The sequence below is a fragment of the Balaenoptera acutorostrata genome, chromosome 17 (genome assembly GCF_949987535.1).
Source record: "Balaenoptera acutorostrata chromosome 17, mBalAcu1.1, whole genome shotgun sequence".
Lineage (NCBI taxonomy): Eukaryota > Metazoa > Chordata > Mammalia > Artiodactyla > Balaenopteridae > Balaenoptera > Balaenoptera acutorostrata.
This window is the reverse complement of record NC_080080.1, coordinates 15,661,939-15,921,369: the sequence shown is the minus strand read 5'-3', so window position 1 is coordinate 15,921,369 and position 259,431 is coordinate 15,661,939. Positions and strand designations below refer to the sequence as shown.

The window sequence follows — 259,431 nt, the reverse complement described above, 5'->3', positions numbered from 1 at the left end:
TCTGCCCAGTTACTGAACACCGGAAATTCATCAAGAAGAGATATGGTTTATGGCTCCAGGGAGGTGAAAGATAGAAAGCTTAGAGGCCAAGGAAGAAGCTGACACACCTTCTTATTTTTCTAGGTCACCACCACTACAGCCACCTCTTGATGATTTAAATGTACCCACAGTCAAGTTTGGATTTGACTGAAACAGAACTATTTCTGGTATCATCTCATCCTTTTCTCCTTCCCCATGGGGGTGTGAGGAGGTGGCTGGGATAATTCCAAGCAACAGCAGCAAGGGGGAATTCCTATGACCCCAGGCCATTACTGGAAGGATGTCATAGCTGGAGGTCCCGAGGGCAGAAAAAGAACTGCCTAGGAAAGAAGAGTGAGCAGACTTGATGGGGGAAAAGAGGGCACAAGAGGGGTGATGGGAGGGGTTTGGGGATTTTATTTTTTTGGTATTTTTATAAATATTTAGTGATTCTAAATTATTACAGGTGCCGCATCTTTCTTTATTAGACTGGGCCTGTTTATTTACGTCTCTTGGATTTTGGTGGTTCTCAAAGTGGCGATGCCAGCCGGTTCTAATCTCCTAACTTTATGTGTCTCAATAGCAAGTCAGAAATCAATCTTGCCAGAGAGTCTTTCCTTCTTAGCCCACCAAGGTTAAGTTTCTAACACTTATTTAAAATGTTACTTATATATCTGTTACGGGTTAAATTGTATCTCACCCCCCCCCCCAAAAAAAGACACACTGAGGTCCTAACCCTCAGTACCTCTGAATGTGACTTTATTTGGAAATAGGGTCTTTGCAGATGTAACCAAGCTAAGAGGAGGTACTTAGGATGGGCCAGAACCCACTATAACTGGTGTTTTTATAAGAAGAGGAAAATGCCATATGAAGACTCCATCACACAGGGGAAGGCCTTGCAATGACAGAGACAGAAATTGGAGTGATTTAGCTGCAAGCCAAGGAACACCAGGGACTGATAGCCACCATCGGATGCCAGGAAGAGGCAGGGCAGGATTCTCCCCTACAGATTTCAGAAGGAGAACAGCCCTGCCAACATGTTGATTTTGAACTTCTAGCCTCCAGAACCATGAAAGAATAAATTTCTGTTGTTTCAAGCTGCTCAGTTTGTGGCACTTTGTCATGGCAGCCCTAGGAAACTAATGCAACATCTCAAAAAACAAACAAGAGAATCTCATCAGTTGCTATGATTCTCAGAGCAAATACATTACGCTGGATAATTTGTATTTAATAAAACGTCCATTTAGAAATACCCTGGTGAAAGCTCATATGATAATAATACAAACAAGTATTTCAGATTATATTGTAGCCATACAGTATTAAAAATAACAAAAATACACAGATGCTGATTTTCTAAATATAACCATCAAGTTGAACACTTGCCTAATATCTATTTCTGCAGGGAGAATTAATAGTATTTTCTTTATTTAGTGTAATTTAATTAGAACCCAAAAATTATAGTTGATTTTTGGACTGATTTTTTTTTTTTTTTTTTGGCTGCGTTGGGTCTTTGCTGCTGCGTGAGGGCTTTCTCTAGTTGTGGTAAGTGGGGGCTTCTGTTTGTTGCGGTGTACGGGCTTCTCATTGTGGTGGCTTCTCTTGTTGTGGAGCACAGGCTCTAGGCATGCGGGCTTCAGTAGTTGTGGCTCGCGGGCTCTAGAGTGCAGGCTCAGTAGTTGTGGCGCACGGGCTTAGTTGCTCCGCGGCATGTGGGATCTTCCCAGACCAGGATTGAACCCGTGTCCCCTGCATTGGCAGGAGGATTCTCAACCACTGCGCCACCAGGGAAGTCCCTGGACTGCTATTTTCTTCCACATAAACAAAAGCAAAAAAGTTAATATTTTGTCATGTTTGTTTATACTTTTTTTCTGTACATTAAATAATAAATGTAGATGCTAATAAATCTTGCTTGATTAAGACAAAAAGACTAAAATCTGCAGGAAATGATTATAGTTGCTGAAAACAACTGTATTTTCATACTCCAAATTTTTTTCAGTAGTAAAAACCCTGAAAGTAACACATTTCATCTTGTAAGCATAAAAGCAAAGCTCTCACAGATCAAAATACCTTCTTAACTCACTGATTGGTTAACAAGGACTTATTGCATATTTGCCACATGTAAGACATCATGCTAAGCTGCAGGGCGTGTGAAAAATTTAGGACACAGCTCCCTCAGCCAGATGCTTATGTTCTGGTTGGAGAAATAAAGCATCTACATAAGAGAAAACACCTTGATTTAATGTAGCATTTTGTGGCAAAAAAAACCCCCCAAAACCAAAAAATAAACCGTAGCTCTGGGAGAGCAAAGACCTGAATTTTAGGCTGGTCTCTGGTACAACTATCAGAGTCACAGTCTCCAGTTCTTGGGTTTCAACTAAGTAAATGTAAGAGTTGGACTTCCTCTCTACATTTACTTCCAGACCTAAAATACTACAAACAGTTGGATTTAGGAAGGTATGTTGGGACTCTTTTGGTTGCAAGTGACTAAAACTCTGATTCACAAAAGCTTAAACAAACAAGGAATTTAATGGCTTGTATAACTGGAAAAAGTAGTTAGCTTCAGGCATAGCTGGATCCAGCTACTCAAACTATATCCCCAGGATCCACTGGCTCTCTCCATTTCTCAGTTCTGCTTTCTCCCTGTTTAAAGGGATCCCCCCCTCTCACAGGCAAAATGGCTGCCAGCGGATTCATATTTTCATCCTCACAATTCCAAAGCTATAGAAAAGAACATGAGAGCTTTTCCTTTCCTGTAAGTTTCGCTGTATGTCCTGGTCCGATTCTCTGGCCCAAATTGGGACTCAACACACATCTGTGAACTGACCACCATAGCTGGAGGGAGGTTGTGAGGAGTGGGTTTCACGTCACCTCTGGAGCTGAGAGAGGAGCCAACCCCACCCAAACCACGAGGTCTGAGAGTGGGGGAGGGCTGGTCACCTAGAGAAAATTGGGGTGCTCTTAATAAAAAGAGGGTGAATGGATGGTAGGCTGGCCAAAGCAAGAGATGTCCACTGCAGAAAGGCAAAAGGGAAGGCATAATGGGAGTAAGAGAAGAGAAAGAAAAGGGAAAAAGGAGAAATTGTGAGAATGGGAGGAGGAGGTGGAAATAGTAGCCCAGAATGTTTTGAACCCTCTCGGAGGCTGAGAATTGACTGGAGCCCCCAAAAGGGGAGCAGAGTGCCCTTCCCTTGGAAGCTTCTCTTCCGGTACAGCTTTCTGTGCATCCCCTTGGGTTGATCTGCCTGTGGTTGGCCACTGCCACCGGCACCTTCCACAGCTGCCCAGGTACCCGCGCAGCATGCCTCTTCTGACGGCTCCATCCTGTGGCCTCTGCCCCTGTGAGCTCTGCCTCACTGCTGACTGGTTGACAGGGCTCCGCTGTCAGTGCTCCTCTGAAGATGAAACACCTTCGGTCTACACTGCAGGACTTCAGAAGCCAGCACTCACTCATCAACACATATGTATCAGTCGCTACGTGAGGAGTGTAATAGTGCTGTGCTGGGCACCACGGGGCAGAAGAAAGGAAGGTAAAAAACAGAGCGGTTGCCCTCCTGGAACTGAAAATTTATCTGCAGAGGATAGATATTAAAAAGTACAGTTGGAAGCCAGGATATACTTGAGGTAGTAAATGACTATCCCAAAGGGATGAGGAAGACTCCCTGGGGGCATGAGCTTTACCCTGGGGGTTGTGACGTGGCAAGGGTTTGAAAGGGGTGGGGGAAGGGCACGGGGGACAGCACTGGAGGTGGTGAATGCTGGTTGGGGAATGATCAGGAGGTGACCGGGAGTGTGATATGTGGAGGGGACAGGCGGAGAGTTGAGGCGACCTTGGAAAGCCGATGTGGATGAGAATGGCTGCGCTCGAATAGTAGCAAACTGAAAACTTGAAACCAAGGTTTCAAACGGGAGTGACTGGGACTTGGTGGCGACCTTTAGCAATAGGGCAACCGAGGAAGGAGCTACTGTAGCAGGGAAACGTGGAAGCCAAGGCTCCAGAAGACCCCCAAAGAGAGGAGTTCAGAGGGCAGGTGGAGGCAGAAGAGCTGGGCTTGGCTGAGAAGACAGGGATAGAGTCAGGTCAGGGAGCCATCCACCCAGGGGGTGTTAGCGTCTGGAGATGTGCAGAGGCCGAGCACAGAGAAAGGGAATAGAAGGCTGAAGACGGGGCTCAGAAAGCATATTTGGTGGGTGGTAAAAAGAAAGAACCCATCAGAGAAGTCAGACGGTTCATCAGAGAAAGTGATAAAAAAGAAACGAGGGCTTCCCTGGTGGCGCAGTGGTTGAGAGTCTGCCTGCCAATGCAGGGGACACGGGTTCGAGCCCTGGTCTGGGAGGATCCCACATGCCGCGGAGCAACTGGGCCCGTGAGCCACAACTACTGAGCCTGCGCGTCTGGAGCCTGTGCTCCGCAACAAGAGAGGCCGCGATAGTGAGAGGCCCGCGCACCGCGATGAAGAGTGGCCCCCGCTCGCCGCAACTGGAGAAAGCCCTCGCACAGAAACGAAGACCCAACACAGCCATAAACAAAAAAACAAACAAATAAATAAATAAATAAAGGAGTGCCTTTAAAAAAAAAAAAAAAAAAAAAGAAACGAGATAAAACAAATGCATGCGTGGCATCGTGGGATGCAGGCTGTCTCCTCCAGGTCAGCCCTCACCCCGCTGGACTGTGTTTGTTTGTTTCTCTGGTTGCATGTTCTCGCCCTGGAATAGGGCAGCGAATGTCTCCTCTTCAGCCTTCGTATCCGGAGCTTGTATGGCACCTGCCATGTGGAAATAACGGCAGCTGACTTACAACGTGTATTTGGTGAGTCAGTGAGTGAGAGGAAGGAATTCCTTAGAGAGCTGTCTGTCACAGGCCAGATTTTGTTATGACAAACCCCAAGGGATGGAAAAATTTCTTGAGCAGGAATTTAATTCGTGCAAATATTCCTTTAATAAATGGATGATTTGGCTGGAAATACGTGTGTGTGTGTGTGTATGTGTGCGTGTGCATGTTTTTCTCACTTTCAACCAGTGCAGGTTAGAAAGGCTGGGATTCTCACCTACATACCCACAGATGAAGTATGTGCGTGTGAGTGATTCTGTAATTCTTAAATTGCTTCCCATGACCGTTCTTGTAAGTGTGGTGAATTAGCGCATACTAATCCACTACTTAGTTCATGAGTGAAATAGATAATCTATTGAGTATCTACTACATGCCAGTGGCTCTGCCTCACACTGGGGGTTGGTGGTGACGAGACCAAGTCCCGGCCCTGGTGGAATTCACATTCTATTGGGGAAAACATAAAGACTAGACAGTGACACAAACAACATAGTTACAGACTGTGGAAAGTGTGAGGCTGTGAGGAAAGAAACAGGGTGATATGAGGGTGAGCAGTTGGGGAGGCCACCTGTCAGGGGGCAGGAAGGAGAGGCAAGTAGGAGGAGGGGGCTGGGGGGTGAGCCCTGAAGAACAGACACAGAGTTTGAAGGACAAAGGGAGGCGATTTCAGGCCAAAAGAGGTCTTGAGGTCAAAAGGCTTTGGTGCCTTTGAATAACAGAGGAAAGATGTCCTGTGGCAGCTGGAGGGGAGGGTGAGGAGAGTGGGCTGAGCGGAGAGAAGGGAGAAGCAGATCAGATGGAGCAGGGCCTCGAGGGCTGTGGTGAGGGATTTGGAATTTACTCGTAGAGAATTGCAAAATCACTAAAGAATTTTAGACAAGAGAGCAGCACGATCCGATTCAGCGTTTAAAAGATAGCCCTTGCTGTGTGTATGTGATGGATCCAGGGAGGCAGAGCAGAAGAGATAGGTGAAGAGGCTTTTGCAGCTGAGCAGGTGAGCGATGGAGCTGGCCTGGATGCAAAGGCGGAGTTTAGAGGTGGGCTCGGGTTTGGAGGTGGAGCCAAGAGGATTTGCTGATGGATTGGATGTGGGGACAGAGGGCAAAGGAAAATCAAGGATGTCTCTCCCAGATGTGAGGTGAGGAAGGCTAGGGTGGATTGAAAAGATCTCCCAGCAGGGCATCAAGATTTTTGGCTTTGGTCATGTTGAGTTGGAGATGCTTATTAGACACCCAGGTGACGATGGCAGACTGGCAATTGGGCATGAATGATGCCTGGGTTAGAGAAAACTTTGGGAATCGTTGGCATATGTGAAGTCATAAGCTGGAGGGAGATTATTATTTTTTTAGATTGATTAATTCAATTTTATTTTATTTTATTTATTTTTGGCTGTGTTGGGTCTTCGTTGCTGCGTATGGGCTTTCTCTAGTTGTGGTGAACCGGGGCTACTCTTCGTTGCGGTGCGCGGGCTTCTCATTGCAATGGCTTCTCTTGTTGCGGAGCACGGGCTCTAGGCGCGTGAGCTTCAGTAGTTGGGCTCAGTAGTTGTGGCGCATGGGCTTAGTTGCTCCGCGGCATGTGGGATCTTCCCGGACCAGGGCTCAAACCCGTGTCCCCTGCATTGGCAGGCGGATTCTTAACCACTGCACCACCAGGGAAGACCCAGAGGGAGATTATTGATAGTGAGTGTGAGGAGAGAGAAAAGGAGAGAGAAGGAAAGAGAAATGAGGCCCAAGACTGAGCCTTACCTGTGCCAATGCTCACCTGCTGGACAGGGGAAGAGTGGGTGGCAGAGAAGGAGCCTCCATGACTGTGAGCAGAGGAGAACTGGAGGAATGTGGTGGCTGGAAAGGCAAGATAAGAGAGGGTTTCAAGAAAGAAAGCAGTTAACTATGCTGAGTACCCCTGGGAGTCATATGAAGCGAGCACAAGTATCTAGACTGTATTTGATTGTAAACATTAACCTTGCAGGTTTTCAGGAATATACATATCACATGAACAGAAGCAATCTTTTCTCAGATGGTTTTATTTTTTCATTACAAATTAATAATAAACTTTAACTAATTTAATGTTTTTAATTAGTAAATATAATTTCATTTGTGTAAAGAGGTCTGATTAGAATCAGAGTTGGCCTGATTGCAGTGAGTTAGAGCAGGTGGCAGTGTACAAGGTCACGCAGGACATGTGGGTCTCCTTGGTCACCTCGGCCACAAGATGCTCCACACCATCCCGTGTCTCTGTAATTATCTGATGACCATACCCAAGTTCCTTACTCTTTATGTGCTTCCATTTTTATAATTCTAAAGCCAAGGGGGTTAGGCCAAGTACCTTGTAAAGTTCCTTCTGTTTTAAGACGACTTTGATTCTGTGATTCTACCTAGGTCCATTTATGGAGACCTTTCTTATTAAAACGTATTAACACCAATGAAAGACTTTTTTCGTCGTTGTTCCAAAAATTTGCCCAAGGCTAACATTGCCTGTGTCGATGTGCAAAAGAATATTTTTATTTCTGACTTTTCATTTCATGATTCTGGGCAAAGCAGTGTCAGTAGCAAGATGCAAAATCCCCACTTTCAAACTCCTGTTACTTTTATGGCATCTTAAAGCCTGACTCACGTTATAAATTAAATTTTACTTTTTAAGGGTACACTATGACTATGATGCCTGAGATAAGAGTTCCAAGCCTTTTGAACTCCCCCATATTTTGGCTCTATATTACTGGCTGACTTCAAGGCCTGAACTTTCTATAAAGAAGGTACATGTTGAAAGTTATTTGTTCTGAGGCCCTTTGCTTTCCCAAGGACCACAACCTGTGTGGGCTCCTCTTAGCAGTCTGATTAAGCTTTATTTGATGAACTACACATGGCAAAAGGTAGACTAAGTCATGCAGTTCCATAAAAATCTTTCTTTTCAGCCTGCATTTCAGATCTCATGAATATTCCCAAACTATCTTTAAAGAAAGGCTGTAGCAAATTGTAACATGTCATGCATAGTGATAACAGATAAGTAATTAATACAACAGAAAGTTAATAAATCACCTGCTGCCCAATATGCCATTCAAAATGTAGTTGCCAAAAGGGTGAAGTGGTGAACTTTGTGCGTCACTTTTTAACAGATAACTAGGTTTCTTTATCTTTCCTGATAGTCAAGACTACTTTTAGAGATAGGACTCTTAAAGTAATAAGTGGAATCAAGCATTACTAAGAGTTTAATTCATAATTTAGATACAGTGACTTATTTTATTTTCCATAATTTATGTTTTAAAATCCACCTTTTAATCCCACTCGTATATTGATTAGCCCCTGGAGAAGAGAAAATTGAAAATTTTGCAGTTTACTTTTGGGGTACATGTTAAATGGCTAGAAAACATGAAGCCTTTTAAAGTATCAGTGAGTGAAGAGATCTAGCCAGGTGCTGTGTAGCCAGATGTCTAGTAAATAGCTGAGAAAACAAACAAACACACAAAGAATAATTATGTGCTAAGTGGATGCACAAAATGAAATGTGAAAAGAATTGCAAAAGGCACTTTTTACCCCCTAATAAATACAAAAATTCCATATGGGTGGAGACTCCTTTTCTATGTAAAAATGCTCATTTGTTGTTGGTTCTGTGTCATCAGGGGAATTCTGGGGGTGGAGAGAAACTCTACTGAGGGCAAGTGTTTAAAACTAATTAGTACAATAGAGACCATTAAAAGGAACATTTTTATTTGGTTGAAAAAATACACAAAAACTTTCTTGTAGAAAAGTCAACTGCATTGTATAGGCGTGTGAACATCACTCAACATCAACAAGAGTAAAACCCCAGGCGCCTAATGGTAGGTATTATATACACTGCAGATTTTTTAAATTTGGTGGCATTTTATACAGAGCCACCACCCAAGGTAAGATTGTCCTGTGGTACCTGAAGAGAGTCTAGATGCCTGAGTGGCCAGAGTGGGTGGGAGAGGCAGGGGGGGGGAGGTGTAGGAACGGAGAGCAAGGCCAGAAGCCCATGCACCTTGGATTGCTAGGTGTGCTGGTTAATTCTGTGTCAACTTGACTGGGGAAAGGGATGCCCAGATAGCTGGTAAAACATTATTTCTGGGTGTGTCTGTGAGGGTGTTTTAGGAAGAGATCAGTATTTGGTTCAGTAGACTGAGTAGAGAAGATCCAATCTCACCAATGTGGGCAGGCATCATCCAATCCTCCGGAGGCCCTAATAGAACAAAAAAGGTGAAGGAAGAACCAATTTCTGCTCTCCTTCATCTCCTCCGGCACTGGGATTTCGGAGCTCCTGGTTCTCAGGCCTTTGGTCTCAGACTGAATTATACCACGGGCTTTCCCGCTTCTCCTACTTGCAGATGGCAGATTGTGGGACATCTTGGCCTCCGTAACCGTGTGAACCAATTCCTATAATAAATCTCCTCGTATATATAGTGATCCAATTTTTATAATAAATCTCCTCTCATATATAACTATCTATATATCCTATTGGTTCTGTTTCTCTGGAGAACCCTGACTAATACAAGGCCCGTTAAAGCTGCGGTATTGGGAATTCCCTGGCAGCCGGCCGGTTAGGACTCCGAGCTTTCACTGCTGAGGGCCCGGGTTTGATCCCTGGTCAGGGCACCAGGATCCCATAAGCCACACAGCCAAAAAAATGGATTTTTGTATTTCAACATGGTTATCACCCACCTCTGGGTTTCATTCCACTTGACAACCTCTAGATGTTCTACAGATATCTGCCGACCTAAACCAAACTTACCTCCCTCCCTCCTGTGTGCTGGGCAATATGTAAATGCTAAAGACGTAAGTGATAAGGATGCTATTGGTGTCATTTGGTCATGTAATTGTTGAAAAAAGCACATACACATCATTTCATATGATGGGGAAGTGCCACGGGCGAGGCAGGACCACTGTTAGATCTGTGTGCACGTGGCCACTCATTCTGGTGTGGGGACGTCACCAGCCCACGGCTCACATTTTGGCCAATGGGAAGCTGAAGACAGGAAGGAGCTAAAATATGGATTCCTCACCCCTCCTATCACCCAAATAACTGCTTTGAGGTACAGCAGTTTCATACTGCATCTGAGAGGTACCACACAGGACTTAGCAACCAACTGTGTTTTCTTGAGAAGTGGTGGCCTGCTTAGGAACATAGTGTCTTATATTTGTTTTTTGTCCTTTCCCAACTCCGATTATTTCCCCCTTACTCTTGCTGCCCTGGGATTATACCCTCTGATAAACTGTTAGGGGGTAAGCTTTGTCTAGCTGTTTTCTAGAGAACTGGTATAAAGACATTGTTTTTTTAAAATGTTTGGAACATTATCCTTGTTCCTATTATGGGTTACCTAACTTAAGGTGGATGAGTGGGGGAGGAAGAAGTGGGAGAGGAAACCAGGGGAGGCTTCCAGGAGGAGGTGAGCCTTGAGTAGGGTCTAGAAGGAAAAGGAGTCAGGCAAAGTGGGGCTGATAAAGGAAGATGAAACCACATGAACAAAATACAGACATGGAACTGTGTTGTATTCAGGGAATAAGGCTTCTGCGTGGAAGGCTAGTAGAAAATATGGAAGTCTTGAAGTCTTATTAGTATTACAGTTATTATTACTGCTTAATAATATTAATAAGTAATAAGTGATACTACTACTTATTAGTATTATTACTAATGTTTTTACTTAATATTATCAGCTACTTGAAGTCTTACAAATATTACAGGGGTATAGAGAGGCTGCTTTAACTCCTCTCTTCATTAACCCTTCCACTGAAGGCGAGATAAGAAGTGAGAGGATTTAGGAATACCCCGGCTGGCTCACAGGCACGTGCCCATCAGTGATGCCCTACATGGTGAGTGTTTATTTGTGTGTTTGAATTGGTTGCCCATCAAGTCCACATAAAATTCAGAGCTCCTGTTTCTCTCAAAAAATCAGACCTGATTTTTTAGTAGTACCGGGCTTCTATCTCCACTTGTAAACCAATGGCTGGAACCGAGCAGTACATGCCCATGTTAGAAGAGGATACGAGACCTCAAGATTGCGCCGTCCCCCCTACCCCCTGACCTGGCTTGTGTTGCTCATTTACTTGCCTTGGTCCCTCTAGCATTTGAGTTTGCAGTTCTGGGAATTCACTCAATACTGGGTAATCTTGGGTCAGCGAGAGAATCTCTGCCACCTCAGCCTCCCAGGGCTGCATGCCACTATAACCACTGAAGCTCATCTTGCTGAGACTGAGAAGATTGACACATGCCTGCTTCTTTTGGTCAGCACCTCCTGATTCACACTCCGGCCCGAGCACGTCTGATTGGTGAGGCTGAGGTCACGTGCTCATGCCTCGGCTGCAAAGGCAGCTGGGAAAGGGAATATTGGCACTTATAACTTCTTTGATGGGAGGTGGACTCTGCCTCCAGCAAGATTAATAAAATGTTTTGCTGTTGAGCAGCCAAATGAATGACAGAAGTCCATTAGAAAGGGGTTGGCTGTCTAACTGTGGCATGTTTACCAGTGGGGCACAGGACACATGAGACGATTTTATGTCAAACACAAAATCTTTGCTTTGATAGCATGGCATTATTTTATGTGCATTAGGAAGATACAGTTAAGATATCAAACCTGCGAAGGACAGGAAAAGTTTATGAAGAGTGTGAAGTGTGACAATTTAAAGAAAAATCTTAAGTAAATAGTAGTTTAGATGATATTGGAAATAATAAAATTATTATTCAAATGACTGAATTTTTGGAAATTAGTCTAGGTAAATGAAAATCTTTACATTTCTCTTTATGCCAAGTGATGATGATGATGATAATGATGATAAAATTAACACTAATAATACAAAATTTTACATTTATTTAGTGTTATGGGCAAGACCGTGTTCTAAGAATTTTACATTTGTTTATTTACTTAAACATCACATCAACTTTATGAGATAGTTACTATTATTTCCCGCATTTTACAGATAGGGACCTAAGGCCCAAAGGGGTTAAACAAGAGTTCACTCAATAAATAGTCAAGTGAGGATTTGAATTCATGCCACTACGCTCTACCTGACAACTGCATATATTAGGGTGGATATGGATTCCTGTACAATGATTGCACCAAAAATCTGCAGAACTGATTTAGGATTTGGTGTCAGAAATTTGGGGGTGAATGCTTTTCGAGTACTCATTTTCGTGCCAAGGAGAGTTCTCAACTTCGGCACTATTGATATTTTGAGCAGGTGATTCTTTTTTGTGTGTATGTGTGGGACTATCCTATGCATTTTAGGGCAGCCTTTCTGGCTTCTACCCACTGGATGCCAGTATATCTTCTCCAGTTGTGACAACCAAACATGTCTCCAGACATTGTCAGATGTCCCCTGGAGACAACATTGCCCCCAGTTGAGAACTCCTGGCCTAGAGAATTCTGAAGTCTCTCAGTGAGAAGCCCAGCAAGAGTAAATGATATGACTAAGCTGCTCTGGTATGCTTTCCTAGGTAGTCTTCCACAGTATCATGTTATTATTCGTTAATAGCAGGTGTGTCTCGTTTCTCATATCACAAATAAATACACAGTACCAGCTTGTACCAGCTATTGGTTTTTAATGCAGTATGTGGTGAATCTTTAACTTTGTGGCTTACTTATAAAATGAACAACCAGTGTCTCATTTTTCTAGAATCCAGTGGCTGTACACTTGGCAAGAAATGACAGGTGACCTCAGTCTCTTTAGATTTTTAAGCCAGTACATGTTTCTTTCCCTGACTTGGTGTTTGATCACATCAAGAATTTTTTTTTCTTTTCTTTTTTTTTTTTTTTTTTTTTTGCGGGCGGTGTTCTATGTAAAAATAGGACAGATTATAAATTATGTCCATTCTCTGTATTTGAATATGGTTGTTAGGATTTTCAATACAGTGATCAATATTATGTTCATGATGTATTAATACATCATAAAACATTGAAGAGCTATGAAAGGACAAATCCTCTCTCAGGTAGGGCTTTCTGGTCATTAAATCATTAAATTTTACTAGACACCAGAGTCTAGCAAGAGCATCACCTAATCCTTTTTATTTTAGTGTGCCCTGGCCTTCATGGCATCTCCCATACCATTCTTTGCCAGCCAAAACCTTCCCTCCAATCCCTTCAGATCTATCTGAGCATTAAAGCCCAACAAAAAAGTCACCTCCTTCACGATTGCTTCCAGAAGTCATAATCAGAAGAACCACTTCTTTCCACTGGCCCCACTTATCATCTTGTACCCATCCTTGTATTCCTCTTTGTATTGCATCGAATTAAGTGAGGGACTAGCCCTCCAGTTCAGTCTTGCTCCTTATCTTTTCTGTGCAGAAAAGAAGTCTTAGCTCCGATTAAAGCTGGCAGTTGTTTTGGGGTTGAGAATGTTCATACACGACCATTCACATTGACAAATAATATTATAGCTGCTTTATTTTTGAAGGTGGATCAGTTTGTCCTCACACTCTCACCCCACAGGGTAGTGTGTGTGCAGGGGGTGGGGCCTTAAATCTACCAGTTAAGACACTCTTCTTTAAAAAAATTAGAGTTTGTTTATAATAGTGTTAATTTCAGGTATACATTACTCTTAATTTGGTCTCTTCCTGTTTAAATACAGCCATCTCATTGGGGCAATGGTTTCTACTCAGCTATGCTCCACCTTCAAGATTTCATCTTTCTCCCCTGTTTCTCCTCAAGATATGCCAGTGGGAACTAAAATAAACTAATTCAGAAAACTGTTTCTCAACAAAGCCTGGCTTTCAAGACTACTGTCTTAGACTCAAAAATCCTATTTTTTTATTTCAAAAGATGAACCTTGACTTTGTCTTTCTCTGTAATAATCCTTATCTGCTCAAAGGCAAGTGGATGATACTGGCTTTTTAATTAATTTTTCCTGACTTTTGCTTTCCTGGGCTTACCTTTTACCAGGTACATGATTCAGTTGGCTTTTAATATCCTTTAAAAGAGAAAGAAAGGAAAGAAAGAAAGAAAGAGAGAGAGAGAGAGAGAAAGAAAGAAAGGAAGGAAGGAAGGAAGGAAGGAAGGAAGAAGGAGAAAAGAAGGAAGGAAGAAAGAGAAAGGAAGCAAGGAAGAAAGAAAGAAAGAAAATACTGTGCATTGAGGCTATACAAATTCTAAAAAGATATAGTCAGTAATGACATTGAATTCAATCTTTGCAAATTCTAAAAGAAAGAGAATTTACTTCTGTAAAGTGAGAGAACAAATGCTTACATAGACCTGGGCCAAGAAAGAGCCAATTTCCATTTTCCTGGAATCAGTTGTAATGGGAGCCAAGAAAATATCCTGTCTCTCACTGAGATCTCATTTACAGAGGTCATGAAACAGTCCTATTATACTTCATTTAATCCTCGATCACAGATTATACTAGTAGACAAACTCGTATTTCTTGTTGGACAGTTAGATTACCTGTTGCTAAAGGTGTAAAGTTTGAGTGACACAATGTAGAAGGAAACAAAAAATATTTCATTTCAGCCAAGTTCTAAGCCACTGTGACAATATACGCAAATGAGCTAAAAAGATCTGAGATGGACCCATACCATATGTGTAACACAAACTCAGATAATTTGCATATTAGTCCAATAGCATGTAATTCTTCATTTATCTCATGGCTCTCCCAACGGTTACCAAGGGGTAGAGAAATTACTTCCTCGGTCTACACCAGTGTTGAATAGATGCCTGCTTATTTCTCATACAGAAAAGTCTAGATTGGGGGGATTATTTTGAATATGAAAAAAATTATATTATAGTTGGCCATGGAATTATTGAGCTGTAGAGTTAGAATGGACAGTAGCAGTCATCTTTGCTAACCTCCTCATTTTATAAATTCATTTCAACAAGTGCTCATTGAGTACCTGAGGCCCAAAGAGGCCTGAGAAGTGGTTGGCAGCGCTGTGCTTTGAGTCACCTGGGAATATTTTAAAAACATGCATTACCTGGGCTCCAACTGAAGAATTCTGATATAATTGCTCTGGTGTGAGGTTTGGATGTTGGTAAGTTTAAAAAACTTCTCAGGTGATTCTCATGCTCCTAGAACTACCCTCTCCCCCCAGTAAAAAAAAATGGCATTAAAATTTTTATTCTGTATCTTATCCACTTACTTAAATTAACTGATTTGATGAGGTAAAGGGGGAGAAATGAGAGAAACTCTCCAGATACCTCCTCACTTCTCTGGGCTTTCATAACCTTGTCCCTTTTACCTCTATAGTTATTTTTCCAGCTACTCCAACCTCTTTTTAAAAAATTAAGTTGCATACCTACTGTAGAATTCACAAATCCTATTCACTCAAAATGTGATTTTACTCCCCATGATGGATATTGTGAAAATATGTTCAGTTAAGGATAAACCATGCCTTGTAGCTGACTGACTTATCCTGTCTACCAGAGCTACCAAGGAGCACAAAACTCGAGGCTTAATGGTGACCTTGAGATTGTACAAACCTCAGTTGGACCACTGCTCAGCAGTCCTAACTCCATCAGTTTCCAAGGAAGTATTTGGTGCTATCAGATACTGGAGACAAATTAGAGAAAGAATTTCAAGGACTTTGAGGCTTCAGAGAATGGTTTGGATAAAAGTCAATAAATGAGGAAGTGTAGAACTTAGGTTGTAGGTATAGAAATGTTGTGTGAGATCAGCCCCTAGTGGACACTGTAACGATTACAATTGTTCAGCCTTTGTGTTGAGGTGACGTGGCTTGCTATTGGAACAGTATTCATTGCCACGTCAGACCACAAATGTTCTAAACACAGACTGACTTCAGATGGCAGAAACATAACATTCTCTTTATTATATAAATATATAATATTCATATTTCCCAGGCTACGTGGCAAAGGATCTCTCAGCTTCTCTCTAAAACAGACAGCTCTTACATTGTTTTCTATCACTTGTAGAAGAAAATCCTAGAAACTCCCTAATGTAGAGGACAATGGTCCCATATGTTCGTGCTTCTTCCCACCTCTCCATTGTCACCTCCTGATTCTTCAGTGTTCCATTCACAGTGTCAGGATGAGAAGGTTTTCAGGTGGAGAAGGAGGAAAAGCATTCCAGACCAGGGGTATTCTGCATGCAAAGACCCAAAGGGATTAAGGAGTGTGGCACGTTTAGGGAATTCTAAATGTCTTGGTATTTCTGAAGTCTATAATGTGAGTGAGAATAGACGGCTGGGCCTTCCAGTCTAGCGTTCGTTTCCTTCAGTTTCGACAGAGACGAGGTTAGAGAAATATTTCTCTACCCTGAGATAAACAAAGTACAAGTGAGATGGGTTTTGCAACTGACAGCTTCTTAACAGAGGTAGGGGTGGTGGAGAACGTGGCCCTGAGAAAGCCCACGTTCTGTCTAAGCTGGGTAGCCTGTTCTCAGCTCCACTGACTGGTGTGGGGAAGGGGGTCCAATGCTGTGGGATTTCCCACATTTTCAAGAAGATCCCCAAATCTGGATTTTTAGGAGAATTCTGCTCCCTATGCAACATCTATTCATTCATTCAATACTATGTGTTGTTCTAAGCCTGAGGGCAAGGCTGAGAACAAAGCAGACAGAAGGTCCTACATTTGGGGAGCTTCACGTCTGATGGGGAGACAATTTTAAAACTAAGTAAATTATTAAATATATTAGATGCTAATAAGTGTTATAAAGAAAAGTAATGTAGGGGAGGTGGCTGAGAAGGACTGGAGATGTGTTACAATGTTAAATAACGTGGTTGGGGAAGACTTAACCAAGAAGGTGACATGGAAGAGCTCAGGTGTCACATAACTGATTCACTCATTCAATACATTCAATGGCATTTATTGAGCACTTACTATGTGTGAGGCATGATTCTAGGTACTGGGGATAGAGTGATGATGAGACAAAGTTCTTTCTTCCATGGAGATTGTATTTTTGCTGGGGAGACAGATAATAAACAAGAAATCAAGCAGGATAATGTCCATTAGTGATTCTTTGCAACAAAGGAAATAAACCAAGATAATGTGTTGCAGAGAGGTGGGGGAGAAGTGGCTAGGTCGGACAGAGAATTTGGCGAAGGCCGCTCTAAGTGACAGTGGGTGGAATGAAGGGAGCCTGCTTTGCAAAGGTCTGGGGAAAGGCATTCAAAGCCAAGGGAACAGCAAGGGCAAAAGGCATGAGGTGATAACAAGCTAGGTCATGGTGCTGAGCATCAGGGGTGATGCCTTGGTTCATGGAACAGAACAAAGCACATTCAGGAGGGAAAACCATGGCCAAGGTCAGGCCCAGGCAAAACTGTGAAACAGAAAATGTTCACAGTGACTTCCTCTTTCTTCTCTCTAGACACCCCTTCCTCCTCTACAGATCCTTCCTTGGCCTCATTTAATCCCCAAGCTCTTTCTCTTTCAAACTTCCTCTCAGAAAAAGATGTGACAGCTTGTACATACTAAAAAATGATAAGGCTAAAAAGCTATTATTCCTCCTAAGGGTATTTATACTTCAACTATAATGGTTTAATTATGAAATTTGATTTAATTATGAAATTATGAATTTGATCAGCTGTTTGGGTGTTGGAGTATTTGATTGTTGTGGGAGTATATTAATTTCCTATGGATGCGGTAACAGATTACTGCAAATTTAGTGGCCTAAAACACACAAATTTATTATCTTAGAGTTCTGGAGATCAGAAGTCCAAAATGAATTGGCAGGGCTATGATCTTTTTGGAAGCTTTGGGGGAGAATCTGTTTTCCTTTTCCAGATCCAAGAAGCTGCCCATGTTCTTTACCCTGGGGCCCTGTGTCACTTCAACCTCTGCTTCAATTGTCCCATCTCCGTCTCTGACTGACTTTCCTGCCTCCCTCTCCTAAGAACCCTGTGATGACATTGAGCCCACTCGGATAATCCAGGCTATACCCCCATCTCAAGATCCTTCACTTACTCACACCAGCAAAGCCCCTTCTGCCATATCAGGCAACATATTCTCAGATTCCAGGGAATGAGATGGGGACATCTTTGGGGGCCATTATTCTATCTCCCACAGGGAGTGATATTCTGGAGTCTGTGAAATTAGTCCACCAGATAGCGCCCTACTTCCGGGTTGTTTCTGCTCCTTATTTTTGTGGGAACTGTGGGAATGAAATGGTTCTGTAGTCTTTCTGAAGGGCAGCTGCTCAAGACAACTGAGTAATTTTCCTTAGTCCAAGTTGGTAAAGCCAGATAAGATGGAATCTCATTGCACTTGTATTTCTGAACACATTGTTTACCCATAAGGTTAATTTGAATGGTAGCTTCTGGAATGGGGTTTCTAACACTCTGCAGTTTCTGACCTCTCTGAAATTTGAATAGCAAAGGTCTACTGAAGCAGAAATAGTAGGGGGTCTGAGTCAAGGACCTAAAAGAATGGACATTACCGTTTACCAGAAAGGCTCCATGATGTAATGCGTGCTACATGTGGGGCCCAATGAGTTGTTTTTGCTTCCTGCCGTTTGAGGGAGCAGTCCTGTTCCTGAACTTCCCAGCAGAGGGAGCCCTATGGATTAACCTATGGTCTCTCTGAACTGCTTTGTTTCCCGTCTCTCAAAGACTGGCACCTTGGGGGAAATGAGGCAGCTCAGTATTTTAATTAGCACCTGTGTCTCATAAGCCAAACTCTGTCATCAGTTCCTACTTAGAAGGGCTTGCTGTTTGGATTTTTCCCATACGTAGCTTTGACCCATTACCATTTCCTCCTTCAAATTTCTTTCTCAGCTACTTGCTGCATTAGGATCTTTTCTATACTAATCTTTCCTATTCTACTTACTGAGTTAGAGTCTTTTCTTTTGATGGTCAAAGGTTCGTGTCTTATTGATTTAGCAGGTGTAAGTTCACTTCCACCATCCCCTGTCTACTTCTGTAGTTCCTGATGTGTCTACACCATAGTCAATATTTGTTGATAAAAAAGATGAATTTAGCAGGTGCTCATGTTTGCTATAATTCCCTAAACAATGGTTTACAAAGATTTAAAAATTATATTGACTTTAATTTTCATTGTTACATTGCATTAAATCAAAGTTAGACTTTGGAAGAATATGAGTTCTTCTACACTTAATTATTCAAAAAATATTTTTGAGGGGGATTTATGTTGTTGACTTTAAATGAACATTATCTGAATTGGAACAGCAGGCAGAACAGTTCAGCGAGAGCCTGAATCAAGGAACTGAAAGGATGGCTCTGGCAGGAGAGAGTCTTAGGCTCCAGTTTGGCGCTGTCTCTACCACCTGTGTGATCTTATGAGTAAGTCAGGCAGCCCTGCCAAGCCTCGGTTTCCTCCTCTGTTAAATTGGGATTTTAAGAGTGGGATTCTTTCATAAGGTTGTGAGAAATAACCTGTTGTAAGTCAAGGGCTTAATACATGGCAGGCAGGCAATCAATACTTGTTGAATAAACATCTCATGGTCAGAGTTCTTTTAATTTTAGCTATGATGTCGAGGGTCTATAGACATAGGATTCAAAGTACTTAGTTATGGGCTCTTATAGTTGGATAACACGAGACCACTATATCTATGCCAGGGCAGCGTGGGTCCTATTTGTTTCAACTCAGCAGAGATAAAAAGGTCTCTGCCATGCGTCAGGCTGCTGCTGAGCTGTGCCCTAGGTGTCATAAAAAGTTCTAAGTATACATCTGTCAGGTGTGGAATAAAATATTTAAAACCGTTGTTTTCTTTTTTAAAATTTATTTATTTTCCTTGTTTTCTTGGCTGCGTCGGGTCTTATTTGCGGTACACGGGATCTTCGTTGAGGTGTGCGGGATCTTTTGTCGCGGCGCTCGGGCTTTTCTCTAGTTGTGGAGGGCGGATTTATCTTTCTGCTTGTGGCGCGAGGGCTCCAGGGCGCATGGGCTCTTTCGCTGAGGAGTGCGAGCTCAGCAGTTGTGGTGCTGGGGCTTCGTTGCCCCGCGTTATGCGGGATCTTAGTTCCCCTCTTAGTTCCCCGGGACCAGGGATCGTCCCCTGCATTGGAAGGCGGATTCTTTAACGCTGGACCACCAGGGAAGGCCCCTAAAACCATGGTTTAAAACTGAAACAAATACTATGGTTGCTTGCCAGTAACAAGGATCATGGGTTTGCTAAGCCAGTGTAACAAATTCTGGAAGAAAGTGTCCCCAAAGACCTTCTCACTAGAACTGAAATTAAGAGCGTCTGAATTTCTGCCTTTAACAAGCGACTCTGGAGCCATCTGTAAGGAGCAGAGCGGCAACAGGCTGCACGCAAGAATCGTATCTCCTAGATTCCTTCTGGACCTCCCCGACGTCAGCACCGGCTGTTTACCATTTCACCTCCCTGAATCCCTACATTTTAAGAACTTGGACCTTTGTGGGAATTCCCTGGCCGTCCAATGGTTAGGACTCTGCGCTGGCACTGCGGAGGGCCGGGGGGGGGTTCAATCCCTGGTGGGGGAACTAAGATCCCGCCAGCCGGGTCGCAACAAAACAAGAATTTGGAGCTCTGAAGGAGAGCCCAACTGTTTCTCTTCCACAAGATGTAGCAACTACCAGGAGGGGATGAAGGATCACTAGACCTTTGTTCTACCACTCCACTGGGGGGAAAGCTCTGACTTACACATTTCCTTCATCAGCCTGGACCCCTTCCACCTGGCCTCGGTTCGGGGTTGGCTCTTAAGAGACCCCGGGACCTCACCGTTCTTGCCCTTTTTAAAGTCAACTATGGCCCCCTTCCCAAGTCGCTGCTTCTTGGCCGGCCCCACCCCAGTGCCTGTAACCGCCTGCTCCAGGGCCACCCGGGCTCTCATTTGGGGGAAAGTGGTCATCCAGCAATGGCAATACAAACCCAATTAATTCATCCAGAGACTGACAGAAGGACACGGAGCGCGCGAGCAAGACGCCACTACCCAGGTCCCTCCCGGCTCTACCTCGCTGCCCCGCCCCACAGCTTGCAGGGGGCGGGCAGGAAGGCCGGTCCCGGGCTCCGCCCCCCGGCCTCGCGCCGGCGAGCGGAAGTGACGCACGCCCGAAGCCGTTTCCGGCGGGCCGAAACTAGGAAGAAACTTGGAGCCGCCGAGGCGTCCGGCCCCCTGTCTCCGGTGCTGCCGTGCCCCGTGGCCCGGGCCGCACCGAGCTGTCGGGAGCCCAGGCCATGGGGCAGCCCGGGCCGTCCGCAGTGTGAGGCGTGGGGCCTCCTGCGGGCTCCTCGGACGGGCCAAGGGCGGGCAGGCGGGAGGCGTCGTTCCAGCTGCGGTCCCGGCCGCCGCCGCCCTCCCGGGCTCCCGGCATCATGAACATAGACGTGGAGTTCCACATCCGGCACAACTACCCCTGGAGCAAGCTGCCGGCCAACGTGAGGCAGGTATGGAACCTGGGGCCGGGGTCCCGCCCCGCCGTCACCTGCTCGCCGAGCCCGCGGGGCAGGGGCTGGCGCCTCTGGGCTGACTCCCGGCCTTCCCCCGCCCAGGGTCTTGAGATAACCTACCCGCAGCCCGCGGGTGAGGAGGGGACGGTCCTGGGGCCACAGGGGCAGGACGGGGCCGTTTCGAAATGGGATGGAATGGTGTCCAGTGGACTCGCTTGGCGCCTTCGCACGCAGACTCCCTTCAGCCGGGCACTGGGCTAGGCACCTTCGAAACAAATTTAAAACACGGTTCTTGACCTCCAGAACTGCGGGATGGTGGGAAAGGGACGGGAAACAAATGAATCGGCTACAGGCTGATAGCAGCTCACACGAACCTGCATGATAGTATATGCGAGCGCGCAGAGGAGGGCGTCAGAAACCGTCCAGGGAGTGTCAGGACATTGTGTAGGGGAGGCATTTAAATTGGGCCTTAAAGGACGAATAAGAGATAGATAGTTAAGAGGGATTCAAGATTTTCTAGCGAGAGGGAAAGTCATTTTAAGAAGCTTGGACGAGTGAAAGCGTGCTTTGAGAGTAGTGAGGGACCTCCTCCATCACCGGAATCCGGAGGTGTAAATGTATTGGTGTGTTTGGCTGTGCGGCTTGGTGAGTGCGTGGGGAGTGGTAGCGGTCAGGGCCGGATTTTGAAGGGCTTTCGGACTTTGTTTTGTTGGACTTCAGTCTGTCAACAAGATGGGTTTATTAGAGATGTTGCAACAGGAGAGCGAGGTTTTTGTCCGAGAGGTAGTTCTCAAATGCTTGAGTGTTATTTTTACTCAGTTGTTTTACAGATATTTATTGAACACCTACTATGTGCTATGCCTTGTTTTAGGTGCGGGTCATTTGCAACAGTCAACACGGGAAAGCCCTGTCTTCATGGAGCTTACGTTTTAGTAAAGAAAGACAGTTAACAAATGAATAAATACATAATATGGCGGGCGGTGGTAAAGATTATGAAGGAGTGATATGTGCTGTATAGAAGGCACTGTTTCTCTCTGGTCATAGGTTAACCTTCAAGTTCCTGCCATGTTGCTTGGTTGAGAGTGAAATTCTGTTTTCCGTTGGTGCTGGACACTGGCATATTTGGAAAGTTTGGGTTGGTGGTGGTGATGGTATAAGGATTATTACTTTGCCTCCTCTCCCAGCTTGGGGTCTTAGTTCCAGGAAATGAATAATTGAAGGTTCTGGCGGTGCGTCGTGTGGCAGAGAAAACACTTTCCCTTCAAGATACCAAAAACACAAGGAAGTGGAAAGGTAAATTTAAGGAACTCAGAATTCTTGGGTGCCAGTGGCTGCCCATGTGACGTTAATCTTGAATGGGAAGAAGAAAGCTCTAAACCTGAAAGACTAAGTTTCTCTTGTTAAGCTGGAATGGGGGCTTTGATGGACACTTTTTGTTTTTAGGGTTTTGTGGCATATGGCAAGACAGCTGGAAGAACCAACAATTCTTTGTTGCCATGTTTTCTCTACTCTTCCTTTCACAAAAATAAATGTAACATAATAGAAGAAAGATGGATGATTCAGTTATGTCCAACAGAAATAATTGATCTTAATTAGTATTGGGAAAAGCCCTTTTTTTTGAATTTTTGAATTTTATTTTATTTATTTTTTTATACAGCAGGTTCTTATTAGTTATCTATTTTGTACATATGGCAAAAGCCTTTCCAAACCTTAGTCGTGACTATTAAAAGTAATCTCAGAACAGTGTTATACTTAAGTACAAGCATGACATTAAATTAAAACTTTTTTTGGTGAGATCACTTTCAAGAATTGGTGTTTTAGCTTAGGATAAGCTTCCGCTTGTAGAAGGTGTTGCAAAACCCATCTGTACAAGTTACTTCATGGATTTTCTCTAGCCTTGCTCTTTTTCCCTAGGTCTACCTTGGATTAGTACATCAGCTTTCTGTCTGGTGTCTAGCACTCAGAAAAGTACCCTCCTATCCATTCTTCATACTGTACTGTGGTGAGGTTTCTAAATTGCAAACCCAGTCCTGTTTCTATTTGTCTCCATAGAGTACATGTTTCTTCTTTTTGAATCGAGGTGTTAACTCCTCTAGAAAGGTCTTCCTGACCTATCTCTGGAGTAGTTGACCCTCAGGTGTGCTGTCCCCGCACTGTATTTCTCACCCATAGCACTTACCCCACTATGGTATATTTTCTGGTTACATTACTTGTTTTTGCTTTTGTATTTTGAGCACCTATCTCGTAGTTGGCTTTTAGTAAATACTTTTGCAGTGAATGAGTGATAGTATCAGTCTGAGATTTTTTTCCAGGAGCTAAAGCTTAGTCAGTTTAAAAGTGGGGAGTAGCCCTTGTGTGGAAAGAATTTGGTTTTTGGTGTTACAGATACTAAGTACTTTGATAAGAGTTCCTGGTGAGTTTTGATGAGTTTAATTTGAAAGTGACTCATATTTCCCAGTTTTGAAAGCTGGTGGAAGGTGATTCAGATTTTTTTTTAAAATGTGTTTGAAAAAATAGTTTTTATATAAATGAGATGAAAATTTTTTACATGGTGTGAGCTATACTAGACTTTCAGAAATACATTAAGAAGTTATGGATCGGGCCATTATTTCAGGATCTTTCTATAGTTTACCAGTATTCATTGTTCAAAACAATTCATAGTTGTTTTATTTGAAGGGAAATTTTATGATGAGGTTCCAAGGAGGGTCAATTAAAAACAACTATTGTGTATTTTGGGGGAGGTGGTGCACATTGGGGTTTGTAGGAGCAAAAGCTTTAGAAAGAATTCTTTATGCTTTTAGCATCATCTGATGCACAGTGGGTGTTTTACAGGCAGTTTCTATGTCACTCCGTCTGTTTTAGTTCCTTTTATCTGCAGCCCAGCTTCATTTGTCAGACCTGGTGGGAATTTCTGCAGGGTCTGCACTGTCTCCCAGTAAAATGACCTTTCTTTCGTTGCCTCCTGTAGTGGCAGCAGTGTTTTAAAATGTGGATGGTGGGAAATTGGGGTGGGCGTGGAAGAGAAGCCAAAGAATCTTTGTGAACAAAGCAATTATATTTTATGTACGAGGGTAGTGAAGAATAAAATCAGCTGTTAATGCAGTTTTTAGTTATTTGTGTGTATGCACATGTATTGATCAGGACCAGTCATTACTTAATGACTAGCGCAAAGACTTAGATGTTTAGTAGATACTGTATTCTCTAATTAGCTTATAAACAACAGGGACCTTATGTTTTGTGTAAGTGGCTTGATTTACACTTTTTATCCTGGAGTTACCGGGAAGAGTTGTAAAGGGAGAGAACGGTTGTAAGTTAGAATAAATTAAGGGACTTATTTTGAAACAGAAGAGTAAATCCTCAAGTTTGGAAGTTGCTAAGATTTTAGCAAATTGTCTGCTGTGTGAGTGAGTGTTTGTGTTCTCTGTTCCTTGAGAAAGAGACTTTTATTTGGCAGTAGAGCTAGAGGAAATCCTTTAAAGGTTTTACAGAAAGCCTAATATTTTGAATCCCCTAAATATCTTCAATACTGGCCCTGGTTTTGGTGCTACATAAAAGATAGGAGAGCAGTCTCTCTACAATGAACTTTACTCCTAACTTCTTGTAATGTTAAAATGGATGAAAATAATGTCAGCACATAACATTTCAGCAGTAGTGTGGGTTATGGTTCAACCTGTGATAAATCAATTAATCTAGAGGCAGGAAGAAAGATTTTGTTTTCTCACGTTATGTCCCTTTTTTCTTAAAATGCTACCCACCAATAGTTCCAGTTGTGTGCCAGTTTATTTAGATGTGAGTTTCATCTGTTTTGTGAAGATGGCCTTAAGTGAAAGTATGTGCATGGACATTTACCTTGGCTTTCAGAAACCTATGAGTGAGAAGTGTAATAACTGAGTCCTCTGTTCCTTCTGTCATTAATCTCTTAAGATGTCTTATTTTATAGTGTGTTGGAAAGATCATAGCTAGTAATTAGAAGGGGGATAGCAGTCACATATTAAATTAAGTTTATGGTCTCACATTGAATATCATGTTAACTATAATCGGACAAACTTATTCTTTACTTTCACGAGAACCCAATTTTGAACTTAAAACACTAAATTCACAGCTAGAAAGCATTTTGCTCACTAAAAAATATATCGGAAATTCTAAAATTGTCTAAGTGTTTTCTAATGAGGCCATAAGATGACTTTTTAAAGAAATAATCGTATTTAGAGGGACATTTTAAGTGTACATTCTCCAGGAATCTTAATTTTTAATAATCATAGCCCTCAACTGTAAGTAGTCATCAGACGGGGATCTGTCCTTAGTGGCCATTCTTAAATTTAAATAAATGTAGGTTCAAGAATCCATCCATCCACACAAATTGGGGATGGTCAAGAAGGAAATCTTTTTTTTTTTTTAGAAGGAAATCTTTTGATGATGGCCATTCTGACCGGTGTGAGATGATATCTCATTGTAGTTTTGATTTGCATTTCTCTAATGATTAATGATGTTGAGCATTCTTTCATGTGTTTGTTGGCAATCTGTATATCTTCTTTGGAGAAATGTCTACTTAGGTCTTCTGCCCATTTTTAGATTGGGTTGTTTGTTTTTTTGATATTGAGCTGCATGAGCTGCTTGTAAATTTTAGAGGTTAATCCTTTGTCAGTTGCTTCATTTGCAAATATTTTCTCCCATTCTGAGAGTTGTCTTTTGGTCTTGTTTATGGTTTCCTTTGCTGTGCAAAAGCTTTTAAGTTTCATTAGGTCCCATTTGTTTATTTTTGTTTTTATTTCCATTTCTCTAGGAGGTGGGTCAAAAAGGATCTTGCTGTGATTTATGTCATAGAGTGTTCTGCCTATGTTTTCCTCTAAGAGTCTGATAGTGTCTGGCCTTACATTTAGGTCTTTAATCCATTTTGAGTTTATTTTTGTGTATGGTGTCAGGGAGTGTTCTAATTTCATTCTTTTACATGTAGCTGTCCAGTTTTCCCAGCAACACTAATTGAAGAGGCTGTCTTTTCTCCACTGTATATTCTTGCCTCCTTTATCAAAGATAAGGTGACCATATGTGCGTGGGTTTATCTCTGGGCATTCTATCCTGTTCCATTGATCTATATTTCTGTTTTTGTGGCAGTACCATACTGTCTTGATTACTGTAGCTTTGTAGTATAGTCTGAAGTCAGGGAGCCTGATTCTTCCAGCTCCGTTTTTCTTTCTCAAGATCGCTTTGGCTATTCGGGGTCTTTTGTGTTTCCATACAAATTGTGAAATTTTTTGTTCTAGTTCTGTGAAAAATTCCAGTGGTAGTTTGATAGGGATAGCATCAAAAAATCTACAAACAATAAATGCTGGAGAGGATGTGGAGAAAAGGGAACCCTCTTGCACTGTTGGTGGGAATGTAAATTGATACAGCCACTATGGAGAACAGTATGGAGGTTCCTTAAAAAACTAAAAATAGAACTACCATATGACCCAGCAATCCCACTACTGGGCATATACCCTGAGAAAACCATAATTAAAAAAGAGTCATGTACCACAATGTTCATTGCAGCTCTATTTACAATAACCAGGACATGGAAGCAACCTAAGCGTCCATCAACAGATGAATGGATAAAGAAGATGTGGCACATATATACAATGGAATATTACTCAGCCATAAAAAGAAACGAAATTGAGTTATTTGTAGTGAGGTGGATGGACCTAGAGTCTGTCATACAGAGTGAAGTAAGTCAGAAAGAGAAAAACAAATACTCTATGCTAACACATATATATGGAATCTGAAAAAAAAAATGGTCATGAAGAACGTAGGGGCAAGACGGGAATAAAGACACAGACCTACTAGAGAATGGACTTGAGGATACAGAGAGGGGGAAGGGTAAGCTGGGACAAAGTGAGAGAGTGGCATGGGCATATATACACTACCAAATGTAAAATAGATAGCTAGTGGGAAGCAACCGCATAGCACAGGGAGATCAGCTCGGTGCTTTGTGACCACCTAGAGGGGTGGGATGGGGAGGGAGACGCAAGAGGGAAGAGATATGGGGACATATGTATATGTATAACTGATTCACTTTGTTACAAAGCAGAAACTAACACACCATTGTAAAGCAATTATACTCCAATAAAGATGTTTAAAAAAAAAAAAGAAGGAAATCTTTATTAGTAGAACTTAGTTTTTTGTTAACTTAAGTGAAGTTATGCTCTCAGACTGCTCTTTTATTTGATATTAAATACTTTAGATAATTTCAGTAAGTCCTTTTAGAAAGGGAGACTGAAGATAAACACATTGAATTTTTGCTCTAATACCATAGCAGGAAAGTTTGTATGATAAAATTTAAGAAAATCTTTACTCAGTTCTGGAAATTAGAGATTCCAGGATAAAATTAGGGGGCATGGTATTGAAATTTTATGGGGAAAAGTACTGTTGTTTAGTTTAGAAACTATTTTAAATCTATTTGAAACTCTTTTTAGAGTCTTGGAAATTCACAGAGAGAATATGAGAAGCAGGTTGTCCTGTACAGTATCCGCAATCAGTTACGATACAGAAATAACTTAGGTAAGTAGAGACATTTTTACATTGAGGTAGAAATGACTATTGCTGAATTACATTTTCATAAATCTCTCCTATCTTTTCATTATATATTTCATGGTACTGAAATTTTTCCATGTACAGCCTTTAATAATTCTGTAATGACCCTTCACACCTAACAATAATTTGCATTAGCAAGTAGATTTTTCTTTCTAATTCCAATGAAAATTATTTTTTAGAGTACTGTTTATAGATTCATTTTACCTATAGAATATTAATTTTGATTCAGTTGTCCTCTTTTTAGTTTACTGAGAAAATATGCCAGAAAAGAAGTACATTCCTTCTTAATGATTTTTGACTTTAAGTTTTGTTTTGGTCTCTATAAATTTTCCAAATAATATAACTTTAATGAAGACTCTTTCTATAATAATTGGAACAAATTTTAAATACAACTGGCTCCATTTTTTTAAAAAAGCTTTTTTTTAAATGTTTGCTTTTTATTTGTCAGATTACTTTGATTATTCTGTTGCCCTGCTAGTCTTCCCTCTCATTTGTTACTCTTATTTTAAGCATAGTATTTCAGAGGTAGGTTTTCTATGAAAACATATTCCATGGAAGTCAGAGGTTTTTTTACATTTAAAACACAGAAAACAGCAAATAATTTTTAAAAATAGACTTGATTTCATAGAAAACTGCCATTCAGATTGGCTGTCTTGTAAAGTATCAAAGGGATTGGATGGATTATAGCTTATGGTTTTTGGGGGAGACATTCCATGCTCAGTTTCTTTGCTTTTTGATTTGTTAAGAATTATTTCTCTACTTTTCTGTCCCATTATACATTTTACTTATGTACTTTGAAGTCTGTTTCTTGTGGTGTAATTGTTTCTTTGTTCCAACTTAGATTGTTTTATTTGTTCTCTTCCAATTTACATACTTTTTAATTAATATTAGTTTGTAAAGTGTTTCTCCTTGCATTTATAATTATATGTAAGTGTAAGATCTGAAAAACAACTGGAGAATTTCCCTTTCTTTCCCAGTTAAACATGTCAAGAAAGATGAACGCAAGTACTATGAGGAACTGTTAAAGTACAGTCGAGATCATCTCATTCTGTACCCTTACCACTTATCAGATATCATGGTAAAGGGCCTGAGGATAACACCATTTTTATATTATACTGGGATTATGGAGGTGAGTTTACAGTGTACGTGAATCTTCAGGGATGGGATGGGACTTCATGTCGGGGACGCTTTGTGAATGATGACCAGCACTCAGCCACAGTGTACATTGTTTCTGAGTTTATAGTGTAAAAAAGACGGTTGCTTACAAGTTAACTGTTGTAGCCACACTTGTGCAAGTAGTTGTCCTTATCAGTGTTTTCTCAGTGGGAAAGTGTCTGTCTTTATTCTGTGTTCTTGAAGATGTTGTTGACCCTTTGTACTGTTGTAGCATTAATCAGTCATTTATGTTAGCACAGTTTGTATAAAATTTATTGCTTTTAATACAAGGTTAAGGTTGAAAATGTGGCTGACAGAATTGAACATTAAGCTCAGAGAAGCTTAATATATTTGGCTGTTTTCTAACTGTAGAAAGAATAAATGATGATATAGACCCAACATTATATAATGCATGTTTCAGAAGAATAGAATTGTATTAGTAGTCCTGGTTGCGGATCTTTCTGTGATTACTAACTTTTAGATGTTAGCCTTTTTCCAAAGGCAGTTTCTAGGCCTGTGTTGAATAGCTTTAAATAGTAGTTATATACTGTTTTTAAGAGAGCTTTATGTAAAGATTGGCAGTATTTATCTAGTATTCATTTGCTGTTAATTCTGTTTGAGTGCTGCTGGTCTGGGCTCACCAGCCACTTGAAGAGCAGAGGGCAGCCTAGGACTGAAGGAGCTGGGCGCCTGCAGTAGCAGTGAGGTTAGCTCCCTTTAGGATGTGGCTGCCTTCACAGGAGCTCCCTTTGCCTGCCTCCTTAAGCCCTTTCTTCACAGGTGCTTCTGTAGTCCCATGTCTCCTGTGTCCCTGTTTTGGAGGAAATACAAAGTAAAGCTTGAGGCGTGGCCGCCCAGGTTTCTGTCAGTCCCTTTCCCTAGAACCAGGGTAGCATAATGAAGGTGGCAGCTAAGCAGTGCATAGAATAGTTTTGTTGCTGTGTCTCTGATTATTTTTCTGGTGTTGTCCACAGGTTTGGGGGAGATAATAGAGTGAGGTTTTGTCCCATTTACCAGCTTTCAGTTGCATCCATGTGCTTGCTGTTCTCTGGTTTCTGTTTTTATACCATTGGGTATAACTCCTGGGTTAAAAATGGGTCTTATCCCCACAGTAAACAGCTGGTTTATTACTGGAGAAACAGATGAGGGTTGCAAGAAGCTGCATACTGAGTTTGACTCTGTTGCTGGTTGGGATTTGGAGGAGCAAAGGCTGCTGAGTGGTTAAGGTCTTTGTCGGCAGTGCTCGTCTTGGATGCTTGTTGATGGAGCTATGACACGCTGTTGGGCCTTCTCTCGGGATTCTCTCTAATCCTAGGGTAGGAGTCTAGGATCAGGTATGAAGTGTGGAGAGCCTGGAACCCTGAACTCTGAGAGGGTATTCCTTGCATAGCTTCCACAGGGCAGAGGTTACTGGGCAACTGTCTGGGCTTCATAGAGCGCTCTGAGGAACCCAGACCTGAAAGCCTGACCTTCAGTTGCTAGGTTGGGACCTCGTGGTACATGCCACACTGTGACATGCATGCTCTAGGTTGCCAGGCTCTGATCTCAGTGCTTCCTGTGACAAGGACATTTTGCGTTTAACATTTACGTTTTTTTCTTTTTAAAAGGACATTATGAACAGTGAGAAAAGTTATGATTCATTGCCCAATTTCACTGCTGCTGACTGTAAGTATTTAATTATGCTGAACGAGGCAGTGTTTAGAGTGTCTTTGTGCATGCGTGCTCTTGTCTTTCAGTATTGTGCTTTTAACCTGAAAGACTTGAAAGATGAGAACAGCAAGCAACATTATTGATAGGAATTTTATCAGGTGATACAAGTCAAGTATAAGATTTAGTCTAAATGTCTAAGAGGAATATTTTGGAGTGGTAGAATCAGAAAAATGGGACTAGTCTCTGTATTTCTAGAGAATGAAGTTCTTCCTGATACTTGGGCTGTGGTGTATACCAAATGAGGAAAGAAAATTTGTGCACAGTATTTTTGCAGCATGATATATGGTTGTTACTAACATAATTTGCTGGTGTTTTATTATGCTTATTTTAATGAAGTGTATATTTGAAATGTGACATAGTTCTGCTGTGTTAAGAAGAAACTTTCGCTGAGAAGTACATTTTGACTTCCTGGAATTGGGAGGACTTCTGCTTTTTAAAAATTTTCTCAGTTAGCATTGTCAAAAGTGTCAGCTTGAATTCACCTCTCCCAGTTGCTTGTCTTTTATATTTTGTTTGAAGAATTCTTTTTAATTTGATATTGATCATCTGTCAGTAATCAAAAGAGGAATGAAAGTCAAAGGTTTTTTCCTAGTAGGCTTGTGAGTGTACTGACATTTCAAGATGTATTAAATGTTTTTAAAGGAAAGGCTCTTTCTTTTAGGTCTAAGGCTTCTTGGCATAGGAAGGAACCAGTACATTGATCTGATGAATCAGTGTAGGTCATCAAAAGTAAGTTAGTTGTTTCCCTTCCCTTCTAATTTCTTGTCCTCCTTATCACGCAATCTGATTAAATTTTTAAGTAGTAGGAATAATGAATTATGATTTCTTTGATTAAATAAAATAAGCTTCATACAGAAACAACTCATCAGTATCTCTAGGTTATAGCTTAAGTGATTATTGGATTAAAAATATCTAAGGCGTAAGACATTTCATTTATTTTTAAAAATTAACTTTGCTCTGCTCATTCCACTCCCAGGGTTCACTTCATGGGTGAAATCAGTACACATTTTCCAAATGCATTTTCACCTGGGTTTCCTTTGAATTTCTGGATTTAGATCCAGATTTAATGATAGTGTTTTGAAGTAATTTACTTTGAAATAATTTAAGAATGACTTTCTCCATTCAGTGTATCTAGAATACTTCAGATTTTAAAACATGAGAATTTTAAAAGATATTTGTTTAGTCCGTTGGAAACTGTCTTGTTATACTATTATCAATAAAAAAAGAAAGTAGTAATTTTAGATTGATTGCAAATTCTCAGATGTTTGTACCATTGCAGAAATTTTTCAGACGGAAAACGGCCCGTGATCTTCTACCAGTAAAGCCGGTGGAAATTGCCATAGAGGCATGGTGGGTGGTACAGGCTGCATATATCACAGAAGATGACATAAAGGTAGATAACTTTAAAAGTTAAACATAGGATTTTTATTTTAAAAATGATTTTATAATTTTTAACTATAGTTACATAACTTTTTTTAAAAAAAGTAACACTAGTTGGTTTTCCTGAAGGAAATTATACTTAAATTCAAAATTGTAAATGATCTTAGTAGGCTAGAATATTGGTAGTTTTCGAAAATACTCTTTAATAATCAGGGAGACTTGACTTGGTTCATGTACAGTCATCTGGGGATTTTACTTACATGTTTCATGTAAAGTGACGTGATGCCACAGCTACCAGCAATAGTATTGCCAACGGTTTTTGAGCACTTGCTGTGTGCTCAGTGTGCCAGGCACTGTTCCAGCTGCTTTTTATATTGTCTCATTTGAGTCTCATCACAACCCCAGAGCTGTGTATTATTTGTAGCCTCTTTCACATGTGAGGAAAGTGAGTGCAGAGAAATGAAGTAATGGCTCCAGTTACAGTTCTAGTAAAGGTCTGGGATTTTAACCCAGGCAGTTTGCTGTGCTCTTAATCACTGTGCTGAACTGCTGTACTGAAGTGGTAAGTGCTTGATAGGGAATAATGTCAAGATCAAGGGAAATACTATTCCCAGTGGTCAGACCACATTTGCTATAAGCTTTATACATTTTAGAAGGGATGTTGATTTAGGGGAAAGAGGTGGAATAGCAGACCAGGTGCCTAGAGACCAGTCATATCCCTGTGGCTGAAGGAATTAAGTGAGCGTGTGGATTTTTTTTTAGTTGGCATTTTGTTTTACTTCCGAGGACAGAGTAAATCCAGTGAGTGCAAGGCTTAGAAATTCTGCTTCAGTGCATTTACTTCCGAGCAGAGATGTCAGACTGCGTCATAAGATAGTGATCTTCTTGTCAGTGATAATAATCCTGTGGCATGTGAATAAACTTCTGATTTGAGAGATCCAGAATCAGCAAATGGATCAGATTCCAATGCAAAGAAGATGAGTAAATATTAGTATTTATTAGTGAGCACATTACTTGCCAGCAAGTATTGGCACTTAAAATTGCTTTGTTGTATGAGTTCTGTTGGTAGCATATTTTGGCACCTTAATTGATGGTTGTGTGTGGCTTTTTTTGTTTGAGTTCTAGAGTAAAAAATGAAAAAAATATGTAGTTCATTCAACTAATGACATATAATCATTGGTTTAAACATGAATAGATTTCAGGAAACTTATCAGTTAGTTAATTTGGACAGAACCTAATTGAAAATATTTTGCTTTTCCTAGATATGCACTTTGCCCGAGAAATGCGCTATTGATAAGATCATTGATGCAGGCCCTCAACTCTCTGGATCACTAGATTACAATGTAGTACATAGTAAGTGGTTAGTAGAAATGGTCTTTTGTCAACATAAAAAATTATTTTAAGCCATCAACAGTTTATAGCAATTATTTATCAATTAGGTAAGAACAGTAATATTTCCTAAGGCATGTTATTGTTTGAAATGTGACCTTAGTCCATTGTTTTCCAGTGTGGCTATAATTAGTCACATAGATTAGAAATTAATACAGATGAATCATAAGAAAAATTCTGCAGTTCTGAGCATTTGAGGGAAACCAAGATTTGAAAGCTTTGATATAATGTTTTTTTCTTCTGTCTTACTTTTTTCCTTTTCATATACCATTAAGTTGTAAGAATCTTTACAGAAAATCAGGAATAAAGTTTTAATTTAATTTTATTTTTTTAAATTACAGTGTTTACTGGTTCATCTAAAATAAGATACTTTTGCTTCTGTAGGTTTATATAACAAAGGATTTATTTATCTGGATGTACCAATATCTGATGACAGTTGTATAGCAGGTAAATATGTGCTAATATTTCTCAATGTTTTTTGAATGGCTGCTAGGTGCTGGGCACTGTGTGTCACCCTATTAAGTTAGACACATATCATTCTGGGATCTTTGATGTTAGAATTTTTCAAAGTAAAACATTTCCTCATTACGTTGCAACTCATTGAGGTGGTTTTAGTTAAATTCCTTTCATTTTTATCTTTTGTTAGTGTAAGCACTGTATTAAAATAGTAGAAATCTGAGATAAATTTCTCACAATCCTAAATCAAACCAGTGTTTTTATAAATTTATGTCACCTTTTAAACCTTGTTCAGTGCGTAAGTTTCTACATATATTCAGTAATATCATAGAATTTTATGTTCTTCATTTTACGTTATTTATTTATTTATTTGTTTATTTATTTATGGCTGCGTTGGGTCTTCGTTGCTGCGCGTGGGCTTTCTCTAGTTGCGGCGAGCAGGGGCTACTCTTTGTTGCGGTGCGTGGGCTTCTCATTGTGGTGGCTTCTCTTTGTTGTGGAGCACGGGCTCTAGGCGCGCGGGCTTCAGTAGTTGTAGCACACGGGCTCAGTAGTTGTGGCTCGTGGGCTCTAGAGCACAGGCTCAGTAGTTGTGGCGCATGGGCTTAGTTGCTCTGCAGCATGTGGGATCTTCCCAGACCAGGGCTTGAACCCGTGTCCCCTGCATTGGCAGGTGGATTCTTAACCACTGAACCACCAGGGAAGTCCTTGTTCTTCATTTTTACCTGACATATCTGTGTCTTATATTTTCATGTCACTACCATCTTTTTTATCTTTATCTCTTCCTCCCTTCCTCTTCACCCACCTCTCCAAGTTAAATCAATATTAAGACCCTTGTATATTTCAATTTAGTAAACCATTCCCCTATTGCTGGTTGTTTAGATCATTTCCTTTTTTAAATATTTTATTCTTTTTTATTTTATTTATTTATTTATTTGCCTCAGTGGTGATGTGGCTAACATTCTTGGACACATCCTTGGCTTTTTTTCCCCTCTAGATTAGATTTCTTACCAATTTGTAGAAACACTTGTTATATTAAGGTTATGTATTATAAGTGTGTTTTCCATCATATCTTTTGGGTATTATTCTTGTTTGTGATATCTTTTACCACTCTAAAATATTGTGTAATCAAATATGAAGTGTCAAAAAATTCCAGGGACCTTACTGTTAACAAATGAGTGTTAGGGCTTTTTACAAAAATACTCCGTCATATCAGGTTATCATAGTCTAGTGTGTCCTGACCTTTATTTTTTATTTGTGTTACCATGTGTTTATGGCCAGGCCTTCCTTGTCTTTTTTTTTTTTCTATAACTTTGCTATTTCCAGGTATTTTTCTTTATTTTTATTTTTGTTAATGTATTTTTTGAGTAGGCTGTAATTATGATTATAAAATATTAAATCTACAGAAGAGTATAAAAAGTCTGCTTCCCATGCCTGCCCCTAACCACTCAGTTCCTCTCTCAGCCGCCACTAAGTTTCCTGTATATTCTTCCAAAAACATACTATGCACATAGGCTTATATGTATATATCCTTTTTTGTGTGGTTTTATTCTTACGCAGATGGTGTATCCAGCTCGTACTTTGGTTTTCTAACTTAATATATTATACGTTGAGACTATTCCATATCTCTTTATGTAGAGTTGCCTCATTCTTTTTGCCTAGATGTAAATTGTGTATTTCTAACCTTTTAGTGCCTTGGTTTCTTCACCTCTAAGATAGGGTATAGTTTTGAACAACTCTTAACATTAAGAGGATTAAGTGAAATTGTATATATAAAGTAGCTAGTAGTATAGTCTGGCACTTAGTAAGCGTTCAGTAAACATTTACACTTCTTATTCACACAGCTGATAGTGTAGGAAAAGAATTATATTAAAAAAATGGGATTACTAAAGTATTTCTAAAAAGAAACCTTTGATTCTTAACAGTCCTTGGATGATTGGAAATATGGGTAGCACTAGATCAGAAAATGACATGAGCCAGAGCTGTAAAGTAGATAGCCTATCCTGATGTATACATTGTGGTTCTTCACAGTGCCTTCATTTTGACCACTTGAGTTTTGTCTTACAACTCTCTGTTGGGAATAATTTAGGTTTTGGGTGCAATTAGGTGGTGTTAGGGTTAGAGGACACAGGGACACCCAAATCCTGCTATGGCCTAGGCACACGCCTCTTCCCATGATGTTTTCAAGGGAAGTGTGCCCACAGGGGAGAATGGCAGAGGAAAACATAGTGCCTCTTTATTGTTGGTCAGGCAGAGCACTCTAGTAAAGTGGGTTAGAGCATCTGGACCAAAGGGATGGAGAGAAGTGAGTATGAATAAACAAGTGGGGAGCATCGATCGGGCAGCCTCTTGTGCGGAAGGTCTTGACCCTCTTCCCATCGAGGAGGTTACAGAATAGAAAGCCCCAAAGAGCAAATTATACCAGTGATAAACGTGGCAGTCACGCAGATGAATTTCCCCTTTTCTCAGGATGGAGCAGGGATGATGGGAGAAGGCAGAGAGTCAATACCTTCTGTCCACCTGGTTTTGGATAGCATGGTAACTTGCAGTTCTTGCCTCTCTGCTTTAGACCAGCTACCTGCTGCCTAAGATGCATCAGAAACACACCCTTGGCAGGCTTCCCCATTCTGAAGCAGCGCCGGCCCCCCTGCCTTTCTACCAAGTCCATGACTCTAGCACTTCTCTGCCTCAGTAATGCTGAGAGGTCCATGGGGATGAAATTACTCTTTGTAGGATTTATGATCTGCCATAAGAGTCCACTCTGTGCAGACAGCATTGCATATGACCTTACTTTGGGAGTTTTAGGAAAACTTGCTATGGAGTTGGTAAAATGAATCAAAAGCTGAATTCAGTCCCTAAGTTGGAGGTCTCTTTTCAGTTAGATATTTGCATTAAACTTTCTTGTTTTGTAAAATTATGTCACTGAGAAAAGTCTGTTTTGTTTATTTTAGTTCCTCCTCTTGAAGGTTTTGTAATGAATCGAGTGCAAGGTGATTATTTTGAAACTCTCCTCTATAAGATATTTGTTTCAATAGATGAGCACACTAATGTTGCAGAGGTAAGTATGACAGCATCTTGTGAAAGAACTTAACCTCAAGATTATAAAATAAGTTTGTGTGCAGTAGATAAAATTATTTAATGATAAAATATTTTCAAAATCCGCCCATGGTTAGATCTTGGACCATTAATATACTTAAGTTCACTATTCTTAAGTTACTTCCCACATATGTATATTAAAATTTTTTTAGTTAATAGCTTATGAATGGGTTAAATAACTTTATATGACTTTATAATAAAAGCATTGTAGACAATTGACTGATCTAGAAATTTTTTTATTTTGAATGAGACGAAATTAAAGGCTAAGTAATTCAGTTGTTGTGGTCACTGCCTGGATTTGTACTCCTCTAAGTGTCTTAGAGATATGGAAAGAAAAAAATTCTGATTACAAAATTTATTCAGACTCAGTTATTAATAATTTAAATTTTTCTGATTATGGTTAAATTGTCTATTACAAGTGTGTAATATGCTTATGATTCTTAGAATGTAAAATATTTTTAAAATTTTATTTTCCAGCTTGCAAATGTTCTTGAGATAGACCTATCCCTGGTTAAGGTATGTAATTTTTATACTCTTTTCACTTGTGATAGGAACACTGAATGGATTATAGATTTTTGTCTTGATGCTGAGAAACGGAAGCAGTGAGATTCCTATTAGCTGTCAGAGGAAGTGTGCACAGTCGGGGTGCTTACAGAGATAGAGAAGAGCAAAGTAAGAACCCTGAACCAGTATTCCATCCCAGGGAGTGAAAGCTGTACTCACACATCTGTGCCCAGCAGGAAGCAGCCTGACCGGTGTCTTGTAGTGAAGTCACAGTATCTTGTAATGAAGTCAGATAAAGCAACAACTTCCGCTTCTTTGGGGGTGGATCTAGGGAGGCCCTGGCCAGACAGTTGGGAGCATTCCCTCTCCTACATATGTGAAGACCTTAGGGGAAGACCAGGCCTACTGAAAATTTTTTCTTCTAGTTATGGGATGAAAATGTTTGAGACTCACTGTAAGCATAGTCCATAACAATTTTTTCTCTACAAACATTCTGAAGTCTAGTTTATTTCAAATGTTCATTTCCTTTATGTTCCTTTCAGAATGCTGTGTCCATGTACTGCCGATTGGGGTTTGCCCATAAGAAGGGACAAGTAATAAATTTGGATCAACTTCATTCATCGTGGAAGAATGTTCCATCCGTAAACAAATTAAAGTAACTCATTTATTTAGTAGGAGAGTTTCTTTTTGAAAAAAACATGGTTTTACATACAAAAATTTTACTTATTCAACCTGTCAACTGAGGTGAACCATATTAGTGGTTGTTAATCTTGTGTGTGTGGTAATCTTTTTTAGAATCTGATGAAAACTAAAATGCTTTCCCCAGAGAAAGGCTCATACAATATTTTACATATAATTTTTAAATGTTCTCAAATTTCCTGAAGCCTATCCATGGGTTTAGTTAAGAACCTTTTCTGTGTGTGCAGAGTATTTTGGGACTGTGTCTCAATTTTGGGCTTGAATGTAAGAGTGGATTTAGGTGGATGTTCATAATTTAAGTACTGACTTCAGTAGCTGTTTTTGTATATGATCATTTATATGATTTTTAAAAAGTGAATGTATTCTTCATTAATAGGAGTACTTTAGATCCGCAAAAGATGCTCCTATCATGGGATGGCGGGGAAAGTAGGAGTCCTGTACAAGAAGCTTCATCGGCTACTGACACTGATACAAATAGTCAAGAAGATCCAGGTTAGCAGTAACTCAGTTTGAGTCTGTCTGTAGATAAGCCATGTGTCTGCACATACACTCATAAAGCAAACTCTCCGGGCTTACAGTTATTTTGTAGTTTGTTCTGGATTTCAGTCATTCAAAAGTAGTCTTTGAGTACTTACCCATATGTTGGGCCTTGTGGTAGATCTTAGGGGTATAAAACTGACAAGAATATGGTAGTTTCCTTCTAAAAACTAAGTCTGGAGAGTATAACCATAAAAACCACAGTGTGAGAAGCATTATGGTGCTTGTGGAGAGCAAAGAGAAAGAGCCCTCTTTCTGCCTAGAGAGGTTTAGGAGCCTTCATGGAGAAGATGATTTTTGGGCTGAGAATGAATAAGAGCATGCCAGCTGGCGAGTGCAGGAAGGCCAGTGCTTGGGCTAAGCACAGAGGGAGGCAAAGCATAGTGGATGAGGGGGCTGCACATGGTTTTGTGTTGGGAGGGGAGAGGGGCACACAACATGGGCTTCTACTCCTACCCTAAGTAGCTCTGTTACCTGAGCCACGTGACTTGTCTGTAGAGGTTAGGCTAGGTAGTCTTATTGATCTGACAGTGATCAAGTCTTGGTTTATTATTGGTTTTCAAAAAATTTACTACAAAAGTGAGTGCCTTTAAAAAAAAAATTTTTTTTTTGACTTTAACTTTTTTTATCTCTATGTTGGAGATAGGTAGGATTGGGACCTCTTATGACTACAGTGTTGCCTATATTATGTACTTTCTGATTATTAAATAAAGCTGAAATGAAATACTTTCTCATTCCAAATGATAAGCAAAGAACAGTTTTCATTTACTTGATTTTTAAACTATGATTTTTTTTTTCCCCCAACAGACACAGCCAGTATAAGCAGTTTGAGTTTGTCTACAGGATATACAAAGCGTATTGCATTCCTGTTTGACTCAACTCTTACTGCCTTTTTAATGATGGGAAACCTTTCACCAGTAAGTCAGATTCTTGTTTAAATATGAAAATGTTTAAAATAAAGATTAGATATAAAATAATTCAGTGCTTTTATACTTTTTTTAAGTAGTAGATTTTTTCCGGAAAATGCAACTGCCTTTGTTTTATATTCCTTAGAGGAGTGTCGGAACTTTTTAGTGAGGGCTACTTTTGTAATTAGAAAAATCAGCTCCTCACCCACCCTTAAGTTTAAATGTATTGGAAAGCATAATATAAATCTAAGATGCTTAGCATTCAAAGGGAAAACTACAACTTATTAATAATAGGCTCAAATAAGGTACATTTAGTTTTGTTTTTGTTTCTTTAATGCAGAACTTGAAAAGCCATGCAGTCACAATGTTCGAAGTTGGCAAACTCTCAGATGAGTCTCTGGACAGCTTTCTTATAGAACTAGAAAAGGTAAATCTAGATAGCTTATTATGGGATGTCAAGGCATTTGGAATCTTTTCTTGCTTGATAAAACATCAGTTATTGATTATGTAGATTTTTCGTATATCCTTGTTCACTCCTACCTCATTCGTGCTTTAATACCGTGGCAGTCATTTAGGCTTAAACATATTGAGCGGATGAATGAATTTTGTGATTTAAAAACAGTGATTTGTCTACCTCATCTAAGCTGTTAGCATAATTTGATATAATGAAGAAATGGGGTACAGAAATCTTAAGTCTATGTGTAATTTTTTAAATTGCACTTTTCTAAAATAGCCTTTAACTTTTTTTTTCAATATGACTCTAAGATATATTCTTAAGCAATTTTATTTGAAGTTTTTGTTCCACTTATCTTAAATCTGGAACAGTGTCCCTGGGTATCATATTTATGTCCACTCTCACTACCCCTTTTAGCATCTTGAAGACTTCAGCCATAATTGTTCTTAACCATCTTTTTCCTCATGAGTACAGCCTAGTTTTCCTTAGCTCTAAATCTTGATTGCCCTTTTGGTGTTTTTCATTCCCTGGATATTTTATTCTGTCCTCTGCACTTCGTTATGCAAACAGTTTGTGTGCCTGATCTATTCTTTGACTAATAATTTTGGTAACTTTTGTGCTTTAGTGATGAACTCATGTATGTTTAGAGAATTTTTTATGATTTTGTACTTCCTTTACATCTCAGAAAAAAAAAAGACTTACCATAACATTTTTTTCCACTCCTCCTTCTCCACAGGATTTTTACTTTTTTAGTGCCTGAGATAATCCTTGTTATTAATTTGTCTCTTTAACTTTTATCTTTATATTTTTATTATTTCCTCAATACTTTTAGTATCTTGTTTAACCCTATTTCTTATTGTGTATCATCTTTTGCCAGTAAATTTTTTATATTTAGCACATTTTAACATGTTTTCCTGATTTTTATTTTTCTCACCTCAACTAGTGTTTTATCATGTATAGCAAATTGGAAGATCCCTTTTACACTTTATATATCTGTATTCTTTTTTACCACGTAGTCATTCTTGGGAAAGCCCTTTAGTCTGAAGTTTAGTTTTTAAAAATAGTTTCTTAGCTATTTTTTAAGCTTCATCTTGATTAAACTTAATCAGTTGATCTTACTAATTTCATGCAAATCTAATTTAGTTATTTCCCCCTGTAGACCTTTCCTTCTGTTTTCTGTGTTGTTTCTGGAATGTGTATGTTTTTACATATTAAACAGGTGACTGACTCAGTGTCAGAAGAGCATATATGTAAACCCAGTGAAGGCAGGAGTTTTGTCCACCACTCTCTCCTTACATCCTAGAGAGGTCATAGCACATAATAGGGACTCAGTGAATCCTTGTTGAGTGATTTTAAGCTGTATGTTCAGCAACGTTGAACAGCTATGTTGAATCACGTACTCCATTGTTCCTTGCAAAAGTGTGAACAGGGTGATAAGATAGTGGCATAATTGGTGACCATGGATTGGAGTACTTTTCTGGATAAAACAGAATATATAGATCGTAGAGTTTTTAAAGCACCTTATTTGAATCATATATGGAACATACAACGTATAATGGTACAATTTAGCATTATTTGGTTGCTGAAGTTGTTGGTTTTAGTTGCTGGGGTAATTTCTGTCATCTTCAAAGGTATAGTCACATGGAAGCCCAACCATGATTGGGGTTAATATTTGTTTCAAAATCGTCTGGGCAAGTTTTTGATTTACTGATTTTAAATATCTTAATATCTCTACTGTATGGTTATATACTAGAATGAATGGCATGAGAGTGGTTTTTGTTGCAAAATTTGTTTTCTCTTGGTTTAGGTTCAGAGCACTGGTGAAGGAGAAGCACAGAGATACTTTGATCATGCACTCACTCTGAGAAACACAATATTGTTTCTGCGTCATAATAAAGATCTAGTTGCGCAAACTGCACAGCCAGACCAACCGAATTATGGTATGATAAAAATACTTGATTTTGAAGACATGATCCTGTGGAACTTCTTTCTAAGAAATTAAACAGGTCATGCTCACTTATTTAATCATCACTTATTTAGAACATTTTGTGTAGATAGCATATTGAATTTATAACTGTTGGCTTGTTCTGTGAATTTCTTTACTTGTCAGCTGTTCCTTATCTTACTTTACTGTTCCTCCTCTTTTATGTGCCACTGACTTTTGTAGTATCTAAATTTGTTTAGTTACCTACAAAAAGAGTTGGAGTGTTAATTTGTTTAAGTAGCTGGATGGGACATAGAATAGGCATCTGTTTTGAGAGATGGACAAATTCCAAAATTTATTTAGGAAGCATGAAATATCAAGAATGAAAGATTCGTTATATAAAGATAATAAACAGGGTCTTCCTATTCAAATGCTGCTATAATATTTACTAAAGTATTTTACTTTAAAGAATAAAAAAGGGAACAGATAACCTCATTTCAAAGAGTTAAGGAAAGAAATGGAAGCGGTTTTAATCTATTGATGAACTCTAATGTGGCTCTTGCCCTAGTGTGCTCTGTCAGTTTTGTGATAGAAAGGGGTTCCTGAACTTTAGTTGAACTGATGGTATTAGCTTCTAAATTGTGGAATGACACGCAGGAATGTGTGTTTTTAAAAAGATGCAACAGCTTGGGCACCAGTGTAAGAGCATTACACTGTGAATGTAATTACATTGTGAAGTCTTTGGACATTTCACAGGAGTTGCATTTTGGGACACTGTGAATTCTTAGCACCAGTATCACATTTAATTTCACTCATTCTTTCATTTACCTAAAAGTTCTATTTTCTGGCCAAGAACCATCATTTTCTTAGTCATATCCATTTTCGTTCTACTGCTTTCATCAGCATCTGGCTTTCTTTTCGGCTCAATTAAAAAAAATTTAGGGCAGAATCACTTGTCACTTCACAAGAGTTGTTGCAGAGGAGAGGACAAAGATGCTGGGTAGTTTAGCTGAGTGAGGCTAGACACACTTAGTACCTAGTGACTCACTTCTTCAGCTTTGGGGTGTCTGGTTCAGAGTTGTGCTTTAGCAGTATTACAGATGCTTCCATGCTGGAGCTCTTTCTGAGGTTATTCATAAACATTTGAAACTGAGAATATCAGATCACCAGACACCAAGAGTCTAAAGCACTTATTGATAAGCATTTGTTGATAGTAACCATTTTTTGGTTACCAAATATTAGATCATGTGACCTAACAGTGAGTGGCACAGTCTTAAATATGTCTCTGGATATACAAATCCTGGAATTTCTGGGACTTTTTAGTGACTTATAGAGATAATGGGTTAGAATATTTGAACTATTCTGTTATAGCCATCTTTTACTGCCCATCATAGAATCCAAGAATGTTAGTGCTAGTGACCAGCCAGGGGTAACTCAATTTATAGGTAAAGAAATTGAAGCTTATCTTGGTTAAATCTCCTGCCCATTTAGTCATTAAAGCCCATGTAATTAGTAAATGGAAAAGCTGGGGCTTGAATCCATGTCTCTTGAATTTTTTTCCTTTGCTCTGTTCCTTACATCATCTTCTCTTGAACACTAAGGTTTTTATTGATTTATTCATCAACAATTCGTTGTTTAATAGGTTGGGCTAAACTTTGTTTTTCACGATGAGTAGTCTGTGTATCATCCACTAAGTTAGATGGTAGACCTAAACCTCTTCTGTGTGAAAGTGAAGTATAATTCTAACCTTCAAGGTATAGTTAATAGTTGACTGTTTCTGGAGCTCAGAGTAATTGACGTGGCCCCAAAGCTGACACGTGATGAACTCCCCCCCCTCCGCCCCCCAACGAGGCCAGATGGGCAGTGGCTGGTGAAGCTTCGTTCTTTTAACCGGACTCTCTTAACTGGGGCCCCTCATTAGAACCACAGAGCACACAAGATGATTTAAGTGACTGTTTCTCAGTTTTTCTTATAATGGTGTATAACTAGTACCATTCTAGATTCATAGAAAAGAGAGTCATTATTCCAGATAAAGAATAACTTTTTAGGGCCTTAGGGCTTAATACTCTCCATGTTGAGAAAGGTAACTTTCTGTAGGTGCCAGGAGTGATAACTTAATCTTACTCCTTTTTAAACAAGAAATTCTATAGTATTGGTGTCCAAGCATCTTTTTTTTTTTTTTTTTTTAATTTCACTTATTTACTTATGGCTGTGTTGGGTCTTCGTTTCTGTGCGAGGGCTTTCTCTAGTTGCGGCGAGCGGGGGCCACTCTTCATCGCGGCGCGCGGGCCTCTCACTATCGCGGCCTCTCCCGTTGCAGAGCACAGGCTCCAGACGCGCAGGCTCAGCAATTGTGGCTCACGGGCCCAGTTGCTCCGTGGCATGTGGGATCTTCCCAGACCAGGGCTCGAACCCGTGTCCCCTGCATTGGCAGGCAGACTCTCAACCACTGCGCCACCAGGGAAGCCCGCATCTTTTTTTGAGTAGCAAGAATTTTTTTTTTTATGTCACTAGTAATTTGTAGTTTGAGTGTATCATGTAGTACTTGGTACTCACTGTAAAGCAAAAAGCCTTCTGATACTGTCATAGAAGCAAACCTCTGATATGTGTGAAAAAGACTAGTTTCGTAGTAATCTTTTGGTTTTAGACAGCATGAGGCACTGCTTAAAAAACAGAAACAATGTGTGGTCTAACTTGTTTTCATTTTATAAGCATAATTTTTTTTTTTCCAGGTATCTTTGTCTTTAAAAAGATATCTTTTCCCTAGGATCAGTACAAGTGAGACCTTAAAGCCACTGCTTGTAATTTGGCAGTCTAGTACTATGAAATGTTTAGAAATTAAACCTCATTTATAGAAAAGCTATCACAGTTGTAAAAACTTTGTTCTAACTACCATCAACTCTTTAGACTTCCTTCCATATCCTAGTATTCATTAAATATTTTCTATACTTGGCATTGACAATGTCAAATTTTACCTAAAGCTTCTCACCCTTTTTGTGTTTCAGAAAAGGGCTTACTGCAAGGACCCACCCTTTCTCATACAACTTAGCTAAGATCACAGGCACTCCCCTTATCTGTGAGAGGCCAGACACAGACAGACCCTCCAAATTCCCTTTATCTTTTTAGAGAGCAGTAGGACTGGTATTTTCCAGAAGGATTAAGAATGGGAACAGTTAAAATCAGTTGCATGCTAAGTGAGTTCATGCTTTATGGACTAGTTTAGGCGCATGTTTCTAAATGAGGAATTCTTGCCCCTCTGGTCAATTCAGAACTTGGCTGCAAAGTTTTTATGGAGATTGAAAATTGGGGGAGGAAAGGATACAGCTTTCCCATGGCACTTAGGCTTTCATAAGATGCCACTGCCATGATGGAGAGGAAGTAAGATAAAGCAAACATATTTTTAAAGTATAAGGTTAGCCTGAAGAAACACCAGTAGACAGTTATCTTTCTGGACCAGAGAATAAAGACTTATAGCTTTAAGTCTTAGAGAGTCTTATTGGTCTCCTAGGAAATAAAGTGCTTTTTAATAGAGATATTCTACCTTATTAAAAAAATTTAAATCTCAAGGCAGTTATCAGTGTTTCATCTTAGACTTTTTTTTCACATTGTCAGTCTTTCATTCTATGTATGTGGTTGATCATAATTCAGGTTTTCCTCTGGATCTGTTGCGCTGTGAAAGCCTTCTTGGGTTGGACCCTGCAACTTGCAGCAGAGTTCTAAACAAAAATTACACACTGCTTGTTTCCATGGCTCCTCTCACCAACGAAATCCGGCCTGTCAGCAGCTGCACACCTCAGGTAAAGACTCACTGGGAAGCTCGCTCTGCCGCCATTTCATCCTTCCTCATGGCGACTTGAAGGAGAGGTTTATCAGTCTTACTGTATTAATTCTCAATTTGTAGATAACCAGATATTAAAATCATCAACTCAGAAAGCAGTTTTGTATTTTTTGCTGTTGTAAGATGCTATGTTCAGTTTGTGAGGTATAATTGGTACATTTTATATATGTATTATCTAGTGACTAGTGACACATTCAATTAAAATTTTCTTCCTGAATGCAGGATTTTAAAGAAAATGTTTTTGGCTGGTCTGAGAAGGAAACCTGGATTACCTTGAGGGATAAGAAATTTAATTAGGAAAAGTGAAATATTTTGGAAGTGGGGCTGTGATGCTAAATAAGCTGAAAAGAAAAGATTACACTTGAAAGCGAGAACTCTAGTTATCTTTAAAATCGTGAACATGACTTCTGGTCTTTCAGTTTTTAAAAATAGATCAGTTGCGTTTGTATACTTAGCAAGGCCATTGTGACATGTACCGTTTTCAAAGAGCGAGGTTTGTGCTCTATTCTTCAGTGCTGCATCCTTCCTGGTTCCCTAGATGTGCTAGGTTTAATGGTGTAGAAGAAAGGAAGGGATTCTTGTACCAGGATGATTTTGTTGCCTGTGCTGATCTAGCTGCCTCAGTGCGCCCACTCCCCCCTCACCCCAGTTTTGTCCTCTGTTCAGCAGGAATGATTGTAGATCTGCAGCCCCCCCCAACACACACACACGCGCTCACACACTCACACACACACGTGCACACACACACGCACACACACTTCTGTTCTTTAACACAGCCTCTGGTCATAGCAGGAATCCATGAACTGAATGAATGGATGAATGGTAAGATGGATGGAAGGATAGATAGTCCCTTTTGAGAAAAATTATTAATGATTGTAATAACTAACACTTTGATATAGAGCTTGTTATGTGCTGCCAGGTACTATTTTAAACCTTTAACAATGTCCTTAAGAGATAAGTATTTTGTTGCCATGTTACAGATGAGCAAAATGAGGCACAAGAGCGCTTCAGTAACCTTAGGTGATAGGGCTGAGGGAGTGAAGCCAAGATTCAGACTTAGGCCATCTACTCCAGAGTCCATTCTCTTAATTACAGTGATAAGACCTGCTTTCTCAATTCCAGTGTAAGTTTGAAACTGTTTGAATGGATCCTTTAAAATTTATCTTCATAAGGATAATAGCAGTTAACACTTACATGAGGCATTAGCTTTAAGAATATACTTGGTCATTTGTGAAATTTGGCTTCAGATAAGTATTTACAACTTTATCTTACCTGTTTTATGATTTTAGCATATTGGACCAGCTATCCCAGAAGTCAGTTCTGTCTGGTTTAAACTGTACATTTACCATATCACCAGGCAAGGACCACCATCTCTTTTGCTGTCCAAAGGTACAAGACTTCGAAAACTGCCAGATATATTCCAGGTATGTTGATTGAGGTTTTTTTAAAAATCATTTTTAAGGAGGATAGAAACTGGTAAGCAGTATTATAGATAACTTTCTTAAATTTTTTTTTTGTTTGTTTCTAAATGCCATGCTGTGTTTTATTCATTTCTTTCCCATAGGGTTATGATCGATTACTAATAACTTCTTGGGGTCATGATCCTGGGGTTGTTCCTACATCAAATGTGCTCACGATGTTGAACGATGCCCTAACACATTCGGCGGTTTTGATTCAGGTACAGTTACCTTATTTGAAACAGTCAGTTTTGGATTTTTATTTTAAAGATCATAATTTGTCTAGCTTTCTGCTGAGTCGCAATCAGACATCAGTAATTTGACATTTGTAAAACGGAAATGTAAGGAAACAGAGATCTGCGTTTTAGCCCTGGCCTTTGTCTAGCAGCTTGGAAGTGGTGGAAACAGCATAGGCTTTGAAGTTAGACCGAACTTTGAGTTTCAGCCTCATCTTTTGCTACCTGTGTGGCCCTATTTTTTTTTTAATAGTAGCCTTGAAATAGAGATGCAGTTCACATACCTTATTCCCCAATTGAATTCTGTGATTCAGTGGTTTTAGTGTATTCACAGATGTCTACAGTCAGCACCACACTCAATTTTACAACATTTTCCTGGACCTTTAGTTCTCACTCCCCTATTCCACTTTCACCCCCCCGCCCCCCCCCCCCCAATCTCTAACAACACTAATGTACTTGCTGCCTCCCTAGAATGCCTATTTGGGGCATTTCAGATACATGGAATCATATAATATGTAGTCTTTTGTGACTGGCTTCTTTCCTGTTGTCAAGGTTCATCATGTAGCATGAGTACTGCATTCCTTTTTATGGCCAAATAATATCCCCTTGTATGATGAAACGCATTTTGTTTATCCGTTCATCAGTTGATGGACATTTGGATTGCTTCTACCTTTTGGCTATTATGAATAGTAATACTCACTGTTATAAACATTTATGTACAGGTTTTTGTGTGGACATGTTGTCATTTCTTTTGAGTATATCCCTAGGAGTGGAAATGCTGAGTCATATGGTAACTCTGTTTAACTATTTAAGGAACTGCACCATTTTACAGTCCCTCCAGCACTTGGTATTATCTGATTTTTTTTATTATAGCCACCCCAGCAGGTGTGAAGTGGTGTGTAACATTTTAGAGATACTCCTCTTATACTTAGTTTCCCATCTGCAAAATGGAGATGGTAATATCTACTGTGTAATAACAAAAAATAATAGTGACAGCTAATGCCAAGGTAAGCATTTTTAGCCTTAGGATTGTTGAGAGAATGAAATGAGAAGGTGTGTATGAAGTCTGTAGCACACTTTCTGGTATGTAATAGGTTCTTTGTAAAGATTTCATTAATTCATTGAACTAACAATTGTACTTGCCATATTCTGTACTAATTAATGTGCATATACAAATAAGATGTGGTCCCTGTCTTCAAGAAACTTAAAGTCTGGTGGGCAAAGTTGCATAAGCAGTCACTTCCATTTTTTTGCTGAGTGCTGAAGAGAGTTATACATATACAGTGCAAGCATTAAAGAGAAGTAGTATCCTTCTAGCCTTGGGGCAAGGACAAAGGCTTAGGGAAAGCTCCTTAGAGAAAATGAGACCCAGGCTAAATAGAAAAGGCTGATTTAGAGGAGAGCGAGGCCAGGCAGAGTGGTCAGCATGAATAAATCTCTGGGTAGAGATTTTTTTTCTTTTTCTTCATAACTATTTCCCTGGTGCCCAAAAGTAGTGCCTGACTCGTAGAAGTTGCTCAGTGAGTGTTTGTTGAATAAATAGGAATACGAAGTGGGAGCATGTGCTAGGGCCTGTAAGCTGTTATGTAATTTTGAGGGGTGAGCTGAAGTATGATGGGATGGTGGTCAGAGATGAGTCTGGAGAAGTAGGCAGGCCCAGAGGGCAGTGGACCTTAACTGTCCCACTGTAGTGCTTAGACTTTCCCCTTTAGATTGATGGCAGCCAGTAAAGGGTGCTGAGCAGGAGATTAACATGGTCAGTTTTGATTTGGAAGATCAGCCTGAAGACTGTTGAGAATGGCTGGGTGGGAGAAGACAGGATTAAGATTCAGTGTTGGAGACCAGATAAGAGATGAGGACAGCGTAGGTCACGAAAGTGGTAATAAGAATGAAAAGGAAGAATTATTACAAATATAAAATAAATAGAATTGATCAGATGTCTGAGATGGATGTGGGAAGAGGAAGAATGATTCCTGAGGTACTTGGCTTTTGAAAGTGGAAGAGTGATGATATCACACAGAGCCGGTTTATGGGGGCAGATGAGGTGGTGTGTTTTGGGCCTGTGGGACGTTTGGGTGGTGGAGATATTTAGGAGGTAATTGAAAATATTCTGAAATTTGAATGAGAGGTTGAACAGGAGAGATTGACTTGAGTGTCAGCGTCAGCACCTGGATGGTAGTAGAAACCGTGAGATGATGCATTAGCCAGCCAGGGCAGACATGAAGTGTAGGGGTTGGGGGGAGATACACAGTAGAATGGGTTAGACATGGACTGAAGGGTCAGTCTGCGTGAATTCACATCTTGATTCCACTACTTATTGGCAACGTTGGGCAAGTTAAAATAACCTCCTTGAACTTCAGTGACTTCACCTGCAAATTGGAGATAATAAAAGTTCTTATCTTTATACGGTTGTTGAAAAGAATGACTGAAATGGATGATCTACGTAAAAATGCTTTAGACCTTTGTTTAGCGCATCGGAAGATCTCAAAAAATGTTTGCTGTGGTGGCAGTGGTGGTGGGAGTAGAGTGATATGAGTTTTAAAGTGTTGTTAAGGAGTTCTGCCTTTGCTAAAAAAGAATGCCTCTTTTATTACATTTTATGGAAAAATTCACCTTGCTGGAACTTAAAACACAACAAAATTAAGATTTTGATTAAAACCATGCTTTTATAATAGCCATCTTGTTTAGGGTTGAAATCATAAATGTATCAATGGAATAGAAGCAAGATGTCAGAAATATACTCAAGTTGTTATATGAACCAAATAAATGTGATTTTTTTCCCTGAAATTATTTTTTTTCTTTTATGTCACGGTATCTTGAATTTGAATAATGTATGGGTCTCTTTTAAAGGGAAAAAAATGTATAGATCCCCAGTGTTATATTTTCTATTATAACGATTCGAAATACATATAAACATAAAATTAAATTCCTCATGCTTATCATTCTTACACAACGGTAAAACTAAAATGAATTTAGGAATTAAATACAAAAGACTAACAAAATTTAAATGAACAACATTAATTGAGTGTGATGGATGAAAGTAAATTATTATTTGTAATGTGGGACTGGCGTGGTTAGACTCATAGATTTTTTTCAATTTAACTTTTGATAGTAAATTCACATGATTCAAAAATAAAACACTATTAAAAGATGCACAGAGAAAAGTATCACTGCCCTTCTAACACTCTACCCAGTGCCCACTCCCTAACTCTCCTCCAAATCAGACAACCACATTAGTTTTTGCTGTACCCTTCTAGAATTTCTTTATGCATATGCAAGCGGTTACACACTGAGATGCCCCATGCTTTTTCCACTTAGCAGTTGGAACTTTTCCATTTCACTTTATAGAGAGCTTGCTCTTTTTTGCAGCTGCATTGAAAATACATACATTAATTTATTTAATCAGTCCCCTACTGACAGGCATTTTGGTTGTTTCCAATCGTATATAATTACGATGTTGCAGCAAGTAATTTTCAATATGTGTCATTCAGTGCAGGTTTTTGAGATTACATTCCTAGTCCATGGCATGCCAGGTGATCATGGGGATCCTCCACCACTTTTCTCTCTCAGCACTACAGCTAACCCTTGTGTGAGTGCACTTGATCTCATTCAGGCTTCACTTGGCTGACACCAGATTTACCTGTTTTTTCATTAGCCCATACACTCAGTTTGAGACACATTGCCTTAATAGGTTAATATAGACTTAAGATTGTCTTTACTTGCTGGAGAAAAATAGAAAATTGTTGAGAGCATTTTGATGGAGTATTAATGTGGAATACACCATCACGAGGCACAGTCTTGTTTATCGTTTGAGTATCTACTATTGGAAATACAGGTTTCGCGTATACCTTTCAACTTGTGTTTTTTCGTGTTTAGGGACATGGTTTGCATGGGATAGGAGAAACTGTCCACATACCTTTCCCATTTGATGAGACAGAACTACGAGGAGGTACCTTAATTTTGAGTTGTATCCATTTGACTTCTTTATGATTAATCTTGTCCACAATTTGGTGGAGACATAGCAGGAAGTAAATTCTTAAAATTTTTAAGTTCTAGGGTCTTAAAACTATTCTGCTTTTAAAGAGTATTGGCAAAAGGTAGTTTTCTGTCATGTGCCTGTTCCTACAAAGAACTAATAGAATAAGACTCATTTAGAACCCAGGCCTGGAAGGAATACTAGTCTGTCTTGGAGATGAAGAGACTAAGTAGGTAGCTACGTAGATGGAAGACTAGGTTTTCTGTATGTTTGGCCTTTTAGTTTCCTTTTATTGTTTATTTATTTGGAGGTTGGGGGAGAAGACAAGTCATAGGGAAGATTTTCTGCTTAGAAAGTTGATGTTTTTTCCCCCAAGTGTTAACATACTGGTTTTTTTCAGGGGCTTTTATGGACACTAATGAACATTTGTATACTAACTTACAGTTTACAGAGAACTTGCATGTATTTCCTGTTTCAGCATTTTTTTTTTTACAGAAGCAAATTTTTTAAAGAAAACTTTTATTAATGGTCACTGTGTTTTGATTTAAGTTTGTGGTATAGTATTAGAAGTCCCGAATATAGAGTCATTGTGTAGAGAAAATGAGAAAGCACTCATTTGCTTTTTAATTAATTAATTAAAAATTTTTTTACATTTTATTTTTCCTATTAGAGAGGACTTGAGTGAATAGCAAAGTTTGAGCTAAATTTAGCGGGTTTGAATCAAGGGTGAAAAGCCTGTTTAATGTTATCTCTTTTTAGAATTGTGAGCTACAATACATTTGATGAAAGATGCTCGGAGAATTTCTATAAACGCAAATTCATTCTTCCTTTTGTTTAATATAAAAATACCTTTCCTCTGTTGAATATTAAGAAAGTATGTATATTCAAAAGAAAAATACTCTCTGATTAAAACTTACGTGTATTTATATAGCACTTGTGTTTCCTGCTCCATGCAGAACTTTCATTCTCTAATCTATTTTTCTTGTTCTTAGAATATTGCTTGGAATTTTAGAGAGCAGTGAATCGTTCAAGTAATTTAGCTTAATTCATATAAGAACTTTTCTTCTAAAATGTTAGTCACCGTTGCACCTCCTTGCCCAAAGCAGGGAAAAGGAAGAAGATTTTTATAAGTATATTTTCCTTTCCACATGTCTAGGCTACAAAAGCCTTACATTTGAAATTGTGCTCTCTTTTGGCTGTTGTGAATAAATGTGTACAAAATTTGGAGAAGAGAGTTTTCTCTTCCAAAAAATAGCCCCTATTCAGAAATAAGTATTTCTCTGCAACTAAACTTTGCTAGTTAATTCTCTGATACTTTATAAATTCTATGGAAAAATTTATTGTTCACCAGAAGATACAGGATAGTGACAAATCTATCTAAATCTAGTAAATCTAGTAAAAATCTAGTAAAAATCACAAAATCTCAAGAACTGATTAAGAAATCTCTTGCCTTTGGAGATTACTGTGAATATTCTAAAAAAGGAATATTCATATTTGGTTATAGAGCATCTTTCTCTTTTGTAAGTTCACATATTTGTGAGAATGAGCTGATATTTAAATAATTTATTAGGGATGTAATTTCAAGTACTTTGTTAGCTTTAGTTTCAATAAGAATACTTTTTACTTTTCTTAAATTAAAAAAAATATATGATGTGTATTTAATGCATTTCCTGGTAGAAACCCACTAAGTAAGTATTTGAGGCAGAATAGAACTACAAAGAGAAGCCTAGAGAATTTGCCACTGACTGACCCTATTTGATTACTTAGCAGGTCAGTTGTTTTGCTACATCAGTTGCCTTCTGAAGTCTGTAAATATGTTGTATGTGTACAGCATCCTTTTTCATCCACAGATATTTCTTCATTGGAATCAATCTTGATAAAATATAAAAGTAGTTCTAAGAATTGTTTAGTAAAAGGAAAGTATATTTAAGTTTTTGGTGTTTTGTTGTAAAGCTATTTACTTATAATGTGATGTCTACTCTTTGTTCTTAGAGTTTACACGTGTCAATATGGGTGTTCATAGAGCATTGCAGATGTTGAGGAACAAAGTGGACTTGCAGCATTTTTGTGGATATGTCACCATGTTGAATGCTTCTAGCCAACTTGCAAACAGAAAACTCAGTGATGCTTCTGATGAGAGAGGTTAGCCAATAGCTGGGTTCTTTGAATTAGGATAATTGGTACTGAGTTTATCACAAGCTTAATATTTAAAAAGCATGGGTACCTTTGTGGGGATGTTGACTTACTTAATACTTAATGTTATTCCACTGAAAGATGAGAAAATATTCTGTGATATCATTGGGACAAATATCAATTGTTCAAATGGAGAAAATACTAAGAGCATAAGTAAAGAAGTGATGACCTGGGGTTGGAATACAGAATGGTTATTGGGTTTTAGCCCTTTACTGTCGTATTTATGTTTATAGGCTTTAAATTAAGTTCCTTTATGGGGTGATGGTTTCAAAACTTTAGTCTCTTTGTAAAATTGTTTTCAAACTAGAATGAGTAGCTTTTCCCTTTCAGCTTTCCTCTTTCTATCAAGGCACCATTGTCTCGTTATGCAGATCTTAAAAATCATATCTTTATCTCATCCTTCTCCTTTCCCACTCAACCCAGTTAGTTTCCAAGATCTGTGAGTTATTCTTTAGAAATGTCTCTTATATCCGTTTCTTTCCCTCTCTCTTTAATTCTCTGTAACTGCCATTCTAGTCTGAGTTTTGATACTTTATACATGTTTTATTGCGACCATTTCCTGCTTAGCCTTCCTGGCCTCATTCTCTTCTTTCTGTCTCCAGCCTGTCCTGCATATTGACAACAGCTAATTTTCCTTAGATACCTTTTTCTTTCTAATTTAAAAATTCATTTTCAAATCACCTTCTCATAATTACTAATTGTTTCTGTTCTGGCATAATTTTGGCTTGTATGTGGCTTTGATTGCCATGATGTCACCTCTGGTCCACGACTCTAGGGAACCTTTTAATTCAAGTCTCTATCATTGATTGACTATATTCGCTGAACCTCTTAGTTTGAAATCCTGAGAAAATATGATTGGTTGCTAGCCATCCCGTGGATTGAATTAGTCTCCACTCCTGGTCCATTTACCTTTGGCCAGAGGAGTTGGGTAACTTTCAACAGTTGACTGCCAGGTATCACAGGAGCATTTTTAGAGAAGAGGGCTGTCATTTCAATGAATGTCTGCTGTAGCTGTCATGTTTTATTCCATTCATTCTATAAACATTTACAAAATACCTCCTTAGGTGTTGGAGATATTTCTGTTACTAAGTCCTAGGGAATAAAACCCTGGAAGGAGAGACAAGCAAGTGAATCAGCCTACTGTGTAGTGTTAAAAGACTGAGATATAGGGGTCTGCTTCTTGAAGTGCTAAAGTAGGACAGAGAAGGCATATCCCAGCCCAATTGAGCTATCAGAGAGGCCTCTTAGAGAAGGTAAAGTTTGAACTAAATTTTGAAAAGCGAGGAGTTCACTACACACAGATAGTTGTTTATTTGGAGGGTAGCAGCCTTTAGGGAATCGGGCAATAGAGTAGCTCATCTTGGCTGAAAGAAGAGTTTGTGGGGCAGTAGTAGATGAGAGTAGAGAAGTAGTAGGTGAGATCTAGAAGATCTTGGAGGATCTTTCATGCTGAAAGATACAGGGAGTCAAAAAAAATATTTTGAGAAGGAATGACGTTAATCAGACTGCATGTTTCCATGGGGATAGAAATGACTTTAGTAATTCTCTAAAAGGTCTAAACTTGTGTTCTGCCTTTTTAATCCTTGTTTTTTTAGGTCAGGGCTTTACAAGCTCAGTACTGTTTATGTTTGGAGCTGGATAATTCCTTGTTGCGGGGGGCTGTCCTGTGCACTGTTGGATGTTTAGGATCTCTAGACATCAGCAGCATCCCTGTCCCCGTTCATGGCAACCAAAGCATGTCTTCAAACGTTGCCAAATGTTTCTTGGGGGACAAAATTGTCCCCCTTTTAAGAACTACTGCTTTAGGCTAAAGACTGTTCATTGTTTTCCATTGTCATTTCTGTTGCCTGAAGTCTTCTTTTATGTTAGGACTGACTTATTGACAACCTGTGCCAACTACTAGAATCCTAATATTGTGTATGCCCTTTAATTATAAGGAGAACCTGATTTGGCTTCTGGCTCAGATGTAAATGGGAGTACAGAGTCATTTGAAATGGTCATTGAGGAAGCAACTATAGATTCAGCCACAAAGCAAAACTCTGGTAAGGCTTTAAAAATTATTTGCAATCTTGGACTAATTTCTGAGGTTTGACTCTTTTGTTAAATCATTTGGATATCGTTTTTCTGCTCTTATTATAATGGACTTTTTCATAAGTATTTTCTAGGAAAGAATTTTATATGTTTAGAATAATAATTAAAGTTAGTTAAAATATTATAAAACTATGACCTGAGAATAAAAATGTTTTATTTTTCCTATGTTGATTCTCTCATCTTGTAGGTGTCCTGCACTACTTTTTTTTTTTTGGTAAAAGACCACTTTGAGCATCTGTTGAAAGCTGTGTGCCTTCTTCCCAGAAGCATGTACATACTCAAAAAACATTCTTCCCTGTTTCAGAGATTCACTGATCCCCTCTCTGAGTCTTCTCCCCTGCTAAGCCCTTTGGTGGATGTCAGTGGGGGGTGGGAGGAATCTATGAAAATCTCTGGAGCTCAGTTAAGAAACCCTGGTCGGTCATAATATATATAAATATATATATGATTGATAACTTTATATATCCTTTTGTAGTTGCCACAACAGAAGCAGATTGGGTTCCTCTCGAGCTGTGCTTTGGAATTCCACTGTTTAGTTCTGAATTAAACCAGAAAGTTTGCAGAAAAATTGCTACACATGGCCTTTGCAGAAAAGAGAGGTGAGGGTTTATGTTTGTTGTCATCTTTTCATCTATGAGACTTCTTAAGCTCTCAGTATTAGTTGCTATATCCTACTTTGTCTTATTTCACACATGATCATAGTACTTGCCTTGTGTTTATTTGTTGATTGAATAAAAATGGCTAGTTTAAGGGTTTGCTATGTATTTTAAAATTAAAGTTCAGTACCTCAGAAATTAGGCACATGCAAGTCTTTTGGACACATGTTTTGGTTAATTATATTTACTTAGTTACCCAGATTTGGCGAGAGTACAGTTAAAATGGGCGTGCTTATATGACGGTATGAACCTAGTTTTTTTAATATGTAAATATCTATAGAAATTCTCTCTTTCTTAACATACAGACACTCAAGTTATGTTAATAGTGATTATCTCCTATAGTGGAATTATGGCTGACTTTCTAAATTTTCTTCAGTTTCCACATTTTCTAAAATGAGCACATATTACTTGTCAGAAATGACATGTAGGTTTTATCTCATATGCCAGCTCTGATCCATTGGGAACGGCTGCTGAGAGTCAGCGTTGTGAAAGTTCTGAGACTGTCTGGTTTAGCTGAAAAGAATATCTTTGAATCTGATTGTCATGGTGGGTGGCTTGGAGAGATGATATCCACAGATCTTGACATCTTTACTTAGGAAAACAAAGTTGGATAATAAATAATTAATTTAATTGGCTCAATGTAGCTTATATCAGAAAATTAAAAGTACTTAACTGACAAATAATTTTAATAGCTATCCTGAAAATAAAATTACATGAATTAAAAAAAAGAAATACTATATAGTTTTAATGATTGCGACTATAATTGTTACCAATTTACATATTTGAAAAATATGTGCCTAAATTTTTATTTTAGAAGTTTTCTTGTATTTAACATTTATATTTGGTAGTAGTTTAAACTTTTAACAATAATTTTCCAATTTTGGTTATACATGATGTTTTATTTCAAAATGGTCTTTTTATGTACTGTTACTCTGTATTATTAAAACAAGCAGAAATTTCATTGATGAGAACCATTGAAATTGTTTTTTTTTAATTTTTATGTAATTAACCAAGATGTATATACATACATAAATGCGTTTAAATTGTTAAAATTAAACTCTTGTGCGATATTAGTTCTTGTCATATTTGTTTTAAACTTTTCCCCTTTTTTTCAGCCTTCAAAACCTCTTACATTCCAGTAGAAAACTGTCTCTACAAGTCCTTAACTTTGTTCACTCATTCCAGGTAACAAAAACCAAAAAAATCCAAATGGTATTTGCATAGAGCTTTTATAGTATGCAAAACACTTCCATGTTTGTTCTGAGTCTCCACAGCAGTAAGACATGAAATAAGCATTATTTCATGCTTATTTATGCATTTTAACTTATAAATGAAGATGCTGCAATTCAGGAAGTTAACTGACATACATGATTTCACTGGCCAGGTGTTTAGGAAGCTTGGACTGTTTGTTCTGTGCTGGTGCTTCATTAAACGGAAATGTGTTAAGCATCTGCCATGGGCCATGCACCATGCTAGGTGCTGGTTCTTGGGTCAGTACACTTCCATTAATAACTGCAATGATTCTCCATTACTGAGAGGGGGTTGTCTGTTATGGTAGTGAATGCCAGTGCTCTAGACCTTTTATCTTCCCCCCCAAGGAAAGAAAGGATGCTCTAGACTTGATTTGTAGATAAACTTTTAGAATGGAATATTTTTGTTCGGTATATCTGTTCTAATATTATGAAATCAGTATTTTGGAGTTTGGTTTCATTCATTCTTTCAATAAATGCTTGAGTTGACTCTATGCCAGACCCTTTACCAGGTGCTGGGGAAACAATGGTATCTAAGACACTAATGGAGCTTAAGTGTTGTATGAGACCATAGTTGAGTAAACATCGAAATATGTGAAGTAATTACAGATTTCAGTAAGTGCTTTGAAGGAGCCAGGCTCCTTCAAATCTGATGGAATCCAAAGGTAGACCTAATTTAAATAGGTAGAAATGACGCATAAGCTGAAACCTAAAGGATGGGAAAGAGTATTCCAGGCTGAGGTTAGTAGGTGCAAAAGTCCTGTGTCAGGAAGGCATTCGGCCTGCAAGGAAACGAGAAGGCCCAGTGTGGCAGAAGCCTCTTGAAAGAGGGATGGTGGGAAGAGGTGAGGTTGAGGAAGAACGGAGAGCCTTCTGGAGTATGTTAAAGAATATGTATTTTATGCTGAGTGCAAAGAGAAACTATTAAAGACTTTTAACAGAGAATGACATTATTTTTAATTGACTCTTTTAAAAGATTAGTTACTGTTTAGAGAATAGATTAAAAACAGACAAGCACAGAAACAAGATAAGTTCGGAGACTGCTCTAATAGCCCAAGTAAGAGATGTTGTGGCCGAACACCCTTTTTCGTTTAAAAAAAATTTGCATGTATCCATAAGAAAGGTTTGTTTATTACATGTATATACTGTTAAACATGTAGTAATATAATAAATTATGTATATTATAAAAGATACACAAAACCAGGAATTTTATCGGATACAATAAGTAGATACAGGATTTTAAAAATTTTCACGGTACTGCACCCGACTTTGGAGTGAGTACCCCACTTTGGAGACCACTGGCCTAGACTACGGTGGTGGCTATGGTGAGTGAGTCAAGTAAACTCATTTGGGATACATGTTGGAGGGAGACTGATGGAACTTGGTGATTAAATGTGAGGAAAGATTGAGGCTGTGGTGAGGAAGGGAAGGATAAAGAATGATTTTCATATTTCTTGACTAGCTTGAGCAGGGAAGGCTGGGGAGGAACCAGTGGGGGAAAATTTGAGAGTTTGCTTATGGACATGCTAAGTGTGGAATTTATGGTGAAACATCCAAGAACAGATGTTGCGTAGGTGGAGGTTTGAGCCTGGAGTTCTGGGGAGAAGTCTGCTGAATGTGTGAATCTGAGAGCCCTGGGAGTGGATGGATTGTTCTAGTGCTTAATGTTGTGTGAGGGTTTTTGTCTAAGAATTAACTTTTTCTCATCCCATATTCTCATAGCGTGTTATTTCTGTTTATTTCAAAGCACTTGTCATCATCTGAGTGTATTAGTCATTTCTGCACGTTAATACCTATCATTGATTATTTTGGGTTTGTGAGGTACAACTTTGCATCTCCTATAGTGCTTTGCCATTCCATAAACATTTCTTAGGTAATCAAGGTCTCTATTTCTCATTAGCTACATTAAGTGGTTTGGTAAAGTGTTGAATAGAATTTTTTTTCTCTTGTTTCTTGATCTTTTAGGAAGGTGCTTCAACACTGGATATTCACAATGAGGCCAGTTTTCCGAGTTTGCTTTCACAGTCATCCTGTGCTGACATGGGAGTTCCACTTCCTGCAAAGAACTTAATATTTAAAGATGGCATCTTAACAGAGTGGAGTGGACGTTCACCTTCCTCACTTCTTATTGCTAATCTCCATTTGCAGTAATTTGGTTACATCATTTGTTGCTCACACTTTCTACCATTTTTCTTTCTTAACATTAGCTTTATATTGCCAGCCACTAAAAAGCATCCAGCTGCTGCAGTGCAATTCATGCTTAATGATGTTAAAGTTAAAGTTTGGGGAACATGTTCATGTTTTCTGAAGTTTTCCTCATTATTGCACCTCCTGATGCAACGAAGAGCTTTTTAGCAGCCTGCACTGTATTTTTTACCTTGAGACAATCTGCGTTTCTTTTATAAAACTGAGGATGTACTTTATAGGCTTTATGATGACTGTTACGTTTATAAGCAGTCACTATGAATATTGCAGTGGTAATTTTATATGTTAGTTTATCAAACATAAATCTTGTTTAATTTTATATTTTGTTACCTACTCTTTAGGGGATCGTGGGAAGAGGTAGAACTCTTCCTCTGAAAAGGCTTCTTGGTATTTAAAGTAGCAAAACTATAAAACGATAAACATCCATTATTGAGAGATGATCTGATGGGGCATTAAGAATTGCTGTGGATGTTTGTAAATTGTGTATATCGGTTGAACATTGTTGAAGGTATGTACATCAGCATAGTTATGTATGGCTTAACCTTGATTCAGAAGGTCTTAACTCACACTATGACTATACATTGACATCTCATAAGAAGCTTTGGAAAACATTCTATTTTTAAACAACATTTATATGTGGACTTCAGTTGTCGCTCATTTTGGGCTTTATATTTTCATAGAGTCTTTATGGAAAAATAGAATTTATTTTCCACTCTTGTAGCTGTGGCTGCTGCACGTTTTCTCCCTGATGTATTTTTGTTCAGTCGCTCTGCCCATGAACGCTATGGAATTGGATTTGATGTTTCCAAACCAAGGATTTTGAGTTCAGCTTAGAATCGCATATTAGAGGCATTAAGGCTATGTCTTCTGGTCAGAACACTTTAGTGATAAACCTACTGTGAGGACATAAGCAATCCGGATCTTAAATTTATGTGACTAGTTTTAGAGGAAATGATAAAGAAAAATTGAGTAATTTCAAAATGTTTCTTGAGTCATTGATTCTTTTAGTATCTCAAATGTTAATTAGAATAATTGGAATCACTTTTTAGATTTTTCAAGTTACCTTCCTCGGGAAGTTTGTGCAGTGTTATATAGTTTAGTTTAGCTTTTCTCATAGGATAATGGTTTGCTAGTTTAAAACTGTAACCAAACTAACTGGTCAAACAACATATATCTAAAATATTTAAAGCATTAGAAAATTTGGGAAGGTTAAACCTAAACATTTTTGCTGATAATTTTTGTTATTTATAGAACTGACATTTGTGTATTTAACATACTTCTGGAAGTATGTGTCTTTCTTCAAACTGTTAACCATGCATTCAGTACTGTCACCTACCTGTTGAATATTTTGGAGCAGGTTACCTGTGGCACAGTCAGTGCTGTGTTTTGGGTAAATGCAGTAATGTTTAGTATTCTACTTTGTCTTAATATGAGGTAGAAACCAAGTGTATGTTATAAATGTTTGTGTATAAAAGGAAAAATACTAATATTAAAATAATTTCTTATAACTGTGAATCACTCATTTATTTTTCCAATAATTGATATTGTACATTCCTAGTGCTATTAGGTATGTATGTAACTTCTACAGTTTTTCAACTGAAAGTTGTAAGTATTTCATTTGATCAGGGCTCTTTAATCTCATTTTCATTTGCTTTGTTCAGATTAACTGTAGTTACTTTATTTATTTCTGTTATTAACAAGCTTAACCTACGGTAATGACATGTACACTAATAAAGCATTGAATGTTTGTAGTTGTTGGTAGTGAACCCAGTTGTTGGTGAATTTAAAACTTAAAATATGGGAGTGATTTGCTGCTATATTTCCTTTGAGAGCTAACAGAGGAGGAAATAGAGCTTAATAAATGATTATGAATTTTAGGGAAAGTACTGAAAAAACATGTAGTCAACTCCGGTTTCTCATGTGAATGAGGAAAGATTCTGATTCCCAGCTGAAGACCTCTCATACTTTTAAGGATGGAGAATCTGCACTTTTAAAGCTGTTATTAGCAAAATGTGAAAGCCTCTTTTATGCTTTACTTTGTGAATTTGGCTTTGTTTCATTCATACATTAACTCATGTAAAGATGCATCTCTTAAATCTTATCTGTTGATCCTATTCAACAAAAAGGTAATAAATACAGAATTTATTATTTGCCAAAGAAAATTTGTGAAAGAATTTTTATCCAGTTTTTCTGCAAATGTTTAAAGTAATTTCATTTGGCTTTGTGCTGCCTCCCCTCTTTTCTGCCCTTAAAGTAGCTTAAACCATTGATTGGCAAACTTCAGAAACCAAGAGAAAAAAAGAAATATAAAAAAGGACATAGAGTTTAGTATGGTACAATTTCACCTCTCACATAGGTCTAAAGAAATGTAACTTTATGTTGTTAAAAAAATATATGATTGTCTGATTTTCTTGATTCCTTATTTTCTTTTAAAGTGTGTAATCAGATATTTTATTTGTTTTTTGGGGGGAATATTGGTTTCTTTTAGTTGTTTCCAGTTTTCTTTGCCATTTGTGTTTCTCTTTTATGTTCAGTGTTTCAAATACGGTTTGTATTTAAAGATTTTAAAATACCAAAACTGTAACTGAGCACAGTGGATTTTTTTCTGGTATGCTGTTAATATGATACAGTGAAATGTATAAAGTGTTGTCAATTTGATTATTGACACATATAATATGTTTACAAATAAACTGTGGTGTTGGTCAAGTTGCTGTGAAAATGTGTAATCTTCTGTAAGCCCCTCCCTTAATTTTAAATACAGGCATGCTTTCAGTGCTGACGTTTTCCTATACTTTTTTAAAAAAAAATAACCTTTTTATTTTATAATAATTTCAGATTAGCAGAAAAATTGCAAAGGTGGTCCGGAGATATTCCCTATGTCCTTCCACGAGCTTCCACTGACGTTTACAACTTACGTAAACTACGGCACATCTGTCAAAACTCAGAAATTAACATTGGTACAATAGTATTTACTAAACTACAGGCTTTATTTCGTTTTCACCCATTTTCCTCTCATGTTCTCCTGTTCCAGGACCCCCTCCAGGATACCTCGTTCTGTTTATTTAGTCATCACTGCCTCCTTGGTCATCACCGATCTGTGACAGTTTCTCAGTCTTTCATGACCATGACACTGTGAAGAGCACTAGTTGGTGATTTGGTAGGATGTCCCTCAATGTGGGTTTGTCTGGTGTTTTATCATGATTAAACTTGAGGTTGTGCTTTATCAGGAAGGATATAGCACAGCGGTTGTGTGCCCTTCCACGCTGTATTATATCATGGGGTGCATAATGTAAATAGGCATTATTGGTGATGTTCCTTCATTGGTTAAGGTGGTGTCTGCTAGGTTTTTCCACTGTAGAGTACCATTTTTCCACTTTCCATACTTTGTTTTTTTTTTTTTTTGAAGTGAATTACTAAGTCTAGTCTACACTCAAAGGGAAGGAGAATATCTATATATATTCTTTACAAATTTTCTTAAAGCTTTGTTCCTTTCCCCTATTTATTTGATCATTTATTTATATTAGTATGCAATCATGGCTATTTATTTTATACTTTGGGTTAAAATCCAGTACAGTTGTTATTTATTTTGTTGTGCAAATTGTTTTAGCTTTGCCTATTGGGAACTCTTTGAAGTTGGCTCCTAAATCCTTTTGGTGTACCCTCATCTTTTTTTTTTTTTTTTTTTTTGACCATAGTTTTACTTTCTAGCACTGCAGGTATTATCTGGATGCCAGCCCTAGAATTAGCCTATTTCTCCAAGGAGCCCTGGTTCCTTTCATTGCAGAATGGTACTTGGAAACCAAGATTGTGGTTTAGGTGTGCTTGCTGCTACTGCATCTACACCTTTCCAGTGAAATGACCTGAGAGATATAAATATGTATACTAACAAATAATATAGGCGCACATCTCTATAATTATTTTTAGATCCATCTATCTGTATGTACATTAAACTGATTCTCATCTGGCACCACAAGGTTCATTCTAGTTATGCCTCTTTGCTTGTTCATAACTTCTTTCTCTGAGGGTGAGAAACCTGGCTTTTTTTATCTACAATTTATTTGCTTATTTGTTCAACCCTAGAATACTTATAAAGTGGTTTCAGAATAGTTAACATTGTACCCCTGTGAGAAACAAATTGACCAACTAGGGTATAGTGTTTAAGTACTTTTTTTTGTCTCTAGCCTTATAGTATTCACTCATTTTCCAAAGTAATTTAGTTCAGCTCATTTTATTCCCCACTCCCTTCATTGAGGTTATGTCATACATTTGTAAAACAGATTTATTTGTCACATTCTAAATTCCATCTGGGATCTCTTGACATCCCAGCTGATGTTTCACTGGGAAAATTTACTCTGCGTCGTCTTGGACAAACGCAGTCATGTGTCCACTGTCTCAGTACTACACAGAACGGTTCGATCACCCTAAAAATTCCCCTTTGTACTCAACCCCTCACCCCACCCCTCACAACCACTTATCTGTTCCATTCCTATAGTTTTGCTTTTCCCAGAATGTCATACACATGGTGGAATTGTACAGTTTGTAGCCTTTGAGTCTAGCCTCTTTTGCATAGCAAAATGCATTTTAAATTGATACATGTTGTGTGAATCAATAGCTCTGTTTCTTTCTATTGCTGAGTATTTCATTGTATGGATGTATCAAGGTTTGTTTATCATTTAACATTCATGTTCAGGTTTTAATACAAACAATTCATTTTGCTTGGGTAAATAGTGACGAGTGGGATTGCTGAGTCATTGGTAAGTGTGTATTTAACTTTATAAAAACTGCCAAACTGTCTTTCAAAGTGAGTGACTGCCATTTTGCATTCCCACTAGCAATGAATGAGGGTTCCCACTGCAATGGTATCTCACTGTAGTTGAAATAACTAATTTTCCCAGTGAAAAATTATGTTGGGCATCTTTTCATGCGCTTATTTGCCATTCATATATCTTCTTTGGTGAAGTATCTGTTTGGATTTGTTGCTCATATTTTAAAAACTAGGTGTAACTGAGTTTTAAGAGTTCAGTAAGTATTTGAGTACAAGTCTTTTATCAGATATGTGTTTTGCAGATATTTTTTCCCAGTCTAGCTTGTCTTTTCATTCTCTTAATAGTGTCTTTTAAAGTAAAGAGGAAAAGTTTTTAATTTTGACAATGTCTGGTTTCTTGGTTTGGGGTTTTTTTTTTAACGGATTGTGCTTTTGATGCTGTTACCAAAAAACTCATCACCAAACCCAAGGTGCAGAGTTTTCATTTTCTTCTGAAAGTTTTATAGTTTTATGTTTAGGTCTTTGACCCATTTGAGCTAATTTTAATATGCGGTATGAGATACATGTTTATATTTTCTTCACTGAATTGCCATTACACCTTTGTCAAAAATCAGTTGATGGTCCTATAGAGACAAAGTAGATCAGTAGTTGCCTGGGGTGGAAATGGGGGGGTGACTGCAAATGGGTATAAAGCATCTTCTTGGAGTGCTGGAAATGTAAAATTGGATTGCGGTGATTGATGTTGTGCAAATCTAAGTTTACCAAAATAATTGCATTGTACACTTGAGTAAATTTTATCATATGTAAATTATACTTCAATAAAGTGGTTTGAAAAAATCAATTGGCATTTTTTTGTGTGGGTCTATTTCTGGGCTCTCAGTTCTGTTTCGTTGATCAATGTGTCTGTCCTTTTAATACCATGCTGAAATTGGATACTGTTAGTCATCCAACTTTGTTGTTTTTAGAATTGATTTTGGCTCTTTTAGTTCCTTTGCCTTTCCATATAAATTTTAGAATCAGCTTTTCAACATCTACACACAAGCCTGCAAAGATTTTAATCAAAATTATATTGAATCTATAGATCAAATGGAGGAGAATTGATATTCTAACAAATATCTCTCCATTTATTTATAACTTCTTTGGTTTTTGTTGGTCACTGTTTTGCAAGTTTCTTTTTTTTTTCTTTTTTGAAAGGTTTTGAACTACAAATTAAATTTCTTTAATAGCTCTATTCCTATTAGCTATTTCTTCTTGAGTGAGTTTTGGTAGTTTGTATCTTTCAAGGAATTGGTCTGTTTCCTCTAGATTACTGAGTTTATGGGCATTTATTTTTCATAGTGTACTCTTACTGTCCTTTTATTTAGTTGGATTAGAATAGGAAGATAAAAAGATGAAGTGAGATAAATCCCAAGGAGAAAGTGGCTAAGAATGATCCAGAACAGATGAAAGATGGGAATCCAGAGATACAGGAATCCAGTGCACAGTATGTATCAATAATGTTCAACAGTAATGAACTCAGAAGACAATTCAATTACATCATCAAAGTACTTGGAGAAAATGACTGTTGACCTAACAATTGTGAATCTGGCAAAACTATCTTTCAGGAACAAATGTGAAAAAGACATTTTCAAATATAAAAAACCGAGTTTATCATTAGACTGACCTCAAAAGAAAATTTCAAAGAAGTTTTTCCACAAGGGATGTCTGTTATACGAGAAGGAATGCTGAGCAAAGATGTTGATTAATCTTAAACTTCTTTTCTGAATGAAAATAATATGATATTTAATTTGGGAAAGTAAAGAAATAGGGCTAAAATCCTAAAATATAAAGTCATGTGAGTCAGGAGAAGATTACATAGAGTTAAAGCACTCTAAGCTCCTGTTGTTCAGAGGGTGAATAGTATTCTTTCATCTGTACATTCAGTACTAATTGTACATTTACTGCATGGTAGACATGATACTATTTTAGTAAAGGGGCAGATCAGTGAATAAGACAAATTCTGGTCTTCGTGGAGTTCACATTCTAGTTAGTGGAGACAGTAAGCAAAATAAGGAAATTGTATAGCAGGTTAGAAGGTGATAATTGCTACGGGAAAAAAAATGGTGAGAAGGATGGGAACACTAGGAATTGGAATTACACTTTATCAGTAGCTGGCCAGAGAAGACCTCAATGAGACAGTGACATGTAAGCAAAGACTTAAAGAGAATGTGGGCCATGTAGACATCTGGGGAAGAGTGTTCCAGGGAGAGGAAACAGTATGCAAAGGCTCACAGGTAGAAGCATGCCTGGCATGTCCAAGGAACTTCAAGATTTGATGAGACGGGGGTAAAGGGAGCTAGGGTAAATTGTGTTGGATAGATAATGGTGGCAGTCTGCTTTGAAATGGTTTGTTGATTTTGTATGTTTTGCTCATGAGAAAAAAGTATGAATGGCTTTCACTTTCCAAGCAGGCATCTGCTGAATCCCAGGCAGGACAGTCAAGTCAAAGCCTACCTTTAGGCCTTTCCTGCTCTCTGTCTTTTGAACACCATTGAAAATCCAGAATGCCAAAAGGGCACAGCTGCCGGATTAAATTTTTAACTTCATCTCTTAGTGTTTTTATTGCTGATGTTTCAAAAATCACCGTCCAGGTCCCTGGAATGTTGGCATTAGGACTCAGGCAAAGCGCAGAAGTTGTGTTGAAAGCTGAGTCCAGACGGCTGAGGACCTGAGTTGTTTCAGTAGCTTCTATTAATATTTGTTTGCAGGCTTTTCTCTTCCAGTGGGTGGCAGTATTTCACTTTTTAATCCTCCTTTCTCTGAGGGAATTAACTTGCATGAGGACAGCACAGAGTAAACACCTCTTCACCCATCACCCCCAGTCCTGTTAACTGTGGGTTGAGTTTGTTTGGAAAACTACTCTGAGAACTGGAGGACTTACTCCTCCAGGTTGATTATGAATAAATTTCCAGGGGAAAGTGTCTCGCTGCAGGAGCGTCTGACTCAGCCCGGGCATTACAGAGTGAGAACAGAAGGGTGGATTTGGGGCTTAGAGACAACAGTCTCTAACAGTCAGCATGGTGGTGGCAGGGGTGTTACTGAGCCTCAAAGATGAACACGTATTCCATCATTTTTAAAATTCATTTAATAAAATGTTTCAGATGTATTCGATTTCTATTGCTAAGTATTAATTACCACAAATGTAGTGGCTTAAAACAACATCCATTTATTTATTCCCCCTTCTGGGGGTCTGCAGTCCTAGCATGGCGTGGCTGGGTTCTCTGCTCAAGAGTCCCAGGTGCAGAGTCAGGGTGGCAGGAATCCCCTGGGGCTCCGGGCCTCCGTAAGCTCACACAGTTATGGCAGGATTCAGATCCTTGCCCTCCCTGTTTCCTTGACCATCTGCTTGCCATCTGGAGCTACTTTCAGCTCCTAAAGGCTGTCTGCTTTCCCAGACACAGTCCCCTTCTAGCTCTAAAGCCCTGGGGAATCTTCCCTGTGTTGAATCCTTCTCACCCTGTGACTCTCTGACTTCCCTGTCTGACCTCCAGACCGGATTGAAAGGTTCCTGTGCTCAGGTCAGGCCCCAAATCTCCTTATTTTACCTTAACTGCATCTGCAAAAATGTAAGCAGATACGGTAGGGGGTCCCCAGAGAAGGAGAAACAGGCATGGCTTTCTTGACATAAGAGAAGCCATTTTTGGCCTAAACCATTTTGTGATCTAAGCCTGGCCACAATGCTTATCCTTGAACAGGTGTCAGTAATAATGATCTTAAGAGAACAAAAGGGCAAACTTACCAGGCAAGAGAAGTAACAATAGCAAAGATAATATAACAGTGGTGAGGACTCTCAGTTCTGTTTCAATAGTAAAGATTAGCCTGAAGCCTCAACCACCAGAACTGGAACCTAAGGGATGATGTTGACCTTTTCTAACCCTCCTGACTTCAATCAACTACAGCTTGGACTCTGTCCATCGCCCAAGCCCATTCATGAATATGCTCGTACCTTTAGCTTAAAACGTTCCCAATTTTGCTACTCTAGGAGACACTGCTTTAAGAAAGATTCTCGGTGTTTTCCTTACTTGCTGCAAATGATAAATCCTTTCTTCTGCTGCTCTTTGGCTTGGTTGTGTCCTTTGGCTTGACACCCACCAAGAGGCGAACCCAGTTTTCAGGTAACATTTTGACCTGCCCTGACAGTGGGCTGAGCATACTTCTGGGGCTGAGGATACATTTAGGGAGAGAGACATCGGTACTTGGGGTGGGAAGGCAGCAGAGTTCACAGGAGCCGAGGCTGCAGGTGGCCTTAGGGTCGGCCAAGGGAATATCACCGGCTCTTGTGACACCGGGTTTGTCTGGGGAAAAGTGTGCTGTGATTTTCACTTGGCCCTTGCACAGGGCCCCCTGGTTGGGAGCTTCATGAGGGAGTGTCCTGGGCTAGGTCTACAAGTTGGCTGTCTTCTTGGTCTGCCCTGGATTAAACCAAGTCATGCCTGGAGCAGCAGACCCTGTCCACAACCCATGGTCTACCCTTCTGGTGGTCCCCCTTCTTTGCCAATGTGTTCATGGAGGCACTTGGGGAAGGGATCTCAGCATGAGTTAGCCCCTACTTCAACCCAAGGGAGTCGATCATGACTGATCTAAATTGGTTTGATCATGTCATCTCTGTCCTTTAATTGGTCTAAGAGTGGCCATGTGATCCAATTCTGGCTGATGAAACATTAGGGAAGGTCTGCTGGGGAGGGCACCCCTCCCAAAGGACAAACAAAGCCTTGTGAGTGAGAAGATTTTTGTCCCTCCCCTTCTTCCTACCTGGAACTTGGATGTAATGTCTGGAGGTGCAGCAGCCTTCTTATGACCGTGAGTGTCAAGCATACAACAAAAACCAACAAGTAAGGATGGTAGTGCAGAAAATAGAGCCAGGATCACTGGTATTATCCTTAAGCAGCTGAACCAATGTCAGCAACTTCTGGATTCTGTGTTATGTGACAAAAATTACCCCCATTTAAGTCATTCTGAATTAGATTGTTATTTGCTGTGAAAGTATTTTTTTAAAGTACAGATTAGGAAATAAAGAATTATAGCACATAAGCTCTTAAATTAAAAAAATTAAAACTTATTTTAACTTAGGTCCATCATTATTTAATTACTATAATTTTAAATATACATATATAATTTAAAATTATACTTGTAATTATGTTAATATAATTTAATATAAATTAAACTTATTATTCATTATTCAAGGAAATAGTCCAACCCATTACATATTTCATACCTAGACATCAGCCTCTGGTAGAGCATTTCCAGCTCTTGGACATGGCTCTGGCTAAGTTACATTTCGAAAATCTGACAGCAGAAGTGCTATGTGGTGGGCACCGAACAATGAGTAGAAAACATGAGCTGAGCACTTACTATGTATAAGACATGTGCCGGCGGCTCTGCAGGCATTATCTCATTTCATCCTCATGATGATCATACAGAATCAACAGTACCATGATTATCTCTATTTTGCAGGAGGCACACCTAAGTTCAGGAGTGCTACATACAGAAAGTAAGAGGTGAAGCTGGGCAACATGATATCTGTGCTCCAGGAAGAGGCCAGACCGTCTCAGGGTCCATTCTGTGGCTGAAGGTCTTGTAGGAGTTTGAATAGAGAGGAGTGGTGAGAAGTGAGTCATCTTATGCAAAACTCAAAGACTGGGCCAGAGCAGGCAGGGCCATAGTCACAGGGTGAACATGGTCAGTTTGCTACACAACAGCATCATTTGTCATGCTGTTGATTTGAATTTTATAGATTTGTTGTATTTAATTTGTATACATGTTGGCTATAAAACTCTGAGATTTAGAGGCATAAGAATTCGCTGCCCACATATTTAAGTAACATTATACTAAAAAATCATTTTCATGAACAATAAGAGTCTGAAAGACGTTTTCCTTTTGAAAGGGAATGTGGACGTTAATTACTCAAGTGTGAGAAATGAGCTAGCGGAGAGAGAGAGAGGCGGGGCGGGGGTGGGAGGAACGTGTTAGGGAAAGGAAGAGCCAGTGAAAAGCTTCAAAATAAGGGGGAACATACATTGTTCAGAGGTCAGCCAGCGACTCGGGCAGCATTCATGCACAGATTTTAGAGCATTCCCTCTCTGGTTCTCTTCTTTTGAGGAATTCTTCCCTCCCTTTCCAGCAGCTGTTGTTGTTCTGAATCCTATCCTCTGATTCTCCAGTAAATATGTGGGTTTTTAAAATGGTAGCTGTGCTTTGTAGAACTTAATTGGGGCATGTCTTCAATTAAAAAGCCATGAAAATTCATCCAGTGCTTTCCCTTCTCCTGAATTTCAACCTCTCCACCTTCGGCCAGTTTTGGGTCACTTAGCAGTGCTCCATGGCAGTTTCTTTCTTTTTTTAAAAAAAATTTTATTTGTTACCTTGTTACCAAATGCCCGGTTTCATTGTTTAGATACAACTGAAGTGATTGACAATTGGTAGAGTATAGTCACGATTGTTCTCTTACACTAGCCTTGTTTTACGATTTTTAATATGTGAATTATTCTCCACAGACCTAGATTATCCATCAAGCATTGATTTACAGTGTTGTGTTAGTTTCTGCTGTACAGCAAAGTGAATCAGCAAAGTGAATACATGTATCAACTCTTTTTTTAGAGTCTTTCCCCATATGGGTCATTACAGAGTATGGAGTAAAGTTCCTGTGCTATACAGTAGGTCCTTATTAGTGATCTATTCTATGTAGAGTGTGAGCAGGTTGTTCTTTGAGCTCTTGGAAGGGAAGCGTGATCTTACTCATTCTAACATTGTGTAGTCTCACTGAGGGTCTCACTCATGATTGGTGGTCAAAATATATGTGTTGAGTTGATTTGAACACCATAGAGAGTTGTGAAAGCAAAAAAGATGGTAAGCCCTGTCTCTGAAAAGGGAATATATGAAATCAGAAGTATGAGTCTCTTGGAGAAGGGAATCACACATTTAATTACAGGGAAAACGAAGTAAATCACTTGGATCTATAAGTATTTTGTTTCCTGAGGTTCTATGTTTTATATTCTTTCTCTGGACTTTCGAGATCACTGAAGGGACCCAGGGGGGCTGCACAAAGAACCTACCTTATAAATTAATCAGCTTGAGACAAAGTTCTTGTAATTAAACTCAACCATGGCCTTTTTTTTTTTTAAATCATTTTCTCCTTTATGTTTCCTGACATTTTCTATAAAGAGATGAAGATTCTCATGTCAAATTGTTTTTTTTTTTTTCAGAGTCCATCTCTTATCCCTCTGAAATGTAAACTTCTATGCTTAATGGATAATCTAGGTCTGTGGAGAATAATTCAGATATTAAAACTCGTAAAACAAGGCTAGTGTAAGAGAGAACAATCGTGACTATATTCTATCCATTGTCAATCACTTCAGTTGTATCTAAACAATGAAACCGGGCATTTGGTAACAAGGTGACAATAATGAACTAATTTTCTTTTTTTACATTTTTTTTTCTGTTTAGAGTTAAGTCATTTGTTTTTTTGTGCTTAATAAAACCTCTGGTCTTCAAGAGAGTTATTTATAATTGCTGCCTCATCCTACAGAAGTTTTCAACAAATTTAAATTATATGAAAGTGTTTGGGACAGTTTCTAAGTTTAAACATATTGCCAGTTGTCATTCATCTACAGTACTCAAAACATGCTGATTTTGTATTTGTCTGGATTCTGTCATAGGAGCTACAAGAAAGAAAATTAAAAAATCTGATGCTTGTGGTTCAACCATAGAAGGGGCTGACAGGACAAATATAAAACAGCCAGTGAAAAAGAAAGTTAGGCATTTAGTGTTTTTCTAAGACTCATAAAGAAAACAAAGCAGCAATACCAATACAGACTCTGGTTGTCATGGTGATGATTTTGACAATTTTTTCAAATCTAAAACATATAGAAGCCTAAGGACTGCTTCACAAGACACATGATCCAAGGACTCCAGGCTCTCTGAGGCAGTAAAATTTATGTTTAGGAATTTTGGTTCAGGTGAGACAAGTCTTGTTTCTGTTTGCACCACTGTCCCTGAATCTCCATGTGTTCACCCACTGGAAACGTGTCCTTTTGGTTTTTTTTTTTTAATGGCGTTTTCATTACACAAGCATGATTGATTAAATCCTTGGTCATTGGTGGTTAAATGCAATCTCCAGCCCCTCTTCCCTCCCAGGAGGTGGGGGGCGGGCAGTGTGAGGAGACTGAAAGTTCTCTAATCATGTGAATGCTTCCCCTGGCCACCAGCCCCCATCCTTAGGTGACCTAGAGGCTTTCCAAAAATTACCTCATTAACATAACAAAAGACACCTTTATCACTCTCATCACTTAGAAAATTCCAAGGATTTTAGGAGCTCTGTGCCAGAAAACGACTTGATCAGAATGAAGAAAGAACAGAGATAAGAATCTATAAAAGACACCAGTTGTGCCTTAGTCCTGCTTTCACATTTTTGTTTGTATTTTTATAAAAGCCCTGTTATTCTTTTCACCAAATTTAAACCAGGACCCAGGGCCATTTCTACCAGAAGATGAAATTTTACTCCCCACACATTTCTCTCCTCTTAGTCTTCTTGGTAAATTCTAGAAGTAGGTTTGCCAGATTGAGCAAATAAAAATACAAGGTGTCCAGTTAGGTTTGATTTTAAATAGATAACAAATAATTTTTTTGTAAAAGTATACGTTCCATTTATCTGAAACTCAGACATCATGTTATCCTATCCAATAAACTTTTTCTTTGCTGGCAGTGAATGACCTGATATTGTTTGGGAATCTACCCTTTCTTAGGTGGATTTACTTCAGAAGTCAATCCTGATTGGTCTAAGTGAACCATAGTAGTTCCATTCTCCACAGAGACTGGTTTAAACATGGTATATGGTTCAATTTTTGACAATGTGATTTGAGAACAAATCTACTGGCGTAGAGATTCTGGGAAAGGCTTCTTTGCTAGTTGAATAAAACACATAAGAAGAGCTGGCCTCTCTCATTCCTCTGGATTTTGTACTGTCTAAACGTGACACCTGCAACCATGGCAGCCATCTTGAGACCATGAGGGCAGCTAGACTGTGGGACAAAGCTAACTTTTTGAAGACGGCAGAGCAGAGAATTGCGAAGAACCTGGATCTCTAATGATGTCACTGATCCACTGAATTAGTTAAGCCTGAAGATACCTGACCTTGGAACTTCTTACTTGATGAGATAATAAAATTTCCTTATTGGGAGTTCCCCAGTGATCTAGTGGTTAGGATTCGGCACTTTCACTGCCGTGGCCCGGGTTCAATCCCTGGTGGTTGGGGAGCTGAGATCCTGCAAGCTGCATGGTGCAACCAACAACAACAACAACAAAAATTCCTTATTGTTTAAGGCATTTTGATTTGAGTTTTCTATTACATGTAACCCAAAGCACCCTAAATGATAAATTATTTATTAGACCAGAAAACTGAAGCTCAAATAGGTGAGATAAGTTATCCAATGTCTCCAAACAAGGAATTACTGGGGTTAAATTTGCCCACAGGGCTGTCTGACTTCTCTCTGTTATACCAATTCAACCATTTCCTTATAGTTTGACTTTGGACAAATTCTACCACTTCTCTGAACTTTGACTTCCTTACCTGTAAAGTAGGGATGTACCTCTTCCCTCACCGTGATGCATTAAAGATTTAAAGAAATAGTGTAAACAGAAAGGTCTGCATGAAGATGCCTAGTAAATGTCCTCCTTTCTTGCCCAGTTTGTGCTTTTATTCTTAGGAATATTCCTTTACTCCTTACTGTGAGAGGAGATGAATAGTCTTCTCATTTTAAAAAGGGCTGGCATAATTTAAGGACTTATAAAAAGTAAGTAAAATTTCCCATTCCATGGAATTACTTAGACCCTTGAGTGTCTCACTGTTCATTGGACTTAATGAAGCTCATCAACTCAGTGAGTTCTTCAGACTATGGGGATCATTCACAAATATGTCTACATGCTGAGTGTTTCCTTCCATCTTGTTACAGTTTTTCAGTCCAGCCATCACTCATCTCTAGTCTTCACACTGTAGATGACAGTCACAGTGGGGAACAGCACCCACCAGCAGCCTAGATGTAATGGTCCTGAGAACCATATATATACATTTTTTTTAAACAACAAAAATGTATTCTCTTATCGTCCTGGAGGCCAGAAGTTGTAAATCAAGGTATCGGCAGGGCCATGCTCCCTCCAGAGGTTCTAGGGGAGAATCCTTCCTTGCCTTTTATACTGTTTCGGGTGCCTCCAAGCAATTCCTTGGCTCGTAGCTGCCTCACTCCAATCTGTGCCTCCATCTTCACGTGGCCTTCACCTCTGTGTGTCTCTCCCCTGTGTGTCTCTTGTAAGGACACTTGTCAGAACCGTACTTTCCAAAAACAGAGGCTGGGACATCAGTTTTGAGGATACTGGCTAAGTGACCTTGGACAGGTTGCTTAATCATTCTGAGCTTCACTTTCCTTATCAAGAAAATGGAAATAATAAGACTTAACCTCACAGATTGACACGAGGATTACACAACGTAAAGTGAGAGCTTCTGATGCCTAGAAAGTGAACAGAACATCGTCACTTTCAGTAAGTCCTACACAGCTCAACATTCTGTTAATATCACCTCTGCAGCAGCAGCGTCAACTGCCAAACTATTCCTTTATACAAAAAAAAAAAAATTCATCAGGAAGGGTTTTAGCTTTTCAGTCACACATCATTTCTCTTTAGAGATTGAGCAGTAATCAGATTTCCAGACCTCGTGTGTCCTGCGGGGGCACAAATCGGTCACAACTCAGATCCTCCAGCAGCTTGCTGGCCCCTCACCAGCACCTCCAGTTTGATAAGAACAGGAAAACCTCTGGGACTCTCCAAAAGCCCATGTTTGGCGTTTGAGTTAACTCAAAACCTGGGCACGTGATTATATTCCCTCCGACGTAGCCCTCTAAATTAACTTACCCCAGTTGAGATCACTCAATCCATTTCAAAGGTTAAGAAAAATGACAAAATAAATTGTTTTCCTAGAATCGATGTAAAATGTGCTTCTAATGAGATGTTACAGAAGATAGACTAAAAGAGTCCTGGCTAGTCACAGTCTAGATTCTCTTACCCCTAAATCATTGCTCCAGCTGGGCTATATTTATGGAATAGCCCCTCAACCCTTCCCTCTTTCTGCCCTCTTTATGAAATCAGAAGACTCAAATACAGTGTGTGTGTGTGTGTGTGTGTGTGTGTTTGTGTGTGATCTAAAAGAAACATTCGCCAAACCCCAGGAAACTCTCTTGCACTCTTTCTGAACTACTGCCGCCCTCTAGAGGTAACTAGTATTCTGACCTCTATTACTTTACCTTTGTGTATCTTTGAACTTCACATACATGGGATCGTGCAGTTTGTACTCTTTTGTATTTGGCTTCTTTTGCTCATCAATATGTTTGTTAGAAATGATCCACATTTTTGCTTGTAGTCATAGTTTTGGTTTTTGTTTTGTTTTTTAAATAGAATTGATTAGTGGTTTTAAGCTCACAGCAAAATTGAGTAGCTGGTATAGAGGAGCCCCATATAGCCCCTGCCTCCCTCCCACCCCACGCATAGCTTCCCCCATTATCCACATCCCCCCCCAGACCGGTATTTTGTTACAATTGTCATTCATGTAGCACAATGGTTTGCAATCAGGGCAGTACTGTTCTCTTAGGGACCACACAGATGGAAAAGTGTGGTGCTGTCTTAATCGTGACAATCACCGGCTCACTACTGGGCAGGCAGTGGGCAAGGGCCAGGAATGGTAAAGGTCCTGGATTGTGCAGTGCGGTCCCACGAGAGAACAACTAGCTCAAACTGTTCATTTTACAGGGGAGTTAAAGCCCAGGCGGAGAGATGCTTGTCTGAGGTCACACAGGATGACCTGGGACAGGACACTGGCCCCAGGGTCCTCACTTCTCCAACACAAGATGCAGCAGTTAAGAGCGCGGGCTCTGGAGTCAGATAACCTGGGTCCAAATCCAGAGTCCAGTGTGTCCTGTTTGCGTGACACTGCGCTAATTACTCATCTAAGCTTCTGTTTCTTCATCTGTAAAATGGGAATAAGCTTAGTGTTTGCCTTGTAGAGCAGTTTTTTGAGGATACAAATGAATTAATTTACCAGCAGAGTGCTCAGAACAGCACTGGTACAAAGGGAATGCTCCTTAAGTGTTGGGTGTTACTATTTCTCACAATATTTGCGTGTCGTTGCTTTTGTGAAGATGGCTAGTATTAAAACTATAAAAAATAGTTTTAATGCAGTATAATGTATTTATTAAAAAGCTCGGGCTTCCCTGGTGGCGCAGTGGTTGAGAATCTGCCTGCCAATGCAGGGGACACGGGTTCGAGCCCTGGTCTGGGAAGATCCCACATGCCGTGGAGCAACTAGGCCCGTGAGCCACAATTACTGAGCCTGTGCGTCTGGAGCCTGTGCTCCACAACAAGAGAGGCCGTGATAATAAGAGGCCCGCGCACCGCGATGAAGAGTGGCCCCCACTTGCCGCAACTAGAGAAAGCCCTCGCACAGAAACAAAGACCCAACACAGCCATAAATAAATAAATTAAAAAAAAAAAAAAAAAGCTCACATATCATAAGTGTGCAGATTAATGAACTTCTGCCAACTGGACCGATCTCATAACCAGCATCCTGATTAATATACGGGACATCGCCAGTACCCACGCAGCCCTTTCTGCTCCCTGCTTGTCACTACTCCCCACAAAGAGTAAACCATGATTCTAACAGCATAGGTTCTTTTACGCCCATTTCATACTTTATATAACAGAATCTTATAACGTGTACTTTTTATGTGTGTCTGGCTTCATTCACTCCACGTTATATGTGTGAGTTCCGCCCCTCCCTCTTCCCCCTCCCCCGTCCCTCTCTCTTTGTTTATTGGAAAGGGATAAAGTGCCAGCCCAGGGGGAAAATATATGGGTGGGTGACTTAATAGGAATTTTTAAAAAGGAAAATATGCTACTTAAGATTAATTAATGGAATTTGGTGAACTTTGCTGCCTTATTAAAATCCTGACACGGAAGAATCCCAAGTGTGGTAAGAAGAGCCAATTAGTGATTTGGGCTTTGAGGAAGGGATAAAAGAAAGAGAGTAATGATAAATAAAAAAGAACTTAGCATCTATTCTGGGGCAAAGACTCAAAGCAGGCCAGTTGCTAGCTGAGATATCTGTTCAGCAGAGCCCTTTCTAGAATTTGTCTCCCAGTGATTTTATTTATCATAACTGATATTCATTTCTTTATATAATGAAAACACATTCTGAGTACAAGATGTTTTCCATGCCCAGAAAAATGATCTCTGTTGCCTGCAAACATTTTGTGAGGTGGCCCCAAGTCAGCCCACTACTTCTTTCCCCAAGCACACCGCCCTGCAGACTTGTTGGCATGTTTGTGCAATAAATAAGTAAAAGTCTGTTGACTTGATGTTCATCTTTATTTTTATACTCCCGTAGGAGTCATTGTCTGCTTAATTGCAGGATATAGAGGTAATCATTTTTCTCTATCTTTCACCAGAGTTGCAAAACAAATTCTGAGCTAATGGTTCCACGAGGCAGGAAGTCACCAAAGAGTTGCCAGGCATTTCAAGAGAGGTATAATAGGAAGAAATAAAGAGCATAGCCCTACAGAGAGATTCATAAGTGATTTAATCAACACTTCATACAGGGAGGGAGAGTTGCCAGCTGTAACCTGCCAGGTGAGCCTGAGTGATGCAGTTACAATTAGATCCAATTTATGGCAGAGTTGGGGATTGCTTCTAGGTGGGATTGAATGGAGTTCAATGTGACTAAGATAGAGTAATAGGGGGGAATATTTTTCCTAAAGAAACAATGAAGGAAGTTGCTGTTGGATAAGGTCTGAAAGTAGGAAAAGCAAAGGTTTGGACAAGTTTCTTCTTCACTTTTACGAGACTGAATTTATTTTACTGTCTGTAGAGTTAGACATTTTTAGAATTCTTAATAATTGCCTATATAGGATCTCCCTTGTTTCCTGTACACACCCATGGCTTTAACCATCACCTTGTGTAGGTGACTCCCAAATCTGTATCTTGACCACATCCCATCCCCTGGGAATCTTCAATTAATCCCATACTCCTAATTTATCCCTCCCCCCCTTCCCCTTTGGTAACCATAAGTTTGTTTTCTGTGTCTGTGTGTCTGTTCTGTTTTGTATATAGATTTATTTGTATTATTTTTTAGACTCCACATATAAGTGATATCACATAATATTTGTCTTTCTCTGTCTGACTTACTTCACTAAGTGTGATATTCTCTAGATCTATCCATGTTGCTGCAAATGGCAGTATTTAATTCTTTTTTATGCCTGAGTTATATTCCATATTTTATATATATATATATATATATTCCATATACGTATATATTCCATATATATATATAACCACATCTTCTTAAGCCAGTTGCTGCTGATGGGCACTTGGGTTGTTTCCATTTCTTGGCTATTGTAAATAGTGCTGTTATGAACATCGAGGCACTTATATCTTTTTGAATTAGAGTTTTTGTCTTTTTCGGATATATACCCAGGAGTTGTATATACCCAGGATCATATGGTAGCTCTATTTTTAGTTCTTTAAGGAACCTCCATACTGTTTGCAATAGTGGCTTAAGTATGTGTTTTTGATATTTCTTCCCCAACCAGAATATAAGCTGCATGAGGGCAGGGACTTTGTCTTTTTGTTCACTGATTTAGCCTTAGAATCTAGAAGAGTCCTTGCTAATGTTTGTATGGACAAAAGTTCTGTGTATCCTTTAGGACTCAGATTACATGTCACTTTCTAGGGAATATTTAACCAACCCTATGTCCCCTAGGACCTTAGGATGGGTTGGCCATTCCTTCCTCTCTGCTCCCAAGTGCCCTACACTCAGGGCTTTGTAACAGCATATTTGTCTTTCTGTCCCAGCCCCTCCCAAACCCCACCCGAATACTGATTTGTAAGACTTTCTTAAGTACGGACCAATTCTTCCTTCTCCTCCTCATAGCCCTGGTACCTACCACCACACTTGGCACATAGAAATGCTTACTGAGGGACAAAATGCTGTAATTTATGTGAAAACACTTGGCGTACACTCACCCAAGAGTCATGCTTTCACATAATTTTTAATTATAGTTGATTTATTGGACTTGTCTGGCATTGCTAACCTTCTTTTTGTTCACTGCCATGAGTTTATCCAACCTCTGTCTATTTAGCATATTTTTCCATATCTCAGTTCCTCTGTGCTCCCAAAATAGCAGTATAATTTTCTCTGATGCTGTTTCTCCGTATAAAATGGTGAAGGTCCTGGGTTCACACACCTCAGTTCTCTGGCTCAGGTGGGCTTCAGAAGGACTCTTGGGAGTTCAGTTCAGCTGGACGTGCTTGGTATCAAATGAGACGAAGAGAGGAGAAACAGCAAGGCACTTTGGAATGGCAGGCATGATAAGGGCCATTGTCATGCCGCTGCTGTGACAGGCAGTTTCTAGACCTGTTCTGTGAGTGTGCTCACCGGTAGCCTCATCTTGTTGAGCCTAAATTGCTCAGGATTTGAATTAGCATTTTCATAAGATTGTTCCAGTGACAGAAAACTCCATCACATATTATGCAAAAAATCCTCTAGCATATGCATGTGAAAAAATCCTCCTATGACTTTGTTTTCTTTACCTGTCCCTGCAAAGAAAATGAAATTATTATCTGTAGTAAGATTGATTCTTTCCTAAAAAAGTTGTTACCATTATGAAAAAGAATTACCAGACATAATAGAGGCTGACAAACTATTATTATTATTATTATTGTTTTGCTTAAGCACATTTATCATTATAAGTATAAGAAAGAGAAAGAGAGCGAGCTCTGCATAAATCTTTTTGGTATTGTAAAGAATCTAATGCTCTAATTGTTTTAACCTATTTTATTATTATTTTTTAAAATAAAGTGGAGGGTGTCCTTAAAGAAATCAGGTTTAAGATTGTTGAGCCGTCTTGTGTCAGTTTCCCAGAGAGAGCGCAAGTCTTAGAATTAAAAACAGCTGGGAGAATGGGGGGCTGGGGATACGGTAACATTATATGTTCCAGATGGGGAAAGATGAAAGACAGGAAGAAGCTGGCTGTGCTGAGGACTGCTGAGAATTAGAGCAGGGGAACTTAGGGGACCTGAGTGCTTTTTAATGTGCTTTTGCTTTTGCTCCCAAATGTGCTTTTTAACTCTTTAATGGCCAAGGATAGCTGGAGTTCCTAGAGTCAAAGTCATAAGGAGAAGCTGGAGCAGTCTTTGGATGGGAATAAGTTAAATACAGGACAATTGAGCAAGACCTGGATTTCATCATTATGGCCCAAGCTTCTACCCACCACCTCCCAGAGAGACACCATCCTCCCCTGCAATGTTTCCTGACTTCTTTTATGTATTTATTTATTTGGTTGCGCCAGGTCTTAGTTGCGGCAGGCAGGCTCCTTAATTGTGGCACATGGGCTCCTTAGTTGTGGCATGCATGTGGGATCTAGCTCCCCAATCGAACCCAAGCCCCTTGCACTGGGAGTGCGGACTCTTATCCACTGCACCACCAGGGAAGTCCCAATGTTTCCTGACTTCTGTCCTTGGGACAGAGATCCTGGGAGAGGCCGGGGGTAGGAGCCACGTCTCAGGACCCCACCCTGAGTGCTTAATTCCAGGCCCTGCCCGCACTAGCTATGTGACTGTAAGTTTCTTCATCCATCAGGCTTATTCTGGGGATAAACTAGTTAATATTTGTGAAACATTTAGAATAGTGCTTGGCGCATAGCAAGAACTATGTGTATGTTAAATTACTTTTTTTTTTTTTTTTGCTTTGTCCAAATGCTTTTTTCCTATTTCTTTCCTATAAACTTTTACGTGTAGCTGTATCTGTTTTAAAAGGAAACTTTATGTTACTAATGAAAATGGATAATGTGTTTTTAAAGAGAAGGTAACTAAAAATAAAAATGAGGAAAACCAAACAATGTTGTTAAATTCTAGCTATATTCTGTGCCCTGTGTCAGGCTCTGAGCTTGAGGCCTCCTTCTCTCTGTTAAAAAGTGAGATTTGTCAAGGCTTGGTCATTGAAGATACAGTAGCACTAAAATGAGACTTTCCCTTTGTTGTAATCACAAGGATCAAGGAAGAAAGAGAGTTATAATAATTTTATTATAAGTTTCAATAATATATAATCTCACCTAAAATAATCTCAGGACCACCAGGGAAACACACACACACACACACACACTGTCTCTCTCAAATATGTATTTGGAAAAATGGAGGTTTAACCTCATTTCTCTCCTGCCTTGGCCACTTGTAAATTGCTTCATGATTCCCAGCTCTGCGGGAAGCACATATTGTTGGTCGTCACTTGGGTTTCCCGGATGCTCTCCCTCATTGGATGCTGCTTCTCCTCCGTGGGTGCCAGTGGAAGTTAAAGGCTACTGTGGGGCAGGCTGTGCTTCTCTTTATTATGCTGTCATTCTACCCATCACTATGTTGCCACCGAGACCAGGGGTATATCAGACTCTGCTGAAGCATATGTGACTCTGACCTGGGTCCTTTGGCTGTCAAGGACAGCCCTGACACACCTGGTGGAAGTTCAATATGGCCTAAGGATTAGGTCATGGTAATTCCCTTTCTATCTGTCTTTTCTGTATGTCTTACACATATTAACTCATTTTCTTTTTACAACAACCCCATGAGTTAATAAATATTAATTTACAGATAAGGCGGCTGAGCCTCAGAGAGGCTAAGTAACTTGCCCAAGATCACACAGCTAGTAGGTAGCAGAGCTGGGATTGTCCAGATTCTAGACTCTGGGATTTTGCCACTGCACTGTACTGCCTCTCAATAAACAAACAAACAATAAACAAACAAATAAGATAAGTACATCGTGGATCAGAGAGTGACCTATGCTAACGAAGAAGACCAAAGCTGGGCATGCAGGGGGCTGGCTTTTGATTGAATTGAGGTGGTCAGGGACAATCTCACTGAGCAAGTGAGGATTTGAACAGAGGCCTGATGGGGCTGAGGGAGGAGCCTTGAAAAATCATTCATTTCACTCCTGAAATCAATCTTAGAAAAATTACAGGATGTATTAGCTCTGGTCTTGCCCATTGCTCAGCTCAATGTAATAAGATATGCAGAATCAAATTTACAAAGAACGTTATTGATGTTTGGTGCTGGGAAATAGACATGAGAAGATCAGAACAAACAGGATGAGAATAAGGATGGATTCTTAGTCTTCTCGATGCCTGGTTCAAAGTGAGGGCAGGATTACACCACACACAGTGCAGGCTCCTGGGGGTGCAGTTCACAGAGTACGGGTTCCAGGGCCAAATAAAAAGCTGGGACGAAGTGAGAGAGTGGCATGGACATATATACTCTACCAGATGTAAAATAGAAAGCTAGTGGGAAGCAGCCGCATAGCACAGGGAGATCAGCTCGGTGCTTTGTGACCACTTAGAGGGGTGGGATAGGGAGTGTGGGAGGGAGACGCAAGAGGGAGGGGATATGGGGATATATGTATATGTATAGCTGATTCACTTTGTTATACAGCAGAAACTAACACACCATTGTAAAGCAATTATACTCCAATAAAGATGGTAAAAAAAAAAACAAAAAACAAAAAGAGGGCTTGTTCTGGAGGCAGCAGCTCTAGAAAGAGCTAGTGCTGTCCTGGGAGGGGGAGGCAAGGGGTGTGGGCACAGAGCATTGTCCTGGGTGGTGGCAGATGAGTGAAGCCAGCCAGGGGTACCACAGAGAGCTGGGGGGCTGTGGGTAAAAAAGGGGAGCACACTCAGCTCAAAGGCCTCCAGATTCCAGTTCTAACAACATTCTCTCACCTTTGTGTGTTATTCCTTCCAAGTAGGATTTTAAGTCCTTTTTGAAGCAAAGGTACCTAGGTGTTGTATATGCTGCTAATTTGAACATCTGAGAAAGTCTGGCTTCTTTCTTACTTCTGCTCTGCAGAAAGGTAAAATCAGGCCGAACACATGGAATTTTTTTTCATTATTGTGGTTACATATTGTGTTATTCACGAGAACTCTGAAACTGTGCTGATTTGACTCTTCTGCAAGGAATCTGCCTTTCTACTTTGAACCTGGAAAGATTTTTGGAAGGATGTGTCCTGGCAGTGGTTTGTAACTTTTCTTTTTTGCCTGAACAGTCATGAGTCTCTCATTTTAAAATTTCTATTTTTTTTCTTTTATCTTGATGTCTTTCCCCCCTTCCCCATTTTGCTTTTGAATATTGCTCTGATTTGTTTTTCCTTTTTAAAGACATAAATTATATTCATGGTTCTCACTGTGTAACATAGTATCTGTATTAGGTAGAAAATAATGGCTTTAAACACCATCTATCTGCTGATGACTTTCAAGTTTATGTCTCCAATCCCAGCCATTCCCTGAGCTCTGGGGTCAAGAGAAGTTGGAAATCTTAAATGTGGTCAATGAATTAGATAAAATAACCACGGTAACATCATGTGTTCCAAACCTATCGAAATCTAGTCTGCAGAGGATGATTTATGTAAAGATGTAGAGGGAGAAAGATGCAAGCCATGTTTGGGGAAAAAGCACTGCTGGAAAGTATGTGGATGTGAGTGGTTGCAGGTTGGGGGCAATAAGAAAAAGAGCTGGGTAGAGCTGTATCTCCCCAGATCTGAATATACTTGTAGGAGTTCAGATCTTATTCTGGGCTGTGGGGAGCCTGTGATTATGGAGATGGTGTGTTGAAAACTCTGTTTTTATAAAGACTTATTTGGTTGCTTATGGAGGAAGGAATGGAAAAGGTTGTTGAGTTGAGGACAGGGAATGAGTTAGGAGGTTGCTGCAGAGATCCAGGCTGAGAACTGATGAGGGTTTGAACCTAGACTAAAGGGGACTAGTGAGATATATGAACGGTCAAAAAAATATTCATGATTGGCTAAAAATAAAGGTTGCTTTCTATTTCTTCAGAGGTTGATTTAGGAAACTGAGGTCTAAGTCACAGACAGACCACTAACTAGTTTTGTGGCCCAAGGCCAATCATTCCTCTTAAACTTTAGCTTTCCTTCTGTCAAGTGGTGACAACGATAACTGTTCTGTCAACTTGGGACGCTGCAGCAATCGAGAGAAGCAGAGAGCATGAAAGAGCAGCCACCACTAGGAAGGACTGTATCCATGGAAGTGATTTTTTTTTGGGGGGTGTGGTAGTTAGCATGCTAATTTTATTTGAAACGAGGACAGCAAGTATGGGCTGTGTTGGAAAGGACAAGTTTTCCATAGAAGCGATTTTTATTGGTGTTATTGTAGCCAGCTCTGGGATTCTGCATCAGTTAGGACTTTAAAAACATAAGGAGACATGAAAAATTATTATTTAAAAAATGACAACTTTTTTTTTTTTTTTTAGATTTATGTGAAACAATAGCTGCATCTGGAGAGGAAAAATTTACTCTGTTGCTATGAGCAGTGACAATCATGGAACACAGTGTGGTTTACAGCCACTTCTAAGTAAAATGGACCCACCCACTACCCTAGCTGAGGGCTCAATCCAAGGCAGACACATCTGACACCTCAAGCCACGTCTGACTCAGCAGCAGCAGATGCTGATCAGTGGTCTAAGATGTGTCCTCATGTCAAAAAGACTCTTGCAAATGGGAATAATGGTAATTAGTTGAGCCAGGGATGTAATTTCTGTAGGGAATTTGCGGAAGTAAAGAGTAAAGCATCCGGTCTATGGCATGAGGACAATGGGATAGATGAGTAACATGGCAGACCACTAGGGAGAAGACGGTATGGTGGTAGAAGGAAAATGGTAAGATGGTAGGATGGTAGAACACTAGGGAGAAGATCCAGGATCTTTGGCATCCAGCATTGCTGGAGTGGCTTTAGGTCAAAAACCACTCTTCAGTTGCATCCTCCACAAGGCCACGGCAGCTTTCGTTACCTTGTTCAATATAATTTCATTCAGTGGGAATCCTTAAAATAATCTTCACCCTTCACTTGAGTTAGCCAAGTCTCTTGAAACCAAAAAGCTATATAAAAACACTACCCCTATTCACCTGAACTGAGAATAATCTTTTTTGAGGTGCTTGAATTTAAAACAGAGGTCATCTAAAATTTGCTTAAATGGTTAAGTGAGATGGCATATGACTGGATAGACTCAGGAGTTCAGGTTGAACATTAGAAAAATACTACATTTTAAATTCCTCATTTATAGAAGGACCATCGCTTTAAAAAAAGGAAGATATCTTAAGACTAGTCAAGTCAATGACGGTGAGGACAAAGTTGAATTAATTCATGAAGTTGACGGTGGAGTGGAATAATCCTGGGCTTCAGAGTCAGAAGCCTTAATTCAAAGTCCAGGCCCTGTGACTTCCTGGTTGGGTGGGCATTGAGGTAAGTCGCTCAGCCATGCAGGACCCTAGGTGTTGAAAAATGGAGGTGTGATGGTGATGGTGATGGTGACAACGATGATGATGATGGTGGTGGTGGCCCAGGAGTCCATGGGATAATGCATGTGAAATACCTCATAAACAAAACTAATCTATATTGTTGCTATTATTAAGAAATTAAAGGGACTTCCCTGGTGGTCTAGTGGTAAAGAATCTGCCTTACAATGCAGGGGACACGGGCTCAATCCCTGGTCATGGAACTAAAATCCCATATGCCGCAGGGCAACTAAGCCCGTGTACCACAACAACTAAGCTCATGTGTCTCAACTAGAGAGCCTGTGTGCCGCAAACTACAGAGGCCACATGCTCTGGAACCCGCGTGCCACAGCTACAGAGCCCACGTGCCCTGGAGCCTGCGTACCACAACTATAGAGAGAAAACCCTCACGCCACAACTAGAGAGAAGCCCGTGCACCGCAACGAAGAGCCTGCACACTGCAGCGAAAGATCCCGCAAGCCTCAACGAAGATCCTGCATGCCGCAACTAAGACCTGACGCAGCCAAAGATAAATTAAAAAAAAAAAAGAAATTAAAGTGTCAAAAATGAAAATGTTTAAGGTGAAAAATTTAAAAAGCAATAGCAATTATACACAGGAGAAGGGAATTGACTAGTTTCAGACCAATCACTAGTGAAGAGTTAATATTCCTATTCGACGCCCCATGACAGTGGAATGTTTTGGGGACTTGACTTTTTTAAAGGAAGGTGATGCTATTAATAACGATGACGATGACGATCAGAATGTTGCTAATAATCGTCACAGCCGCCGCCACTCACCGAACATCTCCAGTGACCCAGGCACAATGTAGTACTTGATATTCACTCCTGAATCCTCCGATAGCCATGTTTATTCTCCCTACTTTACCCATGAGAAAACCAAGGCCCAGGAAGATTAAGAAGCTTGATCAAAGTAGAACAGCTTGGGATTCAAACCCAGGTCTTTTTGGCTCTTCATTCTGTGCCCATTTCCTGTTGACCTGATTAGCTCTTCCTAGGATGCTGAAACAGAGGGGCTGCAATGATCCTTGCAGGTTGGCCACTCTAGGCCCTTCTTTTGAGAGAAAAGGAATCTGAGGTCCAGAGCCGTGAAGTGGCCTGCCCAAGGGCACACAGCTAGTTACTGTTGAGATCAAATTCTCAAACTCAGGGCTCTGACTCTCAAAGCAGTAGCCTGTCTTCTATATTAGGCTGCATCTCTGGTGTGCAGCTATTTTGAATTTCCATGCAGTCCTGCAAATAGGCTGTTGGTTTCATTCCAGAAAATTACAGGGCAAATTTAGCCTTCCCGAGGGGACAGCTGGCATGTGTGCTGTGCTGTGATGTCTGGAATTGCCCCACACCCTGCGTTTATGGTGGTTTGCCTCTGGCTTCTCTTGGAAGCAGAAAGCTGTGGCATAGAGTAAACAAATAAGGGAGTTCACTGAAAATCAACCCCTTGATTCTTGTGTATTAGCCACTTCCGGCATGAATGTCACATGGTACCACACCTGGATGGGAGCAAAGATAACACATCAATATGCTCACAACAGTCAGCTTTTATGGAGTTCTCATCACATACCAAGGTCTTTTAATTCTCACAATTAAGCTACAAGTTAGTGGATTAAACCGATTTAACAGATGAGGAAATTGAGACCCAGGGACGTTAAGAAACTTGTCAGTGTTAAAAAAAAAAAAAAAAGAAGCTTAATGAGTACTGGAGTCAGGCTGTAGCCTTCATGCCAAAGCTGACATTTGTAACCATCACACGTACCTGCGCTGTACTTAGAGCGCTCTGCACCCATGGGGATGCTGGGTGGTTAGGAAACAAAGACAAAGTTTTGCTTTCATGAAATTGATAGTTTCACATGGGACACACATGTGTACAAGCATAATTAATTTGAACATTTGTTATCTTAGAGAGAGCTTTGACTTTTTCTGCTGGGCACTCTTTGAAGAGATTTCTGGGAATCATCTTTAATTTTTTTAACGTGGCTATACAGTGAATTTTTATCCCCATTTTACAGATGAGAAAACAGACTGAGAGAGGTGAAGCAAATTACCAAACTTTCTGTAGTTAATAAGTATTAGGGTCTTGATTCAGTCCAGGCTTGTAGTTACTATGGTCAAGTTTTAAAAAAACATTCAAATGCTATGGAAATCCAAAAGGAGAAGCCTATGAAGTTGAAAGCCTATTACACTAAACACTTAGAACTGACTTTGATGAATTTCCCTGCCAACCTCAGTGATCTGGAAGAGCAGTGCAGTGCATGGTTTTGGAGGCAGTGTGTTGTAATCAAAATAGGAAGAGAATGGGCATCAGAGCTCCGGGTCTGAGACGACTCTCTTCCTCCAAGTTCAACAGCCATGAACTTGGCGGCCATTGTAACTTGGCTGTTGTTAAGCCAAGAACACCTTGGCTCTTTCTTCTGTGTCTTGCTTGCTGTCACGGAAAGGAGCTCATAAACCTGGTTTATCTTATTTTATTTTATTTATTTTTAAAAATTTATTTATTTATTTGTTTTTTGGCTGTGTTGGGTCTTCGTTGCTGCACGTGGGCTTTCTCTAGAGCAGGGGCTACTCTTCCTTGTGGTGCGCAGGCTTCTCATTGCTGTGGCTTCTCTTGTCACGGAGCACAGGCTCTAGGCTCGCAGGCTTCAGTAGTTGTGGCACGTGGGCTCAGTAGTTGTGGTTCACGGGCTCTAGAGTGCAGGCTCAGTAGTTGTGGCGCACGGACTTAGTTGCTCCGCACATGTGGGATCTTCCTGGACCAGGGCTCCAACCCGTGTCCCCTGAATTGGCAGGTGGATTCTTAACCACTGCACCACCAGGGAAGTCCCTAAATTAATTTTTAAAAATGTATTCAGTTGCACTAGCCACACTTCAAATGCTCAATAGTCACATGGGTTAGTGGCTACCATATTGGTCAGTGTTGATAATAAAATATTTCATCATTGAAGAAATAGCCCTTTTCTAGGAGAACTGGGTGATTTTTTTTTCTTTTTTTGGTCTCGCTGCACAGCTTATGGGATTTTAGTTCCCTGACCAGGGATCAAACCCAGGCCCTCAGCAGTGAGAGCACAGAGTCCTAACTGCTGGACCTCCGGAGAATTCCCTGAGTGAGCTTTAAAAAAAAAAAAAAAAAAAATATATATATATATATATATATATATTCATTTATTTGGTTGCACCAGGTCTTAGTTTCAGCAGGCAGGCTCCTGAGTTGCGACATGTGAACTCTTAGTTGTGGCATGCATGTGGGATCTAGTTCCCCGACCAGGGATCGAACCTGGGCCTCCTGCATTGGGAGTGTGGAGTCTTATCCACTGTGTCACCAGGGAAGTCCCCCTGAGTGATCTTAAGAGCGTGTTTTCATTGAGATGAGGTGGTCTTATCACATAATTCTTAGAAGAATATGAGTTTGAGGCTTGAAGGCATTTAGCTTTTGATTCTGTCGTTGAAGGGAATTAAGACACATGCCACTGGGTGGGAGTGGTTAAGAAGCCTGACAGATGGGGCAGTTGCCTTTTGCACCTTTGATTACACTGGGTAACAGGATGCTCGGGAACGGCCATGCGCATCAATGAGTACTGTTTCAGCCACGCCCCCAATAGTCTCACCGGCCAGATGACTCTGAAACTCAGAAACCTGTGCCCAGGAGCTGGATAAAGCCAGACACCAGGACTTTGCCAATTCCTAGCCCAGAGGAGCCACCAAGAAGAGGAAGAATGGAGAAGCCATCCAAAGCCAAGTAACATATTTCCTTCTCCTATAGTGAAGACTTCTGGGTGTGGCCAGAGCCAAAGGGCTGGGAGCTGGGGGTGAGGGTTTCTCTTCAAAAAACCCTTAAAGGTTAACTAAGACTTAAGGCTTAGGAGGCAAAGGTCATGGGCCAGGTGGGACATTTGGTCCTGATCATGAACTTAAAAGACACATTTTTCCCTATCTGATGAGAAAACATACAATTTTCATTGTAGAAAATCTGGAAAATATAGAAGCCATGAGGATTTTAAAAATCACTCGCAATATCACTGGAGATAGCCATTGTTAACATTTTGAACATTAAAAAATTTCCTTTAATTCTTTCAACTGGACTACAAAGGGTTAATATTAAATGCTGTTATTTTCAGAAAGCAGGACCTTTCCTTATGTAATTTCACTATCCTGTAAAGCCAGCTTAAGCCTGTGGTTTCTTTTCTCACTCTGGCCTTCTTCTCCTGCCTCAAAATCTCTTCTCTCAGTTCGTGAATAAGAGGTGGTGTCTTTTTAGTCCTATGATCTCATTTTTGGACTTGCCAGGGGAGTTTTGCTGGGGCTCAATCTGCACCCCTGTGGCCAGAAGGGCCTTGGGGGAGATAGTCGTGTGTTCAGAACAAGCCTTGGATCTTCATTTTGCTTGGGGCTGGTTAAAAGGGATCTAAGGACATTTGTATCTTTTCATCTACAAAGCAACTTGGTAGAATTACACCGGCAGCCCTCAGCTCTGCTTGGGGATGGGATTGGGGTAACAGTACATGATTGGGCTGCTGAATCATTTTTGGAAACTCAATCATTTATTAAATATATCTGTTATGAGTACAGCACCTTACCAGGCACTGGGTCCACAAAAATGGATCACCCAGATTCTTCTCTCAGAGCACTTACAGATAAGTGATATTGATGAATAACAAAATAGAGGACTATGATTTTGGTGTTGTGAGATTATGATAGGGGTAGACGCCCGGGTGGGAAGAGAAATTTCATCCATTTTGAAGGATCAAGGAAGGCTTCTTGGAAAAAAGGGCATCTAAGCTGAGAAGTGGAGGGTGAATGGTAAACAACATTCTTGAATATGGAAGTGGAGGGAAGGTGAGAGTGAATGTTCCAGGTAGAAGGCACAGCACAAGTAAAGGCTGGGAGGTAAGAAAGCATGATGTCTTTGGGAATGACAAGCTCAGTTAAGTATATACGATGTCCATTCTGTGTATTTTGCTGGTAAATGCTTGGACAATGATGTTTGCTTCCAGACTGGCTTGTGTTAATCTCTGATGGCACATTTTCCTTCCTCCCCAAGTGTAGCTGCCACTGTTTCTAAAGAAGACTTGGGTTAAGGCCACCTTCCTCAGGCAGCCTTCCTAGATTTCCTCTGGTGGAAGGAAACTCTCTCGTCTGAAATCCCACAGTGCTCTTCTCCTCTCTAAACTTTCCATTTATACAACAGCTACTTCCAATGTCTCTCTTGCTGCCTTCCAGGACTCTGAACAGATGGAGGTCAGGGACAGTCCGTCTTCCAGAATCTTACCTGGTACCTAGAACAAAGCTGCACTTACACAGCATGTGTGTGTCCAGGGAGTACTGGGTTCATGGTGAGGACTGGTCTTCTGTGCTGCCGTCTTGTATTTTTTGAGATTTTAGCTCATCCTCTCCCACATTGTAATCATTCTTTCCCTCCCAGTGCCTGCCCTTATCCCCTGTCATGGTCAGGCTCAGGATAATTTTCAGAAGAGGATAATGGCATCTGATTTCATTTATGCATGCAGATTGGATGTGTCAGGTTGAAGGTTTTAAGTGGCATTATAAATAGTGCCTGGGGTAAGGTCTGTGCTGTGAGTGGAGAGAGAGCAGAACTTCTCAGGTGGGGACCAACACTTTAGTGTGGCGGAGGGTTTGGGGCAGGGCTTATATCCAAGCGTTATGCACTTGTATGGCTGCATTCATTGGTAAAATAATGAAATTGTTCCATACCAGTGGCTGAATGGGCTCCTGTCTTGAGCCCACTGAACGTCCTTCTGACACCCAGGACCACCTATATCCAGCAATTAATGGGTTAGTGCCTGGCATGGCAGGAGGTCTCCAGGAACCAGTGCCATTTTGACAGGTCAATACCCATGCCACCGATATTTTGACTATCACCCCTGATTATCAAGTATATGTCTGTCAGTGATAGTGAAGTTTCCTCCCAAAGAAAACAGATTTTGTGGGTGCATTTTGATAAAAGAGGGCTGATTAAGAAACCATATACAAGAATGATTCCAACCCTTGAGTTAATCATTTACTAGCTGTATCACCCTAGGCGTGTTGCTTCACCTCTGCTTCTCTGTTTTCTTGTCTGTGAAAGAGGGGAAAGAATTTACTCCTTTAGTATCCATCCATCCATCCATCCATCCATCCACCCATTTGTCCAACCAACAAGCAACTGTGCCATCGCCAGCCTGGAAATGTTGCCTAACAGTGGCTGGACAGACATTTAGGGAATTTACTTTGGGGAATAGTCACAAATCTAGTTTTGAAGGTCAAATGAGACATTGAAAGCAAAAGCCTTTCAAAACTGTGAAGGATTTCACTGATGTTGGGGTGCTCGCCACACCAATAGCAACATTACTACCGTGGTGTTTACTCAGGGAAGAGACTAGGGCATTTTGGTGCAATATAACATCAGGAAGGCCCTTCAGCTCTTTATTTATTCATGCCGTTTGTATAATCCTGCTGGTGCCCAAAGGACTGAGTCACTTTCCATTTAACTAGTATTTGGTAAGAGCCTCCTTGTTCCAGATACTATTTTTTTTTTTCCAAAACGAAAAGAGCTTTACAAGTTTTGCTGATTGTAAACATAATACACAGCCTTTATTAAAATGTAAAACAACAGAGAAAAATGTATAAAGATGAAAGTAAAATTAACCCAAATCCTACTCCCGGAGATGAATACTCATCTTTTTTTGATGAAAATTTCTTTAGGCATCTTTCTATGGTTATATGCATTTTTAAAAACATAGACTACACTGTATTACACATGCTGTTCTGTAACCTACTTTTCCTCTGAATATTATCAACATACACTGAAAATTCTATTATCTGGTGGGTGATTGAAAAGAAGTGTTTAATATTAAAAAGCACTGAGATTTTTATGGTTTCTTTCATCACATCATGCCAGGATTCTGTGAGAGTTGAATTCCTTTCTTGCATTTTCTCCTTGAGCTAATCAAGTATGTGCTTAGGTCTTGTATGGTGGTGCTTTTTCAATTCAATAAATACATATTGCACTGCCATTGTTAACGACTACATGGTATTCCACAGTATATACAAAATACATTTATTTAATTAGTCCCTAGCTGAGTTATTTGAGTTATTTCCCATTTTTGGCTAATGTAATCATTCCGTAATAAACATCCTTGGGTATTCAACTTTGCCCATTTGTAAAGTTGTACGATCACATCATCAGGATAAACTTCTAGAAGTGAGAATCTGGCTGAAGTCAAAGGTTTTTAAAATTTAATTCGTATTTGTATCAGTGGCTATTATGGGACAAGAGAAGTTGTGGAAGCTTGAGGCTTAGCTGGGGTGATGGGACTTAAAACTCATGGCACAATCATAGAACAGTGCAGAAAGTGTTTAGTAGGTAGCCGAAGAGTGAATGCTTTTAAGTGAAATGGTCACTGAGTGTTGGAAGCAGTTTCAGAGAAAGTGCGTGAAGTGACCTCGCTTCAGAGTCTTTAAAAATAGCTGGACCTTCATCTCTGAGGCTACCTCTTAGAGAGCCCTGCTTAAAGGCAGAGAGAGGAATAGATTCTTTTCAGTTCAACAGATACTTCGTGAGTGCCCCTTCAGTGCCAGGCATGGGACAAGGCCAGGGCATCAAGGGGCTGTCAGTCCGTGGAGGACGCATGGTGGCCAACAAGAGCTGCAACTCAGAGTGGATGTGCTCTGGCCAGTCCTTGCACCCTTCTGTGACTCTGCTGCTTCCTGTAAATTGGTGGCCACGCTGTCTAGCCCCTGGGGGTGGTAGTCCTCAACAGAACTGGGGATTCTGAGAGTAATGCTGTGCTGTCATGAAGAACGAAGACTAGACTGATTCCCAGAGTTGGGAGGAGAGATGGTGGCAAAGCGGCTCATTCATAGCGCGTCTGGGCCATCACGTAGCAGGGCTGCTGTTGGGTAGAGGATATTCAAGCTTTGTACAGGAAGATACACTGATTGACCTTTGGGGTTTCTTCATACTCTGGGACTTCGTGATTTCATAGTAAAGTTTTAGGCAAGGTAATATTCATTCATTTACTCATTCAACAAACTCAAATGCCAGGTACTCTTCTAGGTATTGGAGACAAAAGATCAGGCTAGGTGTCTGCCACTAAGGGACTGTACTCTTAAAAATTAAAAAAATTTAAAAATTGTGATAGAAAAAGCATAGTATAAGATTTACCATCGTAACCGTTTTTAAGAGTATTCAGTGGTGTTAAGTATATGCACATTGTTGTGCAACAAATCTCCAGAACTCTTTCATTTTTTGAAACAAACTCTGTACCATTAAAACACCAGCTCCCCACTTCCCCCTCCCCCTGCCATGATAACCACCATTCTGAGTTTGACTACTTTTGATATTTCATAGGAGTGGAATCACATAGGATTTGTCTTTTTGTGACTGATTTATTTCACTCAGGATAATGTCCTCAAGGTTCATTCATTCTTTTATAAAGCTGAATGATAGTCCATTTTGGGGGTGTATATAGCACATTTTGTAAATCCATTCATTCATCCATTGATGGACATTTGGGTTGCTTCCACCTCTTGGCTATTGTGACTAGTACTGCTATGAACATGGATGTGCAAATATCTCTTTGAGACCCTGCTTTCAAGTCTTTTAGATAAATACCCAGAAGCAGATTTTCTGGATCATATGCTAATTCTATTTTTAATTTTTTGAGGAAGCTCTGTACCGTTTCCTTGTAGCAGTTGCACCATTTTACAATCCCACCAATGGCGCACGAGTTTTCCAATTTCTTTATATCCTCACCAACACTTGTTATTTTCTGGTTTTTGGTTTCGTTTTCGTTTTTGACAGTAGCCCTTCTAACAGGTGTGAGGATTATACTCTCACAGTGGGCCAGGCATGTCAACAAATGAAGCAGTAGATCAGAAGCTGGGAGGGGGCCAGAGAAGGCACCGTGGGGTAAACAGAGGCAGGGGTCAGAGCTAACTATCGATGACGCTATCAGGAAAGCCTTCAGTGAGGAGGTGACCCTTGGGCTGAGACCTGAAACATGAGTGCAGGTCACGCCCCTTGTTGCACGCCACTGATTTGCTGCGAGACCTTGGCCAAGTCAAGTCATCTGTTTGAGGCTCTGTTTCCCCACTGGGGACACTCCCTGCTGGGCCGGGCAGCAGAATGAGGGAGGCATAGAATGTGCTGCAACCTGGTCAGTTTATTTACCTACTTGTGACTCAGGTACTTTGACAGCTGAGTAAGGAAGGTCAAGGGCGTTTCCAGCCTAGATCCCTCGGAACTGCTGCCTTCAGGCCCCTTGCATGGAGGATTTTTCGCGCTGGCCAGTTGCTTCCTACTTCCTCATGTGCCCTGTGCACTCGCCACCTCGGCAGCCTTTGCTGCCAGTGGTTGCCGCCTGTGTACAGTGGCTGGTGGCTCCCGTCACCTCACCTGCAGGTGTGGGAAGCTGTGGGATCTTGGCTCTCAGGGCTGGCTGCCAGTTGCGGGTAGGGGTCATTTGTCCTCCATGACAGAGAGAAACATCTGTGGCTGGAGAGAGAAGCGGGGTTTCTGTCTGAGTCACTGGGGCGCAGGTGAGCTTGAAGGAAACGGGGAAAAAAGGGAAAGCTGCTGACTGAGGAGACAATTTTCAGGTCAGAAACACGCTTAGGCTCTCTGAATAGTGACAGGACCCGGCCTTTGTGCAGGGGCCTAGCCGCCCATGGGACCCAGAGGAGACAACTAGTATGGGGAAGGTGGCGCCCTCTACTGGCACTGGATGAACTGCAACAGAGTCAAGGGCACACAGCGCCACCAGCCTGTAATCCTTCCTACGCCCTTCCCCCACCTCCCGCTCCCCGTTGCCAAGAGAAATGGCCACGCTTCTAGATTGCAAGGGTCACCTTTGGATCTACATGTTGAACTTGCGTTGTGTCTTATAATTGATGTGTCTGATTTCTGTGCTAGTGTCCCCCTACAATTCCCCCGCCCCCCGAAAAACTATTTGTAAATTGGTGATTACCTTACTATCTTCTACTTGATCCCATTGACTCTCACAGCAGCCCAGGGAGAAAGATATTAAGGGATGTTGGTGAAGATTCTGTAGCTAAGAAGTGATGAAGCCAGGATTTGAGCCCAGACTGACTCATCCAAATCTCCTCCTTTCCTCTGAATCATATTTCCTGGTTCTGGTTTCCAAAAACACAACAGCTGAGATCTCTTGCCCCCTCTCTCTGTCTCACCCTCTCTGTTTGCAGTCTGGCCACATCTTTTCCTGTCCTGTGGAGGGGTGCTGCTTAGTGTGTTTCTGCCCTAAGAGCCGATGTGCAGAATGGTGAGGGAGGAAAAGTTATCCGAGCTAGAGGTCTGAGCAGGTGTCTTTTGCCCTTGAGGTTTGTTCCAAAGCTGGAGAGAAAATGTCTGGTAAGAAAGCAGAAGCCCAGAGAAGTTTTGCAATTGGCCTAGGGTCATAGACAATCAGTAAATGGCAAGAAGTGAAAAAGGCAGGCGTCTTGGGAGCCTAGTTTTGTATCACGGAAGCGAGTCAGACATCAATAACGAGACATCAACAACCAATCTCATTTTGGGGGAAAAAAAAGATTCAAACTCATGGCTTGGCTGAAATAAATGAGCAAGTCAGTCAAGATAGTGAATCTAGTTGTTGGGTGAGGTAAGAGGATGATGAAAAAAGTTTTCTAGGTCTCTAATGGAACTGTTTAGCAGCAGTGGAATCTGTACTAATCCACTGTATGTGGATTACTAATCCTTTGGGGAAACCAAGTGAACTTTGAGTGGTAAGGATCCAATGGTAGAAGTCACACTTCTTTATTCAAATATCCAAAGGGCAACCCAGTTTTTATTTGTTAAATTGAATTTTTGGCTTTGATTGTAATAAACATATTATATTTTGAAAATCTTCACATTGGCTTTTGTGGAAGTACCATTCATTTTAGTAGTGATCTTATTTATTTATTTTTTAAAGGGAACTTTATTTTTACTTATTTATTTATGTATTTATTTTTGGCTGCTTTGGGTCTTCCTTGCTGCGCGGGCTTTCTCTAGCTGCAGCGAGCGGGAGCCACCCCTCGCTGCGGTGTGCAGGCTTCTCATTGCGGTGGCCTCTCTTGTTGTGGAGCACAGGCTCCAAGCACGCAGGCTCAGTAGTTGTGGTGCACGGGCTTAGTTGCTTCGCGGCATGTGGGATCTTCCTGGACCAGGGCTCAAACCTGTGTCCCCGTATTGGCAGGCGGATTCCCAACCACTGTGCCACCAGGGAAGCCCGTGATCTTATTTTAATGCTTTTTCAAAAGTTGTACTTCTGGTTGGTGGCTGGGTAGGCTGGCTGATATTATCTTACTTTATTGATGCCTGCATTATTCAAGGCAGAATCCCAAACCCTGGCAAAATAAAAGTAGATCACATTTATTGTTTCTTCTCCATGTTCTACACTTGCCTTGGTTAGAGAGCTGAATTAGGTTAATTTGACAGGATTTGTTCTTTATGAAGCTTTACTGACTGCTGTCTTACACTTTTATATACCACTGTTTCTAAAGTTGTTGTCTGATGATTTCTTTTCACTGTTTTTTTTTTTTCTTTCTGGAAATGTATGCAATGTGCATATTATGAATAATGAAGGGCTTTATTTATGTACTTATTACAAATGATGATAAGGGTTAGAGAGGAATATTAATTTCTCTATTAGTACTTGAATATGAATCGAGGGTTCATTGATTTGTAAATTACCTTTTAATGGAATTTGGAAAAAAGTGTTCTCATCATATTTTCTCTATAAATTCTTATTAAATGCTTAACTTTGCATACAAAGGATACAATGGTATCACAGATGAATATTCCAACATGTTCAATTTTTTAGAGCAAGAATGATATTTGGATTAACTAATATCACAGCAGTCTGGTAGAGATTTATTGAAGTTGTTTATTGTTGGTGGAATGAAATCTTTTCTTTTTGACTTCTCTACCCTTTAAGCTTCTTTTCCCATTTGTAAATTCTTCCCAACGTAAAAGTCATAAACTTGCTTCCCTTGCAGCTAGGACGCGGGCACTTGACTCGGGCTGCACCAATCAGATGCTTGCGTTTGAGATTTTTTTAATTGAAAGCTAGTGACACAAATAAACAGGTGCAGCATAGAACCATTCTGGTGAGGGGAAGGGCAAATCGCCTATTTTGGGGACTTCCCTGGCAGTCCAGTGGTTAAGACTGCGCTTCCACTGCAAGGGGCATGGGTTCGATCCCTGGTCAGGGAACTAAGATCCCCCATGCCGTGCGGGGCGGCCAGAGCAAAAACAAAAACAAAAAAACCCACATAAGCAAACAGCCTATTTTCTCAGAGAGAGCAGTACCAGAGGTTCTGGCAGTACCCTCTGGTTTCCAATGTGGTAGATAAGCTAAAGTATCTGTACCCAGAAGTGGAGTCTACCCAGGGGATATCTGTGGTGTGAGATGGGCATTGCTCCTGGCTTTGTAGTCTTCAAGCTTGGTTTTCCCGGTCTCCTTGAAAATCTGAAATTGTCTCATATCCTTTAACACATTCCTTTTCTATTTAATCTAGCCAGGGATTTTCTGTAGTTTACAACTAAGAAATCTAATTGATACAACTGGAATATGAGGATAATGACAAGGAAATAGGATTCTTTCATATGTATCTCATTTTAGCTGCTGAAAGATATCAGTAGAAAAAGACTCTTTGCCAAGTTTTTCTTACAGCAGCCATCATTTACTTAAACTGATTCATGTTTTAAAACAGCAATCTAGAGAGTGATGCACGCCCAGACAGAGTGTTTCTAAGGGAAATGGAAGGTGTTTTAATACCGGTGCAATAAATGGCTATGAGTTTGGGATTCACCAGTGACCTTAGGAAAGGGCTTTAAAAGATGAGCTAAGAAGAGGTCCAGGATAGAGCTCTTCTGGAAAGGTTCCAGGTTCTTAGCTTGTGAGGTATTAGGAGCAGGTTGGAATAAAGAGCACAGTTTCACTAAAGGCCCACGATTTAATTCTTCCAACTATTCATACAACCATATTTATGAAGTGCCCATTCTGTACCGTGCACATGCAAAATATGAAGGAGACGGTGGTGAACTAGGCAGAGCTACACAGACCTTTATTTGGTGCTCTGGGGTTTCAAAGTGTTTCCATATACACATGAGGGAAGGATGATGGGTTTTAGTGTAACTGAAGATGCTGAACACTGGAGAGGTTATGTGATTTACCCACAAACACATAGCCAGTAAGTAGTAGAACTGAGAATCAAATTCAAGTCTTCTAGTTCCAGAATCTTATACTCTTTCCAGGATGCTGTCGGAGCTCATATCAACAGTGAGAGATAGGCTTGAAAATATTACTTTTTCTTCCCTTTTCTTGGAAGGGAGCCCGAGTCTAGGAAGGGTTAAATTGGTAAATATAGAGGCAGGGCTTCACTTTCTAGGGCTTGTGGTGTTAGTACCACTCTGCAATTTTGCTACCCGAGGCTGCCCCTGTCATTTATATCTTGATTATAAACATGATATTGAGAGTTGCCCTTGATGGATGATATTCAGGGAAGGGAAAATATCAGACATCTTTGGGATGAGGGTTAGGTACCATTGAATATAGTCAAGTGTGAGAACTAGAGAGAGAGGGTGTACAAGAAAGGGAACTCTACCTACTTAGCCATTTCCTCCTAGGGCCGTGGTTTTATAAAAGACGTGGTCCCCACCCTTACTGATACCACAATCTAGTGGGCAAGATAAGCATGTACTGTACCACAATGTTCATTGCAGCACTATTTACAATAGCCGGGACATGGAAGCAACCTAAATGTCCATCGACAGAGGAATGGATAAAGAAGATGTAGCACATATATACAATAGACTATTACTCAGCCATAAAAAGAAACGAAATTGAGTTATTTGTAATGAGGTGGATGGACCTAGAGTCTGTCATACAGAGTGAAGTAAGTCAGAAAGAGAAAAACAAATACCATATGCTAACACATATATATGGAATAAAAAAAAAAAAAAAGAAAAAATGGTCCTAATGAACCTAGGGGCAGGACAGGAATAAAGATGCAGACGTAGAGAACGGACTTGAGGACATGGGGGAGAAGGGGAAGCTGGGACGAAGTGAGAGAGTAGCATTGACATATATACACTACCAAACATAAAACAATGGCTAGTGGGAAGCTGCTGCATAGCACAGGGAGATCAGCTCGGTGCTTTGTGATGACCTAGAGGGATGGGATAGGGAGGGTGGGAGGGAGGCTCAAGAGGGAGGGGATATGGGGATATATGTATACATATAGCTAATTCACTTTGTCATACAGCAGAAACTAACACAACATTGGAAAGCAATTATACTCCAATAAAGACATTTAAAAAAAAAAAGATAAGCATGTACAAAACTGAGTCATGTGCATTATATTTATCCTTCTAGATGGCATTAATTTCTTTCTTTTTTTAATTGAAATTTTTATTGAGTCAACTGTAGATTGTTGAGAAGTGAAGATAACATGCAATTATAAGAAATAGTACAGAGAGGTCTTGTGTACCCTTTACCCAGTTTCCCCCAATGGTAACATCTTGCAAAACTATGGTACAATATCACAGCCAGTATATTGACATTGAAACAATCCACTGATCTTACTCAGATTTCCCACGTTTTACCTGTACTCATTTGTGTGTGTGTGTAGATGTGTGTGTTTGGTTCTATACAGTTGTATTACCTGTGTTAGTTTGTGATCCGACACCACAGTTAAGATACAGAACTATTCCATCACTGCGAGGATCCCATGTGCTCACCTTTTATATTTTTATAACCATATTTCCGCCCCCCCCCCCCCCGGTTTTATCTCTTGTGTCTCATGTATCCTTGCTATCTATAAAGAATAAATGAACTAACAGTGCCATAAGAGATTATATTATTTTTATATTTGTATTTATATGAATATATTTCCTCTGGAGGCAGAGGACGAAGCCATTCATTATAGCTGGGCCTTAGAGAAGGAGGAGAAGCAGAGCTTAACAGTGAGTGTTATGGGACACCCATGACTTGGGCTGGAGGGCACAGTGACTAATCTCACGGACTCCAAGGACTGGCTGCCTCAGTGTGAATTCCCTTTCCACCACTTACTGCGTGAGTGGTCTTACCTAGGCACCTCTCTAGGTCCCCTCAGTTTTCTCATCTTTAAAATAGGAAGGACATTGTACCCACTTCAGGGGTCACCTTGGGACAAACTACGATGGGGCATGTCTAACACTCAGCAGAGTGCCAGGCACATGGTAAGGCTCACCTCAACGAACAGGTGCCGTTCTTATTAGTCTTGGTTTTAGCAATTTGAGAGGGGCCTCCAAAGACCGAGACGGGAGGTCCTGTCTCAATCTGCCTTTGTGAGGAGGCGTGGATTGGGCTTCCTCCCGGAGGCTGGTGTGGGAAACGGTTCTCAGCTGGTGGCTGAGCAAGGCCAACACCTGGCCCACAGCCCACTGTGGTTCTGCTGTTCTCGCCCTGCTGGTCGCTCCCACTGAGGCTCCGGAGACCTCGCTGGCATTTTTTACATCTTTTCTTAAATCCTATGAGGAAAATGATTTGTTAATGGGCATTTCCGAATCTGAGGGTTCATGAACCTCCTGGCAGGCTGTTCTCCTGAATAACCAGTCTTGCGTACCAAAAGCCTCACCAAAACTTTGCAGAGTCGGTGGGTGAGTTTTATCCCAGCCTGGCCTCCTTCCTAAGAAAGAGGTTTGTAGGAAATCATTCCCAAGAATCAGCTCCCTTTTCATCCACTTCCTCTTTATGTGGTCGAGGAGGGGTGTTTACTGCAGGTCTGACTTGCAGTTAGTGTGTCTGGACCTCTCTTGGTTCCATTGGAATTCCCTTGCTGTGTACACACCTGTATGAGAAAGTAAATCTTCTTGGGTTACAAAGACAAAAGGCAGTTAGTAGAGCAGGATTTCAGTTAAGAACCCCTTACAAATCCTTTTGCCAACTGTCAAACCCACTGTGAGACGCCACCATAGAAAAGGCCTGTCTGGGGAGCTGCAGAGACTTCTTTTTTTTTTTTCAAGGATGAAATTGAACAGAACCTGGGAAGGTTCTTTCCATCCACAGATTTCAAATGGCATCCTCAACAATTCATTGTGCGCTATCAAATATTACTGTCTCTGTCTCCCCTTGGAGATTCTTATAATCCCAGCAGACCAGGGACTTAACACACTAAGTATGGGCAGTTGTGAAGAGGAGGGTAGTGAACTGTTTCCCAGTTACAGACACAAGGTGCATACGGCTGGGGAATAAGCAATGATTTTAGGGGATACAGGGACAGGTTTTAGCCTCCACTGATGATTCTTAGTGGTAATTAGTGATCACTCTAGGAATGGTAAAATGGTGGTCTAAAATCTTATTTTCCTTTATTACCTCTGAGTATAAAAAGAGGTTTCCCCTCTCTCTTCCTCTCCCAACACTTCCCCCTTTTCAGTATCAATATGGGTTTTTGGATTATTATTTAATGTGTTATGATTCCTTCCTTTTGTTATTGATTTTGATGCTCAAATTGTTTCATAGTTTGCCGGAGGGAGCCCCTTCAGGTTGGCTCCTGTGTCCTTTCGACGTGTCCTCACAGGTTTTTGAGCATTTCCTTACTCTCTGGAATAAGACTTTCCAGGTTACATCTAACCTCTTATGATTAAAGTGTTAGAAAAAGCAGGAAGGTGAAAATCTTTTCCCAACTTCAGCACTGGCAAACACATCCCAGAACTTTGGCAAAAAAACAGCACGTTCTGGACTGGACTTATTGATCACTGAAGCTCCAGAAACGGGTCATGGGAAAGTCACTGTTGTCTGGGAGAGGCTGTGGGTGCAGACCCTGCTGGCGATGAGCATATGTGTGGGCTCAGGCAAGTGCAGGCTCGTGAACACCTGGTCAACCTGACTCCTGGCACGTATCCATGGTGATGGAAGATGGGAAGCATATGGTAAGTAAAACCACAAGTAAAATGATTTCAACCAGTGATTTTAACTCGTTTCCTGAATGACATGATGAGAACAATTGATAAAATTATCCATTTGCTTTGCACCAATGTAAATGTCTTCTGCTCTCACATCTGTAGCGGTGAGGATGCTCAGGAAAGGGGGCCAGTAAAAGGAAAATAGAGATGATGAGGTGAAAAATCCCCCAAACTGGCTGATGCAAAAAAAAAAAAAGTCAAATGTCAAAAAATTTCACCAAGGCAGAGACATTTGGGGTCAGAGACTTCTAGATAGTTTGCGTGTCACTTGGTAAGTGACCCTTAAACACAACTGTGCGATGCCAGCTGAGTGTGTGGAAAGAAAGAAATAGACCTGTGTATTAGGATGGGAAGAAGAATAGCCTCTTGGTTGGAGGTGGCCATTGGCTGTGTCACCAGGGACCTGATATTATTGATACACCAGGATGCATGCCAATAGGGATGTCCCACGTGAACTGCCCACATGATTTAAAATTGCTCTGAATCCTCCCAGTTGTTTCAAGCACAGAACCCCAGAAGACAGCCCACTCTCCTCAGGAGGCAAGTTCAATGATAAGGCCAGGTCCTGGGGAAGAGATGAAGACCAGCTTGTTCCTAGCCCACGGTGTGGTGTCCTACTTTTTCACCATAGATGTTCAAGGCCCTTTAGTATTATCTACTGAGTTAATTACAATGTTGCTCTTTGAGTTTGGAAATTGCATTGATATTTTTAGATAAAAGATGATTTCAGCCTGATATTTTCAATAAACAGTGGTAAATTTTCTTTTTAAATTTATTTATTTATTTATGGCTGTGTTGGGTCTTCGTTTCTGTGCGAGGGCTTTCTCTAGTTGTGGCAAGCGGGGGCCACTCTTCATCGCGGTGCACGGGCCTCTCACTGTCGTGGCCTCTCTTGTTGCGGAGCACAGGCTCCAGACGCGCAGGCTCAGTAGTTGTGGCTCACGGGCCTAGTTGCTCCGCGGCATGTGGGATCTTCCCAGACCAGGTCTTGAACCCGTGTCCCCTGCATTAGCAGGCGGATTCTTAACCACTGTGCCACCAGGGAAACCTGACAGTGGTAGATTTTTCTAAGGCCAAATAAGGGTACAGTGACATCTCATCCACTTGGACCCAACCACCTAACATTTTCTGGTTTTCCAGTTGTTAAGAGAAGAGGGTGACTATTAATACAACAGATATGTAGTATTCAAGCTTTAAAAGGTCAGCTTCCCGGGGGTATTCATGAGTTGAGTCAGCTAATACACACACTACTGTTCTCTTTTGGCATGCCTATTGCAGGCATAGATCATCTAGCAGAGCTTCAAAACCTTCCGTATAACATTAATTGGATGCCTACACTGGATGGGATGCTGAGGGCAAGAAAAGTGGAATATATCTTGTCTCTGTCCTTTAAGAGCTTTCAGTACTCTTGGGAAGAAATCAAGGGTGACAGTAACCATTCTCAAATGCACTTTCCATCTATCAGAATTTTACAGTTACATGGAATCAAAGTCATCCCCTTTTCATTGTACAACGATAGTAGAACGAGGATGGCCTGTTTCTCCTGGATCTTTTACAACATGATAGTACTTTCCAGAAAGAGACTTGCCCTGTAGACGGTTTTGGTGATGATTCCCCTGTGCTGTGCGGTATAAGTGTGATTTGGGGTTATTTTTTGTTGTTGTTGTTGCACAGAACAAAATAACATGTAGGTTACCTCCAATAATGGAACTTGTTCTATGGATACGTTGAATATGGGATAGTGAAGCAGTGAAGTGTGGAAGTTAAGAGCAAAGGTGTCAGAGACAAGAATTGGCTCTGCTAACCTGCAGGATGGTTGATCCTGGGCGAATCAACTTAAGCTCTCTGGGTATCTGTTTCCTTATCTGTAAAATAGGGAACAATAGTAGATACTTTACAGAGTCGTTTTGAGGATGAAATGAGATAAGAATATAAAAGTGTTTGCCACAGTTCCTGGCATATCATTAATGCTCACATTAATAATTGCCATTATTATTATTATTACCATTATCATTATTATTACATGTGGAATTGATTCCAGCAGGCAGCCTTGAGGACCAGCAGAAACCTAGGCAGAGCCCCACTCTTAGGGACGGAAGCATTGCTCAGGAGCTGGTATGCTGTTCAGGTTCGCATCAGCCCCTAGACATCAGGTTTCCTTTGGCTACTTATTGCTCCATCATTACGTAGACTCAGCTACTCGGTCTCTGCTTTGACTGATTGCTGCTACCATGAACTACTTTCTCTCTGCTCCTTCTCCACCTGGCGACTTCTGCTGACTCGTAGCTTTTGAAATCCTCTTCCTATTTCTCATTTCCATGGTGGGTGATCAAAGGCAATCAGCTGGTTTCCCCTTTCCTTCTTGCCAAGAACATCTTCTTTCCATTACTGTATATCTCAGGGAGGGATAAGAAGGAACACCAGTGGAATTCAAGAAAACTGAATCCCATGTAGATTCATTTTAGGTCTCTTGTCCCTTAAGTGACCCTAGTTTGCCCTTTCAGATGACTCTCACCTAACTGTTTACAGGGGGAACACCTCCTTGGTACATAGAAATGCCTTTTCCCACTAAGCTTCAAATGTGCTTAGCTTCTGCATCTCCGGGAAGTTTACAGAAAAGCTGTAGCACAATTTGTATCAGTGGATTTATTCCCTTTTCATTCAATTGTTGAGTCATGAAGGAGAGTTGAGGTACAACCGCTGACTTTCAACATTGAGTAGAAACATTTTAATATCAATTAAAACAACAGAGTAATGCCCGTAATAATAGGTCCAGTATTAAGACCTATAGACGATTTAGAATCCACTGTTTACGTTTCATATCTTATTCAGTTCACCTGTCTCTTAAAGATGACACCTATTTTAAATAATCAAAATCAAACCATTTGCTAAAAATAGGAGTAAAGCTTTAATGTAAAGGATAATTAATTTCCTATCCTTCCAGGGAAGATGACATTGGGGGTTGCCTGGGTCCCTTGCTTTTTCAGTCTGCTTTTGGCAGTATTATTGCACATCCATTTGGGCATAGCAAGAGAAGGGAATATCAAACCATCCTTTTGAGGCTTTTTAGCAAGGCTGAGGAAAGGATAGGTGTCCACTTGTTGGAGGGTGTCTACTTGTTAGCAGGATTTCTCAGATTGTGATCTGCATTCCAGTCTGCCTGTCTCCAATTCAGGGAAACTGAATTAAAAAGTTTTGCTGTCAAATCAGGTTGGGATCCACTCGATTCTGTGGTACTTTCATGCTTTTGAGGAGTCTTATTTCATGTAAGCGTACTGTTGAATCTAAGAAGCCTTGTAAAACTGGGGTAACTCCAGCATTTTCCAAATATGTTTCAAAATGGGATCTCTTTATTTGTGGAAGGTCCATTTGTGAATGATGAAGTCTGGATTTAGAGTTCTGTTGGGGTGGTACCTCCAAAGAGCAGATTCCAAGATGGGGTTGACGTGCTCAAGATTTATTTGGGGGAAACACGTGGGAAGGACAAAGATGGAAGGAGTAGGAGAAAGCAGAGAGTCTTCAGACCACGATGCAAATTTGACCCCTGTGATGGAGAGCTGGAAGGAAGGGAAACTGGGTAGGAAGATTCTTCTAAAACAGTTTTCTCCAGGTCAAGAGAGAGCCTTGTGGCCTAAGTTATCCATTAGAGGCGTCCCATGTCTTGCAGGATTAGTTCACTTGCTGTGGTTAGTCATTTGCTGGGAGCAGCCCATGGGCAGCATGACCTCGTGTGACACAGTAGTGAATCGAGAGTTATAGGAGCTGGGGCCGTCAGTCAGCTATGCTTCGTGCAGCCAGAGATCTGAGTGGCACTTTTTCATGACTGCCTCAATTTCCAGCTTTGGCCCTTTTTTAGCCATGCAGACTTGAGTAAGTCATTCCAGGTTCTGGAACCTAAATGGTTAATCTACCAAGTAGCAGGGAAACCTTTCTATGTCACATAGCTGCCGTGACACATAGCAGTACATGAAAGTTCTTTGTAATCTACGAAGCATTCTAGAAATAGGAAAGAATATTATGATGGAGTGACTGAAGCCTTTTCAAGTGTATTAGCTGCTAGAAAGCCATTGTGCTCCTTGACCACATCACACTGTCTTTTCCCTCATTGCTCTGAATTTCCCACAGGCCCACTGCAGTGCTGGGCATCTAATAGGTAATGAGTAAGTGTTTGTTGAATCATGATAACAACTGTTATGAGTTCTCCAAAGAAACACTCCATGACTAAGATGGTATGTGGGATAAAGATTGTAGACACTGAAATTTATTCCCTCTGGCAGAGGCCACATGGCAGGAGGCGAAGCATGGGGGAGGGTGAAGGATGATTTCTGCTGATCTGATCTGCGCTTGTATCTGGAATGGACATAGCAGCTTCATGCAAAGGGTTATTACTCTTCCCAGAGCGTGGAAGTTTGGAGGAGAGTTTCATAACCTTCTTGCTTTGCAATATAGTCTCTCTTTTGAGAATTTCTAAAATAATTCTGAAGCTAACTGAATTGTTAAGACAATTCCCAATCTGCATTCTAGATAATTGTACAGCAACACTCCTCTGAAGTTCATTTTCCAGGGCTGTATATCAGTTACCTTATTGGCCCCTTTGAGTTTTACCAACTCATCCTTTCCCCCTTTTGGAGAAGTATCAGTTGGGGCCAAAATGGTTAAGGGGCAAGCACAGGAAAGAGGGTAAGTGGAGTAGCAGGGATGATGTGTGACTGGGTAATTTCTTAAAGAGTTGACTGTCGCTCATCTATTTGGTTCTACTTTCCTGAGAGGTGGCAGTTTTGTCTATTCCTTCTTTGTACCTTTCTTTGCACCAGCTCAGCATTTTGTTCAATTAATGTTTGTGCAGGGTGCACAATTAATGCTGGGTGCAGGGAAGACAGTGGTGAATCAACTAGAGGGAGTTCCTACCCTAATGGAACTTTTGGTCTAATGGACACTCGTGAAAAAAATCATGCAAAAATAAAATAACAAACTATGATAAGTGATGAAAAGAAAAAGCACAGGGCATGTGAGGACCTGCTGAGCCTGTGGGAGGGGGCAGGGGAGGGGGAGCTTCAGGGAAGCCCTTATGATGTTTTTTATTTTATTTATTTTATTTTATTTATTTTTTTATACAGCAGGTTCTTATTAGTCATCAATTTTATACACATCAGTGTCCTTGTGATGTTAAGTGACATCTTTCTAAGGGATGGGATGGAGTTAATGGGGCAAAGAGGTGTGGGAAGGCATATGGATTCTAGGCACAGAGAAGAGCATGTGCAAAGGCCCTGAGGGAAGGGCATGTTTCAGTCAAGTTGCTGAAGGAAGGTGGTGTGGTCGGAGCAGAGAGAGCAAGCAGCACGAGATGAAGCAGAGAAATAAGGCTGCGGGGTTGTCCATTTGGTTTTTCCCTCTGATGAGCAATCAGCAAACATTTATGATTGAATGTGTACTGTGCAGCCAGATGACTTCTGTTGTTACGATGGGTACTTGTATCTGAGCCAGACATAGCAGCCACATGGTAAGGCTGTCATTCTGCAAACAAGGAGAAATAAACTTAAATCCTAGGAAGAGGGATTTGAGCTTTAGCTAGAGAACACTTGGGGCCCCCTGGGGCTGTTGAGCTCAGAAAAGAGTTGCCACAGGATCTTCTTTTGTGAAGAACAGATCAGACAAGGGGAGGAGGTTTGGTTCCCTTGAACGGCTCAGGAATCAGGAGACGAGGTTCCAGCTCTGACGGCTCCATGATTGGCTATGTGACCTCAGACCACGTCACCTTTTCAGTCATCATTTTCCCCTTTTGTAACGTGTAAGGTTGGGGCTCAGTAATCTCTGACGTCTTTACTTCTGATTGAGGTCAAATCTACGATGACCAAAAACGGGAGGTGGGATGCTTCAGGAAGCCTGTGCCCCGTCTGTGAGCCCCTGAGCCAAGGCCCATTTCCCTGGAGACAATGAGGACTCAGTTGCGGATGTTGAACGAGGCTGCCTGTGAGCTACTCTGTAACCTGCTCAGTCCTCACTTGCAAAACCTTCTCCCCACCCCCCTGCCTTCCTGCCTTGCTGTCCTGCCCCTTGGAGGCTCTTACACCACTGCCTGGCCCACAGGCATCAACTTCCCATTCTTCCCCATGAGGGGCTCAGTGGAGTGAACCCACTTTCTTTCCTTTCTTGTGGTGCCATTAAGAAGTGCAAGAGGGGGGCTTCCCTGGTGGCGCAGCGGTTAAGAATCCACCTGCCAATGCAGGGGACACGGGTTCGATCCCTGGTCCGGGAAGATCCCACATGCCGCGGAGCAACTAAGCCTGCAAGTCACAATTACTGAGCCCGCGTGCCACAACTACTGAAGCCCACGCACCTAGAGCCTGTGCTCAGCAGCAAGAGAAGCCACCGCAATGAGAAGCCCGCGCACCTCAACGAAGAGTAGCCCCTACTCGCCGCAACTGGAGAAAGCCAGCGAGCAGCAACGAGGACCCAACACAACCAAAATTAATTAATTAATTAATTTTAAAAAAAAAAGCACAAGAGGAAGTAACAAAGGGCAGTGGATCAGTTCCTTGGTGCTGCCATACAAATGACCACAAACTGGGAGGCTTAGAACAACAGAAATGTATCCTCTCCCAGCTCTGGAGGCCAGAAGTCTGAAACCAAGGTGCTGAGAGGACTCTGCTCCCTCTGAAGGCTCTGGGAGAGAATCCTTCCTGGCCTCTTTCAGCTTCTGGTGGCTCCAGGCATTTCTTGGCTTGTGGTCACATCATTCCGATCTCCGCCTCTGTCTTCACGTGGCCTTCTCCGTGTGTCTTCTTTTCTGTTTCTTGTAAGAACACTTGTCTTTGGGTTTAACACCCACTCATGTAACCCAGAATGTTCTCATCTTGAGATCTTTAACTTGATTACATTTGCAAAGACTCTTTTTTGCAAATAAGGGCACATTCCCAGTTTCCAAAATGTGAATATATATTTTGGGCAGCCACCATTCAACCCACTCCAGGCAATGACTTCTGAAGCATCTGATCCACCAAAATGCCTTCTTCTTATTTGTCTCCTTTCTAAACTTGACATCTTTGAAATAACCTCAGACTACAAGTCGCAATGAAATGCCACAGAGAGCAGGCTGGAGGGCCTGTGAGCACAGGCTCTGAGGGCAGGTGGCCTTGGTTCAAATCCCAGCACTTACCAGCCCCTCTGTGGCTCAGTTTCACCATCTGTACATTGGGCACAATGATAGTACCTACCTCTGAGGGCTGTTGTGGGACTTAAATAGGATAATACTTGCAAAAGTATCTAGAACTGGCCCCAAGTAATGTGAAAACATATTCAATATTGCAAATGAGTAGGGGATGGTGAAAATAATTAAAAATCCAACTTTGATGGCTGGTTGGTGGCTAGAAAGTATCCAGGGCTTTGGCATTGTCTGGAGCTGGGGTTTCTTTGAGCCTTGACCTACCTGTGGCTGCCTGACTTGGAATAAAACACCCTGGAGGCCCCTCCTCTCACGATCTGCTCTGAGCTGCTGTGTTTGCAGATCAGAGTCTTGGGCTCTGGATTTCAAACAGAGATAGGGAGCTGCCGGGCAGACACAGCAGAAAGGGCATTTCCTGGGAGACGCCTGCCCATCTGGAGGAGACAGCCTTGTGCCCGAGACCGTCTCCATTCTAGAGGGGAGACTTTCTCCTCCCAAGACCAGTGCTGGACGCTGCACCTCCTACCCTGCTGACCTGCCTTGAGGCCAAGAAGTTAGTTATCGTGAGTATTTCTGGACAAGGTCAGGAGCCTTCACTGGTCAAGGTGAGACTGGTTGCTCTTTTTCTTATTACTGAGCTGGACTCTGTTGCTGTCTAGGCTGCTGGGAGCCCTTGGGGATGTTGCTCTTCTGTTTGTTCTTAGAGACCTGGGCCATGATGAGTGAGGTCGCAGAGTGCAAAGAGGCTGGGCTTCAGCAACGGATGCTGTGTGGCTGTAGTCAAGTTTCCAAACCTCTCTGAGCTGTGGTGTTTACCATCTGGGAAGTGAGGATTGCCCAGTACCTGACTTTGGTTCGGTGCTTGAAAAATTGTGGCTCTGATTGGTATTTGGGAGGTGGTATGGAGTGGAGGTTGGATAGAGTTTTGTTGCAGCTTAGAGCTGTGGGATCTTAGGCAGGTTACTTAACCTCCTAGGCTTTAATTTTCGCATTTGTAAAACAGATTGAACCTTTCCATCAGATGGTTATTGGGATGATTAGATGAAAAAAATGTATGCAGGACCTTAAGCCAATTCCTGGCTTATCCTACATGCTTAATGAACAGCAGCTATTGATTGCCCCAGAGCACTTTGAATAATGATACTAAATAATAAAATGGATGACTATATAGAATAAATTATCCATCCCAGCAAGGTCTAGAAGGAAAAGCATTCAGCTGGCTGTGAGGAGACCGGGCTCTGTTCCAAGCTTGGCCAATTTGTAGCTGGGTGACTTTGAGCAAGTTGCTTTTGCTTTTAACAGTTGTGAAATTTCTTTCATTTGGCTTTTTTAACTATCCAGAGGAAAGTGACTAGATTATCATATTTAACCCCTTGGAGAATTTTCTGTAATGCACAGGGGCTCTGAAGTAGAGCTCTATGGAAGGAAAAAGTCCATTTTTGAATGAACGGGATTTGAGGTGTGTCTGTTATCAGAGTTCCCCTGGCCTGGGTTTGGAGAAGGAGGGCTGTGGAGGTCCATGCTTGCTGAGGTCTTAGCATTTCTGGGGGATGAACACAGGATAAATGGGCACCCAGAAGTCCCAGCAGTTTCAATAAACAGGTATATGATCTTGATTTGGTTCCTAGTTTCTTTCTGGGTCTCAGTTTCCCTACTGGCCAAACGAGTAGGTTAATCTTGATGAGTGGTTTCCAAACTTTACAACTTAATATATAAAACAGATAAAAAGGGAGCCCCTCAGATTGAAGGGATGGGGGAGTGTTCCCGGTGAATTTGAGGTCCTTGATGTCTCGTCTCAGAAAGAATTTAGTGAGAGACAAAGTGATAGGTAAGAAGTGGACTTATTTAGAGAGAAAGACACTCCACAGACAGAGTGCGGGCCATCTCAGAAGGCGAGAGGCGAGATAGGGAGCTCCTCATCACTCGAGGCTATGAGGCAAGGGCTGGCTTGACAGCTGAGAGTTTTATTTATTTTATCAAACAAATACCTCTTGTGTACCTGCTACATGCATAGCACTCACGTGCACCCCACACATTGCCTAATGAGGTAGAAAGACATACACACAAGTGATTCGGGAGGGGATGGCCTGCTTTACCAGCTTAGGTTACAAATAAGTCACATTGTCTTTTATCATTCAAAGTCATTGCTTAAGCAAGTTAGAAGAGTGGTCAGCTTTGCCTTCCTACTCTTAAGTTTCCCTGGAAGGATAAAGTGCAGTTTTGCTTTTAAATATTAAACAAAGAGGTAAGATCAGTCTACTCACAGTCACAGATTTTACTCCCATCACTCCGAATTGTATCCCTATTGAAAAGGAGTCCTTCTTTGGTAAAGGACGTCCCAAGGCTTCCTGAGGCTGTAACACCCTGGTTTTTACTTGGACGCTTGCTCATTTGAGACCAAGGCCATTGAGTTGGGAGGGGCTTCCAGCCTCAGCCATGTCCTGGACCAGCACCGGCCTTCCCCATGACTCTCTAGTCTTGGTATCAGGCACTGGTCAACAATCTAGATTCATTTACCCTCAGGATGAACACCCCTCTCTCACAATCCCCACCACCCTGGGGTTCTTTGTTTTCTTTCCAGCCAGTGAACCTCAGTCAGAGACAACCATAACCCCTCAGAATATTTCTAATAACATTGGACCTCAAAAGGGTCTCCCTCCCTTTTCTCCAGGTAACTCCCCAGGCCCCATGCAGATTTGCCTGTTCCTCCCAAGCAGCCTCTGAAATCTAAGTACACAAGAGCATGTGGAGGCAGAGTGTTGGTCAAGACACAAAAAAGAGGGACTTCCCTGGAGGTCCGGTGGTTAGGACTCCACGCTTCCACCATAGCGGGCATGGGTTCGATCCCTGGTTGGGGAACTAAGATTTCGCATGCCACATGGCATGACCAAAATTAAAACCCCCAAAAACAAGACACAGAAAAGAGCCTCGTCCCCTGAGACCTCTGACCTTATAGCTACAGAACTAAGAGGCACTGGTCAAGCCATGCATCCTTAAAGGGGATCTACTGGGGGGGCCTTGCTGAGCCCATCTACTCAGAGAAGCAACTGGCAAAATATAACTGGCAGTTTAGTAATGATTCACCTGGCTGAGTACCCAGTCACGACTACAAGGGAGTGGTCCAAGGTGTGAATATTGGGTGGGAGTGGTAGGATTGTCCAGAGGAGAAGATCAAGTGGCCTTCCTATTGCTCTCAGGACAAAATCGAACTCCCTTCCCCATGGCTTGAGTTCCTGCGTGATCTGCTTCCCGCCCACCTCTCTGGCCCCCTCGCTCTCCTCTCCTTTCCTTCACTCTGCTCCAGGCTTGCAGGGAGGGGCACTTTTTAACACTGCATCCACATTTGCCTCCAGGCCTTCAGATTTGCTGCTCCCTCTTCCCTCCTTGAACTCCAACAGTGTGGAAAGAGATGCTTTAAATGTGGACAGGAGAGCAGAATTGCTGAAGGCTCACGTGGACCTCCTGCCTGAGCGTAGGGCTACATGGCTGAGACCTTCTCGAACAGAGCTGAGTGCATTTGGAACACTGCCAACGCCAAGGCTCACAAAGCCCCTTTCAAGCCTGTCACTCACTGCTGCTCCAAGGCTTGCTGTCCCTCTCCATCCTACTGTCAGCCTTTTGCTGAAGAAACTTCCTCTAGTTTATCCTCCTACAACTTCATGTGGAATGCTGAAACATTAGAGCTTCCTGTTGGTTGAGTGTCAAACATCCAACCAAAGTTAACCCTGAACCTCTAGATACTTTGAAAAGTACTGTGACTGAAATAGCTGGGTGGTTTGGAAGGTGGTGAATTCCTCATCCTCAGAGATACTCAAGGAATGTAGTAGGTTGAAGTTAATGGGGTTGGGTGTAAAGGAATTTAAACATCAGATCAAGAGATGGATGACTTTTAAGAGCCCTTCTATCTCTGAGTTGCTGTGAATTTCCAGAAGATTAGGCAGAGTGCATGGATTTTTATGGTGTGGTGTATCTTGTCCTGTTTTAGACTCTCAGAGAAACCGGAAAGATATAGAAGAAACCACCCACTAGATAAGGGCATTTACTGCAGCCAGAGGGGTTATTTTCTGAAATCTGACTTTGTATCTCTTGATTGGAGGCTTGTTGGGATATGTTAGTTCCAGGAAAGACCCTTAAGGAAGGTCTTAAATTATGAAAGTAGAGAGAAGGGCTTGGAGTGCTGGTTTGCAAATGGTAAATAAAAGAGAACGCTTTTGTATGGTTTACAGAAAGGATATTATTGAATGCAGGCATAGATGCTACTCTGAGGGATACAGAGCTGAGAACCAGTCAAAGGGACTGAAACAGAGATTGACCATGAGCCAGCTAAAGAGAGGGGACCTCCCTGACCCTCCTCCTCCTCCTTCTCCAGTTGCTCAGTGCAGATTCCTTGAGGCATCTCTGTATGTATTGTTCTCCTTGCCTGGCTTGCCCAGTCTGAACTCTGCTTGTATTCACTGTTTACCACAACCTTGGGCAAGTGGCCTGTCTCAGTCAGTTCAGGCTGCTAGAACAATAATACCATAGACTGGATGTTTTAAACAATAAACATTTATTTCTCACAGTTTCGAAAGCTGGAAAGTCCAAGAACAAGGCACTGGAAGACCTGTTGTCCATGAGGGCTTGCTTTTTGACTTGTAGACAGCTGCCTTCTCACTGGGTCCTCATGTGGCCAAGAGGGAGAGAGAAAGAGAGAGAACTCCGGTCCCTTCATCCTCATATAAGGGCAAAAATCCCATCACTTGGGCTCCATATTCATGACCTTGTCCAAACCTGATTACCTCCCAAAGACACCACTTCCAAATACTATCACATTGGGGCAAGAGCTTCAACATAGGGATTTGGACATTCAATCCATAGCATGGCCTAACCACTCCCGGTCAGTTTCTCCTCTTGAAACTGAGACTAATCTCCTCTAAAGGTTGTTGTAGTCATTCAGTGAATTATCACATGTGAAGGAATCTGACACCTAGTAGGTGTTCAATACACATTCATCTTCTTATTCATCTCTTCTCTACTTCCTGGATCTTAGTCCTGTTTTTAAGGCCAAACTAGAGTGTCACCTCTTCCGGAGGCCTTCCTTGACTCTTCTTGGCCCATTTAAGTCATTCTTCCCTGCATTCTCCAAAAGCACTTGGTACGTACCCATGATAGCACTGCTTGTACTGTACTTACAACAATGCAGGCATCTGCACTTCCAACCATACTATGAGTGCCTCTAAGGCTAAGGACCCTGTTGGATTTATCTTTGTACACCAGGGCCTAGCACAGTGCTTGGGCCACAGACAGGCTTCATATCATTTTGTTGACTCATCCCCTAAGGGACTGGTAGAGAAAGAACCAACCAATAAAAGATGTTCAGACATGATAAAGAGAAAGAAAAACAAGGATGCATTCAAAAAGGGAGTGATTTTCAGAAATGGATGGAGACCAAGACTGGGTGACAAAAGTGATACATCATTTCACAGAGTACAAATGGTTTATCAGGTACTAGCATGAATAATTTCTTCTTTCTCCCCAGCTCCAAGGTGAGTATTAGGATAAGGCTTAGCAACTGACATATGAGATTGTTCTCTTCTCTGATTATGCTCTGCTCTGATGATGGCCTTAACTCTTCTCTGTCTGATACGATACATTTTTGAATAGAGGCAGAGAACTTCCAGTGAATTCATGGGGACCTTTCTCTGTGTATGTTCTATCTGTCCATGTGTTCAACAGTCATTGAGTTCTGCTATGTGCCAGGCACCGTGCTAGATACTGAAGGTACAGACATAAACTAGGCATGGTTACTGCCTTCAAAAGCTCAGCATCTAACAAAGGAGAATGATAGTTTTCAAGTAACTGTTATGTTCCATGTAATAAATGGTATAATAGAAATAAAGACAAAGGGCCAGTGGAATCCAAAGGAATGAGTGATTTGTTTCCTCCTTATAAAACTGGAGAACCCATCACATAAAAGGAGATAGTTGAACTTGCCTAGAAGAAAGGTGTGGGTGTTGACAAGTAGAGATGGGAGAAGTCACCTTCAGTGGAGGGCCTGGAGTGAGGTAAGATTCATGGACAAAAGTGTGATGAATTTGGGAGGAGCTGTCCCCTGGGCTGGAGTACAGAGTTTGGGAGGTCAAGTGCTAGATTGGTGGGCTGAGCCTATAGTGTGGAGAGCACAAAGGGACATTCATAGAATGTCAATCCTATTTTTTCATTTAATTAACATGTGAAGGATACAGCACTTTAATGTTTACAAACAGAATGTTGTATCTTTTATCTCATTTGGTCTTCATGACAGCCCTCTAAGAGAGGCACAACTTATCCTCCATTTTACAAATGAACAAACTGAGGTGCAGAAAGGTTAAGGATTTGCTCAAGATTACATAATTAGCAGGTGGCTGAGCTGATACTCAAATCCAGGACTTTGGATCCAAAAATCTACGCTTTTAAAAAGTGAAGCGTAGTGGGAAGCAGCCACATAACACAAGGAGATCAGCTCGGTGATTTGTGACCACCTAGAGAAGTGGGATAGGGAGGGTGGGAGGAGGATGCAAGAAGGAGGAGATATGGGGATATATGTATATGTATAGCTGATTCACTTTGTTATAAAGCAGAAACTAACACACCATTGTAAAGCAGTTATACTCCAATAAAAAAAATACAAAATAAAAAAATAAAATGGCATAGAACAAGTCAGGAAGAGAGGTCTCACCAGAAATCAACCCTGATATCACCTTGATCTTGGACTTCAAGTCTCCAGAAGCATAAGAAAATAAATTTCTGTTATATTAAAAAAAAAAAAGTGAAGTGTTTTGTTGAAGCATGACATATACACATAAAATACACACACAAATTATGAATACATGACTGAAAAATTTTCACAGGTGGGCAGAGTAAATAATAATCTCTATTACGTTGGAAAGGTTTTATATCTTTCCAATATTGCATTTTCCCATCCATGAGCATGGAATATCCCTTCACTAATCTTATTTTGTAATTTCTAGTGTAGAGGTCTTGCTCATATTTCTTAGATGTATTCCTAGGTTTTAAAATTTTTTGATACTATTATGATATCTTTTATTTACAATTTTAGTTAATACTTTGTTTTTGGTATAGAAAGGTACAATTGATTTTTTTAAAACATCTTTATTGAAGTATAATTGCTTTACAATGGTGTGTTAGTTCCTGCTTTATAACAAAGTGAATCAGTTATACATATACATATGTTCCCATATCTCTTCCCTCTTGTATCTCCCTCCCTCCCACCCTCCCTATCCCACCCCTCTAGGTGGTTACAAAGCACCGAGCTGATCTCCCTGTGCTATGCGGCTGCTTCCCACTAGCTATCTATTTTACATTTGGTAGTGTATATATGTCCATGACACTCTCTCACCCTGTCACATCTCACCCCTCCCCCTCCCCATATCCTCAAGTCCATTCTTTAGTAGGTCTGTGTCTTTATTCCCATCTTGCCACTAGGTTCTTCATGACCTTTTTTTTTTTTCCCTTAGATTCCATATATATGTGTTAGCATACTGTATTTGTTTTTCTCTTTCTGACTTACTTCACTCTGTATGACAGACTCTAACTCCATCCACCTCATTACAAATACCTCCATTTCATTTCTTTTTATGGCTGAGTAATATTCCATTGTATATATGTGCCACATCTTCTTTATCCATTCATCTGTCGATGGACATTTAGGTTGCTTCCATGTCCTGGCTATTGTAAATAGAGCTGCAATGAACATTTTGGTACATGACTCTTTTTGACCTATGGTTTTCTCAGGGTATATGCCCAGTAGTGGGATTGCTGGGTCGTATGGTAGTTCTATTTGTAGTTTTTTAAGGAACCTCCATAGTGGCTGTATCAATTTACATTCCCACCAACAGTGCAAGAGTGTTCCCTTTCCTCCACACCCTCTCCAGCATTTATTGTTTCTAGATTTTTTGATGATGGCCATTCTGACCAGTGTGAGATGATACCTCATTGTAGTTTTGCTTTGCATTTCTCTAATGATTAAGGATGTTGAGCATTCTTTCATGTGTCTGTTGGCCATCTGTATATCTTCTTTGGAGAAATGTCTATTTAGGTCTTCTGCCCATTTTTGGATTGGGTTGTTTGTTTTTTTTGTTATTGAGCTGCATGAGCTGCTTGTAAATCTTGGAGATTAATCCTTTGTCAGTTGCTTCATTTGCAAATATTTTCTCCCATTCTGAGGGTTGTCTTTTGGTCTTGTTTATGGTTTCCTTTGCTGTGCAAAAGCTTTTAAGTTTCATTAGGTCCCATTTGTTTATTTGTGTTTTTATTTCCATTTCTCTAGGAGCTGGTTCAAAAAGGATCTTGCTGTGATTTATGTCATAGAGTGTTCTGCCTATGTTTTCCTCTAAGAGTTTGATAGTGTCTGGCTTTACACTTAGGTCTTTAATCCATTTTGAGTTTATTTTTGTGTATGGTGTCAGGGAGTGTTCTAATTTCATACTTTTACATGTACCTGTCCAATTTTCCCAGCACCACTTATTGAAGAGGCTGTCTTTTCTCCACTGTATATGCTTGCCTCCTTTATCAAAGATAAGGTGACCATATGTGCGTGGGTTTATCTCTGGGCTTTCTATCCTGTTCCGTTGATCTATATTTCTGTTTTTGTGCCAGTACCAAACTGTCTTGATTACTGTAGCTTTGTAATGTAGTCTGAAGTCAGGGAGCCTGATTCCTCCAGCTCCATTTTTCATTCTCAAAATTGCTTTGGCTATTCGGGATCTTTTGTGTCTCCATACAAATTGTGAAATTTTTTGTTCTAGTTCTGTGAAAAATGCCAGTGGTAGTTTGATAGGGATTGCATTGAATCTGTAGATTGCTTTGGGTAGTAGAGTCATTTTCACAATGTTGATTCTTCCAATCCAAGAACATGGTATATCTCTCCATCTATTTGTATCATCTTTAATTTCTTTCATCAGTGTCCTATAATTTTCTGCATACAGGTCTTTTGTCTCCTTAGGTAGGTTTATTCCTAGATGTTTTATTCTTTTTGTTGCAATGGTAAACGGGAGTGTTTCCTTAATTTCACTTTCAGATTTTTCATCATGAGTATATAGGAATGCAAGAGATTTCTGTGCATTAATTTTGTATCCTGCTACTTTACCAAATTCATTGATTAGCTCTAGTAGTTTTCTGGTAGCATCTTTAGGATTCTCTATGTATAGTATCATGTCATCTGCAAACAGTGACAGCTTTACTTCTTCTTTTCCGATTTGGATTCCTTTTATTTCTTTTTCTTCTCTGATTGCTGTGGCTAACACTTCCAAAACTATGTTGAATGATAGTGGTGAGAGTGGCAACCTTGTCTTGTTCCTGATCTTAGTGGAAATGGTTTCAGTTTTTCACCATTGAGGACAATGTTGGCTGTGGGTTTGTCATATATGGCCTTTATTATGTTGAGGAAAGTTCCCTCCATGCCTACTTTCTGCAGGGCTTTTATCATAAATGGGTGTTGAATTTTGTCGAAAGCTTTCTCTGCATCTATTGAGATGATCATATGGTTTTTCTCCTTCAATTTGTTAATATGATGTATCACGTTGATTGATTTGCGTATATTGAAGAATCCTTGCATTCCTGGAATAAACCCCACTTGATCATGGTGTATAATCCTTTTAATGTGCTGTTGGATTCTGTTTGCCAGTATTTTGTTGAGGATTTTTGCATCTATGTTCATCAGTGATATTGGCCTGTAGTTTTCTTTCTTTGTGACATTTTCTTTCTTTGTGACATTTTCTTTCTTTGTGACATTTGTCTGGTTTTGGTATCAGGGTGATGGTGGCCTTGTAGAATGAGTTGGGGAGTGTTCCTCCCTCTGCAATATTTTGGAAGAGTTTGAGAAGGATAGGTGTTAGCTCTTCTCTAAATGTTTGATAGAATTCGCCTGTGAAGCCATCTGGTCCTGGGTTTTTGTTTGTTGGAAGAGTTTTAATCACAGTTTCAATTTCAGTGCTTGTGATTGGTCTGTTCATATTTTCTATTTCTTCCTGGTTCAGTCTCAGTAGGTTGTGCATTTCTAAGAATCTGTCCATTTCTTCCAGGTTGTCCATTTTATTGGCATAGAGTTGCTTGTAGTAATCTCTCATGATCGTTTGTGTTTCTGCAGTGTCAGTGGTTACTTCTCCTTTTTCATTTCTAATCCTATTGATTTGAGTCTTCTCCCTTTTTCTCTTGATGAGTTTGGCTAATGGTTTATCAATTTTGTTTATCTTCTCAAAGAACCAGCTTTTAGTTTCATTGATTTTTGCTATTGTTTCCTTCATTTCTTTTTCATTTATTTCTGATCTGATCTTTATGATTTCTTTCCTTCTGCTAGCTCTGGGGTTTTTTTGCTCTTCTTTCTCTAATTGCTTTAGGTGCAAGGTTAGGTTGTTTATTCGAGATGTTTCCTGTTTCTTGAGGTAGGCTTGTATTGCTATAAACTTCCCTCTTAGAACTGCTTTTGCTGCATCCCATAGGTTTTGGGTCGTCCTGTCCCCATTGTCATTTGTTTCTAGGTATTTTTTGATTTCCCCTTTGATTTCTTCAGTGATCACTTCGTTATTAAGTAGTGTATTGTGTAGCCTCCATGTGTTTGTATTTTTTACAGATCTTTTCCTGTAATTGATATCTAGTCTCATAGCGTTGTGGTCGGAAAAGATACTTGATACGATTTCAATTTTCTTAAATTTACCAAGGCTTGATTTGTGACCCAAGATATGATCTATCCTGGAGAATGTTCCATGAGCACTTGAGAAAAATGTGTATTCTGTTGTTTTGGGGTGGAATGTCCTATAAATATCAATTAAGTCCATCTTGTTTAATGTATCATTTAAAGCTTGTGTTTCCTTATTTATTTTCATTTTGGATGATCTGTCCATTGGTGAAAGTGGGGTGTTAAAGTCCCCTACTATGATTGTGTTGCTGTCGATTTCCCCTTTTATGGCTGTTAGTATTTGCCTTATGTATTGAGGTGCTCCTATGTTGGGTGCATAAATATTTACAATTGTTATACCTTCCTCTTGGATCAATCCCTTGATCATTATATAGTGTCCTTCTTTGTCTCTTGTAATAGTCTTTATTTTAAAGTCTATTTTGTCTGATACGAGAATTGCTACTCCAGCTTTCTTTTGATTTCCATTTGCATGGAATATCTTTTTCCATCCCCTCACTTTCAGTCTGTATGTGTCTCTAGGTCTGAAGTGAGTCTCTTGTAGACAGCATATATATGGGTCTTGTTTTTGTATCCATTCATCCAGTCTGTGTCTTTTGGTGGGAGCATTTAATCCATTTACATTTAAGGTAATTATCGATATGTATGTTCCTATTCCCATTTTCTTAAATATTTTGTGTTTGTTATTGTAGGTGTTTTCCTTGTCTTGTGTTTCTTGCCTAGAGAAGTTCCTTTAGCATTTGTTGTAAAGCTGGTTTGGTGGTGCTGAACTCTCTCGGCTTTTGCTTGTCTATAAAGGTTTTAATTTCTCCATCAAATCTGAATGAGATCCTTGCTGGGTAGAGTAACCTTGGTTGTAGGTTTTTCTCCTTTATGACTTTAAGTATATCCTGCCACTCCCTTCTGGCTTGCAGAGTTTCTGCTGAAAGATCAGCTGTTAACCTTATGGGGATTCCCTTGTGTGTTATTTGTTGTTTTTCCCTTGCTGCTTTTAATATGTTTTCTTTATATTTAATTTTTGACAGTTTGATTAATATGTGTCTTGGCATGTTTCTCCTTGGCTTTATCCTGTATGGGACTCTCTGTGCTTCCAGGACTTGATTAACTATTTCCTTTCCCATATTAGGGAAGTTTTCAACTATAATCTCTTCAAATATTTTCTCAGTCCCTTTCTTTTTCTCTTCTTCTTCTGGGACCCCTATAATTCGAATGTTGGTGCATTTAATGTTGTCCCAGAGGTCTCTGAGACTGTCCTCAGTTCTTTTCATTCTTTTTTCTTTATTCTGCTCTGCAGTAGTTATTTCCACTATTTTATCTTCCAGGTCACTTATCCGTTCTTCTGCCTCAGTTATTCTGCTATTGATCCCGTCTAGAGTATTTTCAATTTCATTTATTGTGTTTTCCATCGTTGCTTGGTTCCTCTTTAGTTCTTCTACATCCTTGTTAAATGTTTCTTGCATTTTGTCTATTCTATTTCCAAGATTTTGGATCATCTTTACTATCATTATTCTGAATTCTTTTTCAGGTAGACTGCCTATTTCCTCTTCATTTGTTAGGTCTGGTGTGTTTTGACCCTGCTCCTTCACCTGCTGTGTGTTTTTTTGTCTTCTCATTTTGCTTATCTTACTGTGTTTGGGGTCTCCTTTTCACAGGCTGCAGGTTCGTAGTTCCCGTTGTTTTTGGTATCTGTCCCCAGTGGCTAAGGTTGATTCAGTGGGTTGTGTAGGCTTCCTGGTGGAGGGGACTAGTGCCTGTGTTCTGGTGGATGAGGTTGGATCTTGTCTTTCTGGTGGGTACGTCCACGTCTGGTGGTGTGTTTTGGGGTGTCTGTGGCCTTATTATGATTTTAGGCAGCCTCTCTGATAATGGATCGGGCTGTGTTCCTGTCTTGCTAGTTGTTTGGCATAGGGTGTCCAGCACTGTAGCTTGCTGGTCGTTGAGTGAAGCTGGGTCTTGGTGTTGAGATGAAGATCTCTGAGAGATTTTCGCCATTTGGTATTACGTGGAGCTGGGAGGTCTCTTGTGGACCAGTGTCCTGAAGTTGGCTCTCCCACCTCAGAGGCACAGCCCTGATGCCTGGCTGGAGCACCAAGAGCCTTTCATCCACACGGCTCTGAATAAAAGGGAGAAAAAAATAGAAAGAAAGAAAGAAAGAGGGTAAAATAAAATAAAATAAAGCTATTATAATAAAAAATAAGAAAAAAAATTATTAAGAATAAATGTATTCAGAAAATTTTTTTTAACTTTTAAAAATAGATTTATAAATTTTTTTATAATAAAAAATAAGAAAAAAATTAAGAAAAAAATTTATTAAGAAGAAATTTTTTTTTAATTTTTTAAAATAAAAAATATGAAAAAACTTATTAAAAATTTTTTTTAATTTCTAAAAATAGAAAATAAGGAAAAAATTATTAAGAAAACATTTATTAGGAAAAAAAAATTTTTTAAGTAAAAAAAAAAAAACGGGTCCATTTCTCCAAGGACGTCGTTGTTGAGCTGTCAAGGAGAAAAACTACCATGGCTTCCAGTTCTTTGACAAAACCTCAGATGCGTGGCCTTCTGGCCAAGCGTCTGCGATTTCATATTGTTGGAGCATTCGTTGTCTCCTTGGGAGTTGCAGCTTTCTATAAGTTTGCTGTGGCTGAACCAAGAAAGAAGGCATATGCAGATTTCTACAGAAATTATGATTCCATAAAAGATTTTGAGGAGATGAGGAAGGCTGGTATCTTTCAGAGTGCAAAGTGATTTTGGAATATAAAGAATTTCTTTGGGTTGAGTTCCATGGAAGTTTGTCACTTACCTGTGTTCCTGAACTATGAACTACTAATATCTGGGCTAAGGAATAGTTTCTCATGATAAATAAACGATTAACAAATACTGTGGACACTAAAAAAAAAAAAAAAAAAAAAAAAAAAACGGACAGACCTAACCCTAGGACTAATGGTGAAAGCAAAGCTATACAGACAAAATCTCACCCAGAAGCATACACATATGCACTCACAAAAAAAGGAAAAGGGGAAAAATTAATATCTCCTGCTCCCAGAGTCCACCTCCTGGATTTGGGATGATTCGTTGTCTATTCAGGTATTCCACAGATGCAGGCACATCAAGTTGTTTGTGGAGCTTTAATCCGCTGCTTCTGAGGCTGCTGGGAGAGATTTCCTTTTCTCTTCTTTGTTCGCACAGCTCCCGGGGTTCAGCTTTGGATTTGGACCCGCCTCTGCGTGTAGGTCGCCTGAGGGCGTCCGTTCCCCGCCCAGACAGGACGGGGTTAAAGGAGCAGCTGCTTCGGGGGCTCTGGCTCACTCAGGCCGCGGGGAGGGAGGGGTACGGAGGAGGCGGGGCGAGCCTGCAGCGTCAGAGGCCGGCGTGACGTTGCAGCAGCCTGAGGCGCGCCGTGCGTTCTCCCGGGGAAGTTGTCCCCAGTCACGGGACCCTGGCAGTGGCGGGCTGCACAGGCTCCCGGGAGGGGTGGTGTGGAGAGTGACCTGTGCTCGCACACAGGCTTCTTGGTGGCGGCAGCAGCAGCCTTAGCATCTCCTGCCCGTCTCTGGGGTCCGCGCTGATAACCGCGGCTCGCGGCTGTCTCTGGGGTCCGCGCTGATAACTGCGGCTCGTGCCCGCCTCTGGGGTCCGCGGCTCGCGCCCGCCTCTGGAGTTCATCTAGGCGGCGCTCTGAATTCCCTTTCCTTGCGCGCCGCGAAACAAAGAGGTAAGAAAAAGTCTCCTGCCTCTTCGGCAGCTGCAGACTTTTTCCTGGACTCCCTCCTGGCTAGCACCGAAGCCCAAGCCTCAGCTCCCAGCCCCGCCCGCCCCAGCAGGGGAGCAGACAGGCCTCTCGGGCTGGTGAGTGCTGCTCGGCAATGAGCCTCTGTGCGGGAATCTCTCCGCTTTGCCCTCCGCACCCCTGTGGCTGCGCTCTCCTCCGCGGCTCCGAAGCTTCCCCCCTCCGCCACCCGCAGTCTCTGCCCACGAAGGGGCTCCTAGTGTGTGGAAACCTTTCCTCCTTCACAGCTCCCTCCCACTGGTGCAGGTCCCATCCCTATTCTTTTGTCTCTGTTATTTCTTTTTTCTTTTGCCCTACCCAAGTACGTGGGGAGTTTCTTGCCTTTTGGGAGGTCTGACGTCTTCTGCCAGCGTTCAGTGGGTGTTCTGTAGGAGCAGTTCCACGTGTAGATGTATTTCTACTGTATCTGTGGGAAGGAAGGTGATCTCCACGTCTTACTCTTCCGCTACCTTGCCCCCCAACGCGGTACAATTGATTTTTGTATACTGACCTTGTTTCTAGATGATCTACTAAATTCACTTATTAATTCAACTAATCAAACTTTATTGAACTGTTAAGGGAGGGCCCCAAGTACAGTGTTGAATAGAAGGGCTGATAGCAAACATCTTTGTATCATTTTTTTTTTAATCCTAGGGGCAGTCTTTTAATATTTACCATAGATAAGATATTAACTCTAGGGTTTAGGTAGATATTCTTTATCATATTAAGGAAGTTCGCTGCTCTTCTAGTGTGTAAAGATGGCTTCAGAGTGGAGACTAGTTTGCAGGAAGGGAAAGAATGGAAGCAGAAAGACCAGTTAGAGTAGAGTAGGAGCAGTGTGGATGCAAGGAGGGAATGCAGGGGAGAGATGTCCCGGGTTCTCTACTGCCTCAATGGCTCTTACTTGGAAACTGCTCATCTCATAAAAGTTTCAAAAGAGGAAAGAACACTAAAAGGTGCCAGGGTTCTCTTTCTCTGGGTATCCCAAATGGTGCTGTTTATTATTAGATGTTTTGTAATAAGGATGTGGTCAAATTCATTTAGAAAAATCTGAGTACTGCACCTCCCTCTTGGAGAGTCATAATGAATGTCAGCATATTAAAGGTTCTAAGAATCCTACAGCAAATTCTTTAATTTAATAATTAAAATTATTAACAACACCAAAAAATGAGGTTCAGAAGGAATTGTATAGATCCTCTCTACCCATTATGGAGTTGAATGATTCTCACTTATAACAAAATTTTATATGTCAGTATATTGGTGTTCCTGAGGTTATAACTATATCCTTCTCTTTCCCCGTTATGTTCAAAACCCATGGAGAAACAGACTTATGCATCAAATTGGGACCAACATATCACCTTTATTGCTGGCAAAGGTAGATTGGAGGAAGCTGTATGGATCGGAGTCCGGATTGGTTTTCATATACTTCACTGTAAATCAGATGGGCTTGCTCACACAGCTGCAGGGAGAAGAAACCCTGCCTCAGTGATTTACTTCCACTTGGCAGTTGGAGCAGAAAGTAGAATACAAATGTTCTGTGGCAAGGTGGACCCAAAGAAGGGAAGACCACATGGGAATAGGAGTCTTGGACCTTAACCCTATCCGAGAGTCATGTTAACCAATGGATGCCATATCCATTGGATGTCTTTTCATTCTGCCAAAAGATAATCAGGGAATACATGGGGAAAGGAGGTTTTGGAGAGTAAACAAAAACAGAAAGCCTATAAAGAGTGGAAGTTTGAAGACCCATTTATGCTGGGACATAGGGAGAGAGCGCTGCTTGTTCCAAATAAGTCTATTTTTGGCTTAGAGGTTGATCCTTTTATCTTTAGGAGAACAGAGACCAGGGCTCTGATTAGCCTGGATATAAAGAGGATGAAATAAGAAAAATGAACGTTTTCTTAGGGACCCAGGAAAGAGAAAGTTTGGGGCTGGGGGATCCAGCAGCCCTAACTCTCTTGAGTCAATGACATGACCTGCCGATATTTGTTTCTCTATTTTCCTTGCTCTCCAGCCAACCTGGTCATGTGCTGATCTTAGCTCTAGAGGAGGAGAAGCAGGAGAGGATGGAGGCCAGGGGCCACAGGTTGAAGAGTCTCCTCCAACCCTTGGAAGATGGCATCAGTAGTGGGCACTGTTGGTGTGCTGCAGGATGGGTGAGATGCATGTGAGGCAAAAGTCTCCATTTTCCTGGAACAGTCCTACAGCAGCACCCTCCTACCACGTTGCCCTTGAATTTTTGGATGGATCTCTGAATGGCTGTCAGAGGCTGGCTTCACCTGGGCTGGCTCTACACGATGTGACTCCACCCTTGTTTCAGAAAAACCACAGGAAGTGGGATTCATTAGCATCCTTGGAGGTGCATTTCCTAGACTCTTGCAGGTGAAATATCAAGGTTTTCAGTGATAGTCTTTGAGTTGGTGATATCTGAATCTCATTATCATGACTGACGGGGCTGGAATGTACAAAAGAGGACCTACCAGAGAAACATCCATTTACCTCAATGAGGTGGGAGAGTCCATATTACAGTAGGCAAGAATGAAGTGGTTCCCACAAGACTGGGGGTCAGTACTCCATCTCCTCAGGTCATTGCCTGGGATGCTTTGGACCCAATAGAGGACTGATCCTTCTCTCTTAGACTGAAGGACTCAGTTCCATCAAGACTGAGCTGATCCCATGCAGAATTAGAGAAGGCAGGCCAATTCTGTGGGCTAATTGCTGGGATGAGGGTTGAGTGGAAGAGGAGTTGAAGTTGGACAATAAAATTCATCCAGCCTACCCAAATATATTCACCAATAACTCTGAATTTCCTAAATTTTATTGTTCCTCTGGTTACAAAATTATCTTTGAACTTCCTTTAAAAACTATGAACCTTGTCTTTGAGAACACAGCTCATTGGCACTGATTACTTAGCCACAGGGGTTTGCAACCTTGCTGCACTTTAGAATCACCTGGGGAACTTAAAAAACGACTGCAGCGTGGCCCCAGTGCTGACCAATGAAATCAGACTCTCTGGGATGGGATCTGGCCATAGTGTGGGAGATAGTTTTAGAATGCTCCTTCACATGCATCTGATGTACAGCCAAAGTTGACCATCATTGCCCTAAATAAATAGGATATGATCAGGAGAGCAGTAATGGGAAGATCACGGGGAGAGAGGAAAAAAGTTTCAGAGTCTTGACAAGGCAAGATGTCACATAGATTTATATTTTAACAATCTTCTGTCAAAGCCCACATTATGGCTGTTTCTATGTTTGCTGGTTTGCCTTTAATAAATACATGCCAGTCCTAGAAGTAAGATGAGTACACAGATAGCATATACCCAAGAAGGTATTTCCTAGCAGGCAATGGGAAATTTACCCAAGGCTCTCTGGATAACCTCAAAATGGTGATAAAGCTTGATTTTGTTTTGTTTTTTAAGATAGACTTGATTACCTGCAAATCCATTCTTCTGATAAAGGAATTTTTATTAAATATAATATAGTTTTTAAAGTTTTAAAGAGTTCCCGTATAAAGAAATTCACAAATCAAAGTGGTTGTTTTTTTTTAATATAAATTTATTTTATTTATCTATCTATCTATTTTGGCTGTGTTGGGTCTTTGTTGCTGTGCGCTGGCTTTCTCTAGTTGTGGTGAGCAGGGGCTACTCTTTTTTTTTTTTTTTAATTCGCTATTTATTTATTTATTTATGGCTGTGTTGGGTCTTCATTTCTGTGCGAGGGCTTTCTCTAGTTGCAGCAAGTGGGGGCCACTCTTCATCGCGGTGCGCGGGCCTCTCACTATCGCGGCCTCTCTTGTTGCGGAGCACAGGCTCCAGACACGCAGGCTCAGCAATTGTGGCTCACGGGCCTAGTCGCTCCGCAGCATGTGGGATCTTCCCAGACCAGGGCTCGAAACCATGTCCCCTGCATTGGCAGGCAGATTCTCAACCACTGCGCCACCAGGGAAGCCCAGGGGTTACTCTTTGTTGCACTGCGCAGGCTTCTCATTGCGGTGGGTTCTCTTGTTGCAGAGCATGGGCTCTAGGTGCGCAGGCTTCAGTAGTTGTGGCATGGGTTCTAGAGCGCAGGCTCAGTAGTTGTGGCGCACAGGCTTTGCTGCTCCGCGGCATGTGGGATCTTCCCGGACCAGGGCTCGAACCTGTGTCCCCTTCATTGGCAGGCGGACTCTTAACCACTGTGCCACCAGGGAAGCCCCAAAGTGTTTTCTTTTTCCACACTGGATGTTATGAGTGGATCTGGAGGGTGAGGTGCAGAGGTGACCTGAGTCTTCTTATCTGGGAAGGAGAGCAGCAGGGGCCGGTACTGGTCACACCCATTGATGCAATTAACTTAGTGTTTGGCCTCTTGGCCTGAGCTGCTTCTCTTCTGCAATGAAGGTAGAAAAGGTGATTCCAGAAGGAGAATCTGGTGACACAAGTGGAAAACCACAAGGAGACCGTGGTTGTGAGCGATTTCCTGATCTCGGCTCCCCTGAGCTGTGGACATGACAGTAAAGTTGCTATTTGTAGAGCTTAGAGCAGTTCAGCATGAGGGTTCAATGAGGTGACATACACAATATCCCAGTGGGAAAAGCAGTGTTAACTTTACCACCACTTCCTGCGGAAGAGGAGCCTGGAGCTCCGAGAAGTCCTGTGGCCAGCGGCAGTGACATAGTTAGAAAGTGTCATAGATGAGACCCAAACTCCAGTTGCCGGGCTCCTCTTTCTGTGTGCCAGGCTGGCCGCCTCCCTGGCAATGCGAGCCCGGGGCTCAACGTGGAGCAACGCCGCCTTGAACAGATGTGCAGAAGCAAGTTAAACACGCGCACTGTTTAATGCTCTCGCTGTTTGGATGCAGATATCGGAGTCATGGTAGCTTTCACCCTGAGGAGACCAAGGTAGTATGGGGGTTGCTGTGTGTCTCTTGACTTATCTTGGGGTGGCCCTGGGGGGAGATTCAGTAGACCCTAAACTGGAGAATTCCATCCTTTTTTTGAAGTGGGGCAGGAGGTTCCCATGCTGGAATCCTCGGCAAACTGGAGAGGGGGGCCGGTATGATAGCAACTGCCTTGAAGACTTACCAGGTAAGTCTTCCTGCTTTACTGGTTGATCCCAAAATATTGGCTGGAAACCCCGACAAACTCTTGTTTGTAAAAGTGGATAATAATGGCATCCGCCTCGTGGTACGTGGTGGGGATCCTAGGAGCTTATGTATGTAACATGGTATTCCTGGTACCTGGTGAGTGTCAAAGCATGTTTAAAAAATTCAAAACTCACTCAGGGGAATATTGTAACATGTTTTCTTGTCATCAACATTGTAATAATTTATAGCATGTTTTACATTGTATAAGCATTGTTTCCTTTTTTAACATCACCCTGTGGATTTTTTTTTTTTTTTTTTTTTTTTTTTTTTTTTTTTTGGATACTGGCCCTAGATAGCTAAGGTGTATATCAAAGGAATTGAAACCGAAAGGTGTGGTTTTTTTGGGGGGCTCCGAGGAGCCCGGTTCTTTATGTCTCAGCGCAGAGAGAATTCAGTGAGACGCAAAGTGATAGACAAGAAGTGAGTTATTAGAACAGGATGCTTGTGAAGCTTCCAAGCAGGCGGGCGAGAGGGGGCCATGCCCCGAGGACTTAGTGGGCTACAGTTTTATAATCAAAGGAGAAGTGGGGAGGGGGGAAAGACCACTTTCTTCCTCATTTTTTTTTTTTTTAATTAATTAATTAATTTATTTTTGTCTGTATTGGGTCTTCAGTTCGTGCGAGGGCTTTCTCCAGTTGCGGCAAGCGGGGGCCACTCTTCATCGCGGTGCGGGGACCGCTCTTCATCGCGGTGCGCGGGCCTTTCTCCATCGCGGCCCCTCCCGCCGCGGGGCACAGGCTCCAGACGCGCAGGCTCAGCAATTGTGGCTCACGGGCCCAGCCGCTCCGCGGCATGTGGGATCCTCCCAGACCAGGGCTCGAACCCGTGTCCCCTGCATTAGCAGGCAGATTCTCAACCACTGCGCCACCAGGGAAGCCCCACCCTGTGGATTTGATAAGAAATATTGTGTCATGTGAGAATGAAACATGTTCATCTGATTTAAGCATCCAGCCCCAAATTCTGGAGCTAACAGGTGGATTCAAGCAGGGCCCTGAGCCGAGTCTTGTGTCTCCAATTTACCCTGGGCTGTGCAATCTGCCAGTGGCAAGGTCTTTCAGGGCTGGCGAGCTGTGCCCTCTCTCTACTGTGGATGTCACGGGGCTGAGGAGAAGAAATCAATTTTCATCAAGAAACCTTTTCACGCTGGGAGTCATGCTGGGAGTGCCCTTGATCACTGACTCAGGGTTTCAGGCAAACAACCTTGTGTGTTTGTGAAACAAACATCAATCCACCCCAGAGAGCAGAGCTGGTTGTAAATTCTTTGGGCATTACTGGAAGGTTTCTGGCTTCCTCTGTAGGGGGTCTGAGCTGTGTCTAGAGCAGACCTCCTGAGAACTGGTTCTTCTCCCAAATCAATTAAACATCTCTGAAGGTGATTCCGGACATTGGTATATTTTAAACTCCTTAGGTGGGTCTAATGGACAGCAGGGTTAGGAGCTCTTGGTGTTGGAGGGGCAGGGGTGCCTGACTCTGAGAGGCGGCACACCTCTCCCTCCTCCCGTGCCCACAACAGTAGCCTGTGGCATGCCCCGATGCCTCAGTCACTGCCCTGTGGGAGGGCTCAGAATGCTGAGGCCATCCGCGATGAACTGTCAGCTTCCGAAAGGAGTGTTAAGTCTCCCTCTGGTAGCTACCGTCATTTATTGGTAGCAACCTCCTGTTTCCAGATGGAAGTTACTCAGTCTTCTCAGGTACTCTGTCGAGCCTGCTTGCCAATTTCCCAAGAACATCAGATTCTGCCTCTGTGAAATGATCACGGCAGGGAGCCCTTGGGGACCACAGTGGCAATTCAGGGTCTGGACGGGACTGGCCTTGGACTCTCCGCATGGTAACGCTCCTTTGAAAACAGGAAAGCAAAAACTATTATTGGAAATTTCCTTTAAGAAATTTCAGAAAAAAAGGGAATTTCCCTTGTGTATTTGAGATTCCTGGGTGACTTAGAAGGATGTTCTTATCACAGCTTTGCTTTGTCCTAGGTGCTTTGCTTACTTACCTCATTATATTCTTACAACAATCCTGTAAAGTAGGTACCGTGTCATTTACCTCCATTGTACTCAGGGGGAAACTGGCTCAGAGAAGTGCTGTGACTTACCCAATCCAACCATGTCTGGGTGGTTCCAGAACCCATTCTTTCCATCATTCTACTGTATTTCAGGATCTCAAAGGACCCCCGGAGTCCCCTAGGCCAGTGCCCCCTGCTTTTGATGTTTGTCCTCTCTACAACATCTTTTACCAGTGGTCCTTAGGTCTCTGCTTGCACACCTCCAGGAACAGGGAACTCACTTCCACCCAGTGCAGTCCATTCCACTGTTCAGGCAGCACCAATGAGGAGGGCTCCTTAATTCCTCATCTGGATCAAGGCAGGACATGAAAAGAATAAGTAAACAAATAAGGACATAAATAAATAAGTGAATGGAGGGGACATATGTCTCCTAGTAGCTTCCTCTCATTAGTTCTAACCTTATCCCTTCAAATAATAACAAGAATAGCTAACATTTATTGAGCAACTAGTATGTTCCAGGTACTGGGCTAAATGTGTTACATTTGTTATCTCATTTACACATGAGGACCCTGGAGTTTTGAGAGGTTAAGTGACCTGTTCAAGGTCGCAGAGATGGTGCTGGGATTAGCTCCCAGGCAGTCTGGCTGTGGAGGCCCTGATCTTGGCCACTGCAGTTCACCCACTCTTGAGTCTTAAATATGTAAGCAAAATGGAAAACTTCAGTGGTTCTGCCACTGTCCTCACATGGCTCAGGACTGCAGGATGCTCCCTGAGAGGGTCCGAGCCTTTGCTGCTCTCACCTCCCTTCTCCTCCATTCCGCCCCTGTTCCTCTTCTTCCCTTCTCCAAAGGCCACCCCATCAGCCTGCCCGACTCAAAGCCAGGACTTTTTCTGACCTTCCATCCTTCCGCACAGCTCCAGAAAGGGATTCTCTCAGCAGGCTGGTAGAGGGTCGGGAAGCTCCTGGTGTCAGTTAGAAACGACAGACTGGGCCCCTTTCCAGGGTTGAGAGGGAGGCCCCCAAACGGCTTCCTGCTCATGGCTAATAATAACAATAATAATAATAGCTGACATTCTGGGCATATACTACATGTCAGCTGAACTGTGCACTTGTGGAGTGACCTTCGTAAATCCCAGAGCCTCTTGACCTTAGAAATGGTCTGGAGCTCAGTTGTGGAGAGGGCGTTCATTCTGCTCAGGTGACCCAGTGGTTAGAGCCTGGGCTCTAAAATCAGACAGGCCTGGTTCCAGGGGTAGCTCTGACACTTAAGAGCTGTGTGACCTTGGAAACTTTACTTACCCTCTCTGGGCCTTGGCCCCTCATCTGTAAGATGGGTAGGAGAGGGTTTCTGTGATGATTAAATGATATCATTTGTTTTGAGTGCCTGGCACAGCTGAGTAAAGAGAAATGGAGAAAAAAACAGCTAGTGTTATTAGTATTTGTATTATGCCTAATTTAAGTGCGGTTCTAGGTGGACCTCATGATTTCTGTTCAGGAGGAGTTTTTGTGGTTTCTGTAAGAGTCTGGAGAGCATGTTGGGTCATCCTGACACTTGTCTTTTGATGCCCATCCTGGGTGGTTGAGGAGGATGGTCAGCTTCCAGAAGAACTCGTGTGTGTGTGTGTGTTTTCTCTTAACATGTCTGAATGAGTCAAAGTTATTATCACTGTATTTTTTAGTTTTTCTTTTTTTTCAGAAAGGAGATGTTTGGGCTGAAGCTGAAGAAGAGGAAGAAGAAAGCAGAGAAGGGGTTAATCCTAGCCAACAAGGGTGCCCAAGGTGAGTCTTCTGAGGGCTTGGGAGGGACCACCACCCTGGGGCCTGCAGGTCTCCAGGGCTGACCCCTCCTTGGCTGAGAATGGGATTCATTCTCCGAGGAGTGAGGTGGGAACTGTGCTGCCTTCTGGGTCTTCAGACCCTGCCAACCCCAAGTGCGGGCCCAAAGTGATCCCCCCCCCCCCCCGCGCCACTGGTCATCTGGTCCCTTGGCCAAACAAGGGTGGGTGGACACCTGCTGGACCCCAGAAGGATTCCCCCCAAGGAGGCAGTGACAGGGTTCAAGCTCCCATTTCTGTTCTGATTTGCTCTGTGGCCCAGGATAAGTCACTCAGCAGCTCCAAGTCCCAGCTTCTCCCTTTGTTAAGTGGGCATGACGTGGGCTACTGAGCTGACCGCGCGGTCATGGGGAGAAGCAAGTGAGATTTTGAAAATCAGAGGGAGGGTAGCAGCTGCTCTGGGGGAGGCTTTACATATACTGTCTCATTTAACCCCTCCGTCATCCTACCAGAAGGTGTGGTTATCCCAGTTTCACAAATGAGGTTACAGAGATGCAGAGAGAGTAAGTAAAGTGTGGAAAAGACCAGCTGCAGAATTGCAGGGCTCAGTGAAAAACGAAAATGCAAAGCCATTGTTAAGAACTTATTAAGAATATCTGGATGGTGACTGCAGAGCATTAGGCCAAGGGCAATGAGTTCCTTCTGATCACAGGACCCTACAGGGCTGCACGGACCCGTGAAGCCAGCCTTGAGGATGGGAGGTGCAGAGCCAGGAAGCAATGGCATTGGGATATATTGATAAATCCAGGCTCTCAGACTTTCTGCGCTTAGAATGGGCGATTCCTTCTCCAGAAGAGCAAAGCTCCAAGTTACAGTGTGACCTGTGCCAGTGGAGGCCAGGCCCCATATCAGGGAGACACTCATGTGTATTGAATCAAATATGATCAACTGATTCCAACGCACAGGTCTGGGGTGGTGTCTGGAAACTTATGTTGGGTGGTCCTGACAGCAACTGGTTCAAGGCTAGCTTTCTGGACCATTTCTAAACCAAAATGGTGCAGTGAGTCTGCTTTATTTTCACCCCTCTCGTCTCCTTGGAGGGGGGCGTCCTTCACCCTTCACTGCCGTACCCTGCGGGTGCCCTGTAGCCTAACCTCCTCCACCCAACTCCACTCCTCACCCTCAGGTAAAACCTAATCTTACAATGGGAAAATACAGAGACTCATTCATATTAAAGTGTTGATAGTAATGATTAAGTCATTTTTGGATGGGACAGGAGAGGCATTACATTTTAGGTGGAGACAAGGCTTAAAGCTTAATAGAAGTACTTGTCTCTTCACTCAAGTTGAAGGTATCAGGGATTGGGTAGAAAAGACTCTGGGGTCTTTCCTGGTGTCCTTGAAATTATGACCCTGCAGTAGGTCCTGGAGATACAAGGTTGAATAAGACACAGTTCCTTCCTTCAAGGACCTTATGAAAAATAATATCTATAACACATTGACTAAGCCCCTGCTGTTTTTTACTTTACATACATCATTCATGACTCTGAAATATAGGTCCCTTTGCTCCTGTTTTATAAGAGGTTCAGAGAGGATAAGTGTTTGCTGAAAGTCACACAACCAATAGGTGCAGAAGCTGGCTCCTAAGGCTAGGTCAGTCTTACACCCGAGCCCGGGCTTTCCTACCCTATGGGTCAGCCTCCAGTTAGGGGCCCTTACTGACTGCGCAGCGGGGAAAGAACAAGCTGGTGGAGATTTAGGGCAGCCGACCGTAGGCGTTTCAGAGGAGCTGGCTCCCCAGGGCTCATTTTAATTAGAGTCTTCAGCCCACAGAGCAAACAGCGGAGAAGGGTCAGGCGCCTCCTAAAAGTAAATAGCACCCATCCTGCTGGCCAGGGGCTGACCCTGTGGGAGGCGGCGAAAACAAAGTCTACAGAACTTAGTGCAAATTGGTCTTTCCTTCTTGGCCTGACTGGGGAAGTTAGGACTTTTCTGGGTGAAATGTTTAGAGATTCTCAAAGTCTGTGGCTCTTACATCTGTGTATTTTGAGACATAATGGCTATGCCTTAATTTCATAAAATTCCAATGACCCTGACCCATCCATTAATTAGCTACCCAACGAGTAGTTGTTGGGTACCTCCCATGATCATCATTCATTCATTTATTTAACAAACATTAATAGAATGTCTGCTGAGCGTAGGGTCCTGTGCTCGGTTCTGGGTATGTAGTGGTGACACTGGATAGTTTAGAGGGAAGACAGCCCTGTGGAGGATTCTTCCGTTTGTCCCTCCAGATCTATCTTCCACCCTTGTTCACCTCTCCTCTGTCCCAGGAGGCTGACCTCTGTGGATGCACAACCCAGGTCCCTTCTCCAAGGGGGTGCCCCAGCAGGAGGCCTGGGGGAGGGAGGAGTGTGAGGTCGGGACCCAGTGGTTGGATGTGTCCCTCAGCTGGAGGATGGGTGTCCCTCCTCCTAGGAAAGCTGACTAGACCCGACTTCCTCTCCTTGCACGTTCTGGTAACTGTTCTCTCTCCTCATTTTGGGGGCCTCCAAGTGGTATCAGCTTGGCTGCCATAGCCAAAGATAGCTGTACGACCCTTTGTGGTTTTCCTACACCCACGCCTTTGTAAAAAGTCCTCAAGTCATCCTGCTCTGGACGGGCCATCTGTTATCCATGGGGACCCTGATGCGGTAACTGCATTACAAGTGGAGAAAAGTGCTGTAAAGAAAATAGACAGTGTGCTTACATGAAGACTATTGGGGGATCTCTTTTAGTGTGGTCTGAGAGGGGCTCCCTGAGTGGGGGGGTAATATTTAAGTTACAGCATTGAGGGTGAGCCCCCCAGGGGTGGGCAGGGAGAGCAGCTCAGGCGGAGGGCTGCCTGTGAAGAAAGACTCCAAGCAGGAGAGAGCTTGTTAGAAGGGATGGAAGTCAGCCTGTGTGACTAGAAAGCACTGAGGGTAGGGCCGGGGGGCAGGTAGGCCAGGAGGAGGAGATGGCAGTCAGGTAGGACAGGGAATTAGAGTTGCATGTGGACTTCGGATTTATTCTAAGTGCAGTGGAAAGCCATGGAGGGGTTTTCAAAAGAGAAACATGATTTTTTTTTTTTTTTTTTAAGAAGGTTGCAGTGGAGCTCCTTGGTGAGTAGATTGGAGAGAACATAGTGTCTCAATGAATGAATGAATCAGTCAATGAATGAGTGAATGTTAGCTATGGATGACGCTTTAGCTGACTGCCTTCCTGCCTCCAGGCCTGTCTCACCCTCCAGCATGTAAACCCCTAGAGGGAGGGGTCCAAGTTTTGTTAATTCCTCCATCCTGAACATCTAACCTGGCCCAGTTTCTGGCATGTATAAGGTACCTAAGAATGTTCACTGTAAACCTGATTCTCTGACAGTTGCTCCTCATTCTTGAGGCCCTTGTGGTCAAGGCTGGGAGCAAGGCTTCAGTTCATCTTCACGCTTCAAGGCGGCGCAGTCAGGCACTGGCATTCCTTCTGGGCTCTTTGCAAGCTGGCCTTTTCTTTTGTTTCCCGAGTGAGAGAAGAGTCAGAGCAGGCTGCACGCATTCAGTCATCCTTTCTGTGACTACTGAACACCTCTGAGCCCCACGTCCACGAGCTCCTGTGGCATCATGGGCTGCGTTATTCCGCCTGTGTTCTGACTCGGTTCTGTTTAGCTTGGTTCACTGATTAATATCAGAGAACCAAAATATATCAAAGCTGGAAGGGGCTTAGAGCTTATTAAATTGACAAGTTTACCAGTTGAGTCCCATGGATCCCAGGGTTCTAAGAAATGGCTTTAGGGGTGCCCGAAGAGGGTGGTGGTGAGTTTGGCAGGAGGTCCCCAGCCCTGCATTCCACACACTTGTGTCAACACACTTGTGTTGTATATTGAAGTTCAGTATAAAATTAGATTTATGAAAAGGGATTAGGATCTGATCTCTTTGGGGAACATTATTCAACCTATGACACCTTGCTACTCAAAACTAGCCCTCAGACAGCCAAAATGGCCTCACCTGGGACCTTGCTTTTAGAAATGCAGGATCTTGGGCCCCACCCCAGACCTACTGAATCATAATCTGCATTTTAACAGCTTCCCAGGTGATTCACATGACATTTTGCTAATGAAGTTCAGAGGGAATAAATCAGTTGTCTAAAGTCAATGTGACAAGGTCATGACTTGAAAACATATCTTTAAATTCATAATCCATAATTCCACAATACCAGGTATACAAATCTACTCTCTCTTTTTTTTGGAAACAGAAGATACATAGTATGTGTCTGGCTTTTCTGCCAATAAGATGTTAAGGTCCATGAGGTCAAGGACTGTCTTAGACCAGTCCTTGTACGCCTTACGGTGACTGGCATAGCCTGGACACAGAGTTGAGGCTCAGATTGCCACGGTGTGTCATATTTAATAGATCTGTCCCTTGTGTTTGCTTTTCTAGATGGCCAAGGTGAAGCAGAAGCACCACAGGAGGGGCTTTCTCACCAGGAAGGCATGGGAGAAGATTTGATATCTGACAATGCTTCCATCACTCCTGTCCCCTCAGCTCCTCCAAAGAGAAGGTACAGTATTGATACAAGCCATCAGCACACATTTGCTGAGCGCCTCCCCTCTGCCAGGTACTCCTGCAGGCTCTGGGGGATCAGAGAATAACACCTAGTCACTGTCTACAGGAGTGAAGGTCTGAGGCAGGAAGACTGAGTGTTTTGTCTCCTCTACTTTCTCTATGGCAGTGCTGGCCAGGGTCCTGGCTCTACCAACGTCTAGTCTTAAATTTCCTGAGTTAAGGTACTCATGTCCCTCATTGTTCAGGAATGACAGCAGCAACAGGAGACAGAATCAGGTGCTGTCCCTCACCTGCTCTTTAATTCATCAAGATGCTAGATGTCTTGGATTTGTGTTTGTCCCAAATGAGAAAGTGGTTCTTATACTACCCAACAAAAAGTCAGAACAAACTGGCCTTCTGCATGTAATTTGTTGTATCAGTTAGCTATATGTGTGTAACAAATAACCCCTAAGCTCAGTGGCTTAATATAAGCACTTATCATTGTTCATGAGTCTGTGGGTTAGTTTGGATAGTATTACTGGTTCCAGATAGTCACAGGTATGTGACTAATGTGTCTGTTGTCATTTGGCAGTTCTGCTAATTTTAGTTTGAGTGTTGGTTGGTGGTGGGCTGGTCCAGTATTGCTTTACCTGGGACCACTGGCCTCTCCTCCATATGGTATTAGATCCTCCAGCAGGCTATTCCAAGCTTATTCCAATGGTGGTGATGGCAGGGTTCCAGGAGAGAAAGTGGAAGTACACAAGGTCTCTTGAGCCCAGGCTTGGAATTGGCAAAAGTCATTTCTGCTGCATTCTGTTGGCCAATGCACATCACAAGTCTAGCCCATGTCACAGCAAGAGGAGACTACAAGTTACGGGGTAAAAATCCTGGATACAAGGAAGCCAATAATTGGGGCTATCGATGCTTTCAGTCTACCATATTTGTTTATGTCAATTTCTTACTAATGATAATTCCTCATGCCATCCCTTCCTTTTCCATTCAGGTTGTTATTATCAGTAGAGCAAATTAGTGCTTCCTTGTGTGGCAGATCCTGAGTTGGTATTACTGGGCTGTGACAGGATGGTACACAGTGTATGTGTGTGAGGGGAGGGGGGCAGGGGGCGGGAGACAGATGGGAATCAGAAAAGGTGATAGGTCAGAGGTTGACCCTTAAAAGAAGATGTGAAGTTTGTACGCTCATACTCACTGCAGTGTCTCCTTCCCCCTACACGGCACCATGACAACTACCACCCCCCAAACCCCAGAATCAGGACTTCAGTTATTTTTTAATATCCTTTAGCGGATCCTTTGCCATTTATTTCACTAAGATAATAGCATAGAATTAGTGGAGGAAGGCAGGAGAAAGAGAAGGAAGGAGTACTAGCCTTTTTCTTTCTCCTGGCCAGTGCATACTCCATCAATTAAAATTCTACCTACCTACCAATGTTCAATTCAAATCTGACCTCTGTAGTGATGTCTTTCATGCTTACTTCGGCTCTCACAAATTTCTCTCTTCTCTGAAGTTCTATCACATTTTTTTCTGTGACATGTTTTACACTTAATAGTTCTCCCTTTATCTGCTTTGGTCCTCTCTCCCTTGGATAGCTTGCTAGCTCTGCAAAGACCAAGATGATGGCTTGTTCATGTTTGTTTTTCCTCTGAGACTAGCACAGAGCTTTCACATGGTAAATGGTCAGTACAGATTTGCCATTTTATTAATGAACAGATACCCTTTGATATCTACCCTTTCCTACATGCAATATTTCTTTTAATCCTCAGAACAACCCTATGCGGTAGAAATTATTATTTCTATTTTTAGATGAAGAAATTAAGGCTAATATCACAAAATTGGGGAAAACAAATATTCTAATTCAAATCGGCCTGACTCCAAAGCCTTGAGACTTTTACTAGTTTACTCTCTTCTCTACTGGACTCAATTATAATCAGCAGAAATGGAATGAAGTCAAATGCAGCAGTGTTGCTAGAAGGCAAGAGAATAGAATTCAATAGGAACTTGAGCTCAGTTTATATCCCACCCATTGCTGCTTCTGTGGCAACAGGGATTCTTCACCTCTTTGTTATTATCCAATCTCTAGATGCCCAGGTGTTGCACATCTGTTTTCAATTACTCATGACAGTCCAGATAAATGAAATCCCCTGGAATGTGAAAAATTGCTGAGATGACATCTTGGTCATTCTTCACAATTTCCTTTTTTACCAATTTTTTTTTTTCAAAAGCAATCACAAAACTCAGAATTGCTATATTTACCAGAAATGGCAAATTGGTCCTCTGGATAGGATCAGACAGCAGATTAGGGAGATCCTTATTTAGATCCAGCTCTGCCACTGATTTGCTGAGGCATCTCAGTTTCTCATTCGGTAAAATAAAAAATAAATGATACTGATAATCATACTCACAATAAGAATTGACATTTAGTCTTGCCAGGAACTGGGTTAAACCTTTATATGCCTTACATCTTTTAATTGTAGCAATCATTCCTTGTGGTAAGGTCTATTATTAGTGCCATTTTTTAGGATGGGAGAACTGAGTCATAGAGAGGTTAAGTCATGTGTCCATCTATACTTATCTCCTCCAGAGATGGAGAGAGAATATGTGATATAAATAAAAGCATGTGGAAATACCTGGGAAAATATTATCATGGCTTATGGATCTAAGGTAGGTTCTTACTTAATGAAACAAATATGTTAAACTTTCTTTCAATAGATCAAAACTGTTGACTAAGATCCACGATGGGGAGGTCAGATCCCAAAATTACCAAGTAAGTAGTGAGCTCTTCCTTCCAAGCCTCCCCCAGCTCTTCTTGTGTGAATGAACAGCCAGACCCAGAGTGTGTACGCGCTGCTTTGTGTTGTAGATTGCCATAAACATCACTGAGGCCCGCCAGCTGGTGGGTGAGAACATCGACCCAGTTGTGATCATTGAAATCGGGGATGAGAAGAAGCAAAGCACAGTGAAGGAAGGAACCAACAGCCCATTTTACAATGAAGTAAGTCACGGAGGTCACCAACTTCCTCTCCACCAGCACACTCTTCACCACCACTCTCCTGCATTCTTCAGTCAAATAGAAAAGCCGTGCTCCTCGTGACTGCTACTCACTGAGCCTCCTTACAAAATTTAACAAAGGAAAGGAGAGACAAGGAATTCCTCCTGATTTTAAATTCATTGCTGTGTTTTCAATAGACCCATTTTCTTATTTCTTTTTTAAAAAAATATTTACTGGAGTGTAACTGACTTACAATATCATATTAGTTTTAGGTGTACAACGTAGTAATGCAATTTTTTAATACATTATGAAATGATCAGCGCAGTAAATCTGATTACCATCTGTCACCATACAAAGTTATTACAATATTATTGACTATATTTTCTGTGCTGTACTTTGCATCCCTGTGACTTATTTACTTTATAACTGGTAGTTTATACCTCTTAGTCCCCTTCACCTATTTCATACATCCCCCCAACACCCCTCCCCTCTGGCAAACACCAATTTGTTCTTTGTATCTGTGAGTCTGTTTCTGTTTTGTAAGTTGTTCCTTTGTTTTGTTTTTTAGATTCCACATATAAGTGAAATCATATGGTATTTCTCTTTCTCTGTCTGACTTATTTCACTTAGCATACTACCCTCCAGGTCCGCCCATGCTGTCACAAATGGCAAGATTTCATTATTTTCTATGATTGAGAAATATTCTATTGTGTGTATATACCCCATCTTCTTTATCCATTCATCTGCTGATGGACACTTAGGTTGCTTCCATATCTTGGCTTTTGTAAATAATGCTGCAATGAACATAGGGATGCATATACCTTTTCAAATTAGTGTATTTGTTTTATTCAGATAAATACTCAGAAGTAGAATTGCTGGATCCTATGGTAGTTCTGTTTTTAATCTTTTAAGGAACCTCCATGCTGTTTTCCGTAGTGCTTGTACCAATTTCTTATAAACTCATCTTCATCTGTCATAAGCTCTGAGTTTATATTCAATAAGTGTGCTGGTTAGTGAGAAGATATACATTCTTTTGCATAGCAGAAATATTTAAAATTTAATTATTAATTTTGAAATAGGCATGCTGTGTTGGAAAGTACAACAGTGGCATTTTTCTAAGCAGCGCAAAAATTGTAAAGGAAAGCATCAAAGAGAGACACAAAGCTTCTAAATTTATACACACTAAATTCTTGTTTTTAAATAAAAAGATTAAACAGTTTTTACAAATGGTCAGAGGTACAGAGTTTTAAATGATATATGTGAAAATGTATACGATATATGTGTTTCCCCCTGATCTTTGATCTCTGTCTAATCCCTTAGTGCCCCTCCCTGGAGACAGTCATTCTCCCCAGGCATTTGTGTATCCTTTGCAGAGATATTCCAAGCCTGCATAAGAATACAGATACTGTAGCCAAATAGTAGCATTCTATACACACTGTCCTGGACCTCGGTCTTTTCACAAAACAATGTATCTTGGAGATTAGTCTGTATTGAGACATATAGTTCAGGGCTTCCCTGGTGGCACGGTGGTTGAGACTCCTCCTGCCAATGCAGGGGACACGGGTTCGAGCCCTGGTCCGGGAAAATCCCACATGCCACAGAGCAACTAAGCCCATGTGCCACAACTACTGAGCCTGAGCTCTAGAGCCCACGAGCCACAACTACTGAAGCCCGCATGCCTAGAGCCTGTGCTCCACAACTAGAGAAGCCCATGCACTGCAATGAAGAGTAGACCTCACTCACTGCAACTAAAGAAAGCCCACGCGCAGCAACAAAGACCCAACACAGCCAAAAAAAAAAAAGTAAATAAATAAATTTATATATATATAAAAAAAAAGACATATAGTTCAATCTCATTTTCTCTTCTTTGCTGTAGAGTTTTCCATTGCATTGATATATTATAATTTACTAAACCAATCTCTCATTGATGGATATTAAAATTTTTTTCAGCCTTTGGATACTACTTATAATGATATTTAAGTGGCATAACTAGGGTGAAGAGTATATGCATTTAAAATTTGATATGACCACATTGCCCTCCAAAAAGGTAACAATTTGTACTCCAACTAACAGTGTGCAAGAGTACTTGTTTCCCCCAGGCACTTCAACACCATGAATTGTCAAAAAATGCAGTAAACTCTTAATTAATTTTTTAATGAGAGTGGTAATTGAAAAGGCAGGCAGAAAGAGTATGCATAATAAAATATATAGAAAATCCCCAAATCACATTTGAGCTGTTAACTCCTTTCCTCTTTATCATTCTTGCCTCTGAGACTTTTACCATGTGTTTAAGTGACAGTTTTCTCCCTTCTGTTCTACGCCTCACCTCCATCACATCTTTCGGCCTGAATGTGATATGAAATAACGTGCATGAAAATGCTTTAAAACTGCAAAGCTCTACAGATTTGTTGACGATTATGTTAATGTTTGCTTTGTGCATACAAGTCCTGGATCTAAATGACATTCAACTAGGCTAAGTGTAATCATTGGGAAATGAAGTAAAAAACAAAGAAGTGGAATTAAAAATCTTTGTTACAGATTTGGACTCTAATTTTTCAAGCCCAAAGGTCATCAGATGTTGAAGGAACCAGTTAGTAGAGGCCGGGGAATATTTCCTAGCTAGAAAAATGTGTATGGGTTCAGAGGTCCAGGGAACATATGTGAGGCAGCTAAATCTGAAATACTGTATGTGAAACTCAATGGAAGGCAATAAACATTAGAACTAATTTATTGGTCCAAAGGAACCCCCAGCATCTCATACACCAGAGAATGGAGAACTTCATGCAAGTGTTTTGGACATAAAAGAAATTCTGCACACCGAAGCTCTTAAAAAGTTTGAACATATATATGAAAAACTTCCTGAAATGTTATACATAGTTTCCTGTTCTCTTAGACAGGAGACACTGAACATAACGTAACTTTTCATTGATATTGAAGGATGGCCATTTTGAAGGTCTCTTATTATGGTATATGATGACATCTTTCAGCTTTCACGTTTTGGTTTTTCTGTGTTGCCTTTAACAGCAGGCTGTTAGTGGTCACTTCTCCCTTTCCTACTGCTGTCATTTTCGTCTCTAATGTCCTTGTGTCATTTCTCCATCCTGCAGCTCAAACACAAAACAATCCATGAAACAACTTCCTACCGGCCTCCCCCAACCCCATCAGTCCTCAAAACACACAACCCACAGCAAAGCACTACACCAGTTTTCTACATGAGGCGCCTCATACCTGACATTTGGGAGACACTCAATAAAGTTCCAATGGTGAAACATCTAGCACTTGAATTCCTTTTATGATAACTTCAGGAGAACTCAGCTTTGGTCCCCAGCCCAGTGATAGCTAGCGATATGACTCCAGGCATATCTTTTAAATTCTTTCATCTTCAGTCTTTTTAACTGTAGAATATGGAGACCAGTCTATATATTTTCTTCAACTCTAGAATTCAATTGCTTTCCTCAAATTAGAAATCTCCCTTACCCATAATTTCTTTTCATTCCTTCCCTGGTCAATCTTGGGAATTTCACAGGGATGTTTGAAGCTGAAAATTCCTGAGAAAATCAAATTTTAATCAAGTTCACTCCAAATTAAAACCACACTGTGATATACTTTCACTCATCATTATATATAGGCAACAAATAAATAGATAGGTAGATAGATAGATAGATAAATGTAAAAGAATTGAAAATTCAATGCTTGGCAAGGGAATGACTATTTTCATATGCTGCCAGTGGGAATGTAAAATGGCTTAGCTCCTTTGGGAAAAAAATTTATGCTAGCTACTAAAAATTTACAGGCACACAAGCCATGACCCAACAATTCTAATTCTCATGTCCATTTTAGAGGAAAACTTACAAATATGTTGTGTAAAGATGTAATTGGTGATAGTCTTTCTTTTTCTATTTGAAAAAAATTGAAAACAAATTAAATGACTTTCAGTAGGGGAGGGCCAATCAATTGATGATACAGTTATGTCATTGAGAACCTTGCAGCAATTTGTTAGACAAATGCAGATCTAAATTTATTCCAAGAACAGAGTTCTTACATGCAAGCCAGGAATTTATGGTCAGAATGAACTTTATGTTTTCCAGTACTTTGTCTTCGACTTCATTGGGCCCCAATTGCATCTTTTTGACAAGATCATCAAAATCTCAGTAAGTATATCATTGCTGGTGGGGGTGAGGGGAGGTGGAAGAGATTCTAGGCTTTGGGAACTCTCTAGGGCAGCTCAGTCTGTTTAGGGATGAATAGATTCAGGAGTGTGAGTGTGGATTGTTGAGTTTGAAACCAACAGGATAGAACTTGAAATAATCAGTGCAGAGGCATCTGGGAAGGAAAACAGACTCAAGAAAGGTTCTATACTTGCTGGAAGCAAGTTGTAAGCTACCATCAAGCCATTGTGTAGCTTACTAATGTGGGAATGTGAAATATATATGTGAAGTATAAATGACATCTTAATAGATTGCCATTTTGAGTTGATTTCTTTCTTTTTATCAAGCAAATGTTAGTATTTCTCTCTTGGGGTGATAGCCACACTAACAATAATTAGTCACACCCTCCCATTCCCCTCCTATTTGGTAATAAATAGAGAAATAGGAACAAGAAGCAGGAAGCAAGCAATATATCAATAATGCTGAGTCAGAAAATGTGATTTGGAGCAAGTGGTTGCCATTTGGAGTCTTAATAGTTGCCTCTGAGTGTAAACATCAGGACCTGCCCACGAGGAGTTGGGTCTGCTACGAAGAGCCTTCCTCAGCCCTGCCGGGTGATTTCCTGTCTCCACAGATCAAGTCTGAGGAGTAGAGATGGAGAGAGCTTCCTGGTCCACACAGGTGCCTTACTAGGTTGGCCCACCATGTAGAGGGCAGGAATGAGAAGGAAAGTGCCCGTGTTGAAGCCGTATTAGTCCAAATGAGGGTAGGGCAGGCCAACTGGGATCACTGCCAACTTCTCACCACTCAGTAAAGGAACAGAGAGCTGCGGCTGGCTCACTGCATCTGTCTCACCAGTCTGAGAAATCTCTGCTTCTCCCATGAAGAGGGCAGTGGGGGTGTGTATGCCTTGAAGTGGTGGGGATGGGCAGGGGGGTTGAAGGGTAGGTGCTCTCTTCCCAATAAATTCTGAAAGAACAGAATTCCTACTTTATGTGACAACATAAGACGTGTGGAGAATGAGGAAATGTTTTGAACAGTGACACCAACCCTGATCAGAGTTACGAAGATGGCAAAACTTGTCTTGACGACTTCTTGCCTGTCATTATCACCCACTCAATCTCTATTATATAAATTATATTATATTATATTACATTACATTATATGTATGCATATTATATATAAGTCGTACATTAAGGCTTAGGTAATAGTGGAATCATGATATTCTCTTTCCCGGGGGTACTTGAAGAATGTGACTCTTGAGGAATGAAAAGTCACTAGGAGCCAAACATTCTTCACACGTGAATTTCAGGCGTGATGACAGGTGGTGAGAAGATATTTCAGGACCTGGGACATTGCCCAGGGTGTCTTATTACATCACTCAGGCAACCACCTGTTTGTGGGATCGGCTTTATAACAGGCTCCTAGCGGACTGTCTAGAGTGCAGATGAATAGTTAATAGCTAGGGTTTTTAAAAAATTAATTAATTTATTTATTTTTGGCTGTGTTGGGTCTTTGTTACTGCATGTGGGTTTTCTCTAGTTGCAGCAAGCGGGGGCTACTCTTCGTTGAGGTGCGCGGGCTTCTCATTGCCGTGGGTTCTCTTGCTGCAGAGCACAGGCTCTAGGTGTGTGTGCTTCAATAGTTGTGGCACATGGGCTCAGTAGTTGTGGCTCGCAGGCTCTGGAGCACAGGCTCAGTAGCTGTGGAGTATGGGATTAGTTGCTCCGTGGCATGTGGGATCTTCCTGGACCAGGGATGGAACCCACGTCCCCTGCATTGGCAGGAGGATTCTTAACCACTGCGCCACCAGGGAAGTCCAATAGCTAGGTTTTATATGGCATCATAGACAAGGGTCATGACTCTCTGCGGGGCAAGTGGATTTTTAGCAGAGGATCAAATCTGGTATTGCCTATCTCTGTTCTTCTCACTTGGAAGAAAAGAATACTTTGGTCTCCCTAAAAGACACTTGGGGATAGAGACTGAAGATTTTAAAGGGAAAACTACCCTTGAAAAGGGAGTGTTTAATATAAGTTTTCTGTTAGTCCATGAACCAAAAGTTAGCATGTCCAGAAAAAATTCCATGTGGGAGAAGGGGGCCAGTGCTGTAAGCAAAGGCTGCTGGGACAGCCAGGCTGTAGCAGACCCTGGTGGTGCCAGAGACCCTCTTCCCTTGACAGCGGCCCCAGGCACGCAGGGCCCCCTTCTGTCTGTGTGTGAGAGGCCCTTGTTCTTGTAAGCTGATGCCTGACCACACCAGCGCTGCCGGGTGCTCACACTGGGTGGGTGATTTGAGGAGGCCTCCTGTTATTTCAAGATCCGTCTGGGGCTCTGGCTCATTATGCCCATAGGGACCGAGATGCCTTTGATCTGAGGAGAGAGCTTGAGTTCGGCTCGTGTTCTTGCTCAGGGCTTTGGGAAGCTGCAGTAGCAACTCTAAGCGTGAGGGGTTTGAGGTGAGTTTTGTGCCTGTGGACTTAAATAGCTCCTCAACTGAAGCCAAACTGTCCTTACTTCCCCTTTGTTCTCTAACACCCTCGCAGACTTTGGACAAGGGAGGAAGAGTGGGAAGGGAGCTGGGAAGGGCTCTCATTTTCTTCCTTTTTTGAAATCAATTGAATTTATTGTTTCTTACTGCCTCTTTCAAAAGGATCTGTTCAGAAGCTACAAAAGTCTCTCACTCATCCATCATTCAATTAGCCAATCACTCATTAACTCACTGAATGTTTACTGAGTGTTTATTATGAACAAGGCCATGTGGTGGGTAGAAGAAGGTAGGAAACTGTACTTGAATCAAGGAACTCATAGAATTTTACAGTTAGAAGGAAGCCTCAGAGACCATCTAGTGCAACTTCCAGCTGGCGTAGGAATCCCTCTCCACCACCTCCAGGACACATGACATGGGGTTCTTGGGCACTACTTGATTATATCCAGAGATGGGGAGGTCACTACTTCTAGAGTAGCCCATTCCATTGCCGGGAAGTTCTGTTATAAAAATTGCCCTTATAGTGAGCTGAAATCTCTCTTCCTGTAGCTTGGGAACCACACAGGGATCCTACTCCCTCTTCTAGATGGCAGTATTTTCAAGTTGAAGACACTTGAGTTACCATTGCTCTTCTTCCACACTCTCAGTTTTCTCTTTTCTGGGTTAAAAGTTAAACTACTCCTGATTCTTCAGCAATTTTTCATGCAATGTGACTTCTGGACCCAGGCCCAGCTCTCCCAGCTTCCTTTAGAACTTCCTAATCTTAATAGCATTAACATAAAAATGTGCTGCTGTAACCAGCCAGGCACTCTACTGACTTCTAATCAGACAAAATATTGAGGATGACAGCCTCCTTTGTTCTGACTATTGTACACGTCCAAAACTTCTCAAGGCAATAAGGATGAGTTCTCTGAGAAAGTTGTGAGCAAAGTGTTGTGGGATTTTAGGAGAGAAAGGGGATACTTTCATTTGTGGAGGATCAGGGAGGGCTGCTTGGAGGAGGCAGCATTTGCTCTAGGCATTTAAAGATGGATAGCATTTCAAAAGGCAGAGATGGGTTTGAAGAGTGGGCTGCCCTAGAGTTCATTTTGGCTACAAACAAACAAACAAACAGACAAACAAGCAAAAAACACGTTTTAGGCAGTGAGATTTGATAGGCATCCTTCAATAGAAAATTAGCTGAAATCCTGCTAGGAGATGAGGTACAGCTGCAATACTTTGGACGCCCTGTACAGCCAGCGCTGAGGTTTGATAACCAAATGTCACTGTGCTCCAGATAAGTGTGAAGGCCAGACAAGGTTCAAGGCCTAGAATCCTCTTTGAATGGGTTTGTCATGAACCCATTTCACAGATTTATCCTCAAAGAGAAATCTAGTGTTGCCGGACTCACCGCTCCATCTCTCCCCAGGTCTTTCACCACAAGCTGATAGGAGGTGTACTGATCGGCTCCTTCAAAGTGGACCTGGGGACCGTGTACAACCAACCTGGTGAGAAAGTATTGCCTCCCAATCTCTCTCTGTTACTCTTCTCTTACTGTGACACCTGAAGGTCAGTTAGTTTATGCGTTCTTCCATGTATCCATTTATTCAATAACACTGAGAACCAGTTTTAAAAAGTGGAGCAAGACATGGCTCTTTTACTCAAAGTTCACAATCTAATGATAAAAATATCTTATATGTTCATACGTCTGAGCAGTTTAAAACTTTTTTTCACAAATTCTGTCCAATTTACTGCTGCGAGACACAAGAAGGAAAGTTGGAAGGGTGTAGAAGTTAAGAATATGGACTCTGGGGCCAGATTGTCTGGCTTCAAATTCCACTCTGCTCTTTCCTAGCTGTGCAACCTTGGGTTAATAACTTGACTTCTCTGTGCTGCAGTTTCCTCTTCTGTAAAAATGGGGATAAAATAGCACCTCCTTATAGGGTTGTTGGAGGATTAAGTGAATATATACGTAAGTGAATATATGCATAAGAATATATACATAAGCACTTTATAGGATCTAGCACAGAATAATGACTGTGACATGCCATACGTGGGTTTGCTGTAATTATTATTATTATCCCTGATTTGCCAGAGGAGCTAGGTAGTTTGTCCAAGGTCAAGAGCTAATGAGTAACAGAACCAACAACACACATAGATCTTCTCATGAAAGGCCCCTTCTCTTCAACAGTGATTCCAACTCACATGACCCCAAGGGGGCCCGGCAGTGAGCATTGCTGAGTGCAGTGGGCTGGGTTTAATGCAGTCAGGGGTGACGGAGGCTATGGGAAATGGGGGGCGGGGCTCACAACCCCTGTGGAAGGAGTAGCATCTACTCAGCTCCTTACCACCTACAGTCGTGTGGAAATGTGGGCTCCGTGTGGCCAGATCTAACAGTTTTTAAAAAGATAAGCCTGGAGTCTAGATTTTGTAAGAGTTTTGAAGTTTGGGCTCACCATGTAGGTCAAACAAAAAGATCCATGAGCAGCGTTTATGGCCTGTGAAATCATGTGTGGCTTCTATACTGCATTAATGTCCTCCTCTCCGGTCAAAGCTAGACTCCCGTCCAGGCAATTTCCACTACGTTGAAGGCTTCCCAAATCCCTGTGGCAGTTTGGAGAAAAAGACGGAGAAGTGGATAGGAAGAGAGGAGAGGAGGGAAAGGAGGAGAGAGAGGCAGCACGAGACTTGGAAAGAACTGTGATGAGCTGGTCCCTCCTGGGGAGTAGAGGGTGGGGAGGCTTTGGGTTGGAAGAGAAATGGGTGGAGCGTCGGGGTGCATCAGTGCCGGATATCTGAGCTGTCAGGACGTTTTGCAGGTCATCAGTTCTCTGACAAGTGGGCCCTGCTCATGGACCCTGGCAACATCAGGACTGGCACGAAGGGGTACCTGAAGTGTGACATCAGCGTGACTGGGAAAGGAGATGTCTTAAAGCGCAATCCCAAAACCTCTGATGCCAAGGAGCAAATAGAAAAGTGAGACAGGTCCATCGAGGACCATGCAAGAGAAATGACATGTCCCGATTTCCGTGTCTCTTTCTTCTCCCTTTCCTTACGGGTTCACGAGAACTTCCAAGTTCAAGGCCTGTCCACTGGGGATTCTGCTCTATCAGAGGCACCACGATGTGTCTTATCAAAGACGTCACTATCCTTTGGGAGGTCAGCTTCTAGGACAAGAACAGCCTGTCTTCCTATAATAACCCATAATAGATAAGCTATTCCTGAGCCTATCCTATTAATCTGAATTTAGTTGATTTTTCTTTGAAGGAAGAATAATTTCAGCCACTAGCTTGTAAAATGGGAAGACTTTATGCGCCTCTTTTAAGTGTTTATTCTTTAATTCCAGGACCTGAACGAGTTTGCATTCACTTTATTTTTTTAAAATTAATTTTTATTGGAGTACTGCATTCACTCTATTCATACCCTGTGCTGTCATTTACACTAGAAAGGAAACTCATTTCAGCGATGAATCCTATCTTTTCAGATTTTTCTCCTGTATCAGAATTCTTCTTTCTGCCTCCAAATTGCCTCTACCTTTTCTCTCTACTCTTTCAAGTGAGAAAGCATTTTTATGTCTTATTTTTGTCCCCCCCAAGGAACCTTTTGATCCCACAAGGGTTTCCATCAGAGAGACCCTGGGCCAGATTCTACGTGAGACTCTACAAAGCCGAAGGGCTGCCCAAAATGAACTCCAGCATCATGGCGAACATCACCAAAGCATTTGTGGGTGACAGTAAGGACCTCGTGGATCCCTTTGTGGAGGTCTCCTTTGCTGGGCAGACGGTGAGGAAGGGTCATCACCAATCCTGGCAGACCTGGATTGGAATCCTGTTCTTTACCCAGGACACTGCTGGTCAAATGACATTAAGTTAAAGTCAAAATGAGGAAGTGCCCAGAGAGAGGAAGGTTGTCACAAAAAGGCTTTACATCACATGGCAGGAAAGTAGTGGAGGGTCACCCACTCCCTCAGCGTTGGAGCTCGTGGAGAGAAGTGAGGAGGGGATCACGGTTCAGCACCCAGGCAGGCAGCCCTCCTTCCTCACCTCTGGCTGCTTCTCTGAGCTGTTGCCCAGTCCCCAGTCCCCAGAGGATTCCCACCGCCCTTTCAATCTGCTCTACAATCTACCCAGCTAGCCCTTGTCCTGCGTAAGCCTGGACATCCCTGTTCCCAGCTGTTCCCTGCTCAAGAGCCATTGGAAGTGCTAGGGCCTGGGCACATGGTCAGAGCTTAATCCTGGTTGGCTGGACTTGGAAGCTTCAGCTGACACACATGTTGTCTCCACCCGGCCCCTCCCCTTGGCAGGGTGAACCTTGGACTATTTCTAGCTTGGACCCCATTGGCATATATAGGACATATATAACCCCCATATAGGACACCACCTCCATTGTATGACGAGGAAACTGAGGTCCAGACTAGGGAAGGGGTTTGCACCAGGTCCAACTTTTATAAAACATGAAGTCAGGCTCTAACTATATCTGCTGCATTCCTGGAGATGCATGGAACTCCTTCATAACACAGGTGTCAATTTCACCCCAACCCAGTGGATGATGAGAACTTCCTGAGGGCAGGACCTGTGACAACTCACCTTTGTCCCAGATGCCCAGCACAGTGTCTGGCACAGAATAGGACATCAATAATGTTCATGGGGTGTAACTGATTTTCATGGGTGTCGGTGGAAGCAGGTTCATTATTTTTGGCAACTCACTTTATATTTCCAGCTGGTGTGAAGATTTTTCTTTAGTCGGTCAAGGGCCTCTTCCATTTCCTTCCATGGCACACATTTTCCTGGCTTTTTTTTAGGGGCGAACCACGGTGCAGAAGAACTGTGCCGATCCTGTGTGGCACGAACAGGTGGTCTTCAAGGAAATGTTCCCTCCCTTGTGTCGGAGGGTGAAAATCCAGGTATGGGATGAAGGCAGCATGAATGATATAGTGCTGGCAACCCATTTCATCGACTTGAAGAAAATCTCCAATGAACAGGATGGAGATAAAGGTAAGGCCTCACATGTCTGACTTGGAGATAGGGTCTCCAAATGATTGATTTAGAGCCTTCATCTTCAAAAAGAGAGGGTTGGAGCAGGCAATGTCTTAGGCACCTTCCATCCTCTGTGTGGTCTGTGGCTTGGGTTGGTTCAGGGTGGTGAACAGAGCCAGACTCTGGGAACCACGAGGCTTGTTCCCTGTCCCATGTCTTCCAGGAACATTGCTGTGTGTCCTTGAGGAAGTCACTCCCTCTCTCTGGGCCTCAGGTTTCTTAATTGAAAAATGAAGAGTTTAGATTAGATAAGAGGTTGGCAAACTGTGATCCATGGACCACATCTGGACGACCACGTATTTTTGTATGGCTCACAAGCTAAGAAAGGTTTTTACGTGTTTATTTATTTTTTTAAAATATTTATTTATTTATTTATTTTTACTTTTGGCTGCGTTGGGTCTTCGTTGCTGCGCGCAGTCTTTCTCTAGTTGTGGCGAGCAGAGGCTACTCTGTTGCGGTGCACGGGCTTCTCATTGAGGTAGCTTCTCTTGTTACGGAGCACGGGCTCTAGGCGTGCGGGCTTCAGTAGTTGTGACACGTGGGCTAAGTAGTTGTGGCTTGCGGGCTCTAGAGCGCAAGCTCTGTAGTTGTGGGTGCACAGGTTTACTTGCTCCATGGAGTGTGGGACGTTCCCAGACCAGGGCTTGAACCCGTGTCTCCTGCATTGGCAGGCAGATTCTTAACCCTGCGCCACCACGGAAGTCCCGGTTTTTACTTGTTTAAATGGTCCAAAAAACATGGTGCCCTCAACTCACAATGGGAACTCAAGAGCATGAGTATTTCAGGGAGGTCCTGCTGACTGCGCTCAGAGAACCAGGGCCAGAATGGAGAGTCCGAGCTAATCCACTGAGTCAGGCAAAGGAGTTTTCACCCAAGATAAAGCTCTTTATTTATAAAACCTAAATTCATATCTGATAATTCTCTAAATACCTCAATCTACCTTCCCTTTTTTAAATCCCAATGCAGGCTTCCTCTGCACTACAAATTTGCATTGATCAATGTATATATTTGTGTATATGTGTGTATGTTTTTGTGTATGTATATATATGTATATATATATATACACACATACACATTATACTGAAGGCTTGGCTTAAGCAGAGAACGAGATTTACACATTTTTGTGCCCTGCACAGAGTGACACCATAGTAAGGCCTTAATAAATATCTACTGTTTAAATATTCATGATGTGGGAGGATTTGCCACAGGATTTCTTTATGCAGAAAGCACACTCTGTTCACCTACAGGATTTCTCAACCAGACATAAACATGTTACCCACAGACTTCCCTGGTGGCACAGTGGTTAAGTATCCACCTGCCAATGCAGGGGACACAGGTTCGTGCCCTGTTCCGGGTAGATTCACATGTTGTGGAGCAACTAAGCCTGCGAGCCACAACTACTGAGCCTGCGTGCTGCAACAACTGAAGCCCATGCACCTAGAGCCCGTGCTCCGCAACAAGAGAAGCCACCGCAATGAGAAGCCCGCGCACTGCAACTAGAGAAAGCCCACACACAGCAACGAAGACCCAACGCAGCCAAAAATAAATAAATTAAAAAAAAACCAAAACACATTACCCACAACTTTTCAGAAACATCTTGATGGGCTCAGGGAGATGTATAACAATGGTTTAAAAAGTAGACATCGGGGGCCATGGGAGGGGGACGGGGGGGGAATGGAAGTTTTCAGGCATAAAACTATTGATAACAATAATGCATATGGAAACTTTTCCTCGTCAAAAAGCAGGGGGATTGTTAAGCAAATTATGATATATATACTTATTAAGAGTAATGGCTAATATTCTAGACATCTCTTAAAGACTTGTGTGAAGCACTTAATATTATCTCTTTTAATCCTGATGGGTGAGATAGGTACTATTATCACCCCCATTTTACAGTTGAGGAAACCGTGGCATTGGGAAGTTAAAAAACTTCCACAGCTTGAAAATAGCAGACCTGAGAGTTGAGATTTGAACCCAGGCAGTCAAGCTCAGGACCACCATGCTATATACTGCCTGTCAAAATGGAATATTCTGTTGTCAAAGAGATGTTTGCATAGACACTGTATATTTTCCCAGATGCTCTGTATTAAGAAGGGAAACTACTTATGCTAAGAGTAAGTTAAGATCACCAGGTCTTTTCAGTTCTACATTTAGAACATATCTCAGAATATTTACTTCTCTCAATCTCCACTATCATCACCCTGGTCCAAGCCACCCCTGTCTTCAGTTTTTTTTTAAATATAAATTTTAAAAAATTTATTTATTTTATTTATTTATGACTGTGTTGGGTCTTTGTTGCTGTGCGTGAGGTTTGTTTGGTTGCAGCGAGCAGGGGCTACTCTTCATTGCGGTGCATGGGCTTCTCGTTGCGGTGGCTTCTCTTGTTGCCGAGCACGGGCTCTAGGCGCAGGGGCTTCAGTAGTTGTGGCTTGCAGGCTCTAGAGCGCAGGCTCAGTAGTTGTGGTGCACGGGCTTAGTTGCTCCACAGCATGTGGGATCTTCCCGAACCAGGGCTCGAACCCGTGTCCCCTGCCTTGGCAGGCAGATTCTTTACCACTGCGCCACCAGGGAAGCCCATGTCTTGAGTTTTGATGAAGAACTGGTGCCTGAACCAGTGTGCCCACATCCATTCTTTTTTTTTTTTAATTTTTATTTATTTATTCATTTATTTATTTACTTATTTATTTCTATTTTAGGGGAAAAGCTAAGGTCTTGACAGAAACATGGTACTAAAACAGGAAACTATACAAATGCAAAACAAAACACAAAGCAAAACGAAATCAAACCAGCATGGACTTCTGTTTCCACCTATGAAGATAACTGATTTGGGACTTGCCCTAGCACTTTATTTAGCTGTTTTTTTTTTTTTTTTTAGCTGTTTTTTAACTTTTTATTTTATATCGGAGTGTAGTTAATTAACAATGTTGGGTTAGTTTCAGGTGTACTACAAAGTGATTCAGTTATACATACACATGTACCTATTCTTTTTCAGATTCTTTTCCCATTTAGGTTGTTACATAATATTGAGCAGCGCTCCCTGTGCGATACAGTAGGTCCTTGTTGGTTACCCATTTTATATACAGCAGCCCACATCCATTCTTAGAACCCGTCACATAGCAAACAGGGTGATCTTAAAAACACACAACCAGTTAGGTCTCATCTTCGCTTAAACCCTTCTAAAATATTCCCATAATTTCTAGGATAAAGTCCAAAATCCTTATCAAGCCTCCTGAGACCCACTCACCTCTCCAAACTCTTCTCACCCGCTCACTCTCTGGACTCCAGCCACATTGGCTTTCTCTTCCAGTTCCTTCTATCTCCAAGCCCCTTTCTAACTGCCATGTGCTCCTCCCTCTGCCCAGAATTCTCTCTCCTCTCTCTCTGCCTAACTCCTCTCTCCACGTCACACCAGCCTGTTTTTTGTCCTTGCTGCCCAAGATATATCTCCTTCATAGCATTTGTAATGTGATGTGAATATTTATTTGTTTAATGTTTGTATCTGCTTTATTCTCTACTGGGCTCTGTGTTTTGTATCTAGCATGATGCCTGGCACATGTTAGGAGTCAATAAACGTTTGATCAATGAGTGAACAGATGAGGATGCAAGTTGGCATTCATAGTCTTACTACGATTGTAGACAAGCGTAGACATGCATGGAAGAAAGACTAGAAAGGATTATAGCAAAATGGTGGTTGTGGCTTTTGGTGATGGGATATTCTTTTTTTTTTTTTAATTAATTAATTATTTTGGGCTGCGTTGGGTCTTCGTTGCTGCGCACGGGCTTTCTCTAGTTGCGGCGAGCGAGGGCTACTCTTTGTTGTGGTGCGCAGGCTTCTCATTGCGGTGGCTTCTCTTGTTGTGGAGCACTGGTTCTAGGTGCACGGGCTTCAGTAGTTGAGGCACGTGGGCTTCAGTAGTTGTGGCACGTGGGCTCAGTAGTTGTGACTCATGGGCTCTAGATCACAGGCTCAGTAGTTGTGGCACACAGGCTTAGTTGCTCCGCGGCATGTGGGACCTTCCCAGACCAGGGATCGAACCACTGTGCCACCAGGGAAGTCCGGGATATTCTTTTTGGTTTTGTTTTGTTTTGTTTTTTGGCCACGCCAAAAACTTGCAGGATCTCAGTTTCCCAACCAGGGATTGAACCTGGGCCATGGCAGTGAAAGCCCAGAATCCTAACCACTAGGCCACCAGGGAACTCCCCGTGACGGAATATTCTGTAAATATTTTCTCTTGTCTTTTCTTTATATTTTACATTTCTAAATGAATGTGCCCAATTTTCATAAAGGAAAAAATAGCCAGCTTGAAAGCATAACTAGGCAACTAAAGCTTGGTATCTTTCACAGGCTTTCTACCCACATTCGGACCTGCCTGGATTAACCTGTATGGCTCACCCAGGAACCATAGTCTGATGGATGACTACCAGGAATTGAATGAAGGTTTCGGAGAAGGTGTGTCATTCAGGGGCAGAATTTTGGTGGAGATTGCTGTGGAGATCCTCTTGGGAGGGGCACAGGAGTTTAAATTCTCCAAGGCACGCAAGGAGCTCAAGCTGTCTTCAAAGGACAAAGACTCCAAATCTTCCAAAGGCTCAAGTAAAGACAAGGGTGACAAAACTGATGATGGAAAAGCCCAGCAGGCTTCAGACAAAACCAACTCAACAGAGGTCGAGGTGGAGCCTTTCGATGTGCCCCTGGAGGTAGGTCTGAGCACTGCTCCACCGTGTCTGTGATTTGAGCCCAGAGCAGGGACAGCACCTGCCACAGGCTTCCAAAGACCCGCAGAGGTGACACTGCCCCTGCAAAACACGTGTTGGCTCAGCCCTGTATTCCGGGGCTGGTCCTCTGCCTCTTCCTGCTCACATCACAGCCATCTGCTCACGATACATTCCATCCGCGTCCCCCCCAGATACGGATCCCCATGGCAACCAAAGTAAAAGAGAAATAAAAGTGCTCTGGGGGAGCTGGTGGGAGTGGGTGGTGGGGTGATGGACTGCAGTCTATCCGTGGCCTAATTTTGTTTAGTTTTGTGAGCTTAGCATACGCTCTGGATGTGAGATAATGTGGGATGAGGGAGGAAGAGGAGGAAGAGTGGGTGACAAGCTGTGGGTTGAAAGAAATTGAGAAACCTATTCTCCTGCCCCGACGGCTGTGGGGAAATCACAACTGGACGGAATGGTTATCTTTGCTTGTGATTCAATATAATGCACAGCAGAATCTTTTAGCCCAGTTCTGTGTTATGATAGAGAGATCTGGGGCTCCAAGAGGAATACAGACCATGAATATCCTCTCAATTGTTTAGTTCAGCAATAGTACTTTGTAGTTGCAAACGAAGGAATTTTATGTTTTGGTGGGTAGTTTATAGCTTGGATGATTCTGCCTCTGGGAGTGTGTTTCTCAGGTCATCCAGGCAATAATTGCAGATGGGGAAGGGAGGTAATGGCCAGTCTCCCAGAGCTGTCCATTCCTAGTAGAGACTAGACAGATGGAAGGATTTTTAGTATGTAGGTCACCTTAGCTTTGGAAGAGCCACTTAATTTTACTGCTGGGAGCTAATAAATCTTAAGAAACAGTGTGGGGGAGAGGTTGTAGCTCAGGGTTGGAAATCTTGGGGATTGGTCCTATTCATGGCTTTGATACTAACACCTCTCCGTGTTTCAGTTTACTCATCAACAAAATGGGGTGGTAATGGTCCCTCTGTCGTAGGCACCTCCTGGAGTGAATGAGGGAATAGTTGTAAAATGGTCTGCAGAGTTCTTAGCACATCCATGGTGAGCAGGCAATACCTTGGCTGTTGCTGTAGTTACCAGTGTGTTTCTATGGTTTACTCCCACCAGCAGGGGAAGGTTATTCAGAGCTCTCCACCCTGCTTGACTTTTTTTGGACTTTGCCAAAAATTGTGGGTAGCTTAGTGGCCACCTAAACTGATATACCCTGTATCTGTCCCTGTTGAGACCAACCACTCTTTTCTAAACAGAGATTGCAAAGTGGAAAGGGGCTAGTTGAAGATTTCTTTAACCTGTCAATATCTTCAAGATATTTTGCTGAGGCCATCTGAAAAAGTAAAGTCTAGCAGAAAGCCAGGGTGACTGGGAACTTATGTGGGGTAGAGCGTCCATTTTTCTACAAGGCCAGGGGGCCATCTTGGCTATTGCGTGGTACGAGAGGGCAAAATTCAGACCCTTATTTCATTCAAACCTTTATTTCTCCTCCCTCCTCTCTTAATCTTGGCTTCTGGTTTGTGGTCAGTTCCTTGCTGTGTTTATTAGTTATCTATTGCTGTATAACAAATTACCCCCAACTTTAGCAGCACAAAATAAACAAATGTTTATTTCCTCTGTGGGTGAGGAACTTGGGAATACCTTAGCTTGGTGGGTCTGGCTCAGAATCTCTCATGAGGTTCCCATTTAGATGTTGGTAGGGGCAGCAGTTATCTGAAGGCTTGATTCAAGCTGTAGGATCTAATTCCAACGTGGCGCACTCACATGGCTGTGGGCAGGAGGCCTCAGTTCCTCATTACACGGACCCTTCCATAGGCTGCTTGAGTGTCGTCATGGAAGATGACTTCCCCCAGAGTGGGTGATCCAAGAGAGAGCAAGGCAGAAACTGCTGTCTTTTATGACCAAATCCATGGAAGTCACACCCTGACATTTAGGCCACATTCTAATTGTTAGAAATGAGCAGCAAGTCCAAGCCATGCTGAAAGGGGTGGGGTGGGGAATTAGCCTTCACCTTTTAAGGGGAAGATTTTCCAAGAATTTGTGGACATATTTTAAAACCACCACACTGGGCTTCTACCTTTCTCAGAGCCTCAACAGCTCAGAGTTCGCCCTTACCAACATGGTAACATCCTTTTTTTGCAGCATCTTCTTCTTTTTAAGCTCTCTAGGGTCCTCCAGCTCTAATCTCCTTTGCTGCAGCCTTACTCTCATTGCATATCTGGACAAATGAAATCCCATGTTGCTGGCTTTCAAAACTCACCCTCATCACCACCATCAAAGCTTTTCTCCCTTAGGTCAAATTTTGTATTCATTTTTAAATCCTCAACATTGGAAGGAATAAAAATACAGTCTGACTCCATGAAATTTATGGTTATAGAAAGGGAGATAAGACATACAAAATAAATATACAGGAAGTGGAAAGTGATAAGTGCGATAAGTAGGGACAGAGTAAGTGCTATTATTTCCTGGAGTGAGTGCAGTATAATGATTAAAATGTTGGGCTCCCAAGTAAGACAGCTGGGTTTAAGATGTGGCAGTATGGTGCAGTGGTTACTGCCCCAGCCTCTGGAAAAACATTCCCTCTGTTTGAATCTTTGAGCAAGTGACATAAGCTCCTTAGGTTTATTTCCAATAGTAACCTCTACTTCATCGGCTCACAGTGAGGATTTAATGAATTAATACAACAAAGTGCTTATTAGAACAGAGCCTGGCACATAGTAAGTGCTCAATAAATATTAGTCATGTTTAGTAACTTTGGACAGATATCTTAATCTTTCATGGAATCGCAGTGTCTTCATCTTTAAATGGGTATAATAGAAAGATCCCCCTCCTAGGATAGTTATGAGAATTACATGAGGTAATGTAGGTAAAATTCTTAATACCACATCTGACACATAGTAAGAGTTCTGTAAACATTACCATCATCATTTTTCTAACTCAGGGAGTCAAGGGATGCTTCCAGAAGAAGAGGCATTTGGGTTGGACCTTGAAGGGTGGATGGGATTAAGACATGAATTATACTTGAAATACTTATGGTGACTGCCACTTGCAGCATTGATATGAGTAGGCTTTATAATAGGTATTGCACATGGATGATCTCATTTCTTCCCCGTGTAGGTCCTACTATGATGTTTATTTCACAGACAAGGAAAATGACACCCGGACAATGGACACGGCTTGCCCAAAGTCAACAGCTAGGAAGTAGCAGAGTTGGGATTTGAAGAGGGCATTGCCTGGCCTTGGAACCTGCTGTCCCTCTTCCAGGTTCTATGGCCTCCATTCCCTTCAGGTCTCTGAGTGGTTTTTAACCTCCTCCCAGATAGTAAACTTGGCCCCAGGAAGGCGCGATAAGGGGCTGACTTACAGCCAAGGGACACAGTGGTGGCAGGTGGGAGTGGTGCGTGCTCTGTGACTAAGAGCCAGCACTGGGTCCCCACCCTGTCCCACATTTTCTGGTCAATAGAAACATTTCCTGCTGATGCCAACAGCACAGGAGGCTCGTGTGTGAAGGAACGGTCTTGAAAAAGAGAGAGGAACAGAGGTCAGGGCTCTTGATTGAAGGGAGCTCTTAATCTATGAAGCCACGACTGCTTTATTTCCTTAAATGAACTGTATTGCCTTTTCTGTTGAGTTTAATAAGTCCAAGGGTAAAACCAGAAAGCACAGACTATAAATCCAGCTCATTCAGCCTCTTCACTCAGAAATGTGATGCTGTGTCATGTGGTGTCCCAGCTACACATGCTCCTTGAACAATCAGCCTCCTAGAAAGATACGTATACCAAGCTTACCTTTAAAATAAAAGGAAATTTGATTGTCAGGTTGAAGCTCAGAAGGTGGCGACTACATCATTCCAGATAAATGGCTGAATTTGGATTTGCAATTTGTAGGTCCTGGTTTCTGCCAGTCTGATTAGAGGGGAAATTATGTGCCATTCTAGGCTGACACCAAGACTCAAGTTTCTATAAATTACCTTGGACCGGGTTGGCATCACTAATTCAGCTTCCTCCTGCTAAAAAAAGAGCCAGCCCTGTCTAATGTATTTTTTTCTTTCTATAGATTGTACCCGAAAAACAAGAGGAATTTTTACTCTTTGGAGCATTTTTTGAAGCTACCATGATTGACCGGAGGATTGGAGATAAACCCATTAGCTTTGAAGTTTCTATTGGTAAGTGCAGACAAGCACGGTGCCTGGCACATGGCATGAACTTTATACCTACCTCTTAAATAAATGAATTAGTGTGTTACGTGAAGATGGTAGCACTCTGCTGGAGGGTTGCACCTCAGGAAGAAATGAATAAATCCTTGTCCACTCTGGTGTCAATATGTAAGGGATAGATTTATTTTCATACTTAAAAAAAAGGATTAAGAGTATAATTTGCATTCAGACAGACTTGGGCTACTAATTCTGGTTCCCTTACCCTAGGCTCACTTAATTTCTCTGGGTCTCAGTTTCTTCATCTATAAAATGGGGATAATGATAATTCCTCATGGAGCTGTTGCAAGGGTTTAATGAGTTAATGCATGCAACATGCCACACATATAATAGGTGCTGTTATTATAACTCCCAGCAGTCTTCCTGGACTGATGTACATCTGGGAAAACCACTCCAAGAAAGACCATTCTGTCAGAGAAGGTCTTGATTTATATTTGGGAAGTTCTCCATCAGTGGAGCAAAAGGAAATGGAGATGGAATGCAGTTAATTTGTAACTTAAGTAATTTTTACAAAAAAGAACCTAAGATGTATGTTGATGATGGCTTAGTATCATTGTTAATCTTATTTCTTTGGTCTGACCATCACTCTACCTTCATACTGAGAGCTTATTTCCCTGCCCTGGGAAGACATAAACTTGGATCCCTTCTGCCAAGCAGCCTGATTCTGCTTATTGACACCTGGCCCTTCTCCCCTTGCTACTGGCTCTTCAGGTAACTTTGGGAATTTGATTGATGGGGGATCGCATCATGGGAATAGGAGGAAGTCAGTTGACCAAGCTGAAGAAGATGCCCTTCCACTGCTGCGTGAAGGAGAAGGGGACGCAGCCATGCCCATGGTCTCCACCACTCACCCCGAGAAGCCACTCGTGACAGAAGGGAACAGGTAGGAGACACAGCAGGTGAGAGTAGCCGGGGTTTCTGACCAATTTCTGGGACTGTTTGATTCAGTTCTTCCCTAAAACTGGAAACATTCTTTATCTTATTTATAAGAACAAGGTGCAAACAAGGGCAACATGGTAAGTGCCACTCTCCTGAATTCTTAGTAACATGTTGACAACTCTCCAAACGACACATCCAGGGAATTCATTTAAGGGCAGAGCAATGATGATGGTTATTATTATCATATCTGAAGCTCCATTCATTCTATAACGTTGAAGCATAACAAGGTAGGAAGGTCAGATGTTAAAATTTCAATCCAAAATCCTATTAACAGTTGTTATAGTCATCTGAATATAATGTAAACTCAAGTTGGTGGAATTATTAGATACACGATTTATTATCTTATTTTTGCCCACAATCAAACTGAAGAACTCAAAAATGAGTGTCAGCCACCAGAAAAGACCGTTTCAGAAACCTGCTGGGGCACCTACATGTACCCTCATCGATCTTTAATCCAAGTAACATTTCAACATGCAAAGAGAAGTGAAATTATAGAACTGTCTTAAGAAAGTGATGTCAACCAAATGGTTTATGAGAAGGGAAAGCCACAAGTAGAGAGATTCTTCTGTGTTCTGAGCTTTATGCTATGAGTAAAAAAATATGATCTCACTGGATTGTCATAAGAGAGCACTGCTCTCCCCGTTCACATGTGAGGGGATTGGAACCACATGGCTAGTTCTCTTCAATCTTTGCTCTTCTCTCTCTGGGCACGAACCCATGGCTTACTGACCACCGTTAGAATAATGGCTCTCACATCTATTTCCCCAGACGGGCTTCTTTCCGGAGCAGCAGGTCCAAACACCTCCATTTGGGTGTCCCCGGATTATTCACCAGACTCATTGTCTTCACAGACAACTTTGCCCCTTTTCCTATCTTCCCCATCTCAGAGACTGGTCATACCATTGTCTGCATCCTTCAAGCCACAGATCAGAAAGTTGGCAATTGTTCTCTTTTCCCTTCCTACCCGTATCCAATTAGTGATGAAGTCTGGTCATTTCGAGTTCTCAAGTGTGTTCTCTATTGCCATTTCTTTAATCTGGCCTGCCAGCATCTTTGGCCTAAATTATTTTAAACACCTCTTACCTGGCTTGGATCTGATTCAAGAAATTCACCAAACTATCTATCTGAACTCCCCAGTCCCCTGATTGACATCATACAATGACATTGCCATTGACATCTGTCTGTGGCTTTCAGAATTAGTTTCAGAGGACATATTTTGTTGACTTGGTTCCTACCCACTTCTCTACGGTAATCTCTGGGTATTCCCCAAACTCCACCATGCCTGCAGCGCCATCCCCCAAGTGGAGCCCGTTGTTTGCTGCGTCTGGGCCTGTGAACACCTCTTCCGTCTGCCAGGCAACCAGCGCCCTCCTCAGAACTGCTAGCTTCCATTACCTTTCGAGACTAAGTTCAAGCTCCCTTCCCTGAACCCCAAGTCTTATTTGGACTTCTCTACTCCCCTCCATCAAACACTAATCGCACTGCATTAAGACGTTTTTACTAGTCTGTCTCCCTGTCAGACTGTGAGCACCCTGAGGGCAAAGGACTGTGTCTTGTTCACCTTTGGATCTGCTCATCTCCACGCCAGGCACGTAGCAGACGCTCATAACTGTTTCTGAATGAGTTAAGGACACGCTGTAACTGGGCTGGGCACAGGGTACTATCTGTGGGGTCTTTTTTATGGGTCCCTGGCAACCATACTTGGCCACCCTCCTTTACACGCACCAAAAGGGACCCTGTACTTCCCAGTCCTTTAATGGCTTCTCTGTCCATTCTCGAAACTGAGGACCTCAATGAACAGGATCTGCAGCTCTGGGAGGCTTTTATGAGACTCAGTGGTACCCTGCATCCTTTCACCGGGATTCTTTTCGCAGTGAAAACATCCCCACCCTGTTAGACTAGCCCGTTGTTGACTGTTGGCGGGGATGTCAGAGGATGTAGTGTGGGAAGGGTTTGAGAGGAAATGAGAGCTCTAAGGAACCCTCAGATGGACCTTGCATTAGTACTGACAGGCTGGCTCGAAGAGACTAAAATGTCATGCTGGTGTTTTGGGGCTTTATATTCCTGTTACTATATCGAGGCTCTGTCCACATAGTGGCAAGCCAGGGTGGCAGCAGCCGAATTGGAAGATTCTCTAATAGACCACCACACACACATGCATGCATGTGCACACACAGCATCTACATACATGCACATATACACACAATTTGTCTGTTGCCTCCATTGAAATACCACCGTATAAGGGGTGGTTTAGGACACTTAAAACATCACCCTGCATTTGTTCTGGGCTTTCCAGTTTTACAAAGCACGTGCATTCACATGCAACTCAGATACGGGGCCGGAGCTCAAGAATGAGATTGGAGCACAAGACATCCAGAGTCGGGTCATCATTTGCTTCTTAGGGTTCCAGGCCCACGCTTGCCCAAAGTCACACGGCTGGTCGTACGTCAGGGCAGCCATTCAAACTGGCAGGCTTCTCTTCCCACTGGCAACATGGTGCCCTCCCATCTGCTGTCCTCCATCTGCACTGTCATTTGCCTGAAAGACCACCACATCCCGGACCACGCAGACCCAGTAAGACCCGGAGGACCCTGGGCACCAAAGACAGAGGCTCTGAACATCATTAGCACAAAATCATCCAAACCAAAGAAACCTTGGAACAAAGTGCAACAATGAGTGGGAATTTATTTAGGTGCAGGATTCTCAGTGCCATAATTTTTCACAAGATAAAGGAAAGAGCAGTTTCTGAACTTCTTTATTTTTAATTTTTATTTTGTTCTCCTGCTGTAATAATAACCTCAGTTTCTGCCAAGAATTTATTTGGCTTCTCTTCTGAATGGATGCCTGCTGGTTTATTTTCTGCAGAACAGACCATGGGGCACCTTTGCTAACTTTATGGCCTCTAGAAGAAATCTGGAGGTTGGAGAGCTAAAAAGAACAACATGCATTCTTTCAGGCTGAAGTTCTCGGTAGCTTTTTGGAATGGAAACAAAGCTCTCTCTTTCACCTCACCACCCCAGCCCAGCCTCTATAAGCGTGTGTGACTCCAAACACTGTTCACATATATTAGGGCCACCTGTCCAGCCACGCCCATGACAAGAAATGTGCTCTGGCCTGCCTTCCACGTTTCTCTTCACACAGACCCAGGTGTTTGTGGGACAGTTACAGGCGGCTGGGGGCAAACCTAGTTAAGAATATAGCTGTCTTTAGGCAGGGAACTTCAGCTTTTTGCTACACCTCTCCCATCTTCCCTGCTTTCACATCCATCCCTTTCCTCCTTGGGAACTGAATTCTACCAGTTAGTTCCTTCTTTTCTGTCTTCAGTCTTATCCTCTTAACTTTTTTCTTATCATCATTTAAGCATATCCAACCATCACCATCAGCCATTCTCTTTGGCTCCACAGCTCCCCTTCCAGCTACTTTGCCATCCCTCTCGTCCCTTCTCAGTCAAGCAGGTCATCTGCATTACTGGCACCAATGCCCAGCAACAATAAATTTTGTATGGATGGATGAATGGACGGCAAGCCATGGAATGCTGAAGTTTAGTTTGGAGCACATGACTTCATCTTCATTAATATTATTACCCTCTTAGATTTCTCTAGCGATTTCAGTTTATAAAATACATTCACATCTGTTATCTCAATTGATCGTTACACAGTCAGGGCCTAGCATATAAACGTTAAAAGGAAAAATATGTTAGTTTTTCTCCTTTCTCTCTTCTCTCAATTGGAAAGAGAATTTCTCCTTGAAGAGGGCTTGCCTTCCCTCTGGTGATCATTTCTAAACTTTGCCCTGGGTCAGAGGGTGGTAGCTGTTATTACCTCACCATTGTAGCCATATAACCGTTCATCGCTTATTGTCCGTGGATCCCCAAGTAAAGGCTAAGGATGGAATTAATAGTTTGACTATTTTGTCATCACCCTTCCCCCAACCCACCCAGAACATACAAACATGAACAGGTTACTGGGATTGTCTGAAAAACACTGATCACCAACTAACTTCCAGACCTAATGTGTTTTCCCAGGAATTACAACTATTTGCCATTCGAGGCCAAGAAGCCCTGTGTCTATTTCACCAGTTCTTGGGGAGACCAGACGTTTAGGCTGCATTGGTCCAACATGCTGGAGAAAATGGCAGACCTCCTGGTAGGTGACTCTGACAGGTGATGGATTTGAATATTGGGAAGCTGGAGGCAAAGGGGATTTTTTTCCACCCAGTAGAGGGTCTTGACCTCAGTTTAAATACACGTTAATTGAGGCTGCTGCATTTGGAGGACACCTGGCTCCTACCACATGGACCCAGGGGAATGAGAATACATTTTGCAAAATCCCTTGACTTTAAATCAAATTATCCAAATTCAAATCCCTGCTCTGCTTCTAACTGTTATAGGACCTAGGGATAGGCCACTTTCCCAATCTCCAAAGGCAAGGGATGGACAGCTTTCTCACAAAATTGATAGATCTTAGCTTCAACTAATATAAAATCCTAAATCCTTAACAAGGTGGACAATTTCCTCCAAGTTCAAGCCCTGACACCTCTCCAGTCCTATATCTCATGTGCTCTTCCTCCTTACTGTATTCCAAGCATGCTGGTCTCCTTTCAAGTGTCTCAAAGAAACCAAGCTCCTTTGTGCCTCCTAGCCACCTCCATGCTGTTCCCTCTGCCAGGGCTGCTTTTCCCCTTCATGTTTCTCCTGTGAAGCCCAGTTAACCTTTAGGGCTCATATTTAAGCCCTTCCTCAGAGAAACCTTACTCGCTCCCTCTTACCCTCTTCCATCATATCCTGTTCTTTTCCTTCAGAATTATTTGAGGAATTGAATGTGTGAAAGTATTTAAAACAGCACCTATATGCAAAATATGCTAGGCTGTCCCACCCAACCCCTGGGGGGTGGAGGGGTGAAGAAAACCTGGGAACACTGCTTCTTTGGTATCTCCTTCCCTTTGTGATTCCTTTTCATTTACTCTCACATTTCTCTTTCCAGCCCACACATCTCATGGCCAGTGTCCTCTCCTCTCTGTCCCACTCTGCCTCACAAGGGGACCCTGGTCTGATCCCTCTCATTCCATGAAAACCCACACTAAGGAAAGCACCCATTTCTCTCTCCCGTTTGCTTTATAATTCTGTCTCCAATTGTGTAAAACACGGTATTGGGGGCTTCCCTGGTGGCGCAGTGGTTGAGAATCCACCTGCCAATGCAGGGGGCACAGGTTTGAACCCTGGTCTGGGAAGATCCCACATGCCGCAGAGCAACTAAGCCCGTGAGCCACAATTACTGAAGCCCACGCTCCTAGAGCCCATGCTATGCAAACAAGAGAAGCCACTGCAATGAAAAGGCCGCGCACCACAATGAAGAGTAACCCCCGCTCGCCGCAACTAGAGAAAGCCTGCATGCAGCAACAAAGACCCAATGCAGCCAAAAATATAATTAATTAATTAATTAATTAAAAGAAAACAAAACATAAAAAAACACAGTATTGCCTCTGGCCATGGGGATTCCAGGCATCATGGAGACGGAGTCTGAAAGTGGTCATGGAGGCCGGGTTTGGAGTCATGCCATGGGGAGGCCATGGACTCGCTTTTAACGGCTGGTCTTGCTTCTCCTTCAGACAAAATAGTTTATTTCTAAAAGGCTTGACCAAACAAATCAGAATTTTTTTATCCCTAGAGGCCATAGTAGCCTTGAGCACTTGTTTCTAATTCTTTCTCAGAGCCAGGATCCCTGCCGTGCGCGGCATATCATGGCTAACCTGACTGAATGTTTACTAAGCACCAAGCATGGTGTGAAGAAGTTCACATCTCCCTATGGGGCTATAGGTGGGTACCATTATTACCAGATTTTACAGATGAGGAAACTGGGCAGAAGTGGGTGAGGTCACCTGACAAAGCCTGGATTTGGATATCGTAGGTAGTCTGACTCCCAAGCTTAAACCTTTAACCGCTCCACAATGTTGCCTGTACTTATAGTGAAGGGGGAAAGAGGGAAATATATGCCCCTAGGCATGTGATGGAGGATGTCATTTTTGTAGATTCTAGCAAAGCAGTGGTGACATGTACATTGCCCCTTGGGTACCATTTTCCTCCAAGCCATGAAATGGAACCCTAGAATTTAGGACCCAAAGGAAAAAGTACAATGATTAAGTACACAAGCATATAGCCATTGTCATATACAACCTGTCTTCTTTTCCCTCAACACCCCACCCCTGACAAAACCCCCCATAATCAGAAGAATTGATAGCCTGTTAGTTTCAGGGATTGTTCAGCGTGGTTTTACTCCTATATAACAAACTGGCATGAACATTGTTTTTGAAGTTTTTGATAATTCTATCTAATTTACTCTACTTTGTTAGGTATTTCCCATGACATTAGGTTTCCCTCACAAGGTAGATTCTAAATAAATGGGACACAGTTCAGGAATAAATCTGGGACAGAAACAATGAGTTTGAGCAACACAGGAGAAGACTTGAATCTGGACCAATTCCAGTTAAGAAAGGAAGGTTCGAAGTTAGAATGCAGTAGCATTTCCCGGTTCAGACATACAGGAAAAAACAAGAGATATGTTCCTTCATTTTCAAAACAAAATATTAGCTTGGTATTATTTCTATGGGTGTTAGAATCAGTATCTCCACTATGGTGTCTCATTCCCACCTCTCATCCCCCCATCTCTGTGGTTTGTTTTCAGGAAGAAGGTATAGAGGAAGTGAAAGAACTGATTAAGATTTCAGAGGAAGCCCCGGAAGAGAAAATGAAGATGGTGCTCAGCGACTTCATCAGTCAAAGCAGGTACTGCAGAGACAGCTGTCATCTGGGCAGCTCAGCTGATATGGAATCAGCTTTTAATTACCTTAGAAGGTGGTCGATTTCACATGCATTCATATGGGCATTGAATAGTGTTATATCCATCTTAATTTTGTTCAGTAATTTAGCTGCAACTGTGGGCTCACTACTGCTTCCTGACACTTAACTAAAACATAAAGCAAAGGGGGGAAAAAAAAGGAAAAGAGAAGAAAAGAAAGACTGCAGAGACATTTTATGAAACAAGAAAAATGCTGGTAGTGTTAGTGTCCAGCATGGCTCTTTGCATCTGGTAGGTACTCAACAACTATTTGGCAATTAGATGGATAAGTTATATCAAATGCTATTTAATAGAATTTTTTATACACCACATTAATAAGCACCAATTAATGACTCTTATTCCAGGAGGTAGACAATATAATAAAAGATGAAAAAATAGGGTGTATTAGTTATCTATTACAGAGTAACAATAACCCTCAAATTTAGTGGCTTACACATATTTATTATTTCACAGTTTCTTGGGTCATGAATGCAGGTGTGGCTTAGCTGGGTCCTTTGCTCAGGACCTCTCCCAGGCTGCAATCAAGGCATTGACTAAGCCTACAGTTACCTCAGGGCTCAACTGGGAAGGACTCACTTCCAAGATCACTCATACGGACATTTGCAGAATTCAGTTCTTCATGAACTGTTGGATTGAGGATGATTGAGGGCTTCAGTTCCCGGCTAGCTGTTATTTGGAGGTCATTCTCAATTCCTTGCCACGTGAGCCTCTCCAAGCTACCTCTCACAACATGGCAGCTGACTGCATCAGAGTGAGCAAGAAAGAAGAGTCAGAGAGAACATGCCAATAAGATGGACGTCACGGTCTTTTATAACCTAATCTTGGACGTGACATCCCATCAGTCTTGATGTCTTCTGTTAGAAGCAAGTCACTAGGACCAGTGCACATTTTCAAAGGGGATGAATTGCACAATGGCAAGAAGAACAGGAGGTGGGGATCATTGGGGCCATCTTAGAGGCTGCCTTCCCCATAAGGAAACAACCTGATGAATTAGGTCAAGACTTGACCAACAATGAGAATTTGTTATAATAGAATCAGTGGAAAAGGAGTGGCTATTCATGTGATGGAAAGAAAAAAATTAATAGATTCTTGTGTTCAGCTTTGTAAGTTTTGTCTTTCCTAATCTCTCAACTACCCAAGCCTTTTTTACTTAAAAAAAAGAAAGCAAAGAAATAAATATGTAGCTTTTTCTCTCTTTATTTCTTTTCTGTTTTTCATATAGAAGCAATATATATCAGTGCTACTCCTGCTGTGAACTAAGTGTCACCTGCAAGTCCCTTGAAGCATCTTTAAAAGCTTCACGGTCATATTTTTAGAAATTGTGGGCAAATTAATAACCCAATAACTTTTCTCTACTAAGGGGTTACTTGGAGGTGATAATTATCCCCCTTTCTCTTCAAGTTTAAAGCCAACTGGAAAAAATATTCAGTAGCGTCAGACAGAGATCAAACGTTCATTTTATATTTGGTAAACCTGGATTTGAGAAAAAAGTTTGTACCTGAGGTCAAGGAGACTTTGTGGTCCCCCCACCTGTTTGAGGTTGAGCAGCTGGACTTTGGGGCTTCCCCCCAGAAGGGACGGACCACCTGCTGCGTATAGGTGAGGAGGCTGCCCACAGGTGGCAGTGGGCTGGGGCTGAAAGAGGAGGAATGAACAGAATCATGTGCCAAAGTCATCTACCCCCATTCTGGTGGGGAAATAAGTTATTTCTTCCCCTGTGAGGAAGGGAGAGAGATTAGAAGCAGCCATAATGTTTCCTAGAGCTGATCCATCCTGGGAGTGGAATGGATTCCTTCTACCTCTAGGAAAGAAAGACAGGTGGCACCAAGATTCCCTCCTCAAAATAGACTCCTTTTTATTCTTTTTAAAAATGAAGAGAAAACACAATGACGAGTATGTCCAAAGAGAATTTCTGATTGAAGTTTCCAATTACCAGCAGGCAGAGCTCTGGTGTGGGACCCCTCCCTGGGAGGTATGGCATCTTAGATCCCCCTTTTGTTCTTTTGTAATTGATTCTTTTCGTCACAGAAATACTAGATGCTCATCTTCAACAACAACAAAATGCAGGATGTATAAAGGAAAAGTGTTCTCAACTCTCTCCAATCCCACTCAGAGAGAAGAGTTTGATTTGTCTTCCTTTTTTTCTGTGCATTTGCAAACATACACATTCATAAAAATACTCTATTTCTTCATAAGTATCACACACTTTGTTCAGCAGATTGCTTTTTCACTCAGCAATGTATCACTGGTATCTTTCTACAGTAGTATCTAATAGTCATCCCCAGTGTTCAATCACGTGATATGTATCATGTAGTATTTAACTAGTCCCTTACATTTAAGCTATTCTGATTTATTTTGCTACTATAAACAATGCTACAATAAACATTACTAAGTAAACACATTTTTGCAAGAATTTTCAGTTATTTTTGAAGGATAGAATACTAGTATAATTTTTGGATCAAATTATACGGACATTTAAATTTTGATAGATGCTGTCAAATAACCTCTTAGACATTATAATAATTAACACTCTCCTACCATAATAGAGGAGAGTGACTATTTCCCTTTGAATATTATCAACCTTGAATATTACCTGGTTTTTAGTAAGTGAAAAGGGTATCGATTTTAATTTAAGTTATTGCTGATGAGGGAATATCTTATTTCCCCAAATTTAAAGTCATTTCTGTTTCTTCTTCAATTGCATTCATAACCATTACCATTTTCCTGTTGAACACATTTTTAACTTCATCCCTCAAAACGTTACTATTCAGTCCTTTGTATGGTTTTAAAAATGTGAAGACGTAGCCCAGTTTTGAGTCTAAAATATTTGCTCTACATACAATTTTCAGGAACATTTTGGTGTGTGTTAAATTTGTAAGATAAAGGAAAACTGCATTATTTTGTGTTTTGTGTTTGCATTATTTTGTGTTTGTGTTATGAACTTGGATAGGAATCACAACAGGTATATACTGAAAGAAAGTAGAAAAACAAACATCCCCGAAACTAATGTGAGGTCTGGCACTATTTCCCATTCTCATTTTGTCTCATAGAAAAGTTAGTGCCTTATTGCTTAATCCAAAATGAAAAATCTTGGTTCTGTGGCTTCATCAACTTTCCCATTGTATTGCAGAAAGTATACTTGCAAATCTCTGGAATTATATAAATGAATTTTCACTAAGTAGGTTTCAAAATTGTTATTCTCTTATAGTGCCTTTGTCTCTGAAGTGGAGAAGAAACCCAAGAGGTTGAACCAAACCAATTTAGATAAGAAACGACTTACGCTCTGTTGGCAGGAGCTGGTATGTGAAAATCTATTTATACTTGCAAAGAACTAAAACGTGTGCTTTAAAAATAAACCTCATGGATGAAGCATAGGTCATAGACCACATGAGGATAAAGTTCTAAAAGTTATACAGCTGTGTGATATAGAAGAATGAGAAGGGAATAAATAGATGAGTGAGTTGGAGAGGAACTAGCATTTATTGAATGTTTACAAGAATGAACTAGAAGCCCACCAGCCCTATATTCTATTCTGATGTAGGACTTGTTCATTTTCTTGACGTTTGTATTTTGTCAAAGGCTGTGGACTCTTTCACTTAACCTTCTGCCTCCTAAGCTGAGAGACAAAAAGAAATAACTAAACTACCTCTCCTTGGTGTCCTCCCATTATGAATTGTGTGAGAAGTTATGAGCATACCTGAGGGCAGGGCAGTGGCTGGTACCTCTCTGTGCCCTGGAGACCCTGCACAGTGCTGAGTGCCTTAGAGATGTTCGGTCCCTATTGAATGAGGGACGACTGAGAAACGCCAGACCAAGTCAGACCCTGATTATCTCTCCTTGAAACTTCAGTTCCAGCAACGGCACCAAGGGACGTCTTGTATGAGGCCATGATAATTCTGCAAAATAAAATTACTCAGTGTTTGGCCAGGGACATTTTAAAGATGTGAGTGAGGCCCACAGAGATTAAATGATTTTATTTAAGGGTCACAGCTAGTTAATCACACTGCAGAGACTAAAGCCTGAGTCTCTGAACGCTTGACTCATCCTTCTTTCCAGAAAATAAATGAAGTTTTGTGTCCTCCTCTACTCCAAGGAGGCCAGACTCCCACCATATGTAAGATCGGCTTCCTACTCCATGTCTTTCTCAGCACCTCTGACTGTCTCTGCAATACCCATGCTCTACAGATAGCCCACAGAGCGCTCTCGTTTCCTGTGTCTGACAGTCTTTGTCCTGAACAAGCCCAAGATTTCAGTACTTTGCATGGCCCAGCTCTCTCTCCACATTTCCAGCCTCTGGGTGGACACGTCCACTTCTTGCCTTATAGCACCTCTGACTCAGTGTATCCTACTCAGCCCATCATCTTCCCACCGAAGCTTGTTCCCTGTCCTGTATCGGTACCACCAGCCTCACCTGTTGCTCCAATCAGAAGCTTAAGAATCAACTTTGAATCCTGTACCTCAGCGGTCCCCAACCTTTTTGGCACCAGGGATCAGTTTCTTGGAGAGGATTTTTCCACGGACTGGGGCGGGAGGGGGGGCAGTGGGAATGGTTCAGGCAGTAATGTGAGTGATGGGGAGTGATGGGGAGAAGCAGAGGGAGCTGCACTCGTTCACCTGCTGCTCACCTCCTGCTGTGCGGCCCGGTTCCTAACAGGCCGCGGACCGGTACCGGTCCACAGCCCGGGGGTTGGGGACCCCTGCTATACCTCACAATGAACGGTCTTTTTTTTTTTTTTAATTTATTTATTATTTAGTTATTATTTATTTTTGGCTGTGTTGGGTCTTTGTTTCTGTGCGAAGGCTTTCTCTAGTTGTGGCAAGCGGGGGCCACTCTTCATCGCGATGTGCGGGCCTCTCACTGTCGCGGCCTCTCTTGTTGCAGAGCACAGGCTCCAGACGCGCAGGCTCAGTAGTTGTGGCTCACGGGCCTAGTTGCTCTGTGGCATGTGGGATCTTCCCAGACCAAGGCTCGAACCCGTGTCCCCTGCATTGGCAGGCAGATTCTCAACCACTGTGCCACCAGGGAAGCCCTAAACGGTCATTTTGACCCCAGGCCATGTTGAGACCCCGGCCCTTAGAGACTCTGGCACTCACTCCATTCTTCACCCCCAGGGCCACTGCCTAACCCGAGTGCTGTAGCGTCTCTGGCCTGGGCTCTCACAGTCATTTCCTACAGTTCGCCTTCCATACCACAGCCGGAATGGTCTCCAAAACACAAATCTGCTGAGATCGCTCTTGATTAAAAAAATCACTGGAGGGACTTCCCTGGTGGTGCAGTGGTGAAGAATCCGCCTGCCAATGCAGGGGACACGGGTTCGAGCCCTGGTCTGGGAAGATCCCACATGCCGAGGAGCAGCTAAGCCCGTGCGCCACAACTACTGAGCCTGCGCTCTAGAGCCCGTGCTCTGCAGTAAGAAGCCCACGGACCGCAACAAAGAGTAGCCCCTGCTCGCCGCAACCAGAGAAAGCCCGCGCGCAGCAACAAAGACCCAACGCAGCCACAAATATATAAATTTATAACAAAAAAAAAAAATCACTGGAGTCTCCCAATTGTTCATAAGATAAAGGCCAAATTCCTTTGTGCGTGATATACAGGGCTGTTCACCGTCTTGTCCCAGCCTAGTCTCCCAGCCTTGTCTCTCGATGCTCCCTTCCCATGTGTCTATGTGCCAACGATTCTGAACCCTCACTGATTATGTGCCTTCATATGTAATTGTTCCTTCCAACTGGACTGTACTTTTTCTTCTTATCATCTGATGAATTCAGTGCATTTTTTACTCAGCACAAATATCATATTATCCATAAAACCTGGCTTTGGCCCCTCTGGTCCCATGACGCTTTACACATTTTAGTTATTTGCATATATTGCTTTCACCTCACCAACTGTCAAAGTCTCAAGGAAAGGAAGCTTGAGTCCTCCTCTTGTCCTAGGCCCTGGCTCCTAGGACAGTGATTGGGAAAATGTGGGAGAATGTATGTTTTGTACAAAATAAAACTCTTGTTTTGTTTTAGGAGGCCATAGCCAAGGAGGCCAAGGGGCTCACTCAGCAGCAGAAGAAAAAGTTATCTCTTGATGAAATGATCCAGGCAGCCCAAAACTTTGTGGAAAAAATCCGCTTCCTTGTGGATGAGGTAATCAACTATAAAGGCAAGGCTCATTTGGAAGATTAGACCAAATATCTTCCCAGTGGGGTTTGAATGTTTGATAAGAATGAAAGATGAGCAGTGTTTTCTCTCAAGCCCTGCTGAGCTGAGCCGGCACTATTCGTTTGAAGGGTGAAGGAGGGTGTTTTTTAATTAAGCCAAACATGTACAGCTTTATCGATTTTTTCACGAAGCCTGAGTATTCAGCCGAAATAAAAAGCATGTTCCTAGGGCTTCCCTGGTGGCGCAGTGGTTGAGAATCTGCCTGCTAATGCAGGGGACATGGGTTTGAGCCCTGGTCTGGGAAGATCCCACATGCCATGGAGCAACTAGGCCCGTGAGCCACAACTACTGAGCCTGCGCGTCTGGAGCCTGTGCTCCGCAACAAGAGAGGCCGCGATAGTGAGAGGCCCGCGCACCGTGATGAAGAGTGGTCCCCGCTTGCCACAACTGGAGAGAGCCCTCGCACAGAAACGAAGACCCAACACAGCCAAAAATAAATAAATAAATAAATAAATAAATAAATAAAATTAAAAAAAAAAAAAGAAGCATGTTCCTAAATAATAATAATAATAATAATAATAATAATAAAGCACACTCCTTAATAGGCTCAAGAAAAGTCAAAATAAACATGGGATCTTTGATAGGTTTTTAACTGTAAGGAAATTGAAACTCATGTCCAGTAAAAGTTAAAACAGCTTCTCATTTTAAAGTTAATTGTAAGCAATATCTTCTGGTGACTACTAGAATGATCTAAAAAAAGTCCTCGTATTTGCTTCTGTTAAATACTAGGTTTTCTGGCGGAAGTTTTCAGGGAGAGGTACAGATTTACTGCTTCTGTTGTTCTTGAAAGGTTTTTTTCTTGTTGCAAATTTATCATTCCCTGGAGGCATAACAAGGGTGAGATAGTCACTTTGGAATGCAGGAATTTTAATGAGCACCCAGAAGGTTCAAACCTGGTCTGTGACTGACTGACCCTGTGGCCAGAAAACCTCCACAAGGATGTCTCTGTTTCCATGTCAAGAGAGAGGGGATGCCTTCTTAGGGTACCAATTACACTAGAGGATTACGGGGTTAGAAAAAGTATCTGCTTCCAGTCCGAAAATGTCAAAGCCTAGTTTATGACAATATGCCTCCCTTTTGTTTTGGAAGCTATATTGGCTCAGCAATGTGCATTTCAAACACTTACAACATAATGGGCCTCTTGGCAGGGAATTCTGCAATTCTTATCTTGATTAGCTCAACTTTAAAATCTAATTTTCTGTGCAATTTAGTGCAGTTTCTCCTGAATAAACTCCTAAAATGGAGCGAAAATACTTAGCAATGTATTTTAGGTATAAAATCCCTTGTAAAATTGTTTTTCCTTCCTTAAGAGCAGATGGAAAGACATCCAAAGACATTCACGGATTTTTGTTTTCGGTGTTTCATTTGAATGTTCTGGAAATGTTACCTGGCTCTTAGGAGGTCCAATGCTGGAAGCTAAATCATGATTACAAGATTGCAAAGAAAAAATCCATGGGAAGGTGGAGCAAATGTTTGTTCTGCAGATGGAGAAAAATAGGCCACCAAAGATGCCAAGTCACGGGTCTGACTTGCATATTGTCAAAGCATGATAAGCAGTTTGGCGTATGGGGCTTCCGTGACCTAAGACTTTCTCAAAGAAGCCACGCTTAACTTGCTTGGTTGCATAGGTGTTTCAGTACCAGTTTAAGTCACAGAACTTGTTGTGCAGAAGGGGTGCTGTTGCAGGATAGGAGAACCCTGGAGGTGCCGTGTAAACACCCACCTGTCAAATCCGTCCCCTCTGCCTCCACAGCCACAGCACACCATCCCTGACGTCTTCATCTGGATGCTGAGCAACAACAAGAGGGTGGCATATGCCCGCATCGCCGCCAAGGACCTGCTCTATTCCCCCATCAGGAAGCAGATGGGTCAACACTGCGGGAAGATCAAAACTCATTTCCTCAAAGTAAGTCCATACTATTTTTGACTCAAAGATGGGAATCTCTGTTTTTCCTGGGTTGCACGGCATTCCTAGTGTGTGTCCAGATCTCTGAGTTGACCCTAAGACTTTCAAAAGTCTGAGGACAACTAGAACATCTTGCCCCCTCTTGATTCAAGTTGTGTTTTAGGAGACCATCCTGGGGCGGAATATTTTCCAGTTTTCCAATAACTATGTCACCAGACACATATAAGGTGTTTTTTTTAAAATCTAGTGGAGGTACCTTAAGGTTATTTTAATTTTTACTTCTTTGATTACTAAGAAGAATGAACATTTTTCTATTAGTTTCCTCTCTACTTTTCTCTTGAGTAATTTATCTATGGCATCATTTTACACGAGCTCATCTATATTTTAAAAATAGACTTCAAAAAAAATTACAAGAGGAGAGGTTGCTATTCCACAGAACTGCTAGTTTAGGATTCCTGGTGGCTTTACACTGTAAAAATATGATAGTCTTTTCATCTTGGGTCCCTGCACCATTCATGAACACAGGGTCATAGGCACAATCTCTGGATAGATCCTACTGTCTTTAAATCAAGATTTGAGCCTTTCCTGGAGACCCTGGGTATTTTACCTCTACTACGAAGACACTCCTATCCCAGGAGTGAACTTGAGCAAACATGGAGAAAGACTGGTCCGAAAGCTTAACACTCACCAATGGCTGGCAACAAGAGGGTGTGATGTGACTGATTAACTTTCCCAACTCACAGTGGGCTGTCCTGCCAATCTGCATTCTGATTATCTGCTATAACATAATTATTCTTCCACTGCCTTAGAAGGGGGATGAGAAGGCTCAAAACCATGCCATGTGAAGAATAGGTGAGGATATGACAATGTTTAACTGAGAAGAGAGATTTGGCGGCATGATAGAGGTTTTGTGTTCATAGGGCTTCCACATGGATGGTGGGGTGATTGTGTGTGTGTGTGCACGCACACGTGTATGTTTCCAGAGGCTAGAGCTGGGCCCCACGAGAGCCATTACAGGAAAATAGTTCCCTAAATGGAGGTCTACAATGTGTCCTTTGTCCGCTTGATATGAATATGGCAGTGGGCAGCTAGATTAGACAGACTCAAAGCGCATCCAATGGCTAGATTCTACTGTTGATGTGATTGTTATGGGGAGCAGACAGAAGAGGCATTACAGGGTACTGGTTTAATACTTAAGCTTTGAAATAAGGTGAATCTGGGTTGGAATTTGTATTAGTTTACTAGGGTTGTTGTAACAAAGTGCTACTGTGTGGCTTAAACCACAGAAGTTTATTATCTCCCAGTTATGAAGGCTGGAAAGCTGACACGAAGGGATTGGCAGGGCCGTGGTCCCTCTGAAGGTGCTAGAGAAGCATCTCTTCTAGCTTCTGGTAGCTCCTTGGCTTGTGGGAGCATAACTCCAATCTTTATATCATGTTCTCCCTGTGTGCATGTCTCTTTTCCTATGATGTCCTTTTTATAAGAATCCTACTCCAGATTGACCTCATGTTAACTCTGTCTGTAATGACCCTATTTCCAAATAAGGTCATATTCTAAGGTACTAGAGGTTGGGACTTCAACACATGCATTCGAGGGGAATACAATTTTACCTCTTAGTGAATTCCAGGGCTAATATTTAGGAGCTGTATGATTTGGGGAATGTTACTTAACATCTCTGTGTCTCCTGTTCTTCATCCTTCAAATGGGGATGATGTTGAGGACTAAGTGGATAACTGCACGTAAAAGAACACAGAGTGTACGTCCCCCAGGGTCATCACGCAATAAATGTTGGCATTCAAACAAATGGGAATCCAACATCTAGGGGACATTTCTGGAATTGTGTGCCCCCTTCACATCCAGGGAAGTGTTTGTGGTTCTGTATGTTAGATGTTATGGAAAAACCCGAATGAACTTTTTGGCCAACCCCATATTTTCTGTCATGTGTACAAAAGGATTTTTAAAGCCACCTCTGTAAAACTGTAACTGAAAAAGAAAAATTCACCCTAGTTATTCAACACAAATATTTCTTCAGCTTTCTCATTCCAAGGAATTCTGGGGTCGAAAGAAACACCTGTCTTAAAGATAGCAAATCATTTCAGAAAACCCTGTGCTAAAAATAAGAGAAAACCAGCGTAAAGTTATTCCTTCCTAAATATTTTGATGTATCCCAGAATTATTTAAAATTAGAACAGAGAACAACTGTCAACTAAAGCCAAAGAACAGACCTAACTGGGAATTCAGGACCTTTGCCCTGTGGCCTTGGCTTACTCCTTTACCTGGATTTTCCTTTTGTCATTGGGATTGCTTTGGGTGACAGCTTTGTAAATGTTGAACATGTTGTTCGATTGTCCTGACATGATGAAACATCTTGATAAGATGAAAACTATTTTCATTCCTGTTTTAATTGTTACCCTTGCTTTTAACTCCCTCCCGCCACCTCCCTTTAGCCTCTGTTTCTCTTCACTGAGTTGGTAAATCTGAAAAAAGCAAGAGATGTTCTAGGGAGACAAAGGATTCACCCACCTGCTGCTCACTCCGGTTTCTTAACTGGGAATTAGAAAGCGCAGTGAGACAAAGCATAGACTGTAAATCTCTCAGCTCTCTAGATTTTTTCCAGAGTCGCCTCAAAGTTTGTTCCACGGAACAGCTGTCCTTTGAGTGGTACCATAAACATCCCGTGTCCAAACACATTTAGAGGTTGTTGTGTCCCCCTCTTGGAGTTTCACAGTGCCCGTCAACCAGTAGAAAAGTCAAAGTCCTGCAGTCAGGAATCATCTTTTACAACCCATGCTTGTCAACCTTATTCATCTAGAATAGCTATTTACAAATTTTAGAAAACTGCTATGCCTAGGGGGCCCAGGTTGAGGGAATATTAATCTAAAGGAAACAAAACTGCCTCACCTGAAGTCACATGGCTAGGTAATCTGGAACGGCAATCAGGTTTTCATGGTCCCTGTTCCATGATCTTTCTTTCTCTCTAATGCCTTCTCTACGAGTTCAACTCCAAAGTACTTATTAAAGCCTACTGGAATATGTGAGTACTAAAGAAAGGATGGATATACCTGCTTCTTCTCCTCTGGTCCTATGGCATCTTCTCTCTTACACTTGACTTTGCATTTGAGTAAGTGAATGCAAGTCGGCCTCCCTGTCTAGATGTGCGCTCTTGGAGGGGAAGCCCAGGACTGTGTCGCAGTCATTGTGATGCCCTTCTGGCCCCACTCCCTCAGCAAGGTCTGGTGGCACTTGGTAGTAGTTGCTGAACTGAGTTGCTCACAGTCCTCTTGGGGAACTCACAGAGCAAGACAGGAACGCAGGCAAACAACCAGGCACAATTTGGGGTTCTGGGGCTTTCCACGGGTGCCTGGGAAATTGTCAGAGCAAGTGGTAGCCTCTCCTAGTGGGATTTTGTGATTCTCCATGGAAAAGAAGTGGTGCAGAAGAAAGGGGAATTGTGCGTTGACGGGAAATCCTAAGAAACACTAAGAAGAGGCACTTAGAAGAGTCAACAAAATCTGGAGTGGTGGCCACTTTCAGAGCCAAAGCCTTGCCAGAAATCCTTCACCCAGCCAAGTCTGGGGCCTGAGGTTCCTTAGATGGGGGTGAGGAGTGCCCTAATCCTGGTGACGGAGAAATAAAGGAGCCGCTCTGCATTGAGTTGTGTCCTTCACATGTTGAGAACGCACGCACCCACACACCACACACACACTACTACACACATAAACACAAACTCAAACAAACATAAATATAAATACAAATCCGAGTACATTCAAAGGAGGGAAAGCAGGGTAGTAAGGGAATTTGAAACCACATTGCGTGAGGAAGGGGTGAAGGGATGAGAGGTGTCTAGCAGGAAGAAAAAACGTGGTAGGGCAGGTAGATGCCTTCAAGCCCATGAGGGCCTGACCTGTGGAAGAAGAATTCGAGTTCTTCTGAACAAAGCAAAGAGGCAGAGGCTGTGGTTGGAACTCAAGGCAATTGGAAGTTCTGGGAAGGGGGATTTCAACTCAGTGTGGGGAGAAGCAGGATGTGGGCGTTCAGAGTCCAGAGCCCAGATCTGGTATCATCTCCCCTGGTTCGAGTCCTGGCTCTGTCACTTAAAAGCTGAGTGGTCTTAGGAACTTATTTAGCCTCTCTGAGCCTGAGTTTTCTCATCTATAAAACAGGGGTAATAACCATACCTACCTGTTAGGTTTAAATGATCGCACAGGGCCTGTTGAAGCTTCAGGCCCCATTAAACCTGGATCCTCCTCTAAAACTGTGCATCGTGGCAATTGGGGTCATTGGTCTCATTTTAATATGAGCCCCAGGGAAGGACCTCTTTTCTCAAAGAGTGAGGCCCACAATGGCTCCTACTAATGAGGTGGTCTTCCTTGTAACCTTTCCCCAGCTTCCTGGAAAACATCCGGCTGGTTGGTCGGTGCAAGCGAAAATTGACCTGTACATGTGGCTGGGCTCCACCAGACACTCTAGTGCCATTTTGAACAACTTACCAGCAGGCTATGAAGCAGAAATGTCCTCCAAAGGGCCTGGCACCAGTAAACCCCCAGCTAACCTGCTCTACCAAGGTATGATGCCCACTGGGCAAAGAGGGTCATAAGATGTCTCTGGTGGGCTTCTGAGGGGTGACATTCATGAGCTGTTTGCATATGATTTTAGGATCAACTTATTTGCCTCTTTTAATACAGTTTCTAAATTTTCTTTCTGACCTTCCAATGTCCCATCTAAAGAATAAAGTGAAGTTATTAAACATATCTGGAATAAATATTTATATTTTTCTGTTAATGGAGAGAATGCAATATGAGTTTCTTTGTTGGCAGACTATATAGACTGAGTTTGCATTTAAAGCAAAAGATGTCTTTTTTGGGCCTTCCCCGGTGGTGCAGTGGTTAAGAATCCGCCTGCCAATGCAGGGGACACGGGTTTGATCCTTGCTCCGGGAAGATCCCACATGCCGCAGAGCAACTAAGCCTGTGCGCCACAACTACTGAGCCTGCGCTCTAGAGCCCACGAACCACAACTACTGAGCCCACGTGCCACAATTACTGAAGCCCGTGTGCCTAGAGCCTGTGCTCTGCAACAAGAGAAGCCACCATGATAAGAAGCCCGCGCACTGCAATAAAGAGTAGCCCCTGCTCGCCACAACTAGAGGAAGCCTGCGCACAGCAACGAAGACCCAATGCAGCCAAAAATAAATAAAATTTAAAGAATAATAAAGCAAAAGATGTCTTTTAAAGAGACATCAGTAAGTTCTTGTGCTCGTAGGACCTGTGGAATTAAAGCAGATTTCCTTTTACATGGCACTGGGGTTTTGACCCATAAACAGCAGCCATTTACATTTCCCAGTAATGACCCGATAGAAACTGGTATCATTGGGGTCACTCATGTTTCTCTAGCTTGGTTCTTGAGTTGGCTGCTTTTAGCAATTCAGCATGGTTTACGTAATCCTCTCTTCTATGTGGGTATTTTCTATGAGTGCCATCATTTTTACATTTCCATATAATTTTGAACTTTATTCTAAGCATTAATGCCTTACAGTTGCATTTTGCTTTCTGTTTCCAAATTGCTTCAATTTGCAGGATCCTTGCTGCTGAATTCAGATAGAGTAGAACACAGTTTTACCTTCACTTCAAATGAAGTTGAGTTTGTTTGTTTTTTTTTAACATCTTTATTGGAGTATAATTGCTTTACAATGGTGTGTTAGTTTCTGCTTTATAACAAAGTGAATCAGTTATACATATACATATGTTCCCATATCTCTTCCCTCTTGCGTCTCCCTCCCTATCCCACCCCTCTAGGTGGTCACAAAGCACCGAGCTGATCTCCCTGTGCTATGTGGCTGCTTCCCACTAGCTAGCTATTTTACGTTTGGTAGTGTATATATGTCCATGCCACTCTCTCACTGAGTTTTGAATTGAGCCAGTGTCTGAAACACTGGAGGACTGTCTACAAATCCAGGTTTCCCGTGTTGCACAAGGCTCCTCTGATGCTGACTGAACTTGACTGCCAGTGGAACCTAATTGGCTCAATAGTTAGAGAAGACAGAGTTCTAGAGATATTTATCCAATGGTTCAGCTCGTGGCTTCCATGCCCAATATCAATGCGTAAGAGCAAGGAAAGCTCAGCTCTGTCTTTTTGAAAAATGCACAACCCCTACCATATGCCAAGCATTGTGCCCTACACTTTACACATAGGATTTGATTTATTTCTCACACCAACCTTGGGTGGTTTCTTCATTCTATAGGTGGAGAAAGGATGTATTGGAAATGTTTAGAAATTGCCCAAGATCACACAGCTAGTAAATGATGGAACAAACTGTCTCCAAACTCTTCTTTATTTCCACTGCTTTCCATCTTGTCTTAAGAGTTTTCATCTTTGGGTGAAAACACCCACATCAAGTTACCTTTTTATTTCTATAGACACTATCTCTAGAGACCCAAGGTACCTGGACATATCTGCTGTCCCAGCTACTAACGATTCAGAGGAGAGGAAAGGCTTTTTCCAAAGCTTTCTGATCCTCTGCAGCATGTTCTTTTCAAGGAATGACCTAATAAACTTTCTCGGCTGTGCCCTGACATTAATGGCTTTGGCTGCCTTCCACACCTCCTGGAGAATTTCCTTTCTTCGTGCATTTTATGCTTCAGAACATATCCATTCAATTAGTTTGCACCTGCATATGGAAGGTACAGTGGGAAAACTAGTGGGGAATGAGGAGCCGAGGGAGAGGTGATCTTGGCCCTCCAATGGGGGCAATCAGATGTGTCTCTAATAACCACACGTGGAAAGTGAGCCGGAGCACAGAGATGGGCCAAAGTATGAGAGCAAAGAGGAAGCTGACTTTACTGGTCTAAGGAACAGAGCTGGTAAGACTCAAGGTTTCAGAAAAACAAAAACCTAGACTAAGTCAATGGCGACCCCTGGAGTTGTGCAGTGTCCTGCCTATGTGGTTGTATTGGGAGCTCTGCTAAAATTCTGGGGTGACTCACTTCAGGGACAGCTGGTGGATGATCTCAGGGAATGAACTATTCTCAAGTTCACTCCCAGCTGAGAAATTTGCCCACTTATGTAGCGTGTTAAGGAACGCTTAGAGAGCGTGGGCTCTCTCTTGACATAACCTGGTCAGGAAATTCCTTAACCCTCTGCTGAATGTTCCTTTGTCAACTGTCACCCTTTTAAGGAGCTCTCTTGGGTAAGAGGGTAAAAGGGAAAAACACTTTTAACAGTTTTTGTTAAGGTATTTATCTCCCTTTATCCTACATGATATGTTTATATCACTATTTCTTGATTTTACATTTAACACATAACTACTCATTGTGAAAGACAAGGATTTACCTCTGCAACTTATCCAAGCTTTTATTTCCTTGTTCCAATTTTAAATACATAGTTCTGTCGCTTAGTGTTTTTCTTGATTCAATGCAATCTCAATGAAAATCCCAGCAAGTTGTTTTGTGGATATCAACAAACTGATTCTAAAGTTCATGTGGAGAGACAGAAATCTGGAAGAGTCAACACAATATTAAGAAGAACAAAGTTGGAAGACTGACCATAGCCGACATCAGGACTTACTATAAAGCTACAGTCATCAAGACAGTGCAGTATTAGCAAAAGAATAGACAAATAGGTCAGTGGAACACAATAGAGAGCCCAGAAATAAACCTACATAAATATATTCAGTTGATCTTTGACAAACAAGCAAAGGCAATACAATGGAGTGAGCATAGTCTTTTCAACAAACGGTGCTGGAACAACTGGACATCCACACGCAAAAATATAAATCTAGACATCGAACTTAACGACATTTGCAAAAATTAACTCAAAATGGATCATAAACCTAAATACAAAATGCAAAAGTATAAGACTCCTAGAAGATAATATAGGAGAAAACCAAGATGATTTTAAGTATGGCAATGATTTTTTAGATACAACACCAAAGGCATGATCCATGAACGAAATAATTTTTTTTAAAAGAGGGTAAAAGGGAACAAATGAATATAAAAAGCAAGAGGGGCCAGGCAAAGGCCAAGGATCATAAAGTCCATGAAACAAGGAATATGATTAACTCAACTCTTCCTTGGGGTTCCCCCACTGAACCCTAGTCTGCCCCACCTGCTGCCCTCTCTCTGCCTCCCATCCTGTCAACCAGGTGTGCTCACTCCTGCCTTTAACCTCCCATGCCCTCTGCCTGTATCTCCTGCAGGACACTTAGCTCTGGCTTCTGTCACAGGGATTGGGGCACTTGCTTATCTTCTGCCCCGTCCCTGGAGCTCCCCAAGGTCAGGGGCTGTCTTAGCTGCTTCAGAATCCTCAGAGGCCAGAACTGTGCCTGGTATACTGTAGGTGCTCAAAATGACATTGGCTGGCTGAATGGCAGAATGGATGGATGGATGACTCAAGACTTTACTGAGTTTATGGAAGCAAAAATGAAGAAATGTCCCCCTTTCTTATAAACACACACCATTGGAAACAGGAGGTTTTACTAAGAGGTGAAATGTGGTATTTTTAAATTTTTTTATTGAAGTACCATTGACTTACAATATGATATCATTTTCAGGTATACAGCACAGTGATTCAGTATTTTTGCAGATTATACTCCATTATAAGTTATTACAAAATAATAGCTATAATTCCTTGTGCTGTACAATATATCCTGTTGCTTATCTATTTCATACATAGTAGTCTGTACCATTCATCACATACCCCTAATTTATCCCTCCCCCCATCCCTCTCCCCTTTGGTAACCACAAGTTTGTTTTCTATGTCTGTGAGTCTGTTGCTGTTTTGCATATAGATTTTTAAAATGTGGTATTTTAGGAAGAGATTTGGATTTGGGAATCTGACGGAAATGAAATCCAGGCTCTGGAATTAGTTAGCTCTGCAAACTTGGAAATGTATTTTAGCCTTTTTATGAACCATTTCCCTCATCTATAAAATGAAGATAATGATATATATTTCACGGGGTTGTTTTGTTATGGAGATTAAATCCCACAATGTGGTAAATGCACCAAGGAGAATGCCTGGCTCCAAAGTACCGATGAACATGACCTCTTCCCCCATCTTCCCTGTGTCCATTTTGGTCTAAGAGGCCTTCAGTGCCCGTGGTCTCCTTTGTCTCCGGAAACACCCACAAGTGGGCATCACACACAGATACCCACTCGCACTCACTGTTCCTCAGAAGCCCGCTAATGCCACCCCTTCCCGTTGTTTGTCCACAGACCGGCATGTCTTCCAGCTGAGAGCTCACATGTACCAAGCCCGGGGCCTCATCGCAGCCGACAGCAACGGACTTTCAGACCCTTTTGCCAAGGTCACATTCCTTACCCATTGCCAGACCACGAAGGTAACCAGGGGAGCCCACTTGCTTTCTCCCCGCAGCCCACAGCCGAGCCACAGCAGAACCCCAGGAAAGAAAAAAACAGGGGCGCATTGCAAATACTTGTGTCCCTGGGTGTGTAGGTGTTTCAGCGTTTCAGACTCAAAAGCATGGGCACAAGGCAGGCCAGACATTGGGAAGGTCTACTGATCCAATGTGATCTGTTGTCGTGAAGCCAAGAGAGCAAGTAACAGAGTTGAAGGAAGGGAGGGAGGAAAAGCGGGATGAGGAAGAAAGGGATCTGGCACCCAGAGCACCTGCCGGAGTGATGGGCACAATGCCAAGTTCAGTGGGATGAACAAACAACTCAGACAACTTGCATGAGGCTTCTGGTGCAGTCTTTGCTGAGGGGTCTTGGTGGGGAGGAAAGCTTTCCTGCTCTGCAGTCAGGAAGCCCTAGACTTTGTACTTCTAGCTGGGGGACTTTGCACACTTTTAACACCTGTGTGATTCAGTGTCTCTCTCTGGAAAATACTACTTCCAGACAGACGCTGTGAGGATTAAAGGAGGTGGATCTATACCTGTTTCCTTGGCTTTCTCCCTTTCCTGTACACTGAGTGCGGACATGTGAAAAGGGGCCCTAATCAGCGCACATCCAATAGGCTGCTTTTCTCATTAGATCGTATTCTCTAAGGGTTTACTCTGTTCTCTGAGGATTCACTGTTCTGAAGGAGGGAAGCTCCGTAAAGGATTTGCCCACCTCTGGGAGTTAGAGTTAAGACACAAAGAGAACTGAGCTCACGTTCTACCTCATCTATTCTCTAGCTGCCTTTACTCACTAAACCTCAGTTTGTCTTCTTAAAATAGGGCTGTTGAGAAGAAGCAAAAAGTTAAGGGTACAAAGAGATTGATGAGTAGTGGCCATTACATTGGCTGATGTTAAGAGGGCTGACATTTCTCCCCAAAGTGAGGCCATAACCTGGGAGATGGCGTTTTGATTGATGACACTCAGGTTGAGAGCATAACGTGAGCTAGCATCTTGTCAATTTCACCAGCACATGTGGAGCGCTTGCTCTGTGCCAGGTCCTATGCTGGGCTCGGGGGAGCCGGGGTACCAGACTCTGCTCTTTTTTTTTTTAATAGAACTTTATTGGAGTATAATTGCTTCACAATACCATGTTAGCTTCTGTTGTACAACAAAGTGAATCAGCCATATGCATACACATGTCCCCATATCTCCTCCCTCTTGAGCCTCCCTCCCACCCTCCCTAACCCACCCCTCTAGGTCATCGCAAAGCACCGAGCTGATCTCCCTGTGCTATGCTGCTGCTTCCCACCAGCCAACTATTTTACATTCGGTAGTGTACATATGTTGATGCTACTCTCACTTCGCCCCAGCTTCGCCCTCCCACCCCATGTCATCAAGTCCATTCTCTATGTTTTCCTCTTTATTCCTGCCCTGCAATTAGGTTCATGGGTACCTTTTTTTTTTTTTTTTTTTAGATTCCATATATATGTGTTAGCATACGGTATTTGTTTTTCTCTTTCTGACTTACTTCACTCTGTATGACAGACTCTAGATCCATCTACTTCACTACAAATAACTCAATTTCGTTTCTTTTTATGGCTGCGTAATATTCCATTGTATAAATGTGCCACATCTTCTTTATCCATTCATCTGTCAGTGGACATTTAGGTTGGTTCCATGTCCTGGTTATTGTAAATAGTGCTGTAGTGAACCTTTTGGTGCATGTCTCTTTATGGTTTTCTCAGGGTATATGCCCAGTATTGGGATTGCTGGGTTGTATGGTAGTTCTATTTTCAGTTTTTTAAGGAACGTCCATACTGTTCTCCATAGTGGCTGTATCAATTTACATTCTCACCAACAGTGCAGGAGGGTTCCCTTTCCACCACATCCTTTCCAGCATTTATTGTTTCTAGCTTTTTTGATAATGGCCATTCTGACTGGTGTGAGGTGATATCTCACTGTAGTTTTGATTTGCATTTCTCTAATAATTAGTGATGTTGAGCAGCTTTTCATATGCCTCTTGGCCATCTGTGTGTCTTCCTTGGTGAAATGTCCATTTAGGTCTTCTGCCCATTTTTTAACTGGATTGTTTGGTTTTTTGATATTGAGCTCCATGAGCTGTTTGTATATTTTGGAGATTAATCCTTTGTCTGTTGTTTCATTTGCAAATATTTTCTCCCATTCTTAGGGTTGTCTTTTTGTCTTGTTTATGGTTTCCTTTGCTGTGCAAAAGCTTTTAAGTTTAATTAAGTCCCATTTGTTTATTTTTGTTTTTATTTCTGTTACTCTAGGAGGTGGGTCAAAAAAGATCTTGCTGTGGTTTATGTCAAAGAGTGTTTTTCCTATGTTTTCCCCTAAAAGTTCTATAGTGTCTGGTCTTACATTTAAGTCTTTAATCTATTTGGAGTTTATTTTTGTGTATGGTGTTAGGGAGTGTTCTAATTTCATTCTTTTACATGTAGCTGTCCAGTTTTTCCAGCAACACTTATTGAAGAGGCTGTCTTTTCTGCATCATACGTTCTTGCCTCCTTTGTCGTAAATTAGGTGCCCATATGTGCGTGGGTTTATCTCTGGGCATTCTATCCTGTACCATTGATGTATATTCTTATTTTTGTGCCAGTACCATACTGTCTTGATTACTGTAGCTTTGAGGTATAGTTTGAAGTTGGGGAGCCTGATTCCTCCAACTCCGTTTTTCTTTCTCAAGATTGCTTTGGCTATTCGGGGTCTTTTGTGCTTCCATATGAATTGTAAGATTTTTTGTTCTAATTCTGTGAAGAATGCCATTGGTAGTTTGATAGGGATTGCACTGAATCTGTAGATTGCTTTGGGTAGTATAGTCATTTTCACAATATTGATTCTTCCAATCCAAGAACATGGTATATTTCTCCATCTGTTTATGTCATCTTTGATTCTTTCATCAGTGTTTTATAGTTTTCTGAGTACAAGTCTTTTGCCTCCTTAGGCAGGTTTATTCCTAGATATTTTATTCTTTTTGTTGCAGTGGTAAATGGGACTGTTTCCTTAATTTCTCTTTCTGATTTTTCATCATTAGTGTGTAAGAATGCAAGAGATTTCGGTGCATTAATTTTGTATCCTGCAACTTTACCAAATTCATTGATTAGCTCTAGTAGTTTTCTGGTAGCATCTTTAGGATTTCCTATGTAGAGTATCATGTCATCTGCAAACAGTGACAGTTTTACTTCTTCTTTTCCAATTTGAATTCCTTTTATTTCTTTTTCTTCTCTGATTGCTGTGGCTAGGACTTCCAAAACTATGTTGAATAAGAGTGGAGAGAGTGGACATCCTTGTCTTGTTCCTGATCCTAGTGGAAATGCTTTCAGTTTTTCACCATTGAGTATGATGCTTGCTGTGGGTTTGTCATATGTGGCCTTTATTATGTTGAGGTAGGTTCCCTCTTTGCCCATTTTCTGGAGAGTTTTTATCATAAATGGGTGTTGAATTTTTGTCAAAAGCTTTTTCTGCATCTATTGAGATGATCATATGGTTTTTATTCCTTAATTTGTTAATGTGGTGTATCACATTGATTGCTTTGTGTAGTTTGGAGAATCCTTGCATCCCTGGGATAAATCTCATTTGATCATGGTGTATGATCTTTTAATGTGCTGTTGGATTCTGTTTGCTAGTATTTTGTTCAGGATTTTTGCATCTATGTTCATCAGTGATATTGGTCTATAATTTTCTTTTTTTGTAATATCTTTTTCTGGTTTTGGCATCAGGATGATGGTGGCTTCATAGAATGAATTTGGGAATGTTTCTCCCTCTGCAATTTTTTGGAAGAGTTTGAGAAGGATGGGTGTTAACTCTTCTCTAAATGTTTGATAGAATTCACCTGTGAAGCCATCTGGTCCTGGACTTTTGCTTGTTGGAAGATTGTTAATTACAGTTTCAATTTCATTACTTGGATAGGTCTGTTTATATTTTCTAATTCTTCCTGGTTCAGTCTTGCAAAATTGTACATTTCCAAGAATTTGTCCATTTCTTTGTGGTTGTCCATTTTATTGGCACATTGTTGTTTATAGCAGTCTCTTATAATCCTTTGTATTTCTGCAGTGTCAGTTGTGATTTCTCCTTTTTCATTTCTAATTTTATTGATTTGCATCCTCTCCCTTTTTTTCTTGATGAGTCTGGCTAAGGGTTTATCAATTTTGTTTATCTTCTCAAAGAACCACCTTTTAATTTTATTGATCTTTGCTATTATTTTCTTCGTTTCTATTTCATTTATTTCTGCTCTGATCTTTATGCTTTCTTTCCTTCTACTGACTGGGTTTTCTTTGTTCTTCTTGCTCTAGTTGTTTTAAGTGTAGGTTTAGATTGTTTATTTGAGATTTTTCTTGTTTCTTGAGGTGAGATTGTATTGCTATAAACTTCCCTCTTAGAACTGCTTTTGCTGCATCCCATAGGATTTGGGTTGTCGTGTTTTCATTTTCATTTGTTTCATGTGTTTTTTTATTTCTTCTTTGATTTCTTCAGTGATCTCTTGGTTATTTAGTAGTGCACTGTTTAGCCTCCATGTATTTGTGTTTTTCACAATTTTTTTCCTGTAGTTGATTTCCAATCTCATAGCCTTGTGGTCAGAAAAGATGTTTGATACGATTTCAATTTTCTTAAATTTTCCAAGGCTTGATTGTTACCCAAGATGTGATCTATCCTGGAGAATGTTCCGTGTGCACTTGAGAAGAAAGTGTATTCTGCCACCTTTGGGTGGAATGTTCTATAAATATCAATTAGATCTATCTGGTCTATTGTGCCATTTAAAGCTTGTGTTTCCTTATTAATTTTCTGTTTGTATGATCTGTCCATTGGTGTAAGTGGGGTGTTAAAATCCCCTACTATTATTGTGTTACTGTCAATTTCTCCTTTCATGGTTGTTAGCATTTGCCTTATGTATTGAGGTGCTCCTATGTTGGGTGCATAAACATTTATAATTGTTATATCTTCTTCTTGGATTGATCCTTTGATCATTATGTAGTGTCCCCAAGGACCCACGCAGCCTGGAGGGGCCTTGGAGCAGGGGGAACCAGCTTGGGAGCTCAGCAGTCTCCCCAGGCCCTCCGCTCCTCTCCCACTCCTCTCCTGCCTCTCCTGATCTCCCCGGCCTCAGGGGTGCCAATCTTGTCTGGCCTCCACTTCTCCTCCCGCCTCGGTCCCCCTCCGTCCTACCGGTTCACTCTGGGGTCCCTCCTGTCTCCTTGGGGGTCAGAGTTTCCCACCAGCAGCCGGCAGTCGCCCTAGTTGTGTGGAGACGCTAACTCCGCGTCTTCCCGCACCGCCATCTTCCAGACCCTGCTTGTGCACAGTGTATGATCCAGTGGAGCTAGGCAGTGCTCTGTGCAGATGAGTCAGCCACGCTGTGATAAACCCCATAGTACTGAACCTCCAAGAGCCACAGGGAGAGAGGGGTTAGCTCTGCCTGGGAGGGAAGTCGGGAGAGACCTCAGAGGGAAGGTGACTGAGCATGAAAACGAGAAGACTTCAGAGTCCTTTCTTCTCCCTGTGTTTTGAGAGGTAGTACATAGCTCAGAGGTTAGGAGTATAGACTCTAGAGCCATAGTGCCTGGGTTCAGGTCTGAGCCCTTCCATTTATTGGCTGTGTGACAGCAAAATCCTCTTTGTCCTCAATTTCTTCATCTGTAAAATAAGGATGGTGATATTGTATATACCTCCCAGAGGGTGAAACACCCAGTACAGTGCCTTGTTTATAACAGCTCCTGTGTGACTGCGTTATTATTGCCATTGAGGCTTCCCACCAAAAACAAAAGGGATTCTCAAAGGGGGATCCCTGGGACTTCCCTGGCGGTCCAGTGGTTAAGACCTCGAGCTTCCAGTTCAGGAGGCACAGGTTTGACCCCTGGTCGCAGAACGAAGATCTTGCATGCCACACAGTGTGGTTTAAAAAAGAGGGAGGGTGCGGAATCCTTGGAGGCCTCCTCTGTCTGCACAGCTGTGGAGTTCCAAGCCCTCAGAGGTGATCTCAGGGCTCTGGGTGGGGTAGGGGGTTTGAGTGAGCTCCCTTGGCTGCTATGTAATTCTCCTTCTATTTTGCATCTCCATACAGTATATTCATTTGATTTAGATGCATATCTCAAAGGAACAGGTGACATTTGTTTATCAAATAATCATTTGAAAGGGAAAACAAGTTCTGTTGAACCCTGGACTTTGCCTCCATACTTTTGAACCAAGTACCTAGTTTTTGCTAATAATAATAGCTGCCATTTATTAAAAACTCCGTCTGTGACAGGCATGATGTTAAGCATTTTATATGCATTTTGGTTACATCTAACTGCAGCCCAAAGGTGGGTATTATTAGTGTACTCATTCTGCAGATGAGGAAGGTATGGCTTGGAGACTCTTTATTTAGAAGATGGTAGAGCCAAGATGGATACCCAGGTTGGTCCAATTCCCAAGTCATTTTGCTTAACCACTCTGCTTCTGTTTTGGTAAGAAAGGGTTCTGGTTTCTCTCTCCTGTTTCAGTGTGTGCTGCCTCGGTGGGACTGATCTGTGTGTGACATGCCCCACTCGTGCATTCTTCAAGGTGGGGAAGGCTGAGCCTGGGGGCCCTGCAGTCATAGCTGAGCTGGTCCACCGTACACCTGGTAGCACTTCTCTGAATGGACCACGTGTTGCTCAAGGAGAACTATCTCTGAAGGGAGGGTCCTGCAGCCAATCCTTTATAAGTGACTTAATGGTACGAAATCTTTCAGGAGGGGAATCAGCTATTCCAGAAGCCACTGAGGACATGGAACTTGGAAATCTTGTGATGATAGGATAAAGAAAAAGGGAGACGGCTCCCAAAGAGAAAGGTTTTGGGGATAGAAAGGGAGAAGGACTATGTGGCTGAGAGGGAAGCTTAGAAGAGAAGGACAGGGGATCTTAGAAGGTGGGGGACATGGAAGCTGAGATTTCAAACAGTCAGACTGACGCTGAGTCCTGAGGACACCGGTGGTCTCTTGTTAGATACGAGTTACCCTGGTGACCTACGCTGGCACATGGTAGGTATTCAGTAAATGTTTACTCATTTATAAATGAGTGTGGCTGGGGTGGTGGTGGGGGAAACAGCAAGCACTTACAGAGCACCTACTGTATGCCAGGCACTTAATACGCTTTATCTTAGACAGTGGTCATAACAACTTTACAAGGTGGGTGCTAACCCCATTGAAATGAGTAAGACTAAGGATCAGAGAGGTTAAATCACCTGCCCAAGTTGGACATAGGCAGGTCGTGAAACTAGGGTTCCATTACAGGGGGTCTCTGATTCTAAAGCCACGCTCCATCCATGGTATCTCACTCCTTCTTCAAAGTGTTAAATTTAAGTGTTACCATAATCTCTCCAGCAATGTCACCGAACAAGTTTATAAAGCACAACTCCTTAAAGAAGCCCCGAGGAAATGAGGTGAGCTATGCTCACCTTGGCAGAGAAGTGGGAGAATGTACTTTGTTTGGGTGAACCTTTCAGTACCTCTCGAAGGTGGCCATATCGTCCTTTTAATCATGGGGCAGGCCAAAATCTACTCATTTATTCATGCAAGTAGCTATTGAATACCTGCTAAGCACAGGATGCTGTGTTAGTGCCTAATACTGAGCCTAGCACTTTGAAGGAATAAATATATGATGAATGAAAGAATGAATGCTGGCCTCTGGAATCTTATCAAGTGGCAATTATAGCCCAAGGTGCCAAGGAAGCCATCAGAATATTTCTATAGGAAAGATGCTGTGAGAATCATAAATTGCTTTGGTGTCACACTGTTGGGTGCAGGTTGCAAAAAAGATCACATTTCTATTTTCAAAAGCAACATTAAAAACACATAGTTCTTTGTGACGTCAGTCACCGACACAGGGGAACTTTGCATTGCAATGCCTTAACTGTTGTTCAGAGGTTGGTTGAAGCCATTCTTTTCCTGTCCAAAAAATTAAGATTTTTCTCTGAAACGTTATGTTCAAAACCTCACTGTGTCTGAGACATAAAATACTCTAAAGGCAAAAAGCAAAGAAGGAAGGAAGTTGTGGAATGCATATTTTTATGACTCATAAAAAAGAGCAATACAAATATTCTTTCGCAACCACAGTGCAAATGATTTAATGCCATGACTAGAAATGGCTCTTGATGTAAAACTCTGAGATGACAGTTTTATTTGGGCTTTGGAATCTAAGCAGTAGTTAGTTCAGGCCAGATCTCTCCAATCCCTCCTGGAGAGAATGGTGAGAGGTAAGAGTGGAGTGCAGAGGTGGTGTGGAAATTTCCTCAGGACCCAGCAGGCTCTGGGCAGTCTGTGCTAACCTGAGAAATCACTCATTTGCCTGCACAGAAGACTGTGACTGTGGCCTCTTTCCAGAACTGGCCTCACATATGAATGCGGCAGTTTCTGCCTAGGTACAGGCACCCATACTGCAAGCAACCTTAGCCTTTAGCTCTATGAAAGTGACATGTTTCTGAACATCCAATTAAATAGAGGACGCAAGCTCATTACACCCTACCTTCTGAAGGTACCACCTGAATGGCCTGGCAGGGGGCTCTGAGTCACTTCTGGGTGAGACATTCATGGTTCTGAGCCAGTTATGTGGGCTGTTGTCCTTCTTTGTCCTTGGGTTTCTTCATCTGCATAATGGGTGCAGCCATCTTCCAATGTCACAATTTGCTATGGAAGAAAGAATGACGTCATGCAAAATGGTGAAGGTTATTTTGAAGACCCTGGTCAGTTCAATGCAGTCAAATAAATATCCACAAAACAGTACAATTTCATGTAAGGAATATTAGATTGAAAATCCACTTTCGAGTATTTGATGACAAAATTTTATTTGTTCACAGTGACGAATCACTAGATCTTCCCCAACCTCAGTGTGCCCTTTCATAAAATGGAGATAATATGAGCATCTACTTGGTGAGGATGGTTGAAGTTAGCAGCCTGAGCTTTGGTGCCAGATGATCTGGGTTGAATCCCAGTTCTGCCACGTGCCGGCTCTGGGCAAGTGAGCCTTGGTTTACATTTCTACCTCCCAGAATTGTTGGGAAGTTTCAGAAAGACAGTGTATGTGAAGTACCACAGCCAGTACACAGTACATGCTCAATAAAGGGTAGCTGGTGTTATCATCACAGCACCGCTGGGAGGATTGAGTTGGAATTATGCTTGCAAATAGGGTGGTAATCAGGTGGGAGTTCTACTCATGAGCTTATATAAGCTCCTCCAGGGTAGGGAATCTGCATCCCTAGCATCTGATACTCAGTAGTACATCAGTTTCCGTTGTTGCTTGAATGTTGAATAAGTGAGCAATGATGATGAGGATGTGTCCTCTTTACCCTTCATGGAGCTCCCTCCAACCCAGTCGAGTGCTGGTTTTACTTTTCTTTTGGCCCCAACTTCCAGGTCATTCCCCAGACCCTCTCCCCGACCTGGAACCAGATGCTGCTGTTCAATGACCTGGTGCTGCACGGAGACCAGAAGGAGCTGGCAGAATCCCCGCCGTTAGTGGTGGTGGAGCTGTATGACAGTGACACAGTGGTGAGTGTCCCAGGGCTGCGCAAACTGTGCCTTGCTAAAAACTCCCTGTTCAACTAACTTCCTTTATTTAATCAGCCTGTGACTATGCCCAGAGGCAGTCCTCACCTGGGAAAACACTGATTTACAGAATCTGGGAAATTGATGATGATCATTTGCTTTACTAAAGGGTTTTTTGCTTAGATTTCCCTTTGGATTGCAATTAAAATAGAATCTGGTTCACAAAAGTTCAGTCCACATATACTTCTTCAGGAATATAATTATTATACCCAGCCCCCAGCTAGTTCTATACCCTATTGTTGCTTAATAAAAATGTCCATGCCTTTTAAAAATAGAACGTCTTTACTGATTTCGCCTGGTTGGAAGGAATGGATATATTGTCACTGATTCAGCATTTGTAACTGGGCCTTTTTTTTTTTTTCCTTTGGTTGTTGCTTCTGAGCCCTGAAACAATGCATTCAGCTCTATCTCATTTCTGTTATGATGTTAGCCAAACCTCTTTCTCTCCAAAGATGTCTGTGTCCTGAAACAGCAGATTCAAAAGCTTACTGGAGGGTTTTTCTTTAAATTAAATTTATTTATTTATTTATTTATTTTTGGCTGTGTTGGGTCTTCGTTGCTGCGTGCGGGCTTTCTCTAGTTGTGGTGAGCGGGGGCTACTCTTCGTTGTGGTGCGCGGGCTTCTCATTGCAGTGGCTTCTCTTGTTGCGGAGCACGGGCTCTAGGTGCGTGGGCTTCAGTAGTTACGGCTCGCGGGCTCTAGAGTGCAGGCTCAGTAGTTGTGGCACACGGGCTTAGTTGCTCCCTGGCATGTGGGATCTTCCCGGACCAGGGCTCGAACCCGTGTCCCCTGAATTGGCAGGCGGGTTCTTAACCACTGCGCCACCAGGGAAGCCCCGCTTTGTTAGTTTTTAAGTGTGACTGAGCTAAACCCATTTCCACCTCAACGAAGCTTCCTTCTACAGCCGGGAATGCAAATGCTTGTTCGTGATTCCAAAGGCAATGAAGTAGTGCAGGTACTAAAACCCAGCCTCAGCCAAAGAAAATGTGGGCACTGCCCTTGGACTTGGAGGTCATTTATCCAAGAGTTTTCACTCAATAAATATGTAATGAGTGCCTGCCCTGTGCCAGGGGATACAGCAGCGAATAAACAGGCAATCCTGACTGCATGGAGCTTACATTACAGCAGTTCCTGAGATAAGTAGCAAAGCAACCCCACGCTCCAGCCCCACACTGCTCGTGGGGGAATGCGGACTTAGGCTCCTGGGAGCAGGGATGAGGAAGAGGAAGGAGGTGACCTCATCAAATAGTTCTTAGAGAAACTTACCTCCTATACATACATACAAAGCTATTCTAATACCCTCTCTTACTACCGAGAACAATAGGGCAGAATTGCTCTATTACCTAAACATGCTGACCTTAGTCACCATCACCGTCATCACCATCATCACCACCATCTTCATCACTGTACTATGGATTGAGCACTTATTGTATACCAGTCATTGTGGAAAGCACATACATCATTACATTAATCATCATGGTCCTATGAACAAGACCCTATGCTCTTTTTATGCATGAGTTTCAAAAAAGGTTGAGTAACTGGCCCGAGACCATAGATCTCCAAAGCAGTAGATCTGGGAACTCCAACTCACATTTGCCTGGACTCCAAACTTGTGTTCCCAGCCACAATGGTTCCCTGCTCTGGAGATCTTTTGGAATATTTGGTGCCACCTTATTTCTCCTTTCCACCTTCAAGTCTACCCTGGGTGATTACTTTTACTTTATTCCACTGAACTCAATACACTGAGGAAAGGGATAACCCCTAAGATAGCCTTGAGCCAGGAAGCCCCTAAGATGACCCTCTTAGAGTTTTCCCTGAGAGCCCAGATGGATTCTGCTGCTCCCCAAGGCTGTGGGAAGAGGTGAGAGGGATTTAGCAGAAGAAGAGAGTGAGATAGTAGCAGGAGGGAGACACTGAGGCTGACAGTTTTGTGAAGATTAATTACAAAATCACACTGACGCAGATCAGAACCAGGTAGATGACCACCAGGGACAAAAATTCACTTCTTTTCTGCCCCAGGGGAAGCCAGAATATTTGGGTGCCACCGTGGCTGCTCCTGTTGTGAGGCTAGCCGACCAGGGCTATGAGCCCCCCAGGCTGTGTTACCACCCCATCTTTTGCGGGAACCTTTCTGGAGGGGACCTCCTTGCTGTATTTGAACTGCTGCAGGTAAGTGAACCAGAAGTGATGTCTGCACTAGCCGTCTATCTAGTGTACCTGGCCAGAGAAGCAGCCTCATGGGAAGTACATGTCCATCACGTTAGGCCTGGTCCCTCCCTGCTGTCCTGTGTCTGGAGACGGCTCCTTCTGGGGATCTGGGAGATGCCATTTAAGAACTCAGGTGACGGGTTGTTCCCAGAGCCTCTATGCTGCAAGTCAGCGTCCCAGGATGAAAGGTCCGTATGGATTTGGCCAGCAATGCTTGAGCAGCCCTACGCGTCAGACCCTGAGCTCCATACAGACCACAGGAGGATATAAAAGGGGAAGGGAGCAAACGTTTGTGGACACTCCCATGTGCCCCATGTTGTGTTTGCTGCCTCACATACCTCTCATCACACTGAAACCTCCCTCAATCCTATTGAGGGAGGGATTATGATTCCCATTTTGCAGATAGTAAACTGAGGATTAATGTAATTGACTGACTTACCTTGTCACGCCGCTAGTCGGTGGTTGAGCTGAGAGCTGAACTTAGATCTTTAAAGTCTTCTGCTCCTTACACTGTATCACAAAGTTTCCCAAAGGCATCAAGTTCTCAGTCTGTCCCGCTAAGACATCGGGGAATTTATGAACATATGTCTAGGAGGACTTTTTCAGAAAGCAAATGCAGTATACTTAGGGAGGGAAGCTGAGCCTCTCAAGTCTGGCTGTCCAGTCAAGGACCAAATGGGACAGAGTGATGACCTGCAAAGAAATGACCAGGTGGGCCTGTACCAGAGAGATTTCTCTCCCTAACCATTCCAGTCACTGAGGGCAGGTGGCACTTACCCTTTGGGTCAGATCAATCCCTCTCGAGGAAAGCACATTTTCCAGAAATCCCAATTTTAAAAGATCTCTAGTAGAGAAACTAGAAGACAAACATTCCCAAGATGTACCAAATGAGTAAGAGGGAAGGTGCTGGAGTTGGATCCCATGAATATGGATCTCATTCCCACCACTTCCTGGCGTGCGACCGTGGGTAAGCTACTTTATCTCTCTCTGTTTGACCTGCAAAATGGAGATGATAATTAACCTGCCTAAAGTGCCTGGCGTGGAATCAACACTCAACAAATGCTACCTACTTTATTATTATTAATATTATTATACCATGGAATATTAAAGCAAAATATCTAGTCCCATCTATTTATTCAGGTGAAGAAATTGAGCTGGATAGAACGGTAATGGCTTGCTGGATATGGCAGGTCGGAGCCTAGAACCCAGTATACAGATTCCCCCGGGAGCTGAAGAGCATTAGAGGACGGGAACAGCTAGCTCCGGGGTTAGACGCACTTGAACTCAAATCCAAACTGCCCAGGTGTGCAGCCTGGGAGTTGCATACGACTACAGAAATGAATTCTGAAGTGCACCCAATCAGCCTTTGACTGTCGTCTGGTTTTTGCTCCACTTAAGGAAGAACTTTTTAAGGCTGGAGTGGCTGCCTTGGAGGAAGAGCAACCTCTCTCAGGGGAACTGAAGCTGGATGAGCTCTTAAAGGGACAGTAGCAGGATCACAGGCATCAGCTCCAGCTCTGTGATGGTTGTAGTCTAGCAGGGGAGGAGAGATGGACTAGGGAAACCTTTGTCTTACAAGTCTTAGCTTCTAAGATTCCAGGATGATCAACCAAGTGAGAGTCTAATAGAACCAGCTCTCACCAGATAGATGTGTGTTGCACAGAAACATGGACTGTCAGCCCTGAAAAGGATCTTCAAAATCAGCTGGTCCAGTCTTTCCTTAATTGAGAGTCCAGGTGATTTTAGGCTGTCAACGAGTCAAAATCTTAGGTTGAAAAATCTTAGGTTGTCAAAATCTTAGGTTGAAACCAGGTAGAGCATTAAATAACAGTGAATTAATGTCAAGGGAGTGTCGCCTTTTTTTCCTCAGGTTTATTGAGATATAATTGACATATAACGTTGTGTAAGTTTAAGGTGGGCAACATGATAATTTGATATATGTATATATTGCAAAATGATTACCACAATAAGGTTAATGAACACATCCATCCATCACCTCACATAGTTAACCTTTTGTGTGTGTGCGTGTGTGTGTGTATGTGTGTGTGTGTGGTGAGAACTTTTAAGATCTACTTTCATAGCAACTTTTAAGTGTACAATACAGTATTGTACCTGTAGTCACCATGCTATGCATTAGATTCCCAGAATTTATTCATCTTCTAACTGGAAGTTTGTACCCTTTGACCACCTTCACCCACTTTCCTCACCTCCCTACCCCTGGCAGCCACCAATCTACTCTGTTTCTGTATTTGTTTTCTTTTTTTAGATTCCACATATAACTGAGATCATACAGTATTGTCTTTCTCTTTGACTTATCTCACTTAGCATAATGCCCTCAAGGCCCATCCATATTGTTGTAAATGGAATTTTGCCTTTTTGGATCCTTCTAACTACTTTTATTTTTTTATTTTTTTAAATTTTTTTAATTTTTTATTTTAAAAAAAAAAATTTATTTATTTATTTTTGGCTGTGTTGGGTCTTCGTTTCTGTGCGAGGGCTTTCTCTCGTTGCGGCGAGCGGGGGCCACTCTTCATCGCGGTGCGCGGGCCTCTCGCTATCGCGGCCTCTCTTGTTGCGGAGCACAGGCTCCAGACGCGCAGGCTCAGTAGTTGTGGCTCACAGGCCCAGTTGCTCCGCGGCATATGGGATCTTCCCAGACCAGGGCTCGAACCCGTGTCCCCTGCATTGGCAGGCGGATTCTCAACCACTGCGCCACCAGGGAAGCCCCTAACTACTTTTAGAAGAAAGTTTCTTGCCCATCTGTGTATAATACTTTTCTTAACCTGCAACCTTTCTTTTTAAGAAAGCATAGGCTTCAGCTTCAATGCCTCTAAAGAAACATCAATGCTATCTACAAGAACATTTCTCAAAGTCTGCTTCTTGGAACACCGGCCCCTCCAAACATAGTGAAAAGAAATTTTAAGAAATGCTACACATGACATATTCCAATAACATTATTTTGTTTTCGTTGGTTTTCTTTTTAAAGTTACTTTCCATTGATGGCAGTGGTACTTGTTTTACTTAGCATCTTGAAGTTTCCTTTCTAAAAATGAAATTATATCTAATGAAAATGTTTACTAGATAATAACACAGATGGTAAAAGTGGTAGAAGAATGACTGATTTGGGAAAACCAGCTTGAGTACAATGCTTTCATTTTACATGTCAGAAAGCTGAGGGTCCAGGTTAACTGGCTGGGATTCAGTCAACTGCTCTTTTCATTGCATGAAGCTTCCTGAAGGGAGTCCCCTAATCCATCAATGAGGGGCTGGACCATCTGATCCGAACAGGCCCTCTGAGGGCCTGGCTTTCTCCCAGTTCCACCGTCCCACCTCTGATCCACCCTCCCTCCCTCCACAATGAGCTGGGCAGACTGGTTTGAGATACTGCTGCTTCCTGACAGTGGAGTGTCAGAGGCAAGCAACCTAAGAGACACAGTTCAGTAGGGTTTCATTAGGACTTCCTCTCAGTTGATTACGTGTGCAAAAATTAATTTGATCATCAACGCCACTGTCTCAGCATGTGGATCTCCTACACTCCGGGAAGGCGTGAGCTGGAAAACGCCTTCATTTGTCACCAGCGGCTCTCAGTTTCCATCTGTGGGTGGTTTACCTTCAGCCCGTCTGTCTCCATTACTGAAAAGCTTCCCTGTCTCAGAAGAAGGGTGTAGTACCTGGGTTCTTCAGTGCCCCAGACTGAATTCCTTACCTCCATTTTCCTCCTCTACCCAGCTAGCTGACCCTGTTTTCCCAGTCCTGGCCCACTGCCCCCCTGTTCTCCTAGACTCTCTGCCTTGAGAATTCAGACTCAGCTGTAATTCTTCACTCTGGGTTTGTATCCACGAGCAAGCCAATCGTTCCAGCCAGGTGACTGTCCCTTGTTCCCATAGACCCTCGTTCGCATCAGGATTGTTCCACTGGCCTCTTTCCTGGTCTCCTAGCTTCCTCCTCTTTCTTGTTTGTTTCATCCTTCGCATTCCTTCCAGAACACAAGTCCACCATACCACTCTCCTCTTTAGACATCACCAATGGCTGTCTGTTTCTTATCTCCAGGAGCATTTCCCGAAATCTGTATCTTTGGAACACGAGTCCCTCTAAATACAGTAAAAAGAAAGTTTGGGAAATTCTTCATATTATGTCCCTCTTGGGACTTTGAAATGCCCATTACCATAGTAAAGACTCTGAGAAGTCAGCTATAAAGAAACTTTTGAAATTTCTTTCTTTTTTGAAATTCAACATTTCCCAAATGTTTGTGAGTACAAATATTTTCCTTTTGCATGGTAACTCTTAATATTTCATGAAAAGAAAATCTAGCCCAGAGGAGAATGTCAGATTTCCACAGCTTAGCATTTAAGCTCTCCCCAAATTAATTTGTCTTCAAGCTGCCTTTTCAGGCTCACATTGCAGCACAATTACTCTGCACATACTGTGGCCTCTTTACAGCAGACTATTCTGAATTCTCAGACCTCACCGCACAAATGTGCTCCTCTGCTTTTAGCCATGCTGTCACCCTATTTCGAAATGTCTCCCTGCTCTGCCGGCTCCACCCCCTGCACTCTATTTACCTAGTTAGGAAACTGATCATCCTCACAGTTCAGGACAAGAGTTGCCTCCTCCAGGCAGCTTCCCCTCCCCCACCTCAGTCAAATGTTTTCTCCTCTTCCATCCTACGTCACTTTGCCTCTTTTTCCATTTAATCCAGGCTTTTTTTTTTTTTTTTTAGGATTTATTTATTTATTTTAATTTTTGGCTGCATTGGGTCATAGTTGCAGCATGCGGGGTCTTCGTTGCGGTGCCTGGGCTTCTCTCTAGTTGTGGCGTGCGGGTTTTCGCTTCTCTAGTTGAGGTGCACGAGCTCAGTAGTTGTGGCGTGCAGGCTTAGTTGCCCCGCAGCATGTGGGATCTTTCTTCCCTGACCAGGGATCGAACCAACGTCCCCTGCATTGTAAGGCAGATTCTTTGCCACTGGACCACCAGGGAAGTCCCATACCTAGGCTTTGATAAAGGCAATTGTTTATAGCTTGCCTCCCTTAATCTGTAAATTTTTTGAAGACAAAGGCCCCAAGACGAGCAAAACGTCTGGTACTTTTAAAAGCACGTCCAGAGGCACCGTCCCATCCTGTGCCACCATCACAGCTGTTTCTGTGGCTTTACGTTTGGAGCCACAGGAGCAATTGGCTTTCTCGGGGAGGCGATGTTTTGCAGCCTGGATCGCTCACCTCCTCACCGCCCCGCAGTGTTCACCTCACCTTTTCCCAGCTCCTTTATCTGGTTTGGTTCGTTCTGCGGCTTCATTATCTTGAGCCTACTTGGCATTCACAGTGACTGCTGTCTTCTTTTTCTGGGCTTTCTTATAATTAACTGAACCACATCTGCCGTTGCCAGCTAGAATATGTCTGTGAAAAAGAAATGGTGATATGTTTGTGCTTTGCAGGTTTTGATGAGCAATTAGGCTTTTTCGAGCATAGAGAGCTAATGTGTGTCAGCCAATAAACATTTATCAAGAACTCACTGGTTTTGGAGCATTACTTGAGAGTCTGAGAATAATGAAAAACAAAGGCTTCCTCTTGGCCAAGTCAGGCAAACTCCCCCAGCGAGGAAAACCTCCTGCTCCCAAGCAATGTTTAATAGAACATCTGGCTCCTGAGGGACTTGAAGGGTCAGCTGGCCCAATATCTGAGGCCCAGAGAGGGAAAGGGACTCATGCAGGGTCACACAGCAGAGCCTGGTTTCCGGGCTCAGTCCACTAGTTTCTGCACTAAGCCTCCAGAGAGGACACACTGTGTTCCAAGGACTGAAGATTAGGAGAATGGCCACAGTGGCTGGGACCAAATCAGGGTGGCTTCTTGAAAGACGTACGTGTTGAGCCAGGTCTTGAAGGTAATGTGGGGTGGCCCACAAATGAGAAAGGCCCTCTCCTTAGGAGACTTTCTAAGTCCTTTGTGTGAGATTTCAATAAAGCATAGCAATTGTCCTCTTGTGGTTTTGTTAACTCCAAATGCACAGGAAATAACACCTTTTCCTGGAGGTCTGCCTTCAAAAGACTTCATTTTCTGTTTCACTGATTATGACTAGTCTCTATGTGATTAAATCAATCTCTTGTAGTGCACAGTGGGGGGATAGTTAAGTCTCAGAGATTTGGAATCTGATCAGAGCCCCCTCTCTATTCTACAGCTGTAATTCCCCTGTCATTTTTTTTTTGACTGAATATGTATACTTTAATGACAGAAAAAAATTAGATTTCAGCCATTTGTAAAATACTTGCATTTATCCTACATACTCAGAACATTCAACCATTACTTTACCACTCATAATTTTTCAGTTATTATTTAATGTCCGTAGGTTTACTTATTTCCTATTTCTATAATATCTGCAAACATTTAGATACCAGAGATATTTTTTAAATGTTTATTCCTATACATATACTGCTTATATTCTTTAATGAATAAATCATATGCAAAGGTGTTACTAGAATTTTTTTGCTTCCAATATTGTCAGATAACATTCAAAACACTTCAAAAGTTTAAAATCCCACAGAGTACATTTTTCTGACCACTCTGTAAATCACGCAATACTTCTACAACAACACCATAAATTCAGCAATTAAGGAGACTACTTCTAAATTACCCAAAGGGTAAAGAATAAGTATGAAGGGTATTAGAAAATATTATGAATTGAAAACTTGCTTTTCCAAAATTTTAATATGAAGCTTTAAAATTAATTTATTGTTCTTTTTAAACTTCAGATAAGTGTTTATGTAATTAATTTTCAAGAAAAAATGAAAAGAATGAAATACAATGAGGTTATGAGGATCTATCTGTCTTTTTTTTCTCTCCTCTATACTGTGAGCTCGCTGAAAGCTTATGAAACTATTAATTTGTGACACATTGTGAGTGCTCACTAAATGTTGATTACCCTTGTGAACGAATGCATTTGTAAATTAAGAAATTATTCACTGTGATAAAATGCATCATCTTGATTTACATTTTAAGCTGGAAACATTCCTTTGGTTAAAACAGTGACAGAGACTTCACCAATGAGGTCATTGTGTGGCAGCGTTCATTTGCCTTACCTCTCCCAGTGTCTAACCAGTGCTTGATCTGCGTGGTAGGTCCCTGCATCTGGGCTGCAAGGGCTCCCTCCCCTCGACCCACCCGATGTCACCCAGATCTACCCTGTTCCTGCCAGCATCCGGCCAGTGCTGAGTAAATACCAAGTGGAGGTATGGGGCCCGAAGGACTGGGTTGTTCTTTGGGACTAAAGGGCACTGGTGCGTTGCAATCATGCCTGCACTGTGTCCGGGGACTTGAGGGGTGGGAAGGAGATGTAGCTGATGGGACAGAGCCACAAGGAGCCGCCCCATCCTTTCCTGGAAGAACACCCTGTGGTTCTCAGGCTGGCACGGCTGACCTTCCCACACCTGAGCCACACCTACTGGCTCCTCCCTGGGCCTTTGTGTGACAGCCCTGCCATCCTCTCCTCAGGTTCTCTTCTGGGGAGTCCGAGAAATGAAGAAGGTGCAGCTCCTGTCGGTGGATCGTCCCCAGGTCCTCATCGAGTGTGGGGGGCATGGAGTCAAGTCCTGTGTGATCCAGAGCTACCAGAACAACCCAAACTTCAGCGTCCAGGCAGATGCTTTCGAAGTGGTGCGGGTCTCTCCCCTCCCCTCCCCCACCCGCTCATTCCCTTCATCTCCATAGATGCGACCCACTCCTTCCTGAACCTGACTTGGGGAGATGTTTCAGAGTTTCAGGTGCCCCACTACTCACAAGAACGAACAGTTTAATTCAGCAAAAAGCCAGAATTTCAGAATGGGATAAAACAGACTTTTGTTGTTGTTTTGTTTTTAAAGGTTCTGGGTGTAGATCATATAGTAAATCAAAGAAGGTTGACAGTGGTTCCCAAAGTGTGGCCCCCAGTTTATCAGCATCACCTGAGAACTTATTAGAAATGCAGATTATCAGGCCCTGCGCCAGAACTACTGAACCAGAGACTGTTGGGACTAGGGGGTAGGGCCCAGACACCTCTGGTTTAACAAGCCCTGCAGGTGACTCTGATACACACTGGAGTTTGGGAACCACTGGCCTGGAAGATACTGTCACGGAACTTACTACAATGGTTAGAGTTTTAAAAAATTATTTGTACATAGCGTGTCAAAAGCAATGTTTGATACCTGTGCTTTTGTTTATTTCAACACTTTTTTGTGCTCTGATTTGGAACCAACTGTGAAGTCAAAGTTTGCTTTGTCTAACCCAGTCAGCTCCAATGGACACAGATTCTGAATCAAGAAAGACTAGAATTAAAGAATGCGTACTGTGTTTGCAAACCTTCCACATCAGACTTTGTTGAGCCTCGGGGTTCACCAGGGTAAAGAAATGGATGGGGCGCTGGCCCCTCACGCTCAGCTCCATCTTAAATGGCTCAATTCTCATCTGCTTTGTATCTTGGTTCTGGATTAATGTTCATCTGAGATGAAAGTTCGGATAAATACAGTAATGACAAAGTAAGAGGCCTGAAGACTACTGCCATAGAGAATTTGGGAGTGTGTGATTTTTGCGATTTACACCTGGGGTGAACTGTTAGTGCCATCCCTCCTATGTTGGGTAATGACTCCCTGGCTTGAGAAGGCATTGCTCCAGACTCTGGCAAGCTGCAGGGGTGACCTGGAGGGAAAGGACAGGCAGGGACAGAGGAAGGATGGGTGCCTGGCTTGCTTTGGTCCTACCCCCAGGCAGGTCAGCCCAGGCAGTGCCCCACTTCACCCCGGCCTCTCCCTGCAGGAGCTGCCTGAGAACGAGCTTCTGCACCCACCCCTGAGCATCTGCGTGGTGGACTGGAGAGCCTTTGGGAGAAGCACCCTCGTGGGCACCTACACCATCAACTGCTTGAAACAGTTTTTGTGTAAATCCAGGGAGCCCCTTGCCCTCACCTCACAGGTGGTTGGAGCCCAAGTTGTGCAAGGTAGGAAGCTCCTTCTAGATTCTAGCGCCGTGGGCTACAAAACCGTGGTGCCTGCAGGATCTTTCTGAAGAATTTCCTGCGGTCCCCTCTACTTCTTAGCTGCCTCGTTCTGACTTTAAGCTTGACATCTGGGTCAACTCCTCTAAGAAGGCTTCTTTGACTTAAGCTCCCTCTTGCCGCTATACCCTGACATTTTTCTTTGCTTGATGTTACTATAATTTCTTCTGTTTTGGATTTCAGGTGCAGAGTCGAGTTAATTACGCTTCTCACTTCATGCTGTACAGTCATCACTCGTCTGTGCAAAGCTTCTGTCTCATTATATCCACTGCCCCCCATGCCTTATTCCCAGTCTCCTCCCCACTGTGGGCCCCGCCTCTGCTGATGCTTGTAAAATTTAAATCTATTTAATTGATATATTGGTATGTGATATGATACGATAATCTTCATTTGGTTTTCTGCTACTCAAAGCTATGTTTTAAGATCTATGCATGTTGCCGTGGGTACTTTCCCTTGTTACCATGACCTGCTGCATCTACCCCACTTTGCTTTTGTTTGCCCCTCATATTGGACCACTGGGCTGCCACCAACTCCCCACTTCCACAAAAAATGTTGTGATGAACATGCTGTGTTTGTTTGCTGAGGGAGAATCCTGTGTGGGATTTTCTTTTGAATATACACCCAGGAGTGAGATTACTGGCTCGCAGGGAATGTGTACATGTAATTTCATTAAGTACTTCCCTTGGGTGCTCCAGAGAGCTGTATTGGTTTGCACCAGTCTACACCAGTCTATACCAGTCTATACCAGTCTACACCAGTCTGTATTCCCGCCGTTACTGCTCTAAAGTCCCATTTCCCTCCTCCTCAACAGCACCTGCTATTATCCAACTTTCTGAGTTTTTGTTTCATTTTGTTTGGTGTTTGGTATTTGCCACTCAGATGGATATAAAGTAGTATCTAATTTTAATTTTTTTAATTTTTTAATTTAATTTTTTTTAAAAAAGGAATTCCTTTATTTTTATTATTTATTTATTTATTTATTTATTTTTGGCTGTGTTGGGTCTTTGTTTCTGTGCAAGGGCTTTCTCTAGTTGTGGCGAGCGGGGGCCACTCTTCATCGCGGTGCGCGGGCCTCTCACTATCGCGGCCTCTCTTGTTGTGGAGCACAGGCTCCAGACGCGCAGGCTCAGTAGCTGTGGCTCACGGGCCTAGTTGCTCCGTGGCATGTGGGATCTTCCCAGACCAGGGCTCGAACCCGTGTCCCCTGCATTGGCAGGCAGATTCTCAACCACTGCGCCACCAGGGAAGCCCTCTAATTTTAATTTTAGCTTGGATTTCTCTGAGTACTACTGAGTTTGCACATTTCTTCATATGCTTGTTGCCATCTTGATTTTCCCTACTGTGATTTGCCTGCTCATACACTTTGCCCATGTTTTATGTGTTTCCTTTAATTTTCTTTTTTGTATATTTTAGATGTTAATATCCTGTAGACTACTGATACTGGTCATATCTTCCCCTAATCTGATAACTGCTAATCTTGTCTATAGTCCTCATCTTTGAGCAGAAATTCTTAATTTTGATGTAATCATATCCATCTGAATTTTAAACTTTATGGTTTATTCTTTTAGACTCTTGTTTAAGAAACCTTCTCTCACCCCTTGGTCACAAAGATCTTATATTTTCATGTGTCAGTGTTATGTTTTTATATTTTACAGTTAGATCTTTAATCGAAGTAAAGATCTTTAAAGGGTTTAAGGTAGGGATCCAGCTACATTTATCTCCATAGAGTACATCATTTTCTTTCCCCCAGAGTCTACTAACTTTCCCCATTGATTTGTCCTGTCATCTTTTTCATAAATCAAATTGGCATACACCCCAAGTCCATTTCTAAGCTTTCTATTCTGTCTGACTGATCTCTCCATCTCTGAGCCCAGGACAGAGTAGGTGCCTATTAAGTGTTTGTTCGGTCGAATTTGCTATTGAAAAGTCAGCAGTAGCATGAAGGCCATGGCAGAAATGGAGGCTCTTGATTGGGCAGTGTTCCTAAGTACTGAATTCTACAGCACAAATGGAGAAAAGAGGACCCGTGACATGGACCAGCTGTTCAGTTAAAAATCTCATAAAGTCCAGGGACATAGCCTTGCTCCCTATCATGCACATGGACTCAGGTGCCCAGAGTTCTGCCAATGCTTGGGGAGTTCACAGACCTCTGCAGCCTCCAAGGTTTCCCCTGGTTAACACACTGGGGGAAGGCAATCAACACAGAGGACCTGTGTCCTAAACCTTGATAAACACGATTCCTATGACCACAGTTATTTAAAATTACTCTGAGGGATCAATAATAAATACAGTCATTTGTTGAGTACCTATTATGTCCCAGATACCTTACATCATGAGCTCTTTTATCTCCCAATGACATGGGTATTTTTACTCTCATTTTATAAATATGGAAAGTGAGGTTTGGAGATGTTAGGAACTTGTCATATTTGAATCCAGATCTGTCTGATTCCCAGTATGAGGTCCCTGAAATGATCACCCTGTATTGTAGCCCAGTTGCCTGACCCAAGGTACTTCCTTTAAAAAAAAAAAAAGTTATTTATTTATTTATTTATTTATTTTTGGCTGTGTTGGGTCTTCATTGCTGCGCGCAGGCTTTCTCTAGTTGCAGTGAGCGGGGGCTACTCTTCATTGCGGTGAGCGGGCTTCTCACTGCGGTGGCTTCTCTTGTTGCAGAGCATGGGCTGTAGGTGCGCGGGCTTCAGTAGTTGTGGTGCACCATCTTAGTTGCTCCGCAGCATGTGGGATCTTCCCTTCCCGGACCAGAGCTCGAACCCGTGTCCCCTGCATTAGCAGGCAGATTCTTAACCACTGCACCACCAGGGAAGTCCTGACCCAATGTACTTTCATTTTGGCTATTTCAGATTCATTAATTTCCACTGAGCCTTCTGAGACCCCCAGCTCTGCTCAGGAGCTCCCAACAGGTCAAATCTTTGTGGATATTGGGCCGCCTCCCACAGTGGTACCCAACTTGGCCCAGGTTCAGGCAGCCAGCCTCGTTGATATCCCTGACTCATCCCCTATGCTGGAGACGGAGCACAAACCTGCAGCCCAGGAGCCACCAAAAGATGGAAAAGCTAAGGTTGGAATGTCATCCCTCTTCATATTTACAAGGCACATTAGCGTTTGCTCAGGAGGTTTTAGATACTAATCCTCCCACCTACTAGCTGTGTGACCATGGCAAGCAACTTCACATTTCTGAGCATTAGTTTCTTCATCTGTAAAATGGGGACACCGATACCCACTTCACAGCATTGTCATAGAATCAGATAAGTCAGTGTATGTGAAATTAAAGTGCTAGTCAAATGTGACAGCAGTATTTAATTGAACAGAAACTCTTAATTCATTAGCTTGGAAAAACAATGGTTTCCTCATCGAGGCTTATTCCACAAATATTTTGAACCTACTTTGTACAACATCACGTGGGACCAAAAAGATGCGTCTTCTGGTCTAAATAAAAGTGAGACTTATCCTCAGTTAGCTGAGATTCTGGGAGGGGAGATGGATAAGTACACAAGACCATAAAATGGGGACATGAGTCATCTTTTAAGTCATAGTTTTAAGTGCAAAATCCTGGTGTATCTAGCAACTGACTTAAAGCAGAAAGCAGGTTTAAGAAAGTCCTAAGAGATGAGCTGCCCAGCAAATTGTAAAAGCTGAAATAAAAGGCACAGTAAGGTAGATGAATGGCTATTTTCTCAGGCTCTTCCCATCTCATCCAGGCTCAGCGTGACTCTCTGACAGCCCACGGGGTTCTCTCCATCCCACCAGCATTGTACCTGCCGCGTTATGTTGCAAATTTCAGTTTGTTTGTTGCCGCCATAAAACTGTGGGTTTCACCAGGTCAAAGATGCTTTTTAAAAATATCTCCGTATCCCCTGCACTTGATACAGTGGCTGACACATCGTAGGTACCCGAGAGATGTCTGAGAGCAAATGGATGAAAAGTACACGATGACTTTGGCATGACACAAATGTCTCCCCAAATGCTTCCCCTCTGCCACGTATGCGTCACACTGCTTCTCCTATCCCCCCATCACTTACGTTGTAGGTGTCATTTATTTGCACCTGTTCAAATCAGAAGTGATGCTAAAGGGGGATTGTCTACCTTATGTCACTTAATCCTCATGACAGTGAAGTGAGCAGGTATTATTGTTCCTAGTTGAGGAAACTGAGAATCATAAAATTTCTATTTTTGTTTATAGTATGTTTAGAAGCTAATTCCCTTTCTACTGTATCACATTGTATCATGTAGCCGGCTTGTCTCCTCCACTGAATTCGAAGCTTCCCAAAAATAGGGATGATGTCTACCCCTTACATCCCCAGTGTCAACCACAAAAGTCTCATATCTGCTTGATAAGTGTCAGATAAACTCATTAATGGATGACAGATTATTAAACTTTTATTTATTTAAGAGGGACAGAGAGCTGCAATCACAAAACCTGCTGACACCTCCATCCACTTCCCCGAGGGTACCTACATGTCCTCTTCCTTAGTAAACCACTTAGCCACCAGCATGCAGATCCTTGACACTTAACAATCCATCCTTCATGCCTTGTCAGGACGCCAGGAAACCTTCTCAGAGGTCTACTAAAAGGAGAAAGAGGACCATAGCAGATGAATCTGCTGAAAACGTCATTGACTGGTGGTCGAAATATTATGCCTCCCTGAAGAAAGCACAGAAGGTAAATTCTCTCCTGGCTGTGATAGTCAAGGGCTTCGATAAGAACACAGCACCATTTACCACCCTCCCCAACCTCAAATCCTGCATTGTCCCCTCTTTTAAATTCCGCTATAGGTAGGCCCTACTTGGGTGTGGTTCTGTTAACTGCTGAAGGGTACAAAGCCTGAAAGGACCAAGGGTCCAGAACTGCCAAATCCTTACTGTCTGGCTGGAGCTGGCCCTAGGACACAGGCTCTGCTGTAAATGCTGGCAGGATGTGCAGTCTATCATGGCATCCAGGGAATCTGCCCACCTCAGGGAGGTCTAGCCAAGAGAAATGGGGCTCTGGACAGGTGGGCATCAGCGAAGGGGGCTTCAGGTTCACCTGGAGATTCCAGGTCAAAGGGCTCCAGGTCTCCAGCAGATTTCTAAGTTCATATGGGAAATTATCAAAGTAAAGACAGAGGTCTTGGCCTTAGCAAATGGGAATAATCAGCAGGGCCTCATGCACATGGAATAAGAAAGGGATTGAGTTATAAAGCCAGAGAACCAGTGGGGAGTGGGTCTGGAGACTCAGGCAAAAGCTCAGTGGCTGAATCTGGTAAGACTTCTCACCTTGAGTAAAAATGGAAAGGAAAGTTATTCAGATGTTATCATCATATTTTATTGAATAGGAACTCTTCTGATTCTTTATTTGGAAAGACCATAATTTCTTCATCTAGGACTATCCATGAATATTGACATATAGTTAAATAAACAAACTAAATGTTAATCCCTGCTTCCAAACACCCTCGTTTTACTACAATGGACACTACCACTTCTGGTGAGCGTTCAGCCCTCTCCTCTTTCTCTGCTAACCTCCCCAGTCCCAGGACAAACCCAACAACCCAACATGCCAGCCCATAAAACTCATAGTCGCAGATTGAGGTGTTGCTCCAGGGATGTGGAAGAACAGTGGGGAGAGGGGTTGCTTTCCCAGCGACTGAGAGGAGGCTCCACATAGAGGACGAGGACACCTACAGTTTGGTGGCACTGGCTTTGGAGGTGTGGGCACCTCTTCTCTAGGGCAGGGCATCTCCCTGCACTTAAGTCCTAGGTCTTTACAGTGAGGCTTCATCTGGGGGCTACTGAGGACTATTTGCATATTCTTTTAAAATGCAGAGGGCTGAGATAATTGAATTAGAACTGTTAGCAGTCAGGGTTAATAAATGAGACAAGACAGTGTCCATCATCTCGTCTCCCTCTTTTCTCAAAGGAAAAGGAGAGCAATTCCAAGGAGCAAAAAGGCAACACAGGTAAGTGGCTGCTCTGGGGACACTGGAACATGCATTAAGGCCATGTGAGTGAGAAAAGGATAAGATGGGAGCCATGGGAGCAACACTGGAGCCCAAAGCCCTCGTTTCCCTAGTGAGGAAATAATCCCAGGAAGATGACAACACTTTAAAGAGGCCACGTAGCTGATTTGAGCTGGATGGAGACCAGATCCCAGGTCTCCTCAGTTCAGTTGAGTGCTGAAATCGACCCTTTGGCTCAAGTCCCTACGTTGACAGTCTTAATGCAGAAACAGCAGAGTAAAAATAGGAGCAAGCGGGCTTCCCTGGTGGCGCAGTGGTTGAGAATCTGCCTGCTAATGCAGGGGACACGGGTTCGAGCCCTGGCCTGGGAAGATCCCACATGCCGCAGAGCGGCTGGGCCCGTGAGCCACAACTGCTGAGCCTGCGCGTCTGGAGCCTGTGCTCCGCAACGAGAGAGGCCGCGACGGTGAGAGGCCCGCGCATCGCGATGAAGAGTGGCCCCCGCTTGCCACAACTGGAGAAAGCCCTCGCACAGAAACGAAGACCCAACACAGCCAAAATCAATCAATCAATCAATCAATCAAACATACGCATCTGATTCAAGATCCTCATTAAAAAAAAAAAAAAAAAATAGGAGCAAGCTGGGATGGCAGGCCAAAACCAGCATGATAAACTTTAATACAGGTGACCTGGATTTAGCTTCCAAAACTCAGTTGACAAGGTTTGGGTAGATCTGGTTTGGCAGAAGCTCAAATGAAGAGCCCTGGGATCTGAAATGACCACAAACTTGGTGTAAGCCAACGGTAAGTCTTGGCCTGAAAACAACAGTAACACCAAGTGCTGTTTCAGGTGGCACAAAAAGTGAGAAAACCAGAGCCAAGCTCAGTTCCTCAGGCCACTCCTATTAGCATATTTAATTCTAAGACCAACCCCATGACATAAGCAATAGTATCTTGATTTGCAGATAGTAAAACAGAAGTACAGAGAGGTTGAGTAACTTGCCCAGGTTTATACAGCTAGAAAATAGTGGAGCTTGGGTGATTTTTCTCCAGCATCTGCTCCTAAAAAATTACTGAATAATCTAAGTACATTTGTGACATTGTGTTAAACCCTTAGCATATTTGAGCCTGAGGTTGTTGAACTAGATGATTCTCAAGTTCCTAAACAGATCTGAGAGGGAATGTATCTAAAGATTTGGTGTCACCCCATCCTGGGTCTGTTCTTTGCTAGCTGGGTGACTGGGCAAATTACTTACCCTCTCCGTGCCTAGTTTAATGAATTCTTGCATATGGCGGGGAAGGCCAACACATTGCCAGCCCCAGGGCATCCACTGACATTGCACTGCTACATAAGTGGTATCTCCTCTGCTCCTTCAGTGCACAGCCTGCAGGGCTATGTGCAGAAATCCTACAGTGAAATGTTACTATTTCTTTCTTAAAAGAAGGGTCATGACACATGCCAGAGCAAAGGGAAAGAAGGAGCTTGACTTTGTTTCTTCTCATCTCAACAGCATAAGAAGTCTAACCATTTTCACTAAATATCCACAGAGGCAAAACCAGACGAGGTAGTGGTAAATATAGATGGCCCGAAGAAGAAGAAAGACAAAATACTCAAGAAGAAACTCAAAGAAAAAGAAAGCCCCAAACTGGCTGTCTTGCAGGTGTGTGGACACAGCCATCTTGGCCATGGTTAGGGTGGGAAACTCAGAAGGTGGGCGTTCTTTTAGTGCTTCAGTCAACTCCAGAATACCTTTATCTGAATAACTTACTTTGTCTTTGTTATAATCATTGATGCAGAGTAACAAACTAAGAAGCATGCAAGCCAAGACGGTGGAGCTTACTATTTTTCCATTTTCTATATCCTCCTATTGAGAAGGGGCATAACTTAACTTGGTTAGCCTAGATGCAACAATGTAATTTACAGTGTGTGAGTTCCCCTGGGTTCACCTCTTGGGGCTTGACATCATCATGCAGATATGTACAGACTCGAAATAGCAGGAGTTTTAACTCTTACAAAAGTCAGCTTCGTCAGACCAGTCCTAACATTAGCCAGAGGCTATTAGCTAGAGGCATATTGATGGATATGAAAATTGGCATTATGAAAATTATGTACCTAGATAATAAATTTAGATAAGAAATTTTGATGGGAAATTTGAATAAGTGATTTAATTATATTACTCAATCAAAAACTCAATTCAATTTTCCATTTCTAAAATATATAGGTAATTTTCTGCTTGGAAAATTCATGTCTACATGCATTATAATAAAAACAAATATTCCATCACTTTATATGCGTTAAGAATGAAATGTCTAATGAATATTTTTTAATTTGTATGTCCTCAAAATATTGTAGTCTGTATCCAACAATCAATGACATCAATTAGCTATAAAAAAGTTTGTCACATTTATACTTACATATTATATTTAAAATATTGTTGGTTTAGCTATACTTCTTGGAATTTCAAAGTTTATCAAAAACGTTTTATAAATTTCAGAGTGGTACTTAGTTCTAGGAATGCCAAGTCAATCATATTCCTTATTTTGCTGAAGATAAATAGACCCTCTTAGATTTTTCCAAGGGGCATATACAAAGGCTGGGTTTGGAGAATCTTGGCGGTTTTCATTAAATCAATCCTGGGCTTTCCTTCCTCTGAGCACACTCTTCTCCCTTTTTCCTAAAGATATACGATGGGGATCTGGAGAGTGAATTCAACAATTTTGAAGACTGGGTGAAAACCTTTGAGCTGCTCAGAGGCAAGTCTACGGAAGATGACCATGGCCTTGACAGAGACCGAGTCATAGGAAAGTTTAAGGCAGGTTCCAAGGTTAACCCTTTTATCTGGCTCTCCTGTCCATAAACGTTGGATATGACTCAATTCTGTTGGACTGTGGTGTGCGACGTCTGTAAGGAAAATCCTTAATCTCTATGCAGGCCCCTCCCTCTCTAGAATCCCACAAGACCTAGCCCCAGTCTTTCAAGGTATTTGATTTGTGGCCAGTAAAGTGGATTGGAGCTCAGTCTGTGGAATATGAGGAACCCGAGTCATTGCCTAAAGGGATCACTTAATTTTACTCTGCTTTTCCCACTCCCTGACCTACCAAACATATGATTTACGCAAGCCTATCAGCTGAATGATTAAATTAATCAAACAACACAAACCCTTCATCTGGCAGACTTACGGTGTCAGCACCACAAAGCAGTAGCTGACACTTACTATGAACCTACTGCATGGCTGGGCCCTTTATATGAAGGTGATGTGTTGGAAATCGCATGGGCATTGCAGCTTGCCAGTCTGGGTTTAAATCCTCATTTCGGATTTAAATCCTAACTAGCTTGTGATCTTGAGCAGTACTTGACCTCCCTGAGCCTCGGTTGCAGCATCTGAAAATAGAAATACTGAAGCCAAAATTGAATGAAATAATGGGAGAAAACACTAGCTCAGAACCCTGCATGTAAAAGGCACTCAGGATTCCATCTGATGCCCCTATTCGTTTCTCACGTAACAGCCCCGTGAGGAGGGTGGTACTCTACCAACACTGATTCACTGATGTACCATGAAGAAGCACAGATGCAGGAGGGTTATGCAGGAGGGTTATGTGAATGGCCTGAGGACATCCAGGGGACAAGAGTAGCACCACCCCAGGTCCTGTTGGGTCCCAGGCTGTGCTCCTTTTCCCAGCGCTATGCCCTAGACATTTTGTTGTTTTTTTTTTAATTTAAAAAACCCTTTTTATTTTGAATAGTTAAGATTCACAGAAAGTTGCAAAGATGGTAGACAGAGGTCTAGTGGACCCTTCACCCAGTTTCCTCCATTGTTTACATCTTATGTAAATATCAAAACCAGGATATCCACATTGATAGAGTGTGTATATAGTTTTATGTAATTTTTATCACATATGTAGCTTTGTGTAACCACTACCACAAACAAGATACAGAGCTATTCCATCACCACAAAGATCTCCATCATGCTACCCCTTTATAATTATGCCCTGCTTGTGACCGTCTCTATCCTCTGGCAATCACTGACTTATCCTCTACCTTTGTAATTTTGTAATTGCAAGAAAGTTATATAAATGGAATCCTCCAGTATGAGACTTTTGAGATTGGCTCTTTTCACTTATATAACGTCCTTGAGATCCATCCAAGTTGTTGCGTGTATCAATAATTTATTCCTCTACATGGTTTGTTTTCAGCGGGGCATATGACTATCTTGTTTCAATGGGTAGTGCTTTGTGGTTCCAGGGCTCCTTCTGCATCTACAAAAGCCCCGAGGATTCCAGCATCAAGGACAGCAAGCAGCTGAGAATCCAGCAAGGGATTCCATCCAACCACCCCATCAAAGTCCTGATCAGGGTGTACATTGTTGCGGTGAGGCATCCTTATTTACTCTGAGGGGTTGTCTTAATCTCCTAGAGCTGCCATAACAAAATACCATAGACTGGGTGACATAAACAACAGATACTCATTTTCTCCAGTTCTGGAGGCTGAAAGTCCATGATCAAGGTACCATCAGAGTTGGTTTCTGGTGAGACCTTTTTTCCTGGCTTATAGATGGCCACCTTCTTGCTGTGTCCTCAAATGGCCTTTCCTGTGTGTGTGTGTGTGTGTGTGTGTGTGTGTGTGTGTGTGTGTGAGTGAGAGAGAGAGAGAGAGAGAGAGAGAGAGAGAGAGAGAAAGAGAAGAGGAGATCTGTTGTCTCTTTCTCTTCTTGTAAGGCCACCAGTTCTATCGGATTAGGACACCACCCTTATGACCTCATTTAACCTTAATTAGCTCCCTAAAGGCCCTATCTCCAAATACAGTCATATTAGGGGTTAGGGCTTTGACATAGGAATTTTGAGAAAACACAATTCAGTCTATAACAGAGGGTATGAAGTTTGGTTGGTAACATGGACCTTTGCTGGCTTTTCAGTGAGCAAAAATATTTCCCAGGCTGAGAGGATTGCTCTGTGTAGCTTTATTTGCTCTCTGTGGTTGCCTGCTAGCTGGGCAGGAAACCAAGTAGCACTGAAGCAGGAAGCTCACAGGCAAGACAGAGGGAAGAACCAGGGCAGAACAGGGCAGCTGCCACTGTGCAATCCTCCTGCACCTCTGGGGCTATGCCTCTGTTCTGCTGTAATCAGAAATTTCATTTCCAGTGTATTTCCAAGAAAAATATTATCTGCCCTAGGCTTCCTCCTTTCTGATAATGAGAGCACTAAACTCTAATTGTGAAACTTTTGGCCTGATTGCCAGGAAGCTTGGGGCCAAATTTGGTGCTCAATCAAAGCAACTGTGTGCTAGACGTTTATGTTTCATGTATTTGTTTTCATCTCCTGACCTTGGAGTTGATTTTCATAACCTTACTTGATTGTAGTCATCTTATTTTCTATTAACTCTTTGCTTAAATTGCCTAAAATCTTTTTTAGAAACTGAAATGAAACATAAAACAAAGATGAATTATTCTTTAACGCCAGGGGACAACTAAACATCCCCTTTCCATCATGCAGTTCTCATGTTTCCTTTGTTATTAGCAGCAAGGTCATCATGGCCATGACCACCATGTGCCAGGCATGTTCTAATCACTAAGGATATCGTTATGGAAAAAAACACAGTGCCTGCCCTCGAGGAAGTCACAGTCTAGTTGGAAAGATGAGAAGTAACTTGTAAAGTTATCCAATAAAGGATAAAGGATCCAATAAAGGATACTACAAGTATCCAATAAAGGATACTTGTAGTATCCTTTATTCATTCATTCAACAAATATTGGGAAGACCCTGTCCTAAGTCCTGGAGTTAATGTAATGAACAAGACAGACAGTACAATAACTTGTAAAGCGTTATTGGCAATGCCAATAGTCTATATTAAACACCCACCCACAGGATAGTTTAGACTAATCTTTTCAAAATTTTGTTCAGGAAATCACTCATGTCTTGGGAGAGATAATTAATATGGATTCCTCTGGAAATAGACCATGTATTCAAATAAATTCTAGAAATGGTGCATATAGTAATTCATTTCCCTTCTCCAACACCTGAGATTCACAAAGCTCATTAGCATATTCAAGGCTCTGAGAATTCCAGAAGCAAAGAAACCTATTTAACTGTTGAATCTTTAACAGCATTTTCAAAACTTACTGCCCACACCTACTTTTCCTCTCTACAGGAAACACTGCGGAACTCAGGTTCTACGGGACATATTTTGGGGAACCCAGAAATAAGAGTCTGAATAGTAGGAAGGAGAGGGAGAAATTTTTTGGACTACAAAGATTGGAGAAGGATTATGATTATTTATTCATTTAGCAAATATCTACAGCACACTTTTATATGTATATATATGTATATGTGTATGTATATATCTATATCTATACCTATATCTATATATAGATATAGGTATAGATATAGATATTTATATACAGGTACCCTCTAGACAAAGACCAAGAATGCAGATCAGGTTCCTGCTCAGGAAACAGTGTGGAGGAAGGAGAACTGGGGCTGGAACTTGAGGACTGGCAGGTCTTGAACAAATGAAGAGTCAGAGGGTGGCAGCCCTGGGTTGTAGGGAGTAGGATAAATTATGGACAATGGTTTTCATTGACATTTCTAGTAATGGTGATTGTGTGTGGTTTGCTCTCTTACACTAAGATTTAATTAACTAAATAATAAGTTAATTTAAAAATCTCTTAATTTAATAAAACACCAAAGAAGTAGAAAGTAATACTACTTAAATTTTGCATGGAGAAAGAAATCAAATCCCCCCACCTCTGCAATTCCATCCCCAGAAACTTACCCTTCTTATGTATATATACTCTTCTTATGCAAACACATCTCTATCTATTTACACCCGTCTACAACTACATCCAGGTATTTATTTAACGGAGTCCAGCTTCATGTATTACATGTTGATCTTCTATTTTCTTTCTTTACTTAGTAATGTACCTTGGACATTTTTCTAGATCAGTACGTATAGGTCTTTCTCATTCCTATTAGTAGCCACCTAGTGTTTTCTTGAATTAATGTAGTATCCTTTATCCATTCATTCAACAAATATTGGGAAGACCCTATCCTAAGTCCTGGAGTTAATGTAATGAACAAGACAGACAGTACCCTTGCTCTCATGGAGATTATAACTAATTGGGGGTGGTATGGGCATTAGGAGGGTATGAAAATAAACAACAGACAGATAAATAAGCAAGATGAATGTCAGAGATAACTGCTAAATAAAGAATTAAAATTGGGGGATGTAATCAACTATACTTCAGTAAAAAAAAAAATTGGGCAATGTGGTGACGAGAGTAAATGGGGAAGGGACAATTTTGCATGGAAACCAGGATCTTGACCACTAGACCATGGGGCCAGCAGGGGAGGGACAATTTTGGATGGAGTTTCTCCCTAAGTAATTGACATATAGGTTGTTCACAATTTTTAGCTATTAAACAACGTTCTAATGAACAACCTTGAAAATATAGCTTTGTGTGCTTATACCCTTCTGTCTGTAGGACAGAGTCCTAGAAATGAGATTGTTTCTTATCCAGCTCTCATCTCTGCAGTTTCTCCATCTTCTCCATGTCCTTCCTCACCAGCTCCCTACCTTGGTCCTCCCTGATGGAAACAGATCGTCACTCAGCTGACCAACGCTAAATGCAAGACCGACGGGGTCATGGATTCAGAGTCCACTACTTCTTGGGGGAGGCTTTAGGTCTACCCCATAATTTTACATATTAATCTCAGAGAGATGACATGTTTTGCCCAAGATCACATGACTACCTAAAACTGGAACTCAAATTCATGCCTTCTGCTTCCTGGTCCAGCAGATTCCTCATTACTCTGTGCCAAGGGCTGCTTTCCACTGGGGAGACAACTCCAGAGAAAGTAGAACTTGGGCAAAGCTGATAACTTTTCTTTTAACAGTAGAGTAGAGAGGCTAAAACAGTGGTTCTTAACTTTAGCTGCACACTAGAATCATCTAGGGAGCTTCTAAAGATCCCCAAGTCCAGGGCCAATTTAATCAGAATATCTGGGAATAGACCTCAGGCATCAGTATTTTTTAAAACTCCCAGGTGATCCCGGTGCCAGCCAGTGTTGAGAACCACTGGACCAAAGGGATTTTTTTCTCTTCTCCAGGCATTTAATCTTAGTCCAGCTGATCCAGATGGCAAATCGGATCCCTACATTGTGGTCAAGCTTGGCAAAACTGAAATCAAAGACCGGGACAAATACATCCCTAAACAACTGAACCCAGTATTTGGAAGGTCAGTGGCCATCTGGGTCTCATTGCATTGTCCTCTCTGCATTTACTCCTATGGTGCTTCTGTAGGGTGTTTGGTGTGGATACGTGTATGGGTCTGAGTAAAGAGTGCAGGAGATTAAATGCCGACTCCTGCCTGGGATAACAGCCAATCAAGCCTCTCTTCATGGAGAAGGGCTGAATTCTTTCCTTGGTCCCTTCAGCAGCTTGGTTCTGCATGGTCTTCATGCCTATGGTTTTCCAATAAGGATTTTCCCAGATCTCAAATTTAAGACACCACTTGAACAGTCATCAGATTCAGCCTCCTGCCTTGGAGAGAGTTCCTTTTTCCAAAAAGATAACCAAGGCCCAGAGAGGTTTAGAAACTTGTTCAAGTTCACACAGCTCATAAGTAGAAGAGAAGGGGCCAGATGTTTTGTCTTTTGTCTTCTACCAAAGAGATTTTTCCATCATATCATCTTGCAGTTCATTTGAGGTGACCCCTGCAGTCAAAAAGTGGAACTGCACCCACCGCCTGTGTTCTGTTTTCCTGCAAAGTGTTTACAATGCATTGCACTTGTGTTATGTTTAGGTGAACCAGGCATTCTCCAGTTCACAGCAACCCTACCACCCCATTTATCTTCTAAAAGGATATGTCACACATTTATGTTCCCTGCTTGGGTTTGTGCTCTTGACTGCCAATAACTCTGGAGTCAAGCAGACCTGGGTTTCACTCTGCCACATACAGGCTGAGTAACTTTACGCAGATGGCTTAACCTCTCTGGTCCTAGTTTTTCTCATCTGTAAAGCAATAACAGTGATACTTGACTCTCAGACGCCTTTAGAAGATTAAATATGACAAGCACCTAGCACGTTGTCTATGATAGTGCATAGTAGATACTCAAAACTCATTAGCTTCCTTCTGCTCCCCTTGAAAATCATTTTAGCAATGCACACATCTTAAGTGTATTTAATTTCTTTTTTTCCGGAGTAACAAGGAGCATGGGATGAGATCTTTATCCAGCTCATTTAAATTCATTTACACATTTGTGATCGCTTTGGACCCTCTGACATTTGATCAGCACCAGCCTCTTACATTTTATTGCTCCCAAGGAAATAAGGCAATAAACAATCTTGCCTGTTCAGATGAAAGAGAATGATTAGAAAGACATGCTGGGGAATCTTACCCTTGCTTCCCTGATCCGGAGATGACCTTTATCATTACCTGCTGTTTACGTAACCAGCACTTCATTTTGTCAAGTGCTTTGCGGTCACGCTTTATGAGCTGCTCTCACCACAGTGCCATGAATTACACTGGTTTTATAACCTTCGTTTATGGCTGTGGTAAACAAAAGAAGAGGATGATGGAATAGTCCCTCCTGCCTCTGGCATTTCAGAGCCTCTTCCAGAAGCCCTCCAGGTGTGGATGCTTTGTTAGATGTATATTTAATTGTTACTCAGGGACAGACATTGTTGGCTCAATCTGTGTTCCAGCAGGGAGAGTGGAGGGCTCTCATCCCCGACCTGGGGTCTGGGGAACTCCTCTTTGAGACCTCCCCATAAGAGGATGTCACAGGCTCCACCCCTGATGCCCTGGCCCTGGGTCTGCTTTACTTTTCTTCATAAGCTGTGACATGAATTGGTGTGTTTATGTGTTTATGGCTGTCTCCCATCTCCCCTCTAGAATGTAAGCTCCATTCATGCAGGGACTTGGTCTAGTCTGTTCAATGCTGCATCTCCAGCACCTAGGACAGGGTGTGGCACAGAGCAGATGCTCTTTAAATATTTGTAGAATGAACAAATGAACAAACAGATTGACAAACAACCCTTCAGTCAGTTTTCAGTGGGATTTCATGAGACCCCATCACCCTGAAGGGCTACATGTCTGAAGAGTTGGCCATTCCTCATTTTCTTAATAACCACAGTGCCTGGCACATAATGGATGTCTCATAAATGTCAAATGAACAAGTGAATCAATAAAAGAATGAATGAATGGGCAAAGAAACAGTGAGACATCTTTGCTCTGAAGCTTTCGGTACTGAATGTTTCTACAAGGCTCAGTTTTCACCCATTTCAGGATGCATTCTCTTCTCTCACACCAATGCTGTTTCTAGAGATCCTATCTCCCTGACACACACACGTTGGTATAAGCCTAGTTTATCCCTGAATGACTGGAAGTCCAATCATGGTGAGCTGGTTTTGGTAGTTTTTCTAAGGACAGCGCTAATGAAAATTCAGGAGAGGTGAACCTGTGAGCACATAGCACACAACTCTGGGAGATGGACCAGAACAATTGAGCCCTCTGTCCTCTGTCATGGTTGCCAGGGGCAGTTAAGCACTTAATAAATCCTTCCTTGGTGGCAGCAGCTTGGTGATGGCCAAGCTCAGAGGTGGCTGGGGGCTTACTTGCGAGATGCCTCTAGAATATCAGTTACAGTTTCAAATCCAAATCTTAGAGCCCCACAGAGGCAATACTATGTCTTCAGGTGGAAGAAACGAATTTCTTTTTTGCATAGCTGTATCCCTGGCCTGCTAGAGCTGCCAGCATCAGTCAGTTACAGGCACTGGAGCTGTCCAGCATCTCTGCTTTTTTTTTTTTTTTTTAAATTAATTAATTAATTAATTAATTTATGGCTGTGTTGGGTCTTCGTTTCTGTGCCAGGGCTTTCTCTAGTTGCGGCAAGTGGGGGGCACTCTTTATCACGGTGCGCGGGCCTCTCACTATCGCGGCCTCTCTTGTTGCGGAGCACAGGCTCCAGACGCGCAGGCTCAGCAGTTGTGGCTCACGGGCCCAGCTGCCCCGCGGCATGTGGGACCTTCCCAGACCAGGGCTCGAACCCGTGTCCCCTGCATTGGCAGGCAGACTCTCAACCACTGCGCCACCAGGGAAGCCCCGCATCTCTGCTTTTTTCTCTCTGGGGAGGGCTAATTGGCTCCAGGCTGTGCTGTGATTGCTGTCCCTACCAACCTGGAGAGTGAGAGTCAGGGTAAGTGGACCTGACCGTGACGGCAGCAGCCCAGACAGGCCTGAGGACAGGCAGGGAAATAATGGGTCCTCTGTTCTCCCCTCCTCTCTGCATCCTCTCTGTCCCTTGTTCCCAGACCAGCCTCCCCACCTTGTCCCAGGGCAGACAGAGACAGGAACAACTGGAGAAACCCTGGTGTATCCTTGATTTTGTTTTCAAGAACACATTTCCCTAAAATGCAGCCTTTCACTCCCAATTTAATTCTTAATTATCTTCTCTAATGCTCAGTAGCACGGATAATGCATTGTCACGGGAAATCTGACAGCATTGCTATTCTTTTCAACACTGCATTGGGGTGAGATTGTGGAAAGAGAACGGTACCAGGAGTTAGGAAACTGGTACTTATCCCAGTTTGACCTGATTTATGATCCTGGGCAAGTCCCTTGTGTTCTCTGGATTTCAGTTTCCTTATCTGTAAAATGAAGCGATTGGATATGGTGATTTCTGAGATCCCTTACAGTTCAAGGAAACATTTATTGCATCTACTCTCTGCAGGTGAAGTGCAGCCTCCAGTAATGCGGAGATGAAGAGGGCAGGTCTCTGTTCTCAAGGGGCTCAGAATAATCTTGTAGAGACAGCATTCCAGTCCTGCAAGTCTATGTTCTAATGATTTTCCATTGTCTATAGGATTTTCATTTCAAATAAACCCAGCTGGTATTCCCTGATGAAGCAACAATGGAGGGGAAAGGGAATGGTAAATTATTGGGTACCAGGTTGAATGCCTGGAAGTTAAATCTGTGTTTATACAAACACTATCACATTTAACCACTCTGCTATATTATAAAGAAGACATATTGATCCCCATTTACACATAAAGAGGCTGAGAGGGATGAAATAACTTTCCCAATGTATTACAACCGGGAAGTGGCTGATTCAAAATCCAGATTAGAAATCAGTCCTGTTTGAGACCAAAATCTAAGACTTTCCTCTCCTTCTTGCTGTCACCCTAGTTGAAGACTGCAAGGCATGGCCCACAAAAGAGGAGATGATTGGCTACTGGAAAACTGACAAAAGAGTTGGAAATTGGTTGCATCTCAATGAAAAATTAAACCACATAAACATCCATTAAGTAGTAACTGGATTGCTGAGTGTTTAGTGAGTTCATATGGACTGTAGGTGGGCTAAAAGCGAAACAGGGAAAAGTTCTCTGTATCACCAAATGCTGCTGATTCCTAAAACCTCTGCTTGGATGGCAGGTCATTTGAGATCCAGGCCACATTCCCAAAGGAGTCCTTGCTCTCTGTGCTGATCTACGACCATGACATGATCGGGATGGATGACCTCATTGGTGAGACGAGGATTGACCTGGAGAACCGCTTCTACAGCAAACACCGAGCCATCTGTGGCTTGCAGAATCAATATGAGATGTAAGTTATTCCTCCCATAGAGACTCCCATGGAACGCTGTTGGTGTTCTGAGGCTGCAGCCCATGCACTAGGAAGGCCAGCCAAGGCCCAGATTTAATATCTCAGATGTGCTCCATGTCAGCAGGGCTGGTTTGGGGAAACTGCTCACTGCACTTGAGGGTACTTGGGGCTGGGGAAGCAAAACTGATTTAGAACCCAGGGCAGGTTCTTCAAGAGTCAAGAGCTGAATTGTATTTGTTCATTCGATCAGCTGGGCCTGGTGGACAGAGTTCCCAGTGGGGAATGATGCTAGAAGAATGATTAATATAATACAACTGCCAATATCCTAGTTAATTACAACAAACACTCATGAGTGCTTACGATATACCATGCACTTTACATGGAGTATCTCATTCAATTCTCTCAAAACCCATTAAGGTGTTATCCCCATCTTACACATGTGGGAAAAGTGGGTCCAACTCTCATTCTTTACAAAGATTTTTGAGTTCTGATTAATTTAAAAATATAAATTATCAGCTTTATTTTTTTATTTTTACTTTTATTAAGGCTTTTAAAATAACATTTATTTCTTAAAAGCTAACATGTGCATAATAGGAAACCAAAAAACACAAGAAGCAAAAAACAAAGTCATCCATAATCACAAGCAGTTTACCGTTTGATGTGTCCTTCTAGGTCTTGTTTTTGTATCTACATGACTATCTACGCTTGATTATCTACAAGCGTCCATTTTTATGTAATTAAGATCATACAGTTATGTATCATGCTTTTTCACATACCATGAATATTTACCATTTCAAAGTCCCAAAGCTATGAGCATTTTAATAACCAAGAATACACTACATCAACTCAGTCTGGAAGGAAAAAATGTAATCCTGCCTTTCTTGGTGACAAAAATTTCATAAAAGACAAAAATAGCAGCAGGCCTCTAAATAAAGATATTGGTTGAGTTACGATCAAAATACTACATTCCCTTAATGTTCAATTAAAAATGAGACATAGAGCAACAGAGACCAGCTTTATTTTTTAAAGTATGATATATTTAACATCTTACGAAAAGAACTCTTACAAATATCAGCTAGGAAAATATAAAAACATCCATTAGATTTCCATGGTATAACTTTAGAAATATTTCCTCTGAATATAAAGTAATATATAGTCCTTGTAGAAAATTTAGGACATACGGAAAGTACAAAATGATGCTCAAATTATTTTATCCAGAGATAAAATTTACATTAAAAAATTTGTATGTATTTCCTTTTAGTATTTTTTTCTATGCTATTTCCCCCAAAGTTGGACCCATACTATCCATGCAATTTTGTAAGCTTCTTGTTGCACTTATACCCTTATAAGCATTTTATGATGTCATTAAATATTCTTCAAAGTCATTATTTTAATAGTGGTGTTCCATTATATAAATTTACTATACAATGATATAACCAATTTCCCTTCCTGAATTTCAGGGCATTTATATTTTTCTTTCTTATTCCATTAGAAATATTGCTGCCATGCACGTTCCCATACAAAAGCCACTGCAAACCTTTCTGATAATTCATTCAGTGTTCGTCCATAGATATGGATTTATTCCATTAAATGGAATGCACACTTTAAAGACTTTTAATATATATGTCCAAATGGCTCTCCAGAAGGGTTGGGTCAATTTACACTCTCATTAACACAGTCTGAGCATCTATTTCCTCCATGGCATGATTTTTCAGACAAGTCTCTACTGCTGGCCTGTTCTTCTCTGAGCCTAGAAGGCCGGTTCAGTTTTGGGACTGTAGTGAATTTATAAGCCTCCTGATGTATTTACATCATTCTCAAGTACCTGAGAGGGTACCATTCAGAGAATGATTAGCTGTGCTCACTCTGAAGTCGGTAAAGGAAGCCTCAAGCAAACATAGTGGATCTTTTGTTCAGGAGAATTTCCTGACAGTGGAACTAGCAGGGACCAGAATAATTTAGTCAGGGAAGTTGTTCTCTGAAGTTTTAAAAATAAACAAGAGCACTTATTTCTGGGGAGGCCTATGTATGGCTCTGGGGGTGGCATGGAATCTTTTCAGGATCCTCATATCTCTGGCCCAGTGTAGGAAAACTGCTTTATAGCCATGTTTTGGTTTATTTCAATGCTTAAACAAATTAAATTCTGATGAATCCCGCATCCCAGGGAGCAGAGAAATCCAAGCTTATCTTGGTCATGGTTCCTAGGGAGCATCTCATTGCAAGTTAATAATTTTTAACCAAACAGCTAGTTTTTAAGGGAAGAAGGGGTTGAAAAGATTTAGAAACTCACCACTAGGAAGTAACTGATTAGAGAAATAGCACATCAAGACTTCCTGCCTGTGACATGAGTCTACGATATGATGTTGGCGGAGGAGGAGAAGGGAGGAAAGAAGCAGAGAAATCGGAAGGATGAGCTAGGCTTTCTTCTTAGATAAGTAGCAGCCAAATAGCTATTCTGCTAGGGACAGAACAAACTAAACAAAAACTACCAGCAAAGAAATCCACAGAGACAGAAAGCAGATTGGTGACTGCCAGAGGCTGCGTTGGGTAGGGGGAATGAGGAGTAATTGCTTAATGGGTAGAGGGTTTTCTTTCGGGGTGATGACAATTTTTTGGAACTAGATAGAGGTGGTGGTTGCACAACGTTGTGAAAGTACTAAATGCCACCAAATTGGTCAACTTTATAATGGTCAATTTTGTTATGTGAATTTCACTTCAGATTTTTTTTTAAAGGATGCATGTCTTTAAAAAAAATATCCAAAAGTACCTGGAAAGAATGTTTATGTCAAGCTACTCAGAAGTTCTGCCTTTTGTACAAGCATACATATGCAGAGGTATTGACCAGAAAAGAGAGAAGATAACAAAATGAAAACACTAGCCCCAAGCTTGTAGAAGGTCAAGTTAAATCTGAAGGATTAACACAGATCATACTTAGGTGGTCCTTTTTACCGGGACCTCAGGTGTGGCTCCCGGGGAGGCTGGACCTCACCCTCTGTCCCTCCTCCACTTTTCAGAGAAGGATACAATGCCTGGAGGGACACGTCCAAGCCCACCGAAATCCTCACCAAGCTCTGCAAAGACAACAAGCTGGATGGCCCCTACTTTTGCCCCGGGAAAATACAGATAGGAAACCAGGTCTTTTCTGGAAAAACAGTCTTCACCGAGGAGGACACAGGTAACTCCCCCAGTGTATCCCGCTGACATGGCTCTTCTTTTGAAAAGCCTGCTTTCAGTGGTATTGGTGACTGAAGATAATGCTCATTTATTGTACAATTAATGCATGCTCACAGTAGAAAATATGGAAAAGTAAGGAGGACGATGAAAATCACCCTTAATCCCCAAATTCAGAGATAACCGTGGTGCGTGCTGGTATATTTCTTTACAGAAATATAAATTTTGCACAGTGTGTGTGCAATACGGCACAGTTTTACATAATTTTAAATGTACCATATCTATAGTTTTGTACTCTGCCTTTTCTATTTCCAATAGATTACGACAATTCTCTGTTCTTTGAAACAATCCTTGATAATATTCTATTTTATGGCTGTGACATTTATTTCCATTGTGTCCATTTTTGTAGTGACACTTAACGCTACCACGAACATCCTTACGCATATTTTTGCATATTTCTGATGTGTCTACAGTATATATCATATAAGTAGAATTGTTGTGTCAGAAGATAGACAATACCTTAAAATTAAAATTAAAATATTACATAAAATAAATAATTGGACACAACTCAAATTACCCCCATAAGTGTTATACCAACAAATCTCCTGTTTCAACACCAAGAAACAGATTTTTCCATATGAGCAACATAGGACATACCAGGAAGATCCCAGAGAGCCTTTCATAAATTTAGGATAAGAAAAAAAACCACCTTTACTTTAAGGATATAGAACAATTTCTGTACTGTCACACTTGTCCATTTGATGCTTAAAAATTACCTATATATGGTGCAGTGCTCCTGATGCAAAAAGCCCAATTAAGTACACGTTACAGGGTGTTTTGACACTATGTTGATCCCACCACTTCAATGCCAAGATTTCTTTTTACCTTGTTGTTTTGGCCCCAAGAACTTCTTAGAGGTTCATGCATGCAGATTTATTGACATTTAATGTATTAATGATATTGATGAATTTCTGTGAGAAAAATACTTTTCCGTAATATACTCTATTAAGCCACTTTAGTCCCTTGGTCAATATTCTACATTTCATGATTAAACAATTTACTTGCCCACCAAAAACCTGAAATTATATTCCTTAAGATCAGTTCTTGACTGATTAAACTTTTTGACAAAGATTTAATTCATTGATTACTTGTTCATCCCTATTGACTTTTACTGATCGTAATGACTGCTGTTGGGAGATTTTTTTGGTAGCCTTTTTTTGGTTAAACCTGGTTCAACTTTCCTACGTCGAATTTGGCCATTCTAAACTTTGTTCAAGAAGATTTTATTCTTTCAACAATTTTTGCCTTATTTTGCGAGTATTATTTCTACTGGTAGTTTTTGTCATGAATTACCTTTTTTGGTAGAACGATAGATCAGAGAATCTTTTCTGGAGTAAGTGTTGGTAGGCAGGAGGTCCCAAGCAATAATGAGAAAAGTCAAAAGACATCGATGAGCACATATTGCGCCTGTTTCACCACACTTCTTAGGGCCACACTGGTTCTCCAGGCCCTCTCCCACTATGGCGTTAACAAACAGCTTTATGTCTCCAGGAAACATACCCTCTCTAGTCCCTTGAAGCCAAGTTTGTGATTCATAGACTCTGAAGGAGTCTGATTCAAGGGGTGAAGGGGGTCCTATACTCCAAGACTGACTGTGCTCTAGATCTTTTGGTCAACCCGTCTCATTTCCCACTCTCTTAACTTTCTTTTAATTATTTTTTTTTAACTGAAGTATCCTTGATTTACAATGATGTGCAAATCTCTGCTGTACAGCAAAGTGACTCAGTTATACACATATATACATTCTTCTTTTAAAAAATATTCTTTTCCATTATGGTTTGTCCCAGGAGATTGGCTATAGTTCCCTGTGCTATACAGTAGGACCTTGTTGTTTATCCATTCTAAATGTAATAGTCTGCATCTACCAGCCCCATACTCCTAGTTCCTCCCTCTCCCTCCCCCCTCCCCCTTGGCAACCACAAGTCTGACCTCTAGGTCTGTGAGTCTGTTTCTGTTTTGTAGATAGGTTGGCTCTCTTCACTTTCAATCTCTTTCCCCTTCCCACCACTCTACTCCTACCTCTTTCCATTCTCTCGTTGTCCTTTTTCTCTTTCACTGTCTTTTCTCTCTCTTCCTGTTCCTTGGTATATTTAAATGAACCTTTAAGGGAGTGTTTGAAAACATATCTGACAGCCCATGACTATCCCCTTACAGGAACACATCTGACAAGTCTCTTTATTTTTCTCTCTTCCATGCAGATGAGACGGTGGAGTCGTACGAGCACTTGGCCCTCAGCATTTTACGCTCTTGGGAGGATATCCCGGAGGTTGGGTGTAGGCTGGTTCCTGAGCACATAGAAACTCGGCCACTGTACCACACGGATAAGCCAGGAATGGAGCAGGTAGTGGCCAAGACAGCTCTGGTCCCAGTAAGAGTGTTCATCCCCGAAGAGAATGACATTTCCCCTACAAGTTAATCTTGTGTGCTGTATAATAATGGTTCTCAACCAGGAACAATTTTGCCCCTCCTGCCCCAGACGTTTAGCAATGTCTCAAATATTTTTGGTCGTCTCACGTGGGTGGGGGTGATATTGGCATCTAGTGGGAAGGGACAGAGATGCTGCTAAACGTCCTATTCTGTACTGGGCAGCCCTCCACAACAAAGAATTATTGAGCCCCAAACGAATGTTGAGATTGAGAAACTCTGCCCTAAAATCAGAGGAGGATTTAGTGCTCTTTCCCTTCTATGATTTGAGTTATCAAGTTCTTTCTGAAGAATCCTGACATTTGAGAAACTTCAAAACTCATCTGATGTGCCCAAGACCTTGTCCAAAAATCTGTCAGTAACCACACAGCCCACTAGTTTTCCCAAAGAAGCAATAGTTGGAGGCTTTCCTTGAAGAACTGGCAAAACAAGCTGTGTGGAAAAGATGACTAGAGATCTGGCTTCTGAGTTAGAAGGGAAGAGAAGACAACTTTATTAAGAGGCTTTTATGTTCTAGGCCCTTTACAGAAATGATCTCACCTAATTAGGATGGCCATAGATTTATTTATCCAAATTATGGCCATTTTGAGAGTGAAAGAAGGCACTATTAATAATTAAGCTGATACAAGGGGCACACACCACAATTTTCCTAGACAAACGGGTGTGTGTGTCACCTCACGCTTATTAATACAGCCTCATGATGAAATTATTATAATCCTTACTTTTAAGATGAAGAAATTGAGGTTCAGAGAGTTTAAGTAACTTGCTCAAAGTTACTCAGCTGGTAATAAGTAGAGGTGGGATTTAACCCAGGCAGTGTGAGTCCCTAGTTCTGTCCCAGCTCTGGACTCACTCGCTGTGTAGTCTGGGCAAAGCACATGGGCTTGACTATAATGGGGCAGGAACTCCCACACTGCTATCCCAGCAATGCTGGGGTATAAACCTAGTGATAGCATGCGTGAGGGCATGTCTTGAAAGGATAAACTTTTATCAGGTGTAGAAGCCTATGACTATTTCCTAAGATTTACTACCAGATGTTTGAAATCTTTTGGTTACTGGTATCCTTCATTTTGCCTGTCAGATGTAGCTTCTTGGTTAACGGTGAATGTTAATGTCTCTTTAGAGACCTCGGAATATAATCCTCCATTGAATTGGTTCTTCTCTTCCCGAATGCTAACTCTTTGCTTACATTGCCCCTTCTCTTGGAAATCCTCTTTTTTTTTTCCTAGCCAAAGCCCCTCGTTCACCCAAATCCTACAAATCCTTCCTACTCTGTTGGAAGCCCCACTTACTTCATATAGAATCTCCCCTGACCATCCCAGCCCTTGTTGATCACTCACCTTCTTGCCTGAGCTGACGGAGCAATTAGCATGCATACAACAGAGCTGAACATGGAATCCACTGGACCTTCTCCCCACCTGGGCTCTCACATCCCTTGCAACAGGGTACATTTTGATGTATGGAGTCCAAAGCAATGGATGGAAGGCCCTATTCTGCCACTAATTAGCCACGGGACTTCAGATAATTTCTTTGACTTCTCTGAACCTTAGTTTTTTTATGTGTAGCACAGAAACATAGCTGGCGGTGAGCACTGATGGGGATAATGGATGATAAGGTACATTGGAAGCAATGAAGCATGATTCTTCCAACAGATAGTATTATCTTTGTAATCCTTAGGGGTTGGTAAGAAGAGCAGGGTCTCTAGAGTCAGCAGACAAGGGTGAATCCAGGCTCTGCTACATGTTGTCCGTGTAAACATGGGCAAGACATTTTCTCATCTGCCAAGTAGGAATAATAACACCTACCTAGTGGGAATATTGGAAGAATTAATGAGACAATGCTTTTAAAGTGCATAGCACTGCGTCTACCACATAGTAGGTGTGCAATAAGGTTTTGCTTACCCTTCCCCTTCTCTTCATGTACACTCCTCTTGATATATGTTCTAATTTTTAATAAAAATATAAGTTATGTTTTTGTCAACAAATATTCTGAATATAATACGGATAATATCCTTATTATATTACATTACATTATATTATATTATATGTACTTAATATCCATTACTAGTAAAGGGATCTGTTAAAACCATGAATGGTCAGTGTCTATGTGATAACGCCCCCCCCAAAAAAGAATAAAATCTAAAGGATGTCTTCTTAACAAGGGCCGCCTGCAGATGTGGGTGGACATGTTTCCCAAAGATATGCCTCAGCCTGGACCTCCTGTTGACATTTCGCCAAGGAAACCCAAAGGGTAAGTAACCTGCAGCCCCACCTTCAAGGAAAGAGACCAAGGTCTCAGACTAAAAGATCATGTCATTTGATCTGGTGTCTGATACATCACATTAATCAACTGACACCTGATAATCATGCCTCACTTTCCACCTGGCCAAGTACAGCAGGGGGTGAGTGGTGGTGATAATAGTAGTGGTGGGGATTGAAATCGTGGCCCCTGTTCTATGGTAGGAGCCCCTGAGTTTCAGCATTCTGAAAAAATGTCGGTTAATGGAAGGAGGATCTGCTCAGAGAAATTCATGTTCTTGGTGATTCCAGCTGGGACACTTGGTTTTGATGGAACGAAGACCTTAAGTCTTGATATTTTTGAACTTGGTAAAGTTGAGGAAGCTTATAGACTCAAAGCAGTACCAGAATCACATAGACACCAATTGACTCAGCTTCCAAGGTCTTCAACCTAAGTCTGCCTTCCCTTATCCCAGGTATGAATTGAGAGTAACCATCTGGAACACGGAAGATGTCCTTTTAGAGGATGAGAATATCTTCACAGGACAAAAATCAAGTGATATTTATGTTAAAGGGTAAGATCATCAGCAAACTCCATACCCCCTTTCCTTCTCCTCTTCACCTCTTTAACCCCTAACCGAACTATGCCTCGTGGAAGATATTCTATGCACGTCTCACAAAAGGAGTCCATCTTACTCACCTTGTTAGATAAGGTCACTTTCTTTGTCAAATATTTGCCTTATTTGGTCATTTCGCTAAGAATGATTATCCCATGAAATATTTTTGTGAGGAAATCTTACATAAACGTCTCTTTCAGTTAAATATTGGATGCCTAAACTTTTTGAATGACATTCAAAATACCTTTACACCAGAAGGAAGTAGAGAGCTGTAGTGCTATTGATGAAAGATGAAGTGTTAAGAAGATTATAAGCCTAATACAAAAGCTAAACTTTATACCTTCCCGTTTGCTAGTTTTACCAACCTAGGACTCAGGAAACTAAATATTTTGTATCTCTCTCTTACATCTTGGCTATAACGCAAATGTCTTTGGAGGTTTCCTTTTCGCCCCTAATCAGGGAGGGAGATGAAGTGGTAGAGAATCAGAAACAATGTGACTTAAACATGTACCCTCAGATAAAACTCATCTCAGAAACAGTAAATTCATCTCAGCCTTATTTTGGTATCTCTTTGTCTTCCCCCAACAAGAAACCCCCTTCCTCATTGACACTCCCATTTCTAGTACACTATTAAGTCTTGTTCATTTTACTCCCAAAACAGCTGTCAGCACTGTCCATTCTCTTCATCTCACCACATCACCATCATCCTCTTTTCCTCCATCATTTCCTGCTGGGGTCACTGAAATACCAATACTATCTGAATTGGTCTCTCCCTATTCAGCCTTGCCTCCAATAATCTGTTCTCTATTGTTGAAACATGAGTTATCTTTTCAAAACACAATCTGAGCACATCAGTCCTGTACTTAAAACCCTTTAATGATATCCTATTTTCTCTGGACAAAGATCCAAATCCCTCATATGTCCTAAAATATCACACATGACTAGACTTTGCCTATGTCTTCAGACTCATCTCACTGGATCAGTACTCCCCCTTGCCTTCCGCTCTCTAGTCACACTGAGCTTCTTTCCCTTTTTAGAATGTGTCCTCACCTCTTCTTCCATAAGGCCTTTGCACACCCCTCACTGGTGACTTTTGCCATCCCACCCATCTCCCTCCATCCCCTTCCCTCCATGACTGTAGCTCCATGAAGCCAAGAACCATCTCTGTTTGCTCCCTATCACTCCCCTAGCATCTAGCTCACTCCTTGCCTCATAAGAGATACCACCCATATATTGGTTGACCGAGCACCATCTTTAGCTAAATAATTGTGCCCATACCCCGAGTGGTACCACCCCTCTGGGAATAGAAGGGTCTTTACCCTCCCCTGCCCCAGGGTGGGTTGGGGTGGAGGGAGGGATGTCTGCTTTCAGAAAGCAAATGGTTTGGCATTATCAATTAGTTTGAATTAAAAGTACCTTTTTTCTCAAGAATTAATTAGCTGTGGATAAAGTACTAGGGGAAAAGGTATTCACTGTAGCTTACTTTATACTTGGCATGAAGGAGAAAGACCAGATAATACTAAGAGGAAATAACATAATAGATCATTTGGAGTACACAAAGCACTGTACATATAATATCTCATATAATTCCTCTGAATTTCTATGAACTAGATATTGTCATTGCTTCTATTTTCCAGATGAAACAAAGGCACAGAGAGGTTAGATAATTTACCTATGTAATGTAGCAATGTAATGTAGTGGGTGCAGAAATGGTACACGTTATAAAGAGGTAGCCCAAGGTGAGAGGAAACTCAGATTACACTTTCATTTCACATTTCCTGACTTTTCCCTTTTTATTGCGTGTGGCTTCAGATCCACCCAAGAACTGAAGACAATTCCCCAACCTGACTTAGACCGAGAGTCTTGTTTCAGTTTCTGACCCTTTGATCCTTATTTATCTCTTTCGGATTCAATGGAAACTTTCATCTAAATCTAACTATATCATAATTTTAAAACCATGGATCTGTGACCACAATGAAACTAGTTAAATCACTCTTGATTATACTGATGCCTGAATAATGTGCTCTGAGTGTTTAATTCTTTTTCTGTCTTTATTCAGGTGGTTAAAGGGTTTGGAAGATGACAAGCAGGAAACAGACGTGCATTACAACTCTCTGACTGGAGAGGGGAACTTCAACTGGCGCTTTCTATTTCCATTTCAGTATCTCCCAGCGGAGAAGCAAATGGTCATTACCAAGAGGGAGAACATCTTTTCCTTAGAGAAGATGGAGTGTAAGACGCCAGCTGTGTTGGTGCTTCAGGTTTGGGATTTTGAAAGGCTGTCTTCAGATGATTTTCTGGGTAAGCCAGAGGCTTCATCAAGCTCATATTAATGTTGAGGGTTTTGTCCCAGCTTTTGGAGAACTTAGTCTGAGTTAGATCCAGGGATAGTAATTTCAATGCTATTTAATAATTTTGATAGCAAAATATTGAAACACTCCAAATAGCCCTTAATAGGGGATTGACTCAGTAAGTTACAGTGTATCCCTATGGTGAAAGGTACATATTCAAACAGACTAAAATTGACCTTTGCTTTACTACTAAGAAGCTATTAAGTTTTGAGCTAATTACTGGTCTCCTCTGTACCTCAGTTTTCCTCAGTTGTAAAATGGGGATAATAATATTACAACCTCAGAGGGGAGCTGTAAATGCGATAATTTAAAAATGAAGTACAGTGTTTCATACATAGTAAGCACTCAATAAGTGATAACCCTGCAGCCATTAAAATATTAGAATATTTAATGAGTTGGACGGTTGTGCAGGGTGCATTAAGTGAAAAAAAAGTGTATAGGAAAAAATCCCCTTTCAGTAAAAAATATGTTTAGTTTTATAGGAGAAAGAGATAGTCAGAGATAGCCAAAGAGACAGAAAGACTGATATAAGGATATGAACTAATAAGTAGGACAGTCGTCAACTTTTGGGAGGTAGAAAAATAATAGAAAAAAAGATTTCTATTTTTTGCTAAGGTGCATGCTCTCAATGTTCACAGTTAACATATATCACTTTCGAAATAAGGAAAGGTTATTAAGGAGAGAGAAATATAACATTCTCGTGGCATTATCTTACTCTGGCTTATATTCACTCATTGAAAATACATTGTTGAAAACTAGTGAATACAACAAAAAAGAAGCAGACTCACAGATGATAGAGAACAAACTAGTGGTTACCAGTGGGGAGAAGGACAGGGAGAGAGGCAATATAGGGGTGGGGAGAGAGAGGTACAAACTATTGGGTGTAAGATAGGGTCAAGGATGTATTGTACAACGCAGGGAATATAGCCAATTTTGTAATAACTGTAAATGGAAAGTAACCTTTAAAATGTATAAAAAATTTTCAACAAGAGAAAACATTGGTGAGAGCCCACGAAGATACTGGAGAGTAGCTACCAAGACAGTAAGACTTAGTCCCCAACCTGCAGTTTAGTGGACTCAGAGAGGGAGGTATGGTCGGGGGAGGAGGTTCCTATAGGCTTATGTGCTAAGGCAGGGAACAGCTCAAAGGACAGACATGTAATCCAGATCACACCCAGGGAGCAGAGAAGAGGCCCAACAGGTGACACCGGAAACTAAGGCTTGAAAATTACATATGGTAGCTCTGCCCTTGTCTTCTACCTGCTGCCATATTACTAATGCTTTAAATGCACCAAACATGTCTTGGTCATATTTGTGCCCTCAATACCTGGCACATGCTGTGGATCCCATGTGGTCCTGACTGAATGACCAGTGAGTGGGTGGATGAATGAGTGGGTGAATGAGGATGATGATGGATTTTCAAGCCCTTCTATAATTGTTAAGGGCATCTCTTCACAGGCTCCCTGGAAATGAACCTCAATAGTTTTCCCCGAGCAGCTAAGTCTGCCAAAGACTGCGGTCTCACCAAGTTTGAAAATGCAAGTGAGGAGAGCAAGATTTCCATATTCCAGCAAAAGCGTGTGCGGGGCTGGTGGCCTTTCGCTAAAAGCAAAGAACTCACGGTAAGTGCCAGCTGTAGGAGATGGGGGGAGGGTGGAGCAGGCAGGGGACCTCATGCTCTTTCAATGGGTCATTTTGTAAACTTCAAGTCAAGTGCCCTAAAATGACATAGAGCCCTTTAGGGCAAAGGTTCTGTTGAGAAGCGAGAATTTTGAAAAATTTATAAATGCATTGTGCCTTCCATATTTCAGCATGCTTGATTTAATGGTGATCTATATCAGGCTCAGTTTCTATCTTCTTGCCTTGAGCATATGCCCCGGCATTAATTTTTTTTCAACATTTCTTGAAATCACACATAAAGTCCTGACTAATGTACAATTTTAATACAACTGCTTCATCCCTTCACCCTCAAAACGTGAAACTCCATTTAAAAAGTGATCCATCCTTTTAAAACTTGCTCGAGAGGATGCTAGCAGAAAGAAGAGCCATTTACCACTGTCCTTGCCTGGCCAACTTGGTCCATACTGTGTGACACGTGCTGTAGGAACTCGGACCTTTCACACATAGTAGGAAGAAAGCTTCTCTTGCCCTTTCTTTCAGCCCCCTCATCACTCCCCTGTAAGGGAAGGTGGAGGGCTTAAGTGCTCGGTGAAGGTGAGAAAAGGGACCGGGCCAGCATCGGGGGCCTATTTTCACTGCTGTCCTCCTCTCGGGGTGAGCGCGTTCTCCCATCTGTTCCTAGTGCCCAGCGGCAAAAGCAAACGCAAGTCAGGACCTTTCAGGTAGCAGGTCTGCATAGAGCCCGATTGCTCACTCTCTCTTTGTTCTACGGGCTCAATGGGTACAAGACAAGGATTTCTTCGAACTTAACTGGGAGCTGCTGACCTGACTCCATGGTGTCTAGTTTTAGTATGTTTTCTAAGAGCTTTCTCTTCCCTCCATTCTCAATTCAGTCCCATCTGGTGAGACTGGATCAAAAGGACAAGGATCCAAGCAGGCTCCTTCCTTCCAGTCTCCTCAAGTATGCGTTGAGGTTTTACTACATGGCAGCCTCTGTACTCCGTTCCAGGCTTCACGGCTTAGCACATAATAGACGCTCCATCAGTGATTTGATTGATGAATGGATGAGTTCAGAAATGAAGTAAGCATGGCCTCTACTGTCAGAGTCCAGTGAAGACAGATGTATCAACAATACAGTCTGCGTGAAATAGTCAAAGTGAAAATGACCCAGGGAAGGAAGAGGGGAGGGGAGGAGCTAATTCCCTCTGAGGATGTTGAGGGGTCAAGCAGGGCAGAGCATGAATTTTTCAAGAACAAGGAATGATGAAAGGCCTTTTCTAGATGAAGAAAAGGGGCATGTCTACTCCAAGTAGAGGAACCGTGATGAGTGCAGCCTGGAGTCATGAAATATCCCCATGGGGACAGCTAACTGCCCACTGGTCAGAGTTGTCAGAATGTAATATGAGGTCAGGAAATGGGGAATGCCAAGTCCTGAAATCCAAATTCTTATCTTTTGACATAATTCCTTTTCCTATAAAATAAATGGCAGTGATTATGTATATATTACATAATGGCAGTCATCTATTATATTTTTATAGCCCTGCAGAGTTTGCCAAATATGTTCAGATCCCTTCTGTTATTTCATTTGATCCTAATTGACCCTTTATTTTCCATGTAATTTATTTCTTCATTTCATTCAACAAATATTTATTGAGCATCTATTAAAGGATAGGCCGTGAGAATAATATAGTCCAATGTCAAAGACAGACACACAAGGGTAAATAGATGAACACACAAATGCACAGAGAGTCACCCACAGGCACACCAAGAAAGCAAATTCTTTTTTTTTTTTAAGAGAAAAAAGTGAATTTTATTTGAGCCAAACTGAGGATTGTAATGTGAGAGACAGACCCTCAGGAAGCTCTCAGAATTGCTCAGCCTAGCAAATTCTTAAAACAAGGGCTGGGAAGTGCTGAGTTAAGGCATTTCCAAGGCAGATATTCCCACCCCATGCAGTGATTAGAGGCCTTTCTGTGACTGTGAACCTTTATAGTTGAGGCCTAAAGAATGAAAAGTAGTGAGCCATAGGGAAAAAAATGGAAGTGCATCTGTCACCAAGCAAACACCACAGGCAAAGGCCCTGAGGTCAGAATGAGTTCAGTAAAAAACAAACAAACAAAACAAAATAAATGAATAAACCAAACCAAACAAAAACAAACATGTATATACGGAACCAGAGTAGTAGTTACAAGAGGAGAAGTGGCGGGGGGGAGTGCAAACTGGGTAAAGGGGGTCAACTGTAGGGTGGTAAATGGGAAATAAGTTTTTGGCAGTGAGCATGCTGGCATTCAGAAGTAGAAATATAATGTGGTATACACTAAACATATAATGTTATAGATCAGTGTCACCGCAATAAAAATTTTTAAATAAAAATTTAAGAAAGAGAAAAAAAAAAAAAGAATGAGTTCAGTGCATAGGAGGAACTAAAATACAAACAAGCAAAACCTCGCACAACTGGAGCAGGGTGAAGAGAGGGTGATGCCAATGAAGTGGAGAGGAAACCAGAGCTGGATCGTGCAGCCCTCAGACGCCATGTTGAAGAGTTTATGGATTTCGGTCTCAGATCAACAGGAAGCCAGTGAATGGTTTCCAGCAGGGAGGTGAGGGGATCTGATTCACCCAGGAAACAGTCCCTCACTGCAATGGGGACAATGGGTGGGAGAGGGTCACAAGTGGAGAAAGAGAAGTAGGCAGAGATGTAGGAAGAACATGATGAAAATGTGCTGAGACATAAACCCAGAGAGGAGAGTCTTTTGCGGACAGCTAGGTCTTTGTGTCAAATGCTCCTGGGTGGTTGCATAAGAAGCAGAGAAGTGTCGATTGGGTTTAACAGCGTGGAGGTCACTGGCGACCTTTAATTAATTAATTAATTAATTAATTAATTTATTTAAATTAATTAATTTCTAACTGAAGTACAGTTGATATACAATATTATATAAGTTACAAGTGTACAATAGAGTGATTCACAGTTTTTAAAGGTTATATTCCATTTACAGTTATTATAAAATATTGGCTATATTCCCCGTGTTGTACAATATATCCTTGTAGCTTATTTTATACATAATAATTTGTACCTCTCCTGGCGACCTTTTTAAAAAGCAGTGTTGTGAAAGTTCGTAGCAACATTATTCATAATAGCCCCAAAGTGGAACCATCCAAATGTCCATCAACTGATGAATGGGTAAACAAAATGTGGTACATTAACCAAAATTTTAGAAACAGAGACCTTATCGAAGTAAAGAGGTGCTTATTTGGGGTTTGTTAGGACCATAGCCTGGGAGACACAGATTCAAGAAGCATTTGAATTGTGTTCTGTTGGACTACAAAATGGGGGATGCTTATAAAGCAAAACAGGGCAAGGTTACACAAGTTGCTTGTCAAGAACTAGGATTGGAGCTGGCAAGAAGTAAGGGTGCTTATTAAACAAGAATTGGTTGGCGTCCAAAATGATTACATTGTTGCAAAAGGGTGGGGGAAACTTTGAAAACTACAAGGTTGCAGGGAGCAGCTGCTAGCAGATACTGTTTGGAAGATGGCCAGTAGTGTCCTAGAATTTGATACAGTTCAGAAAATTCAGGTTCTCAGTGATTAACACGTCTGCAACTGCGTCCACAGTGGTCACCTGGCTCCATTTTGTTATTTATTTATTTATTTAGCTGCACTGTGCAAAATGTGGGATCTTTGTTCTGTCACCAGGGATCAAACCCGGGTCCCCTGCATTGGAAACACCGAGTCTTAACCGCTGGACCACCAGGGAGGTCCCACCTGGCTCCATTTTGGATGCCTGAACCGTAGTTACTCCATTTTGGTTTTTAAATGGCTTTAAATATGTCATCAGGTATATCCATACAGTGGAATAGAATTCATACATAAAAAGGAATAAAGTGCTGATAGACGCTCCAACAATAGACTGCTAGTTATTTCTCCCGCAGAAACTGGGTTATTTGGGGTTAACAAAGAATTGCAGTTTGAGGTCTGCAACCGTGGCTAGCCATGGGAAAATCCCCAGCAAAAATGGAAAGAACTCTTTTATAGAGGGGGGAAAGGAAGTTGGGAGTGCTATAGTTAACAGAGCCCATGGCTTTTCATTGACTGAGCCATGACTGTCTCTCATTGGCTGAGCTTTTGCCAGGTGAGAAGAGAAAGTCTTTCTTCTCCCTATTAGGCTCTGCTATCAACATAGGGCATGAGAGCTCCCCTTTCTGGTCTCTCAACTCTATTTTAATTGAGGTTTCTGTTTATTAATTGTTACAGTTTCCATGTCTGTAAAATGAGTAGTTTGGACGGGGTGCCTCCAAGGTGTGTTTCCAGCAAAGACATTCTCTAATTCCCACTCTGCATGAACTCGCCTCCTGTGCCTTGAAGCCAGCAGTCAGAAGATCATTGTCCTCTTATTCCAATTACCAGCAGCCAGGAGGGATTTGTTTATGGGCACTGCCACCTGCCAGGCTTATTTTTAAAGCTGCTTATCTGTACACCCAAGCAGTGTAATTTAGACATTTGGATCACACAGCTCCTAGTGTGGAATATGGATAGTAAGTGAAAAACAGCTCCAAGTGGAATTGCAAAAGAATGGGTACCCTTTGGAGAAGGAAAGCGAATATGTATTGAACATGTTCTTCATGAAACACATTGCATTGTGCATTTAATATGCATTATCCTACTAAAAGCAACCTTCAAGGAAATCACTCCTTTAGAAGATGGAGATCAGGAAGTTTCTTTTACAGGTTAATCTCGCAAGTCTACAGTTAGGCAGCCCAGGTAAGTCCCAAGAGCATAACAACTAAAACTACCTCCAGTTTAGTGTGGAAAAACAATTGTCAGCATTTACTATGGCCATGTACACTAGGAGCTAAAGGTTCAATGATCAATAAGACACGTTTCTGCCATCCAGAAGTTCACAGCTTAGCTGAGGCAGCTGGTAGACAAGACAAATCATCTAAATAGGATGTGGCAAATTCAGATTCTCCAGGAGCGGACGAGGGGAGGTATTTTCATGTGAAGATCATTTTTAAGACAAAGTATATTATATGCATTTATAGGAAATTTGAAAGACACAAAAATGTGGAAAGGAAGAAATAGCGCCCCTATGCACATCACCCAAAGAAAACTATTGCTAACATTTTGGTTATTCCCAACATGCATAGATTTTGGTTAATTTTATATAATAGTGATCATTCTATGTTAAAAATAATGCCTTGTTCATTTTGCTTTACTCAGTGTTACAATGAGCATTCCCCTACATTTTATTATGAATATTATTAATTCTTTGTATTCTCAAAATAGAAATGCTACGGTTTAATCATGTGTTTTTTCCTTAACATACATGCATTAAAAAAATTTAAGCATGTAGAAAAGTTGAAAGAATAGGACAATGATCAGCCATATACCCACCGCCTAGATTTAATATTTAATATTTGTAGACATTTTGATATATTTATTTTGTCTGTATATGTGAATAAATGGATATAGTATACACACACACACACACACTGGCTGAACCATTTAAGAGTAAGCTGTAGACATTCTGACACTTTACCCCTAAAGACTTCCTATGCATCTCCTGAGAATATGGATATCCTCCTACACAACATCTCATTGTGAAAAATAGGACGATTTGAACATCCAAAAGAATAATGACTATGCTTTGTGCATTAAAGGTTTATCTGAGTTTTGAATTATTTCCTTAATTAGCTACCCGGAAATGGAATTCACAGGTCCAGAGTATGACTATATACTGTAATGCACATACACTCACACATACATATATATGTGTGCAGATACATATATGTGTGTGTGTGTATATATATATATATGTATATGTATGTATGTATGTATGTGTATGTGTATATTCCTCTTCCTAAAGGATTTACCAGTACACGTTCCCACCATTAATGTATGAGAATGCCTCATCTCATAGGAGTGACAGTTGTGTTTAATAAGCAATAATTATTGCTGAAGAAGGCATGTCCAACCTGAACACAGTCACTTCTCAGCCTCCCCCAGCGTCCACCCTCCAGGCCCAGTGAAGTTTGAAGCCCATAGACAATGGATGCGATACAACAAATCTAGTCTTTTTATGACCTTTCCTTATCATGTTCTTCCATCCATAGATGTCATTAGGTTAATAGATAGTCTCTCACACTGTCCATTTTTTCTAGCTCTGATTTAAAATTACATTTGGAGGATATTATTAGCTTAAGACCTCTACCTGGTACTTGGTTGAATGCTGATGATTGAAATAGGACATGGAACCCTCTGTGTGGAGAGATATGGAATGAGGAGCAGCGTTTATCAGGCCATGTCAGTAAACACCTTCCCCTGCTGCCTCTGGGATACCAGATAAATGCTTTGTGACCACGCAGGCAGGGCAGTGAAGCGGGGACAAGGCTCTTCCTGATATTAACTGACAACATCTATGCCTGGGCAGAATTAATTTCATATTCTCTGCCTCCTTTTTTTCTTTGCATTTTTTTTCCTGTGGGAATATGGGTCCTTGGGACTTCTCTGGGAGTTTGCTGAATGGGCAGAATATATTTCTCATTAAATTATGTGTTTCTGTCCATAAAATAGTGTTGAAGGTAACAATGATTTTTTAAGTGTTTACTATTCACCAGGCACTGGGTTGAGCACTTTATAAGTGTTGTATCATTTATTTTTCAAAGCAATCTGATGGGGTACATGCTATTAACATCCCAGATCAGTGAGACTCAGAGAGGGCATGTAACTCACCCAAGGTCACACAGCTAGTAAGTGGTAGAGCCCGATTTCAGATGCAAATTTGTCTGCACCAAATCGTACCCACTCAATTCCTATGCTACGCTATGCTATACTACTCCTTAAGCTACCCAAGACAAGTCGTTAGATGGAAGTCAAAAACATGTTCTTTTTTTCTTTTTAAAACCAATTTATTAAAATATAATATACTTACATACAGAAATGAGTAACATATATTACAGAAAAGTGTGCTAATCATGAATTTTCACACACTGAACACTCCTATCGGCACCTAGACGAAGAAGCAGAACCTCTCCAGTGACCCAGACCCCTCCTGCCCCTGTCCTGACCACTCTCCTAACCTCCAACCTCATCATTTGATCATGTCTATTTCCTTCTTTAGCTAAATGAAAGCACACATCATGTATTCTTTTGTGTGTGGCTTCTTTTGTGCAACAATGTTTCTATATAGCAAGTGTGTTTTTCAACATTTTATTTGAAACATCAAAAATACATTCTAATGCTGGAGCCATGGCAATGACTGTGAGATTCCTCTTGAACATTTCAGAAAAGGTATATTGATTCATGGTTAAATAAATAGGCTGCTTCTTTTTTTTTCCACAAAAAGGGGCCACTTGGACACATAAAATAGCAGAGGATGGGACTTGGTATCAGAGGACCTGGGTACAAATCTTAGTTTTACAACACAAGTTAGCAAACATCATCAAGCCTTTGTTTCCTGGGCTGTAAAATGGGAATAAAAATGTCATTTGTTTTGCCAAGCTGTCAAATGGTTTAAATGGAATAAAGTCTTCACATACCACCATGCAAGTTATACAGCACTATGGCTGAGCTTATTGTTAGGCAATGAAGACACCTATGATCCTTTCACTCTCGTCCTAACTTGTTCTCTGTTGATTTTTGTCCTCTCTTCCAAACATTTTGGAGCCCAGCAATTGGTTAGTGACTCTTAAACTCTATCAAGTATAGAGGAGTTGGATGAGGCTCCCAGCGTATAAATATACTGCTCAGTGGAGCTCATCATCTCTGAGAAACATCTGGAAATAAGCCCTTTTGGCAGATTGGAAGCCCCTCTGCCATGAGTTCTGGGCTGGATTCTTGGGTATCTTCCAGCCGTGAAATCTTGCAGGGGCACCGTGGGCTCTAACTCTGCCTTTATGAAACCTAGAAGTTAGAGCCAAGTTGCTTTAAAGAGCTTCTGGCCATTTGATAGATGAGGAAACTAAGACCCAAGAAGACAAATGCTTTTAGGTGGCAATGATGAAGACAGTCATAGAATCATCTCATGTTAGAGCTGGGAAGGTCTCGTAAAACTTCTAGTCCAATTATCTGGCAGTTGGGAGGCAGCCTGCTATAATGGGAAGAGCATGAGCTTTGGAATCTTACAGACCTTGGTTCAAATTCCAGTTGGTTAACTTATTGCCTGTGTGACCTTGGGAAAGTTATTTGACTTTTATGGCTTCATTTCTCTATCAATATAAAGGAAACCTACTTTGCTAGTCACTGTAATAGATAGATGATAGATGATAGATAGATAGATAGATAGATAGATAGATAGATAGATGATAGATAAAAGAACAAAGCTGGGACAAAACAGGCATTCAATAAAGCATTGCAATTACAGTTAGAGTTACAGTACTATTGCTCTACTGTTGATAGATGGGATAGAATGGATAGAAGCTTTATATTCTTTCTTTCCTGGTTTTCAAATACTTCCTGAGTGCCTTAGGTGCAAGTCATTGCCGATGGAGCCAAAATTTCTCAATAGGAACAAGAGAGTACATATATACATATTTTAAAGGAATATTTCTGGATCATAGGAATTTAATGCCTTCTGAGTTGGATCATGGTACTAGTCTAAAGAATGGATGAGACCACCTAGATTTGAACTCATGACTTCACTTGTAATAAAAGCCCACTGTGCTTCTTTACTAATTCAGACAGCCATGACTCTGCCTCTCTTCTCCAGCTTCAAACTCACCCCAAATACTCTACTTTTCTCTAATTTCTCCCATGATTACATTGTCATGGCTGCCAGCAACTAAACTGGCTTGTTAAGAAGACCTGGCTTTTTCAGAGAGTATAGGTAAATTAACACAAGACCATTGGTTCATCAGAATCTTAGACCTTTTTACTGGGGTAGGAAATCAACCATGCCTCTGAAGTCAGGAAATGCCCCATCCACATGGGATTCAGAAAGACAAGCTTTAACAGCAATCATAGGGGCTAAAATACTTTGGTGATGCTGCAGTCTCCAGCCACGTCTGTGTCCCTCCTATCACCTTGAATCTTGATCCACAAAACCAAAGGAGGCAGGAGAGAGGGTCCCCTCCACCAAGAATGGGAGCGCCAGGAGATCAAGGGTCCTATTTTTCTTAATCACTAAGCCCCAGGGCCTAGAACAGTGCCTGGCATACAGGGGTTCCCCAAAAGTAATGAATGAACAAGAAAGAATGACTCCTACCTTTTGCAGACATCCTGTCTCATCCGTTGATAACCCAAGACTTACATCTCTGCTACTATCTTTGGCACAATGCTCTGAAGAAGCATATGACTCATAATTTTCAAACCAAAGAGGCTGTTTCTTACTGAGGGAAGAGAAGGGGAGAGAGAGTGCTAGAATAAAAGGATAATTCTAAAACACTTAGAGGGGACAACAAAAACAAGGAAGGATGACAGAAAAGCCTTTTGGCAAATGTAGGTCCATACCCACCCATCTCCTCTTGAGAGTCATTGACAGAGAAGAAAGACGGTAGCAGATTCAAAAGGGTTCTGCCAGTCAAGTAATTAGTCCCCTTCTTAATTCTTATTTTCTATAATTCATATTACTTCTGCAGATATTAAATGATTACAAGTGAAATAGTCCATGTGACTGAGCATATGTGTGTCTATGTGTACATGTGGGACCCCCTCTTCTCACAAAACTCAAGAGTAACGTCGTTCCAGGGCTTTTATTGTCCGTCATAAAAATGGCTTCTCCCAGGACCGAAAAGATAATATTTCCTCAAAATAAAGCAACAGGATAGTCAAAATCCTTCTTGACTTTCTCCCACATGATAACACTTCTTCTAGAAGGTTGGCGTTGCCCCCAGCAGTTCTTTGTGACTAGAAACTGAGAGTTTGTCTTTGTGCAGGGCAAGGTTGAAGCTGAGTTCCACCTCGTTACGGCAGAAGAAGCTGAGAAAAATCCTGTTGGAAAAGCCCGAAAGGAGCCAGAGCCCCTGGCCAAGCCCAAGTGAGTGAAGTCACGGGGTGGGGACATCAGAAATGGGAAAGACCCTCTGAGGTCCCCATATCAGAGGATGAAAACATTTCTCCAGAACATCCCGCTGGGAGAAGTGAGAAGGAGTTAATAGGTACCATCCAATCAGTGTAGCTTTTTGTTTCTATAATTGAAAAGTATTCCAAAAACATTACAGAATGTTTGGCAAATGGACAGGACACTTTTCCATAGAACTACCACATAAGCACTTCCAGAATAATTTCATATATTTTTTTCTACTATTTTTTTCATGGGGATATGTTTCACATGAATTTTTTCCTACTATTTCTCTAATTATGCATACAAAATTATCTTCATATTTCACTTATCCTTTGCTGAAAAATTTTGCTTTGTTGCCATAGTTGTCATAATTAGGATTTTTAAATGGCTGTGGAATAGTCCACAGACTTGATACTCATAATTGAGTTGGTTGCCACCCCATAACTGTATGTTTAATTTACTTCTACATTTTTTCCATTATTATAATATGATAAAAATGTTTCCCCTTTATAAATTATCACCTTAAAATAAATTTCCAGAGGTAGAATTACTAGCAGCAAGTGTTACCCTATTCAATTGAAACCATGGCTATATATCAATTAAAAAGTAAACATATATAGATATGAAATGTGTACACAAAATACTCTTTCAAATTGTGTTTGTCCTACCCCTCCCTGGACTCCAAGTGTCTCATGATGAGTAGGTGGTCCCTTCTCTGTACCTACCTTTCATCCATCATAGTGTTAGGAACATAACTGGTGCTTCATTAATTCAAAATTATTTATTAAACTCCTACAATGTGTACCTACTAAAAAAAAACACTTTGAAGAACACCAAAGAAATATAAGATATAAACTCTGCCTTCCAGAAGCTTTCAGTCTGTTTAGAGAGAACACACAGGTTCATAAAACAGTCATTAGAGTGTGGAAGACATATGTTAAGTTCAAAAAGTGGGTAAGTCAAGCCATGAGTGAGGCAGGAATTCAGAATGAGGGGAATTATTGTGGACTGGGGTAGTCAGGAAGGGCTTCATGGAAGAGACAGGGCTTGAGCTGGTCAGGGTGGGACAGACAGAGGGCCCTCAGTTCTCTGGCTGGGTCCTAACCAAACTCTTGCCCTCCTCCAGACCAACTTTTAAAATGATGAGGAATCATTATCACCCAAAATGTTAGCTGGCTTCTGCTTCAAGGCAACATGGTCTTCTCCCATTCTCGGGCCTCTCTTTGTGGGCCCCTGGAAATTGGGAGTCAGAGATCCTTCCTGAGGTCTTGAGACTCCTATGTGTTGACAACATGGCCCCTTCCCTGATCTTCTCTTGCTTCCTTCTCAGCCGCCCAGACACCTCCTTCTCCTGGTTTGTGACCCCCTTCAAGTGCCTGTACCATCTCATCTGGAGGAATTACAAGAAGTACATCATCATCGGTTTCATTCTGATCGTCCTCATCATCTTCCTGGTCCTCTTCATCTATACCTTGCCGGGAGCCATCAGCCGAAGGATCGTTGTGGGCTCGTCGTAGAGGGTCATGGAGGGCCCAGACCTTCCCTTTCTACTACTCCTCTCTTCTTCATCTGTAAATGGATAAGAATGTATGATCTGTGCAGGCACTGTGCCGGCTGCTAAGGGGATAAACCCAGAGGGCCCAAGAGCCACTCCCTATGTCTAAGGACAGATCAGCTCTTCTTGGAGGAGATGGGAGAGGAATAGTCCTGCCCTACCCCAACCCTTGCCACTACCTTTCCAATTTAAAAGCCTTAAGTCATGGTTTTGTCCATGGGCAGGATGAAATAATGGCTCCTTTACCCCATAGTAATCAATGGTGACCTCAAATTGACTTAGGAAAATATTTTCTAGATCACTAAGTAAGGAATGTGTTTCATGGATGAGGTTTAGGAAAAAGCACAACATACATTTATGGTGACGTTGAAAAGGAAAAGAACAGCATTACTTTAGGACAGATTTGGAAGGAAGGTATTATACTTTCTTCTGGATTCTGGACAGTAAAACGACAAGTCAGGTCAACAAAACAACGCCCAATGTTCAAATCCACAATAAATACAAGCTAAAAATTGAAAATTCTTCTAAGTTAAATAGAGCTCATCAAATTTACTTTTATGTCAAAAGATGTTGGAATGCTGAAAAGCCTTTAGCAAAAGTATTTGAAACACTTTCAGATCAGATGGTATCATAAGAAATGTGCGAGAAGAAGGGGTAAGCAAGAATAATTTAGGAATCAGCTCTGTCTGGTGTTCTACACATAGGTTATCACTCATGGCCTGTCTTGTGTATAAAAAAATAAATTAAAATAATGTTCTAGGCCTAATTGTGCAGCCCTGACCCTAAAGATATTACGCTTAAGAATTAAAAAGATTTTGAAGCAGAAAACTCATTTCCCAAGAAGTTGTCATGAGTCCCTACTTGTGTTCTTAAATGGGATTAATTTAAATCTATTCATTTGATGGATTAGAGTTGTTCTTGCTGCTTAAATTTGGTTCAGAGTCGTTTTGTTTCGTTTTGTTTTTTTAACAGCATTTGAATCTTTCCTCCCAAACCAACTAAGCAAAACATAATTAGGGCTTCCCTGGTGGCGCAGTGGTTGAGAATCTGCCTGCTAATGCAGGGAACACGGGTTCGAGCCCTGGTCTGGGAAGATCCCACATGCCACGGAGCAGCTGGGCCCGTGAGCCACAACTACTGAGCCTGAGCGTCTGGAGCCTGTGCCCCGCAACGGGAGGGGCCGCGATAGTGAAAGGCCCGCGCACCGCGATGAAGAGCGGTCCCCGCACCGCGATGAAGAGTGGCCCCCACTTGCCGCAACTAGAGAAAGCCCTCGCACAGAAACGAAGACCCAACACAGCCAAAAATAAATAAATAAATAAATAAAGTAGCTATAAAATTTAAAAAAAAAGAAAAATGAAGTAAAATGGCCTCTATTTAAAAAAAAAACAAAAAACATAATTAATACCAGCAACAACACCAAGCAACTCACAGGACATGATATCCAATTCTGTGTCTCCAGTAGTTGAAACAGTTGGTGCCTTTCTTGCTCTTTTCCCTCAAAAATATACATAAATAGAAATTGGGATTGACTTCACAGCTGGGGAATTTATTCATTCAACAGCTAATTATTGAGTTCCATCCTTGTTCCAACTGCTGTGATTAACTCTAGGGACTCAAAAGTACACAATCAGATAAACTAAATCTTTGCTCTAAAGAAGCATAGGGTTTGATAGACAGAAGATATTAATCAAATAATCACACACAGATAAATACAGACTGATGGATCGAATAGGGGCAAAGTACTGGGAGCAGAAAGACCATCTTAAGGAGGACCCGTAGCCAGTCTGGCAGTCAGGAAGGCTTCCTAGGGAAGTAATGACTGAAGGGAGATAAAAGATAAGGAAGAAAGATGGAGAGGAAGAAGAGCACTCTAGACAGAGGAAAATAGCGTGTGCAAAGGCCCTGAGGAGGGAGGGAGTGAGGCACATGAAGGGGTCTAAAAGATGGTGGGTACCAAGTGAGAGGCAAAGGACCCTGAGATGGGGCTGGAAAGTCATCTAAGGGCCCACACCCTTAAGGGCTTCAGTCTTCATTTTAAGGGCAGTGGATAGCAAAGGATTTTTAAGCAATAGAAAAGAATGACTAGATTTTTATTCCACATGGAGAACAGATTGGAGGTACTGCAGTCCTTCCCACAAGAGAGGATGATTATTTTCACTCAGTAATTGTGGCAGAGGAGGGAAGAGGAGGGATCAGAGATGATCTCTCTAAGGCTCCAGGGTGGTCTAATGGGGAATTGGGGGTCTAGTATTGACTCTACTTTATACAAGCTGTGTGACCTAAGGCAGCTAACTTCACATCTCTGATCTATACTTTCCTTGTCTATCACATAAGGAAGTTCATATATACTGTGATGAAAAGACTATGGCATATTCTGGGGCAAAATGAGCGTTGATGGGTCTGTAGCATGGAGTGGGATGGACTGTACTCAGAGTCAGATTATGAATGGCTTTGAATGCCAAGCCAAGAAGGTTGGACTTTATGCAGCAGAAAGTGGGGGCCCCTGGAAGAATTTAAACAGAGAAGTGGCAAGAACCAGTCTAGGTATTGGAGAAGTTGCTCTGCCTGCAGTGCATGATGGATTGATGAAGATGAGATCCAGAGGCCAGGGACATTTTAGGAAGCAGTAGTCAAAACCCTGGTGGGAGATGAGGACCTGTGTCAGGGCCACAGCCATGGAGATGGAGAGGAAGAGCAGATTCTGGAACCTTGGCGAGGTTCCCCAACCTTCACCCCCATCTCTGGCACCCAAGATGCCTGCCAGAGAGGACAGGGAAATTTGAATCCTTGCTGTGTCATTTCTACCTGGGCAGGTCACAATCTCTGAGTCTTAACTTTTTCATCTGAAAAAAAGGAATTATTACCTACTTGGCAAGAGTCGTGTAGATCGTAAAAAAAGTATGTAAAATGTGTAGCTTGTGCCTGGCATGAAGCCAGTCCTCAAAGGATAGTAGCTAGTGTCATAAGTATCATTTCTACAGGTGGAATCAGCAGTATGTGGAGTCTAGTTGTTATCTAGAAGTGACGAAAGATGATCAGACCTATGTTTTAGAAATGTTCTGGCACATGGACTAAGAAACTTTCAATCAATAATACTCCCAAGTGTATTTATTTTGTATTGATTCTGTAACAGACTACAACAAGCCCAGTGGATTAGAACAGCACAAATTTATCATACAGTTCTGTAGGTCAGAAGTTCATCACAGACCTCACTGAGCTAAAATCAAGATATCAGCAGACCTACCTTCCCTCCTGGAAGCCCTAGGGGAGGATCTGTTTTTTTGCCTTTTCCAGTTTCTAGAGGCTGCCTGCATTCCTTGGCTTGTGGCCCCTTCCTCCATCTTCAAAGCCAGCAAGTTTACATCCCTCTGTGCCTTTCTTTTGTAGTCACACCTCTCTCTGACTATAGCCAGAAATGTTCTTGCTTTTAAGGACCCATGTGAGTACACTGGACCCACCCAGATAATCCAGGATAATCTCCCTACCTCAAGGTCCTTAACTTAATCACATCTGCAAAGACCCTATTGCCATGTAAAGTAACATATGCACAGGTTCTGGGGATTAAGACATGGACTTTTTTAGCAGAGGGAGGCATTATTCTACTACATCGAATATCACCCCAGCATTTTAATTCAGCCCAATTTGAAAGCCACTTCAGCAGAGCTTTGAAAGTCGGTGGGATGATTATGGTGTATGAAGTAAGGAGGCTCCACAGACACTTTTCTCTCTGGAACAAGATGTTTCCATTTGTTGTTCAGCCTCTCAAGCAACGATTGTCTCAGGAAAAAAAGGAAGAATTGTTCAGTCCTTCCCTGACTCATTAAAATCCTCTCAAGCACAATGGATGAGGTGTGTTCGGAGCTGGTTATGAAAGGACTCTGCCACTTCCTCTCACATTTCTGCTTCAGGAGTTTTCAAATAAGCCTCTTAAATTCAGCTTTCCTTTAACACATCAGTAGTTCCTTCCAATTCAGGAGAAAACCTGTGTCTCTCCTCTCCCTAGTTTATAAAGGGCAATCTGAGAAACGAGCACTCTATTTTTCACTGAATTGTTGTACTAGTGGAAAGAAAAATGGGCTTTGGAGACTGAGATAAAAGCACTGAAACTTGGGTGTAGACACTAGCTGTGTGACCTTGAGCAAGTTACTCAACAACTGTGAATCCTATCTTTCTGATCTGTAAAATGAAGCTAATACCCATCTTATTAGGATTGTCTGTGTTTGGGCATTTGTGGTTGTGGGTAGTAGACCTCTACTGGGGATAGAGGTAGAGGATTATAAAATGTCTAATATACTGTCTTCTATGTCATAGTATCCAAATTAATGAGAGCTTATTATTTAAGTAACAAATAACTAATGTTTGCTGTGTGCTGTTATAGATTACAAAGTAATACATGTATCTTCTCACTGATTCTCTCAATAGCCTCACATTGTAGACAAGGAAGCAGCTGCAGGGACTTCCAAGATCACCCAGCTCATTTGTAACAGATCTAAGATCCAAGCCCAGACTCCTCCTTCCTGCCGCACGCCCCGCCCCCACCCTCCTGCTCTCTCCTTTATAAGCGGCTGCCTAATGATTGATTTAAAGAGGGTGGGGCTGCCTCCAGTCAGAAAATTCCTCAGAGATTTTTTTAAGGTCCATCCATGTCCTAGGGGTTCATCCAGGTCCCCTAAAACCTTTCAAGTATCTTATACACAACAGTGTGGATGCATGTTTGAGCCTCTCTTTTTACTTGAACCACTGCATTTGATGCTTAGAGAATGTAGTTGGCATCTCTCATCCATGCTCTCCCCAGATCTTTTCAATTTTCTTTTCTCATTTGGCCACTTCTTATAGTAGAAATCCCCCCACCCTAATGCAGAAAACAACTTCTGGAGTGCAAACATTTAACTGAGCTCTTTATAAATCAGGCATAGAACTCATAGAACTTAGATTTGGAAATTATGTGAAGAAACAGGCAGGGTAGAGGGACTCAACCATCCCAGAAACTGCTAGCTACTTACCAAATATCTATTTTCTCTTTCCTGCTTGGTAACAGAAGGTAAACATTAACACTTTACCAGAGATGTGATTTGCAGATATTTTCTCTCTGTGGCTTGCTTTTTTACTCTGTTGATAGTGTCTTTTGACACACAAATTTTTAAAATTTTGATGAAGTCCTGTTTGTCTATCATTTCTTTTGTTGCCTGTGCCTTTGATGTTATATTCAAGAAATCATTATCAATGTCATGAAGCTTTTATCTTACATTTTCTTCTAAGACTTTTATAGTTTTAATTCTTATGTTTAGGACTCTGAAACATTCTGAGTTAATTTTTGTATATGGTGTTAGGTAAAGGTCCAACTTCATTCTTTTGCATGTGGATAGTCAGTTTTCCCAGCACCATTTGTTGAAAACCTCACCTTTTAAGTGTTTCTCTGTGCTTCATTAATACATAATACTAACAGTAGCAGCCTTTTTTTTTAAATGTTTTTAATTAATTAATTAATTAATTTATTTATTTATTTATTTTTGGCTGTGTTGGGTCTTCATTTCTGCGCTAGGGCTTTCTCCAGTTGCGGCAAGTGGGGGCCACTCTTCATCGCGGTGCGCAGGCCTCTCACTATCGTGGCCTCTCTTGTTGTGGAGCACAGGCTCCAGACGCATAGGCTCCGTAGTTGTGGCTCACGGGCCTAGTTGCTCCACGGCATGTGGGATCCTCCCAGACCAGGGCCCGAACCCGTGTCCCGTGCATTGGCAGGCAGATTCTCAACCACTGTGCCACCAGGGAAGCCCCAGTAGCAGCTTTTTATTGCAGCTGGAATGCTAGATATTTTCATAGATAATCTTCTTTAATCCATATGATGACCCTATGAAGAGTCTATGATCAGAATAGCCTAGGATATATTATAGTAGCAAACAACCTCCCACATCTCTGAGGTTGATCTTTTTTTTTTTAATTAATTAATTAATTAATTTTTATGGCTGTGTTGGGTCTTCGTTTCTGTGCGAGGGCTTTCTCTAGTTGTGGCAAGCAGGGGCCACTCTTCATCGCAGTGCGCTGGCCTCTCACTATCGCGGCCTCTCTTGTTGCGGAGCACAGCCTCCAGACGCGCAGGCTCAGTAATTGTGGCTCATGGGCCCAGCTGCTCTGCAGCATGTGGGATCTCCCCGGACCAGGGCTCGAACCCGTGTCCCCTGCATTGGCAGGCAGACTCTCAATAACTGCGCCACCAGGGAAGACCTCTGAGGTTGATCTTAATAATTTTTCTCACTCACAGTTTTGGCTTTGTGTCTGAACAACTCTCCACATGTTGCCCAGGATCCTAGGCTGCTTTGGTCATATGGACCCTCCATATCAACACTAACTCCACAATATGCGGCCAGGAAAACAGAGCAATGAGTCTCCAACACTGCCTTCCATAAGAAGTAACACATGACACTTCCACTCACACCTCATTGGCCAAAATGAGTCACGTGGACATGCCCAAATTCAAAGGAGCAGCGAACTATAATCCCCCCACCCTGTACTGAGAGGCAGAGGAGAACCAGATGTTGGTGGATAGTAGTAATGCTTTCCGCATTTGGGTATGATTATTTGCAATTTACGGATCAAAAAATTAGGACTCCATAGCTAATTACAATGAAGTTCTGTTGGGTTTTAAACCATCTTCTCTCCTTATTCCCAATTTTTTTTTTTAACCTGCAATTAAAGATGTCAACACACATGTAGAACACAGGGACTTTGCTGGGGAGTCTGGTGCTATTTTGTTCCAAACCAGGTGTCTGCCTGGGAAATCTTAACCATGGCCTTAGAAATTCGGCAGATTTCTATAGCACTAGAATTACAAATGTGGATGATGTCATGAGTAGCTATTAGAAGGTCAACATATGTGGTGGTGTTTTTGATGTTGTTTTCACTCCTTCTAATACACAGTAGAGAGAATTTCTGCTGGCTGCATAATTACATTATAATAAACTGGATATAGACTATGTTCTCCCTAAAGAATTATCTAATGTTCTGCCTGTACCAGTCTTTGTGATGTTTATGATGATTTAATGAAACTGCTTGCTAACTGTAAGCCAAGTGATTTTCAATAAAGCAACACGATTCAGATTGTGGTGAATCATTTTTATGGCTTTCCTGAGCTCCTTCACCAGAACCAATTACAGCTCCTAAGATTCCACCTGGGGCTCTTAGGAAACACCCAGGTGGCCCTCTACTTCCTTTGACTCAGGAAGCTCAGCTGGAGTCTTAGCAGTTAGGATCCAGGCATGTAGAGGCAGCGACGGTGGCCACAAAGTAGAAGTCAATTTGCATTAGTGTCAGTTTACAATGCGCTCAGAAGTACATGACGCTCTGCTCATTTTGGTCCTCCCCCCCTTTCCTTCTGCCAAAGCCCGGTATACTTTGTTTGGACCTCTCCTATGATCCAGACACATTTTATCTGGCCCTGGAATCAGTATGTGCTTGTCATCGTGCCTTATTCACCTCTGCATACTGAGTTTTCTCAGGTCCTATTGACTGATGTGTAGAAATGTGATGACAGTAACAGTAATAACCCCAAAGTCGGGACTCTCTTGACCCAATTTGATTTATAGAAACTCAGCCTCCTAAAAAGTCTTATTCGATTACTCAGACCCAGAAGCTTTTAAATAAAACCTTAAACCAGGCCTAGGACAGTTTACCCATCATCATTTCACCTCCAGCAGGGCAGGAACAGATATATGGACAGAAGCAGAGATTAGGGTGGCCATGGGACAAATGTTGGCCAATGACAGGCATTAAGAAGTCCACTGGCTGGAGCTTTTGAACTGTTCTGGTTCACCTGACAAGAGGGGGACACAGTTCTTTTCTTTTATCCAATCCCCTGATTCCTTTCTGGAATGTAGAAGTGATGCTTGGAGTTGCAGCAGCCATCTCTCCACATGAGGATGGGAGCCAAGATCAATGATAGTGCATCACAAAGCATGAAGGAGCCTTTAGCTCTGCACTGGTGCCCTTCAGACTTCCCATTACATGGGAAAAAAACAACCCCTAACCTGATAGTTAGGTTTTCTGTGGCTTACAGTCAATAGCAATCCTTAATGATGCAGAATGGCAAGGCTCGTGTCTTCAAAATTACAGATGCTATTAAATTGCTTTTAAGGAAAAATGCACCCATTTGAGTAAAAATTGGTAGAGGAAAGGCAGAGCAAGAGGAAGGGTCTGGCCAGATTTGGGAGCAGAGGCAGAAGTTCACATCCAAATATGTATGATGGTAACTCACATATAAGGACATCCCTCTCCCCTCCATCAGCACCAGTCACACACAAGCAGAGGCCAGGGCAGGTGCAGGAGCAAGGGTGAAGCTAAAGCTTTGTAAAAACTCAATAACTCAGGGAAATTCCCTGACAGCCCAGTGGTTAGGACTCTGCACTTTCACTGCCAAGGGCCTGGGTTCGATCCCTGGTCAGGGAACTAAGATCCCACTAGCCGTGCACACAGCCAATAAATAAATAAACAACAAGCATTTTTTTTTAATGTGAAAAAACAAAAACACCTCAATAATTCAGTGACTTGGTCAGTTGGTGAATTGGCTTTTAGAAAATTAGCTTTCAGCGAATTAATTTTCACAAAGCCTGTGTTTTCAGCTGAAACCACTGCCATTTCCCTGGGCCACCACAGCTCCTACAATAGCTGAGTGCTCCTCTGCGCCAGAGCTGCGCTGTGGCTGGGCTCAGAGGGGACGGTGCCCCTCTCCCCGCTCACTGTCAACCCCAAGAGGACTGCATGGTCCCTGACCCCTACACAGATCTCAGCCGAGCAGCTCTCTCCCATTCCCACTCTCTCTGGAGGATTCAGCCATCAGCAACAGCTAATATCGAGTAGGCCACACACTTTGCTAGGGGGTATTAATACAGTATGTAATTGAATCTTCTTAACCCTGTGAGGAAGGCATTTTCCCCAGTTTACAGATAAGAGGCTTAGTAACTGACCAACGTTACTCAGCTTGGCCAGAATTTGAATCCTGAGCTGCTGGGCTTTAAAACTGATGCTTTCTCATCTGTATCACCCTCTTCCCCACAAGGCTGACCTTACAGTCCCTCCCACAGGGCTGTGTTGTGAACATGGAGACGTGGGTGTGAAACTGCCTTCTGCTTTGTAGGAAGGCAAAGAAAATGTCAGCTGTTATTTGATCTCATGTGCTGGCTCCACATCTGGCCTCCCTTTGGGACCCACCTCTCAACCCACAACATCCCCCGTGGGAGGAAAGAGCTGGCAGACCTACCGCTCT

The 259,431-nt window shown here is 41.8% G+C and overlaps 2 protein-coding genes across 6 annotated transcripts; both read left to right on the top strand.

The window, feature by feature from the left end:
• Positions 1–20,785: 20,785 nt before the first annotated feature.
• FAM91A1 (family with sequence similarity 91 member A1) lies at positions 20,786–62,492 on the top strand. 3 transcript variants are annotated; one of them, XM_007188863.3, is made up of 24 exons: positions 20,786–21,102; positions 27,555–27,639; positions 28,650–28,801; positions 30,435–30,492; positions 31,199–31,266; positions 31,817–31,930; positions 33,180–33,270; positions 33,691–33,753; positions 36,714–36,820; positions 37,336–37,374; positions 37,905–38,017; positions 38,438–38,553; positions 39,406–39,515; positions 39,847–39,933; positions 41,768–41,900; positions 45,533–45,681; positions 47,012–47,146; positions 47,287–47,400; positions 51,292–51,364; positions 53,384–53,533; positions 55,522–55,626; positions 56,151–56,274; positions 57,447–57,516; positions 59,547–62,492. In XM_007188863.3, the coding sequence occupies exons 1-24, from the start codon at positions 21,031–21,033 to the stop codon at positions 59,730–59,732; spliced, it is 2,514 nt and encodes an 837-aa protein (XP_007188925.2). In that variant the 5' UTR covers positions 20,786–21,030; the 3' UTR covers positions 59,733–62,492. The 3 variants fall into 3 exon arrangements, 2 of the variants coding, with proteins under 2 accessions (XP_007188925.2, XP_057388051.1); XR_009005792.1 differs by lacking the exons at positions 51,292–51,364; positions 56,151–56,274; positions 57,447–57,516; positions 59,547–62,492; XM_057532068.1 differs by lacking the exons at positions 27,555–27,639; positions 28,650–28,801; positions 30,435–30,492; ... (2 more) ...; positions 33,180–33,270; positions 33,691–33,753 and having other exon boundaries at positions 21,082–21,102.
• Positions 62,493–124,062: 61,570 nt separating this feature from the next.
• On the top strand, positions 124,063–251,125 carry FER1L6 (fer-1 like family member 6). Of its 3 annotated transcripts, XM_057532400.1 has the most exons (42): positions 124,063–124,448; positions 126,517–126,884; positions 133,325–133,407; positions 137,854–137,974; positions 140,684–140,738; positions 140,835–140,966; positions 145,052–145,114; positions 149,005–149,083; positions 150,395–150,551; positions 151,172–151,358; positions 152,377–152,569; positions 156,957–157,309; positions 161,387–161,495; positions 162,255–162,426; positions 166,507–166,627; positions 169,163–169,263; positions 172,545–172,635; positions 175,349–175,468; positions 177,297–177,449; positions 181,837–182,014; positions 186,659–186,783; positions 196,170–196,304; positions 198,382–198,531; positions 205,679–205,789; positions 206,052–206,213; positions 207,348–207,528; positions 210,447–210,664; positions 212,144–212,266; positions 213,500–213,539; positions 215,087–215,199; positions 216,220–216,351; positions 217,782–217,907; positions 221,642–221,769; positions 225,967–226,137; positions 229,152–229,312; positions 231,567–231,709; positions 233,954–234,042; positions 234,506–234,604; positions 236,706–236,947; positions 238,456–238,619; positions 248,490–248,590; positions 249,948–251,125. In XM_057532400.1, the coding sequence occupies exons 2-42, from the start codon at positions 126,655–126,657 to the stop codon at positions 250,132–250,134; spliced, it is 5,799 nt and encodes a 1,932-aa protein (XP_057388383.1). In that variant the 5' UTR covers positions 124,063–124,448; positions 126,517–126,654; the 3' UTR covers positions 250,135–251,125. The 3 variants fall into 3 exon arrangements, with proteins under 3 accessions (XP_057388383.1, XP_057388384.1, XP_057388385.1); XM_057532401.1 differs by lacking the exon at positions 126,517–126,884; XM_057532402.1 differs by lacking the exon at positions 126,517–126,884 and having other exon boundaries at positions 133,308–133,407.
• Positions 251,126–259,431: the final 8,306 nt, after the last annotated feature.

Bases quoted from the DNA above. Each gene is read 5' to 3' on its own strand.
- FER1L6 (XM_057532400.1), top strand. From the start codon at position 126,655: ATGGGTGAGATGCATGTGAGGCAAAAGTCTCCATTTTCCTGGAACAGT. The intron at 169,264-172,544 runs GTACTGCAGAGA...ATTCTCTTATAG, and splicing joins GACTTCATCAGTCAAAGCAG to TGCCTTTGTCTCTGAAGTGG. The intron at 182,015-186,658 runs GTATGATGCCCA...GTTTGTCCACAG, and splicing joins AGCTAACCTGCTCTACCAAG to ACCGGCATGTCTTCCAGCTG.
- FAM91A1 (XM_007188863.3), top strand. From the start codon at position 21,031: ATGAACATAGACGTGGAGTTCCACATCCGGCACAACTACCCCTGGAGC. The intron at 41,901-45,532 runs GTATGATAAAAA...ATCATAATTCAG, and splicing joins GCCAGACCAACCGAATTATG to GTTTTCCTCTGGATCTGTTG. The intron at 47,147-47,286 runs GTATGTTGATTG...TCTTTCCCATAG, and splicing joins AACTGCCAGATATATTCCAG to GGTTATGATCGATTACTAAT.